Below are 288358 nucleotides of genomic sequence, written 5' to 3'. Positions count from 1 at the left end.
ACAGTGTTATTAGAGACTTTGATGATTTTGGAGGCAAATTTAATAATGATATAAATCAAATGTTAAAATAATCCTCTAAGGAAACTTACTTCATTTGGGAGAAAAATAAAGTTTCACCAGTAACCATAGCGAGTTGATATTATTGCAGTTGTTTTTATAAGTTGTTGCTATGACTTTTTTGACTTTTGGGCTAGATTCTATTTCAAATACAACAGATGGCAACGATTACACTTTTGTAACTTTTTTCTTGAATAACTAAACAGAGCACAATAAAATAAACAAGCTTCTACACTAGAGAGTTTTTTCTTGATTCACATTTTATTAAAACTAAAAGGGAACAAAGTAACTCAAATCAAAAATAAAATGAAACCTCCATGTATCCCAGACTTTATGCCCAAATTTTAAAATATTAAAATATTCCACTGTTTTATTTCCCTCATGATTTCAAGAGGACTAAAACAAAAGAAACAAAAATATTGTAAAGGAGAAAGTTTGCAAAACTGACAGCTCAAATCAGAAGCAAATGTTAAAGGCTGAGGAGGAAGTTCCTCTGTATCTGCCTCACTTGCTACAAAATTTGAGAAATCAGATTTAGGTGGAATTGAAATCCGAGAAAAATATCTTATAATGAAATTTTATTCCAAACAGTTTTGAATTTATTTCTCAATATTATATGATATGTAACCCCAAGCTGACTTTCTTTTCTGACCTCTCCAGAACAATATTTGATAATTTTCAAAATTCAAACTGAAGTGTACATATAAAGCCAAATTACCATTACTAACCACAAAGCATATTTTTAAATAAATTAATTCTATAAGGATTATTTACTAAAAATGGCATAGTTGATGGGAAATGCTCTCTAATAAAAGAGCACTTCATTTGATATTAGGGAATAAAGTTCCATTTGCAAATGTTTAAAATGATTATGAGGTCTTTGGGTAAATCATTCAACTTTATTTTTTTTTCAACTTTATTTTTATTATTCTAGTAAATGAAGACAATAAATTATCTGAAAAAATAGAATTTTTAAATCATGTGCAAATGTTGCTATATTATAATTAGATAGGGACTTTGATGCATCATAATAATATCAATGTTAAAATGATTAGTCATTGTTATCCCACTGGCATCTATAAGAGTCTTTTTTAAATAGTGTGTGGAATGGCGTTTATAAAAGGCCAAATTGCCTTTATTAATGATCTCATCATGATTTCATTCTCTGGTTAACAGCTTGAGTGTTTAGTAAAGTGTTCTTACTGAGCAACACTCAAAGTATTTGCCTATAAAATTTTTATTTTAAAAACAAGTCCTGCAAAAATTCAGCAAGTCACTAGTTAAAGATCAGCAAAAACAAAATCTTAGTAATGGTTAAAGATCTAATTTTCCTAAGTAATTATGATCACTACTACAAAATCAATTAATTACTAGGTATTGCAGACTGAGACCACAAATCCTAGCACAAATAGACTGAAATTTCATATTCATGAAATGTTTCCTTACTATAAAAAGAATACTTAAAGAATACTTGTTTTCTATTTGGAAAAAGAGAGAGAGAGAGAGAAAGAGAGAGAGAGAGAGAGAGAGAGAGAGAGAGAGAGAGAGAGAGAGAGAGAGAGAGAGAGAGAAAGAGAGAGTAAAACAAGCAAGCAAAAAAAGCACGCATTATGTTCAGAAACAAACTATTGCATTTTTACTATATATCCTTTCAGGTATTTTTTTTTTCTGTGCCTGTTCAGGAAGTCATCTATTTACATATGTTTGATTTGCTGGAGATGTATTTCAAAGTCAGAGTTAAAAACAAGTGATTTCTTACATATTAATATAAATAGAGCAGGTTATATGCTCAAATAATTAATTTCATACGTGTCCACGTGCACACCACACACATATTTCAAAGCATGCTTATTGGAGTTCAAATGGGCCCAGGCTTATCTGCCTGGCAGATGAGAATATCCAGACACACAGAGACTGCCGATAAGAAGACCCTATTGAGAACCTACTGGCCACCCGCTCTTGACCAAAACAGGCCTCCTCTCTCCCTTAACCTTCTACAGGGAGCAGAAGCAGAAGACCCTCAGTCCCTCTAGCCTGAATAAGCTGAATGCCTTGGATGGGAGTGGGGAGAAAGGGCTATTCTTCCCTTGCACACACTCCAACCTAATGGCTCTTAGCCCTGTGTACTGTAATCACCAACCTGATGGTCCCACTTGCCTGCCTGTTTACAAAAAAATCCAGTGCCACCTGACACTCACCATAGTCCCCCTACTCACCCCAACATGGGCCACCCTGTATCCACCATGCAGGAAGTCCACTAGAAGCAAAGCTTGAATCACCCATTCAGATGGTTATGGGGCCTAATAGTCATGGGCTTCATGGAATTCCCTCAGCAAAACTAACATGAGCATCAGAACAGAGCAGGCTGTCAGATCAGATAAAGGGTTTTTTTGTGTGTGTGTGGCTTGGCGCCAGCAGCACCACAAACTGGCTGAAATACAGTCAAGGCTGTGGCAGTTGATCCTACCATTTAAGGCCTCAAAACCATCCTGTAAAAGATGAACTCATATAAAACTATACATGTAAACCAACCATGTAAATGTACAAGTTGCAGAAATGTCATATAATAGTTTTAATTTATATATACATAAAAGGCTAGTATGCAAAATGTCCCCTCAGGTGTTCGATCAGGAGACCGGGAGTTTGACTGCTCGCTATGGCATGTGCTGACCACCAGGGGGCGGCACAGAATGAAGGAAGGCCCTGACCAGCAGCTGGCAGCTAGGGAAGGAAGGCCATGGCAGGAAACTGGAAGGCCCCAATTGGCCCTGATCACTGGCAGGCCTAGATACCCCTACCCCTGCACAAATTTCATGCACCAGGCCTCTAGCATTGCTATAAAGATTTTATGCATTCACATCTATATTCAGATAGAGATTGAATTAAATCTGTTGATTGCTTTGGGTAATATGAACATATTAACAATATTAATTTCTCTTAATCATGAGCATATCTTTTCATTTATTTGTACCTTCCTCAATTTCTTTCATTAATGCTTTGGTCTTTTTAAATATACATGTTTTCAGCCTCCTTCAATGTATTTCTAATATTTTATTCTCTTTGATATAGTTTAAATGGACTTTTCTCTTTCTGATACTTCATTATTGGTACTACATAGAAACACACAGATTTTTATGATTGATTCTGTAGTCTACAGCTTACTAAATGCATTAATCTTAATACTTGATGGAGTCTTTAGAGTTTTCTATATGTAACATTGTGTCATTTGGAACAGTGACAGTTTTACTTCTTTTTTTAGATGCCTTTTATTTCTTCATTTTGCCTAATTATTCTGGATGGTACTTCCAATTCTATGTTGAATATAAATGGTGAGAATAGGCATCCTGTCTTATTCCTGCTCTTAGAAACAAAGGCTTTCAGTTTTCACCATTGAGTACGATGTCAGCTGTGGACTTGTCATATAGGACCTTTATTATGTTGAGGTACTTTCCCTCTATTCCACTTTTATGAGAGTTTTTATCATGAAAGAATTTTGGATTTTGTCAAATGATGTTTTTTTCTGCATCTACTGAGATTACCATATAATTTTTATCCTTCATTTTGTTAATGTGGTGTATCACATTGATTGATTTCCAGATGTTGACTAATTTGCATTTCTGGAATGAATCCCACTTGATCATGGTGTATAATCCTTTCAATGTGTTATTGCAATTTGTTGATAATTATTGCATTTATGCTTATCAGGGATATTGGCCTGTAATTTTCTTTTCTTGAGGCACCATTGTCTGATCTTGGTATGAGGATAATGCTGGCTTCATATACTAAGTTTGGAAGAAGTCCTCCTCTTCTATTTTTTTGGAAGAGTTTGACAATGATTGGCATTAATTCTTCTTTGAATTTTTTTAAATTTCTTTATTGATTAAGGTATTATATATGAGTCCTCATCCCTCCATTAACCCCCCACTCATGTCCTCACCCCTCTGGTCAATTGGTTAGGCTTATATTCATGAATACAAGTCCTTTGGTTGATCTCTTTTCGCCCACCCTTCCCTAGCTTCCCTCTGAGGTCTGTCAGTCTGATCAATGCTTCTTTGAATTTTTTTAGAGTTTACCAATGAAACCATCTGGTCCAAGATTCTTGTTTTTGGGATGGTTTTGATTATTGATTTAGTCTTCTTACTAGTAATTAGTCTGTTCAGATTTTTTAATTCATCATGACTCAGTTTTGGTAGGCTGTATATTTCCAATAATTTATCCATTTCTTCTAGGTTGTCTAATTTGTTGATGCATATTTGTCCATAGTAGTCTATTATGATCTTTTGTATTTCTGCAGTATCAGATGTAATATTTTTACTTTCATTTCTGATTTTATTTGAGTCCTCTCTCTCTGTCTCTCTCTCTCTCTCTCTTTCTCTCTCTCTCTCTCTCTCTCTCTCTCTCTCTCTCTCTCTCTCTCTCTCTCTCTTGTTCTTGGTGAGTCTACCTAAGGGCTTATAAGTTTTGTTTATCTTTTCAAAAGAATCAACTTTCAGTTTTATTGATCTTCACTATTTTGTCCTCTATTTCATTTGTTTCTGCTCTAATATTTATTTCCTTCTGTCTACTAACACTGGGCTTTGTTTACTCTTTTTCTACCTCCTATGTGTATAAAGTTATATTATTTGAGACTTTTCTTGTTTCTTGAGATAGGAATTTGTCATCGTGAACTTTTCTCTTAGAATTGCTTTTGCTGGATCTCATAAATACTGGTTTATTATCTTTACATTTTTTAGTGTCTCAATATACATTATTTCTCTTTTGATTTCCTCTTTGACCCAGTGGTTGTTCAGTAGCATGTTGTTTAATCATCTCATATGTGAATTTTTTTTTAGTTTCATGTAATTAATTTCTAATTTTATACCATTGTGATTGGAAAAGATGCTTAATATGATTTCAAATCTCTTACATTTGACTTGTTTTGTGCCCTAATTCTTGCTTGTCTTAGTAATTTTATCTTCACCCTGGACAGCATGGCTCAGTTTGTTGGACATCGCCCTGTGCACCAGAAGATTGCTGGTTCAATTCCTAGTTAAGGTTACATTTCTGGGTTGCAGGCTCCACCCCTGGTGTGGGATGTGCAGGAGGCAGCCGATTGATGTGTTATGACACTAATGTTTCTCTTTCCGTCCTTCCTCTCCTCCCTCTAAAAAAAACCAAAAAACTATTCTAATAATAATAATAAATAATGTTATCCTTGGGTCAACATAACATCCAGGGGTGAATTTTATTCCTATCAGTGATAATAAACCTCACATTTAAAAAATAGAGCTATTAGAGGAAGATGAAAGTACCCACTAAATATTCTTGATGTCCTAGGACATAGTAGGGTAGAATGGTTCCAAAACTATTTTCAAAAGGATTGCACAGGAACACGTACATGGAATTTGGAGTTAGGAAACCCAGGTGAGTTCAGCATATTTCTAGTTCTTATTGAGCAAGAGGACTTAGAACAGACACTTCAGTTCTCGTTCTCAATTTTCTTAAGATTTGTTTGTAGATTAAATTAACATTTAGTCCATCATTTTTTCAATACTCTTGCAATATAAGTGGGAGTAAAAGTTGTAGATGAAGACAAAATAGGCCAGGGAAAGAATGAAGAGAGAACAGAGTAGAGGATAAACAAAGGAAAAGTAGTTTATAAATGATCTCTGGGAAAAGTAGTTGGAGAGATGGGGAAGCAGCACTGAAGTGGGGGAGGAAAAGGGTATCAGGAAGGAAAGAGGTGGTCAAGCATCAAATGTCTCAAATAAGTCAAGAAAGAGAAGACTCTTTTTTGCCTGTTAAAATTGCCTGTTGTCATTTTAGTTCAGGAAACAGAGTAGAAACCTGATCACAGTAGATGTGACAATCACACACTATTCTTTCCAGAAACTTGACAGTGAAGGAAAGAGAAAAAATGGCATCTCCTATCTCACTGACATCTGTAGTTCTTTTCTGAATGTTGAAAGAAGACCTGGGATCTTTACTTAGACAATTGTGTCATCACATGCAGAGTTCTAAATACATAGAGACCAATAGTAAGCTCCTCAAAGGTATGTGACTTATTCATCTATGTAGCTGCAAAGACTATTATAGTTCCAGACTATTTTTGAGGGTTCAGTAAATGCTTAGAGCTCAATATGATCCTAGATCCTTGCGGTCACTATGCTAAGAAAAGCTCAAGGAAAGGTTTGGGTTTTTCATTAGGGGTTTATTTGTTTTGTTTTTATTTTGGGCAGATGGAAAATTATCTTGTTTATATACAGAGAAATATGAAGCAACAGAAAGAAGAATATGAGAATAACTGATGCACTAAAGATTACCAAGGAGGTGACAGAGAATGGAATCCAGGATCCAAGAAGAAGGACAATTCTTTCCACTGTAGGGTGATTCAATGGAGAAAAGGGTATATGTAGATGCAGATAAATGTCCTTCGGACTGTGAACGGGAAAAGTGGAGGAGATAGGAAGGAATTTGAAACAGTTTCAATCTATGAAGTAAGTAGTTAGGTTATCTTCTCAGTGTGAGCAGAGGACATGGTACAGTCTGATTTGAGCAGAGCTGTGATGGTTTAAAGTAGCTTTTGGGGGAGATAGGCAGTTTAAGATAAGTATATGGAAGTAGTTTCTACATTATGAAGGCTTGCATAAACTTAGATTCTCAATATTATATATGTGGTAATATGTAATTTAAATGCAATTGTAATGAGAAACCAAGTTTATTAATTTAAATACATGAAGACCCCTAAATTCTACAAGAAAGGAACAAATAATAAATAATAAAGCCTATGAGTGTAAAATTACAACAGAAAAAAATACTGGAGGCAATTCTTCAACTGTGTCAGGAATCAACAAATATAATTTAATAATGTCACTTTTGCTTTTCAAATTAGCAAGTTGATACTAGTAAATTTGTGCTCCCATTTAGAAATCCTTAGATGCATCACATATTTTTCTAAAGCTTGCTTCTTTCACTTAATACACTACATACATTTTTCATTTTAATATCCACACAATTATTGTTAATAGTTATTTACCATCCCAATGTAATATAATTATTTAATGAAACATCTTTTGTATATCCTTATTGTTTATATTTGTTACAACGTGTTCCTATTACAAACATCTTGGTGCATCTGCATAATTATTTTCCTAAGGGAAAAATTTTAAGTGAAATTTTTAAGTCAAAGAGTTTGCCTATTAAACCCTTTAAAACAAGTGTCAAGAAAGGTTGTGCCAATTTTTTAAGAGCAGTGTGTATAATTTATTTTCCTACATCCATGCCAACCCTTAGCATCACCCTTTAATCCTTGCCAAGCTAATAAACAAAATATGCTGTTACTAATTTGCATTTCTCTAAATACTAGTGAGATTGTAATTTTTAGAAAAGCATTCTTTAATGGTCATGTGTGTTTTTCTTTTCTAAATTGAACAATATTTTGTCTACTATAATGTATATTTCTAACAGTAATAATATTCAGTGCTGTTGATAAAGTTGTAAATTGATTGATTCTTTCCTTAGCTCTGTCTCATATGCTTAACCCATTCATGAAGTTTTCAACTTGAAAATTTGATTTCTAAATGTTCTCTCTGATTCTTTTAATTTCTGCTGGTTATTTTATAATCCTTTTTCCCCTTCACAATTTTCTATATTGTTATTTATTTCTGCAAATAATTAAGATGTATTTTTAGATTATTAGGTTCTTAAGAATCTAAATTACTTTTTGTTTCATTTTATATTTGGTGATTTTTGAATGTGATCTTCTCTTGATTAGAAGAGTTACAAAATCACATGGCAAAGAGCTTGGATTTTGGAAAGTAGAGAAGGAAAATGGCCATTTTGTAAAATATCGTAAGAATAATGACTCTGCTCTTTGTTAAGAATTTTTGTAGGGCCGAAACAGGTTTGGCTCAATGGATAAAGCATCAGCCTGCACACTGAAAGGTCCCTGGTTTGATTCTGGTCAAGGGCATGTACCTTGGTTGTGGGCACATCCCCAGCAGGGGTATGCAGGAGGCAGCTGATCGATGTTTCTCTTTCATCGATGTTCCTGACTCTCTGTCCCTCTCCCTTCCTCTCTGTAAAAAATCAATAAAATATATATTTTTAAAAGAATTTTTGTAGGCCTGAGAAACTTATTAGAGAAAATGCTCATGACATTACCTTTGTTTCAACTATAGAGTTATCCTCAGCAGATATGTAAACTGCAGTTACCGGTGATACTGGTACCACAGTCTGTGCCTCATATATTAGAGGCACGGTGCATGAATTTGTGCATGGGTGAGGTCCGGCCAGCCTGGCCAGGGGAAGGAAACATGGGTGGTTGGTCGGCCTGCCTGCTGGTCAAACTTCTGGTTGAGGTGACAATTTGCATATTAGCCTTTTATTATATAGGATATGTACTGAATGGCCAGATTATTATGTGCTCAGAGATCATAATAATCTGGCCACTCAGTGTATACACATCATATGAATTAAGGGTTCGTGTCTTCAAATATTCTACCTGACTATGAATTGGTCCTGTAAGGGCTGGAAAACCATGGTGTTTGGACTTCAAGCAGTAAGAGAGAACATTGAAAGAGACTTTGACTCTTAACCAATTAATCTTTAATAAAATCTGGCAGCAGTTATATGAAAAGTGTGACTTCCCCACTCACATACAATATTTAAGATGTCTTAAGTGAGTTTAGTTAAGAGATATAAAGGAGTAAGGAAACAAAGAAATAAATCAGCATGGAAATTATGTATAGAAAATAATTGCTAATTTTGGATTGGAAAATAGAAATGGCTAGAAGCAGAGTTTCAGAAGCCCACTAAGTTTTTGAAATAAAAAAATGTATTATGTAAAAAAACGAGTCCTGATTGAAAAAAATATATATATATACTTGATTAAGACTTAAGAGTTCCTATGAACCCCCAAACTTTCAAGAGTAAGGGGCAGGATTTAAAGGCTATAGAGCCACCAACAGCCATTTCAGATATGGCCAAGGAGAATAATGGATAAGAAAAATTCTTTCAAAGGGCAAAATGAAGTGACACAAAAATAGCAGATAATACTCTTTCCCAGAATTGGAGACTCCCTGAGCACTTTCCTCACCACCCCAAATAGCAGGCCTTCATGCAGCTTGCTGCACAGGATTCCAGATTTGCTGCAGGCCAGTGATTTCCCTCATTTTTTGAATCATGGCACACATAAATTACTAAAATTCTGCATCAAAGCAAAACATGTATTATATTTTTTGCCAATATGACCCAAGGAAGTATAATGTTGACTCATTCGCACTGGAAGCTATCATGGTATTGGATGTTGTAATTTTCTATTTGAGGATCTAAGGGAAAAGAGGTCAGTGCCTCTACTAACTAAATAGTTAGGTATTGCATGTTTTTAAAATTCTTGCAGCACACCAGTTGAAAACTGCTGCTATAGACCAATGACTTAGTAGGGACTTCTTTCTTTTTACCAACAAGATGTTTACCAAATTTATCTTGCCTTGATCATTACTGTATATCAGGAATAGGAATTGAGGGAAAGGAAGGATGGCTTGTCATTTTAGTCTGCAGACTAAAAGATCAAGAGGAAGCATATTTGGGTTCGATGGAAAGCACTACAGAGCTCTGTGGTCTTAAACTGTGAGCTAGATGCAGGACTGCCTGCAATTAACATTGTCTCCCTTGAGGATGGGATTACCTGGTATTCTGTGTGTGTGCAGAGGTGAAAGCCACCTGGTCTTTGGTGTTTAGAGAATAGACAATAGCAGGCAAATGCTAGCAGTTACACATGTGTGCTATGTATTTCCCAGTTTCTCTTTAGACATGGACTTTCTTTAAAGTTATATCACTTCTTAGAAGGAAGGAAGGTCCATGCACATGTGGATGGAATCATGTATGCTGTTTTTATACCTAACCTCAAATATGGGTCTTGAATCCACGCTCACGTAATACATGACTACCTCCCACATTTTCCTTTATCTATTTAGCTAGTACCAGAGGATTCTGAGATGGTGCAGTCACATTGATGGAAGGAGGTGGAATTCCTGAGTGATTGCTTTTGGGAGTCACTCAACCTGCTTCAGACTGCAATGAGAAATAAACCACAAAGATTTGTCCCAGCAGCTAATATTATTTACCCTGAATAATACAAAGCAGATTACTTAGCTACTCCCAATCTAAGTTGTACCCTATAACTGAACCAAAGAAGTATAATCTACCATGGACACTAAGCTTTTAGAAGAATGTTTGTGCAGGGCAAAGGAGAATGCAACAAAATCAATGTAGACTTAGAGCATCCTCCTAGAGATTCTGAGAACTGTTTAAGGAAAATGATTTATCAGCCTTTGGAAGCAAGGTGGGGAATGTGGGAGGTAGTCATGTATAACATGACCGTGGATGTCCCAGACTAACCATGGACTATGAGCTCATGTCTTTAGACATAGACTTTTTGTAAAGTTAAGTCATACTTTGAAAGGAAAGGCAGGCCCATGGATGACATATTGATGCTGGTTGGGACAGGCTCTAGACATGTAGGGGGCCACCTCAAGATTCAGGACAAGTGAGTTGTGGAAGGCAATAGAGAAGCAAGGCAACTAAGGTAGATGCTGCTAAGTTTTGGAAACTTAAGGATTTGCAAAGATGCATTAGGGGCGCTCCTGGGAGGAATCTGAAACATAATTTGACCACACCGTGGTAGGAGTGGAAATTTTCAGAGACATAAAATTAGAGTTGTGGAAATTTTGTTAAGTCTCCTTGCTTGAGGATGTTTTGTGGTTTTAAAGCAACACATTTATCAGTTAGGGCTCATGACAACTTGCATGCCTCTTTTACTGTATAATGTGCCAAATATACTACTACACCAAGAGTTGAAATTTGTACACTATAACTCAGAAGTACAAAAAAATATACACTTTTAAAATCCAAACATGATGTCATCTGTCTCAAGTTTCCATTTCTACTCAATAGATGTTTAAAATCTTTTAAATGCTTTCAAGGGAGTTTGGTCTTTTAGAGTCAAGAGTCTCTTTGGATTCTTAATAACTCATTTTTCATTATATAAATTCTGAATTTTAAATTATTCCTCTCTTCATTCTTCCTGCTTTCCTCCCAAGAGAACCTATGACCGTAGGGGGTTAAACTATCTTCTCCTACAGTCAAGTTTAACTCAATTAGTCACTGAGAATTCTCTGATGTGCTTGGACCTTCTTGGTTCATTTGGCCTCTGGGATAGTACCACATGCTGAGCTGAGTGCAGTGCTCCTCCAGAGCACCAACACACATTCTCTGCAGCCCTCTCATCCTGTTAAGCACCTCTACATCAGCCAGCAGGGCACAGAAAACTTCTGGGTTGCCTAAACTATGAGGATAGTTTATATCAGGCTATGAGGATGTAAGACTCACATCTCAATCTCATTTACCTAGGCTTTATCCTCAACCAATTCTAAGTTACTGGCCCGCCTTTTCATTCTCAAACCATACTGGATAGTGTTCAAAATATCCCAAGGTATATCCACATGTGCTTTTCCAAGATTCTCCTGTACCTGTCACCACGCCCCTAGAGGAGGAAACAGGGATCCTCAATTCTTGCTCCAGACCCAATCCCTGACTCTTTCCTTTTTTTATCCTCAGTTTCACCTTCCAGCAGGGGAAAGGATTTCCCTTTGCTCTGCCTATAGGACAAGAATTTCCCTGATGGTGTATGTTCTTAAATGAACATGTGCCTTAGTCTCAGAATAGCAAACAGTGTGAGGCGCAGATGAAATCAGGTCTTTTGCTCTCTCACTGTAGGAAGTGGCGTCTCCCTGGGTCCATATTAAACTTGAGAACACTTGTAGTATCTTTCCAAGGAAAATAAATACCTACTTTCTCACCTTCATATACACAGAGTAAACAAATTGAAAAGCTGCCATACTGCCTGCCACAGCCAGTTTTGCACAGTGGATAGAGCATGGGCCCTCAAACTGAAGGGTCCCAGGTTTAATTCCAGTCAAGGGCACATGCTTTGGTTGCAGGCTCCATCCAAGCCCTGGTCAGGGTGCTTGCATGAGGCAACCAATCAGTGTGTCTTTCTCAAATGGATCTTTCTCTCTGTCTCTCCCCTTTCCTTCCAATCTCTCTACTACCCTGTTTCCCTGAAAATAAGACAGTGTCTTATATTAATTTTTGCTCCCAAAGATGCGCTAGGTCTTATTTTCAGGGGATGTCTTATTTTTCCATGAAGAAGAATACGGTATACATTTATTGTTAAATGAAAATAAAGGAAATTTATTACCTGTATACAGTATGGTAGTACGGTAGTTGTCAACACAAACCAGACAAACTGTGAATCCTACAGTATCAAGAATTTATTCATTTATTCAATGACAATCATGTTATCATCTTCTGGAACATCATCATAACAATCCAATTCCTGAATTTTCTGGTGAATTTCTTGTGACTCCATTTCTTTCAGAATCAGTGGACCAAATCTCTCATGTTTAGCCTAGGGGGGCCTTATTTTCGGGCGGATGCCTTATATTTCACTCAGAAGGAAACCTATAAGAAGGTCTTATTTTCAGAGGATGTCTTATTTTTGGGGAAACATGGTAGTAAAAGTGAATGGGGAAAATATCCTTGGTGAGGATTAAGGGAGAAAGGGAAGAGAGAGAGGGAGGGAGGAGAGGAAGGAGGAAGGAAGGAAGGAAGGAAGGAAGGAAGGAAGGAAGGAAGGAAGGAAGGAAGGAAGGAAAGAAGGAAGGAAGGAAGGAAAGACTGCCATACTGACACAATTGCTCTGACCAAACTCAAAAGCAACGATTGAATAAAAGGGGTCAAATGCAGAATTATCACAGCATTAAGACAAATTTAAGTGAGAAAATAGAAAAATACCTGACTAAATTGTCACAAAAATTATTTTCATATATATGAGTGTGTGTGTGTGTGTGTGTGTGTGTATGAGAGAGATAGAGATAGAGATAGAGATAGAGATAGAGATAGAGATAGAGAGAGAGGGAGAGGGAGAGGGAGAGAGAGAGAGAGAGAGAGAGAGAGAGAGAGAGAGAGAGAGAGAGAGAAATGTTTAAGGATAATAAATCCCTTGTGAAGAAAAACATCACACTATATACCCTTTATTATTTTGAATGATTTAGTAAAATTTATATATACTAGAGGCCTGGAGCACAAATTTGTGCATGGGGATAGGGTGGAAGGGTGGATGTGTTCTTTAGCCCAGACTGTACCCAATCTGGGACCCCTTATGGGATTTCTGACTGCCCTCTCACAATCCAGGACTGCTAGCTCCCAACCGCTCGCCTGCCTGCCTACCTGATTACCTTTAACTGCTTCTGCCTGCCAGCCTGATCACTCCCTAACCATTTCCCTGCTAGCCTGATTGATGTCTAACTGTTCCCCTGCCAGCCCGATAACTCCTAACTGTCCTCTTCTGCCAGCCTGGTCACCCCTAACTGCCCTTCCCTGCAGACCTGGTCACTCCTGTCATCCCCTGCAAACCTGGTTGCCCCCAACTGCCCTCCCCAGCAGTCCTGGCCCCCGCAACTGCCCTCCCCTGCAGGCCTAGTCCCCTCCAACTGCCCTTCCCTGCAGGCCTGGTCCCCTCCAATTGCCCTCTCCTGCTGGCCTGATTGCCCAAAACTGCCCTCTCCTGCTGGCCATCTTGTGATGGCCATCTTGTGTGTTGGAGTGATAGTCAATTTGCATATTACCTCTTTATTATATAGGATATATAGAAGCCTGGTGCATGAAATTCATGCACTGGGAAGGGATCCCTCAGCCCAGCCTCCTGCACCCTCTCCAATCTGGGACCCCTTGGGGGTTGTCCAACTGCCAGTTTAGGCCCCATCCCATACCTCAGACATCCCTCTCACAATTCAGAACTGCTGGCTCCCAACTGCACACCTGCCTGCCTACATACCTGATTGCCCCTAACCACTTCAGCCTGCCAGCCTGATCACCTTCACTCTGTTCCCAGCCTGATCAATGTCTAACTGCTCCCCTGCCAGCCCAATCTCCCCTAACTGCCCTCCCCTGCCGGCCATCTTGTGACAACATAAAGGCAGCCATCTTGCGTGAGGGTATGATGGTCAAGTTTCATATTATCCCTATTATATAGGATGGCTTCAGTCATTCTCAAACATATCTAGAAGTCTTTGAAAATCTAGGTAAATCTCTTTAGATATTTTTATGTATAAATACTTGAATTGGATAAATATATCCGACAAGTAGAGTTAAGATTCTAATGGCCAGCAGCAGCAAAACCAGGTAAATATCCCTTTTTAGCAATGTTGTCTTAACCTACAGTCCTCTCCAACCATTTGGGTCTTCTTAATTTTAAGACACTTGTTTTGGGGTTTTCTTACATTCTGCTCCCTCTGCCTGAAATGCCCATCATGCCCTCCTATCCATATCACAGAGTTTACATCTCCCTTCACTCAGGTTTCTGTTAAAATGGTAGCCCATCAGAGGAGCATTTTCTGACCACACTTTACAAAACAGAATGAACCTCCCTTCAGTCTATACCTTCTTGTCTCCTTTATTTCTCTTCAAAGTGCCTGTTACCTAACAGAATAAATATGTATGTATCTGCATACTATTTTACCTACTAGGATGCAAGCTCCATGAAAGTAGAAACATGATCTGTCTTTATTCTTCTGTATTCCTAGCACATAAGAAATAATGGTGAATACATGTACATCCTACATATTACCTACGCTTATGATTGAATACTTGGGAGCATTAAAATATATGGGAATATTATTTAGTTAAGTATATATGGTAAAAGTGAATTGTTAAGATAACTAACAGCTAATAATGATGCAGGATACTAGCTGGTTTGGAGGTCCCTGAATAGTCTATATTATCTTTCTGCATTTATTAGATTAATTTTTTTAACTTATTAGGATATAACTTTCCTTAACATTTTCTTCCAGTTTTCTTTCTGCTTCTCAATATGTCAAATAGACTTTAAAATTATTTCTGGATTATATAGTCTTCAATTATTTTCATAAAATTATGTCATATATAAAGGCAAACCATATTCTACTAAATATATTCTACAAACCATATTCTACTAAATATATTCTACAAAACATATAAAGGCAAACCATATTCTACTAAATATATTCTACAAAATATATTCTCTAAATTTATTTTTTAATTTATTTTTATTGATTTCAGAGAAGAAAGAAGATAGATAGAAACATCAATGATGAGAGAGAATCATTGACTAGCTGCCTCCTGTACACCCCTTACTGGGGATGGAGCCTACAACTTAGGTATGTGCCCTTGACTGGAATCGAACCTAGGACCCTTTTAGTCTGCAGTCCAACCCTGTATCCACTGAGCCAATCCAGCTATATATATATCCAATGAGTCTGTTTCCTTATTTGTGAAATGAGATAAGTTCCAAGAACATAGAGGATTTTCTCTGGAGCAACTGAAATCTGGAAATATTTTCAAGAGGTCCTTGCAAACAAGAGAACTGCATGAGTGAGCTGTTATCCAAATCATCAGAAAAGATTAAAAACACCATAAATATTTAGGATATGAACAAAACAGTCTATTAGGATAGCTAATTATAAGTATTTTATTTGGCAAACTAGATAAATACTTTAAAAAGTATAGCATATTATATGCTCTAGAGGCCCGGTGCATGAAATTCATGCATGGGGCGGGGGGCGGGGGGGAGAGTTGTCCCTCAGCCCAGCCTGCACCCCTCCAATCTGGAATTCCTCTCACAATCCAGAACTGCTGGCTCTCAACTGCTCGCCTGCCTGTCTTCCTGATTGTCCCTAACTGCTTCTGCCTGCCAGCCTGATCATCCTCTAACCTAGGGGTGTCGAACTCAATCAGAGAAGGGGCCAAAATCTAAAATCCAGCCTAAATCGCGGGCCGAATGGTTTACTGAACAGTCATAAACTGTCATTGTGATGGAAACGCAGCGGAGTGCAGTGATGACAGCGCGGTGCGAGCCACATTGCAAGGCCTGGTGGGACGGATTTGGCCCGCGGGCCTTGTGTTTGACACATGTGCTCTAACCACTCCCATGCCAGGCTGATTGCCCCTAACTGCCCTCCCCTGCAGGCCTGATCACCCTTACCTGCCCTTCCCTGCAGGCCTGGTCACCCCTAACTGCCCTCCCCTGCAGGCTTGATTGTCCCCCACTGCCTTCCCTTGTAGGCCTGGTCCCTTCCCAGCTACCCTCTCCTGCTGGCCATCTTGTGGCAGCCATCTTGTGTCCACATGGGGGCAGCCATTTTTGACGACATGGGGGAAGCTATCTTGTGTGTTAAAGTGATGGTCAATTTGCATATTACTCTTTTATTAGATAGGATAGAGGCCTGGTGTGTGGGTGGGGGACGGCTGGTTTTCCATGAAGGGTGTCCTGAATCAGGGTAGGGGTTTCCTTGGGGTTTGGGGCATGAGGCAGCCTGGGCAAGGAGCCTATGGTGGTTTTCAGGCCAATCACACACACATACACCCCTCTGGTGACCCAAGTGGAACCCCTAGTATCTGGAATTTATCTTCTAAAATTAAAACTTTGTAGTCTTGAGTGGAAGCCAGGGCAGGCCAGAGTGGGCCAGGGCAGGTGGGAAGTTGGCTTCCTTCTTCGCCAAGGGCAACCCAAGCCTCCTGTTCTCTCCAGCTCTGTGGCTATGGCCATTTTTGTTGGGATTTATTTATCTTCTATAATTGAAACTTTGTTGTCTTGAGCGGAGGCCAGGGCCAACCAGGGAGGGCAGGAAGTTTGGCTTCCTCCATCGCTGGGGCAACCCAAGCCTCTGGCTTGCTCCAGTTCCATGGCCGCTGCCATATTTGTTGGGTTAATTAACTTGCTCCTGATTGGCTGGTGGGTGTGGCTTGTGGGCGTAGCAGAGGTATGATCAATTTTCATGTTTCTCTTTTATTAGATAGGATTATTTTTATATTGTTTACAATATAAAAATATTACTGTAAGTTTTAGCAATTTCTCTTACAAAAAAACTACACTTTAATTTTAAAATATATACTATGCACTCCTATATTCACTGCAGCATTATTTACAATAGCCAAGATATGGAAGCAACATAGGTGTCAATCAATAGTCAATTGGATAAAGAAAATGTAACACATAAATACAATGGAATATTACTCAGCAAAAAAAAAAAAAAAAAAAAAAAAAAGAGAGGATGAAATCTTACCATTTGCAACTAATGAATGGACCTAGAGAGTATTGTGCAAAGTGAAATAAGTCAGAGAAAGACCAAATGATTTCACTTATATGTGAAATCTAAAAAACAACAACAACAAAATGAAAAAAAACAAAACAAAAAAAGGCGCATAGAATCAGAGAACTAATGGTTGCCAAAGGAAGAAGGGTTGTGGAAGGGTGAAAAAGGTCAAGGGTGAATAAAAAGTACAAACCTCCAGTTCCAAAATAAATAAGCCACAGAGATGTAATATACAGCACAGAAACATAATATTATAATAACTCTGTAAAGTGACAAATGACTACTAGACTTAGCACAATGATTGCATCATAAGGTATATACCCTGTTTCCCCGAAAATAAGACAGTGTCTTATATTAATTTTTTCTCCCAAAGATGCACTGGGTCTTATTTTCGGAGGATGTCTTATTTTCGGGGAAACATGGTAAATGTTGAATCTCTGTGTTGTTCACATGAAACTATAGTATTGTATGCCAACTATATGTTTATAAAAATATTAATTACTCCAAGTTTCTTACATGTATTAATTGGTTAATTCTTAAAAGGCAGCCATACTATTGTATTATATTCATTTTGCAAAGGAAAAACCTGAGAAAAGGAGAGATGACATACCCTCCTCAGGATCACACTGGTAGGGCAATGACTTGCCTCTGTTGCCCCTACTCCTAGGTAGCCTACTCCTCTGCAGCCCCTTCTCCTAACCACTACACAGCACTGTCTGTATGCTTTTTAATTACATTACCGATTTCCATAACTCTTAGTGGAAATTGTTTTTAATTTATATTTGTTCTATAAGATGAGCCACACAAAAAAAATTTTTTTTTAAATCACATATAGACATGAAATCAGGAAACTGAACTGCCATATCAGTGAGAGCATTTTTCATGCTTAGACCAGGCAGGAGTTTAAGTCAGGGGTGTCAAAGAAATATGGATGAAGTATTCAATTGGCAGCTGGGGTTGGACCTCTTATTTTCCTATCAGGTAATACATAATGTGTGATTATTTAGAGCTACCCAAGAGCTGTGCTCAAATGAATGCTTACCCCTCACTCCTCCCTGATTATGAGTCAGGGTATAAGACATTATTACTCTTAGAAAGCCAACAAGTGTAGACAGCCTTTCCAAACAGCTTGTCCAACTTCTATGATTCCACATTAATTTTTTCTTTAATTCAAGTCTCTTTCTGTGCTGCTACAAATGATTAAGAGGTACTATTTAAAAGAAATGGCATTTGACCAATTTTTCCCCTCTGAATAGAAGAATGCTCACCCAATTTTCCCCAGGGCCACATTTAATGGCTGATTAAACAGAAGATGTTCCATTTTTTTACAGCAAATTTGTAAGATCTGTATTGCATTAATAAATTGCTTTTAAATCTACTTTCTATAGTTAATCAAAGATACTATATTCCTCAAATGCTTGTTGATGGACTACAGTTTTGTAGGCAAAAATATTAAATATTTTGGAAATTATAAAGCACTTTTTATAGCTTTTCAGGTTCACCTTACACAGCCTTGTAGCTTAGTCAGTATAAAGTCCAACAACTGCCTGACCCATTAACAATTTTAATAGTAATGTAGATGGCATATTCCATAGTATAATTTTTAGTAAGCATTAAAAAGCTAAAAATAAATCTTTTATAAAAATGCATATTTAAATAACTAATATATACACAAGTAGATTAATAATAAAACTGATTTTAACATGTCTATCATATGGGAAGTATGAAATTATTTTTTAGCCTTCCTATCAGAAAATATTGTTCTTTTTTCTAAAATACCTGTTGATTTTCCAAAAATTTGGGCTTCTCTCTCACTGCATTCACTCAAGTGCGAATTCTATGGAGACCCATAAAAACATTTTCTTGTATCCCAAATGGCCCTCTCATTTTGTTTTCCTGTTGTTGTTTTTTTGTTGTTCGTTTGTTTGTTTTTTGTTTTTTTGTTTTTCAAAGCAGTATTATTTAATAACTGGTTAGCAGTCCCTCTACCAACTGTGCTGTTTTTGGTGTTTAACAGGGACTATGGTTCTCCAAGGAGCCATGCTTAAAGAAACACAATAGCTACCTACATGTACTAGTATTTTAGTAGCAAACTCTCTAAAACTAAAGTCTGAACTGTGTCTGTTAATGAACATCCAAGCAATACTCACTTTAAGAACTATACACATGCAGCTTCAGACAACAGGAACTAATTGAATAAGAGGAATCACACACATTAATCCATGACATTAATTAGGTTTGTCAATAATTTTTTACATATGGAAGAATTAAGAAATAACTTATAATATAAGCTAAAACAGGGCCAGATTTTAGAAAACCAACATTCTCAAACAGCTTCAAAGCCTGAGTCCAGGGCTGGGCAACCACCGGTCCAGTTGTCCAACTCCGTTTTTAACATAGCAATGAGGCAAGTATGGTTCATAGGATCCCGAGCCCAGACCACATCACATGACTGGTCTCATTAACCTGTTTTCTTAATAACCAACTGCTCATCATCTGTATATGACAACATAGTTAAGTGCCTGTTATGGACTAATTTGTGCCCCCCCCCCCTACATTTACATATTGAAGTTCTAACCCATGACTTCAGAATGTGCCTGGATTTGGAAGTAATTAAGATAAAAGAAGTTATATGGGTGAACCTTAATTCAATATGACTAAGATCCTTCTACGAAGAGGATAATAGACATCAGACATGCACAAAGGCAACACCATGTCAAAATACAGAAACAAGATGGCCATCTACAATCAAGGAGAGAGGCCTCTAAAGAAACCAACCCTGCCAACACCTTGATCTCGGACTTGTAGCCTCCAGAACTGTGAGAAAATATATTTCTATTGCATAAGCCATCAAATCTGGGCATTGTACTATGACAGTTTGAGCAGACTAATGCAGATAAACGTCTGTTTCACTTGACTCCCTCCCAGGATACATCCCATGACCAGTTTCAACAGCTTATTTCCTTTAATAGCCTGCCCACCTATTCATCTGTGGAGGGCAATATAGTTTAACTGGCCTTGAACCAATAGCGTACTTGCAACTTCAGACAATAGAAACTGAGTAAGAAGAATCAGCAAAATACTTGTGAAAATCAAGAGCTAAACTCTTCAGTGGTTAACTCTAGTTGAAATCCACACACACACAAAAAGGAAAATTATTCATCCTATTTACAGTGACAGTATTGTCAACAGAATCCAGGCATCATTTTATCTTTCTTTTCTATTTCTTACAAATTATTTGTTCTTTAGTCTTGATTAATAAGTACTTTGTGTGAGAGAGTCTTTTTTCTGATAGTGCTTCTAGAACATGAGTACATTGCAGTTCCATACGTAACAACTAAGACAAGTGTTCTAATGAAAATCCTGTATTTGAAATGGAAACTCCATGTCTTAAATTACTAAGAAAGCACTTCAATGAACAAGAACAGCATCAATCAGACTATGGGACCTCAGAGGAAAGGTAGGGGAGGGTGGGGATAAGGGAGAGAGATCAACCAAAGGACTTGTGTGCATGCTTATGAGCCTAACCAGTGGTCATAGACAATAGGGGGTGGGGACATGCGTGGGAAGGGATTTGAGATGGGAATTGAGGGGTGGGGAGTGATGACAAATATGTGATCTTAATCAATAAAGTAATTTTTTTAAAAGCACTTCAGAATCTAAAGGAAGAACTAAGAAAGTACTTCAGAATCTAAAGGGATTATAAAAGCTACTTTAACACTGTAAAGTCAAATCCATCTCATTTACTCATATACAATTGCCTTATATAACCTATTACTAAGATCATGAAAGGAGAGTGTAATAAAATATGTAGGTCCATAAAAACAGGAAGTCATCGGGAAAAATGATTCAGTGAATCATGAGAGACCCCTATTGACCTTTTTGGGTATTAGAAGTAACCCATCACTACTTTAGACAATAGTTTGTCTGCATTCCCCTTTGTTTGAAGAGCATTTGTTAAATCAAGGATGCTTGAGATCGTGGCCATGTCTTATTTGTCTTTGTTTCTCAGTGCTTACCCCAGAGCCAAAACTACTAGTAATCTAATAATATCCATTTGGTAATATTGAATTATATTGGCTAGAAGTGAACTGTTTACAAGTAAGAGGCTTCTTGACAGTGGCTGGGAAATCTCTCATGATTCCAAGAACAGGATTAGAGCTGGGTATCAGATACAACTGGAACCTAGGATGTAAATGCAGTCAGGGCTTTTGTTCATCTCTTTTCTTGGTTCCTCTCTATTAGTCTCTTCCATTTCTTCCCTCTCGTCCATTTCTCTAGTCCATACATAAGAATTCAGAAATACTAGAATAAACAAAATTTTAATGTTGCAGTTTGTCACTATGTGTAGAAAGCTGGCTTTCATTGAACCCTAGTCCAGACCATCTAGTGAAAATTAAGTACAGAGGCTACAATAAAACAATATTTTAGAAGAAAACAATGAGCAGACATTCTCACTGGAGTCTGTTCTGTAAAAGAATCAAGGAAATAAGTGAATGAGTGAATGAATGAACAAATGAACAAATAAATGTTGTTATAGAATCCTATCTAATAAAAGAGTAATATGCAAATTGACTGTACCTCTGCTATATCTACAAGCCACGCCCACTAGCCAATCAGGAGCTAGTGTGCAAATTAACCCAACCAAGATGGCTGTGGCCACAGAGTGAGCAGGAGGCTTGGGTTTCCCCAGCAATGGAGGAAGCCAAGCATCCTGCACACCCTGGTCAGCCCAGACCTCCCTCTGCTCAAGGCTACAAAGTTTCAATCATAGAAGATAAATAAATCCCAACAAAAATGGTGGCAACCATGTAGCTGGAGAGAGTAGGAGGCTTGAGTTGCCCTGATGATGGAGAAAGCCAAGCTTTCTAGCTGCCCTGGCCAGCCCAGGCCTCTGCTGAAGGCTACAAAGTTTCAATCATAGAAGATAAATAAATCCCAACAAAAATGGCAGTGGCCACAGAGAAAGAAGGAGGCTTGGGTTTCCCTGGCAATGGAGGAAGCCAAGTTCCTACCCTGTCCTGGCCTTCACTGAAGACTACAAAGTTTCAGTTATAGGAGATAAATAAATCCCAGATCCCAGGGTCTCCACTTGAGTTGCTGGAAGGCGTGGCCGGCCTGCAAACCACCAGGACACCCTTCAAGGAAAACAAGCTGGCCTCCACTCATGCACCAGGCCTCTATCCTATCTAATAAAAGAATAATATGCAAATTGACCATCACTCTAACACACAAGATGGCTGCCCCCAGGTAGTCAAAGATGGTTGCCCCCATATGGACACAAGATGGCCACCACAAAATGGCCAGCAGGGGAGGGTAGTTGGGAGGGACCAGGCCTGAATGGAGGACAGTTGGGGCAATCAAGCCTGCAGGAGAGGGCAGTTAGAGGTGACCAGGATGGCAGAGGAGGGAAGTTGGGGGTGACTGGGCATGCAGGCAAGGGCAGTTGTGGGGGGGACCCAGGTCTGCAGGGGAGAGCAGTTGGGGGGGGGGGGGGGGGGGGGGACTAGGCCTACAGGGGAGGGGAGTTAGACATGAGACAAGGCCTGCAGGAGAGGATAGTTAGGGGTGACCAGGCCTGCAGGGGAGGGCAGTTAGGGGCAAATAGGCTGGCAGGGAGCAGTTAGGCATCAATCAGGCTGGTGGGGAGTGGTTAGGGGGTGATCAGGCTGGTAGGCTGAAGCAGTTAGGGGCAATCAGGAAGGCAGGCAGGCCAGCAGTTGGGAGCCAGCAGTCCTGGATTGTTAGAGGGATGTCCAACTGCCTGGTTAGGCCTGACCTACTGGGATTGGTCCTAAATGGCCAGTCGGACATCCCTTGAGGGACACACCCTCCCCCATGCATGAATTTTGTGCACCAGGCCTCTAGTATTAAAATAGCTTGAGAATACAAGAGCATATAAAAGGATTAACTTATGCTACCTTACTGATTTGCTATGTCAAATGGCTGTGAAGGGTTATATATGTAATTAATTTGGCAAGGGATATATTATCAATATAGTGGGGAAGTTGTTAGCAATGAAAATGCCAGAAATATTAAATAAACTATAATTCCATTTATAAACTACTATTTTATGGTAAAACTGAATTTCATTAAAAAATTAAAATGTGAACATTTCTTTTCTTTCTAAAAAAAGCCAACAGATATTTATTTAAAACATGAACTGAGCCCAGCCATTGTGGCTCAGTGGTTGAGCCTCAACCTATGAACCAAGGATGTCATGGTTGGATTCCTGGTCAAGACACATGCCCAGGTTGCAGGCTTAAACCTCAATAGAGAGAATGTAGGAGGCAGCTAATCAATGATTCTTTCTCATCATTGATATTTCTACCTCTATCTTCCTCTCCCTCTCTAAAATCAATACAAATATATATTTTTTTAAATGTGGACTGGTTAGAATACAGTATTGGAATATTGGAGAACAGAACAAAAGTCTTCTGTTGAACATCTGGTAAGTTTACTTTAATTTGAAATGCGCTATTACTGTTTTTCTCCCATGTAGAAATTAGCCAGATTAGATACAGATTTAATTTTTTTTTTTCCCCATAGGATTCCTCCCTCTGTCACAAATATTTGAGGCATGGCTTCTAGAGGTTTCTGTAGGTAAAACAATATGTCAGCATCATTCTATAGCTTCTCAGTATAGTAGCTTCCAGTAAATATTAATTGAATTAATGAACCTCCTCTGCTTATTTTCCCAATTCTCTGTGGGTAAATTTAGGAAAGTTCCAATAATTTTTGAAATGGAAAAAAAAAAAAAAAAAAAGATGACTAATGAAATATATAGAATAGAAAATTAGAGATGTTATATGATCTCAGAAGGCATGGAATTCTATATTAAAATACTAAACGATTGTATGATAGATATTCAGTCCACACTTTAGATCAAAATATGTGTTCAGGAAAGCATTGACTTCATAGAATTGAGATCTATTAGACTTAAATGATTCTAGGACAAACGAGTGACTCCCTAATGTTCCTGTAAATCACCTAGAACTGGTAAATGTTCAAGCCACAGAATTATGTTAGCAGACTAAATCATCATAGGAGTTCAGAAAATAGTTCAGTTTTTTAAAATACCCAAGAATCTGAAAATATGTAATTCTCCAAGAAAATTTTCCAAAGACCAACATACTAACTCATTCAAATGAAAGATAAGTGAGATGTCTACAAGGTTGACAAGAAAAGTCCCATTGCTTGGTATTCAGTTCCCAGTTTTTCCTGTTTTCCTAGAATTGAATATGGTAAGGTGAAAAATGTACTTAAGCACCTTTTTTGTGGACTTCTTGTTTAGAACTTCCATTTTTCTTCCTCAACTGCCACACAATGGTCCCTTTAACTAAATAATCTCCATTTATTCAAGCAAAATCCTGGATTATGATTTGCATTTTCCTTGTTTGTACTGAATTATATGGCTGAGGTATTACAAATCCTACTAGTTAATCCTTTATAACTAAAGCATTTTAATGTGGGGCATGATTTCTTTATGTAGAGATAGATTTCATCCCATTTCATTTCTCTATTTCATCTGGAAAAGTGTAAGTTAATCATTCTTCTCTGACTAAAACTTACATGGTTCTACCAACATAACTCAAAGCAGGAATTAGGTTTAAAGATCCTGTATAATAAATTTTAGTTCTCATTTTACAAATCCCATGAACCATCCAAATAAACTTGAGATGATTTGTTTAAACGTTCTCTTTCATAGTATTTATTTAAAATACACAAGAACTAAAGTGCTATGTTATACTTAATTAATGCCCAACTAAATGGCTTAAATTATAAACCTGGCATATTTATTCAATAGTTAATTTGCCTTATGAAGCAGGGCATTAATTCAACATTTTTCATGGATTTTATGTTTACATTATATTGTCAAATTGCACTAAGAATGCTACTAAGCTGTTAAATTTCCATTCTGAGTCAAAGATGCAGCTACTATTAACAGCTTAAACTCTGAGCTTTTAACAGACAATACTAATTACTCACTTTAATTCTGAATTCTTTCAGCGTGTTGGTAATTTATTCTTCTTCAAAAGGGATTTTAAAACTATTTTCATTTCATTCACCATGTCCATTCAATGTCCACATTATTATACTGATAATTTAATAGGCGTAGGATCCTGTCTTTACTTGCTTTGTTCTCTGATGTTATCATCAGAATTCAGTGCATGTTGATTTATTTGAGTTATTTGAATATAAATACCTTAATAATTTAAGCTTCTGATTTTTCACTTCATTTAGAACTAAGCTCAAATAAATTATACCAACATTCATATTGTGTATTGGGACTAGGAAAGGTATTATTTAAAGAGACCAGCACTATCTCTTATCATCATAACAAAGAAAAGACAAATGATATTCCCAAATGACTTAAACCTTTTTTTTTTTTTTTTAAATATATTTTATTGATTTTTTACAGAGAGGAAGGGAGAGAGACAGAGAGCTAGAAACGTCAATGAGAGAGAAACATCGACCAGCTGCCTCTTGCACACCCTCCACTGGGGATGTGCCCGCAACTCGAGTACATGCCCTTGACCGGAATCGAACCTGGGACCTTTCAGTCCTCAGACCGACGCTCTACCACTGAGCCAAACCGGTTTCGGCAAATGACTTAAACCTTTTAAATGTAGGTATAAATTAAATTTCCTAGGGTACATACCATATCCTTGAATTATGTATTATTGGTTTTAGGCTTCATTTAAATACTAGAGGCCCAGAACAAAATTTGTGCACTTGGGGGGAGAGGCGGTGTCCCTTAGCCCAGCCTGCACCCTCTCCAATCTGGGATCCCTCTCACAATCTGGAACTGCTGGCTCCCAACCGCTCGCCTGCCTGCCTGCCTATCTGCCTGCCTGCCTGCCTGCCTGCCTGCCTGCCTGTTTTCCCCTAGCCACTTCTGTCTGCCTGCTTGATCACCCCCTCCAGGCGTCTTCAAACTACGGCCCGCGGGCCACATGCGGCCCGCAGAGGAGTCTGATCCGGCCCGCCAGGTTTTTTGGGCAGTGAGCGCAGCCGAGGTGTTACAGTAGGAATTAGTAGTTCATATAGTCCGGCCCTCCAGCTCTCTGAGGGACCGTGATCTGGCCCCCACTTTAAAAAGTTTGAGGACCCCTGAGCCTAACCACTCCCCTGCCAGCCAATTGACCCCAACTACCCTCTCCTGCTAGCTCGATCGCCCACAAGTGCTCTCCCCTGCAGGCCTGGTTTCCCACAAGTTTCCTCCTCTGCAGTCCTGGTCACCCCCAACTGCCCTTTCCTGCATGCTTGGTTGCCCCCAACTGTTCTTCCCTGCTGGCCCGATCACCCATAACTGCCCTCCCCTACTGGCCATCTTGTGGTAGCCATCTTGTGACCACATGGGGGGGGCCTTCTTGTGCAAAGGCATGATGATCAATTTGCATATTACCTCTTTGTTATATAAGATGCTCACTAGTTTATAAAGCTCACTAATTCATAAAGTTATACAATTTAATTTCTCAAGTAAGAAATTTAATGCACACAATTTCATACAAGTGTTTTGAATATTGTTACTCTTTTTTCAGTTATTTAGATTCTTGAACAATTCATTTATAAATGCTAAAATAATACTTTAATTGTTTTCATAAACAGGTATTGTATAATTGGCTTCTGAGATAGTTTTTGTAATGTAAATCTAGCCTGTTAGTTTTCCACAGTCAATTTGAGTTTTAAATAAAATGAACAATCTTACCCTGGGAGACTGTGAGAAAAAAAAAAGGCATGAAAAAAGTCCACTTATTTGGATTCAGTGGAAAATAAAGGGGAAAATGAAATCAGTTGTCTCATCCTTAATATTTTATTTCTAGGCACAAGAGAAGAAATTTCCCAAATATCTGTATTGCTTCTCAGATTGGATGTGCCTGACTAGCTTAGACAAGAACTTTTGTAGGACTCTTAGAATTTACAGAAATCATAGAAAAATTATTAAACAGTTGATAGAATAAGGGCTAAGGGCTTGGGCCAATTTTATTTCCAAGCAAAGCTCTTTTCACCCAGAAATTGAAAACAAAAACAATAATAAGCTTCTCCTAAACAACACGTGTGTGCAAAGAATGCTAATGACAATGACAACACTACATATCAGAATCCATGGAATATAATTAAAGCAGATCAGAGAAAAACTTATAACACTAAACACTTTTAAGATGAAAATAAAATAAATTTATGACCCATTTTTAAAACTAGAAAAAGAATAGAACAAAAAAAAAAGCCAAATAAAATATTTTTAAAAAGTAAATAATAAAGAAAAAGTGTAAAATAACAAGTCAGGGTATAAAAAAAATAGTACACATAATTTGTAAGTGGAAATTCTGTTTTTTGAAAATAAAAATATAGCCACCACAAGCTAAGCTGATGAACAACAAAAAATAAAAATATAAATAAGAAAGAAATGTTAATGGGAAAATACACATTGAAATAAAAGAAAAAGTTTTTAAATCATAAGAGAATGATTTACAGACATCTGTGCAAATATATTTTAAAATTTAGATAAGAAGGATAATTTCCTAGAAAAATACAGACTACCAAATTTGACTCCATTGGAATTAGAATACTTCAGAAGACTAATCTTCAAAAAAGTAATAAAGTGATTAAAGTCAAAAAGCAAATGAAAAAACTGGTAGAAAACATTTCCATCATATATCACATTAAAGAGCTAAAAACCCCATTATGTATAATAACTGAAAAATTGAAGGACAAGGATCTAAAAATATACTAGAAAAATGAGAACCCTCAATACATTAAAAATATTCAAACTCACTCATAATTAGATAAATATAAATTTAGATAACACTGAGACACCATTCAGAATGGAAAAATTTTGAAAATATGAGAACATAGCCTCTTGGCAAGGCTGTGGGATAAACACTCATACATTACTGGCAGTAATATATCTATGTACTATTTTTGCAAATGTTCTATAAGTCTAAATACATTTTAAAATAAAAATTGAAAAGAAAACAACAATAAAAACTCTAAGTGCAGAGTGATCTAAGCTGACAGTGGATAACATGTAAAATGGAAAAAAATGATGAGTGTGTTTGAACAAATCCAACTTTGGAAAAGGTAGAAAATCTTTAATCCATCATACCATGGAGCCAGTTACTGTCTTTCGGCAACAAGTCCAACCTCTATGTTCTGCAAACCACTTTTCCCAAACTCCTTTGCCAACTCACCTCCTGTTAAGATCAGCCAATGAAGGAATACAGCAGTGGAGGAAAAATTGAAGACGAACTGCAGTGGAGGAGAATTTGAAGAGTAAAAGGACTGCCTTCCTGTTTTCCACTTCCTCTCAATATACCCTCATAGCTGCAGTCTGTTGTCTCACCCCAGCTTCCTTCAGCATTCCCCGCACCAGCTCCTCTTCAAAGTTCCACACATGAACCTGGCAGTATAAGAACCTGCTAAACAACTGTGTCATAGTCCAGGACCATTTAAGCACCTACCTGTCACCTCCACCTCAGCAGTCTGAGCACCCACCAGACCACACAACCTTTAGAGGTCTGAGGGATACATACTATAGGGGCTTAATCACAAGTAACAAAAGCAGCCTGTAATTATTGGAATTGAGAGTCTGCCCCCTCTTAAGAATCCCAGCACAAATTGCATAGAGCTTTCCTCAGAGTTCCAAAGAAACAGCACTACTGAGCCCTTCCCTCTAACTTCTGGGTTCCAAAACCCACCTATTCCCTGCTGTTTCTCTAACTTCTTGAAGTAATTAAACTTATTTACTTCAGAATGCCCTTTTTACTCCTTCCTACACCTGTGTAACCAATGTCTAATCTACCAAGTTTGAAATACCCACTATGGACTTGGCTTTCCGGTATCGGACTGACTGTTTTGGGAGGAATTTCTAGGTTGGGGGAAAGGTATTTTGTTTACAGTTCATTTATTCACTAATTTAATATTAATTGCACAAATAATTAGTCACCGTGATATATAAAAATGAAAAAGTCATAGTTTCGGCCTTTAAGTGGGTGAAGTAAGTATTTGATCACCAAGCAGATAAGCTCCATAACAGAAGAACACTCACAGAGCTAAGAGCGCAGGTTAAGAGGCACAGGGGTGCAAGAGGGCTTTCTGAAGGGGTGACATTGGAGCATGGCAGATCACATAGAACTCTCAAGGCGAGGAGGACATTTTGTCAGAGGAAAGAATTTCTAAAAGAATATAATAGATTCAAAGAATGCCGAATAAACTCTGTACACAGGATAGGAAAGGGTGACAACTTGAAGTCAACAGGGAGCTAATAATCATCAAAGTGTTTTTTGTTTGTTTTAAATATATTTTATTGACTTTTTACAAAGAGGAAGGGAAAGAGATAGAGAGCTAGAAATGTCAATGAGAGAGAAACATCGACCAGCTGCCTCTGCACACCCCCTACCGGGGATGTGCCTTCAACCAATGTACATGCCCTTGACCGGAATTGAACCTGGGACCTTTCAGTCCACAGACCGACGCTCTACCACTGAGCCAAACTGGTCTCAGCCATCAAAAGCTTTGAATGACACACTAACTAATTTTAATCCACTAAAATTTTTCAGAGGATATCTCCTTAAGATTACTTATACAGCATATTAAAAAATGAAGACAGAAAAATAAAAAAAAATGAAGACAACCTTCAGCCCCTAGATCCACCTTCCAGAAATGTTCCTTACATATTATTTCCAGAAAAATTGGACTAATGGATAAATTCATAGTAAACATTAATATAGATCCTATTAAATACCAGATGCTATTCAGTTATATTTATTACCTATTTAATCCTTACAACAGATCTATTAAGTATTTACTACAATATTATAATTTTCACTTAACAAAGAGGAATTTGATATTAAAAAGACTAACCAACTTGCCCAACGTCCATAACTAGTAAGTGGTGGGGTCAGACTTTGAACACAGCAAGTATGGATGGCGCCATGATCTATGCTGCTAACCACTATAATACAGAGCCTATTATAGTTACATGCATTTGTACGGATGTTTTCAAAAAACATGAAATAAATATTCTGACACAAATGACTCATACTCCACATTTTATTCTGTGCCTTGTTCATTCAATTAATTATATACCTTGAAGATAGTTCTATTTTGATCCACCTTTATTCCTAAATACTGCATAATATCAAAGGTGGCGATGGGTAGATGGGTGGGAAGAGATCAACAAAAGAACTTGTATGCATTTATGCATAACCCATAGACACAGACAATAGAGTGGTGAAGGCCTGGGGAGAGGACAGGGGTGGGGCAGGCTAGCAGAGGTCAATTGGGGAGAAAAGGGGACATAGGTAATACTTTCAACAATAAAGATTTAAAAAATTTTAAATAACTGCATAGTAATTATCATGTAAACATCCCAAACTATATTTAAACATTTTTATTTTGATTAAGGTTCATTACAGGTTTAGTTCTTACAAATAATGTTGCAACAAAATTAATAGCAGAGGAATTGTTCTAAGAAAATATTTATCTTTTATATTAAAACTATTGCACTAAGGTTCATTACAGGTTTAGTTCTTACAAATAATGTTGCAACAAAATTAATAGCAGAGGAATTGTTCTAAGAAAATATTTATCTTTTATATTAAAACTATTGCACTATTTCCTGTCATAAATATAGATGTAGAAGGGTACTTGTTGGTCCACATTCCTGGTGAGTTTTCATCAAATTTGTATTAAATGTTTGCTCATCCGATAAGTAAAAAGTGATGCCTACACTATTTCTAAAATATCCTGCTGTGATGAACTATGTGTTTGGAAAGACCCTGCTGAGGCTGTATGAAAGTTCACTTGGTCACACCAAGAGTTAGGACAGAAAGGACAAGCAGGAGACACCAATAACAGAGAGTGTAAGAAATTAGGATGATTTATTTCAGTGGTTCTCAACCTTTCGAATGTCATGGCCTTTTAATACAATTCTTCATGTTGTGGTGACGCCCAACCATAAAATTATTTTTGTTGCTACTACTACATAACTGTAATTTTGCTACTGTTATGAATCATAATGTAAACATCTGTGTTTTCTGATTGTCTTAGGCGACCCTGCTAGCGATCGCAGATTGAGATCTGTGACCCTGCTAGTGACCTCCACAGGTTGAGAACCACTGCTGTAGAGCCTAAGACCATCAGAAAACACAGATATTTACATTATGATTCATAACAGTAGCAAAATTACAGTTATGAAGTAGCAACAAAAATAATTTTATGGATGGGGATCACCACAACATGAGGAACTGTATTAAAGGGTCACAGCATTAGAACGGTTGAGAACGACTGGTTTATTTAGAACAGGGCCTTGCATGTATTAGGAGGGCTTATGGAGAGGGGAAGCCATATCAGAAAAGCCAGCTGTTGAATTAGAGCAGCAGACCTTTGTTCGTGATATTTAATATCGCAGTAAAGAGGGACAAGGCAGAGAAAGGATTCTAGAATATCTCCTAGGTTTATGAGTTAAAAAGCCACGAAGATTGTACTGAAAATAGCTGTCCTAAGAAACACAGAAGACAAAGATTTGGGGACCATCCAGAGAAAATTCAGGATGATAAAAAATAATCTTACAAATATAAAATCCTATATTTATAGGAACGACCTTCATGTGTGGCAGAGGCTATTTCAGAATATTCAGTTATATTTAATGCCACTTAACAATAAATCATTGACTTCTGCAGCAATATGAAGGCCCGTAAGTCAAATTACTCAGCATATTTATGAAATGAGCTGTACTGCCAGCGTATTCTTTTAGTATTCTGCCATCTAGTGAATAACAATCATTTGTGCAACTTGGCCTATAAATTACAACAAAGAAACCTGAATTTTATATCTTTGTGTTGTGATCTTTTCAGTTTCTACAACATAGAAAATGTATCTGACAATGCCTCACATTTTTTGCATAGGATAATCTTGTAATTATTAAATATTAAACATAGAGGACAGAATGAAAACTTATTGTCTTAAGCCTCCAATTTGACCTTGAGGTTATCTTGAACATTCATGCCATTAAAGACATGGAGCAAGTTCTTGAGAGTTTCCTCCACATTATGCCATCTTCTGTCATCATTAAAAACATCATTGTGAACAAAACAAAAAATCTTTACTCACCAGCAACTTTTTTTCTGAAATAAAGTGTCTTTAAGTAACAATCTTTGTCCATTCAATGAGTTATGTTTAATAACATTATCAAAAATTTATAATCTGAAAATTAACCTACATGGCACCTTAGAGGTTGTTTTCATGATGAAGTGTATTATAAAAAATTGTTTTCTCTATATTTCTATGAAACCTTCCCTAAGTTCTCTTGAGTTGATTACTTGCTTTGTGTAGCTAATGCATTTTTGTGTTGTTAATGCCCAGTATTAGTTATCATCCTTTATACAGATACATATTCTAATTATTTGTTTGTAAGCTTATTTCCCCAAAGGGTTAAAGAGACAATCCCATGTTCATTTTCATATCTAATATAACTTTTATGAAGTATAGTATCTATTGGTTTTCAATAAATGTTAACAAATGAATGATTTAAAATAATTGAATTGAATTAATGGAAAATTTTTGAAGTTTTATTAATTTTTTTACCTTTGTTTATTTAGTTGTTAGAATATGTAATTTAATTTTTGATAATGATTATGTTTAACACCAGCTTGAAAATTCTTTTCTCACACTTGGCCTCTGGGCAATCTGCCCAAACAGGTCAAGTGAAGGGAGGGGCAGTTCAGGTCCCACAGGCATGCATAGTATCTGTCTACATCCCAGTGAAGTTTCATTCATTTTAATTCAAATTAAATTAATATATAATTTAAAATAAGCAATTATTTAACTCAGCTTTCTTCATTAAACCTAGACAAGATGTGAATGAACATTCTGCCTGAATATCCACAGGAGCCTAAAATATAGATGTATGCTCATTAGAATTATTGGATGTAGTTAGACAAAAACAAAAAAAACCTCTCCTTTGAAATTTGTCCTCATAGGTAATGGCAATATTCCCAAGCTTGTCAACCTCTCTCTCTTGGCAGATCTCTGTGCTCCATCTGTCCAACTTGAAGGCTACAATGCCCTCAAAGTGAGCCTGCCTTATGGATATCTTTATTCTGTGTGATTATATGCCAGAATACATAAACCTGAGCTATTTCAGATTGTCAACGGAAATAGTTCCCATGAGAATATTTCATTGCCTTATGGATAATGATTATGGATGAAACCTCAAAACCATGCCATTAGGCCTGAGTTCAATTGTAATTAGTTGACTACATTGATTGCAGGGCCTCTTAATCCATCTACAAGTCTGACCTCTTTGGCTTTACCATATCCAAGCTAATTCTAAAGACTTCAGATAAGAACCCCATCATCTTTGTAGGTTTTTAAAAATACTGTTAACAAATTCTGTTCCTTTGGGAAGCTGTTTTCATTTTTCTTTTCACTTTAGCACCCCTGCTTTTAAAAAACAAACCTGAGCACCATTTTTTTAATCAATAATCATATTTGTGTATTTCACAGAGCATTATCCCCATCTATATTATTGTAGTGAAGCTGTAGGAAACTAAAAAATATATATTATTTCTCTTAAGAAGTGGTCTACTTTTAGAATTTATATCTAACCTCTATAATATACATTTTCCATAACTACTGCCTATTGGACATAAAATTTAGAGATGACAGAAGTAATCTTCTTGTTCAGGTAGAGTCCCATAAGTTTATCTTATAGGTGAACTCAGGAGAAGAAAATAAACATACTCTATTTTCCCCCTTCTGGGGCCTTTTTCTCTTTCATAAAGGCTTTTTTTCCCCCCAAGAAACACATATTTTCTACATCAAGCTTCAAGTTTACAGTGGCACATGGGAAATGGAGCTGTAGTCATCCAACTCTGGCTATGGAGAGTAATTTAAATTTAGAACAAAATATTAGAAAAATCCATTTGTCCCAGATACTAGCCATAATTCCTATTAAACTTTTTTTATCCTCACCTGAGGACAGGTTTATTGATTTGGAGAGAGGAGAAGAAAGAAAGAGAGAGAAACATTGATGTGAAAGAGAAACATCCATCAGTTGACTCCCACACTTGTCTGTCCTAGGATAGTACCCACAACCTAGGAATGTGCCCTGACCAGGAAGCAAACCTACCACCTTTCAGTGCTCGGGATGATGCTCCAACCAATTGGACCTCACCAGCCAGGGCTAATTTCTATTAAATTTATCTTTAATAAGCTTATATGTTGATAGGAATTTGCTGGACCCTTGTGTCTTAGTTCCTAATTAATTCTGAACTTTAGAGGTAGAGAAAGTCGTGTAATTTATTAGTAGCCTCCTCAGATGCCTATATTGCTAATTATGCTTTCTTTGTTCAACTTTTTTTTAAAACACACACACACACACACATATACATATATATATACATATATATGTGTATTTAATTTTATTGATTTCAGAGAGGAAGGGAGAGGGAGAGAGAGATAAACATCAATGATGAGAGAGAAGAATTGATTGGATGCCTCCTGCACACCCCACACTGAGGATTGAGCCCACAACCCAGGCATGTGGCCTTGACTGGAATCAAATCCGGGACCCTTCAGCCCCCAGGCTGAGGCTTTATCCACTGAAGCAAAAAATCCAGAGCCTTTGTTCAACTTTTGCTAATGACCTGACTTTTATTCTTATAATTACCATGGGATACATAATCTGTGAAATACATGCCTTCTGTTATAATCTTCAATTAAAAAAAAGCTTGAAAACTTGCAAACAGGACCAATTAGCATATAATAGAAAAATAAGAAGATTCACAGAGGGTTTGTTTTACAAAAACAGAACATTTTAAATAATAATATAAAATAATTAAAAGTAGCTTTTAAAAAGTATCATATTAATACTTAGGTAAAGAATTTATATTACTGTGGGAGTGGACACATTAAAAAGAGCTTTTTCTTTCAGGAAAACAGATTAAAATAATTCTTTGGAGAGGACCATGAGAACACAGAGGAATTTATGGACTTGAAGAACCAACACATTCTAAGGACACTAAAGTATACCAGGCAGTTTAGACTCCAGAAGGAATGGAAGAGTTAAGCTGTTGCCTCAAGGCTTTCTGGTTGAAAACAAGCTTGTAGACCAGTATAAAAAAAAAAAAATACCTTTGATATCCAAGTGTTCTCCAGGGGGAAAACATCTGCATGCATGCCTTCGAATCAAACTTGATACTGATCCAGTAGGTGAGCCCAGACGAGATCTTTTTCTCTTTCAAGCCACATATTGTAGAGGTAATGGAGAAAATGCTAGATGCCAGAGTGGCTGGGAATCAAAATCTGAGAATTAAGGAGCTTATGTGTAACTCTTTGGATGTTGTTTAAACTCTGACACATTTTTTTTCTATTCCCATAATTCTCATTGGCCACAGCTGAGCTTATAGCAGAATGCTGTATGAGACCCATTTAGGACTATAAAACAAACTGAAAGGATGTCAGGAAATCGAACCAGTAGCATAAGAAAGTGAAAATAATTTTCCACTGTTGAATTAAAAGAGTCCAACAGAGGATAAATACAAAAGTAGGCATTAGAATGAAATGCCTAAAGAGGATAATGACATGTTTAAAGAAGCTGGCCATTTTAATTTTGTGAGATCAGAGTCATCGAGTTTTCTTCCTTCCAGAAATATAGGAAGATACCCAGGAACTGAGGAGTATTGAGGAAGGTTTGACCATAGTATACTTACAAAGAAACTCCTAAGGCTCAGAGCAACAGCTACAGAGAAGACCCACCATCTTAGAACCTTCAACAGGGAAGCTCTTCCCATTGGCTGCTCTGGCTAATCACCATCAGCCTGATCTGATTTTGCTAATGAGCCCTCAGAGCTGAAACTGTTTGCTTCTGGAAAAAGGAACTGGGATACTGAGGAAGGTCAGGAACCTATTTGTGCATGAGTGTGTTGCAATGAGCCCTTATATATAGCTCTCTACATAAAATGTTAAGACTTTATAATTTAAGAAATGGAGAACATTGATAAAAATTTAAAATTAAGTGCAACAAGAATACAAATTCTTACAAAAATCTTTACATTAGAAGAGATCAGTATGATTCTTAAGCCTGCAGCATCAGTGTCACCTGGGAGTCTGTAAAAAATGCAAATTCTTCTGCTTCAAACCAGACCTATTGGATCAAAAATTGGGGGGAGGAGCAGGAGTCTGTGTTGGAATAAGCCCTCCAGGTGATTCTGATAAACACTGAAATTTGAGAACCAGTGGCATAGAATATAAAGAAATAACAGCCCAGCCTGTGTGGTTCAGGGGTTGAGCTTCAACCTAGAACCAAGAGGGCACATGCCCAGGTTGCAGCTGGATCCCCAGTGTTGGGTGTACAGAAGGCAGTTGATCAATGACTCTCTCTCATCATGGATGTTTCTTTTCTTTTTTCTTTCTTTCTTTTTTTTATTTTTATTAAGGTCTCACATAATTGTCCTTATTCCCCCGTTCCCATCCCAAACCCCTCCCTAGATATGGCCTCCCCAACCCCCATTGTCCGTGGCCACTGGCTAGGCCCATATGTATGAACACAAGTCCTTTGGTTGCTCTCTTCCCCTTACCCCCACTCTCCCTTACTTTCCCTCTGGATGTTTCTTTTTGTCTCTCTCTCTCCATTCCTCTCTGAAATCAATGAAATATATTTTTTTTTAATTAACAGGTTAACCCCACGCCACTTTTTAACAATCTCATTCACACTTTAAATAATAAACAATTGTTGGAAATTTAAAGTAAAAAGCATAAATGATGATATGGTAATGCCTAATACATTTCATATAAATTACAGATGGGAATTGAAAATATTATTTATAATGACTTAAATGGTGGGTTGTTGTTTTTTTAAGCTAGAGTATTTTAAAGATCTTTTAAATGTATTCTAACTAGATAATAAAACCAATATTATAATATGTTATATTGTGTTATGATATTTATTATTTCTGCTCATCTACTCTTGTAAGAAAGATGGTAAATTTTTCAAAGGCAGGAAGTTCCCCTAATGAAGCCAAACTAAATGAAGAGAAAATCAAATACAAACTCCTTATGCATGAGAAGAACATGTCATACTTAAGGACATAGAACAGGAAGTGGACAGCTGGATTGAGCAAGATACTGAGTTCAGTGAGCAAACCTAATTAAATCAGAAGTTTCTGACTTCTTGCCAAGGCCGATTTGGCTCAGTGGATAGAGCGTCGGCCTGTGGACTCAAGGGTCCCAGGTTCAATTCCGGTCAAGGACATGTACCTTGGTTGTGGGCACATCCCCAGTGGGGGGTATGAAGGAGGCAGGCAGCTGATCGATGTTTCTAACTATCTCTCTCCCTTCCTCTCTGTAAAAAAAAAAAAAAAAAAAAAAAAATCAATGAAATATATTTAAAAAAAGAAGTTTCTGACTTCCAACCAAATGAATGAAATTAAAGTCTGAGCAATTGCACTTTACTGATGACAGAGCTTATTACTGATTCTTAATCTGAGGAGATATCTAATGAGAAAGAAAATTGATGGAGATAAAGTTAGCTCAGCCAACTAGCAGACCACTAGTGTGAGAAAACTGAAAATGAAGGTCTCACGGATAAAAACTATAGTAACAAGAGTTGAAGATAAAGGCTGTTGACAACCCAAACTGAATGATGAGCTGCCATCTAGGAATGAACTGAAAAACAGATAAATAATTTGGCAAATGAAACTTTTCCCTGGAAGTTGACCCACGTTTGATAATAATAATAATAATAATAAATGCAAAACCTAGCCACAGAAAGTGGAAATCCTTAGGAAATCCATGAGCAAATAGACACGATGCTATGAAATAAAATGAATTAAGGGAGAATCCAAGATGGCTGCATAGGTAAACACCTAGCCGCAGCTGCACACAACAATTTCAATAAAATACAACTAAAATATAAAATGGACATTACCCAGAACTACAGGAAAGTCGATTGACTGGAAATTCTACAATGAGAAGCAAGAAGAAAACCAGAAGGAAGAGCGGAGGAGCTGTAAAAGCCTAAGGTACGGAGACACGTTGCGCGCGCGGAGAGGACGGAGCCGGAGAGGAGGGGCGGCCGAGTGCCTGGCTGGCGTTCCCTAGCGGGAAGGAGATAAAAGCTCCGACTGTGCTGGGCCCCAGTTCCGACTGCTCTGAACCCCAGTTCTAGGCCAGACCCTGCAGACCCAGGCTCATCCATAGGGAGCTGGACTGTAAGGCGGAACCCCAGGGGAGCGACGAAAGGAGGTCCCGGAGGCGCGCACATTGAGCGCAGAGTAGGGACATTTGGCTGTGCCGCAGGATTGCCCTGGCGGGAAGGAGACAAAAGCTCCGGACTGCTCTGAACGCCACCTCCAACTCCATTTCCAACTGAACTGAACCCCAGTTCCGGGCTCATTGGGGGAGAGCCTAGACTGTTTGGTAGAAGGCGAAAATCGAGGGCACCTTTTTCTCAGAGGTGTTTGCAAAGAGTACTGAAGGACCCTGGGGATTACTGAGACTCAGGAGCTGCATAGGGCGGGGCTAACGGAACCCAAGGCTGTAGGCTCCACCCTGAAACCCGCCCCATTAGGGAAGCTGTGAAAATGCTGAGACAACAAACGAAAGAAACAGAGGACAAAAGGTGACTGTATATAGAGTTCAAATCTACGCTTATAAGGTTTTTCAAGAATTTCCTAGAAAAGGTCTATAAGACCTATGAGGATATGAAAAGGGATCAACTAGAATTAATAAGGAATCAACAAGAAATGATAAGGGATCAACAAGAAATAAAGAATACATTGTCTGAAATAAAAAATATTATAGAGTCCTAAAAACAGAATGGAAGATCATAAGAATCAAGTAAAAGATTGGGAACATAAAGAGCCAGAAGACACTCCTCTGCAGAAGATAAAAGGCAAGAGAATCCAGAAAATTGAAGATAATGTAAGAAAACTCTGGGACAACTTCAAGCTCACCAACATCAGAATTAGGGGAGTCCCAGAAGATGAGAGAGAGCAAGATATCGAAAACATAATGAAAGAAATAGTGACAGAAAACTTCCCCCACCTGGTGAAAGAATTAAACTTACAAGTCCAGGAAGTGCACAGAACTCCAAACAAAAGGAATCCAAAGAGGACCACTCCAAGACACATCATAATTAAAATCCCAAGAGCAAAAGTCAAAGAGAGAATATTAAAAGCAGCAAAAGCAAAGCAGGTAGTTACCTATAAAGGAGCACCTATACGATTGTCAGCTGATTTCTCAACAGAAACCATGCAGGCCAGACGGGAATGGCAAGAAATATTCAAGGTGATGAATAGTAAGAACTTACAGCCAAAGATAATCTACCCAGCAAAGCTATCACTTCAAATCGAAGGTCAGATAAAGAGCTTCACTAATAAAAAAAAAAGCTAAAGGAATTAATCACCACCAAACCAGAATTATATGAATTGCTGAAGGGGGTTCTTTCAGAAGAGAAAGTAAATAAAGATAAAAATTATGAACAACAAATACGTAACTATCAACAAGTGAATGTAAACCAAGGAAAAAAAAAAAAAAAAAATCTGATGAACAATATTAACTATTGAATATAATAGAATCAGAGCTATGGAAGGGGAGTGAACTGACAATTCATGGGGAAAAGGGGAGAGGGGGATGTGGAAAGAGACTGAACATAAACTGTGCACCTATGGATGAGGACAATGGGGGGGTGGGGAGGGGGCAGAGGGTGGGGTGGGAACCTGGTGGAGGAGAGCAATGGAGGGGGGCGGGAACAACATTTGTAATAATATGAACAATAAAAATTTATTTAAAAAAATAAAAATAAAATAAAATAAAATAAAAATGAGTATAGTACGTAGTATCAAGTGAGTGATAGAATCTGTTCTAATTCTTATCATTAATCCATTCTGATCTGGAAACAAGCCTTTGAGTATTTCTGAACTCTGTTCATTTCCCTTTAATCCATCTATTTAATCATATTCCAGTACAACACAGCTTTAGCTTCTGTTACATTATAAAATACTAGAGGTTCAGTGCACAAAATTCATGCACTGGGGTGGGGGACCCTCAGCCCGGCCTGCGCTCTCCTGCAGTCTGGGACCCCTTCAGGGATGTCTGCCTGCCGGCTTAGGCCTGTACTCACAGGGAGCAAGCCTAAGACAGCAGTCAGACATCACTCTCGCAGTCCAAGACTCCTCACTCCTTACAGTCCAGTTGCTTGCTGCTCCTTAGTGCTGCCACGGATGCAGGAGAGGCTCCCACTGCCCCCACTGCACTTGCCAGCCATGAGCCCAGCTTCTGGCTGAGTGGTGCTCCCCCTGCGTTGAATGTCATGCAGCCAGTCATTCTGGTCATTCCACCGCAATGGTCATTAGGCTTTTATTATATAGAATGTTAACAGCAAGTAGGGGCTAGTTTTATTTATAACACTCTTAAAAATTGTCCTGTGTATTTTTATACATTAATGTATTTTCAAATAAATTTTACTACGTATTATTTGTAACTAAATAATCCCTTTCATTTTTATTTGTACTTCATTATAAAGATTAAGTGAGCATATATTAAGAGAATGTTACTAACTTTATACTACTAAATATTCTTGTCAAGGAACAAGGCAGTATTTCTTTGTCTTGGCTTTCATTTGAGTCTTTTTTATTTCCTTCCTTAGAGTTTTACAGTCATCTCTATATTAGTAATACGTAATTACTGTTAAATTTATTTGTAAGAAAATTATGTTTTTATTCTGACATTCATTTACTGCATTATATTTTCTATCTAGTTACTATTGTATGATGTTCTTTTATTTGTTTTCTATAATTTACTCAATTATCTAATAATTTTTAATATATATTTTTAGTTCAGAAAACATGTCCTCATGTTTCCAGATATGCAATGATAGCATCTGCAAAGGCTGAAGATTTGCATTCCTGCCATTTATTTCATGAACCTGTTGAACTGCATGAGCAAATACTCCTGAATAGCCCTGACAGTGATGGTAATGCAGCTCGCACACCATCTATTCTACCTGAAGAGAAGAATGCTGATGTTTCATTTGAAACATACATTTTATTAGCATATTCAGTGACTGATTAGTCTTATGTTGTTAAGATTGTTGCATTTTATCAAGAATTTCCTATGTTTTTTCTCCTTCATAGTTCTCAGTAGTCTCGCCAAAGTAAGATTGCCCTTTAATTTATTTATTTTAATATATTTCTATTGATTTTGTACAGAGAAGAAAGGAGAGAGACAGAGAGTTAGAAACATCCATGAGAGAGAGTCACCGATCAGCTGCCTCTTGCACACCTCCCACTGGGGACATGCCCGCAACCAAGGTACACGCCCCCGACCGGAATCGAACCCGGGACCCTTCAGTCCTTAAGCCGACGCTCTATCCATTGAGCCAAACTGGTCTCGGCAAGATTGCCCTTTTAAACTTATGAATTGTCAATGCCAGATGCAGACCAGTTCACACCTGCTGATCATCCTCCAGTTCAGAATCCAAAATGCCACATAGCAACCACTACTAACCCTCCTAATTTCTCTAAGTTCCACTGTGCCAAGGAAGGGTCAATTCTGCTCCCTTAACAGTTGGGAGGGGAACTCTGAAACAACTGGGCTGTATCATTCCCACAGGTAGATGCAAAGGAAACCACAGCTTGATCCCTGGAAATGATGAATAGATATTTTTCAACAAAGTGACTTGATTTATATATTTATTAAATGACTCTCACCAAGCACATTAATCACACGAGATTTGCGCCCGGAAGGAATAGGTCTCAAAGTTTAACCAGTGACAGGGAAACAAAAGCACAACCATCAGAAGCCAAGGATTTGGACAAATCACATTAGTAACTGTCATTAATTTCACTTTCACGGATTCTTCAATCTTTGATTAGGAAGACAAAGATGTTTAAGGCAGAAATCTCCCACAAGAGATGACTTAATCATTCCTTCTGCAAATATCTCCGAACAGGGGTAAATGGAAGTCTACATCACGTGCTTCTCATGACAAGGCTCTGTGCTCAGGAAGCCGGGCTCCGGGTACCCACAGGAATTGCACTCTGAGAAGAGAGACCCTTCATTCCATAAAACCTTTTATAATAAGCAAAAGTTGAGAGTCTTATTCTTAGGCTGAGGAGTGTCAAATTAAGTAAACAGAGAAACCATTTTGTTTCAAATCACATTTCAGCCAAGGATTCCATACACTGGAGGGGTTTTATCTTGCATTTTAAAGGGGGAAAAAAGGCCAAAGAAGTTAAGTGGCTGTCCTTGTTAACTGTGCAACATAATAATTAACTAGAGGTTAAGTGTCCTCAAGTTTTATATCTAAAGCATTACTGTGAAGTTGTTGTATCTGATAGGAGATAAGGAAGAAAAAGAAAGCATACACATTTATAAAAATGAAATCATCAACTTTAAATGATAAATAGAACAGATTGTTTTCCTCTGTGCTGTAATTCACATTTTCACAAGTTTTTTAACTTCTTGTAGGCTTCTAAATATTTTTTGTAATAAGAGCTAAAATATAAGTTAATATAGTTTTTTAAAATTTCTTTATTGATTAAGGTGTTACATATCTGTCCTTAGTCCATCATTGCTCCACCCACCCCACTCATGCCCTCACGCCCCTGTTGTCTGTGTCCATTGGTTAGGCTTATATGCACCTTCCCCTTCCTTTCCTCTGAGGTTTGATGGTCTGATTGATGTTTCTATGTTTCTGGATCTGTTTTTGTTAATCAGTTTATGTTGTTCATTATATTCCATAAATGAGTGAGATCATGTGATATTTATCTTTCTCTGACTGGCTTATTTCAATTAGCATAATGCTCTCCAGTTCTATTCCAAGTTATTACAGTTTTATTTTAAACTCATTAAAATTGTGAACTTGATAGAAAATAATAACTGTATTTTTATATTTAGGATGCTTTATAGACTTTAAAAACTGGTTTATTTTTTTAACATTTTCAAATTTTTATTCTTAAAGATCATGAACCTTAATAATAATTATGAATAATGCAAGCAAGTTTAGTAAAATTTGCCAATAGTAAGAAAATTCATAATTAAAAGCATGTAATTATAGACCAAATTAAATTAAACTTTCTAGGGGGGAAAAAAATCACTTTTTTAGGCAAGATGCCAATTAGAATATACATTTTATATATACTCATCTTTCTAAAAAACTTTTCCAGAATAATATTATCTAATAATTAATTAGTTATATTTAACATTTATATCTCCTATTGAAACATTTTACTCTAATTGCTCTTTTCCCCAACTATAATTAGCACAGTAACTTGAGGTACAGTGGAATTTGATCTATTTTAATTAGATTATAAAACTGTTTTTTAAATTACCTTGTTTTGTAATTTTCATAACTAGATGGCTCAACAGCAAACATGTTATTTAATTAGTACTTTAATTGAGTTCACTAGCAACCTGATCATACTTGAGAAATATGATAAAATGTAGATTTTAAGCTACCCACACCATAAAATAGATACTATGGGAATTAATTAATAAATAGTCTGTCCATGAAGTCCAAAGAGCATCCTGGATAGATTCATTTCTTCACCAAAATTATAAAGTCCTGCAAACTTTCATTCAGGGCTTCTCACATTCTTTGAAGAAGAAACCAGCTTGATAGTAGCATTGTTTTTCTTCTCCCTTCTTTCTTTTTTTTCTTTTCTACCTTTATTCACTGCCTTCCTTCTTCCATCCTTCTTCCTTCTTTCTTTATTTTTCTCCCTCTCTCTTTTTCCCTCCCCCTTTCTCTCTTTTTCTCCCCTTCCTCTCCCTCTCTCTCGTCTATTCTTCTTCCCTTTCTCCCTTCTCTCTGGAAAACACATTAACAAAAGTTGAAGATAATACAGACAATATTCCAATCCAAACTGAAAAATTAGTTGAAAATAGGAAAAACAAATAAAGACAGTGATCTATGACCCCTCTCCACTGAAACTGGCCAAAATTCCAATGGATAGTCAAGGAAAAACCCTCAGCTCAAAGTAGAGACCTTAAGGAGCTCCATCAGTCAACATATAATCCTACAACAGAAGTTTACCCAGAAAAATCGTGAGCTAAAGGGAAACAAGCAGAAGTTGACAGATGTGAAGGAGTGCAGGCTAATCCAACATTCAACAAATGAACTGCAAATGTCAGAATAGAAGGAGATGCTATAACATACCAAGTTATTATTAATCAGAAAGTCCATGACAACTGGCTCAATATTTCTGCTGAAGAAAGAGCTTTGACATAGAGAATACACAGGCTACCTTCCTGAAACAGAACTCAATGCAATGCTCCAAAGATTCACAAATGTAAAACTAATTCCAAAAATATCTGGTTTACAAATCCCTCCACAGAAAGATGTCCAAAAGACAAATCGGCTCTGTTGCCCAAGCTGGTGGATTACATTACCTATGCCTGTCATAATCCAACAACTTTGTCTTCTAAACTCTACCAGGAGAAATGCCTGAAATAAACTTGTGCTTCTGATAATCACCCACCTGGTTCTAACATGGCAGCTACGTTCTTGCAACATATCTGACTTTGATCTGAGCTCCAGTGCAAATCATTATTGAGATTATTTATTGAGATGAGTTATTTCTCCCTTTCCCTGTGAGTGGAGAAAGATCTAATTACCTCTTGATCAAAGAGATGTGTCAAGAAGTTGTCTGAAAATTTCAGACCTACCTCCTTCTGATACTGAGGATCTGGCTGAGAGTTAAAGAAAAATATCTTCTTCCATCTGGACACTAGGGCTACTTCATGGATGCAGAGTGGCTAAAGTGTTTATTTGTCCATTCTGTGTGAATGACCAAATATCTAATCTCCTGCTGAAAATGGAGTAGAAAGACCAACTTGCTCTGATTTGCTCAGACTGCCCAGATTTTAGCACTCAAAGTCCCACATCCCAGGAAACTCCCAGACAAACTGAGAAAGTTGGGCACTCTAGATACCTAAGACAGATGTATCTTCTCTGAACATGAGACTGTGAATGAAGGTGCACACAGATGCAGGGAAATAAAGGCATGAATGGGACAAAAGTACACTGTTCTGGGCCCAAATCCAGAGAGGCTCTTATGATTTTCTTCTTCTGGAAACTCCAAAATTATAAAATTTGCCCCCCCCCCGCCCCGCCCAATAATAAAGAAAAAACAACCTCATTTTAGCAATTCTCTTTTTTTTCTTCTGAGTCTAAATGACATGTACCCCTAAGATTATTATGAGAATACTTATGATCTAGGGAATCACATTAATTATTTGAATAAGTTTGTACACCTTACCAATGCCCTGACATATCTCCCTGTTGGACCTTTGTAATGAAATTTACTCTGGAGTTAATTTTTTCCTGATCACTATGTTTGCCCCCTTGAACAGAACTTATTTTTTACTAGCCAGGCATTGTACATTCCAGGAATGAGGAGCCACGATTGTCAGGTGAGCACATAGTCTTCCCTCCATCCGTTCCAAAACTCCCCACAAAGCCACTTCTGTCTTGACACCCTCACCAGGGATGGGTGCTCTATCTTTTCTTGAATAAAGGCCACTCTGGTTTCCAATTTCCATGTTTGCTTAGGCTTCATGGAATGTTTCTTTCCTGTCTGGGTTTTATTTTATAGTCCCAAGTGAATAATTACTTTCCTTAAAAGAGAAAAAAGGGGTGGAAAGGAAAAGTAAAAAAATAAATAAATAAAATAAGGAAAAAGTGACACAAGTGATCATACATTCTGAGAGAAAAAGGAAAAATGTTTATGTGAAGATATATTCTATAGGAAGGAGAACTATTCATGTACAATCTCACTGGATTCATTAGAGGCAAAACACCGGGTTAAAATAGCTGAACTCATCAGGAAGATACATTTCAGAAAATATCATTACAGGAATATGCTTTGGATTTATGTTGTCTTTTGGTGTGGTCACACACCCGTACCACATCTTCTCATCCAGTTTAACCTCCTCTAAAACTAATTTTTAAATCAATTTTGAGAGAAAGAGGAAGGGAGAAGGAGAGAAACATCGATGTGAAAGTGGACTATCAATCAGCTGCCTCCCCACTAGGGATGGAGCCCACAACCTGGGCATGTGCCCTGACCAGGAATTGAACCAGCAACCCTTTGGTGAATGTGATAACACCCAACCAACTGAACCGAACTGGAAGCTACTATTTTAGCCTCCTTCTGTCTGACTCTTGTGCCTATCTCTTAATTGGTTCCAAATTTGGAGCAGAGAATTTAATCACCATTAACCCCTTCTAATACCTAAATTACTATATTGATTAAAAGGACACAATTATGCCCAAAGCAGAGGTTTTATTTTCCTTACAGCTCGTGATCTGAAAACTTTTCCAAACTAATTTTACTTTTAGAATATTATGTACCACCCAAAATTAGGGCATTTGAAACAGACTTTGTTAAAGAATTCTACAACCTAAAATTTAAGCCAGTTCTATAAGGAGACATATTTGCAGCTTTGTTCTATTTAACATATGCAAATTTTCAAATCTTTATGGATACAATATAATATCTCTGTTGAGCCACAAGCAATTTTATTCACTTTTTTTCTTGATTTTTTTTGTTTTTGGTTTTTTTTTTTGTTTGTTATATGTAGCTAATATAAAGCCTCTTTACTCATGGCTATGTTGAATAAAAAGAACTAACTAAAAAAATAATTTTATGGAATGTAGAAGATAACTTTAAGCATCAGCCCTAAAGTTTTAGGATACTGGAGAAAATTTTTTAAACTGTTTTCTAAAATTGATTATAGTGAAGTGTGTAGAGGTTTATATTGTGTAAGTGAAAGACTAAAAATGATGAAGAGTGATATTTAATTAAATTATCAAAAACTATGTTCTGATTCCTTTTCTTAGTGTAATTGTATTTTCTTACTTTGCTAAATAAAAAATCAAGGGACCATATGTTAGCAATTGTCTTGAGAAAATGGATATTTATCATATATTCATGTCAATTCATATGAGTATTATTTAAGAATGAGCCATTATTATGGTTGATTTCTTTTTGTTGCCTTAAAATAGGGTTTCCTACAATTTATATTAGAATGTTGACCTGAAGAAATGTAGGCTGAAAATATGCCAATTTTAATTTAGAAGAAGTTCTCTTAAAATTAGAGTAAAATCCGCTGAAACCGGTTTGGCTCAGTGGATAGAGCGTAGGTCTGCAGACTGCAAGGGCATGTACCTTAGTTGCAAGCACATCCCCATTAGGGGGTGTGCAAGAGGCAGCTGATCAATGATTCTCTCTTATCGATGTTTCTAACTCTCTATCCCTCTCTCTTCCTCTCTGTAAAGAATCAATAAAAATATATTTTTTTTAAAAATTAGAGTAAAACACAAATTGTATAAATTGCTTCACTATCTATTATATTGGATAATTTTAAACATTACTATAAAAATAGCAACTAGAAAGCAATTAATAAGTACTTAGATTAAACACCAAAAAAGTGTGCAAATTATGGATTAGCACATATTATTAATAGGTCCCCAGTCTTAGAAAGATGGTTTTAAATGTAACATTAAGTATATAGGCCTTTATTGTCAGTTTTGTGATAACTTTTTTTTTTATTAACTTTCTCTGGAGTTAAATCATAGTAGTATTAGCCATTTGATGTCCTAGATGAGGAAGAATAAATTCCATTCTGATCAAGTGATAGTGAGCTATATAATAATGCAATGAATACATGAACTACACCATATGTTCTCTAGCTATGAAACTGACTGATTCGCCGAAAACCAGAGAAATTTTTGCTGATAGAATGACTATTCCAATGGATTAAATAAAAAATAGGGAAGAGGTAGAAGTAAAGTAGATTACTTTTCTTCTTCACTTTTTACTTATTTTCTTTTTTTGCAAAATAGGGTAATTGTAAAGTACAAGCACATAAAGTATATTAAAATCCAACTGGGATTCCTTTGGAATTCCCAGTTGTTCACATTTATGGACATAGAGTTTCTCTGGATTTAATCTTCAAAAAATACTTTAATAACAGTATGTAATTAGTTAACCACTTTCTAAATTTTATCTATTACTTTAGGATACAGCTACAGTTGATTGCAATTCTGGAGCAAATAGTAAGAATGATTTTCATGTGATCAATGTTGTTTCTAATTACTGCTGTGATGGAAAATATTTGTAATAGTACAAAAGGCTTATTTTATGTTATTATATCCTGCAGATACTATTTTCTATAGACCAAACCAAAATCTGAATTAGAATACTTTTTCTTTATGGGAAGGTAAGTGACAAAAAGAGAATAAAAAGAAAGTCAACTTGAAGTTGAGACTGACTTCTTTCACATAGTATCCTGGTTTCCAATTGACTTTGGACAAAGTACTACCATTTGTGAGCTGCGTACTCTTTGTCTCTAAAATGGAAATAATACCAACTATCTAACTGGGTTGTTGTCAAGTCTAAGTACTTAACACATCTGACACAAAGGAGTCCATCAATTGTATTGTAGAATACTCCTCACTCCCTTTTGCTCCAAAATATTTATTTTATTTTATTTTTTTACCAATAAGGAAAATTTCAGAGAACTATTGATGCCAGCAAAGAAAAAGAAAAAGAAAAAAAAAAGAAAAGAAAAAAAGAGGTCTAGAGGAATGCAAGAAATCTTCCTAGAAGATTCATTTTAAAATAAGAAGCAAATGGATACCATATCCAAACCAAAGTCAGTTCTGCTAGGTTTTTTCCCATATGAGAAAACATATCTCATAACACTTTACTTCATTAACCAACTTAAGAGTATAGAGCTTCCTTAATCCTCCTGTGCACTGTGATTATTAAAATTCTTGGCAGCTTGATGTGCTAGAGATGAGAACAGATTAACTCAATTATATGCAGTGAGGCATGCTTTATTAGAATACTACCTTGCCTCTTATTACGTGGGTTTAGCTTGTCAAAAATAACAAATGAAAGACTTAACTTCCCATAACTTTTTTCCTCCCACTTCATCTATTATATCTTTTGATATCCTCAAAAGTGCTTGCTATACTCCAAAGAAACCTAGTCTTAGAAAATCTTTGAATTTCAATGTCAAAATGTTCATAATATATTAACTTTGCCTGACAAAGTTTAAGCCAATATTTTTTTTTGTTAGCTTTCTATCAGAAAGCAAGTTCTGTCCAACAACTGATAATTTATTTATAAAGATATTCTGTTAGCAACACTTGACTCTTTTCCACCAACTGGGGAGACACAAAGGAAACCTAAGTCAGCTCTAATGCTGAACCAATTGTCTCAGTGTTCTTGACTTTTAAATTTTCAGAAAATAGATGTCGTCTTTGGGTTGGTATGAGGCTGAACTGATCTCTGAGTTTCCTTTTAATTCTAAAATTCTCTGTGTCTATGAGTAGTGTAGGAATCCTATTAAGGTACAAAATAAGCACAAAACAAAATCTAGTTAAAATCAAGGAGCTTAAAGCCCAAGTTCCCTTCTAATATCAGTCCTTAACTATTAAGTCATTTCATTCTCTCAAGACACAAAGTAAGTTGATTTCCATTTGCATTTTAATTATATATATATATATATATATATATATATATATATATATATATATATACACACACACACACACACACACACACACACACACACACGGAACTTCAGTTGCATATATAAATGGAATAATCATAGTCTCTATCACATCAGAGTTTAAGGTCTAGAGCAGGTGTCTTAGTCCATTAAAGCTGTTATAACAAAATTATATAGGCTGGATGGTTTATAAACAACATAATTTTTTTTCCTTACAGTTATGGAGGGTAGATGTCCAAGATTGGCATTGTCAGGTCTCGTAAGGCCCCTCTTCTGGATTTCATGTGGCCGTTTTCTCCTTGTATCCACACATGGCAAAGGAAAAGAGAGAGCTCTCTGGAGTCTCTTTTGTAAGAGCCCTTACCCCAATCATGAGGGCTTCGCTCTCATAACTTAATCTCCTCCCAAAGGCCCCACCTTGGGATGCCATCACACTGGGAGGTTAAAATTTCAACTTATGAATTTTGAGGGGATTAAATATTCAATCCATAACAAAGAAAGACAAGCAAATAATTAAAGACAGAATGGGGGCTTTGATGAGGCAAGTCTTTGAATGTTTTTGGTTTCTGGCTTGAACAACTGAATGAATGGTAATTGCTATCAAATTCTAAGAACGAGCACACAGTGCATTAGGAGACTAGAATAAAAATAATTCTTTCAGTGTAAGATATTCAGCTTAGGCTATTCAGTTGAGTTTTAAATACCTTTCCCAGAAAGAGCTTTCAACAATATGTAACCTTTCTCCAATCTTGATGTTGATGCTAAAACTGAAATCATTTGATCCATGATTAAAGAAAGTGGAATCTCCTAGGGGAATTATTTTGAGATTCCAACAAACCTTCAAACAATTGAGAAAGATGGTGGCCACGTTCCCCAGCCTGCTGAGGAAGAAAAGTCCCAGAGGTAAATTTCATTTCAGAACTTTGGTTAGACATGAAAGGTAACATATAATTACATCAGAGGGTGATTTGGGGGCTGGGGTACATGTTTTACTCTTTTAAAGAAAAAAATTGGAAATTACTTCCTCTGATTGTAAAGAATCTAGTTGTAGAACTTCAAAGCTCAGTGTTCTGTGGGCTTATCTCTTTATCTCTTCTATAGTCTCATGAGCTGGAAGAAATACTTAGGACTAGAGGCTGTATTGTAATTTTTTCCAAGTTGTTCAGCAGTACTGGGAGAGAAAAATTAAGCACCTCTTTTTATTAGGTTGGAAATAAAAAATCCCAAAAGGACTGTAAAAATAGACAGTGAGAGGGAAAGGGAACCCAAAATTCAGAGAAGGGCTTTTGATTATGAATGAAAAATTCAAGTTGAATTAACACAGGTAAAGTTAAAGTTACTGATTTCATTGATCCTAAGTTCAAATTTGTTCACAAATAGTAAATGATCTCGGAAATCACCACCAATAATCTTAAAATTGAGGTTATTCTGATACTAAAGCGTGTACAAACTTGTTGTAGCTATTTATTTTGTCATAATTTTAATAATTTTGAGGATTTTGAATACTCATATGAAGTCTAATTGCCACACAATGTCCTCAGAAAAATTATGTTATGATTCAGCTTTGAATAAAAAAGTTACCATACACATCCGAACCAGTTTGGCTCAGTGGATAGAGCATCGGCCTGTGAACTGAAAGGTCCCAGGTTCGATTCCGGTCAAGGGTATGTACCTTGGTTGAGGGCAAATCCCCATTAGGGGACATACAGGAAGCAGCTGATCAATGTTTCCCTCTCATTGATGTTTCTGATTCTCTATCCCTCTTCCTTCCCCTCTGTAAAAAAAAAAAAAATCAATAAAATATATTAAAAATAATAATTTACTATACACCCACAAAGGCATGGAAACAGAGCAAAGTATTATAAATATCTGTCTAATAATAACAAAAGAACTTTTTAAAAAATTATACATTTTTTAAAAATTGGTGAGAAGACAAGTTCTGTACTCATCAAATTTAATCATATAATAAATACAGTGTTATCAACTATCTATACTCACTATGTTATACATTAAATACTCAAATAAAGAAAAAATATGAGAAATAATCAATGTGATACTTAACTAGATGGGTAATTTCTAATGTCTTTTCCTTCTTATTTATACATAAAAGAATGATGTCAATTAAAATTAAAGACATCTTAGACTTGATGAAATGTGGAAAGTGAACAACCTAAAATTGTTCCACTGTCTTTTCAAATATCTTTAATTATGTATCTTTTTATTATTATTTAGTCTTATTTGATTATTTTAAATTATTTTTAGAACACTTTTTTTAAGGCACTATAATTGTTGGTGCTACCTGATGGCAGGAAATCATAATTATTGGGAAAGAATTAAAAAAGGAAAACAATTTCTAAAGTGCTGAAACTAAGTTTTAAAGTAATATATCCTGGCAAATGTCCCAGACACTTTTATGGACCCAGAAGAATAGTTGCACTGGACTGTATAAAGGAAGTGACATGGTAGATTTAGATTCTGATTAACTTTTCCCGAGGATTTAAAAGAAACATTCTCTAAATCAAAGTTTGTCAGTGAGGAAAATGTAAATTCTAGTAGTTTGTTTCCTGGATTGGTAGCAGATTATTTATGCATGCTATAACTGCTGAGCACCTGTCTGTATAAGCAACTATACTGGACTCTGTTGCAGATGCAATTAGAAATGGGCAGAGTTTATAATCTGGACTAGGAACTAACACATATATACAATAATTATAACTCAAAATGCTAAAGAACTTCCCGTCAGACATGAACCAGGACCCTGCTACAAGCTATTTACACACATCTATTTTGGGTGACAGTAGAAGGAGGTTGAAAGATAGACAAAAACAGGCAATTGTGTGACACAAGGTGTTTTAATGAGTTACCTGTAAAATGTGAAGTGCATCTAATATTCTTCAAAGTCAACTTCCATGTTCATTCACTTTAAGGCGATCGTTTTAAAATATGAGGGGATAAAAGAGAAAACAGAAAGTATTAACATTGCTTTTCCTTACGATGGCACAGCATTGGATTTTTAAAATAGAATTTAAATGTGTGTAACTTTCTAATGATGCATCTCCCTTTTAAAATGTGTTGGCATTTAAAGATTCAAGTTGAAGTAATTTGCAGTTTTATGATATTTCACTAATGATCTCAAGGTTCTTGCTGCAATAAAAAATCTATTTTTATTAATAGATTAATAAAATGATTTAGTGCTTTTCCTTTTTACATATTGCAATCAATTACATTTTTGTGTCCATGTCATTTTCTATTATTTCTTTGCTGTCACATTTTGTATGTAATTTTTTATTTCACTTTCTACCATAATTACTTATTTATAAAATTGTCTTTTTAGTTAGAACATGAGTATGTGAAGGCAGAGAATATATCCCAGTCATCCTCCAAAACACCCAGTAAAGTGTCTGGAACTTAGTAACAACTCAATAAAACATATAATGAATAAATATATGCATAAAAATGTCTAAAATAATGGAAATAACTTTTAAAATATATAAAAGCATATGAAAAATATATTGGTTCTCATGTTTTGTTAAATTTTAATTCCAGAAGACTAAATATTTTTATTGACATCGAATTTTTATAATGTGTAAAATAGCATTTCTTTTCAAACGTAACACACAGCTGTTGTTATATAGAAAACCACTAACGAGAGAGAGAGAAAGAGAGAGAGAGAAAAAATAGAATATATTCATTACTTGCTGAGGGACTTGCTGAGGGACTCACTTGCTCTGAGCTTAGGTACTGGAGCAGTAGGTAGTGCCAGGGCCATATGGTGAAGAACTGAATTGTCTGGCTTCATGGCGACAACCAGAGGAGAAGCTGTCTCCCAGACAGAAGTGCTGGAAGAAGCCATTATTTATTTGCTGAGCCCTCCCCCTGCGAGTGCAAGTGGGTACCATATCTTAGTCTATATCAATCTATCTAACACTGTTCCCTCCACCCTAGTATTTCCTGGAGACCCAAGCTGACCCAACCTTTGGGGCCATTCAAGCCATTTCCAGTGATTTTTATATACAGATGACTGGTTTTGGCTCATGCTGCAGATTTTTCTAAAATCTTACAATGGTTCACAACCTCCATACAAACACCATACACCCACTACTTCTGACTAAGTTGCCCAACCCTGACATTAGTGGCAGCTAGCCTTGATTCATAGGTTGGCTTCTTCCAGGTACCTCCAAGCCCAGCACAAGCAGTAACCATCTATAGATCATTTTGTAGTTCATACTACATGGCCCCAGGCAGAGCAGTCAGTGGCTGATTTGGGCCTGCATTACAGTCCCTCTGAAGAGACTCCAGAACCAATACATCTTGTGGTCAGCTTAAGATTACATCAGAGCACCACCAACCACCTACACAAACAACACACCAAAAAGGCAAACTCAGCAAGCACCAGAGCTTTGTTAAAACAAATCCTGCTCTGTGGTGTTAGCCCCTGCAGACAGATCCTCCACTACAGTCATGGCAGATCTTCACAGCCAATCAGCGTAAGGGTCAGTACTTCCCATTGGCATGCCATCAGCAATCAAGACTCAAATACAACAGAAGAGTACAAACAACCAACACAAGAGACCCTCCTGGAGCACCTTCTGGCTGAGGTAACCAGAAAGACTACACCACTGGGCCCTACAGGACATCTACTATATAAAGCCCCTCTACCAATATTGGGAGATACCAAAACAAACACAGGGAGGCAGCCAAAATGAGAAGAGGAAGAAACATGTCTCAAATGAAAAAACAGGACAAAACTCCAGAAAATGAACTAGCAAAATGAAGACAAGCAATATATTGGATACAGAGCTCAAAACATTAGTTATAAGGATGTTAAAACTTTAACAAAGACATAGAAAACATTAAAAAAGGAGAGAGAGAAAATCATAAAAAGAACCAGTCAGAAATGAGAAATACAATAATGAAAATGAAGAATACACTAGAGCAGTGGCCAGCAAACTGCGGCTCTGAAGCCACATGCAGATCAATGCCATGGTTTACCCCTCTGTTGACTAATGAGTTTGCTGACCACTGCACTAGAGGGAATCAACAGATTAGATGAAGTAGAGGATCAAATTAGAAATTTGGAAGACAAGGTAGCAGAAAGCAGCCAATTAGAACAGCAAAAATAATCTTAAAAAATAAGGATAGTTTCAGGGGCCTCTGGGGCAATATCAACCAAATCAGTATTTGCATCATTGGGATACCAGAAGATAGAGAACAAGGGATTGAGAACCTATTTAAATAAATAATGACAGAAAACTTCCCAAACCTAGCAAAGAGAATAGACACAAAAGTACAGGAAACACAGAATCCCAAAGAAGGTAAATTCAAAGAAGTCCACACCAAAACACATCATAATTAAAATGATTAAAGAAGGTTAAAGACAAAGAGAGAATCTTAAAATCAACAAGAGAAAAGCAGTTAATTACCTACAAGGGAGTTTCCATAAGGCTGTCAGCTGACTTCTCAACAGAAACTTTGTAGGCCAGGAAGGACTGGCATAAAATATTCAATGTAGCTGAAACCAGTTTGGCTCAGTGGATAGAGCGTCGGTCTGCAGACTGAAGGGTCCCAGGTTCGATTCCAGTCAAGAGCATGTACATTGGTTGCTGGCACATCCCCATTAGGGGGTGTGCAGGAGGCAGCTGGTCGATGTTTCTCTCTCATCAACGTTTCTAGCTCTCTACCCCTTTCCCTTCCTCTCTGTGGAAAATCAATAAAATATATATGTATATATTTTTTAAATATTCAATGTAATAAAAAGCAAGGACCTATAAACAAGATTATTCTACCCATCAAGGCTATCATTTAGAATCAAAGGTCAGATAAAAAGTTTATCAGACAAGAAAAACAAAAAAACAAGGAGTTCATCACTACTAAACCAATATTATAAGAAATGTTAAAGGGCCGGGACCGGTTTGGCTCAGTGGCTAGAGCATCGGCCTGCAGACTGAAAGGTCCCGGGTTTGATTCTGGGCAAGGGCATGTACCTTGGTTGCGGGCACATCCCCAGTGGGGGGTGTGCAAGAGGCAGCTGATTGATGATTTTCTCATCAATGTTTCTAACTCTCTATCCCTCTCTCTTCCCCTCTGTGAAAAATCAATAAAATATATTTTTTTAAAAAGAAATGTTAAAGGGACTTATTTAAGAAGAATAAGAAAAAATATACATGAATAATAAAATTACAATAACTACATACCTATGAATTTTTACTTTAAATGTAAATGTATTAAATGCTTCAATAAGAAGATATAGGATAGCTGAAGAAATAAGCTGCCTATTAAGAAACTCACTTCAGAAAGTAAAGAAATGAAAAAGGATATTGCGTGCAATGGAAACAAAAAATAAAATGCTGGGGTGGCAATATTTATATCAGACAAAATAGACTTTAAAACAAAGGCTGTAACAAGAGACAAAGAAGAACCCCACAATTCCATTTCTGAACATATATTTGAAGAAACATAAAACTCTAATTTAAAAAGACATATGCATCCTTATGTTCATTGCAGCATTATTTAAAATAGCCAAGATATGGAAGCTTCTGGCTCTTGCCTCTACTCGAGGAGGAGCTGAAAAAAAAATAAAGTAAAATAAAATAAAAAGAATAAAAGGAGGAGCTAGGAGCCTGGATCGCCAGGGGGCATGGCCTGCCTGAAAATAGCCCTCAGCTCCTCACCCAGGCTGGCCACACTCCCATGGGGTGAGGGTACCAGCTTGGGGGCTTGGCCAGCCTGCAAACAGCCATCAGCCCCTCACCCAGGCTGGCCAGGCACCCCAGCAGGGACCCCCACCCTGAAGGGGGTGTGGCCAGCCTGAAAATGGCCCTCACCCCCTCATCTAGGTTGGTCAGGCACTAGTCTTGAACTTTTTTGAGCACATAGGTGCTCAAGTAATTTTATTCTTTTTTGCTCTATTGTAATTGAATTATATTAAATTCATTTTCAAATTACTCATTGATACTGACTAGAGATGCAACTACTTTTTGTACATTGATCTTATATCCTTCAATCTTGCTAAACTTGTTTATTAGGTCTAGTAGATTTTTAGTAGATGCATATAATTTTTTAAATCCCCTTTTTCACTTTACAACATAGTATGAATAGCTTTTCAAGTCAGTTCATATATAGCGTTTCAATTCCCATTTTAAGATTTGCATTGTCTTCCACATTGTGATATAGCAAAATATATTTATCTACTCACCTATTGATAGGCACTTATATTTATTTTCTCCCATCCCTTTTTTTTCTTTGCTATCACAAAAATACTGAAATGAAAATTCTTGATTATACCTCTAGCTACTCAACATGTTCATATTCTTATAGGTCAGAACCCTAAAAGCAGAATTTACTGGTCATAGTGTATTATATATCTAAAATGTTTAAAAATATTACAAGATTGTGCCTCAAAAGGGCCCTATTTTTCTATCATCAACAGGAAAAAAAACAGATGTATTAAGGTGAGATATCAAAACAACTCACAGTTTCTAATAATGGTCCTTTATCTTGAGTAGAAAGAATTTCTCTACAATAAAGCAACAAGACTCCTCTGAGAATTCACTTAATGTGGTGCTTAGTGAAGGTAGATATACAGCAGAACTCCTGGGGAAGGCATCTTTCTTTCCCATACATTTTAACCAGAAATAACAGGGGGGAAAACTAAGAGAATTTACTGTAGTTCAATCAATCAACATGCATGCTGTGAAGCTTTCTGACATTTTTACTTACTGATTCCTAGAGGAATATGGTTGGTTCACTAGGTCTCAGAATGGGAAGCACATGTTTGAAATGCAGAAACACATGTAGATGGGGTATAACTATATACTTCTCCAAATAAATGATTTCTCAAGTATGTATATACCTACGAACTGATACACAAATATGTATAAATGTTCTATATAACTTCAAAAACAATGGGCTTTTTTTTTCAAGAAAACAATAACAAAATGTAAAAAATAAATATGAATGGGAAAATTTAGAATGCCAAAAACTCATTAGCAAAGACCCAGGATCTTTCCTCTCTAGGAAGCCTTGGAGTAAACTTAAAAAATAAAAATAAAAAGGAAAGGAAAAACCAATTTTATTTTAACCACCAGAGGGCAGTGCACTATAAGTAATGGACTCCAGTAATGAAGCCCAGGCTCACTTCTTGCATAAAAGATCACATTTATGTAAGAATGACAATAGATTATAGTTTACTTTTAACTCTAATGTAATTTTGAGAGTTTACTCTGGTATCAATATAATATTCATTTAGAATATTTATAGACAGATAATCACCACTAAGTTACCCACATTGCTAGAGACCTACATGAAATTGGAAGATGCATCTGTACTGGGTTTTATTCACCAGTTTTTTCCTCAGTACATGCATGGGATTCAGTTTAGGGTAACAACTCAAATACTTGATGAAGAAGAAAAAAAAATCAAAACATCTATAGTCTCAGTCCTAATTAATTTCTGAATCAATACTAATGAAACCTGCTGCTACATTAGAAACTAGGACTAACCTTAGGAAAGCTGGGCTCCCTCCCTGGAACCTGACCTTCAGAAGGCCCTATCTTGGCCTCCTATAGGCACACCACCTCTCCATCAGGCTAGTATTGCCCTTCCTCTTATGGTCAATGCAATGTGGCCACCTGAAGCCTAGGATCACTCTTTTACATCACGCTCTTGTTATCTCACACACAAACTCAGTAGAATCCATGTTCCATGCTTAGGTAGTCTAGTTCTCTGAGCCCATCTTACCCAAGGTAGGTCATGCTATGGCTGTGGAAAGCCCAAGACCCAAAGGCTAGCTGATGGAAAGCTCTTTGGAATATGGATAGAGTTTCCACGTAGAGGCTGGGTTTTAGGAACAGGGAAACTGAAGAAGAATTTTAACTCTCCCTTATATTTCTGGAGTACATAATTTTTAATAATAATTTTATATTAATTGTATAATTTTTAAAATACAGAGGTAAAGATATAGAAACTAGAAACAACATGACTTGGTGACAAGGTGGAGATGGAAGGTGAAAAGGAGTGAGTAATCTCCCTGGCTTTCAGGCTTGAAGAAATAATTGAATAAGAAATTCATCAAATGAAATTAGAAATCCAAGAAGGGGAACGTGTTTGAGAACATGGTGTAGCAATGATAAATTCTATGACAAACAATTGTGTCTGAGGACCTGTGTAATACAGGTATCTCCCACTTTTCAAAGTTGGAATTTTGCCACTTGCCTTTTACAAAATACCTACATTAGTACCTGCTTTCACTAATTAAAAGAAATCTGAAGAGGATTTTCACTTAAACAAAAACAAAGATGAAAATCAAAAATAGCATTCAGCATTTTTTTTAAAGGAAAAGATACATTATAGAGGCGATGTACACCCCAAGCAGACAGAGTGGCCCCTCTAAGCTCCTCCCTGAGAACTATACTCAGCATGTCAGCAGGAAACCACCAGAGCTTTGCACTGTGTCTTTGAGCACCTGTGTTTTATTTTGATTTATTTTGTGCATTCCAGCTTTTGCTATTGTCAGTGTTATTGTACGTTTCATGTGCCACTTGGTATGATTTGGTAGGTTATCTTGGGGGTCTGGGAATGATCAAAATTTTCCCATATAAATTAGTGATAATTGCTTCTTTGCTTTACATCATTTTGGCCTACAAAAGGTTTCATAGAACTATACTGAATAAGAGTGGTGAGAGTGCACATCCTTGTCTTGTTCCTGATTTTAGAGAAAAGCTTTTAGTGTTTACCATTGACATGATATTGGCTGAGGGTTTGTCATATATGAATTTTATTATGTAGAGATATAACCCCTCTATTTCCCTTTGACTGAGAGGTATTTTTTTTTAATCAAAAATGGGTGCTGGATTTTGTCAAATGGTGCCAATTAGAAGTCAAATATTAAGTAAATGAACTATTTCCTGTCCATAAGGTGTCAGTTCTTTTCTATGAAGATTAATGCAAAAGTACTGCTTTTATTCATCATCACTGATCATTTTCTTGAAATAAAAATTCATTCAACAATGTCTCATTTATTAACCAGACAATTTACACAACATAGTGTTCTAACCAGTAAGTAGTAAGTTGCTATGTACATTTAGTAATGCAGAATCAGAGCTAGTAGAAGAATCCTTAAAGAAGTCCAAAGGAATGAAGGCTGGCCAAAGTTCTGTTATTGTTGTATTGTTTCTTTCTTTCTTTTTCTTTTCCTTTCCTTTGGCATGCTCATCTTGGCTTTAATTTCTCTTCTTTTTAAAAAAAATATATTTTTATTGATTTCAGAGAAGAAGGAAGAGGGAGGGAGAGACAGAAACATCCATGATGAGAGAGAATCATGGATAGGTTGCCTCCTGCAAGTCCCCCACTGGGGATTGAGCCCACAACCCAGGTATGAGCCCTTGACTGGAATTGAACCTAGGACTTTTCAGTTTGCAGGCCGATGCTCTATCTGCTGAGCCAAACCAACTAGGGCTAATTTCTCTTCTTATGCTTACATTTGTAAATAATGAAGGCTTGTTTTCTATATATGCCAACTTGGACTTTAATGGATTTATTATTGGTCTAATTCAAACATCACTTCCTACCTCATTTCAGAGTCACCTTCCTCCAGATTATACAGCACACTCCTCATCCCTGCTCCCTATTGTTCTCCTCATTTCTCTCACACCCACCCCAACCCCTGAGGAGTTACTTTGTCTTTATGTGAATCCAAGAGGAAACAAAACTATGAACTAAATTCTGTACATCCTCACTTAATATTAAATAGGTTCTAATTTTATCATAAGCTAATTGATATAACAAATAGTTAAATTTCTGTGGCATTTTTTGGTCACAAATCCGAACAAACTTCCAAATAAAGATCCAAAACACTTCTAATATTAAACATTAAAATAAATGTGAGCTACATATACATTTAAGAAAAATTAATAAAGACAAGTAAGATTACTGTCACACAGAAAACGGCCTCCATCAGGAGTAAATTCTCTTCTCTTTTCTCTCACTCTCGCTCTCTCGCTCTCTCTCTTCTCTCTCTTCTCTTCTCTCTCTCTCTCTCTCTCTCTCTCTCTCTCTCTCTCTCTCTCTCTCTCTCTCTCCTCTCTCTCAATGTTATAACGAAACAACATTGAATGGAATGATGTTGTTGAAGAACCTGCTATGTACTTTTAGATTCCAAGGGATTGAGAATCCTACAAAATAAAGCCCTGCCCCCTCCTTGGGTTTTTTGTTTGTTGGTTTGGTTTGGTTTAATTTTGTGTGTGTGCATCTGTGTAACACCCAAATAATTCCTTCTTAATTCCACTGTGAGAACTCTCCATTCTATTTTTTGAGACATCTAATTGTCTATTCACAACATCCAACATCTCTCCCTACCTACTTCCATCATGCAAGCACAGTGCCATAACTCTGATTCATGTAATATTGGAAGGACAGGAAGAGTGCTTCAGCAATATAAGTGGCAAGAAACATGGCCCTCGGTGTCCACTGGGTTCAAAGACTATCTGGTGCCCAAGTCTCACAGAGCCCTTAGGATTCTCTGTTTGGGTCCATGCTGCAGGACAATCTTTTGAACAAAGAATATACCTCTTCGGGGCAAAAACAAATTGTCGGCCAGTTTTGTTTATATAGCTTTAATCCTTAAAGAAGCACAAGATAGTTTCTTAATTTGGGAAGGACCTCTGCCTCCTCATATAATAAGGCACATTATTAAACAGAGCAGCAACTGTACTTCTCAAGGGTAGATCCTTTATAAAAGAAGTTTGGAGAAAATTTTTCTAGCAAGTCCTTGATAAACTTCTTTACCAAAAACCCTCCTTCTCAATTTCCACCTGGGGGAGGGGAAGAAGGTGGTTTATTCTCCACTGACTTCTGCTTATTTCATTTTGGAAGAAAGGCCAAAATCCATCATGACACCAACTTCAGGATACCACATGACCTATCTGATATCTTAACTGAACCATCTGTTTCTGCTGCATCCAAATTTTTTCATTGTAGTATGTCATGGTGAACAGGGAATATGTTATTAGAAGTATTTATTTGTATTAAAAAAAAAAAATATATATATATATATATATATATATATATATATATATATATATATATATATTTATAGAAAGGAAGGGATAGAGATAGAGAATTAGAAACATCAATGAGAGAGAAACATCAATCAGTTGCCACTGGACTCCCCCTATTAGGGATGTGCCTGAAACCAAGGTAAATGCCCTTGACTGGAATCGAACCTGAAACCCTTCAGTCCGCAGGCCGACATTTCATCCACTGAGCCAAATTTGTTAGGGCTATTTGTAATTTTATAGCACTCTTGATTTAAGACATCCTAAAGAAATTACCAGTACTTGTTGAGTTAGTCATTCAACAAAACTATTTTAGAGTGTCTCACTCATTGTGTCTGACATTGGAAAAAGAGAGAGGAATAAGATACAGGTTCCTGCCCTTAAGGAGCTCGCAAACAGTAAATTATAAGCCCCAGGTAGCGCGATAATTGGCCTCACATAATGTCATTTTTCTGTTCCAGCATCCCATCCAGCATACCACATTACATTCATTTGTAATGTCCCCTTAAGCTCCTCTTGGCTCTGACACTTTCTCAGACTAGTCTTGTTTTTTATGACTTCGACAATTGTAATATTTGTCAGTTATGTTTCAGAATGTCAACTCAATTTGTTTTTTTCTGATGTTTTCCTCATGACTAGACTGAGGTTATGTGTTTTAGGAGGATGTATAAAATGTTCAGTACCAAAATCTCATAAATATAAGGGCAAGGCTGGTCTTAGGCAAAACTGAAAAGTAGAGTTCCCATAGTCAACCCCCTCTACATTCACATGCTTCCACCCCCACTTCCTCAGCACCAACACCCAGAGCTGTCTCTCATCTACTTTTCCCTCCCCAAAGAAAGCTTCCTCTGCCTCCGTCTCTTCCTCTCTCTACCTGCATCCACTGGCTCACTATAAGATCCTAGAGCATGCCTCCTTCACTCCTCAGAGCTACTCCCTGCGTGAAAATTTCTACACAACACTCCCCACTCCCCTCGATGCCCACCTTATTCCATTTCACATCCCATAATACTTCCCATTCATACTTCTGGTCTCCTGCTAATGTCAACTTCCTCAGGAAGACCATCTGCCACCCCTGGCCACAACCTGCCTCTCAGAAAGTCAAATCTTAGGGAAGCTTTACTCTTAGAGAAGCTGGAATGGCTCCTTCATGGTGCTATGATCAGATGCACATGTGATTCTGTGATTCATGCTGACTTCCCCCTATTATCTGCAAGCTACATGAAGGCAGAAAATATTACCATTTTTTCTCACCTGATATTATCAGTGCCTTGCATAAGATCTGATAGCCAGTGGATGCCCACTTCATAGCAGTCAGAGGTAGGAAGGGGGACGGGAAGATCACAGCAAATGCAGATTGGTCCTTTGACTTGATTTATCACCACCCTATGAACTATGGTATGGGATGATGGTACCTATAGTAATTTAAAAATTTGTCTTGCATTGGCATATGCTATTCCACCTTATAAGAGAAAAGAAGTCTTGAGACCAACATCTTAAAGCTATCCCAAACACTATTAGTTACCTGACAGCTGATAGCTCAATTTTGAAAATGAAATGTATTTTAATAAACATTGCCTTTATAATTATTCATAGTATGAATATACATTTTTGGGACATCCTATATATTAAAGATGTACTATTACCAGAAGCTATTACATACAACTCTCAATTCTACCTATAACCAGTAATTTCCAAACTGACTTTCTACTAGAAATCATGAACTTTCATATATGCACACACACACGTGTGTGTGTGTGTGTGTGTGTGTGTGTGTGTGTGTGTGTGTATGTAATGGGTACACTTGAGGAAGATTACAGCAGCAGGAACCAGCATTAAACCTCTATTGGAATCATGAAGGATATAAGTAAGTAATTAAATAGTGAGGGATTAAATTCAGTTTTACATATTAAAATTTTAAGAAGAAACATAAACATTATCCAGAAAAGAAATAAATAACATCCAAAATATATTTTATATTCAGTTATGGCTGTCACTTAAAATAAATGCTAATGAAAAAACTGCATTATTCTAATTATATTTTTGGAACACCACCTAACTAGGAAAGTCTAAGCTGACCAAAAACCCACATCACCAAAAGCATGCAATTTTTTTCCTGACACATACACACACCTCCCCTAACTCAGCAATCAAGAAACAGCAAGACAAGTTTTAGGCGACTTACCCAGCATCTTACAAAGCTGGTACATGTTCTAGTATTTGAAGTTCAGTCCTTCTCATTCCAAAGCGAGTGCAAGCTTGGAGGAGACTTCAGAGATTATCTTATCTATCTTGTACCTGCAACATAGAATTAGCCCACTTACTCTGTCAATGTTCTGTGAATTATTCTGGATACTTGCTTAGCAGTATGACAGTTAAAATAAAATTAATGAAGTATTACCTCTCATATGGAGTTCTTTCTCAAATTTTCTTAAAGTTAAGAATACTTTAGCAGTTTGTAAATTATGATTGATTTAGGCAAGTGAAAATGAGTTGAATAATGTGACTATTTTAAAAAGGAATTCACGAACAAGGAAAATTGTTTTAAATATAACTTTGATTGGATCCTGGAACAGAAAAACGACAATTATGGAATGACTGTTGAAACCCAAAAAGAGCCTGTAGTTTAGTTTAATAGTACTGTACCAATGTTTATTTCCTAGTCTTACAAACACACTCTTGTTATGTGGGATGTTGATGTTAGGGGAAGGAGAGTGAATGGCATAGCGGAAATCTCTGCAAAGGCTTTGCAACTTTTGTGCAGATCTAAAATTTTTCCAAAATAAAGGTTATGTAAAAACAAATAAGAGGATACTGACACATCTCATGGAACCCAAGTAGTTGAAATACCCCAAAAGGAACTAGAACCATAAAAGAAGGAAAATTGTGCAGATGATCATATACAAAATGTTTAACTTCACTAACAATTGAAGAAGCAAAAATGAGGTATGCTAGTAATGTACTTACTGATATTAGCCAATTTATAATGATAACCAATGTTGAGTAGATTTTGGAAAATTATACTTTTGCACGCTGCAAAGAATATTTATCATATTAGGATATTTATATTACTGCTAATAGAAACTTACCTCACCCTAGGAAAAGAGGCAACTTTTTAGCTCTAAAATCTGAAAAGTTCAAAGTTAGGTCAAGCTTTAAGTGAAGTTTGGCCCTGGTGTGTAACAATCCAGGTTATTTCTGTCTCTCTTCTCTGCTTGCTATGGTGTCCATAGTACCTAAAATTTATTCCCCACATAGCACAAGACTGCCAGCTGTTCCCATGGTGGTTGGTAGCCTTCCTCCTTCCCATCAAAAAGTCAAGAGAATAATTTCCCCACTCATTCTGAAAAAGTAAGTATTTCTCACCTTAATGGCCTGAGTTAAGTTATGGGTCCACCCATCTCTGTCCTGGGAAATGGTTTTCTAGATGGTGCTATTCCCTCTAAAACCATCTGGATGGGAGTTTCAGAGAGGAGGTCCATCAAAAGAAGTAGAGATTACTATCCAATATTTCCAAGAAGGAAAGGGATAAATTAAAATTCCATAGAAGAGAAAGTAAATAAAGATAAAAATTATGAACAACAAATAAGTAACTATCAACAAGTGAATCTAAAAAGCAAGGAAATTAAAAAATATATCTGATGAACAATATTAACTGTTGAATATAATAGAATCAGAGCTATGGAAGGGGAGTGAACTGACGATTCTTGGGGAAAAGGGGAGAGGGGGATGTAGGAATAGACTGAACATAAACTGTGCACCTATGGATGAGGACAATGGGGGGGGGGGGGAAAGGGCAGAGGGTGGGGTGGGAACCTGGTGGAGGAGAGCAATGGAGGGGGGGGGGAGAGGAACATTTGTAATAATATGAACAATAAAGATTTATTTTTTAAAAAAAAGATAGGGAATTTCAAACAATTTTAGCTTTTTAATTTATTTCCAGTAATCAAAGTTGTACAAAAAAAGGAATTGTGCACAGAGATGTTTTGGTAATTTTATGCAAAAAAAAAGTTTGAAATAATCTTAATTGATAATCTTAATTCCCAGCAATAGTATGTTTGTTACACAGATTACAAAATACCGTTCAATGGACTAAGCATCATGTTTTCAAAGAATATTTTTTAAATATGGTTTTATTAATTTTTAGAGAGAGAGAGGAAAGAAGAGGAATATAGAGATAAAAACATCGATTAGAGAGAAACATCATTGATCAGCTGCCTCCTGTGCATGACCCTACTGGGATCAAACTCACAGCCCCAGGTTGTGACCTGACTAGAAATCAAACCAACAACTGTTTGGTTTCTGGGTCAATGCTCAATGGCTAAGCCACACCAGTAGGGCTCAAAAAATATTTACTGACATGTGAATAAAAGTCATACTGCATGGGTAAGTTCAACAAATAAGTATTGATAGCTTACCATGTCCCAAGCACTGGGCTACATCAGTGAACAAAATAGACCAGGATTCCTGATCTCCTAAAATTAAATGAATAAATAACATTAAAAAGAATATTTGTGTGTGCATGCATCTGAACACTCTCAGATGCATGCACACACAAATGTCTGCAAAGAACCAACATTTTCCTATGCCTGCATGCACAAATATCTGCAAAATTGTACATTAATATGTTAAAAGTAGTTTTCTCTGACTGGTGATTTAAATGAGATGTTTTTGTTTCTTCTTTGTCTTTTACTATATTTTCTAAATTGTCTACCCAAACTTGTATTGCCTTTTAAACCAGAAAATAAGTAACAAATTTGCTATTTTAAAAAGAGTGAATATTGGATTTGTTTTTATTTTTATTTTTTTGGTATCTTGGCATTTGCGTAACACCTCTTATATGTTTAATTCCTTTCTTTCTACTCTTACTGATTTGGGAATTGGATAGTGAGAAAAGAAGGGAACTTATTTTTCTACACCAAGATCTGATTTCATCTAATTTGCTCAAATCAAACATTTTTACATCAAATTTATTTTCATAAATGTTGATGATGAATTTTTATTTCCCAAGGTAAAACAGCATTTTTAGATTTATGAAAACCCAAGAGTAGATGGAAGGAATGGACATTACCTATTTTTATTATTTAAGATATGATTGCTGAGAGAATTACTCATTCGCATTTTAGAATTCCCACAGCATGACTCCTGTCATGTGTTAAAAATATACCCAATACTATCCAAGGCATTCTATAATAGCCATGGTGTGCGAATTCCAAAGTCATTCCCAGGGGAGAGATTTTCTAAAGCCATTTCCCATGAGAAAACAAAGCATCTGACTTTTGGTGATATGAAAAATAAAATGTCTACTCAAATAGCCAACTTTTCTGTTTTAACTCTTCACTACCATATCAACAGTGGTCACAACCTCCTTGGTATTTATGGGCTTAAGGCAAGCATTTTGAGGAGGCCTGCTCTATGGAATGAATTCCTATACACAGTTCACATGATGTATTAAGCTGGATGTGATTGACTTTGACCTTTTAGGATTGATCAAACAAGACTATAAAGGTTCTTTGGAACTTGTTGAGTGATGAGTGAATTCAAATGGACTCCCAGGAGTGTCATCATTAAGTTACTACTTGCTCACATAGTGGGGGGGGAAAAATCTCTGAAATTCTTTTATAATCAGAAAAATTTTAAATGGTTTCATGCATATGAGGTGTTTTCTAAACACGATGACATCCTAGTCTGAAGGATTAATGACTCCCTCCTAAGTCCCAGTAGGTTTTGTTGTAACACTGGCCTACAATTTATTCAGGAAAGAAGTAAAAACTATTTTCTCACTAGATTCTGACTGCTGTCCTTTCACTATTTTTTTTAAACACCATTTAAGAGTCTTGATTCATCAAAATAAATATCAGGTATTTCAATTATTTTCATGAACAGGACACCCAATGAAATTACACAAGTATCAGATATATCTCATTCCCAAATATTTCTTTAGATCTTGGGTAATAAGATACTTCTGCTCTATCACATATACATAATCACTCAGTATGGACAACTGCTCAAATACATGGACTGAACCCATCACTTCCAGAGAATGGAGCATTCACTTTAAGAAAATGAAGGCAGCCTTGTTTTTCTGTAAGAGATTTAACTTCTTTCGGAGCAAGTGATTATTAAATGACAGAGGCCAATGACAGCACAACATCTGCTCACCAGCAGATATTTTCTGCAAAAGGAAATAATTGGAAATAACATTAGCTATAAAGAGTTTATATTGATCCCTAACACAGTTTCGTAAGTTTTATTATATCTTTTATGACTCTCTCAAAGGTTTAAAACTTTTATTAAACTGTAATTTCAAATAAGATTTGGACAATAAACATAAGTGTTGTTATTTTTAAAAGACAAACACGTTTCAAAATCAAGGTCCAATAGCACAATAGCAGTAAAAGAAGTCTTCAATGTTTTTTAAATTCTTTGTAAAACATCTTAACCACTGTGCTCAACCAACAGTTAAACACAGAAATACTGTCCAGTCAACAATTAAACACTGAAATAAACAATTAAATGCTGATATTCATGGCTCAGCATTAAGAAGCTGATTCTGCAGAAAATCACGAAGATCTTCTAATGCTTAATACAAATTTCAGCGTCCACATGGGAATTAAAACTCTAAAATAAATGTCTGCTCTGCGAGTCCAAAGTCACAAATTCTCCTTTTACTGCTGTAACAGGATATGCTAATCCTATACAATAAAAGGTTAATAAACCAACCAACCCAACAGCAGAACTATATCGGAGGCTATGAGGCACTGTGGCGGCCAACAGGCCGGATCTGCAGATCAGTCCATCCCCCAGCCACTCCTCCCCCAATGCCTCCCCCAGGTGATGAGCATCTGCTTTCCACCCACCCCACCCCCATCCCCCAACCTTGGTCTCTGCTGGCCGAGGCCACTCCAGGGGTGAGCTGCACCCATATCTACAGTACCCTGGACCAGACAGCCTGCAAGATCAGCCTGGCCAAGCTCACCCATGGTCAGCTGGTGCTCCACCTCCTCCTGAGGACCTGGCGGCCCTAGGCCTGGACACCCGCTGCTGGACTTCATCAGCTCAGCTTCCCAGGGAGGGCAAGCTCCTCCTGCACCGCGTGGGTGTGGCCGGGCTGGCCGAAGTGGTACAGCCTACTCCTTGGTGGCCTCAGGTGAGGTCCCCAACCTGCTGGACCTGCACCTGTTCTTGAGCGTGGCCCCTCACCCTCACCGGCCCCTTGAGGGGCCCTCAGGTGCAGTGGGTGGGAGTGGACGGCGTGCTGGGTCTGGTGCCACAGAGCATGGTGGACGAACGACGAGGACTGCAGCCTGCGGACCACACAAGAGGAATAATGCAATATGACTTTAAATCCTTGTCCTAAGGGTACTTTGTGCCTTAAGATATTTACTAATGCCAGTAAGAAGACATTCTTCACCGCAAGCAAAACATTGAAAAGCAAAGGCAAAACTCTACTTCTAAAAGCAAAAAATGCTTTGTAATATTAGTACATTTTAAAATATTTTCAATATATTATCTTCCCTGATGAAAATAGATGCAAAAGACTTAAAAAATATTAGCAAACCAAATCCAGCAATACAATGATCGTACACTGTGATCAAGTGGGGCTTATTTATAAATGTTTATAAAGCAATAGTGTGTTAACATTTGTAGCTAACATTTACATTATGCCAGGCACTGTTCTAAATACTTTACATATGTTAATTAATCTATGAGTTAGTATTATTATCCTATTTACAGAAGAGGAAATTGAGTAACTTGCCTTGGATAAGATCATACAGAGAGTACAAAATGAAATGGAATCTAACACAGTCCCTTACCTTATTACTATTCACCTTACCCCTTCCTGTCCACTCTCTTTCCATAGTACTTCTCACCTTCTGGAATAAGAAACTAATAAAAAATAAGTGATAAAATCAGGAGGAAGTATTCTGACACTCAAAAGGAAATATTAAAGAAAAAAAAGTAGATCCCTTGGAGTCCAGGCTAACAGAGAGGGACTTCTTTTTTACCTTCCTTCCCCAGTGGGTAAATTTATTCTAATCTTCCAAGAGAATTGGCTTTATATTGAGATTTTAGTTGCAACTACATAACTTACATGGTTTCTTGGGATCTGAATGAGATGCTAAAAATCTTGAAAGCAGAGAAGTGAATCCTGACTCATTTCCAGAACCCAACTGAATTTTAGGTCGGCTACTACAGGTGGATGTGTGGATACTTCTCTTTGTCATCTTTTAGATAAAAATGAATATGAATGCTTAGAGAAAACGTCTGTGTCTGACTAATATTTCTAACTTACATTTATTGTCTGTGAATGTACATATAAGTATCTGTTCTTAACAAAAAGCAAAATGTTTAAAATTGAATTTATCTATCATAGCATTTTCATATATTACAATAATAAAATTTATTAGCTCTGAAAATTATACTTAGGGGTAGGGAAGAGTTTCAATTTAAAGTGAAAATTGTAAATTTTGCATATTGTTTTTCTCAGATATCACTATGATATGGTAATTGTTTGAAAGGTGTAACATTTGACATTTGTTGACAGTGATATTTCATTCCTTTGCAAAGCTACCTGAGGTTATTTCATGACATTAGAGAATTTTCTGATTGGGAGGGATTTCCAAAATCAACATTTTAAAAATGCAGAAACAAAAGCATGGCTAAATTAAGCACCTTGCTCCAAGCCCTAGAGAGACTAAGGCAACCCTGGAAATAGAACGTAGTGTCTTGTTCCCTATTTCTCTCTTGCTCTGTACAGATTTCTCTCTTGCGTTATATAGATCTTCCTATCCCAAAATAAAGCTCAACATTTTAAAAAATAAATAATTTTGCAAACTACACTTTGAAACTTATATATACACATAATTTTCATTTTTGAGAGCAACTTCGCATATTCAAAACATATATTTTCTACTTCTGTGATTTTCTAGTTAAAAATTCTAACTAATAATTTCCCTAAACAATAAAGAAAGGAAGATGCTACAGAACAAGAAAGCTTTTTGTCTATAATTGTCTCTTTTGGCCAGAAAGAAGGGCAGCCTGGTGCTTAACCTACAATAGATGCAAAAAGATAACCCTGAATCAGGACCTTCCTCACAGCTTCAAACCCCATCCCTGCTTCACAGCTGTGAGATCTTGGGCAAATGTCTTAACTCCCCTGAGACTTAATTTCCGCATCTCAGAGGAGGAAGCCTGAGGGATAAGGGTTTGGGGAATAGCATCAGTTCATGGGGTTTTGAAAATTCATAAGGCTCAATGTCATGAGTATTATAGAGGCTCAAAAAAAAAAAAATACTCTTAAATATATCCTTGTAGAAAACTATGAGTATCATTTCCTAATACTAGTATAATCCAAGAATTATAAAACCTTTTATTTCAATGAAGGAGTTTCTGCTATCCTTATACTTTTAATAGCAAGATTGTTATTTAATATTAGGAGAAAATGTGAGATTCCAAATGCAATGCTCATTGCAACAAGAAACTAGCTGGATTTTGCAAGCCAGCTCATGTGGAACCTATTTCAGATGAGGGGGTTTTGAGTTAAAATCCTTTAAGATCACATACTCAGAAGCTGTTTAATTGCCATAGAATGTAAAAATTTTCTATAGTTCAACTAAATGCAAATTGTTTGGCTGCATAAAGACTTCAGTTACTTTAGTATTCAACCAACACATATTTAAATCACTTCCTAGTTTCTGTTGATGAGGCTAGCCAAGCAATGAGAATACATTCAATATTAAAGTAAAAATTGTTTGGGGGTTTAAACTTACTATTTTGTCATTTAAACTAATTTACAATTTCAAATAATAGTTTAACAAATCAATTGAAATATTTTTATCAAATTGGACTCACCTCATCTGTTGTCTCTCAGAGACCACTGTTTTTGTTGCCTGATATCCAGGATTTTGAAAACTCTTTCCTTTGTTTTGCCAGTATTTTTCTTGCTATTGCTTCAGCAGGGAAAGCAAATATGCTTCCTGTTACTCCTAAGCTGGAAGCAAAGTTCATGAACTGATTTTAACAAGAAAGTGTTCATGAACAATTCTTGAAGTGGGAAATCCTCATGCGGAGGTAATTGTAGATGATCACATGCCAGGCCTTGTGGAACAGAATGGGAAGTAGCAAATGCAAATTGAACTGATTGATTATTTAACCAGACACAGACATTTTGATTTAGTCCACTCTAGAAAGAATGTGAACATTGACCATTGATCATCTTATTTATCAGTCAGCTTAGGGTAATTTTCGCTGCAGAAACAAATCTCAAAAGTCCACATATTGCTCTTTCAAAGGACTTGGGCTGAGAGAGGCCCCTCCATCCAAGATGTATCTAGTTTGATGGCAGAAGTAAATGAGAAAGTGCTAGAACTGGAAATGTTTTCTAGCTTCTGCTCATATAGGGCACTCATGTTGCTCCCCACATTTTATTGATCAAAATTACTCACATGCCCATCCCCTGTAAAAAGTGGCCCTATATGTAAGGTTCCTTAATATTTTTGACATTAGGAAAATCTACCATGTCAATAAAATTTAAATGAGTAGCTCTAAAACTCCTTTAAATTCTTATGATGTTTTCCCAGGAAAATAGAAATATGTAACAAAAATGAATATTTTTCATATAATATTCTAAGCCTTGTGAATCCCTGTAGGCTACCCAAGGATTGGAGACTATATATTCTATAGTTTAAGAACCTTTGATTGTGTAACTTTGATGTTATATAACTTTGGGGCCAGAAGAAATCTTAGTCACATTATTTTACATTTTATAAAGTTGAAATCTCATACTAGTATTTTGAGAAAACCAGAATATATTCTAATTCTGTTGACTACAAACTCTAATCAGATTGTAAAAAAAATCTAGTAAATATAAATTTATTAAACATTTGTAATACTTGAGAATTAAAAAATCATTTAATCTACTATGACTTATACTTCATTTTCAGAAATATTAGTTGATACATCTTAACAAAAATGTTCCTTTGACTGAAGCAAGTTTGCTAAATTTTATTTGAATTTTTAACTCAGTCATTTCATAGGGCCTATGAGAATAGTAAAACACCTGTTGGTCAGTGTTACTTCTGTTTCTTTTAAGAAATCTTGCCAGATTTGTCAGACTGAAACTACACATGCTCCATTAAAAGTCAGAGAAGACCATAATAATATTGAAATAAGAAACAAAAGTACTATTGTTTCATTTCTGTTTTGAGGGATGGAAAAGCAAGTAAATCAAGAAAAAGAAATACCAAAGAAAGGCCAAAGAGTACATTATTTCTCTTTAGGGCATAATTTTATCCATCTCCTTTTGCATGAGAGCTCTGTATTTTCTGTTGTTCATACCTGTAGTCATTATATAGCATATGAAAATAGGTGAGAGTAAGTAATGGTTTAGAAAAAAATATTATTTTCATGTTTATAATATTTAGTTAGATTCAGATAGCTTAAAGGTTATAATATTATATTCACAAATAATAAAAATATACACAAATTTTCTTGTGGTATTTTTAGGATAAGACAGGACACATATATAATTATGACACAATAAGATGACTCAATATTCAGTAGTAATCAGAGTCCCACATTCAAAATAGAAAAGTCTAAGAGCACTTATTCACAAAGAAACTATTTTCAAAATCACAGGCAGAGTGTAGGGGAACCTCAGGAATACCACGGCCCTCAGAAATGGCAGAGCTTCACTGTGCAGGAGCTGGAAAGAGAACAGCGAATGGAGCCCAGAGTCAGAAAGTCTTAAAGAGAAATCTTCCTAGAGAAGAGCAGGGACGTTTGCTGGAAGGACACCAACTTCTTAAGATGATCACCAAAGGGGGAAAGATCAATGCACTGACCTTCTTCTCCCGCCTCCTCTGCTCTGCAGGGGCTTCCCATTGGTCAAATTGAACTTGAAGAAGCCGGAAATCAAGAAACCATGTACTGTTGGGAGTAGATCTCGAGGGGCAAATGGGAGGAACCTGGCTCCAACATACAAGTATAGAACTGCATGATTTTAAGAAAATTAAATATGCCTGACAGAGTAGCTCAGGGGTTGACATCAACCTATGAACAGGAGGTCACAGTTCAATTCCTGGTCAGGGCACATGCCCAGGTTGTGGTCTCAATCTCCAGTGTGGGGCATGCAGGAGGCAGCTGATCAATGATTCTCTCTCATCATTGATGTTTCTATCTCTCTCTCCTTCTCCCTTCCTCACTGAAATCAATAAAAATATGTTTTGAAAAAAGTAACTTAAATATGATCAATGAATGAATTATTCTCCAGATATTGCTTTTACTTCCAAAATATCATTAAATATTCTTTCATCATTATTTTCCTCAATTTCTCCCATTAAAGGGGAGAAATTAAAAGGGGGAGCAAGTTTTTTCAAAGACTTATAGTCTCAATGGTCTGTAAATTTCTTGCAACAGGATGCCAGACTTACAAGTTTTTCTATCCTAAGCACCTGACATTAATTTAGCACACAATAAATATTTACTGAATTGTCAATAAAGGGGATGAATCATGAAATTGGTGTATATAAATCCCAACAGTAAAAATGGAAAGCTCTACAACAGAGATTGTTAATCCTAAATGTAACTTCTCTGGTGGTATCTCATAAATCTATGTGACATGGAGATGCTTTCATTCTTCAACACCCTGGCCTAGGTCTCAAAATGATTCCTTTAGGTATTCTCACACAATTCTCTACCTTGCTAGCTATACATATACTAGGCCCCATGCTTTCCATTTATTTTATGGTAAAATGGTTCTCAAAATCTATCACTACTAATTCCTCCAGTTTTCTTTGGGTGTTATATTGTAACATATTAATCTCTAAAGGAAAGCAGGATAATTTGTTAGAATCAATCAGTACTCATTTAGGCCACTCCAGAGAAATAAATCTCAATCCTTTCAGGAGAGCCAGTGGAGCCTTGTTCTTTTGGCCTCAACTTGGCTCACCCAGAGAGTGATCATCTTTAAATAGTGTAAGTAAACAAATCAAAGTTCTTTAGAGACTTAAAATGTGTAGCTTACTCCATTTCCAAGTCAGTTTTCACTTGACTGAAAACACTGCTCCCTATGCAATTCACACTCAGAAAGCCTATAACCTCGGGCTAATTATGAAGTCATTCTTCTCTGTCCTTTCCTTTCTCTCTTTTCTGCTTCTACACTATGCAGCAGCTATGAAACATTCCTAGGTGACATAAATATTTATATAAAAAAGAAAGAAAGGCCACAAGTTTTTGTATTTCAACTTTTTTATATATTTTTCTGATAGAAACAGAGTTATTTTTTTGTTTGTTTTGTTTTTTTGTGGGTTTGTTGTGTTGTTGTTGTTGTTGTTCAAAATGTATGTATGTATTCTACCTGGAACATAGTCATGACCAAAATATCACCAAATATCATGGATGGTAAAGAAAGAAATTGAAGAAAAGCTGGGAGGGCAAAAGAAAAGAGAAAAGAATGGAGAAAGAGGGGGAGGAAAGAGGGAGAGAAGAAAAAGAGGGAGGAATTTTCTTTCACTTATCCATTCATAATTTCTCTTCACATTAAGACTCTTCACATCAAAGTAACAAAGAAAAAAAATGAAGAAAATGTATAAGAGAAATGATGTGTTGCACCAAATCTTCCCAAACCTTACATAGATCACTATCATAGGTCGATGAACTCTAAACTTGAAATAGAAAAATTTTATAATGTGGGAATAGTGTATGGCTTAGATGAACTTAGGGACTTAGTGGGGGATAAGATGTAAACTTTGTATGAAATAAAGACTCTGGGCTTTGGAGTAAGAATGTTCAGGCTATGACTCCCAATGTCTTTTATATATATGTCAAATATTTGACTTTTTTACATAGAGAGTTAGAAACATTGATGAGAGAGAAACATCGACCAGCTACCTCCTGCACACTCCCTACTGGGGTTGTGCCCGCAACCAAGGTACCTGTCCTTGAATCAAACCTGGGACCCTTCAGTCTTCAGGCTGAAGCTTTATCCACTGAGCCAAACCAGTCAGGACCCAATGTATCTTTTGACAAAGGAAAAAAAAAAAAAAAGGATTCTGATCAGTTACAAAATATGATGAAGAAAAAAATACTAAAAGATGAATAAATGAGATTGGTATATATAATGTACAAGGACCCTTCTAACTCTTCCAGAATGATCCAAGGACTCCAAGACTCTTTTCCTTCTTTAAATCAAAACATTCATCTTTAGAAGGCTGCTTTCAGTAATCAAGCAGCATTCAGCTAACAGTCCTGTATGGGCAATTTAGTGCAATTTGCTATCAAAGGGTATGTTCTGACAACTAGTTCATCTTAGTGGTCACAATATGAAATTAAGTTGTTTAAGGCTAGACATTCTTTGGATGGTTGAGGTTTTAATGGTGGGAATTTAATGATATCATTTTAAAACTTTTTAAAAAATGTTTCCAAACATACGCATGTCCTAGGATTTGTCAGACACTAAGATTGGTAGAGCACAGGGAAAAAGTGGGAGAAAAGATAAGAATTTCAAAGTTCAATAAATGGTGCTGGAAAAATTGAACAGGTATCTGCAAAACAAAAACAAAAAAAAATGAAACTAGACAACCAACTTATACCATAGACAGGAGTAAACTCAAAATGGACAAATGACTTAAATGTAAGTCACAAAACCATAAAAAATTTTAGAATAAATCATAGGCAGCAAAATTTCAGACATCTCTCATAGCAATATGTTTACAGATTCATTTCACAGGGCAAAGGAAACAAAGAAGAAAATAAACAAATGGGACTAGATAAAGCAAGATGCCATGTTGGATAAAGACATGTGGCAACATGGAACCAACAGCTGGGTAGGAACTGAGTCCTCCAATCCAACAGTCCTTAAGAAACAGATTCTAGCAGTTTCTGCACTTGGATTTAGGTTCTTTGTTAGTCAAGCCTTGGGAGACTCTGAAGCAGAGGACCCAGCAAAGCTGTGCTGAGACTCTTGACACATTGAAACTGTACGGTATGAATGCATGTTGCTTTACACCACAAAATAATTGATAACTAGAATTATGAGGAGGGGTGGTCTGAGAATGTGAGTTTTTAGGAGTTATATTTGGGCTAAGAAATCAGGTACTCTGGCCAAATTATTAATTAATCCATAGGTAGTCTTCTCACCTAAACTGGGCCATTCAGAATGTCTCCCAAGAATTTAACAGTTAGAAATAAAGAATGGAGTAAAAGTAAATCACATTCTTACTGCCATTCTAGAAGGAAAAAAAAAAGTTGAAAAATCATACTCCTATTGCTGAGGGTACAATTCAATAAACTGTATTTCTATCAATGGCAAAGTGAGTGGATTTCTAAGAATCTCCTAAAGAATCAGACACACACACACAAAAAACTAGATGCAATTTATCTATACAATCTTTTAAGTCATAACTCAGATGTGAGATAATTTCAGAAAATATTTTATATTAAGAGTTGAGTTAAATTATGGACAATGATTTTTTTTTTAGTCAACCATTTTCATTGGTGACTATGGAATTTGAGGATACAGAATATGCAGGCCTAATCCTGGGACTGTGGTTGAAGAAACTAATCAGTGATAGGAGTTTAAGCTGGAAATATAGGATGATTAAAATAATTTATTATTTTGAGAATAATATGAAAAATGCAGAGGTACCTTCTTTTTTTCAGAAAATGAAAAATAAAGGAAGGATAAAATTTAATTTTTAAAAATCTGCTTATCTATATGTAAAATAGATTAAACTGAATGTATTCCTAAGCTCCCTTTAAAAAAAGAGAGAAAACCCATCTATTCGGCTGCCACTCCATTCTCCTCCAGAAGAGGGCAGCACTAGGAAACAAAATGGAAGACCCTTTCTACCTTTTAACTTCTTGGAAACCCAGCTACATTGAACATTATAAATAAGCCAATTAAAAGAAAGAGATGCATGGATTCAAGAAAAACTAAAAAAAAAAAAAAAATTAAAAACCTATATTTTGGCATAACACAAAGGTATAAACTTGAATTATTAATTATGATTTATAATTAATTTTGTATCATCCATCAACACAATTACTAACACACACAAATCACCAACACAATGAAGACTTCAATAAATAGCAGTTTCCTTTCTAAAAGCAGCAGTACTTTTTGGTTAGGCATAAAATGATACACAAAATATCAATGTTAACTCAAGGCACCAGGAGGCAGCAGTCACTCTGACTGGAGACTGGAATCTGATTAGCATGGCATTCCCTGCTGGGTGGTGAGAGCATGGAAATTTGAATAGCCACTTTCCTGGTCTTTAATATGAATGCATTATCGCAAGAGATGGAGAAACTGACTTGTAAAGTTGAAATAAGATGCAGGAGGATTGTTTTTCTGTGTGGTCTCTTTTCTTGAAGTCTAATTTAATTTAAAAATCTCCCAAAAACATAGCAAAGAACAATAGTGGAACTCTGGATTGATCCAACCCCTTCTTTTTTCAGCCCTCAGGCTGTACCCAGACATAACCACCAAAATCTAAATTGTGCCTTTTGTTGCCGAGAGGATGCCTTACAGACAGTCTCATGTGCGAATTTATGGTAGAATTTAGCCCAATATTCTGTCTTAGTCAGGTCCGGTTTAGTTTGCCACATGTTTTTGTTGTTGTTCAATAACCATTACCTTAGCCGTCATTTGTTAATGTCTCTGTTAGTAAATTCTGAAAAAGGATAAAATTATGCAATCATTTTGAAAATAGGAGATATTAAACAATTATTAAGTTCAGGAACATTTTCCTATAGTGTATAGCTGTGTATGTATTTTAATCATCAATATCTAATGTTTCTGCAAATACATTTTACCTGTAGGTAAAGGTTTTAGGATGTCCACTTATTTGAGGTATCCATTGTTAAAATAATGCAAGAGCAAAATAATTGAAGTATAAAAATTGTGAGGCAGAACTGTGAAGCAGAAAAATGTAAAAGGTTGGCTAACTAAATTTAGCCAACCATTCACAAAAGTAGTTTAATTTATATAAAAATTCAGAGTCTGCACTGAAATAAAATATCTAAATCATTGTATAACAATGAAAATTAGAGTAGAGTAAATATAAAGACAAAGGACTAGACTTTGAGACACAAAGAATTAGGCTAGAACTGGCAAATAGCTTCAATTCAAGTATCAATTCTAAATAATAAGACTTACCTTGAACACTTTGCTGAGGATGAGTTATGAACCATAACTAGATAGATTCAGCAGGGGAAAAAAATACTAAGTAACAATTTCTACCATAGATATGTATGAAAAGAAGTGTGTCTGGAGAACCAAGATGGTAGCATAGGTAAACAATGGAACACATCATAATTAAAATGCCAAGAGTTAAAGACAAAAAATCCTAAAAGAAGCAAGAGAAAAGCAGTTAGTTACCTACAAGTGGTGTCAATACTACTGTCAGCTGATTACTTAACAGAAATTATGTAGGCCAAAAGGGAGTGGCAAGAAATATTCAAAGTGATAAATAGCAAGGACCTACAACCAAGATTACTCTACCCAACAAAGGTATCACTCAGAATTGAAAGTCAGATAAAGAGCTTCACAGACAAGAAAAATCTAAAGGAATTCACCACCAAACCAGTATTACATGAAATGTTGAAGAGTATTCTTTGAGAAGAGGAAGAGGAAGAGGAGGAGGAGGAGGAGGAGGAGGAAGAGGAAAAGGAAGAAGAAGAAGAAGAAGAAGAAGAAGAAGAAGAAGAAGAAGAAGAAGAAGAAGAAAAATGAAAAATGAAATGGCAATATATATCTATCAATAATTGCATCTAAAAATCAAAATAAACAAATAAGAAATCTAATAAACAAAATAGACTGATGAATAAAATAGAGTTAGAGGGGCATAAAAACATGGAGTAGACTAATGAATCTCAGAAGGAAGGGGGATAGGGGAGTGGAAAGAGATTAACCAAAGAACACATATGTATATATGCATTACCTATGGACACAGACAATAGGGTGGTGAAGGCCTGGGGTTGGGCAGGAACTGGGTGGAAAAGGGCAATTGGAGGTCCGGGGGAGAAGGCATCTGTAATACTTTCAACAATAAAGATTATTTTACAAAGTGAGAGAAGTGCATTTGGGGGTGGAGGGAGGGAGTGGTGACCTAGTGGCATTCCTGATCTAAGCAATATTGCCAACAGCCAATTAGCTAACTGATTTTCCCCAAAGTCTTTTTTTTTTTTTTTAGCTTTATTATTTGTAAAACAAGAGTTGGACTATATTATACCCAACTATATTAAATCTGTGCATAGTATACTCATGCATTTTAGGAATAAACTCGAAATTATTGTTAACATGAAAACATTGTAAATGCATAACTTGATGCTTTTTGTGAAACAATTGGATGAAAAGACATAATTCTGGATTGTCATGAAATCTGACTCAAGAGCCTACCAGCAGTTGTACTTACTGGTGGGGTAACATTACAATTATACTCCACAGATGGAGCTACTGAAATAAAATGTCTCAATGTTTGAAGAAGAAATTGTTCATCGCTTTCACATCAGCATCTTAGAATAATGCCACAAAGGAGTTTCATGACATCAACCACATGAAACCCTGATTAGAAATCTGCTCAAGAGAAGTCTACCCGCTCCCTCAACTATTAAAATATATATATATATAGATTGATTGATTTTTAGAGAGAGAGGACAGGAGAGGGAGAGAGAGAAACACTGATGTGACAGAGAAACATCAATGGGCTGCCTTCTGCACACACTCTGACCAGGGCTTGAAGCTGCAACTCAGGCATGTGCCCTGACCAGGAGTCGAGCTGGCAATCCTTTGGTGCATGGGACAACGCCCAACCAGCTGAGCCACAGCCTCACATCCCACATGTGGAAGGCACTATTAACAACAGATGATTTTTTTCCAATGGTTATGATGTTATTTTTTTTAAAATATATTTTATTGATTTTCCACAGAGAGGAAGGGAGAGGGATAGAGAGCTAGAAACGTCAATGAGAGAGAAACATCGACAAGCTGCCTCCTGCACACCCCCTAGCGGGGATGTGCCTGCAACCAATGTATATGCCCTTGACCGGAATCGAACCTGGGACCTTTCAGTCCGCAGACCGACACTCTATCCACTGAGCCAAACCGGTTTTGGCTGATGTTATTTTTTTAAATTTATCTTTATTGTTGAAAGTATTACAGATATCCCCTTTGTTTGTTTGTTGTTCCCATTGAAGCCCTCCATCCCACACCCATCCCTCCTAAGCAACAGCAGATGATTTTTAAAAAACAAATCCATCAGTATTTTACATCCAACTCTAAAAAAAAACAAAAACAAAAAAAAAAAAACAAGATGTCATCAAGATGTGAAAGATTCTGTAGTAACTATGGCAAGTCTTTTTTAATATAAAATGCTTTAAATCAAAACAAAGTCCTTGATATCTATTGATCTGTTTTAACCCAAACCTGAAATTGTAACTCCAAGTCTAACCTATTGAAGCTTACTACCAGTAGAATGGGAAGGGGGGTGGATTATCTCTATTACTTTTATCTCTTTTTTTTTTTTTCTTTCTGGTTCTTTTGTAGCTAAAAAGAATATGGGGAAATAACCACATTTTTTCTACCTGAAAACTGTTTTATTCAAAACTTTTTTTTAATATTCACAGAGAAAAGCCAAAATATCGTAATAAAAAAATCTATATTGAATGCATAAACCTAATTTCTAAAATGGCTGAAACTCTGTATCACCAAACCACTGCTTTTATTGAAGCATGGGCAGGAATCAGGATTAATTAGTTTGAGAAGATAACAAACCCACTGTTGCCAAGGTAACCTCTTTCTAATTTGGAGAAGATCTTCACAAGTTCTAACACACACATAGGAAATAGTTTCCCTTCTCTTAATTCTTTACGATGAGAAGGCAGTTTGAAGGTGCATTTTAAAACCAAGCCAAATAGAGGAGAGAGACTGGTGCAGCAGACAACTAAGTTTCCTCAGATGAACATTGGTTAATAATGGCAAGAGTTATAAAAGCTCTTAATGACTTCCCTCTTTAATCTTAAATAGGTTTTTCTCATGTAAAATCCTTGAAGCCATTAAAAGCCAAACAACAAATATTCTCTGTGGTTATTCTGACCTGAAGATGCAAAATTTTACCTCTGAAGTCAGATTATATGATAACCGATAATATTTGTAGCTTCGTGAGCAGTGAAGAAAATTGTGCATAGATATTTATGTTTTATGAAATCATTCTTTGTGCCAATTTTCATAAAGTCCCTTTGGAAAAGACTGACATTTTTATCAAAATCACAGCAAACAAGATGTAGCTGGAAGATACTTCCCAGCCACTCCTGCAGCCTAGTCTGACCCTCAGCATCTGTTTTCTCTACTGCAGAATGAGCAGGGATGACATGAGTCACCTGGTCTAGGTCTTGTCTCTTTTTAAAAAAATAATTTTTATTTTCAATTACAGTTTACATATACTCCAGTGACCAGACATTATATAACTTAATAATCAAGCACCCCAATAAGTCCTACACCATGCCTAGTTATTAGAATATTACTGACTATATTCCTTTTACTGTTCTTTACATCCCCATGACTATTCTGTAACAAGCAATTTGTACTTCCTAATCCCTTCACCATTTTTGCCCTCTCCCAATTCCTCTCCCATCTGGCTAACCAGCAAAAAGTTCTCTGTATCAATGAATCTGTTTCTGTTCTGCATGTTTGTTTTGTTTGTAGATTCAATTATTGATAGATACATATGTATGGCCATTTTATGTTCATATTATCCTTATTCTTATTCTTATTCTTATTCTATAAGATCCTTTAACATTTCATATAATACTTGTTTTTATGGTGATGAACTCCTTTAGCTTTTTCTTTAAGGAAAGTTCTTTATATCTCCATCAATTCTAAATGACAGCTTTGCTAGTTAGTCTTGGTTGTAGGTCTTCAGTCTTATCTTAACCTTGGACATTTGTGATCTTTTCTCCCTTCTGTGAGATGGCACACACACACCTGTAAACCAGTTTATACCATCCAGATAAGGACAACACTTTGTGGGAAGATGGAAGAAAGAGATCTGGGTCTCTGAATGACAGTATGAAGCAAAGAAACCCCAGCAACCTGGGCTATTTCTCTAATGAGAAATAATATGCTTCTATGAGAGAGGAAAAAATTATATATATATATATATATATATATATATATATATATAGAGAGAGAGAGAGAGAGAGAGAGAGAGAGAGAGAGAGAAAGAGAGAGAGAGCGAGCAAGCGCCAGGACCACAAATTTTGTGCACCAGGCCTCTAGTATATAATAAAAAATAATAACTATCCTTATACCCTTTACTCATAATATATAAAATATTACCAATATGGTTATGCTTCCTTTGTACTCTATTAATTAAAATTCATCTTTCTTCAACCTCTGAAGAAAATATCAGGTAATCTTCAATTTGTTATGTATTTGTCCTAAACCTGTTTTTATAGTTTTAATAAATGTTTCATTAAATAATATATACATAAATATTCATTTGCATGATTTATAATATTATTAAATGGTATCTTGATCAACTAAGAATCTTAGTTACAAATGCAAAAGAATCTACTTTGGCTAGTTTAAAATCTGCCAGATTCTCAAAAAGTCAGTGTCAGAAACTACACAGTCTGACCACATCACAAATAATATTTTTAACAAAACAACTCTTCTAAGCAGGAACTGTGATGCTATGGGATATAGAAACAAATATTTTTGTGTTTCTGCATCATTTGAGCTTTCTGAATAATTTTTTCTGAAAACTTGGGCTCCTGGGATAAGATGGTGAGAGCAATTGAGAACAATTCACTGAACTCTGAAAGTATGTTTCTATTTCAAGAGAAAATGAGGCCCAGCACCTCGGAGAAATCTGTAGCTTATGAAAAGCCAGAGACCCGTGAGGCTGTGGCCCCTGGAGAGAGATACATATATTCCAAACATTAGTGAGAGCCCAGGATCCTTTCCATCCCTTCTCCATGGAGCAAAGGTTCTCCTCTCAGAAGGGGAAAAAGGAGGCAGCTGTCTCTTTCTTCTCTATATGAGAAGAGAAGCCACTTTTCTCTTTTCCTCATCAGTGGAGTGTCCAGCTACTTATGTAGACTTTTCCATCTGGCTTTCATCACATCACCTCAAGGGTCAGGACTGAGGTGAGAGGGAAATTACATACTTATTAATTGTAAGGTAATAAATGCAAAATCTGTCTCTGATCCAGAACACCTCATGCACACACTCAGAATAAAATAAAGATGAATATTAAAATCCCAAGTGCCTGGGACTAGATGCTATAAACTCCAACACTACTTCCCCCCAAACACTGTACTAAACAGACGACTTAGGTCAGGTTATTGAGGAAACGGCTCACGAGACAGATTTCTATGCTTGATGTTTATTGGGGAAATACTCTCAGGAACAACACCTAGAGGTGGAGGGAGAAACTGAATGGTCATGAAATTATAACAAGGACCCCTTAGAGTGACCCAGACATGTAAAGTTGGCGCAGATTTAGACCAATAGGTTGGACCCCTAGAATTGAGCAGTCATTGGATACAAGCTGTCTCTGGGGAAAAGGTTTTCTACAGCTGCTCTGCAAGGGCAAGTCCTCTGAGCTGAGAGTTATCAGCACCAACGCGAGCAAATTCAAAATGAGTGACTCTGTCTTGAAGGAGGATCTGGACAGCACCTGCTCCCAGACCACTTCCTCCACATGTAGCCTCCGCCTTGCATGGCTCACTTCTGAATCCAAAGCCTGCATGAATGGATCCGATGGGAGAAAACTTCCTGAAGTATGGTGTATCAAAACTATCAAAACCCAAGTCTATGTTCCTATAAGGACCAACAAAGTGTTTTCCTGGTAGAAGCTGTTTCCATTATACTCAACCTGCCATCTGTCGGCTGCCAGTTCCCCACAGTGTGTATGCAACTGCACTTTGGGAGCACAGGGCACAGAGGGGAGGGGCAGGGAAGAAGAAGAGGCAGTGATCTCAGGGTTCAGCACTGCTAGGAACTGAGGCACTTAGCTGTGGAAGTAGCTGGTCTGCTTTTATGAAGGGATATCCATGCTGAGCTCTAAAATCACCATACTAGCAAATATGACTAGTTATTTCAGACAGATGATGATGATACAGATATAAACATGACATAGAAAAATAAAATAACATATACTTATGTAGATAAGGTTTAACTTACTTATCTGGCTAGAGGAAGAAGCTGGTATAGTCAGAATATCGCAATCAGAATATCACAATCAGAATATCACAATCAGAATATTGTGGAGATTGGCAATATTATTTTGAACAGATTTTGGTATGAGTTTCCATGTTCTCCTAAAAAGGGGGGAGGGGAATAATTACAGGTGAAAACCCTAATTGAAAACTATGTCAAACTTTTTGGAAGCTCACATGCCACCCTTATACCCTAATGTCATATATTTAGACCTAGAAAAGGTTTTTACACCAACTAATCTGGATATGTGCCAAACACTACTTCACATGGGCCAGGTAAACATCGCCAACCCAGCTGCTATACAATATAAAATATGATGGTGGAATAGAGTATAGTTCAGTCAGAGGGTTCATTACCAAGGGTTCATATATCACCCTTGGCCCCTCTGGTTTAAGTGTTCTCTTGAAATTAGAGCTAAGAAGCTGGGTGATAACAATGATAACTGCGAATCATGCTAGCATGTACTATTCCTATTGACCCCCAAGTGTACTGCTGTTTCTGCAGGGTGGAAACCATATTTCAGATCCAATTATTAAAATGTGGGGGAGGGGATCTGCTTTCCAGGACGACAGCTTCATACTGAGTACCAGAGCCTGTATAGATTTGCTCAGGTAAAAACCTACATTTCCAATGGAATCACTTCTTGATTAAACTTACATTCAAAATCTTTATTCTCCAAGGCCAAGCAGGACAGATGAGGTAAATGAGCCTGCAGTATAGAGAACCACGCTTGCATCTTTTGAGTTGTTTTTTGTTTTTTTGTTTTTGTTTTTTTAGAGTAGAAATAACTTCCATGATTCCCTGCAGATGCAGTATTTTTTTTTTTTAGTTTATATTTTGGGGAACTAGTTCAGGATTTCAGTATCTAACATTTGACTCTTATATCATAACAGCCTTCATGGCATTGGGTAGTATCTCTAATCCAATAATATACTTAAGAAATGGGCTCAGCCAGTGTAGCTCAGTAGTTGAGCATTAACCTGTGATGCTCAATTCCCGGTCAGGGCACAGGCCTGGATTGCAGGTTCAGTCCACAGTAGGAGGCATTCTCTCACAGTGTTGCTGTTTCTATATATCTCTCTCCCTCTCTCCCCCTTCCTATATACATATTAGGATGAATGATAAAGGCTGTGTTTCCACCTCTGATAGGCCCACTGACATGGTCCTGAGCCAAAATCCAATTTATCACCCAATCTCAACTCCCCTTAAGCCCACTATGACTGATGAAACATAAGATATTCTGAGTATTGGTATCAGTTTTCTTTTGCTGATATAACAAATTACCCTTAACACAAGGCCCATTTATCTCACAGTTTATTAGGTGAAAATTCTGATGCATTGCAGAAGGCCAAAATCAAAATGTTGCTTTCAGGTTCACCCTGATTGTTGGCAGGATTTTGTTCCATACATCTGTTGGATGGAGGTCCCCTTTTCCTTTCTGGCTTTTCTCCATGGTCCCTCTCAGCTCCCAGAGGCCACCTGCATTCTCTGGCTCATGATTAGTTCTTTCTCTGCTCTGAATCTGATTTCTCCTTCCAGTGTATCCCTCTCTGCCTCCCTCTTGTGATGGTACTGAAGTGTACTTTCTCAAGGATGTCTGATCTTTTTTTTTTTTTTAATTCAAGAACTATGGGCTGAAAAATTGGTAAGATGCCAATTCTACATAATGTGGCCAAAAGGCATTACACTATTAGAAAATAGCATAATATAAACTTGGCTAAAACATTCTCTAATTCTAATGAAGTTTTCAAACATCAGTTTCCTGTAATAAGGTAATACCCAAGTAATGTTTATAATTTTTAACAATTTAAGTTAATTTCACCCTTTATCTTAAATGGAATGTATTATATCAAGTGGAGAAATTAGGCTATTTATGAGCTATTTTACATTTTAATGAATACATGTGTATTATATGGTGTGTGTATGTGGTTTGATAATATGTGAATAGGTGTGTCATTGGACACAGAACATGTCTTTAATGTTATACATATGCAAACTAAATAAAAATATTTGTATTTAAAAATGTGCACATCTATTATTATACTTCATGTAAAAAAGTAGTATTGTACACATAAAAGAATTAGTATTATTAGTTTATTGGTAAGTCAAATACTCTGATAGTTAACTTGATCTTTATTAGATAGAATATATATCTGTATTCTGTAACAGATTCCTAACTGAGCTTGAAATGTATTTCTCTGTCTTATAACAGTCTGGTCATGAATGATCCAGGGTTGGTATGAAGAATCTGCTTCACCAAATCATCCTGTCGGTCTGACCATTGCTAGCATATTGTACTTATCTATGTGGTCTAAGAGGACTTGTTATCATGTCCACAACCCAAGAAGCAGTATAAAGAAAGGAGATAAGAGAGGTCAGGTTCTCTCTCTTTATGAGCATAGCCTATGACTAGCCCATATCACTTCTGATTCCATTCCTTTGGGCAGAACTTAGTAGTCACATGGCCATGCAGCGCTGCAAGAATAGCTTGAACTATAGTCAGCACTAAGACTGATTGTATTTATTAAGCAACTAGTTACTGTACTAAGCCCTTGATGTAGTTTTATTTTAATTTAATCTTCAAAACTAGCACTTATTTTATATTCAACTTGTCTATATTCACAAAATTGGAAAATTAAAGCCAGATCTTAAGATTCTGATTCCTAGTTATTTTCTCTTCATTCATTCATACATTCGTGATAGTATAATAACTTTTGAGCCTAAGGCAGGAGGGGCATGTACACATAATACGAGGTAGTCTTAATACTAGAAAAGCCAAAATGAAATTATGTCTTTTTCAACAAGTGCTTTTGGGCAGAAAATCCTTTGGATGTCTTTAGATTCCCCCATTGAGAAGAAGAATAAAAAATGGCAGGCCACCCAATTTATCAATGATGTTAAGCCTGAAGATTTTTACAACTAAATTTCACACATGAGAATGAACATCTCTAATTTTCATGACCAGATGTTGACTGGATAATGCCAACTGCAACTGTGCTTTTTTAAATCTCTCTCTGGGGTTTTCTATTCAGCACAAGTCCCTGGAGCACAAGAGGTACTTCAGCAAGCTCCCTACTGAGAACATTGACCCCAGAGGTTTCCTCCTCAGTGCAAAACAAGCTTCCACTTTATGAGCATTATTTCTATTGCTAGTTAGTATTAAGCAACAAAAAATGCATTTAGTAAGCATATTATAATATAGAAAGAACTATGGTACAAAAAGACATGTTATTTATGGGAAGCATAACATGTAGTTCAGTAGTTGGTATGACACAGAGATGACCATTTATAAAATGATAATCAATTTTAAAACATTAAACAACAGCAGTTTGTTAAGCTTGTATAGTTTATGAGAGTATTTAGCCAAATATCAAGGATCAAAAATTCACATAGGAAAACTTGGCAGATGAGAAACAGAAATCTGATGGCTTTTATAGGAAGGCTGATATTAGAAACATATTCAAAAGCAAAGCATCCTGCCCAGCCAGGTGGCTCAATGGTTGAGTGTCAACCCATGAATCAGGAGGTCACGGTTTGATTCCTGGTCAGGTCACATGACCAGGCATAGCTGCCTCAGTCCCTAGTGGTTGATGTGCAGGAGGCAGCAGATCAATGATTCTCTCTCTCACTATTGTTTCTATCTTCCTCTCACTCCCTCTCTCTGAAATCAGTAAAAAAAAATATAATATATATATATATATATTATATATTCCTATTTACACAACCTTTAGGTCTAACTTTCAATAAAGCATCTGGTAATGGAGCCCTATCACCCTAAATGCCTTTAGATATAGAAATGATTATATCTCTTCAAATGGCTCCCTGCTCCACTTTTAAAGAGAGATCACAGAAAGGAATAGCTAAGTAAACTGGGACTAATTATTTTCCAGTGAAGGAATTGTTGCATCTCATTGCATTTTGGTGGCCACTGACTCTCATGGCAGAAGGGAACTTAACCAGAACCAAACACAGAATTTCTTCCGCTTTACCTACTTATCACTCCATTTCATGGGAACAATCCCCTTTCACAACACTTAGCTATTATTAAAAGTGGTAAATGAGGTTAACAATTCATTCAGGGACACAAAGGGCTTGATCTCAGCATAAAAGCTTTCTAGAATGAAATGGGAGATGGAACATTTCATGCCCCTGGCTTCTCAGTGTTTATTGGCTTCTTGAATAAGATAATAGAATTAACTTAAAGTGTTTTTGTGGTTTCTAATATAAGATCCTAAAGGGTTGTTAAGGGGGTGGGGGGGGGGCGGAGTAGATGATTTTGTCATGAGCAGAGTAAACCTTAGACACAGATGGCTACTCAAAAATCCTTGCAAGTTGTGGTTTAACATTTTGGATTAAAATGTAAATTCAGAATGCATCTTCAAAGATTGACATGATCTTCATCTCATCCTTCCAAGCCAGAGGATCTTCAGTGAAGAGCAGCTGAGCAGGCGAGTGGTGAATGGTGAAGCCCGGATGCTGCAACCTGATCAAGATGTTTCTTATCCCTGTCCCTTTCTTGGGAGAATATAGGAGAATCTTTCCTCCAGCAATGACTAGATGGATCATTTTGTCACAAGAGCCATTTCCTCTTCTGGATCAACGCAGTTGAAAAGAGGGAGAAGGGCAGTGGAGGAAATGCCTCAGGGGAAATACACCTGTGTGGACTCTGTGGTTGCACCCAGGTAGGTAGGCAGGGGCCGAGTGTCCAGTAGACACCTAGGGCCATCCAGCCCCTCTTCTCATCTCTCAGAACAGGTGGCTCCTGGCAGCCTTACAAAGCTTAAGTTCTCTGTTCTTTTGGAGGACCTTGAGATACCTGATGATACTCGCTTACACTGAACTAGCTTAGGCCACATCCCTGGGAGTTGGCATACCTCTGTTTTCTGCTGCACGAGGTTCTACTAGCCTTCCACACAGTGCTTGTGCAGCCACGTGCATTTCTGGTTCAGCTTCCTGCACCTGGTCAACCTCCCACATCATCTCCTTGGGCTCCAAGAAAGGTGGTCTACTTATTTCATGTAAAGTCTAGTGAATACAGCTCTCTCTAGAAATTCTTTTTTCTTTTCTCTTCTTCCTTTCGTCCTTCCTTCCTTCTCTCCTTCCCTCCTTCCTTTTACTAAATCACTGTCTCCACTGCTTACCACATGAGGTTGGAGTGTCTTCACTCCATCTTTGCTTTCAGGTTTATTCAGATTCCTTCTTACAAACTGAAACACAGATTTTTGCATTTAACATTGAAGCTGTGCTTGTTGAAGAAGCTCCCAGTGGCCCCTTGCTGGTCCTGGTAATAGACAGAGGAAGAGGCTGGGGCCACAACCCATGGAAAATCCTGCAGATAGTGTTACCTGGCCCAGATGTCCTGCATAGACAGAGTTTCCATGGAGGAGTTGGTTCGGTCTGGGGTCCTATTGCTGCTTCTGATGTTGTGGGGGGAAAGGGAGGACACAGCAACACCCTGGGGGTGAGGTGGGGGAGGGGGGCTGCAGCACCTTACAGTTAATCTCTGCAGCAGTCCACAGCCCAGGGGGCCCCCTAGGCTTTAGAGGCAGACTGGGATCCCTAGGAGAATCGAGCTGGACCTGGGTTAATGTGGGGAAGCAGAAGTCATGGAGGCCTCAGACCTGGCATGGTTAGGCTGCATTATCATTCTGGCTGGAGGCTGGCCAAGGCTAGCCTCTCCAAAAGCAGGGAATTCCTCTTTTGAGTTGGTGGAGAGGTCACTGTTCCTGGAGAGAACAGGGGTGGTCTTCTTCAAGCTGGATAGAGGGCTGGCCGGCAAACTGTAAGTTCTCCTGGCTTTCTCCCCAATTCCTGGTACTCTTCAGTCCCTGCTTTTTGTGTGTTAGTATAGAGAGTAGTAATTAGAAGTGAGAATGGCAGGCTGGCTGAAACTCTGCTGTTTGGGGTTGTCAGAGATGTTCAGATCTACCTTATAGAATGGGAAAGAATGTTGATATTGGTCAGATCAGCTGAAAGCTAGGGCTTCAGGGTAACAGTGTAGTCTCCAGCTCAGATCTCTTATAGCCTGGGAGTAGAAAAGTAACCATCAGCTTCTCGTGCTTCTGGATCTTTTTTATGTATAACCTATGGAATTCATCAGCTAGGTCTTACCCGGCTGCTTATACTCAGGAGTGGCTCCATGTAAGGCTTCAGCATTCATCCAGGGATTTTCCATGATTTTCTCTAAAATGTCTTTCTTGCTGGAACTGAGAACGAGAAACTTCTTGAGCACATTTTCTTACTGCATGGACATGTAAAATCGAATATGGTATTTTGCAGTCACATATTGGCTCCTGCAGCCTCTCAAAATTCTACCCATAAAAAGATAAGAATCTAGGAGCAGTGTATATAGGATGGACCCCCAAGGTTCACACATCTACCTCAGGGTTGCCTCCTACCTTTAGCCTTGGACGAGTTCTGGGGAAGCCTAAGAAAGCCAGCCACAGAAGGTGTTCAACTTCTTGTCAAAGGTGAATTTCTTGCTGAAAACAAAACCTGCAATCTTCATGTCCAGGTCAGCATCCAAGAGCAAGTGTACTGCCTTTGAGTCTGTGTGAACAACACACTTCTCATGCTAATACTGCACAGTAGACAATATGGTAGAATTCTGCTCAGATCTCTTTTTCTCTCCTATTGCTATGAGTCAGTAAGGTACTTAAACACCTCTCTTCCATCAGCATACTCCATGACAAAGTGGAGTGTTTCCTCAGTCTCTTTCACTTCGAAAAATTTCACTATGTTGGGGCCATTCAGAGCCTTCATTATTCTTACTTCATGAGATAGTTTCTGAAGGTTAGGTTCCGTTGAGTCTTGTCAATGTTCTTCACAGCTACCTGTTTCCCCATCAGGGTTTGCTTGGTGGTGTTACTCTTGACAGGTGCTTCAAAAAACCCAGTTGCTGCCAATGTGGTGCCCTCTTCAGCAGACATGGCTGCCTGAGATGCACTGTAGCATGATGAACTGGTTGTTGGGCTTGGAGTCAAGGAAAGATCTATGTGGCTCTCTTGGAAAATATGCCAGGCAGAAGTAGGAGCTAGTACAGAGCCCTGAGGTGAGAGTGAGCCTATCATATTCAAGGAACAAGAAGTCCAATAGCTGGAAAGAGGTACAATAGGAGTAGACAGTAACACAAAGCTAATAGGCTAGAGGAGAAAATGCATGCGGGACTATATCCAACAAAGAGTTCATTTCCCAAAATATATAAAGAACCTCTCCAAGCCAATAAGAAAAAAAGGAAGGAAAACCAGTAGAAAATGGGCAAACAACCCAGAAATCCTTAGAAGTCCACTAGCTTTCTCCTTCACATTTCTGCTCTAATCTCACCTTTCAGTGAGGCCTCCCCTCATCTCCCTATTTGGTCTTGGATTACCTCCTACATAACCTCCTTTATAGCTTTATAAAAAATATTTGTATTAGGGAAATTTTAAACACACAAAATTAGAGAGAATAATACAAAGACTTCATTACATATCTATTGTTCAACATTAATACTTATGATTACTATGATCCTTTTTTATATTATCTATAAATACTTTAGTCTGCATCCTTTAAAAAGTATATTTTTTGAATCACAGATGTTATTCCACTATCAAATCTAATTTACAATATCTATAGAACTAGTAGTACTGTTCACAGTAACATATACCAGTCAATATTTACATTTCCCAGTTGTATTAAAGATACCTTGTTTAAGTTGGTATATTTGTATAAAGGTTCAAGCAAGGTTAAAGAATAAATAATTACCTTTTTACCTTTTATTCTAGCCTCCCAGCTCTATTCACAGTATCTTTTAATTTTGTTTAAAAAACTTGAAGAATTATATACAATTCAGAGGAACTGTGCATGCATGTTCTGTAAAAGCAGAAGCTGAAGTAAAATTAGTTTCAGATATGATCTTCTTTCAATGTCATGATTATTCAGAGTATTTATTGAAATGCAGAAGATGTACTAGGGTTCTCATATATTAAAAATCTAAGTAAAAATATATATTTGTAATCCCCAGAGTAGATAACTTCAAAGTTTATACAAATGGACTACACTGTCAAAAATATGTCAATTAAAAAAATAATCAAATACGCATTAGTCCTCATATTAAGAACCATATAATAAAATTTTCAATTAAGAAACATGAGCCCTAGCTGGTTTTCTCAGTGGTTAGAGCCTTAGCCCTCAGACTAAAGGGTTTGATTCCGGTCAAGGGCACATACCTCAGTTGCAGTCTCGATCACCGGTCACATCGATGTTTCTCTTTCTCTTCCTCTCCTCCTCTCTAAAAACCAATGGAAAAAAATATGTTCAGGTGAAGATGAACCAAACATAGAAAAAGAAAAAGAAACATGACATTTCAAGAAATCAACATGCATATCAATTCATTAAAAGAAATGTATTAAATTCTTATTGTTCAAATCTAGTTTCTATCATAGGTGCTGCAGCTATCCAAAGGCAATTAAAATGTTTATTTACAGTGCCTTAGATTACAGTGTCCACATAGGTTTAAGCAGGATATGTTAAAGGTATTTTGACTTCGGCAGAGTGAGGCAGCAGAGTTGAAAAGAAAATATATTGCACTGGGAATTTAGAGCTAAAAGTTCTGGCATATTCTCTAATTTTAACTAGATATTAGATATTAGGAAAGTCAGAATTTCTTTGCCTCTGCATGCTCCTCTGAAATAAAATTAAATATATACATATATATATATATATATATATATATATATATATATATATATATATATATTTGTTCTATTTAGCTCATAGGGTTGTAAAGCGAGACTTCTCTAACGATACCAATAACATTTTCCTTCTAAACAAACCATCTTCTTGGCAGGCTGTTGTCAAGAAATGTACGTGTTTTATAATGTACTCCTTTCATTTCCTTTCCAGAAACTACAGACAGGCACTTTGAATTTAAAATAAAGCAATTGTATTCTAATGCTCAAAAGATTGAGTTTTCAACACATGATGTGCTTGGTGGTTGTACATACTGAAGGAGCCATGGCTCTCCACAGTGGACCAGAGTCATTCTTTCCAGTCACAGCCACACCCAAGTGGGTTTCACCACTCTCTCCACACACTGATTGAAATACAGTGCTGTGGTGCTTACAGCAACTTTAGAGACACCCAATGTCCTCATTCAAAGTTCACCCAACTCCTGTGCTCTTTAAGAATGTCCACAAATAGGATGATGCTTCACTTGACTTTTGACAACACTTCTATGTACCATATTTTTCGGACCATAAGACGCACCAGTTTTTAGAGAAGGGAAATGAAGAAAAAAAGATTCTGAAACAAATAGTGTCCTAAAATATTTTATGTGCATTAAAACCCAACATCACAGTCATAAACACATGTAATCAACCCTGTAAAGTAAACAGCAGCATTTAGAACCATTTTAGAGCCGGGCAAGCACACAGAGACCACACAGAGCAGGGCAAGTAAAAAAACTTTTTTTTTAAAGTATATGTGTAGGCTATATTTGGACCATAAGACGCAGGGACTTTTTCCCCCCACTTCTGGAGGGAAAAAAGTGCGTCTTATGGTCCGAAAAATAAGGTAAATGTGATTCTCTCCACTTTTCCCTTCACAAGTAATCTTTTCTCCTCTATTTTTCTCAAAATAGCTCTAGGAAAACAGTTGGCTGTCCTGCAGTTCTCTCAGAAGTGGGCCTAAAGGTCACTGTGGAGGAAGATGACTGTACTGACTATTCCAATGTCCCTTTCAAAATTTCAACCTTTCTTTGAAATATTGTTTCATTCATGCACCATCATGTTGGGAAAATGACTTTGGTAGGTTTATAACCTGTTATGTATGTGATACTAAGTTTGTTTTTTCATTCAGCTTAAAAATCACCTATTTTTATATGAGATGATCTTTGCTGGGAACAGGCACAGAGTCTGTGAGCAGGAGAAATGCTGTGGCTTGGTGGGGCTGAGCCAGAGCCTGGGCTGGAGGAGAAGGCAGACTCAAGGGAAAGAGGGCATTTGAAATTCAGCATCCAGGCTGCTCATTTGGTGTGGGGCTGTCACCTGCTTACACAAGAAATCCAGAGGTCATTTCAGAAGCGCCTCAGAGATCTTTCCTCCATGTTGTTCAAAAAGTCAGACACCAAGTGACAACTGAATCTATCTGCTATTGTCTTTTTCTTTGTTCATTTAATAGGCATGATCATCAAGGAGTCTTACTGGTTTTGGTACCAGATTTCACACTTTGATATACATATAGGAAAAGTTTTCATGATGCTTGCAAAATTTCTTAGATTTTTCTGTTTCTTTGACTTGGGATTGCAACAGCCTTGTACTTTGTGGGTTTCTCTAGCTCTTACTAATACAATCTGCTAGTCATTTAAAGAATGCGTTTTTCATTGCTTTTCTACTGCTGCTTTGCTTTGTATAAGTTTTTCTTTAAGATCAACTGTGTTTGCTATATATTCACTAATATATTTTCAAGCTGTAAGCTTGCTGCTAGCTGTTGTATTTTTCCCGCCTAACACCTACTTTCTAATTTGTCTACAGTCAAATATCTATAAAATGAATTTATTTGGTCTTTTCCTTCTTTTAAATAAAATTTTAAAATAATTCATATTTTTAAAAGATAATATATATATACAGAACAAATACAGTCTGTATGAAATAACCATGATATAGAAACTAGGCTTTTCTGTGATTTAACCTAAGAGAAATTTGGACAAGTCTATGTTGTAAACTCCAGAGATACTAAAAGGTAAGAGTATAGCTAGTGACTAAATAATGGGAATAAAATGGAATACTAAAATATACTAAATCCATTAGAAAACAAGAATAAAGAAAAATAATAAAGAATAGATGGAACAAACTGAAAGCAGATAGCCCCAAACCAGGTTAATAAGAACTGTAATTTAAATGGTCCAAACCACATGTCTACAAACTATGGCCTTTGGGCCATGTCCACACGACCAGCTGTTTTTGTCAATGAACGTTATTGGAACACAGCCATCCATGTGAGTTTATGCAATGTCTATCTATACTTTGATGTTATAATGATAAAGTTGAGTGGATGCAAAGAGAGACAGTGTGGCTTCAAAGATTTTTTAAAAATATGTACTATCCAACCTTGTTACAGAAAAGTTTTTTCACTGTTGGTCTAAAAACTGAAATTCAAAACAGAATTTCCAGGATAAAGGCTGAATAAGAAGCAAGATCCAACTATGTTTGTAAGATATCTTTACACTTCTGATGTAAAAATGCAGATAAGGTAAAAGTCAAAAGATGAAGAAAGTGCAGACATACCTCTGAGATACTGCAGGTTCAGCTCCAGACAGCCGCAGTAAAGTGAGCACTGCAACAGAGCAAGTGGCAATCATTTTGCTGGTGGAAGATCTTGCCTTCAATTTATAAAAAATACAACACCTTGTGAAGTACAATAAACTGAATCCCAATAAAATGAGGTATGTCTGTATTATCATGCAAGTTCTTTTCAAAATAGTGCTGGGTGTCTATATTAATTTCAGACAAAGTATATTTCAGTACAAGGATTCTTGTCATTGGTGAGAAGGAGTATTTATAACAAAAAGAGATCAGTTCTTTGAGAAGACAGCATTCTTAAGTGTGTGTAACCCCAGTAAGGAAGCTACAAAATGCATGAAGCAAAATTTAACAGAATGAAAAGGAAAAGCAAATCCACAATTATGGCTGCAGATTTCTATACTCCTCTTTTGGCAATTAAAAGAATAAGTAGAAAGAAAATCAGTAAAAGTAAATATAAACAATGCTATTAACCAATATAGCTTAATTTATAGGAAACTCCAAATGATGATAGCAGAATACATTATTTTCAAGTGTATATGGCATATTTCCATAATAGATCTGTATCTTAAATTAAATCTCATTCAATTGAGTTTCCTCAAAAAATTAAAAAATGGAACTGCCTTATGATTCAGTGGTTCCACTTTTGGAAATATATTCAGACACCTAAAACACTGATTGGAAAAATATATGACCCTTGTGTTCTTTTCAGTGCTATTTACAATAGCCAAGTATGGAATCAGCCCAAGTGCCCATTAGTAAAAAAAAGCTGTGGTACATTTACACAATGGAATACTATACATCAGCAAAAAAAGAAGGAAATCTTACCTTTTTAAATAGCATGGATGGACCTGAAGAGTATTATGCTAAGTGAAATAAGCTAGTCAGAGAAAGACAAAAACCATATGATATCACTTATATGTGGAATCTAATGAACAAAATACTCAAACAAAATAGAAACAGACTCATAGATACAGAAAACAGACTTACTGCTATTAGAAGGGGGATTAGAGGGCTGGGTGAAAAAGTTAAAGGGATTAAGCAAAAAACAAACACACACACACAAAGAAACAAAACACCAGGATGGGAGTAGCCAGGCCAGGAGCAGCCAGGTCGGGAGCAGCCAGGCCCGGAGCGGCAGCATCCAGACTCGGAGCAGCTGGTTGTGGAGCGAACCAGAGTAACAGAGGCCAGGCCCAAAACATGCCCCAGGGCTGCTTCTCAGACATGACTGAAAACTTGGGGGAACGTGAGGGTCTGCTGAATCAAATGATGAAGGCTTAGATCTGGATGTGTTGAGTTAGTATAGTGCTGGGGTGTTGATCTGTGAGTGCCTTGTGTGGGGTCTGGATGAGGTTGGTTGATCCATTTGGAAGTGTCTTTTGTGTGAAGTGTGAGGAATGGAAAATAACTGACCTTGCCTGAAGGGTAGAAAGTTGCTACTAACTCCTCCTGGACCTGAAGGCCAAATCAACAGTCTGGGGTAGATAAGGCTGAAGGCCAAATCAGCAGACTGTTAGTCAAGGCTAAAAGTACAGGACAAACCAAGAAGGGAGATTAGGCCATCTGGCTGAGGCATGCAACCATAGAAACGACCTCCACCCCTTTTCTTTGAAATGTATATAAAAAGCTGGATTTGGAACTGCTGGCTGCTGCTTCTGGCCCCGCCATTGCCCCAGCGGCAGCCCAGATTCGAATCTGCAATAAAATTTGTAATTAAACTCCGCAATTGGCAAGTTGGAGCTGTTTCCCAGGTAGGGGTCTCTGCCTCTTGGGTGGACTCTGCTCCATTCAACAAAGTGTATCCTTGGGCATGTGGAGGTATTATTGATTTGAGAAAATACTAAGTAATTGATTTACTACCTGAAAAATTTAAAGTTCTGAAAGTTTAAGGTCTCTTGCCAAAAAGAGGTTTTTAAAGCTAACACCTTAATTTCAATGGAGAAAGGGGAGGACAAGTCCTTCCCACCCAGAACAGGTAATCCAATTACTCCCAGCAGCTATCTTCAAACAATGTGTCCATTTACATTTGAATGGCTACGCCTTTTGATAGCCTAAAGGCAAGTTTACATGTAAACAAGTTTGGTTCTCAGTTCCCAGGGCAGAAAAAACAAGGTTTAAAATTATTAGATTTTAAAATTTATTCTTAAAAATTATAAAAGTTTATTAATTAAAAAAAAACAAGGAAATTAAAAAACCTGATGAACAATATTAACTGTTGATTATAATAGAATCAGAGATACGGGAGGGGAGTGGACTGACAGGGGAAAAGGGAGTGGTGAATGAGGGAAGAGACTGAAAATAAACTGTGCACCTATGGATGAGGACAATGAGGGGTGGGGAGAGGGCAGAGGGTGGGGTGGGAACCTGGTGGAGGGGGGAAGAAATAAGGAACCTTTGTAATAATATGAACAATAAAGATTGATTTAAAAAATAATAATAATAATAATAATTTTTTAAAAAAAGAAACAAAACAGACAACAGTATGGTGATTACCAGACAGAAAGGGGGTGGGGAAGGCGGAAAAAAGTGAAAGGAGGATAAATGGTTATGGAAGGAGACTTGACTTTGGGTGGTGAACACACAATACAATATGCAGATGATGTATTATAGAATTGTATTCTTTAAACCTATACAGTTTTATTATCTAATGTCACTCCAATAAATTCAATACAAAAATTTTGAAATTTGATAGTTTTTTCCTTACAAGAAAATTAAATTAAAAATCAACCAGAAATAAATCTGAAAAGTATCCAAATGTATGGGAATTAAATAATAGTTTTAAATGATGCATCTAACAAAAAGGAATTAGAAAATATTTTTAACTTAATTAAAATGAAATTCAGAATACCAGAGTTTTAAGATGTAGCAATGCTTAGAAGGAAAATGGTAGCTTTAAATGTTTATATTAGAAAATAAGAAAGGTCTAAAGTCAATGTTTACTTTAAAAGCTAGAAAACAGCCAAAACCGGTTTGGCTCAGTGGATAGGGCATCGGCCTGCAGACTGAAAGGTCCCAGGTTCTATTCTGGTCAAGGGCATGTACATTGGTTGCGGGCACATCCCCAGTAGGGGGTATGTAAGAGGCAGCTGATCGATGATTCTCTTCCATCGATGTTTCTAATTCTCTATCCCTCTCTCTTCCTCTCTGTAAAAAAATAAAATAAAATATATATATATTTTAAAGTAGAAAACAAAGAACAAATTAAATCCAAAGTAGGTCAGAGAAGGAAAAACTAAAGATAAAAGCAGAAATTAGTCGAATAGAAAATGAAAAAAGGAAAAGGAAATTTTTGTAACCTATATATGGTTCTTTGAAATTCTAACAAAACTACCACCAAAAAATCTACTTGAATTAATAATAAGTACATTTAGCAAGGTCCCAGCATAAAAGATCAGTATACAAAAATAAACAAATAAATATTTTAAAAATCAGTAGTATTTCCGTAAACTATTTTAGCAAGGAACAAATAAAAGTTAAAGTTTAGAGCATTGCATTTATAAGAATCATCCAAAAACATGAATTGCTTAAGAATAAATAATGTATACAACACCTGTGAAAACTACAAACTATTTCTAGAAGAACCAAAATAGATAAGAACCAAAATATTCCATGAAAAGATTAAATATTTTTTAAATCTCAATTTTACCCAAAGTAACCAATAGAGTTATTAGTCTCAATAAAAATTTCAGCAGGCTTTTTTTTTTTTTTTTTTTTTTTTTTTTGTAGAAATGGACAAATTTTTCTAAAATTTTATAGAAATGCCCTAGCTGATTTGGCTTAGTAGATAGAGCATTGATCTGCAGACTGAAAGGTCCTGGGTTTGATTCCAGTCAAGGGCATATGCCTGGGTTATGGGCTACATCCCCAGTAAGGGCCATGTAGGAGGAAGCTGACCAATGATTCTCATTATTGATGTTTCTATCTCTCTCCCCCTCTCCCTTCCTCTCTAAAATAAAAAAAATATATTAAAAAATAAAATTTTATAGAAATGCAAAGGCATTTAAATGGGCAAAACAACTTTGGAAAATAAAAAGTTGGAAGTCTCACTCTAAAATTAAAGTAATCAATATGGTATGGTACTGGCATAAGAATAAACATATATATCAATGGAACAAAAACTTGCTCTATATTTATGGTCACTTATTTTACCAAAGTGATTCAATGAGGAAATTATAGTATTTTCAATAGTGTTTTATAGCCCTATTATGAAAAAAGATAGCTTAACCCTCAGTCACACTAACACAAAACTTAAATCACAATTAGTCACTGGAAATATGGAGGAAACACTTTGTAAAAGATCAGTATCAGTCTAACCACTATGCTGTATACCTGAAATTAATATAAAATATTATTGAATGTAAACTGAAATTGAAAAATAAATTTAAGAAATAATTTGATCACAGACCTACCTGAACATAAAAGCTAGAAGTCTAAATACTTCTAGTCCTATGTTGTCCAATGCAGTCATTACTAGAAACATATGCCTATTAAAATTTAAATTTAGGCACATTTTAAATGCTCATTCGCCTTATCTGAGTAATGGCTACAGTGCAGATATAGAAGTTTTCCATCACTGCAGAAAATTTTATTACTTTGATTCTGGCAGGAAAGAAAGGCAGAAAGTCTTCATGCTCTCAGTTAGATATTTCTTAGATGGAACACAAACTATAAACACTAAAAATCAGATAAAACTGTACTTCATAAAAATTTAAACTTCTCTTTAAAGAACTATAAGAAAATATGTATGCAAGCCACAGACTTGAAGTAAATATTAAAATATATCAAAGAACTGATATCCAGAAAATACAGCTGCTTATAAAGCTAAGAATACACTTAAAGCAAAATCCAGTAACTCTACCTCTGATACCCAAGAGAAATGAAAACATCTCCACACAGACTTATAGATGAGTGTTCACAGAAGCGTGAGACTGTTTCCAGAATAGTTTCACACTGGCCACAACCCAACTTTCCACAAACAGGTAAATGAATAATCAACGTGAAATATACTATTCAGCAACAAAAAGAATAAATCATTGGTAAACACAGCATCATGGATGAATCTCAAAAACATTACCCTGGATGAAAGAAGCCAGAAACAAAAGATTACATAAGTATGATTTCATTTATCTGGGACTCTAGAAAAGAAAATTCTAATCCATAGTGACAGAAGGCAGATGGGGAGTTACCTGGCGCTGGAAGAGGGATAAATTATCTGAGGAAAGGCACAAGAAAACTTTTGGGGTATCATAGAAATCATCTGTATCTTAATTGTGGTGGCTGTTTCACAGGCACATACATTTGTCATAACCCATCAAAATACACACTTAAAAATAAACGCATTTTATTATATATTAATTATGCTTCAACATTTTCAAGGTAACTAATTATATTTATTAAATATATGCAGTAAATAAAATCAAGTTTTAGTTTGTATTTTGGGCTTTATATAAGCAAAAAGGAAAGGAGAGATAAGAGAAATATAAGGCATATCAATATCAGGCTATTTTGAAATTGTGAAATGAGGAGAACAGGAAAATATTTACCTGATTTATTTGGATACATTTTATATTTTTAGTTGAAGTATCTTTTATGTAATCAGAAGTACAAAACCATCGGAATTATTCTTGCCCTCAGAGTTTCCTTTTCCCTGAGTAACATTTTGTACAAATTTCATTTCATAGGCATTTAGACAGATTTTCATGTAAATACATATTTGGGAAAGAATGTTTCCTTGCCTGCTTCCTTGGAAATTAGATGATATCAATAGTAGGCATAAAAAGTTATGTGGTTGAGTACTTTTCTTTAATTTCCATGCCTAAAGACCAAAATCTCTAATATTCAACAAACTTGTCGAATTTCATCAACAGTTAGTCTTGTGGAATAGAGAATTTGGCACCAAAAATCCATATTATTTCACTAAAAATTAGAAAATGTGGTCATGGTTTTAGAAAGCACCAATATTAAAATAATAGAATATTAGAAAAAATAAGTGTAAATTTTGATTTCCCATGGAAATATATGCATTTTTTTCTATTACTTTTGCCCCCCAGTTTCTCCCAAACTAACTAGTATTATATTTAGTGTTCAATGTTTTCAAGGCATTAAAATAGCTTGAATGCTTAAAATTATTCAAAGCCTTATTTCACCATATAATAATCTATAATAATAAAAGCGTAACAAAGCTGGGACTGTGAGAGAAGCCTGGTCCTGGATGTCAGAGGGAAGCCAATGCCGGCAGCTAGGGGAAGGAAGGTGTACTCTTGCATGAATTTTGTGCATCGGACCTCTAGTTTACTGTAAAATAATATGTGATTGGGGTATACTAACAAAGATGTCACAGTGCCTTTTGTTTTTCACAAATTTTAAAATGAAAAAAAATGTTTGCACACATCATTTGTTATATAGATACAGTAAGTTTCATTCAAATAATAAAAAAAATCATACTTTTGCAATAAACACAAAAGAAAATAAATACTTTCATTTACCTCCAAGGAGTTACTTAACAAATGTACCCTTAAAAGTACTAAAAACTCACAATAAGTCGCAATTCTTAGCAACAATGAGGCTTGATTCTACACAATCTTAGTGATTCCATAAAAGTCAAATAGATGTATTAAATATTTATTTATGCACATAGCCCATATATCAGGGAGCAGAGGAACTGCAATACTTCCTGTCATCTCAGCCAATCATGCCCTCGGAAGCTGATTTGAAGGTAGTCTGTTTAGTTAGTGCAAGAGGAGATGGGTTCCCTAGCTGATCTTGATACAAAGATGCCCCGATGGCACTCAAGTAGCAAGGTTGCACATATAGAATTCTGCTTCATTTATCCAGTTAAATAATAGCAGGATATCCTAATAAACAGCCTTCATTAGAGAAAGAGGCAGGCTAGAGAAAGAGTCAGGGTCAAAGTCTGAGATGAGATTTGATCATTGATTGTATGGGTCAAACTTGTCCCAATACTTCAGCAATTAGCCACAAGTGACAAGATGGGGGCTAACCTAAGACCTGGACTCCACTGGCAATCATAACAGCTCATGTTGGACCCCCCGAAGGAGACCCCTGCCCTTACCCAGGATCAGCGACGACCCAGTCAAACGCAAGAGACGGCACTTGATGCAAATAGCAAGAGGATTTATTCCAGCATGCTGGGACCTGACCTGTTACTCACGCAGGAGCAGCCAAGTCAAGTCCCGAGCAGAACTTCTTACAGGCTTATAAAGGCAAAAACCGCAAAGTTAGAACAAAGGACAAGGGGAGGGGGTCTTCCAGAAAGAGGGACAGGAATTCCTTGAGGGGAGGATAGACATTATCACAAGGAACAGGGTGGAACCGCCACAGGACATTGATAATACATCCAGTTTACTACCTCTAGGGGCTGAGTCTGGTGGTCTGGTGCTGTGTGGCTCATACCCTGTCTTTCCTGGGGCAGTTCTAAAGGTCACATTCTCACGGGAAGTCTGGGCTAGCAGGGGAATTTTTCTATATTATTTCTTTCAGCCTCTACATTCCCCTCTTTTTCTTTTTGGTAAGTTCTAATCATGGAACTTCTGTCTCTACATATCCTTCTCTGAGGCTATCTCCCTGACTGAGGGACTGGTAGTGCTGCCTGAGCATTAATACCTGTACAGCACTTATTCTCTCCCTGATGAAGGTGATTAGGTGATTCCTTGTCTAAGAGAAACGAGGAAAGGCACAAGGAGTTATTCCGTTGGTATAAGCCCACCAAGTCCCTTCAGGGGCAGCCAGCAGGGCTGCTTCTCCTCGAGATGGCTCCTCCAGTAGCAGGATGGTGGAGGCGCAGGGCTAGGCGTAAAAAGAGTCCTTCAGAGGGTAATTTGCAGGCATCAAGCACATCCCTTGTCCTTGTAGATCCCAGAGAGTAAGTTTCGGGTTACAACTCCTCTGGCAGTGACCCTCCGCAGTGTCCATGGAGATGTTTCTTATGTCCTGTGGGGTATCTCCAAGAAAGATGTTAATAGCAATCCCAACAGTCATTTGGGATTAGGCTGGGGTGAGTCCTTGGACAGTGAACTTCTTTACCCACACTGAGTCTCCGGGCTGGAAGGGGCGTACAGGGTCCACGGTGGGCACTGACAGTGTATCTGGAACAAGCTTACGGGTGGCTCTCTGGGTTAACTGCAGAGCCTATAAGGACTTGAGCAAGGGAATGGTTATGAATTCTAGCTTTCAGTTTCTCCCTGACCCCAGGATGAATGGAGGGAGGTCTACCATACACGATCTCAACAAAAAGGGGGGGAACCTCTCCCGTTAGAGCGTACACCTGGCCCATAAGAAGGTGAAGGGCAGGGGGTTGGTCCAATTTTCACCGGTTTTTAGGACAAATTTAATTAAACTTTTTAGAGTTCCACTCATGCCTGTCCTAAGGCTTGAGCTATACTTTGAGATACCTTGCTACAAAGGCTGGGCTGTTATCTGATCCTATAACTACTGGCAGCTCGAATCTAGGTATGATCTCCTGGAGTAATTTCTTGACTACTACAGAGGCACTTTCTATCCTATGCTTCAACCTAATCTGAGAAGGTGTCTATAAAAACTAGCATGTACTTGTACCTTAATGCTGGTGGCTTAATCTCTGTGAAACCCACCTTCTAATGCTCTCCTAGGGAATTTCCCTGGGGCCCGAATTCCCAGGGGGTCCCTCTATTCTTGCTTAGCATTTACCTATATCTGCCTCACAGAAGTTTAGAAGTCTTGATGATGCCTAAGTGGGTAACCTGGCTTGACTGGGCAACTAACATTCGACTTAGAGCCTCTGGGACCAACAGTCTGTCATCTGGTAGGGTCCACCAACCATCTGGTCCTTTGATGACTTGCTTCTGTTCAGCCAATTCCTCCTCTTCTTTGGTGTAGAGGTTGGGATCCGGCAGGGTTACTAAGACTTGTAAAGGCCCCACTGGTTTTTGGGCATCTTCCTTTGCAGTTTGGTCTGTGGCTCTATTTTCTCTGGCTTCAATTGTCTCCCCTTTCTGATGTCCTTTGCAGTGCACTATTGCAACTGCTTCTGGGAGTCAGATGGCCTCAAATAAGGCTAAAATCTGGCTGGAGTTGGTAACCCTCTTTCCCAGTGAATGGCACAGTGTCCGCATCAAAGGGCCTCAATTAGGGCCAAAGGTTTACTGATGTTCCTCTGTTCAGGAACTGTGCCCAAATGGTATGGTCCAGGGTGACTACTGCTGTTCCTGTATATCAGATCCCATCCTGAACATAACTGCTCCCATCAGTGTACAGTACCTCATCTGGTGATGATGGCAGGACATCTGTCAGTACTGCGTCTGTTACCTGTATGCAGTCATGAATGGGTTCCTCTGGATCATCTGGAAGCAGGCTGGCAGGGTTGATGGCCAGTGTCTTATGGAACCGGATGCAGGTCTGGTCCAGGAGAAGAGCTTGGCACTGGGTGATTCTGGTGTTTGACATCCATCTCTCTGGAGCACCCGAAGGGGGGTCTCAGCGGCATGGGGTGTTGTCAGGGCTAGCTCCTGGCCCAGAGTCTGCTTTCACCAGCAATGCTGTGGTGGCCACTGCCCAGAGGCACATTGGCCACTCTGCTGCCACAGGGTCCAGTCTCTTAGACAGATAGGCCACAGGTCTCTTCCAGGGACCTAGAGTCTGAGTGAGAACCCCTTGGCAATGCCTCTTACCTCACTCACGTAAAGGTGGAAGGGCTTCGTGACATCTGGCGAGGCTAGGGCAGGTGCTGAGACGAGAGCCTTCTTTAGCTCCTCAAAGGCCTGTTGTTCTACTTCAGTCCAGTTCAGCGGCTGTGTTCCTCCAGTACGTGTTCCTTCTTAGGTCTACAGTCCTTCTTGATGTCCAAGGAAAACAGTCAGTTTGTCTGGTGGCTCCCTGGACTGATATCTTCCTAAAGGTCCCATTGGCTCTGTCAAGACTGAATAAACTGCCCAGTGCTCACCAGGAAATTAATAGCTTTGCCTCTCACTTGTAAGGTTACCCTTGGGGGCTTAATTGAAAGGAACCCTGGTCCTGTCAGTCTTCTTCCTCGAGGTTAAAAACCCTTGGAGTCTAAGTCTCTCTTTCTTTCAGACCTTCTCTGTCTCTTCTGGCCTCACCTTCTGTACTTATACTTACACATTCATATCACTTTCTCTTCTGCTTCTGTCTAAATCCTTCCCTCTCGGACTCCCAGAGTCTCTTTTTCGTTCTTTCCCTCTCTCCCTGTTTCTCCTTCTCATCACATGCACAACTTTCATAAAAACTTTTACTATTTTACTTTAGCTTTTAAACCTTCTTTCTATGTCCTTCAAAAGTCTATAACCATACCTCAAATCTTCTATTATTTTAGAATATTTAGAAAAGGCAGAGGTAAGAGAGAGCAGGTCTAGCACTCTGTTCCCAGTAGCCGCTGGAATTTTAAACTGCCACATTCTTCCTACAGATAAAGATCTCAGATTCTGATAAGCCTGGAATGGGGAACGGGAGAATTTCTAACTGTGCCTTTAAGTCCCCTAATAGAACCGGTGAAAAGTGTCCAAGCAGTCAAGGGGGGGTTAAACCATGTTTTCACATTGTTTTAACACAATTCTAAATAAATTATAAACCTTTGTGATGAAGTCTACTTAAATCTATAAAGTAGATACACATGACTGAAACCAAAAATGATTCCCAAAGTTTAAACAAAATACAAGATGCAGGTACAAGCCCAAATTCAAGCTTACAATGCAATTAGAAATGATAACAATGGCATATGAGAAAAGCAAAACAAAACAAATTAATATGGCTATCACTTTTTCTACATTAAGAGAAAAATATATGACTTGGCCTACTTCTTCACAAGAGGCACACTATAAATTCCCAACAAATTTACTTAGGTCTGTATGAAACAACCTGGATAGGGCTCAAGCATCATATAGATTCCTCATCTGACAAATGAGAATAAACCAATCCTTGAGATCTTTGATCATTACTGCTTATTCTTATCACATGTAATACAATTTAGCCTGCCATATTCTAGGCATTGTTACTGCAATTAACTTTTCCTAATTCAATTTATACTTTGAACTTTTAAAGCTGGCAAGTAACATTACATTTCTCAATCACAATTCATACTTAAGTAGCTATATGACTCTGCTTAGCTGATACCAATGACAAAAACTAAACATTGTAAGCAAGGCCATGGAACCACCTGCCACCCCCTGCAGATCATAGTTTCTGCCTCATGGTGGGGAATTTTAAAAGCTGCTTACAATGACTTGGGAAACCAGTTTTAATTTATCTGCTGCCTCCAGCTACTCAAACAACTCTTGGAGGTGAATGGAGGCAGGGAGCAAGCGGGTCCCAGGTGGCGAAGGCGGTGCTGCCACCAGGGCGTTTTCATCAGACTGTCCCTCGCTTGCCTCTTGCTAGCAAAGGTGCAATGGGGGAACCGGTGACCCCTCCACTGCAATCACACTCCCTGAACTTTCTGACAAGCTCTTACTGATTTTAAAATTATAACTTGAGTTGACACACACACAAGGACCAAATGGCCCACAAAATATTTTCCTTTTCCTTTAAAGATTTTACAATGTACTGTAATCATTAATTACATTAAACTTAAATGGCTAATTGAAACAAACAGTTCTGAGACCGTTCCTCCAGCACTGATGAAGACTGGTGGAGGCAGGTGTCTGAAATAAGATTCATTTAGTTTCTGAGCTCGCTGGGCAGACTTGGCGACTTTGCCAGTTCAAGCTTCTTTCTTGTAAATAGTTAACTTTAGAATTTGGTCTCTGCTTTTAATTTTTTTGTACCATAATTGTTACAATTGTATACCTTCAAATCAATAAACATATTGTTAGGTGGGCTGATACCCCTCTGACAGAAAACAAAGCACCCCTGGGAAAAAGGAATCCCAGTGGCCACTCGGGGCAGTTTGCTAGCCATCAGAGCACTCAGCTTTAAACAAATTAAAGGTTTCTTTCTTTCTCTCTGCTCGCCTGTGGCCGGGCGAATAAGACGGACCTGGGAGGTCTCTTTCCCAATTTTCCTTTGTCAAAGGGACAACCACACTCCTTCAACCATTTGGGGTTATCAAAAAGAACATCAATCCAGATATCAATGTATGGAATTTGGTCCGGATGCCCAGGGCTCCTATAGACTATCCGCCGGACTCCTGTGCAGGGCCCCATGTCTAGGGTCCCTGTTGAAGGCCGATCAACCCCAAATGTCGGCCACTCCAACTCACAGAGTCTTCGGAGAGTGAAGGCATCTACAGAAACACCATAGCCTTCACCTCGTTAAGTCCGGAAAATTTTTAACCATGCATTCAAGGGGACTTAGGTGACTCTCCTTTGAGTTTCCTTGTCCCATTTTTCTCTTTCTTCCCAATTTATAAACAGTTAAGCAACAAATAATTCCAAAACAAATCCAAAAGAGTAAAAACAAAAACACTTTTACCAATTCCCACACACTCAATTGCGGCCGCACTCTCTCAACACAACAACACTCATTCAGACCAGAACAATACCTGATTGCCGGGACTCGAACCCGACACCTGATTGCCGGGGCTCTAACCCGACACCTGATTGCCGGGGCTCTAACCCGACACCTGATTGCCGGGGCTCGAACCCGACACCTGATTGATGCACCCTTGGGGCGTCCCCCAGGGTTGCAGCCTGTGGCCCTCCGGCACGTCTACCGACCACTGTCCGGCCACTCTTACGAGTCACCGAACGGCTGCCAAACCGAAAGTGCGCGCCCAGAACCTGAACAGAAACTTTCACAGACAATGAACACGACACAGCACAGAACCAGACCGACAGACAATGAACACAACACAGCACAGAACCAGACAGACAAACATGGGGTACCCCTTCTTACCTCCAAGGTCGGCTCCGCGGTTGAGGGGTGGCCGCCGATCCCGGACGAGCCCCCAAATGTTGGACCCCCCGAAGGAGACCCCTGCCCTTACCCAGGATCAGCGACGACCCAGTCAAACGCAAGAGACGGCACTTGATGCAAATAGCAAGAGGATTTATTCCAGCATGCTGGGACCTGACCTGTTACTCACGCAGGAGCAGCCAAGTCAAGTCCCGAGCAGAACTTCTTACAGGCTTATAAAGGCAAAAACCGCAAAGTTAGAACAAAGGACAAGGGGAGGGGGTCTTCCAGAAAGAGGGACAGGAATTCCTTGAGGGGAGGATAGACATTATCACAAGGAACAGGGTGGAACCGCCACAGGACATTGATAATACATCCAGTTTACTACCTCTAGGGGCTGAGTCAGGTGGCCAGGTGCTGTGTGGCTCATACCCTGTCTTTCCTGGGGCAGTTCTAAAGGTCACATTCTCACGGGAAGTCTGGGCTAGCAGGGGAATTTTTCTATATTATTTCTTTCAGCCTCTACACTCACCTCTCATGAGCTCGTGCTCTGTATTTTAAAATGAATTATCACAGTTAAAAACAATCCTCTGAGGTAGTATTGCCATTCTTCTCAGAGGTAACAATACGGGTGCTATCACAACTAAGTTCAAGGCCACACAGCTAGGAAATGTTGGCATCTCTGTCCAAAACCCGTGCTGCTACAGACCTTCCTGGTTTCGTTGTGCCTTTCTTCTCATCATTGGTGAAGTTTCACAGAAAAGCCAATCATCAGAAAGTTATTAAATGATAGCTAATAGGTATCAAGACTTTCTGCGTTCCCTGGTACTCTGATAAGAATTTTACTCTGCTTGCCAACATCCTAGGCTTATTGGCACCACCCATACCCTCCTTCATATGTTCATTATACCAATAAATACAACTCAAAAAGAATTTCAAATCAAAGCTGGTCAAGAGGTATACTTGAAAATGTGTTTTCAAACACTGCATGAAGCTTGCCCTTAACTAGCTCACAGACGCATGAGGGAGAGTGACAAAAAAATAAAAATAAAATAAAAAAATCGCAAAACAGGATTAAAAACAAAAAAGGCCATCATGGGTGAATGCATAGGCTGTTAGGAGAACACCTGGGGCAGAAGTTCCAAAATTGACCTGGGATATTCTCTCTGAATAAAGCCTGCAAATGACATTCTGGTGGACAAAACAACAACAATAACAAACAAAAACCAAAAACTAAAAAAGCAAAAAACACACACATGTAATGTAACGTCTTTCTACTGAACTAGATAAACTGCAAGGCAGTGAAAAGTTCTGCCTGATGAACACAAGATATAGAAATATTAGCTGACTTCCAGAGGCCAATTATACACTGTTTTGCAACAAGGAGAGCGCAATTTAGTTTCTATCAAGGCTGAAAACATGAATTTGGAGGGTGGCAATCTTGGATTCATTTCCATCTAGAGAAATGAAACTCAGTGTTTTCATTTATAAAATGAAAATAGTATGACTTAGCAGGTCCCTGTGACTTCTTTGTTTGGCTCCTAAGATTCTAAAACCTTCCTGGGGGCATTAACCTTTCAGGAGGACATACAGCAGCATTCATCTTTTACTCCCTGTGTGTTATTTCAGACAGCAATCATTTCCTAGGTGAGCTAATGCCTCTAACATTTTAACTAGCAAGACCATGGTATCATGTGGCATGAAACTAACCAGAACCAACTTTCTTTCCCCCACTTTTTCCTACCTGGGTGCCTCACATTCCTATGGAGGCTTAAAAAGACCTTTCCCACTTCTTTCTTGACAAGCTGTAAAGAAGCATGTGTTAGTTAAGTGAAAACCTGATACTTAAAGAAGCTAATAAAGAAAAGTACATTTTCTTAAATGGAGTTAAATATATTATTACCAAAGGTATCCTTGGGCAGGTACATTAGAAGTCAAGAATCTTACACATTTCTTTAATTTTATCAGAAAATGTCTACGTGGTTCTTAACATTCTTTCCTTTTGTCCTCAGCAAATGCCATCTTTAACCACAGACTTCCTTTTTCTTCTGCATTACTCATTTGCATAAGGAAAATGCTAATCAGCATTAACATTTTGCATCTAAAAATGGTAAGTGAACCCATAAAACTTGTTATAAAAGCAATTACCTGACATTACACTCTGCTCCTTACTCCTATTACCCTTTAAAAAACAAACAAACAAACAAAACTAGACCCTTTGTTTCCCTGGACTCAAAATTATAAAAGCATAACATGAGGGTATATTAATTACATTCGATCTTTTCACTTATGTGGACATAAGTAGGCTCACCTTTTAAATACATGCGATAAGATAAAAACATATTCTCCATTGTAATGCCAGTGCAGCCTCAATCACTTCCATTCTCTGTTCTCACTAGTTTCTTTCTGAACAATTGAAGTCTGAGTCCCTTCCTGCAAGCAAGCATCCCCCTTTTCCTTTTGCCCCTAGTTGTGAAGGATGAAACAATTCTTCCTCCCCGACCCCCGCCCACCCCAAAGTGCTGAGCAATCCTCTAAGACTCAGTTTGTCTAATGAATTATCAAACAAGACTTCAATGAGTCTTAAGAAAAGGAAATACATTTTCAGAAGAAGCATTTCTGAAAAACCTTTAATACTTCAGATTTTCTTAGTTTCTATCACTTCTTCACTGGTCATTTATAGCTACTTTTAAAATACATTTTTTTAATCTCTGGATCCAGAAATATTTATTATAGCACCAGAGAAGGAAATTTCTCTAGGAGCCTTGTGGGGTAAACCAATGTTAAATTAAACAAGGAGTTCCATGAGACTGAGGTGGTTTCAATGCTTTGTAATCTACATAAATGCCTTAAGATTAGAATCTAATTTTGCTCAATGTAACTATTTCATTTTTACAAGTACATCCTGGGTGTATGTACAAATTTTGGTTGTACCTTATCTCACACTATCACAGTTAACTCACCTTCCCAAAGTCACTGAGGATGATGTGGGCACATCTGGAAATTATCCTATGATTTTAGTAGTATTCATATAAAACCATTCAAACCTGTAAAGACTTTTTGTGAGTTTATTTGAGCCAAACTGTCAACTATTATCAGGAAGCAGATTCTCAAGGGGTTGGGATACTGCTCCAGAGAATGGAGGTTTTCCATCTATTTTTATACACTGCAATCAAAGGAGGAGACAGAGGTGGGTTCCTTGAAAGCAAAGAAGGAAAACCTCTGGGATTGGATACAAAGTAAAATAATAGACAGGTACAGGGGTCCGGGCAGGAGAGTTAACAGTCAACAATTAACATGATAACAACAACAATGAAGGAATTTATGGTCTCCAGTCTTCGCCCCCAGGGCATTTGCTTGTGGCCTGAGGGGTCTGGAAAAAGGGAAGTTACAAATTACCCAGACATTTCAAAGATATGTTATCACAGATACAAAAAGAGAGGCTCAGTTAAGGTAAAGGTTGACCTTGTCAGGGAAGATACTGGCCTAGGAGGTGGTGACCCACCATAACTGCTTTTAGTTAAAGTTTAATTGCAGACCATCATTTGTGGTTACTTTAGGTCTTTGAGTTTGCAAGACTGCCTGCTAATGCAGGCCTTCCCTGAGCTTGTCAGGTTAGCATGTGGGCCCTTTTGTCCAGAGTTGAGCTAATAAAGTGATGGTCTTTTTTTTTTTTTTTTCTATCCCTTCTGCAATTTTATCCTCTTTTATCTTCACCTTCATCCTCAGTGCTACTGCAAGGGCATTTAATTAGCTTATCCACTTCCAACTGTCATTCTTATGTCCAAACCTGTACAGAATTTTTATTAGCGTTTGAGCCAAATTAACAACATCCCAGGAGCAACATCTCAAATGCTCAGGAGAATGACAATTTTGTAGTTTCTTTTATACAAAAGAATTAAGAGGAAATGTAAGAAAGACAACATGAAAGCAAGATGGAGAAATCTTTGTGATTGCGTTAACAAGATTATGTGCTCCCTTGAGGGTGATTACACCTCTGAGGGGTTTGGACTTCTAGTATCTCAAAGTCATCTAAACCTATGTAAGAACAATGGACAAGACTCGCTTAAGACAAAGATAGACCTCATATAGGCCTGGGACATACTACCACTCTGACCTGCCTAGCTAAGAATTGATGCTCAGCTCACTCTGTGAGGATACTTTTGGTCACTGAGATTGTCAAATTTATTAGAGCCCCTTTTTTGTCCAGGCGATCATTACTGGTTTCATCTACTCTTAGATCAACCAGAAAGATCATCCTTCAGTGCAAATCTCTTCATGCTATTTCCTCCTTAAAATCTGGCAAGATTCTTTGATATCTCCCTCCCTCCCCTCCATCCCTTTTCCAACTGTCTAACCTTATTATCTTCAGCTACCCTCTACAACTGGCTTTCTGTAAATAAGTATAGAATTACTCTCACTTCCACTGAGCAGTAATCTCTTGCTTCCCAGCAGTTTTCTCTGCCTAAAAGACAAATCAGTTACACCAGAATCTCTGGTGGATCCCAAGAAAAGAAATTTTTTTAAATCTTCTTAGGTGATTCTAATGTACAGACAGAGTTGAAAAACACAGTACCCTTTGTTTTAGAGATTAAAAATAATAAAAATAAATTCAAGAAAGTTATCTGATTTATCCAAGGTCACAGATGTAACAGACCTTTCTTTACTTAAAAAAAAAAAAAAAGAAAAAAAAAAAAGAAATTGTTGTTGTTAATCCTCACCAGACGATTTTTTTTTCCTATTGAATTTTAGAGAGCAGGAGTGGGAGAGAAACACCAATGTAAGAGCGACACATAGATTGGTTGGTGCCTGCATCTGCCCTTACCAGGGTTGGGGATCAAACCTGCAACCCAGGCACATGCCTCTGTCCAGAATAAAAACCACCCCCATGGTCTGCGGGCCAGAGTTCTAACCAGTGAGTGAAACCGGTCAGAGCTGTTTGCCTTTTTGAAAAAAAATAATTTATTATTTCAAAATTTCACTCTGTAAGTGCTCTAGACACTTTTCAAGTGTCACCTGAACTGGCCATAATAGAAAAATGCAGTCACTTTTTCTCAGCTCTCTGGTGATTCAGAATGATACTCCAATCAGTTGTTTCAAGTTGTCATTCTCTTTTAAGATATCAGTATGGGACTTTGAAATCTATCTATTTACTCAGAATTATTCTGTGAAAACCTACTTTAGGGAAAGCAGAACCCATAAATACTTTAGTGAGAAAAAAAAAAAAAAACAGTAATGTTCCTGAATATTTCTTATTTCAGATACGTTGCTTGGAACAAAATAAACTTTTCTATGTAGCTTTTAAGATAAAGTTTTGTTAAAACATTCCAGAGAAAGCTTTGCAGCTCAATTTAACTAAAGTATGGGTTGACTTCTGGTCTTTTCCCTTAAAACTACAGACTCCAAATTTGAGTTTCCCTTCATGCTCCTCATTATGCCCCAGAGCTCTCACAGTTAGGTTCTCAATGCTTTAACCGCAGAGCTGCTAATTTCTTGTGTTGAAATTTTATACAGTGTACCATACCAGGATTATAGGATATGTAGGTTGACTATTCATTGTAATATCTAGGTAATGATAAGAACAACTTTCTGCCTTCTTTCAGTACAACACAGCTAAAATACCAGCTGCCCAGCCAGTATGGCCCAGTGGTTGAGCAATGTCGGGAGCCATAAAGAAAAAGTCCGGTCTCACTTCCTGGTCAGTTCCACTTCCTGGATGAGCACCAAAAAAGCCCGAGTGTGCCAAGACTATAACCCTCCCACGTTAGAACAACCAACCAGCTAAACACAAGTACCCAGCACCTAGCCAATTACCTTGGGACAACTCCTCTTGTCCCTCCCTCCCCCCTCCTGAGCACTTATATACCGATGTTCTTGAATAAAAATTTTGAGGCTTGATCAGAACTCTGTCTTGCCTCCGTTTTTCACGTTCTTTGTTTGTTTCATTCTTTAGGTGGTTTTCCACGTGCCCTCATTGTTGCCCCGCTGGTCGGGGCAGAGCAATGACCTATAAACCAGGAGGTCATGGTTTGATTCCTGGTCAGGGCACATGCCTGGATTGTGAGCTCAAACCCCAGTGGGGGCTTGCAGGAGGCAGTCAATGAATGATTCTCATCATTAATGTTTCTCTCTCCCTCTTCCTTCCTCTCTGAAATCAATAAAAATATATTTTAAAAAACATACAATACAATACAATACAATACAATACAATACAATACAATACAATACAATACAATACCAGCCAATGGACCACATCAGTAACTGAGGAATACCAGGAGTGAGCTTCAAACCTGTTTTGACAATAAATTTATCACTTTGAATAATTAATAAAAGCTCCTAGCCAGAGCTCTTAGATAAACTGCATCATATAAAGGTTAAAGCAGAAAGTCAAGACATCACAATATAAATGGCTTCATTAACTGGTTTCAACTCATGAAAACAGTACATTTTTTTCTCCTTTGGAATAAACTTTAAGGATATAAATCTAATCATACTTAGAAAACAGAAAACAAATGTTCAGGCTAAATATCATAGTTCATATGATAAATATAATAAGATAGATATGAAATAAATATAATAAAACATATATTACTTTTATATATTTTGCTGCCCTCTACTGGGGAGTCAAAGAATGATTGCCAGCTCTATCTCAAGCTCATCCTTATGTGCTCAGATGGCCTAACATGTGTGCAGACATGTTTGTGGGGTGTGTGTGTGTGTGTGTGTGTGTGTAAAGCAAGAGAGAATCTCTTTTTCTTCCTCTTATAAGGTCACCAATCCTATCAGATTAGGACCCTACTCTTATAACCTCATAACCTTAATTACCTCCTAAATGCCCTATCTGCAAATATGGTCACATAGAGGTTATGAACTCAACATTTGAATTCAGTTCATTGCATCATCCTATACATTTCTATATAATTTTCTCCTTTCTTAGAATGAATGTACAGAAACCACCTGTTTCCTTACCTCTGACATTATATATATATATATACACACACACACACACACACACACATATATATATCCCTAATATTCAAATAGACCAAACTGGTGGAACAACCTAACAACCAATTTCTATGACATGCATTGACCACTAGGGGGCATGCATGAACCATAGCAGGCACTGGCAGCAGGTGGGATGGTGGAGCAGGTGATAGGTGGTTACTGAAAATTCTTTGCTCCCATGCATGCTGTGGTTTTGCCCAGTGTTTGCACCCACTGCGCTGGCCCCGATCGCTTGGCGCTGTCAGCTGGTGCAGGCAGGGTCAGCACTGACAGGGCGTGGAAGCCATGGCAGGAGGAGTGGGGCTTCCAGCAGACAAGGGACTGGGGACTTTAGTGGGAGGGGCCATATGGGGTACAGAGGATGGGCCGAGACCCGCCCCTGTGCCACTGCAGCCTCACATCCACAGTTCCTTTCAAGATGCACAGATTTGTGCACTGAACCCCTAGTTAGATATAAGTTCTCTCAGGCCAGACTCTACAGTATTGCTATTGTATCCTTATCACAGTAACTGGCACCTAATGGTCCCGTGGTCAATATTGGTTGAATGAATTAAGAAATGGTAGCAACTTTTGGGTGGGGAGAGTTGAAGAAATTGAGCAAAAAAGGAAAAACTCATGGACACAGACAACAGTATGGTGACTGAGAGAAGCCGGGGAAGGGATGGAGGAAATAGGGGAGGGTATGAGCGGGTAAATGTTGATGGACAGAGACTTGACGTGGAGTGGTGAACACATAATGTAGAGTACAGATGGTGTGTTGCAGAACTGTGTACCTGAAACCTATATATCTTTGCTAACTAGTGCCACCCCAATAAATTTAATAAAAAGAAAAGGAAAAGAAAAAGTAAATTATAGTACAATACAAAAAGACACTGCAATTAGGACTGTAAAAACTTTATTGTACTTTGAATAATAAGCATGTAACAAAATTTAAAGCATAATAAAGATAAAAGATCTCAAATTATGTTCCTTACAAAAGCATTAAGTACAGTACCCAAAGACTATTCATAATATTTTAAAGTCTACTAAAAACATCAAGACATACTAGGGACTGCGGAGTTTCCTTTCATCCACAGCATTTACTCCCATTAGCTTTGCTACAATGAACGTTAACATATATAAACGTACACATATAAGTGCAATGGAACATGAAGGCATACAACAAACATTTCAATTACCCAGCAAGTATGAAGAAGAAAGTCTTTTTACTATTTCTGAATTTCTGCATGTTTTGAATATACAGACCAGGTAAAATGGCACTTTAAAAAACATATATTTAAATGTTACATAACTTTCACCATTCCCTGTGTAATTGATACTTTCTCAGCAGAGTCATTAATCAAATTTCATAATTTTCAAGTGAAATAAGAAACACATTAATCTTATTCACATGTAAAACTCAGGATGTTGAGCAACCAGCAGTCCACTGCCCCATCCAATCAGCACAGACACTGCAGTAAATGACTGGTATGGCAATAAGGTCGGTCCCAGCTGAATATCAGCCCTGATCTTATTTCCAATGACCAGAAACATGTTTTTTTCTAATGAAGAAGCATGAGTTATGAGATATGAAGCATGAAATTCACACAGACATGAAATGGAACTCAAATATTCTGCTGCATGGAGGTTGCATGTGAAATATTTCACAGTGACTGACATGAACCGGCTAACAGGCAATGGTGGTTTTCATATTCAACTTTGATGAAAACAAACGGACTTACAAGAAACCCTTGAGATTTGATTAATGCTACTAATCTAAAGGCTCCAAATTACTGAGGATCCTTTAAGATCAGTATATGTGACCTTTTATATATATTTCCTTAAGGCAGTGGTTGGCAAACCGCGGCTCGTGAGCCACATGCAGCTCTTTGGCCCCTCGACTGTGGCTCTTTCACAAAATACCACGTGCGGGCATATACGTACAGTGCGACTGAAACTTCGTGGCCCATGCGCAGAAGTCGGTTTTAGGCCTGGGTGAGTCTATTTTGAAGAAGTGGGGGGTGTCGGTCGCATGTGGCTCTCGAGCGGCAGTTTGCTGACCACTGCCTTAAGGAAAAAAAAATAATAAAAACACCGAGGTACTTTAGTTTCTTTTCAAGGGATTATTGTTGTTATCTTCCTGAGATGCAAAAGACCACAGAAGAAAAGCACCATGCCTAGGTCGCTGAATGAGGCATTAGACCTTAATAGTTTGGTCCCTTTCTAAATGGATCTCTTCCAACAATTACACTGAAACATAATGATGGATCGCAGATGCCAGGGGGACCTGGTTGCCCTTGGACGCCGGGTTTTCCATGATCTCCATCTTTTCCAGGGAGACCGGGGTCTCCTGGGGGACCTTCTTTGCTTATTCCCGGAGGGCCCTCTGGACCTAAGATGGGACATTAGCAACATATGAACCGAGGAGTTTGTTTTTCCATGGTGATATATATAGCTGGTCTTGTACAATATTTAAACTGAAAAAATTTCCTTGAAAATTATAAATATTTGCACTAATGTGAAAAGAGGAGGTATAATTTGTTAATTATACATACCTTCCACTTTATAAAGGACCATACAAAAGTAATCAATAATTTTTGTAAAACTAAGCCAATCTATCCTAATATATAAAAAGCCAGGGGTTATCATGACTGAAACTACTGGAGGAATGACCAAACAGCGGGCTGCATGGGGCAACAGGCCAGTAGGAGGCTAGTGAGGGACAACCAAATGACTGAACAGCGAATAGGTTGGCGGGGTGGTAGAGAGGGGAGTGAGGGGCAACCATGCCAGCAGTGGGGGGTGGGGTGGGGGGGTAGTTAGGAGCAACCAGGCCGGCAGAGGAGGAAGCTTGGGGGAAACCAGGCCGGTGGGGGTGGGGGGCAGATGGGGGCAACCAGGTTGACAAGGAGGCAGTAAGGCTTAACCAAGCTGGTGCAGGGGTAGTTGGGGGTGACCAGGCTGGCAGGGGGGGCAGTTAGGGGTGATCATGCCAATAGGCAGAGGTGGTTAGGGGTTATCAGGCTGGCAGTGTGGGGGGGGGGGGGAGGGCGGGCAGTTAGTAGTGATCATGCAGGCAGGCAGGTGAGTAGTTGGGAGCCAGCAATCCCGGATTGTGAGAGGAATGTCCCCCAAGGTGTCCTGGATTGGAGAGGGTGAAGATTGGGCTGAGGGAAGCCCCCTCTGTGCACAAATTTTGTGCACTGGGCCTCTAGTATTAATATGACAATAATGCTACTAATTAAGACACCGAACTAACATTTTAATATTTTAATTTGTGGGTTGTCCAAACTTATTAAATTATTTGATCCACCCAAAGCCTTATGAGGTAATAACATCATCTAAAACAATAATAACACACATTTATTGAAAACATAATTATGTCACGTACTGTTCTGCAAGCATTACATGCATTAACTCATTTAATCTTCAAAAAATGTCATGATGTAGATGACATGTCATCACCATTTTACAAATGAGGAAACTGAGGCATAGCAATGTTAAATAACACAGCTAGCAGAGGGTGATTTAAGAGCCTTGGTTTCAAATTATTTGACTTAGATTTGTGAGGATTTTCTTAAAGCCAAGTATGCAGCAACACTTATGATCATATACCAGTTCTTACCTGGTGGACCAGGAAGCCCTTGGTCTCCAGGGTACCCAAACCCTTGGTTCCCTTTTGCCCCATTTCTTCCTGGGAGGCCTGTAGTGTCAGAGATTGGAGTAAGCTATTTTTTTCCTATAAAATCACTGCCTCCTAGTTTGTTTCTTTCCAAGCTCTTGATGCACACATGGAAAGAAAAATGCTTATTTTAAAAATAGTTTTAGAAATTTCTGCTTCAAAAATTCTGTTTCCAGTTAGTAATAATAAATAGGTGGCAAACTATCAGTGGTTCCGCTATCCTATATAATAAAGAGGGTACATACAAATTAGTCATCACTCTGTCACAAAGATGGCTGCACCCACAGCTGAAGCCAAGTTCCCATAAGGAGCCTTAAGGAGTAATCAATCAACAGGGACCTGAGGCTATGCCTTCCCCCACTCCCATGGGGCTTGACAGGAGACCTCAGGCCATGCCTCAGCCCTGGTGTTGGCTGGGGGACCTCAGGCTGTGCCCTCCACCCTGGGACCTGAGGCCATGCGCCCCACCTGGTGGGGCTTGAAGGGGGACCTGAAGGTGCACTTCCTATCTGGGTGTTGGACTAGGGTACCTCAGGCTGCTCCCTCTGCCCCAGCACCAGGCTGAGGGACCTCCAGGATTGGATGGGAAGCCTGTGCATGTGGGTGGGCAGGGACTTGACTCTGGGTCCCATGGTGTGCCCCGTACTCTGACAGTAGGAAGGTTTTCATATACATTTTATAGTTTTCTTTCATCTCTGACACGTCTATTATAAAGGGCAAATAGCAATATTAAATTATTTCCTCTAATTAATCCCCTTTTAATGTGCACAAATTTTGTGCAACAGGCCACTCGGTTAAATATTAAAAAAGAAAATGATTTGGGATCATTTCTGTTAGTCATACTTGTTCTCTTATTATTTTAATGAAACATCTATATTGTTCAAAATTAAATTAAAAGAGAAGAATTAGCAATACACATTTCACATAAACATTCAAAGACAAAGAGAAGTTGTGGGTTATTAGGAAGTTTGGTTGGAAAACATAATTTTTCTTATAATAGAAAAATTAATTGGGTAATCTTTGATAACAGAAATTATCAAAGTTGAAATAAAGGAAATGGCACCTTGGATTTTCTACTTAAAGACCTTATTAGATTCAAATAAAATTTCTAAGTGCATTGTCAACATTTTCTAATTTGTTACTTTGCATGCTCCCTAACTCTGAACTATCTACTTATACTTGAAAATGTTGCTTCAAGAAAATAGAATAAGCATTGTTTCACTCAGTTGACAAATTGCAGAAAGACTAAGGGATTAACATAACGTGTTTTTTTTTTGTCATCATGAAAACAAAGATGAATTATTTTCTACTACAATAGGTATGGATACAAAAAGGAAGGTACCTTTCTTGTTCACTCGCTTATGCACATAAGTACCTTTTGATCCTCTGGCACCTGGGCGTCCAGGAGCACCCATGAGTCCAGGAACACCATCTCTTCCTGGCAAACCAGGAAATCCTCGGGGACCTTCTGGGCCTACAGGGCCAGGCGGCCCAGGGACTCCAGGGGAGCCATGTTGGGACTGGCAATGATCACAATTTTGAATTCTTCCACTCTGAAGTAAGACGGGTAGCTGGGCTTGAAAACAAAGAACCCCACCCCCATATGCTTAAATGTGAGTGGTTATTAGCAGCATCGCTAATAATTTTTAAAACTTTACAGATATCTCTTGCCCAATAATTTCACTTCTAGAAATTTATGTAATTACTCATTGTTCTGTACAATTGTATAATTTGCTTAAAATTGGAGGGAAAGAGTGAAAGTGTCCTGAAGAAAAATTTGATAAATTACAGACATCCATATTTATAAATTAAATCGTCATAATTATGTCAAACATTTTATTAATGGTGAAATAATAAAAATTTGCTTATTAAAAATAGTATATATAGTATTTCATCTATATTATAAAAATACTCATCTAGAATAAAAACAGACAAGGGTTTATAAATGTTCTTTATTTCTTCTTTATCCTACTCATGTATTTTATAATTTCTACAAAGAATTGCTTTTACTTTTGTAATTTGAAAACAGTTATTAAAAACTCTGTTTGAGACTTACCTCTTAATACATCAGTGCAAATTTGTCGAATAAACTGTTCTGAATATTCTCTCCCCTGCATCAAATTATTAGAGATTATAACATGAATATACCAAGTAAAAAGCAGTGAAAACTATGAAAGAAAGAATACATACAGGCTTCCCATCCAATCCTGGAGGTCCCTGAGGACCCGTTTCTCCAGGTTGTCCCTGGGGACCCGCAGGCCCCATCAGGCCATCCATCCCAGATTCTCCTTTTGGTCCAGTGGCACCTCTGACACCAGGTTCTCCCTTTTCACCTTTCTAAAAGCAAAAGAAATTCTCAAGAGTTCTCTTTAAGAATTTCAGGAGGTATGATTGCATCTTGAAAATCCTCAAGGACATGGATATAAACATAAAACACACACACACACACACACACACACACACACACATATATATGTGTGTGTGTGTGTGTGTATATATATATATATATATATATATATATATACACACACACACACACACATATACATATGTATGTTATATAGTAAGACACAGTTAATGACCAGGAGGGACATTTTATATCATATTCAATGGCCATTTATCCATCCATCCCCTATTTACTATTTCTTCAGTAGGCAATAAAGAGTGCCAGAGATAAATGAATGCGACACAGTCCTATTCTCAAGGAGTTTACATTTAGTAAGACAGACAAATAGGAAAACACAAAATATTATTCACTGAAAAATAGGCAGAAAAAAATTCAGCACCCAGTCTAAAGAAAGAACCAACAATATTGTCAAATGCATAACATTCCATGCCTAACTGAATGAATCTACAGATCCTGAAAGTCACTATTTAGGAATCAATGAACATAAAATACATTTTCTGTATTACTAGATGTATAAAGCAGGGAAAAACCAAGCAATAAGGACTGTAGAAGGAGCGTAACAGGTGAAGAAACATACCTCTCCTTTTGCACCATGAGGACCTTGAATTCCCTTTAAAAATTAACAGGGGGGGAAACCGTAATAAATGTGTAAGCTATAGTACCAGCACCATTTATCACACAGTTAATCAAATTTAAATTTTAGTTTGAAAATATTGATACAATTAGTGACAGATTTACACATATAAGAGATCTTTGCCTTTTTAAAGGAGACTAATGACTAGGCAATATGCTAACTGAATATATGAAAATGTTCATTTACATAACTGTTTCATTATTAGATATGAATATTTTTTGTGCTGCAGGCCAAATACAAGGTTAGAATAGGATTCTATCTGAATTATACTTAAATTTAAAATAACAATAAATTTTATGCTGAACTTAAAATATATTACTATTTTAATGAAAATTAAAATTCAAATAAGGAAAGATAAAATATATTTATTCTTTTATTTTGTAATTTAGAGTATTACATTTTTTTCTATATGCTCTTAAATATACTTTTGTGCATGCTACTGATCAAAGACAAATTAAAGCAAATATATCAGTAAAAGTGATTAATAGGGATGAAAATGCCTCTTTGTCCTGTGCCTAAGCCACTCGCAGCTGGTAAATCACTGGATACATGTAATGGCTATATTGAATTATTTTCACTCATCTTTATCGCATACTCATGCCAATGATATAATATAGATAATAAGAACTTTCAGGGAAGGCATTAAGTTTTTCCATTTTTGAAATTCATCATACTTTCAAGGGTTTAAAATCACCAATATCAGCTTAAAACAAGGGTATGGTTTTCACAGACACAAGTAGTACTTCATTATTCAACTTTAAAATTAAAAATTGATGTTCTTCAATTCAATATAAAATGTAGTGTAGAACATTCCACCCAGTGAATTTTGAATTTGAGAATTTACTTCTCAGTTCCCTAAATATGGATATTGAAATTAGGCAAATGGAAATAAAAATTAGGTAAAATCAGTGTATGGCACAGAGAAAGCTGGATTCTAAAATTAAGAGTAATTTAAAATATAAAAATCTTAGTGAGTAAACTCTCTATGTAAGGCCATTCATTAAATATTGAGGATTCTGAAGAAATGCAGCAGTATTCCCTACCAGACATAATCCTACAACCAGATTCGGTGCAAGAGGAAAGATAAAATAATAAGTTCTCAGGACTAAAGCTGAATTAGAGCTGAAACCGAAAACAGCTATCATCTGAGAATCACTAAGATGATTTCATGAGAGAAACATTCACTTGAATTCTATTCATAACAGGAGGGCCAAGAGATCACACATGCACATGACTTAGTAGGATGGCAGGTAACTCAGACTTAGTTGACTTAAAGAGTTTGGGCAGAGTATCCAGCTGCTGAAAAGCAACAAGTGTTCTGGCCCCAGGGTCTTCCACATGAGCTCAGTTCCTGGGGGCGGGAAATGCAGCTTTCAATGAAGGGCAGAAGCTGCCTAGGGAATCCAAATTCTACCTTAGGGAGCAGACTTGCTATTTTCCTTGAGAAGTGAGAGAAAAGCAAACCAGTGAGCTAGCTATGTGTGAGCTCAAACTCCAAAGGAAGTATCCTTCTGTTTAGAGAGTTATTGTGAGTATCAACTTCTGGTGAAAGGCCTGGGTTAGGGAGGCTGAATGGATGAAGAACCTTCTCCTTTAGGGAGATTGTTTATAGATAGTGAAATGGAATTTTTGGACTTGCACCTGGACCTTTTGTCCTTCGGAGTCGAAGAATGAATCCACAGACAGAAGATGGTATAGTAAAGGTGGAAATTTATTAAAGAACAAGTACAGACTCCCACATAGGGAAGGAGAAGAGTCCCACATAACGGTCTCCCATGTGAGGAGGGGGAAAGGATCCCACTGAGTTCTTCTTCCCATGGCTTATAAAGGCTGCAGATCGTGGTTAGTCACTGTTCCCTTAGACTGGTTACTATAGTAACTCCTGGGCTCAACTGTCCCATATGAGGTTCTTCCCCCTCCTTCCTTATTGTTTTCCTATTCCCTTAATTTCCAAAATGTCTCAAATTTCCTAAAACCTGTCTTTTTACTCCCCCAAATTCCTGCTTCAATAGTATATGTTTAACTTATTGAAACTGAGGGAATTGGTCTATGTGGCCAGGGAGGGAAACAGGGACAGGTTTGGTAGTGTCATCAAGTGAATGTGAATCAAGTGGAGGATCACAAAAATTAAGAGACATTTTTCATTAACATTGTGGTGCCATGAAACTCAATCTATTTCTCCTCTTAGATACTTTGGTGCTTATTGTTAGCTCCTAAATTCTCAACTCTCCTTAATATCTTGCACTCACCTTCCAGCCCATATTACAGACAACCTTGGGGCCATATGCTTTTAAATACTCTCCCCATGGACTTTTGGATTTCTCCAAGAGAGGGACACAGAAACCCCTGTAGAGTTTTATCCATGTGTCTCCAGATCTGGTGTAATTACTGAATCTTTCTCCTTTCCACACTCAAGTGACCACCCTATGGTGATGGGGAGCGTAAGACATTTTGGGGGCTGGCAGTCTGAATTTGTTCCAGTAATCTGCTTTCTACTGCACTCTGTTGCTAGTCGATAATTAAGTCCATTTGTGAAAGAATATAGGAGACTAGCAGCCAGACTCTGTACCTAAGTTAATCAATGTCCCTAATGCATCCTGAAGTCACTGCCCCTTCCTTAATTCCAGACCTTAGAGTCCCTGAACCAGCAGTACTGCTTTGAATAAAGGCTTTTCCTGAAACCTCAGAGTGTCCAACTGTCTCTTCCGCGCCAGTTCCATAAATTCCTTATTCCATAACAATGTGTGTCCTTTAAATGTGGACCAAGTTGGAACTGAGCTGAAGTATAGGCGATGCAGCAGGAAACGTGCTATGTAAGTGCTCATCACTTTTGTGCTCTTTTTGGTTCAGTTTGGCTCCAACTGAACTTATGTGGCAGATGGTAATCTCATTAAAACACTAATTAATGAGGAGAATTTAGTTAGGGAAGAAGCAAAAACAATCTTATTATGTATCTGTTTCATACACTGTCCCTCAAAATAAGATTTTAATAAGTCTCTGGTATAGTAATTTATATTTCTGAACAAACTAGAGGAAAACAAGTACATTCCTCCACTACATATGGCCTCAACTGTTTATATTGCAAGAAGAAAATCAAGATTGAACAGTAGGTAGGGAGATGCTGTTGTTGTACAGCTGCCTTTGGCCAATAAATGCTCCTAAAACAGGCGGCATTGTCTATCTTCAGTCAGGTAAGTGGCCATGAGAAAGCACTGAAAAGCAAGTTTCAGAGCCACCAATAGAAACAAGATAAGAAAGTGAATGAAAAATAATTAAAAGCAAACCAGTATTCCACCAGCATCTAGCATTTTCATCCTTGTATGATTAGAATTCATACTACATTGACCCTTCCCCCCTATTTTTAATGAAAGTAATCCTCACTCAGCACTGCCCAATTATATTAATCCTTGTTTCATTTTCCATCAAAGAAAAAAATATGTACCTGTTGCCCTGGAATCCCTGGTCTTCCATTTTCTCCCTTTTGGCCCTTTAAAATTTAACAAATGTTATTAATTAGCTTGCACACTTATGACACAATCACATATAAAAGTAACAAAGGAGAAAGCTGGAATTTAACAATTAGATATTGATGGTAAAAGACAAAGGAACTGGAAAAGCAACCAAAGCATTAAAAGAATAAAGACCTTATTTTATAGCCAAGCCAAAAAAAAAAAAAAAAAAAAAAAAAAAAAAAAAAAAAAAAAAAAAAGCCAACAATATACCTGAATGCCTTTTTCACCTTGATTTCCTTTTTCCCCCTGCAAAAAGGCAATTTTATATGTATCACAGTAGCATATTATGTCTCAAGCAAAGAAAAATATATGATCTCATACAAGTTCCACAAATGCCTTATATACAGAAGCTGACTCCAACACAACATTTGGGAAGAGAATAAAATCACATCCTGTCAAAATGATGTTCTAAATGAACATTTTCTTGTGCTTTTACAGTCAAAAGAAAATTTACTACTATTTCTATTTTACAAGAAGAAAAAATTTCTATATTGATCATAATCTGAAGTTAAAGAAGGAAAAGAGGACTTATTTTGGCAAATGTTATTTTAAGAAATCAAACTGAAAAATCTTCCATTAAGTTCATTTACCACAATGTTAAAGGAAACAATGAAATAAAATATAATGTTGAAATGATATTTTTAAAGACATGCTTCAAAATGAAGTTGGGGGGATTAAATTCCATAATAATAAGCTTGCTAGAATTTCTCAGTTAGAAGACCAACTAGTTCAAGGTCCTTGTTCATATTGATAATGAACCCACAGATCAGGAAAGGTGATCACTCTCCCAAATTTGAACTTGGACAGTTTCCAAATTTCTTTTCACTGCACCATGTTATCAGCAAACAAAATACAGTTTTTGTGTTTACAGCAAGCAGAATGCAGATTTTCTTTTTTTCTTTTTTCTTTTTAAATATATTGTATTGATTTTGTACAGAGAGGAAGGGAGAGAGATAGAGAGTTAGAAACATTGATGAGAGAGAGTCATCGATCAGCTGCCTCTTGCACACCCCCTACTGGAGATATGCCCGCAACCAAGGTACATGCCCTTGACTGGAATTGAACCCGGGATCCTTCAGTCCCCAAGCTGACGCTCTATCCATTGAGCCAAACCGGTCTCGGCCAGATTTTCTTTTATATGGCAAATTTCTAAACAAGGAAATGCTCTAAATCTAACTATGTATTCACAGTAGATTTAATGTTCACAAAGGATCTAACACTTAATTGCTGTGATGAAGCTCATTCCTATGTTAGCAAGTGCTGCCTAATGCTCATCAGAACCAAAAGGTCAAGGATCATACTGGGCATAATAATTTAGGGGCCAACTAGATAATACATGAGGGATAGAAAACCAAAATGGCAGAAAAACCGAAACAACAAAAGATTATGAAGAGGAAAACCTAAGAGCTTGTATCCTTTCCAGAATAAAAGCCAGCATATCAGCTTTTAACCTGAAACTCATATATTTATAGTGGTATAGACTTTTTGACAAATGGGCAGTCACTTGTTGCTTAAAACCTTCATACAAACAATACAACTCATGGTTCCTTGAAAAAGAAGGAGAGAGAGAACTTTATATGAGCATATACAACTTGTATTTTAAACTCCTTACATGAATTTAATAGAATTTATTCTCTGTAGTAGAAGTGTTAATAGATAGGAACTTTATGGTCAAACATCTAATTGTAATTTTTATCCTTTCAGACTTTTGCCCCAGTTTCAGTAAGAGCAATTCATATTTTGGTAAGCGTGCCTGATGTTGAATACTTTTCCTGAAACATTCTTGACTCACCTGGATTGACTGTAAATCAGTCTAAATTTATAGAATAGTATTTAATTGTATGATCATATTTTCTGATCTGAAAGCCTCTTCCCAGGCCCTCATCTATTATAGAAGATAATACCCACATAGGGACATGAAAGACACCACAGCTAATAGCATGAGCTTAAACACATTATACAGGTCAGCTTATCACTAAAAGTATGATCAGTCCTACTATCCAGTTTTCACCCAAGGAAAGCTTACATGTTAGCGGCTCATGAAAAGTGAATCATATCTCCTAACAATGCTTACCGTTTTCCCTTGGATTCCAGGTAAGCCCAGGTATCCTGGTTCTCCCGGGGGGCCCACTGCTCCCGGCTCTCCCTAAGGTACACAGACATTACAGGAAGATCGCAGACCTATTGCTTATGAAAAATACTGCTGTTTTCATTTCTACATATACCTCACATTTTAAATTGCTGCTAAAAAAAAAAACTGGTTGACATTTAGAGTTATTGCTATAGGAATAATAAAGAATAACAAGTTTATTCTTTAAATAAACCTCTTATATATGCTCTGGTTTCTCTTCAGACCGCATAAATCTTTCGCCTTTTTTAAATAAACCTCTTATATATTTTTCCATAGTGAAGAATTTCTGATAACATACCATAAAATTTTTATGAATATTTGGTACTTTTATTGTATTTCATAACATTAAAAAGTAAATAATAAAATAGTGAAAATAATAAACATAGGTATCTTTCTTTTCCCATTTTCTTGCCACTTTTTCTTCCTCCTTGAAACTTTTTCTCATATTTCTACTTTAAAAAATTTACCTTATTGTTTCAAAACTGGTTAAATCAACAGAAATAAAAAGTACTGAACAGCTCATTACCCACTATTTTTGTTACCTATTTTCTCTCTACCTTTCACAAAAACACATACATATATTTTATTGACTAAAACTCCCATAGTATTAAACATTTTTTCAAAATTTTATTGTTATAAACAATATTGAGGTGAACATCTTTGTAGTTAAATTGGGTGCACATTTGTAGTTTTTCTCTATACATATGGAATATTATTTTCTTATAAGCAAATTCTTGAGCTGTTTCAGAATATCCCTGAGTTATCTTAACTCAAATTGTCTACTCTTCATCATCTCATAGAAGTTATTCTCTTTCTTTTCTTGAGTGCTGAGAATCACTTTATTGCACGTGTTTAGGGTTTTGGAATGCTGGGGAGTCTGGAGAGGGAACACACAACAGGCTCCATCCAAGCAAGAGGCTTAGTCACTGGTGCTGGGGGAGGCTCAGGCAGTGGCAGCAACTGTTGCCTCTGCCATCACTCCTGTGGAGCCTGGCTCTGTTGGCCCTGCCCCAACAAGTGACATTGTGGATGAATGTAATGATCCGATCCTTTTCATCCTTGAAGCTCCGTTGCATCTGCTCCAGCATCCAGAGGCAGAACAGTGAGGACCCTGCCTGCCAGCATGACCCGCAAGCAGAATCCCAGCACCTGCTACTACTGCCTTTACTCTGGTCCCTGGGGCCTCACATAATGAAACTGGACTCACTATCTTAAAACTTTTAAATAGGAGGTTCTCATAAAGTATAGAGTGAAGATGTATCAACAATCTTTGGGTTAAAACTAAGAGACAGGACACGATCCTGAATGCTTCATGGTTTTTAGTGTTTTGTTTTGTGTTTGACCATCAGTCCAAAACTTTATCCTAAAACACTTCTGTAGAAACTAAGTTTTATTCTTTTTGCTCATTGTGTCTGCTCCTAAGCTGCTCAATATTACTCTAGATTTTTAAAAGCTGACGGGAACTGAAAATATCATGAAATAAACATAAGCCTGGTTTGAGGGAAACTGGTTAATAGCAGCCCTGGGTCCCCATTTTGAAAATAAAAGTCCCGTCCATCAGCAAAGGAACAGCGCCACTTATGGGAGCCACCTAGTACTCCTGTTTCCACCCATGTAAGAGAGTGGTATTCTCTAGACCAGAGAGAACTTTCATATTAGCATACAACTTTTACAATTTTAAGAAAAATCAAGTCAAAGCACATTTCATGCATTTATTACCCAAACTATAATATGAGAAAGTGTCCAAAAAACACAAGTGAATTGGTCCATGTTGGTCATTTCCTTTCATATACCTTAATTTTGTGACAAAGGAAATCCTAATTTCAGATAACTTTTCTTAAGAGATACCAACTAAATGTTAATATCAACTAAAGAGGGCAACTTATAATTCTTTGAAAATATTTCCAAGTGCATCAAATCACAGTTACCTTGAGCCCAGAAACCCCAGGCATCCCTTGAAGTCCAGGTTCACCTTTATTTCCCTGTCAATGAATCAAAACATTTGAATTAAAAAAAATGAGTCATAATTTATCAGATATAGACATTTATGGAAGTACATTTAAAATTAGCCTTAGCCAGTTTTGCTCAATGGATAGAACATCACCCTGCAGACTTAAGGGTCCAGGATTCAATTCTGGTCAAGGACACATATTATGGTTGCAATATCAATGCCTTGCCCTGGTAGGGGCTCATGTAGGAGGGAACCAATCGATGTGTTTCTCTCACATCTTTCTCTTTCTCTCTCTCACCTCTCTCTCTCTCTCTCTCTCTCTCTCTCTCTCTCTCTCTCTCTCTCTCTCTCTCTCCCTCCCTCCCTCCCTCTCTCTCTTTCTCTCTCTCTCCTTCTCTCTTCCACTCTTCTAAAACTCAATGGAGGAATATCACTACCAACCACAGTGAGAATGAACAAAATAAAATAATTTCTGTATTTTCAACTTTCCACTTGTTTGAAACATGGACTCTATACATTGAGCCTACTTATGAAGAAAAACTCTTTTACCCAAGAAAGTGAGTTCTCACATTTATAAAAGCTCTCTAAAAGTATGTATTTTTCATACCAGCATGCCCAAGTATAAGGAGAAAGATTAAAATATTTAGGGACCAGAGCTAATTAGCTAGGTCTCAACACCGCATATTTCAACCTCTAAGTTGAAGATCTTTCCTTTGCTGTTTTCCTTTCTCACTATGGCTCACCTTCAGGATGCACCTGAAGGAAAGAAACCTAGCTTCCAATGTACAGTGGCTTTTTTTTTTTTTTTTTGAAGAAATACAGATCAGAAAATGTTTAGTTTGTGCTCTTTTTAAAAATTCCAGCACAGTCTTTTCTAACAGAAACTTGGCGAGCAAGACTGAATTGACAGCAAAGAATGTAAGATGGGACAAGATGACTGGATATAAAAGAGAGAAAAGGCCTGCTGGCTAATAAGGAGAAATTGTCAATGGTTGTTCTGGTTTGCAAATACACAATAATACCTGAAATCACAATCCAGTCAGCATCTGGCAAAAGCCCTAGTTAAACAGGTCCGTGTGACACCTGAAAGGAGCAGGTGGTGATCATCCGTAGCCAAGCTGGACTCACTTCTAAGGGGACCAGCTTCATGGTCAGCTTTGGGAAAGTGCTCTTGCTGAGAAACATGTGAACCTGATATATGGGTTTAATTAAAGCATGTAGCACATAACAGCAGCATTGAGCCATGGAACAATAGCTCCGTAACATTTCTAACGTTACAAGTGATTAAGCTGGAAATCAAGGATGTCAGAAGCCTTGCCAAAAGTTACATGGCCTGATTATGTTAATATGTCCTCATATCAGTCAAATGATGTCTTTGAAAACCTGAATGTAGTGAGGTAAAGTAGACTTACCTATAATGGTTAAACAGCTATTTAAAAAAGAGGTATTGTAATCTAAATTGGAAGCGTTCTGCAGATCTCCCACAGAGTGTCAACCTCACCCCTGCCCTTCTAAGATAGCTTTTTGTCCCACTCTAGCCAATGATATTGAAGGCATAGTCCACATACATATACTTGACAAAACTGGCAGAGATAAGCTAATAGAGAGGTCAGTAAACTATGACCTGTGGGTTAAACCTAGCCCAAAGCATGTTCTTTTTGTGTGTTTTTCTGTTTATTGTTTGTTTTTAATATGAAATGCTTCACAAATTTGTGAGTCATCCTTGGGCAGGGGCCATGCTAACCTTCTCTATATCGTTCCAATTTTAGTGTATGTGCTGCTGAGGCAAGCACCAAAAACATGTTTCTATAAATGAAGTTTTAGGGAAACACATGCATATCCCACATGGTTTGTGTTTGCCCATGGGTGTTTTTGCAATAAAATAGAAGGGATGAGTAGTTGTAACAAAGACTATGTGGTCCTCCAAGACTAAAGTACAATCTGGCCCTTTGCAGAAAAGGTTTCCAAAACTTGAGCTAATTAATATACTACATAAAAAGAACTTAAAATATTTTGTTGAAAAGATTGCGTTAATATGTATAATCTTAACATCCTGAGTCTATTTTTAATAAAATTATTAAAAATAATTTCTCAAGTTCAAGATGAGGGAAATTAAACTTTATAGTAATTCATGTAAAAATAACAAATTGTGTGATATTGGAAACAACCACTTGCCTCCCTAGCCAAATCAGCGACATCAACAAATGCCACAAATATCTTCTAGGAAAAAGCCAGTAGATTTCATTGACCATCAGCTAAGTAGAAGCCAATAATGTGAAGTGGCTAATTTTAAAAAGCTGATGAATGGGGGACATCTGTAGTAGTATCAACAATAAAAATCTGATGAAATCTTAGATTGTATTCTCAAAATTTAGAGAATCCAAAATATGATAGGAGAGTCATTGTATCTCAGATACTTAGAGTATACGACTCCACATATTCTTAAGAAAATGACCTTGAGAAGGTATGGAGAACCTCTACTTGGCAAGCCAAGTTACTCAAAGGTTTTGCAGCAACTCTGCACACCTGCTGCTTGGACCCACAATACTCCAAGAATCCACATGAGTCCACACTGGTGAAAGGACAGCTACTTTTCCCTAATCACTAGGTTCCCATGACATTTTATCCTCTCTTTTGTAATGCTTCAGAAACTCATAGTACATTAGATCATCTACTCATTTAGTATGCCAGGTTCTATTCCCTGTGGGGGAGGAAGAGTCTAGTTAAACGTTGAATTCCTCCAAAACAGCAATTATATAACTTCCTTTTGAAAGATTTTTCCTAGAATATACTCATTAAATAGTTGAAAATAGCTTCCTGAATCTAGCCAGGACATATTTAGTTCCAGCCTCTAAAAAAAAAAAAAAAAAAAAAAAAAAAAAAGTAACAACAAGAAATAGTTTTCTCAGCACAGGATTCTATACACTAGCAAATGGTCATAGTATGGTATTACAAGAATTTCATTTCTACCATGAGAATACCTAACCTAAATATTTTTATCAAAGTTGCCTTACTTTTTTAAATTCAGAAAGTAAAGATAATATACTATATTACCCATAGTCCTTAGGGAAGAAATACCTAATAAAATTCACTACAAGGCATTTCACATTTCACGAATAAAAATTCTATATACATTCCACTAAATAAAAATACCACAGAGAGGACTGGAAAACAGGTGATCATTAATGCTCTAGGTCAGTGGGTGTTCCTCAGTGCCCTCTGAGATGCCAATAAGGGAGGAGGGAGCTGAGTAGTGAGGGAGTCTGGAACCTTCCCAGCTTTAAACCAGACCTTGCTTTACTTTAGTCTGTTCTATATGCATAGTTTTTGCCTAAGATTTTATTCCTACAAGTGATTGTTCCTAGAACTAAAACCACATTCAAAATAAAATGTAGTTAAAACTTTTACTGAAGTACATAAATGGTCACTTGACACAAAGTTCTCAATCTTATTAATTGTCCAATATTTACCTTAGATCCTGGAGTTCCAGGCTGACCTGGTGAGCCATCGCTTCCGATTAAACCCTACAATTTTAGGTGGGAATTCAAGAGAAATATAGAGAAAAACATTTTAAAAATGTAAATGCATTTCCAAGCCACACATTCTCATAACAATTGATGCACTTACGGTATTTGGAAAATTTCCTTACACACATCCAAATAAAGGCTAATAACGTAAATAAGCAACCTATACAAGATAGAATGAAAGCTAGCAGAGCCCTTGTATATTTTTGCTCAGAGAAACTGCAATAGCACAAGTTACTGAATGGCTGATAAAAAGACAGATGTAAGAAAAAGTTTATTTTTTTTCTATATTCATTCTTCCTTTTATCATGAGGGTGTAGAATTAGGTTTCTACATAGATGTTACCTTGATCAACATTATTTACAATTTCTATTTTCTTGAACAATATTTTGAAAGAGTTACAATCTAATAAATTCTTTGACTATAATATCTCTCTTCAAATTACAAAATGACCATATTTTTAGCTAACCATATAATTCATAAGACAATAATAACCACTCTAGCAAAAGGACCTGATTCAGTTTTTGTTGTACTTTAAATACCATCATGTATACTAAAAATATCTGCTTTCTCTTAAGTATGGCAAAGGAAATGTGATGAGCAAAATAAAAATTCAATTAATATCATCAGAAAATACTATAATCTCCATATGGCCATATTAAAAATACCATGTCATCAATGCTATGCTCTGCTGTCAATTTAGGATGTGATTGTTATTATAAAAAGTAAAATATACTGATTAACAGCACAGATAATAAAATATTAGAAATTTATTTTCTGGTTTATCTATAGTAAGGTTTCTAATCTCTATTTTGGTGGTCAAATTTTTGAGAACCTGAAGATTTTCTTTAAAAATGGACATAAACATTATCTCTTTCATACAAATGGATGGAATCGGTGAACACTAAGTATCTCATTGCTGGACCCCATCCAGGTTTTTGAACTCCAGAATACCAACTCCTGGTACACAGCAACAATATTTCAAACACCTGATAATAATGACATTAACATACAGGTATCCCCGGAGCTCCTTTTTTTCCTAATGGTCCTGGAGGCCCAATTTCTCCCTAAAAATCAAATACAGATCAAATTTAAAATTGGAAATTATCAACTCATTTCCAGAAGTTTTCGACCCAAGCACTACAGAATGAAAATGCAATACCAATCAGCCCAGTGTGGTCTATTTTCCCTACCTGTACTACCCTGTTTCCCCAAAAATAAGACAGTGTTTTATATTAATTTTTGCTCCCAAAGATGCGCTAGGTCTTATTTTCAGGGGATGTCTTATTTTTCCATGAAGAAGAAATCGGTACACATTTATTGCTAAATGAAAATAAAGGAAATTTATTACCTGTATACGGTACGGTAGTACGGTAGTTGTCAACACAAACCAGACAAACTGTGAATCCTACAGTATCAAGAATTTATTAATTTATTCAATGACAATCATGTCATCATCTTCTGGAACATCATCATAACAATCCAATTCCTGAATTTCCTGGTGAATTTCTTGTGACTCCATTTCTTTCAGAATCAGTGGACCAAATCTCTCATGTTTAGCCTAGGGGGGCCTTATTTTTTGGGGGATGCCTTATATTTCACTTAGAAGGAAACCTGTAAGTAGGTCTTATTTTCGGAGGATGTCTTATTTTTGGGGAAACACGGTATAAGAACGGAGTAAGGCAAAGCTGAAAACTCAGAAACTGGACACCTTAAAGAAGTGGGCCTGGGGTCTGTGGACTTACAAAGTCAAATATTTTCATTAGGAAATCAGGTGTGACACTTGCCAGTCTTTCAAAGAAGACCTAGCAGTTCACGAAAAGGTGAGACAACATTGGGGAGGGATAATAAAGAATTTTTTTTTATTTTTATTTTTTTACTTATCAGGGTTTAAGATCTATGGTAGTAAAAACAAACTAATAAAAAAAATCTAATATGGAATAATAGTATTCAGATTTAAACTTATGGAATTGTGGCTCACTGGGTGTTCCAAGGGATTCTCTGAATCCAGAACAAAAACAAAAAACAGAAAGAGCATTCTCTGTGAGGAAATGCCAGTCTTATAAGAAGTAGTGGAGGTCTTCAAAGATCCCTTGTTTTAATAAAATATACTCTGGGTTGAGTCTATGATTATGCAGATTCGGAGCTGTGTAGGAGTCAAAGGATTGGGTTAGTCTAAGTATATGCTGAGCTCATGAAACTGACTGCTGGACCAGCCATCTATAGAGGCAGAACTTTCAAAGGGGGTTGAAATGGTGTCCATGCTACCAATAGAAGGCAGCTCTCCATCTCCAATTAGGCTGACAGGACTCCCACCAACTAAAATGAGCAATGAGCTCACAATCAACAAGAAAGAAAGAGAGAGCAAGCCGCAGACTGAGACTAAACAGAAATTCCCACAAACTACAGAAGCAGAATTTAACTGTATATGAAATATTTAAAAATTAAAAAAAAAAAAACCAGGAGGATTAGTAGGACTGAAAACAGAATAAGACATTTTTTATGAATAAAAAGACATTAAAAATTAGAACTTGCCCTGGCCAGTGTGGCTCAGCAGTTGGAGTGTTGGCCTGCACACCTAAGTGTCTTGGATCTGAATCCTGGTCAAGGACACATATGTGGGGACCAGTTGGGGTCGATGCAGGAAGCAACCAATCCATGTATCTCTCTCACATTGATCTCTCTCCCCCTATCCCACCCCACTGTACTTCCCTTCCACTCTCTAAAAAAATCAATGGAAAAGATATCCTCAGGTGAGGATTTAAAAAAAACACACACAAAAAAACAATTAATTTAAATACATTAGACACAGTACAGTAAAGGAAAAAATACACTGGAAAATATGTCCAAAAATTTTAACCAGAATGTAAGACAGAATAAAGAATATGAAAAAAATAAAAAATTATTTAGGCATATAGAGGACAAAATAAGAAGGGATAAATATATCTCACAAGAATTCCAGAAAGATGCAACAGAAAGAATGAAATAGTAGTAATATGGAGGTAATGGTTGACGTTTTATAAAGTTAATAGAAATGATTCCACAGAGCCAGGAAGCAAATTGAATTCCCACCAAAATGAATAAAGAGAAATCTTTATATAGGTACACAACAGTGAGTTTCAACAACACTAAAAACAAGAGAATAACTTAAAAAAAAATCCCAAAGAAAGGGACAGACACAAATCAATGGTCATCAGAATCAAAGCAGATTTTTCATAGTAACAGAAGCCAAGAGACAATAGAAGAAATGTCTCAATGTGTTAAGAGAAACTAATCATCAATCTTGAATTGTATGCTCTACAAAATTATGTCTCAAATACAAGAGTAAAATAAAGATATTTTTAGTTAAATAAAAACTGAACATTTATTATCAAGATATCTGTACTAAAAGAACTTCTAAAGGTATAGTTCAAGAAGTAGTAAAATTACTACTAAGAGCACAAGATGATAAGTAACCTACTAAAATAGAAAGCAAGTATGTAAATGCAAATTAATATTATCTGGATAAAATAACAATAAAAACTAATTTGCAAAATAATAGCTTCTGAAATTATATCATATTTGAAAAATTGACCTGCCATGAATGGAGTAAAAAAGTATTCTTGGTGAAGATACATTGCCCTTTCAATAAGCTGAGCCATGCCCAAATCTTTCAACTTTCATCATTACTCACCTTTTGTCCCATTAATCCTTGGTTTCCAGGAAATCCTGGGATTCCCTAAAAAGAAATAAAGTATATTTTTAAATAAAATTTTTGTTGACTGTGTCATAATTGGATTTTTAACTTATAAATAATGCATAATTTCAAGTATATCAATTTACAGTATAACCCTTCCACTTATAATAATCCAATTTGGAAAACAGGAAATTTATGAGAGTTGATACTATATGAACAACTACTGATACTAAAACTTTAAAATAAAGGCTTTCAAAAATCTCTGAGGATATTAACCTTGGTTCTTCCTTCAGACCAACATAAATGATAAAATAAGGACATTTTATCTAACAATGCATGTAAGAGCTTTAACTGGTTTGGCTCAGTGGGTAGAGCGTCAGCCTGAGAACTCAAGGGTCCCAGGTTCAATTCTGATCAAGGGTACCTTGCTTGCAGGCACACCCCCAGTAGGGGAGTGTGCAGGAGTCAGCTGATTGATGTTTCTCTCATTGATGTTTCTAACTCTCTATCCCTCTCCCTTTCTCTCTGTAAAAAATCAATAAAATATATATATTTTTAAAATGCATGTAAGCAATGGCTATCTACAGGTGTTTGAAGTATACACTTGAAAACATAAGCATTTATAAATGTACTAACTAGATATAATATAAAATAATATTAAATTTCAATGTAACATTATAAAATATTAAAATATAACATTATAAAATATGAAAACAAAAATATTTACATTCTATAAATATTTTAAAATATAAAGCAAACTGAGTTTTAAGTATAATGAACATAGAATAATGTAAATTGTATTCTTATATACAGGAAATTTATATTCTCAAAGAAATCAAGATCAATATTGCTCAGGATAAAGGCCCCATTTAAAATGATGGCATTTGCAACCAAATCTCAAACACACACACACAATCAGTTAAGATCAAGTTCTGAATTTAAATAAAATCTCCTTATAAAATTGTATCAAGATGGCCACACATTATTCTATGCTGATACAGTTGTGCAAATGTCCCTTGGCCCCAAGAATCCCTAAAGGGGTCATGTAATTGCCCATGATACAAGCAAACCTGAAAAGCTGAATTTTGCTGCACAGAGTAGTCCTTTATTATTTAGGGTTTCATCACTACTCAAGTCTCTATGCCCTTTATAATCTATGATATAATAGTAATAGGAAATAGTTATAGATATCCTGACTCTAGTCTTGTTTCTAAAACCAACTCAGGAGGCAGCAAGTTTTCACCTTCACTTTGGTGGGAAACAGATTTATGCCCAGGCATTCCAGAGTAGCATGCTGGCTTCCACCTCCCAGAAATCCTTGAGAATCCATTTACCCCCTGGATCTGATATGACACCCTTCTATCTCAGTAATTCTAAGACTGAGCGTGGTTTACCTTAAGACATAGCCACAAATCTTGCATTATCTCAACATATCAGATATTGAGAATATTTGGGGAGAATTTCAAGTTGGAAAAAAAAGGTTGTTTTTCAACTATTGTGTTTCCTCTAAAATTAGTGAACATTAAAATACATTTCATAGATGTGAAAAGAAGGTATATCCTCTATTCCACTTATACCAAGAATTATTAAATATTAAGTACGTAACAAGTAAAAAAATACATAAAACTATGTAATATTAAAAACAAAATGTAAAATTAATTTATTAAAGCAATTTTTGGCCAAACTAATATAATATCATGAGTGTGCATGGAGTAAAAGACTATTGAGAAAGAGGTTAACCAAAAGAGCTGAAATCATTTAGAGCTTTATTAGCTAATAAAATTCTCCTAGATAATACTTTCCTGGGCTCCCAGTGCATTTATTGAAACAGACTAAACTTTGCCAATTTTAATTAGCAGAAATATCATTCAAAACCATTTGAAAGTTACCAGTTTGTTGATCCAAAAGTATTTAGTAACAACTACTTTATAGAGCAAATGTTTTTCCAAGCTAAATCTTTATATTTCCTTTTCACCTGTGTGGTCTGGGTTCAGACAACTGTGAAATGTATAAGTAAAGACAGAAACAAGTCTTCTATTTGGTAAGAGTAAAGAGATCTATTTTGTCTACTTATGTGATTTCAGTTTGGGTTTTGAGGAAGAGGAGAGAGTCAGCTAGAAATTCATGTATAATGTTGTGTTGAAAAATGTGGGTATAAAATGAATGTTATAGAAGCTTCTCTGTAACCATTAAACCATTGCTGTGTAACAAACAGGGGAAAATAACAGAACCTAATTCATGGAGTTTGTACATTATATCAATGAACTTTCACAAGGCTTAGCTCAATGGTGGCATGATAATGATTGGATTTTCATGACTATCTTTTCACAGCTCCTCCCTGACCTTTTAAAGTTACAAAATAAATGAGTCCACTCTTTTCAGTATCTCAAAGTTTGTCTTTTCCCCCCTCTATTTTGAGGAAGTCTGTTTTGCCTTTCCACTTGACTTTTTCTATGATCATTTCCAAAAGTTGCCATTGTTTCTAAGATGACTCTGGCAATCTATGGCTTCCCACTAGGGGGCGGCAACATGCTGGCATAGCCCTCATTCATTATCTTTGCCTTTTCATGTTTGGCTGATTCTGATTATATAGAAAAATACTACAGTTACTTCTTTCTTTCTTTCTTTCTTTCTTTCTTTCTTTCTTTCTTTCTTTCTTTCTTTCTCTCTCTCTCTCTCTCTCTCTCTCTCTCTCTCTCTCTCTCTCTCTCTCTCTCTCTCTCTCTCTCTCTCTCTCTCTCAGCAGAACTATAATTATATTTCATCACTATTAAAAACATTTCTATTTCAACACACTTTTCCTCCCAGAAAAATATGACCAAAAGTTTCAAATATATTTACAGGTGAACTCAACAACATTTTTCAATCCACTGTTTTTAAATTCCAGACTGACAGATCATTATGAACGATGTACAAAAGATTGCTCTGTGGTAAGATAACTGAAGTAAGTCACAGTCATAGCTGTCAAACCTTAAAGAAACCAATATACAAAAGTACTTGCAATGAACTCTTAATACGGAAATTACTGGTTTTACTACCCTCTTTAATATTTCAATACAGTTTTACTATTTCTTTTGATCTTTAAGGGGAGAAACAGAAATCTAAGTAACAATGGATGAATTTTTTCTCCCTAGCCTACAAACCAGAACCCACATGGGATTGGATCCAAATTACCCAAATAATTTCAATAGACTATTCTTTGGTAAATACTTGTGGGCTCCTCATACTTATGTACAATAGGTGATGTCACCCATCTGTCATAATAAGTTACATAAAGAGACAAGAGATGCCACAGAAAGGAACAGCTATTGGTGAGCCCTTTGCAAAGTTGCTCCATGTTACTGGCATTTCTCACCCTAATCTAAAGGCATTTATATAGTATTAAAGCCAAGAAGATATGCTATAAGATTTGCAAATGTATTATTTTAGAACAAGATTTAAAAAGGCAAATATTTATTAAATTAAAATTACATACCTGAAAACCCAGAGGAGGTGGAGGAGGACCAAAATGAAATACCTGAGAAACGTCTGCACTGCCACATCACAGAAATGTTAGAACTGTCCTGACCCCTCCCCTCAACTACAGAAAAATAACCTACCCCTGGACATCAGCAAGTAAAACCATGCATGTGAAACACATTAGTGAGTTAAAAGGAACATGTATATATACACATATGTAAACCTGAAAACCAATTCCATTTCAAAGAAAAGTTCCCAAGTAATACCAGCGTTGTTCTAAACTAAGCTCCGATCCTCTGAAAACCTAAAAAGTGCCGCTCATACTATTTTGGGCACATAGAATGCCACAGTATAACTCAAGACAAATTGTGGTGAACTTCTCATTCAGGAGAAAATGGATTTTTCAAAGACATTTATTTATAGCTGACTCAGTAAAGCTGTATACCATTTTCCAGAGAAATCTGAAAATTATAATAAATATTTTTAAAAGTAATACAGATGTAGACTGGTGCAACCATATGGAAAACAGTATGGAATTTCCTCAAAAAATTAAATATGGAACTGTCATTTGACACAGGGATCTCACTTCTAGGAATATATGCTAAGAACCCCAAAACACCAATCAGAAAGAATGTATGCAACCCTATGTTCATAGCAGTATAATTTACATAGCTAAGATCTGGAAACAGCCCAAGCAGCCATCAATAGATGAGAAGATAAGAATCTGTGGTACATTTCACAATTGAATACTATACAGCAGTCACAAAGAAGGATCTCTTACCCTTTGGGACAGAATAGAAGGAGCTGGACAGTATTATGCTAAATGAAATAAGCCAGTCAGAGAAAGACAAGTATCACATGATCTCATTCATATGTGGAATCTAATGAACAAAATAGATCCAGAGATAAGAGAAGCATGGAGGAGGGAAGGCCTGAGTGGGTAGGTGGGTGGGAAGAGATCAACCAAAGAATTTGTATGCATATGTATAACCCATGGACTCAGACAATAGGGTGGGGCAGGGGTACTGGCAAGAAAAGGTCAGTGGTGGAAAATGGAGACATATGTAAACTTTCAACAATACAGATTTTTAAATTTTAAAAAAGTAATATATAAGTCAACAAATAAAATATTTTAAAACATCAAATCAAAGGTTGAAGGCAATTTGAAGAAAATGAATTTTAACCTTAATTCATTTATATGATAAAAAGCAAATAACTATTTGGAAATTATAACTTCCTAAGTATCTTTTATTGATAATCTCACTTTTGAAATATTACGTATATAATTTTACACCTAAATTATTGAACTTATTGTGTAACTCATCCCATTGTGAGTTTTGTTATGTTCATACAATGTACTAGTATTTCCCCACTTTTTCTATTGAAAAATAATGAGATGATACATTAATAAATATTTACTAAAAGAAAAAATTAAAGGGAATTGTATTAGGTTTCTCTTGACCTATAACAAATCACCACACACTTAGTGACTTAACACAATAAATTTTATTCATTCACAGTCCTATAGGCAGAAGTCCAGCATGGGTTTCACTGAGTTAAATTCAAGGAGTTGGCAAGGAGTTGACTCCTTTCTGAAATCTCTAGGGGGAATCCTTTTCCTTCTCATGCAGGTTATTGGGAAAATTGAATTCCTTGCTATTGTAGTACCCATGTTTCCAGTTTCTTGCTGGCTGTAAACTGAGGACCATTCCAAGTTTCCAGATGAAATGACATTCCTTTGCTCATGAATTCCTTCCTTTATCTTTAACATCAGCAGTGGCCAATCAGATCTTTTCCAGTTGAATATTTTTACCATCTTTTTTCACATTTAATTATTTTTTTAAATTAGGTTGGGCCCACCTAGGTAATCCACAATAATCTCAAGGTCATTAACATCAATCCTATATGTAAAACATCTTTACCATGAAAATTAACGTATTACCAGGTTCTGGGGTTGGGGAAGTCATTATTTTGTCTACCTCAGAAATATACCTATTATCCCAGGACCAGATAGTTTCTATGTCACTTAAACTTCCCCAGGCCATTAAAAGATGGAGATTGTCTAAATTCAAGTAAGCCTAATTACAAAACCAGTCAAGAATAATTCCTAAGAAAGAAATCTACAAACTGATCTATATCATTACTACAAATGAAACTTCACTATTATGTTAGGAAATCCAATATATCAATGCAAGAACAAGTTGAGCATGACTAAGTAGGGCTTGTTTCAGGATGCAATGAGTGTTTGACATTAAGAAATATACCCATATAATGTGTTATGTTTATGTAAATTACTATATTAATAGAGGAAAAACAATACAAAATCACTTCAAAATATATTAAAGATATATTTTATAAAACTTATCATGCATTATTAATAACCTTTTAATAACCCAGGGCTAGAACTTGGTAAAATTGGATCTGAATCCATGGGAAACCAATTAATAAACACCATACTTAAAATTCCTATTTAAGATTAGGAATAAAACATAGGCGGATCTGAAGTAGAAATTTCACTTACAGTAATGCATCCTTTCTGAAAAATAGTTCATAAGTATCTGTGAATATAACTTCAATAGGAGAGATTAAATAAAATACATCCAAGCTATAAATAGATTCTATATTCTCTCTTATAACCTGATAAAACATCCATAATATTATAAAGGTAAAGTTTCAATGGACATAATTTTTATTGTAAAATATGTATATGTATTATTTATGTATTTTCATATGAAAAGAAAAAGTCTGAAAAGGATCTCATTGAGTGAATAGCAGCTATTATCTCAGAGGTGGGAATGGGATTTAGCTAACAGACCTTAAAATTAATCAGATATGTTCTTTATATTTTGCCTATTTAAAAGAATTAAATAAATATGTAATAAGAAATATAAACAATGAATAGGATAAATATAAATAATAAAAAAACATAATTAAAATGTTCAATAAAAATTTGGTCCATAAAGTTTTTTCATTTCAAAAAATTCTCAGAAAAATAATCTAAGATTTTTTTTTCTTTACGTTTACATCATTAAAGAAACTACTGTTAAAAATTGGTTGGCAAAAATAAAAAAGGTGGCTATCATTGGATTAAAGAAAAAAAGCTAAAACAAGAGAATGCAAAGATCAATTCTGGAAGAATCTTAACATAACTCATCATTGTGACCTCAGATAATAATGCATTAGCTCAGTTTTCATAACTTGGTAGGTTATTCCTGTAGATAATTTTTTACATGTTGCTAAGGATAAACTTAGGGCACCAATATCTGTGAGGGAAGGACAATGCTGTGTTTCTAAATCTTTTTACAAAAGAGCTAGAACTTTGGCATTGGACAAGATTAGCCTAACCAGGAAGCATTTGCCCATTTCTCCACAGTAACAGAAATTAACTTTTCTAAAATAAAAATGCTAATACAGCATATCTAAAATTAAAAATTGTTTTATTATTAAACTAGAGGCCTGGTGCACAAAAATTTGTACACTCAGGAGGAGATCCCTCTGCCCAGTCTATGCCCTCTTGCAGTCCAGGAGCCCTCACGGAATCTCCACTTGGGGGATCAGGCCTAAGTTTGCAGTCAGACATCCCTCTGGCAGACCAGGAGACCTCAAGAGATGTCTGCCTGATGGCTTAGGCCCACTCTCCATGGGTATCGGACCTAAGCCACAGTTGGGCATCCTTACACTGCGAAGGTGGCGGGAGAGGCTCCCATCACAGCTGCTGCACTGGCAGCCATCAGCCAAGCTTGTGGCTGAGCAGAGCTCCCTTCCCCTGTGGGGGTGCACTGACCACCAAGGGGGCAGCTCCTGTGTCGAGTGTCTGCCCCCTGGTGGTCAGTGCACATCATAGCGACCAGTCATTCTGCTGTTGGGGTCAATTTGCATATTACCCTTTATTGTATATGATACTATAATAATTTATAGCACTCAAATTTTTAAACTTTTGGAAAATTAATCACCTAAAAATTTCATGTAAAATTGAAAATAGAATAAATTTAAATGATCAAATTCCTATCTTTGTGAGGATTTACCTCTTTTATAAAGAAATTTAGTCTTATTCAATTGCATCTACTACCGTGTTTCCCCGAAAATAAGACATCCTCTGAAAATAAGACCTAGTGCATCTTTGACTTATTAATATAAGACACTGTCTTATTTTCAGGGAAACAGGGTAGTAGTATACTAGTATGTATCTTTGTCTTACAATATATTATTGTTTCTGTGATTGTGTCAAAAATAAGAAAGTATTTTAAATATAAAAGGAAACTGAATCCTTTTGGAAATATAATTTCACATTATTATTCATGACAATACTGAAGCTTATTTAGGCAGATGAGTCTATTAAAATGCATACAACTTAGAAGGATAAGGTCACAATTCCATTTTCCCTTTAATTTTTTACTAAAATTGTTTTTCTTGGTTGGGTACCATCTTTCTACTTTCATATTCCTGTTTTGAGCAACCTGTTCTATAGCCTCTATGTCACTAGCTGTCAAATTTTACATCAGATTCACATAAAGCATTGATTAAAAATACCATTTTGCTCTGCCAGCATAGCTCAATGGTTGAGGGTTCACCTATGAACCAGGAGGTTATATTATAGTTTGATTCCCAGTCAGGGCACATACACAGGTTGTGGCTTGATCCCTAGTCTGGAGCACGAAGGAGGCAGTCGATCAATGATTGTCTCTCATCACTTGTATTTTTATCTCCCTCTCCCTCTCCCTTCCTCTCTGAAGTCAATAAAGAAATATATATTTTAAATACCATTTCTTGAGCCCAGGCCAGGTCACTCATTTGGTTAGAGCATCTTTTCCATATACCAACGTTGAGGGTTCCATCCCTGGTCAGGGCATATACAAGAACCAACTAATGAATGCATAAATAAGTGAAACTACAAATCATTGTCTCCTTACCCCGCTCGCTCGCTCTCTCTCTCTCTCTCTCTCTCTCTCTCTTTCTCCCCCTTTTTAAAAATAAACAAACAAATAAATAATTCTTTAAATATTATTTCTTGGGCTTCAGCTCCTGGTTCTGATTTATTAGGATGGGGTCAGGCCCAGAAAACTCAGTTTTAAATGGTACCTCTGATGATTTAAATTAAGGGAATTGGTGGATCACAATTGAAAAAAGTGTTCATGAAAAAAAAAAAAACACTCTTAAAAACTATCTGTATTTGGGATGATTAAGAAACTCATCAAAGAGTTTTTAATTTTGATTTATTATCTGCCAATTAAATTTTCATACCATCCATTTTATGTCTCTCTGCTTAAAAATTATTATATATTTTATTTTCCACCAATCTTTGACTCCTGGATCAATATTTTTAATTCTTTGCCCTTCATGATTAACTTCATTTTAATTTAATGTCTTATAATAGTTTTAAACTTCTACAAGATTTTTATGTATCTTGAGTAAATTTTCTCTTTCCCTCACTGAAAAGCAAGTGTTCCATCTGAAACCACCCAGTGCAATGTTGTACATTCTATAACTGATCAGCAAATATTAGCACCTGACTATGCATCTCAATAAGATTCCACAACAATTCTAAGGCTCTCTAGTAGAGGTTTCCCATTTTGTATGATTAACATTAAATTTTTAAAATATATTTTCAGAAATTCTTTGTTTTGCCTAATCCATCAATTAACTGGCTTCTTTTTTATGTAGACAGAAGAAAATTTTATCACACAAAAAAAATTATTCATAGTTTTTAGAACCAAGAAATCATGGTTCTAAAAATTAAACCAGGGCCAAGAAACTCTTAGCCCTAATTTAATTTTAATATTAACTTATCATACTTTTTTTTTTTAGCAAGAAAGAGATATTCATTGAAAAAGCCTAGTTCCTAAGTGTTAATAAAATAAAAAGAAATTTACATTCTAATATCATGTGTTGATATTTTTCATCAGATTAAATTAATGGTGAACCATTAGAGTAGCACATGACTTCTGGAATGTATTTGTAAATATTAGTCTCTTTAGTTAACAACACAACTTGGTTTTTTACACAACCGACAAAGCATTTATCCATGCCAAAAGCATTTCAAAGCCACAATCTTTTAAAGAACTAAAATTAAAACAGTGTATAAACAGATAACTATTAACAAGGCATGTCTATTTCAAACAATGGAACAATCCTGTTCAGTATTCAAAATTAAAAAAAAAATCATTTCAGTACCTAGAACTACTGGCAATTGATTAACTTATTACCAAAAATAAAAATGGACATTAATATAAACAAAAAGAATATTTTTCAAGTGCTCTTTCTCAGCTATTCTCCCTCCGTTTTAACATCCCTTAAACACATCCAGAACATAAATCATTTTCTGATGTTAATTCTCAGAGGCATCATACATTGGCCTAGTGTTTGAAGTGGTAACCACACTCAAGCACTTTGAATATATTTATTAAAAGATAAAACACAAGAAAAAAACCTTTAGAATAAAATGACCTAGTTACCAAAGTGTGCACTATAGATTACATAAAAAATATGGATGCTTCCACAGTCATTGAAAGTAGACATTTTCATTTCATCAGCTCAAATGGCAAATTATATGGGTCATGAAACCAGTATTAAAATAAATATGCTTTGTCTTGAGCAACACTATTTTGTTAATTCTGTATTTTCCATGCTTTGAAAATGGAGAATGCATTTGAATTATTCAAGAATATTACTGAGTACCTCTTAGATATCAAAGGTTTTTAATACAAAAATGCCTCTGGTCCTCATATGACTAAAGGACATGTTTACTCAGAGGTTATGTTACCCATTTGGAGAGTTAATCAAATATTATTTTTTATGTTCAATTGTACTTATTCCTCTTGTCATTTCAGGGTTCAATAAAGCCTCTTCAATTATAAAGAAATGGACAAAAAAGAGGAGGACTCAAGTAAGTATATTTTAATATTTATCAGTGATCTTACAATGACCAGGTTATAAAAGATTTCTTCAAAACAACACCAACAAAAATGATCAAGATGATAGGCATAGATTTTTTACACTTAAAATCCACAATGTCACTTTATAAAGTTGGTTGATTGGTGGTCTGGTTTTACTATGCCAATGAAGTCATTTGTAATTGGAAAGAATAAAATAGATCTATGATTATACATGGTGGGACTTTATTAATAAATTTACACAGATAATTAGCTAACATTTGCTTTGTAAGGTTAAAGAAAATGTATTCTATTTCCAGTCATTACAATGCCAAATGCCATATTTTGGGAGACACACACACAAAAAAGTAGATGTGTTAGTTGTAAATTTAGTCACTCTTGTAGATACTCATTTACATTTAATTGATTTTTTTACAGAGAAGAAGGGAGAGAGATAGAGAGCTTGAAACGTTGATGAGAGAGAAACATCGACCAGCTGCCTCTTGCACACCTCTTACCGGGGATGTGCCCGCAACCAAGGTACATGCCCTTGACCGGAATCGAACCCGGGACCTTTCAGTCCACAGACCGACGCTCTACCACTGAGCCAAACACGGTTTTGGCCTCATTTACATTTTTAAATTTAGAATAAACATACTTCAACATTCATTCAAAGAGTTATTCTCAATTAAGTTTTAAAACCTAAACCTGGAATTATGAGAAAATCATCACAATAATGAAGACTACTGAATTTCCTAATCTGTTCAATGTGGGTCGCCTTCACCCTAAAAGTGTCATTTGAAATTCTTAGCAGATACCAGGCTAAGGTGGTTCCACTCAACACATACCAAGGATGTGCCACTCCTGGTGCCTGCAAGAGGAGTGTGTGTGTGGGGGGGGGGCGGGGGGGGGGCGGGGAGTGTTACAAATTAGCACAAAAGACTTTAAAAAGCTTGCCCTACAATTGCAAATCAAATCAGAACAAGGACAGAACTAGTGAGGTTTTTCCCCTCTTACCTTCTCAATCTAAATAAGTAACACAGTCAAGTGGGCAATTAAAGACACCTCCACTTTTCTAGTATAATAAAGTGGATTATTCCACACAGGAAACCACCCTAGCAGTTCAACATGAACTTTTCCCAGGGATTTCATGCTTGCCTTTGGTACTTATGCATAACAATGACACGTCAAGTAATCACACCACAGAAAAGGTGGTTAAACAAAAGGCCTACTTGTCTCTTAAGTACATGATGATTTGGCAGGGATCAGCAGTTCACATTACACCATTAACACAAGCATAACATGTGGTTTAGCAAGAATTTAAAAGGCATGAGGAAAGGAAACAACAAACGCCTCCAGAGCCAATGTCCGCAAATACAGTACAATGACCTCCACGTCTTTATTTCTGGAAAAATGATAAAGCAAACATTTCCCTCCTCGGCCCCCCCCCGCCCCCCCCCAAAAAAACAAAACCCAAAAAGACCAACAAAAAAAAAGACGTAAGATATCCTTAACTGAGAAATATGTGCTCACCTCCATAGATCCAGAAAATGTGGCATATTCTCTCCTCTTCAATCATGGAGCTCCAGGGATCTTGGCTCAAACAGTGGAACCCTAGTCCTGCCTACACATCTTCATCATGAACCATAGGCTCTCTGTGCTCTAACAAGCTAAAGGCTCAGAGTGCCTGAGGAAAAAGTTACCTTAAATAGGAGATGTTATCAGGACTGAGGGTCAGGACAAGAATAGCCATGACACAGAGGCAGTGGAAACACTGCTACTGCAGGTAATCTGGTCAGCAACAACTGGCCAATGCAGAAGACTGACCAATGGGATAATTGGGCTTAAAAAGGTGATTTGACCAAAAGTTAGTATTTCCAGTTATCATTTTATAGCTGCTGCTAAGTTCAGTGTGCTGCTGCCCTGGACAGCCCTGCCCCCAACCCACCTTAGATAAAATCGAGTAAATTTGTGAGAAGTTAGGAAAACCTAGATCCAACAATTGAGGATTCTTCAAAATAATCTGTTTTATCCTTCATCCCCTGGCATGAAAATGTAACCTGACAAACTAAACATCTTTTAAAGAGAAAGATAGTGTAAATCACTCAAAATCCAAGCCTTAATTTTTTTCAGAATCTATTTCAAAAGCATGCTCACAGGGGGAAATAAAAGTCGGAGAAGCAAAAAATAGAACATAACAAACATCAGAAGCCCAACCTGGGGAAAGACAGAGGCAAAGTAACAGAAATGTGATTATACCATGTTTGACATGCAGATTCTTTCTTATGCATACACTAGAAGCCTGGTGCATAAAATTCATGTATGGGGGTGGGGGGAGTCCCTTAGCCTGGCCTGCACCCTCTCAAAATCTGGGACCCCTGGCTCCTAATCAATCATCTGCCTACCAGCCTGATCCCCCCTAACTGCTTCTTTCTGCCTGCCTGATCACCCCTAACCTCTCTGACTGCATGCCAGATCACCCCTAACAGCTCTACTCTGCAGGCCTGATCACCCCTAACAGCCTCTGCTTTGGCCCTGCCACCATGACTTTGTTTGGAAAGATGCCCAGTCTAATTAGCATATTATCCTTTTATAGGTATAGATATTCATATTGAATTATATTTTTAAACTGTGGCTTATATACATTATACATATGCACCAGACATTTCAATCTTTCCAACTTTGTAATATAAAGCCATGTGAGCTCAAAGTAAAAAAACAGAATGCAAAAATGTAAAAAAAATGAGAAGTGGATTAAAAATAAGTTTTTAGAAACAAATGAGTTTAAAAAAATTGAATATACAGAAAATATTGATGACTGAGGAGCCCTGCTTTTAACCAAATTGTTGTTGAGACCTACTTATCTATTTTCTTTCTTTTTTTTTTAATAAATCTTTATTGTTCAGATTATTACAAATGTTCCTCTTTCCCTCCCCCACCAATTCCTCCCCTCCATCAGGTTCCCACCCCATCCTCTGCCCTTTCCCCACCCCCCCATTGTCCTCATCCATAGGTGCATAGTTTTTGTTCAGGCTCTTCCCGAACCCTCACTCCCCTTTTCCCTGAGAATCGTCAGTCCACTCCCCTTCCATATCTCTGATTCTATTATATTCACCAGTTAATATTGTTCAGCAGGTTTTTTAATTCCCTTGGCTTTTAGTTTCACTTGTTGATAGTTACGTATTTGTTGATCATAATTTTTATCTTTATTTTCTTCCTCTTCCTAAAGAACCCCCTCAGCAATTCATATAATTCTGGTTTGGTGGTGATGAACTCCTTTAGCTTTTTTTTTTTATTTGTGAAGCTCTTTATCTGGCCTTCGATTCTGAGTAATAGCTTTGCTGGGTAGAGTACTTTTGGCTGTAGGTTCTTGCTATTCATCATGTTGAATATTTCTTGCCATTCCCATCTGGCCTGCATGGTTTCTGTTGAGTAGGGGTGTCGAACTCAATCAGAGAAGGGGCCAAAATCTAAAATCCAGCCTAAATCGCGGGCTGAATGGTTTACTGAACAGTCATAAACTGTCATTGTGATGGAAACGCAGCGGAGTGCAGTGATGACAGTGCGGTGCGGGCCACATTGCAAGGCCTGGCGGGACGGATTTGGCCCGCGGGCCTTGTGTTTGACACATGTGCTGTTGAGAAATCAGCTGACAAACATATGGGTACTCCTTTATAGGTAACTACCTGCTTTTCTCTTGCTGCTTTTAATATTCTCTTTGTCTTTTGCTCTTGGAATTTTAATTATGATGTGTCTTGGTGTGGTCCTCTTTGGATTCCTTTTGTTTGGGGTTCTGCGGGCTTCCTGGACTTGAAAGTCTATTTCTTTCCCCAGATGGGGGAAGTTTTCTGTCACTATTTCTTCCAGTATGTTCTCGGTATTTTGCTCTCTCTTCTTCTGGGAATCCCATAATTCTGATGTTGGTTCATTTGAAATTGTCCCAGAGGTTTCTTACACTATCTTCAACTTTCTGGATTCTCTTATCTTTTTGCTTCTGTGGAGGAGTGTCCTCTGGCTCTTTGTGTTTCATATCTTCGACTTAATTCTTACGATCTTTTATTCTGTTTTTAGGACTCTCTATAATATTTTTTATTTCAGACAATGTATTCTTTATTTCTAGTTGATCCCTTTTCATATCCTCTTAGATCTCATTTATTTTATCGGCCTTTTCTAAGAAATTCTTGAAAAACCTTATAAGTGTGGTTTTGAACTCTATATCGTCGCTTCTTGTCCTCCATTTCTTTTGTTTGTGATCTGTTTCCTTGTCTCGGCATTTTTGCTGCTTCCCTGAGTTGGTTGAGTGACTTTGTGTGCTAAGGTGTCCTGTATGGTTCTGTGGATCAGCCTCCCAGCTACCTGAGGTGGACATTCTTGGTGTAGTCCTTTGTGGGCTGTGTGTGCAGTCTTGTTGTTAAGCCTTGCTTGTTGTTGGTATCACTGGGAAGCGTTGATCTCCAAGCCAATTGGCTATTAGGATCAGAAGTGTCTCAGTTAGGAGGGTTTCTGTATTCGCTTGTATGGAGCGGAGTCTGGGGGTGGCACAGACAAGCTTTGTTGAATCCTGCACTATTGGTTGCAGGAGTGCTCACCTCTTTGGTATAGGCACAGACAAGCTTTAGATTCCTGTCTGTCCCTCCCTGGGAGAGTCCTATTCGCGGCAAACGAGAAGGCTAGCCACTGGAAGGGCTTCTGTGCTCCACTTGGATGGGGCGGAGTCTCGGGTGGTGCAGACAAGCTTTATTCAGCTCCTCCCTACAAGGGTCTGATTTCTGAGTCCCGCAGTAATGGCCACTGGCTTCACATACCTCTGAGAGATCTCTGCCCATTGCCTGACAGTCTGGCCTCTCCCTGTGTGGGGCCGTCTATCAGAGCAATAGGGTGGTTCTGTTTTCATCCCACACCAGAAAGCCAGCCGCGTGTTAGCTGTCCGCCCTCTCTGTGTGCAGGGAGTAAGCCTGTAGTGAACTCGGCCCACCCTCTCCGCGCTCCGCAAGCAAGCCAGCAGTGCAGTTGGGCGGCCGCCTTTAGGCGCACACAGTTTCTGAGGCTCAGCGTGCCTTCTCTCTCCTTCCCAGATGGTAGAGCCTCCTCTCAGCCAGCCGTCTTGTGCTTCAGGGTGATGTTTCTCCCCTGTTTTCAGTTCTAAATTCAAATTTGTTGTGGTAGGCTGCATTCGGGTATCTACCCTATACCGCCATCTTGGTTTTTTTTTAATCTATATTCTTTAAGTTCAGATGTTTTTGATTAATATATGAATTATCAAGAGTTTGAGACATGTAGCAGTGTGTACTCGCATGCCTTTTTATATAGGTTCATTACATAAATAATTGCTAAGGATTAGAATAGATGAAAAGCCCAGTGTACTGGTTTCCTTTGGCTGCTATAAAAAATTACCACAAACTTAGCTTAAAACAGCAGGACTTTATTCTCTCATAGTTCTAGAGGCCAGAAGTCTGAAGGCAAGGTCAAGACAGGGTAGTACTACCCCAGAGGCTCTAGGGGAGAATCCATTCCTCACCACTTCCATCTTTTGGTAACTGCCAACATTCCTTGATTTGTGGCCTCATCATCCCAATCTCAGCTACTATGATCTCTTTGTCCCCTCTGAGAAACTTCAGTTTGCTCTTAATGTCTTTCAACTGATTGGATCAGGCCCACCCAGGTAATCCAGGATAATTTCCCCTTCAAAGATCTTTAATCATATTTGCGAAGACCCTTTATTCAAAAAAGACAACATTTATAGATTTCCAAATTATAATAGGGTCCAATATCTTTCTGGGGAAACAAAGCATTTTTTTCAATCTACTATACCTCGTATTCACAGTAATTCTTTTAAATTTTACTTGAATCTGACTATTTCTTACTGGAATAGTAGCAGTCCCCATTTTTACATGTCTATTTTAACCATCCAAAGCTTAGTTCTCCTATTTAAATGCCCTCATTGTTATCTAGATATCTTTCATTTAAAAACATATTAGGATCACCTCCTCTAGCCAAAAGTGATTCTGCTTGCTCCATTTCCAGTTTGTTGCTTTGTCTTGTGCCTCCATTTATATGTGATAAGATTCTGAAAGTCATCCTTTTTCATCTTAACCACATGCAATTGATCCCTGAACCCTATTGGTACCACTTAGTTCATTTCAATAATCCTGAGCTCCCCATTCCAACTCTGAATGTTCTTGCCTTAGTTGATACTGGAGGTGACAGAGCTTAGCTCCTAGGCTCTGTCCTTGATCTTGGCTCAACTTCTATGCTTTCTCTATTCTGTTGTCATTGTAATCTTTCTAAAACATCCTGAATCTGATCATCTTACTCCTCTACCTAAAAATTCTGCATGGCCCCACCACTCTCAGATTTAAATCCAAATAGCACATGCATATAAGGCCCGTCTTGATTTGTAGTCTACCTAACCCCTACAACCTCATCTTGTATTTTTATCCCATCCCCTCTATGTATCCTTAGCAGCTTTTTCCCAAGTATCATGATATCTTTTACTTTTATGTTTTGGAACATGTTACAGATAACTGTCTTGCCACCCCAAAGAACCAGCCAACTTCCATTTATATTTGAGAATTCTGCCAAGAGAGCATCTTGTTTAAGAATGGATCTCTAGCCCAGCAGTGTGGTTCAGTGGTTGAGTGTTGTCCTATGAACTAGGAGATCACGGTTTGATTCCCTGTCACATGCCAGGATTATAGCACAATCCCCTATAGAGGGCATGCAGAAGGAAGCCTATCAATGATTCTCTCTCATCATTAATGTTTTAATCTCTCCCTTTCTCTCTGAAATCAATAAAAATGTGTATTTCTAAAAATGCATCCCTATACTCTTTAAATAAATGAATTGTACAGTATATGAACTATATCTCTATAATGCTATTATTTAGAAAATAATGCATTTCTTTCAGAAGCATCCCCCAATTCATTTAGTGTTATACATGTCTTCTACAAATTTGCAAGACCCCTGTTCCCACCTCCATAACATTTATACTATATTGTGATCTAGTGGCTCATCTGACTGCTTAAGGGCAGGGCTGTCACATTAATACTCCCATTCTCCTCCACCAGTATGATGTCTGGCACAAAGCAGATACTCAGCAAATACATACTGGATGAATGACTGAAATGCTATAATCCTTTGATGGTTGAAACCAATTCTAATAAATCCAGCAGAAGTTAAGTGGGTATAATTTGCTACTTAGAAAGCAAGTTACTTTTAGGACTGAATTACTATTAGGACCAACAATACTAGCCTTTAAAATGCAAGGCATAGGCAAGTGAATGTAATTGTGTTTTAAAATGGTATAATCATTTCCAGTAAAATACAGCCTTTGTCCTCAAGTTGAATTCAAGGAGTTAGTTCATATTTACCAATCTTCTTACATGGATGAATCATCTTCCTGCTGCTATAAGCTGTGTTTGATCAGCTTTAAAGCATTTTTTCTAAGAGCTCCTGTCCTTTCAACATAAGCTCCATTAATTTTTTTGGCTTCCACATTACAGAACAAATAATATACTGAACATGTCCTTTTTAGTGGGGTTAAATCTTTCATTATAAATACTTAAGACCAGCACCCACATGCAACAGAAGAGTCTTCATTTCTTGGTGTCACCAAAATAAATAAACTTTCATTTTTCCTCATTTTCAAAGCTTCTCCACAAAGGGTAAGAATCATTCTTCACAGGATGATATTTCTAACCATATTTTCATTCATTGTCAAAATATCAGAATAGTTTATAATGTTAATTGTTCTTAACTGGAAGAGAATAAAGACCAGAAGAATTGTATCCAAGTAATATGAGCAAACTTTAGAGGTCAACCTATTCATTATTTTCATAAAAGAGTAGGTCTCCTGGCATAGGATGCCTGAACTGTCATCCCACTGTTTACCAGGGAAGAGAGAGAAGTGGGAGAAAAGGGATAAGGGATCCTTTCTTGCCTCTCCTGATCGGGCGGGAAAGGAATGAAGAGTCTCACTCGGTCACTCCCAGCTTTCTATCTGGTTTGGTTAAGGAGGAGAGATTACATCTAAATACCGTATTTTTCGGACCATAAGACGCACTCCCCCCCCCCCCCCAGAAGTGGGGGGGAAAAGTCCCTGCGTCTTATGGTCCAAATATAGCCTACACATATACTTTTTAAAAAAAAAGTTTTTTTACTTGCCCGGCTCTGTGTGGTCTCTGTGTGCTTGCCCGGCTCTAAAATGGTTCTAAATGCTGCTGTTTACTTTACAGGGTTGATTACATGTGTTTATGACTGTGATGTTGGGTTTTAATGCACATAAAATATTTTAGGACACTATTTGTTTCAGAATCTTTTTTTCTTCATTTCCCTTCTCTAAAAACTGGTGTGTCTTATGGTCCGGAGCGTCTTATGGTCCGAAAAATACGGTAACTTCCACTACCCCACTGCCATCATTCCCTGCCCCGCTCCTTGCTTGTCATTTTTTAAAGAACTTTATAATTTAGGTTTTGTTATGTTATCCTTTTACTGTCTATCTCCACTATGAGGCTGTGAGTTTTTGTGGGGCAGTCCTGTGTTTCTCTCCTTACTAAACCCAATGCTTTACACATTCCAGGAATGCACCAAATGTTAGGTTGAAATCTGAAGAATCATTCTGCCTGGTATAAAAAAATGTATGCTAGGGCAGAAGCTCCAAGAGGAGCAGGTCTTGAATAAAGCAGGACGAGGCAGGGCAGGAGAAAACACAAACTGGTGCCTGCTAAGGAACAGCAGCCTTAGGAGAGGAAAACATCCCCTCAAGAGCGCCTCATTTTCTACTCGTTTTCTTCTTAGTTTGGTTTTATTAACAGGAACACAGCAGTGCTAATTTCAAAGTAAATATATTCTGCTCGCATGGCATTTTCGTTTACTTAGACTCGCTGACCATCTACCAGGGGTCCTCAAACTTTTTAAAGTGGGGGCCAGATCACGGTCCCTCAGAGAGCTGGAGGGCCGGACTATATGAACTACTAATTCCTACTGTAACACCTCGGCTGCGCTCACTGCCCAAAAAACCTGGCGGGCCGGATCAGACTCCTCTGCGGGCCGCATGTGGCCCGTGGGCCGTAGTTTGAAGACGCCTGCGACTGTCACGTTGCTTTGGAGAAGGAATCACTAAGGCTTATAAATAACTGACACAAACATTTAGAACACTATTGATGATGATGATAATCTGTCTCTGGTGTCCATTGTCTCTTCTCTCCTCTCTTTCACCTTCTCACTCACCTGTCTCCCCTTCCCCACCTCCTTTTTATCTTCACTCACACAAGCATGTGCACGCACGCGCGCATGCACCCGCGCACACACAGACACACACACACACACACACACACGCACACACCTCTTATATTTTTCTCTGAAAACAAAAAATATAAATATAGCTAGTCTCATATCCAGTTACCAATCCTAGAGTTATACTTTAATAATAATGATGGGTCAGACATACTGAACTCACACTATCCCTACTGAATCCTCTCCATTTCATTAAAAGCCTAGTTGAGGCCTTATTTGCCTATGACTGGTCGGTCAAAATAGCCAGGTAATTACTATCCTTATTCCTTTTGTTCATTCTGCATATACCAGTATCTCGTAACTGCCTGTAAAGCATTACTTTTTTTTTTTTTTAATCATATTATTCTTTTTGTTTTACACCATTTTCAAGGGAAGTGGATAAAGTTTGCTTTCCAGGATCTCCATACTACGATCCTAATCACCTTCCTAGCTTTACTTCCCACTACCCAGTAAGGACCCCTCACAGGAACTCTTTAAGATCATTTCATCATTTCATGGGGACACCTTGAACCAACCTACCTGTGTAGGAAGACACAAGGAAGATATGAGTTCTTCCTTTCTTTCCCAGTCACCCGTTTATGACTAAATCTAGTCCTAAATCCTTGGTAAAAATTTTTCAATCACTTCATGAATCAAGATTCCCTTCCTATACTCCTTCAGCATCTTGAATAAACCCATGCATTTGTGCAATGGTTTCACAATTTTTCTTTCACATTTCCTATGTAAGGCTCACAAGAAATCTATAAATCAGGCAATATGAGAAAGTACACTTTTTGAGGAGGAGAAAGGTTTGCAGTGATGTGAAGTGACTTATCCAAACTCACAAAGCTGGAAGGTGGCAGAGACTATCTTCAAGCCCTGGCCTTCATATACCAAGTTAAATCCATATTTGGAATTTACTATAATCTGCCTCAGGTTGGTAATTATTTGCATCCCATTTTTTGCTATCCTCCAAAGTAGATTATAAGCTCTTGCTATGTAGAGAAACTTGCCCAGTGCATCAAAATGCACAATATGAGAATTCAAGGCATATTTAATTGAATGATTCTAAGAGGTTAATCCTTCACCCATTGAAGAAGCTTCAGTGATCCCTCTTTCCTTCTGATGTCCAATATTAGATTCTGAACCCTTGACTGAACACTGTGATAAACTACACTAGACAGCCTATTGTTTCATTTCTTGAATCAACTCCTCCCAAAACTAAGTGCAAATTCCCTGAAGATCGGTAATTTTGACAAATAAGAGAAAATCAGCTGGCATTTAAATGTTGGTTAAGTTGGCCTGGAGCTGTGGAATAAAAAGTGGAAAAAAACTGTATTTCTAAAACTCATCATAAGTTGAGTCATATGGCACAATTGCTACACATACATGTATCTCGGATTCAGGCTCAATACTTTTTCAATCCTATGTTTCTTAATCTTGATTCTTATTGGACATATGATCCTAGAAAGCATGCTACAAGACAATGAGCAAGTGGCAAAGTGACATTGACTAACGGCTCACCAATAGACCATGCTGTTGTGCTAATCACTCTGTGTGGTCATGACTGCTTGTGATTCATACCGCACATAAATTTCCTGCTGGCAAAATTCTCCCAAGTGTGTGAAAGATGATTAAATATTTCCCTCTTTAAAAGTGTTCCACAAAGAGCTTTGACAACGTCCAAATCTGGAAGTCACTAAAGAAGGATAGGGCACTTGGGAGGAGAATTTAAATAGTTGGTAGACTTCAAGGCAGGGAAAGAGCCTCATCCCTTAGAACTGAGTTGAAAAGGTACTCACAGGCTCTCCCCGCAGTCCATCCTGCCCTGGAGCACCTGGAGGGCCTGCTTCTCCCTGTGAGCAGTAAGAGGAAATAAAGAATTCCATTTTCATCATGCTTGCGAAATAACTGTATGCATTATATTACATATTAAAGCAAAACAGAAAAATAAAAATTACTCCTAGATGATTGATATTAACTTTTCCTGGAATCAAATAACTCTGCGATTCATAAAGTGACTATATAAATAGTAAATCTATACATGACAGTGGGTGGTTAAGTTATAAAAAATTATGTACTGTGTAGACTAGGACAGTACTCTTATCTTTCAAGTAAATGTGACCAAAGTTTACATCAATCCTTTTAATATTTATTTTTATTTTCACTTTAAAATTGATCATCCTGTTAGATCTAATTTGACCTTGCCTCCCAAGAGTTGCATTCTTTATAATCTACAGCAGTGATTCTCAAACTTTAGCTTCATCAGAACCACCTGGAGGGTTTGTTAGTCTGCAGATCCCAGAGTTTCTGATTCTATAGGTCTGGAGTGGATCTCAATAACTTGCATTTCTAACAGGTTCCCAGGAGGTGTTGTTACTTGCTGGTCTTGGGACCACACTCTGAGAACCACTGCCCTAGCCTAGATCTCAAGAGAGAGACTTACACACACTTTCTGCTCTTACAAGTCACTCTATCTGTGATCTACAATGACGTTACACAGCTTTACACTTGGCACTGAATTTACAATGGCCAGGTTGTTGAACAGGTGTCTTATTTGTGTAGGTGTTATTTTCTTGACTTGCACATTCTTTAAAGGCAGAAAACAATGATATTTCCTTAATTACCAACAATATTTAGAATAGTGTTGAACAGAATGTAAGGCTATATATGACTGAATGTCCCCTTCTTTACAAACACTGAGGTATCTCAAGGAAGAGGGAATGGCCTATTTATTCTTAAATGCTCAATTTCAAATGGGTAAATAAAATGGAAAAAAAAACTTTTGTGGAGAGCTATAGCATTTGTAGTTGGAAAAGTATGCAAGTTAGTTATGATGAGAGTCAATAATCTTTACCTAGGAGTGTTCTCTTCATTTTCTTAATGATGTTCCATTGGGAGATGAAATAATGATTTTTAAAAATATATTTTATTGATTTTTTACAGAGAGGAAGAGAGAGAGATAGTTAGAAACATCGATGAGAGAGAGTCATCGATCAGCTGCCTCTTGCACACCTCTACTGGGGATATGCCCGCAACCAAGGTACATGCCCTTGACCGGAATCGAACCCGGGACCCTTCAGTCCCCAAGCCGATGCTCTATCCATTGAGCCAAACCGGTTTCGGCGAAATAATGATTTCTTATTAGCCATTTTCCTTAACATAATCAAATTCAGTACACAACTAACCTGTAAAATTCAGTTTTGTAACCAGAAGTTAGTCTGATCACTTTATTACTTTCATGATCTGGAAAAGTGCATACCTGCACACCAATTTGTTTGGTTGGTGGAAAATGGCACAGAGCATGCCTTTACTTCTAAGTTATCATTTTGCTACCTTATTAACTTCTTTCTTGATAAAAATAAATAATTGGAAAAATGTCACATTAAACATTATTCCTCAACCTAATTTCTACAGCTAATGTCAAAGATGATCTATTCCACCACAAACCAGCTATTTTTAAGAAGGCAATTTAACCAAAACAGACATATAAACATGCATTGGATGGGTATCACCTTTCATGCCATGGTCCTTACTCACACAAAAATAAAAGGATGGAAAGTAATTTAGTTTGTGACCATGGCAAACTTTAAAACCAGGTGAAAGATGTGTGACCATTATGATATAATTTAATTTTAAGGAATATCCTTACTTTGCTATTAAACTCTATTTTGACTTTGATTTTGCTGCATGGTTTATTCTTTATATGTAAACAAATCTCTAGCATGCCAGAGGTTATTTTGAAACTATAAGGCTGGGAAGCATCTCCTGGCTGACCAAATAAACAGACATGAAGTTCAGACGGCATAATGCATGGACAGGATCACACAAACTAGCCCTGGGATTCTACAATAGTTCTGCCAGGCAACTGACTGCACTTTCCAGTCAATTCTTTAAGCTCTCTTAATCTGATCTTAATAATGTCTAAATGACATTAACATTCCCAATTTCATAGGTCTTTTCATTAAACAAAAAATTAGAGTCTTGCCCTGGCTGGTGTTGTTCAATTGGTTGGGCATTGTCCTGGGCACTGAGAGGTCACTGGCTTGATTCCCAGTCAGGGCACATGCCTGGCTGCAGATTTGGTTTCCGGGGGGGGGGGGGGGGGACGTGCAGGAGGTAGCTCTCTCATAGATGTTTTTCTCTCTCTACCCCCCGCTTTCTAAAAATCAATAAAAAATTTATCTTAAAAAAATAAGAATTTTTGCAAAAGTGCCTTGCATAGCTCTAAGCACAGAAGGGAAGGTCCATAAAAGTTAGCTACTCCACTGCCACCAAAATGGTTGGGGTTTTCACAGTCCATTACTTTTATGATTCATTTTAGGATTTAAATGTTTTATATTTGTACTCCTGTGGTTTGGCAATATAATTTAGGTAAAATTAGTATTTTTAAAATAAGGTCGATATTTTAATTTATCTAAAATGCATAAAACCGGTAAAATCAATAATTTAATCATTCCCTATATTTGGAAAATGTTATTTGGCTATAATTAAAAAAAACAATTTGGTGAGAGAAATTTTCATTAGTTATTAAATTATGGCTATAAACGATGTACAAATTATCTAACCTCTCCATTCTTTAGTTTCCTCAACTGTAAAAGGGTAAAAAATTTTCACTTACAATTCATAATGATTTCTGATATTAATGAGTAAATGCATATAAAATGCTGGAGAAAGAGCCAGACATGTGGTAAATATCCAATAAACTATATCCTTAATTATAATCTGTCCTTTTCTGTGTTTGCTCCTTTTCAAATCCAGATTAAACACCATGTTTCAATATTTCAATGGCTCCCTAATTAAATTCTTACCCCTTTACTTCACTGTTCAAATGCTTCACTTGCTTATGCAAACTCCAGGCCTGACTGAAATCAAACTGAAAGCTTCTTCAGACCCACTATTGGGCTTCTGAGTATAGACGTGGGAGGGACAAAATAGTACAGTAGTCACTCAGATGCTAACTTCCAGCTTCAACTAGACTTCAGTGCAGCTTCTATATTTATTTCCTTGATCTCCCCTCTGCCATAGTTTCCACACAAATATATAAAAAGTTATCCAATCAACAAAAATTGCCTTTCTTTCCCATCTCTCAACAGGTGGCAACTCCACTTTTTTTTTTTTTTTAGAAAACAAGTCAAACATCTTGCCACCAAACCAATACATTTACCTGCATTGGCATTTTTTACAGTGAAATCACTGTCTCTCCTACAATCTAAGATAATCTTCCAACTCTGTTCAAAATCCCATTCACTTCCCATTCTGAATGAGATGGAGTTCTAACCTAGATCTAACTACTCGCTGGCCTTCTACTCATGCATGTGCCACAAGAATCTTAAATGAACATATTATACTTCTTACCTCTCCACCCACTCAACAGAAGATACAGTAAGCACTTTCCAGTAAACAATTTCATTGTTTAAAGTAATTTATAACTTCACTATACATAAAGAAGGAGATACTCTAAGAAGCCTAGCAAGCCACTCAAACTTTTACATCCTGCCTCCTATTGTAAGTCTAAATATATATGACATTTCAAACTGCAAATAATTGGCAGACAGTACCCAAACAAAACTACTGAAAGAGAAAATATAAAATGAAAACTTTTCAGTAAGTTCCCCTCACATAAAAATAAACACAAAGCAGAAGAAAATTGTAAAAAAGTGCTGCAGCCTAGATTAACATTATAAAAGCATTTTCAGATGTTAAAAAAGGAATATATAAAATAAGAATTAAATTAATTCAAGAAATAAATTGAAAAGACAAAATCATCTTGGATATATATGACTAGAAACCAAAGGGAAATAGATTTAATTTTAAATTTAAAAAGGCACCGAGGAGTCTCAGCTGGGTGGCTCAGTTGGTTGGAGCATCGTTGCATATACCAAAAAGGTTGTGGGTTTGATTCCAGGTCAGGGCACATACCTAGGCAGAAGGTTGATCCCAGATCAGGGCATGTACAGGAGACAAATGATTGATATTTCTCTCTCCTCCCACTTCCTCTCTCTCTAAAAACATATCCTTGGGTGAGAATTTTTTAAAAATAAGGCATCAAGGGGAAACTAAACATAGCCCATAAAAATCAAAATTTAAAAAAGATAAAAAGAATGAGAAACTGAAAGAAACAGAAGATAACCAAAGAAGTCTCAACACACCTAATAAACCAAAGCAATGTTAAAAAAAAAAAAAGGTTCTATTTAAATATAAAATGCAAGAGAACATTCCAGAATGAAAACACTGAATCTACTTATTAAAAGTATTTTGGAATACCTGAAATTCTTAATTCTGATACATAAATTATTATGCTATTGGACTTTAAACATTAAGTTAAGAAAAATTAAAATTAAAAACTCTCTGAGCTTCTGTACAAAAACACAAAGCCACTTACAAAAGAAAGACATTTAGACTGGCATCAGTAATCTACATGACAGTAGCAGAGCAATATTTCCAAGAAATTCAAAGAAAAAAGGTGAGATAAGGGTTTTATAATATATGGCAAAGTTGTCATTCAAGTAATAAGAATATAGAAGAATATGTTACAATATAAGAATTTAGAGAATACTGTATTTGCAAGACCTATAAAAGGAATACAGTCAAAAAGAAGAATTTTCATCAGACTTAAGTTATGATGATGAAATATTGGTCAAGGAATTGGTGATGAACACTAAATATATTTAACTGCTGATCTGAAAGAAAGGTGGACAAAGACCAGAAAAATAGTTTCTAAGTATTATATGATCTGAAAAAGTATAAGTGATATAATTAAGCAAATAAGGAGAACAGAAAGGGGAAAGTAGAGTAAGTTCATTAATTATAACATAGATAATATGGTTATCATTTAAAGTTAACAAAACTAAACAAAGATTAGATGCCTAAGTAAGGTAAAGGGAAACTAAGGGGATTCTGAAGTGTTTATAGACTACAAAAGGCATTAATATAAAGACCATTCATAGTTAGTACTGCTATATGGTATATTTGAAAGTTATTAAGACAATAAATTCTAAAAGTTCTCATCACAAGAAAAAAATTTTTCTTTATCTTTTTTGTATCTATATGATTAAATGTTAACTAGCCTTATTGTGGTGATCATTCACAAAATATGTAAGTCAAATCATTATGCTGTACACCTTAAACTTACATAGTTCTGTATGTCAAAAACCTCAATAAAACTTAGCAGGGGGAGGAAGACAATCAGAAAAAAAAACATATTAATCTTCATAAATGCCTAAGAAAACAACAGACCAGATGGAGAAAGAAGCATAATAAATATAAGACAATGAATGTACTAAGTATAACAAAATTCTAACATAAGTGTTACGACAAAGCCCAATTCTATTAGCCTGGGAATAAAAATAGATTCAATTAATGTCCTAAAAGAAAAACATTTCAGATTGCTTTGAAAAAGCAGAGATCAACTTTATGCTGGACATGAGAAACAACTAAAATAAAGTGATTCAAGAGCTAATGCTAACACGACAGGATAGATAAAGGTCTAGTAAGCAAATAAAGATGATCAGAAAGGAGAAATGTAATCTTGTTATAATTCAGTGTCAAATTCAAGCTAAAAATTAATAATGGAGACAGAAAATATAATTTTAAAATGCTAAACTCATAATTAAACATGAAGATGTAATAGTTATAAATATCTATGCAACAAATAACATAACAAAAAACACCTTTATGAAACAGAAGATGGCACTAATAGGATATCATCATACCAATAGGACACCACCCTGCCCCAGACACACAACCCAGCTATTCTAGGTATCAACATTCCATCCCCAAATTAAAATATACCCAACTCAGGTGTCTATAAGAATATTCATATCGCTGGCACCGGTTTGGCTCAGTGGATAGAGCGTTGGCCTGCAGACTGAAAGGTCCAAGGTTTGATTCCGGTCAAGGGTATGTACCTTGGTTGCGGGCACATCTCCAGTAGGGAGTGTGCAAGAGGCAGCTGGTCGATGATTCTCTCTCATCGACGTTTCTAACTCTATCCCTCTCTCTTCCTCTCTGTGAAAAATCAATAAAATATGTATTTTAAAAAAAAGAATACTCATATCAACATTATTCTTAACTATCAAATATAGGAAGCAAGTCAAATGTTCATCAATTGATGAATGAAAATAATAAATGTCATATATCCAAATGATTAAATACTGCATGATTACATTTCATTGAAATTATATGAGTAGTATAAATAGTGACAGAAAGCAGAGCAGTAGTTGCCTAGTTCCAAAGGGTAGGGTTAGTAATTAACTGCCAAGGAGAATAAGAGAACTCTTTGGGGTTACAAAAATTCTAAAACCTTAAATTTGGTGGTAGTTACACAAAATGAGTAAATTTTATTTATATATAAACTGTACTTCAATAAAGCTATAAAAATGATACTATTTACAATAGCATCAACAATATTATACACTTTGGGAAACTAACAAAATATATACAATATCTTTATAAAGGAAACTATTAAAATTTTAGAGACATTTAAATAGGACCTAGATAAATTAGAAATATACTATAGATAAAATAAAGACAAACACATAGACGACTATTTTCCCTTTTCTAACCATGTGATCAAATTTAGCATTACCAAGAATTGGACAGATATTATGTGCCTTCTACTGGAATGTAGTAGAAAGCATAAATCATCACTTCTATTGTATTGCCAAAACATTTATTCTGAATGTAATCATAAAGATAACATTCAGACAATCTCTTTAATATTGATACAATAATAAAAAGGAGTCACCTTTAGATTAAAAGAGTAATAAGTCGCTCTAACTGGTTTGGCTCAGTGGATAGAGCATCAGCCTGTGGACTGAAGGGTCCCAGGTTCGATTCCAGTCAAGGGGACACATCCCCAGTGTGAGGTGTGCAGGAGGCAGCTGATCGATGTTTCTCCCTCATCGATGTTTCTAACTCTCTATCCCTCTCCTTTCCTCTCTGTAAAAAAATCAATAGTCAGGTAATCTGTGATAGGTAATTTTATGTGTTAACAAAATATATGTATTAATATTATGTAAATAGGCAATAGTGCCCAGAAATCTGGTCAAATACCAGTCTAGATAGTTCTCTGAAGGAGTTTTTAAAGATAGGATTAATGTTTAAATCAGTAAACTTTAAGTAAAACAGATAACCCTTAATAACATGGGTGGGATTTATCCAATGGGCTGAAGGACTTCAAAATAGGCAAATCCAGGCAGACAGAAAATAGGTTAGAGGTTGCATAGGCCTGGAAATGGAGGAATAACAGCTTGGGGAGAAATAGGGAGTGACTGCTAATGGGTATAGGATTTCTTTTTGAGGTGATGAAAATATTTCAAAATTAGACTCTAGTGATGATTGCATAACTGAAAATATACTAAAAAACATTCCATTGTTCTGAAACCTGAAACTATTAGGAGACAGAGCTAAGAACTTAAGCCTCTAACCAACCAAACAAACCCATCAGAATGGCTTTTCAAAGATGTCAACATTTTAATATCCTGAAATTTTATTTCTAACAATAAGAATTCACCATAGAGTCAAAAGTAATGTATTATCATTTTTAAATCACAGTAAAATAACTTTTAGCTCATTAAGGTTTACACCAGTGTCACATGAGAAGAAGTCAAATATTGGTACATTTTTCTAATGTATTGTACATTCATAAATTACGTAAGTTGTTTTGTTCTTTGTGTAAATACCTTATAACCAGGACTACCCATTAATCCATCCTTTCCATGTCGTCCTGGTTCTCCCTAAAAAATAAATACATTTATTTTAATATATTTTGCAATAATTTTTAAAGAAATATACTATCAGATAATTTTTATTCAAAGCAAAATATGCAAAAACTTTTTCTGTCAGACTCACAGCACGTCCAGGAAGGCCAGGAAAACCAGCATTACCCTTTTCACCTTTTGCACCCTGCATTAAAAAGAGAACACTTAAAAAACAATCCTTACAATACTCTCTTAAACTTCCAACTCAAACTTAAGTAGGAAAGTAAGTTCACCTCATTATGGAGTGACAGAATTCATAGAACTACCATTTGTGTTAGCTTTGCAGCTTATTGGTGGAGTATTATTTTATCAGGCTAGTGGACAAAACATAAGATATTGAAAATATTGATGGATGCAAAATTATTATAAGCATCAAAACACAGAAGCTACATCTTGGAAAAATTAAAAAGGCAATGAGTATTTTATTTATTTTTAAATATATTTTTATTGATGGCAGAGAGGAGAGATAGATAGATCAATGATGACAGAAAATCATTGATTGGCTGCCTCCTACAGGACTCACACTGGGGAATGAGCCTGCAACCAGGTAATGTGCCCTGAATGGGAAACAAATCATGACATCCTAGTCAATAGGTCAATGATCAACCAATGAGCCACACTGGTAGGACAACAATGAGTATTTTAAACATATACAAAAAATATAATCTTCCTTCAATGTGAAGAAATAGGAAGGCCCATAAATCAATTGTCAATGGACATGCAGCTACCACTCCCAAGGAATTTTTATTTTAAAAATTCAAAATGATCAATAAGACAATGTATTCCCATAGAATATCATGCAAAGTAATCACCAGTCATTATTTTATTTTCTCATTGTTTTTAATAAATCCCCTGAGCAACAGGAATAAAACTAATTGCTATAATGGTGGGCTTGGACCAAATTCAAGTTTTCTATTTCCATTACATTGAAAGTTCAAAATGGATACTTTGTTTTGTGATCCATTCTTACCTTTTTGCCATAAAATCCAGGTGATCCTTTATCTCCTTTGGGGCCCATTTCACCCTAAAAGACAAAATACAAATATTGAATTTTAGAGATCTATGAATATTTTCCTCAGAGATTAAAGAAAAAGCAATACCAATCATAAACAAAAGGATTTAATATGCCAACATCAAAATAAAATAGAAATAAAATATTTTAAACTTTGCTTACAAAAGTTGTAGTCTCTAATCTTTATTAAAAAAAAAAAAAAGGCAGGGTAAGGGGCAAAGGGGAGATATTAGCCAAAGGGCTTATGTACATGCATATAAGCCTAACCAGTGGTCATGGACAACAGGGAGTGGGCATACAAGGGGAGGGGTTTGGGATGGGAATGGGGGGATGAGGACAATTATGTGACACCATCAAAAATAAAGAAATTAAAAAAAAAAATAGTCCTGCAAAGAAAATCATAAAAAAAAGGCAAAATAAGGAAAGTTCATATTATAACAGTGCCTACAGTGTAAGACTTATAGTTAAGAGAATTTCTATATAGTAAAGCTCATAAATTTTAAACACTTCAATATTTATGACTGGAAATTTTAAAGAATATTGGAAAAGCCTTATGTAACTATATTAATCTTAGCTTAATCATTTATTTTAACATATAAATAAATGCTTTACATATGAACATTTACTATTTATAACACATTTGTGATATAAAGCTTGAAATATGAAACAATATATGGCATTGCTGAATTTAAAAAGACCAGATTCCTCCACCTTTGATCCTGGCATTCCATGAAGCCCAGGAAAACCAGGAAGTCCACGGTCACCCTGAAAATAAAACTGAAATTAATGAAAGAAAATACATTTCAGCTTAAAAAGTATCAGCATATATTTTTTCAACATTATTCTTTTCAAAATCTATTGAAAATAAAACTGTGAACAGTTAAATGTATATCTACATTAAAGTCCTCTATCTTTGAAAGATTAATGTTCTTTTATCCTGTAATCCAATCCCCGCCTTGATTTCTCCCACCTGCATGCAATCTTCCTTATGTTCCCTTCTTAATTTCAAATGCATAAAAGAAGCTGTAAAACTGTTATAGTAGGGAGCATTTGAGATCTTGTTCTCTGGCATATGTCGTCAGTTTGGTTCAAATAAATAGTTATAAAAATTTGCTACAGGTTTGGATGTTTCTTAAATAACAAATCTATTCACCTTTTACCATACTACATAATAAAAGTCTAATATGCAAATTGTTCCCTTAACTGGGCGTTTGATCAGGGGGCAGGGCTGGCCAGCCAACTGCCTACAGTCCCAATCCCTGGTGGGTCTCATACTCGATTGGTCAGGGCAGGCCAGACAGACCCCACCCGTGCATGAATTCATGCATCAGGCCTCTATAAAATATATTTGTATCTGGGAACATAGCTGCCTAACTAAAGACTATATTTCCCAATCTCCTTTACAGTTAGCCATAGCCATGTGAGTAAATTCTTGCTAATAGAATGTGTATAGCACTATGATATGCAACTTCCACATTATTTATTAAAAGGAAACTATTGCTATGAATTTTCTTTCATTCTTCCTATCAGATCAGAATGCTATATGATAACGACTAGTGATATAGCCTTGACTATGTAGAAGAAAACACTGTAAGAGAGATTAGAACAAAAAGAGGGGAAAACATGAGCCCCTGAATGAATTCTTAGACAATGAATTATATAAAAAAACATTTTTCTCATTGATGCCACTGCATTTTGAAGTTTGGGGAGGGATCGATTTTTTTCAGTATAAACAGGAATAGAATTTTTAAAAATCTGTTTGTTTGTTTGTTTATTTATTTATTTATTTATTTATTTATTTTAGAGAGAGAAAGGGATAGAAAGAGTGAGTTTACCCTTGACTAGTTTTTCACCAGAGATTAAAAACAATTTGGAGTATGTGTGTGTGCATGTATGTATTTGTCTAGCAGAAGGAGAAAAGACTCATTAAAAGCACATACATTCTAGAGTTTGTCAACATAAGAAATATTTTTATGGTTTTATTTAACCCAAGTTGTCAACACACAAGGAATCAAGATCTCAAATGCTCCAGAAAATGATAGTTTTGCGATTTCTTTTGTACGTTTGGAATTAGGAGGTAAAGTAAGGAAGATTGCATAAAGTTGGAAAAAAGCAAGGAACAAGTTAGTTAATAATACCATGTGTTCCTGTAAGGGTGGTCATGACACCCAGGGGTCTAAAAAGGAGGGTCACTCCGGCATTCCAAAGATGTGTTAACCAGATGCACAAGAACAATGGACAGGACTTGCTTAACGCAATATAAAATATGTACCTTCATGTACATAAGCAAGATTGTTAAGTAAAATAAAAAGGCATGGCAGCCACATTAACATCCAGCAGTTAAGAGGTCTGGGGAGAGAAAGGGTAGCAGAGAAACTTAATGAACAAAATGGTTAGGAATATTGAGATAGTATCTACAAAATATAAAACATGAGAAAGTGTGATCCAAACACAATATACTCAGTCAAGTTCTGGTCAAGGTTTAAAGGTAATTAGTAGCCAAAGAGGAAAAGTGAAGCCAAAGTTTATCCACAATGGGCATGTAACGTGAAAGACAAATAAGTGTTCTTGTGTTGGCCACTGAGTCATTGGGTCATCTGTTACTGCAGTACAGCTTAGCTTAAATTACCTTAATATAAAAAACTGGTATAGTAGAAAGAAGAGGCTTCCAAAACTTCAATATTAAAATATATATATGGCACTTTTTATATGGGGTTATGTACTGAGCAGTGAAAAAGAGTTATTGGAGGTTGGAAAAATATTCATGTAATGCTATGGTGAATATTTAAAATTTTCTTATAATAACTTGCAAAGGCAAATAATGCATCAAATGAACTTATAACTAGAGTAAAGAACTGAGAAAAGAATGTTAGTATCATTAACTGACTGGTATTGGCTTAATTTAACAAGGTAGTATAAGAGATGAAAAAAATTGGCCAGTTTGCAAGTAGTAAGTAAAATAGGTCACATTCAAAAGTACTGGGATTAGAAGATGCAACTTTTTATTTATTTCTAAGAGATAAAAAAGTTCAATTAAAACTCAGCCTCTGTGAAGGACCAAATCAAGGGTATGAGTATAAGTAACATTCTTAAATTTTCCAAATCAATTAAGGTAGATCCACTAATAAGTCCTTTCAAGCTGCACATAATGTCTAGAAAGAGAAAAAGGGGGGAAAAAAAGCTAAGGATGGTCCTAGAAGGTTTGGCTCAGCGGATGGAGTGTAGGCCTGCGGACTGAAGGGTCATAGGTTTGATTCCAGTCAAGGGCATATACCTACATTGCAGGATCAATCCCCAGTGTGTGGTGTGCAGGAGGCAGCCAGTCAATGATTCTCATCATTGATGTTTCTATCTCTATTTCCCCTCTCTCTGAAGTGAATAAATATCTATACATTTTTTAAAGAAGCAAAGAATATAGGGAATGTCTGATAAATTCAAGTCTCTTATCATTAATTATTAATAATTAATGTAGAGAGGACCACAGCTAATACAGGATTGTATGTTTGTGTTGTTTTTTATTGTTGTTGTTTTTTGTCTTTTAATCCTTACATGAGAATATTTTTCCATTGATTTTTAGAGAGAGTAGAAGGGAGGGGGAGAGACAGAAAGAGAGAAACATCGATGTGAGAGGGACACATCAATTGGTTGCCTCCCTCATGGGTAAGAATTAAGCCTGCAACTGAGGCATATGCCCTTGACCAGAATCAAACCCAGGACACTTCAGTCCTCAGGCTGGCGCTCTATCCACTGAGCCAAACCAGCTAGGGCAAAACAGGATTGTAGATGTTGGTACTGGCTGGAATAAAAGATCAAAGGTACAAAATTACAAATATATGCATGCTATTGATAGAGTTACACTATCTAAAAAGCCACAAACATGGACTAAAAGTGACTGTGACTATTTGTAAGTTAAAAAGTAAAGTTGCATAGTTTCACCACTATTTTTAATGTTCTTATAGCCAGTTTTCACTAGCCCATGAATTTTGACAAAATATAGAAAGGAGGTAAAAATTAAAAGAAAAAAATATCTTTATTGATAATAGATTTATGTCTAATATCCTACAAAAAGATAAAGAAAATAGTTAATTGTTGTTTAAAAATTAATAAAGGCAGTATTTTATATATATAATAATCAATATGAAAATATATTTAAGTAAAAATCCCATTTTTAGTAGAAAAAAAAAAGAGGTAAAAGTCCCTTGATATAAAACTTAGGTAATGTTGAGAACCAATACAAGAAAACATTAATATTATTCCATTGAGATTCAAGAAGAAAAAGATAAATCATAATTTTGAACAGGAAAACTCAGTATTGAGATTACATCAATGCTTATAAAATTTATTCATAAATTCAAATAAATGCTAATTAAAATATGAATAAGAACTTCTAAAAAAATAAAGAAGATACTGAACTTTATCTGGAAAAATGAGCCTGCAAGAACAGCCAGGAAAATTAATTGTCGAAGGACTGGCCCTGCCAATATTAAATCACATTATGAAGTAACAATAATTTAAAACAACTTGGCACTGGAGAAGATATAGACAGATGAGCAAAACACAACGGAAAGCCCAAACACCAGACCCCAATTGAAATGGAAATTCAGTGATAATGGTTTTTCAAATAAATGGAGGTAAAAAGTGATATTCCATATACATTGTTGAGACAACTGGCTAACCATTTAGGAAAATAGAGGGGGGGGGGGAATATGAATGCTCATGAACTTTGCTGCAAATATAAAAATGTAAATGTTAAAATATAAAATAATAAGATTCTAAATTAAATTAAAATCATGGGTAATTATGTTAAAAATGTAAAACCTTCCTATACAAAAACAGACAAAATAAATAAAAGAAAAATAACTATACTAGTATATATGCAAACATTTAAATTTTCTATTGGGCTAAAAAATTTAAAAACAAGTCAAAGCACATAATATAAACCAGCAAAAATATTTCACACAATTTGTGAAATGCATATAAAATCTATTTCTGAAAAGATGACCAGCCCAGTAAGGGGGGAATGGGATATGAATAAAAGGTGAGTTACAGAGAAATAACAAAATATTTAAAAATCACATGACACAGTACTCTACTTACTAATAAATAAATGCAATTTATTTATTTATTTTTTTTTTTTAATAAGTTTTTATTGTTCATATTATTACAAATGTTCCTTTCCCCCCCCCCCCCCCACCATTGCTCTCCTCCACCAGGTTCCCACCCCACCCTCTGCCCTTTCCCCTCTCCCCATTGTCCTCATCCATAGGTGCACAGTTTATGTTCAGTCTCTTCCCACGCCCCCCTCTCCCCTTTTCCCCAAGAATCGTCAGTTCACTCCCCTTCCATATCTCTGATTCTATTATATTCAACAGTTAATATTGTTCATCAGATTTTTTTTTTAATTTCCTTGGTTTTTAGATTCACTTGTTGATAGTTACGTATTTGTTGTTCATAATTTTTATCTTTGTTTACCTTCTCTTCTGAAAGAACCCCCTTCAGCAATTCATATAATTCTGGTTTGGTGGTGATGAACTCCATTAGCTTTTTTTTATTAGTGAAGCTCTTTATCTGGCCTTCGATTCTGAGTGATAGCTTTGCTGGGTAGATTATTTTTGGCTGTAGGTTCTCGCTATTCATCACCTTGAATATTTCTTGCCATTCCCTTCTGGCCTGCATGGTTTCTGTTGAGAAGTCAGCTGACAATCGTATAGGTGCTCCTTTATAGGTTACTACCTTCTTTGCTCTTGCTTCTTTTAATATTCTCTCTTTGTCTTTTGCTCTTGGAATTTTAATAATGATGTGTCTCGGTGTGGTCCTCTTTGGATTCCTTTTGTTTGGAGTTCTGTGTGCTTCCTGGACTTGTAAGTCTAATTCTTTCACCAGATGGGGGAAGTTTTCTATCACTATTTCTTTCAGTATGTTTTCGATATCTTGCTCTCTCTCATCATCTGGGACCCCCATAATTCTGATGTTGGTTCGCTTGAAGTTGTCCCAGAGGTTTCTTACATTATCTTCAATTTTCTGGATTCTCTTGCCTTCTAGCTTCTGTGGAGGAGTGTCTTCTGGCTCTTTATGTTCCAAATCTTTGACTTGATTCTTGCGATCTTCCCTTCTGTTTTTAGGACTCTGTAAAATATTTTTTATTTCAGACAATGTATTCTTTATTTCTTGTTGACTCCTTATTAATTCTAGTTGATCTCTTTTCATATCCTCGTAGGCCTTATCCATCTTTTCTAGGAAATTCTTGAAAAACCTTGTAAGCGTAGATTTGAACTCTATATCCAGACGCTTTTTGTCCTCCATTTCTTTCGTTTGTGATCTATTTTGTTGTCGCATTTCGCAGTTACAGATGGGACGGGGTTTCAGGGTGGAGCCTACAGCCTTGGCTTCTGTCAGCCCCGCCCTATGCGGGTCCTTCAGTGCTCGCTGCTGCCGGCGCCTCTGAGAGAAAGGTGCCCTCGATTTTCGCCTGCTGCCAAACAGTCTATGCTCTCCCCCAATGAGCCCGGCATTGGGGTTCAGTTCAGTTGGAAGTGGAGTTGGAGGTGGCGTTCAGAGCAGTCTGGAGCCCCAGTCTCCTTCCCGTCAGGGCAATCCCGCAGCACAGCCGACCGTCCCTTCTCTGCGCGCAGTGTGCGCGCCTCCGGGACCTCCTTTCGCCTCTCCCCGGGGTTCCGCCTTACAGCCCGGCTCCCTATGGCAGAGCCTGAGTCCCCGGGGTCTGGCTTAAAACTGGGGATCAGAGCAGTCGGGGGCCCAGCACAGTCGGAGTTTTATCTCCTTTCCGCTAGGGAACGCCCGCCAGGCACTCGGCCTCCCTCCTCTCCGGCTCCGTCCTCTCCGCGCGCCGCGTCTCCGTACCTTGGCTTTTCCAGCTCCTCCGCACCTCCTTCTGGTTTTCTCCTTGCTTCTCGCTGTAGAATTTCCAGTCAGTCAACCTTCCTGTAGTTCTGGGCAATGTCCGTTTTATATTTTAGTTGTATTTTATTGAAATTGTTGTGTGCGGCTGCGGCTAGGTGTTCACCTGGGCGCAGCCATCTTGGATCTCTCAAATAAATGCAATTTAAATCAGTGCCATTTTCCATTGATAGTGGTGAAATTAGAAACTTTAAGGAAACTCAGTGCTGATCAGAATGCGACAAAAGATATTTTCACATACTTGTTAGACTCTAACAAGTTTTCCCAGTGGTCTTAGGTGATCCTGCTAGTGGTTCTCAACCCGTGGTCGGTTGAGAACCGCTGTTGTAGAGCCTAAGACCATTGGAAAACACAGATATTCACATTATGATTCATTAACAGTAGCAAGATTACAGTTATGAAGTAGCAACAAAAATAATTTTATGGTTGGGGGTTACCACAACATGAGGAACTGTATTAAAGGGTTGCGGCATTAGAAAGATTGAGAACCACTGTGTTAGAGGAATACAAACTTTCTGGATAGTAAATAGACAATGGTGGCAAAGTTTAATTATGAATTTAACCTTATGATCCTATAATCAATTCATATCTGAGAAATTTCCCTATGAATATAATCAGAAATTTCCCTATGAATATAATCAGAAATATACATAAAAGATGTTTATTACTGTCTTGTTGAAAACACACACACACACACAAGGGATAATTAATAAAGAACTACAGAGTCCCTACGTTAGAGATTTCTTAAATTGGATAAAAACATTCCTATAGAGTGTAGCTGTGCTTAACTTTCTGTATAGTTTCTTCCATTAAGTCTTTTTGAAATTTCAACTTTCCTCTAAACTGGAAAATTTTATTCAACTCCCTTCTTTGGCACTTAATACTGACTGCATTAAAATAGTTATGTTGTATGTGCTCTGTGCTTTATAATCCCAACCTTGTTAATGATTTACTCCTATTTTTTTAGTAGATACGACCACCTTTTATCAATATCCAGATTTTCTCTACCCCCAAGTACAGGAAGGAATCCCACTTTCCTGACTCTTGAAATTGGTATGATTTACAAAATTTTTGTTATAGTTAATCAAAGATGAATGGGAGCGGTTTAAGAGCCACTGTTTGAATCTCCATTGTACCTGCTACTATACTTATAATTCAAATGGCGAAACTTCTATTACCCTGAGCCTCCATATGAGGACAATGGGGGAACCTTCACTGCTGCTAATTAATATGCAGTTTGATGAATAATAAACTTCTTTTATTTTTATTTTAAGCCATAGACATTTGGGATTTGTTTGTTATTGCAACATAACCTACTCTATGCTAGCTGATGCCTTGCTTGTGATTAATGGCAATTTGCTGAATATACAAAATATTTTCATTTTCTACAATATGGTAAACAGTCAAGTCCTCCAAGAAAATTTTAATAAAGCCAGTGTTCTGAGGATTCATACTCTTGTTTTCATCCAAATTTACAAGAGATTAGAATCAAAGAGAATCCAAAATTTATAGTAAGATGATTTCATTTCCATAGCTTTTATGACATGAAGAGACTGTCCATCTCATAAATTGTTTCACCACCACAGTTTCTAAAGTCTGGTCCAGATTATTTATTTCAGTAGTAAGAGAATATGAAAAGTAATATTTTTAAACCTCTTATTCTTTTAAGGTTTCTCAGTGTGTTTATTTGTTTTTAAAGGACATATGCTTTGTACATAGGCATATAACTATATATATATATATATATATATATATATATATATATATATATATATATATATATATATATATCTGGGGCTACATGCCCAAAAGTCTTTTACTGCAAAGTGTGTGCTATTTAAAGTCTAGTGATCTGTGGCCTAGAGTGAACTATCCCTCATCCCTTAAGAGAGATGTAGACAATGAAACCTGTCTCATGGCACAATCTGCACAACCTAAACTCACTCATCCAGGCCCTTCCTCCTCCTATCTTCTTAGCTACCACCAGCCATTCAGGGATTGTACTCACAGTGCAGGCAACAGCGGGAAAGTGCAGCGAACCGCACTGCTACAAACTGCTCCAGCCAAAGCAGGGAAAATGGTGAAAAGAGAGCCACTTTGAAAGCAAGACATTTTATCTCAACACCTTGATCCTTGAATAATTTCAGACAAATGGTTTAAGTTTTTCACCTCTCAGTTTTCTAGATTGTAAAATAGGAAAGACTTACTTCACAATTAATGTAAAAATAGGGATAACATGACTTAGTTTACTAACTGCCTATGACTTTTGTTGAGGATTTCATGTAGTAAAAAAAAAATATGGCTAAAACTGATGCAAAATATGTCTAAAAATAAAACAGAAAAATGTATACACAACAAGAAAAGCCTCCAAAAGCACCCAGTACATCAAAAGCTTTACACATTTTGGGTGTTTTTTTTCTCCTCTCAGTTAAGAAGAAATGCTGTCTTACTCAGGCTCACGCAATAATGGCTTACTGGGAACTGACCAAATGTACTCAAATATTCCTTTAACACAAGGATGGGCATTTCCCTGGGATTTAGTGATCACCATTGGACTACTCAGGCCTAAAAACAAAGTATTATAGATTCCCGAGCTCCTACTACAGGGTCACTGCCATAGTTTATCAGTGACCATAGAACTGAGTATGCCCAAAGTGAAGACGAGAAGTCAAGTTTAGAACCAAGAAAATATGAATAACACTGTAAAAATTCAATAAAAGTTGTAAGTTTCCCAATGATGCCAGTAGAGGAAAGTTAAACAGGACAGAAAGAGGCATAGCAGCCAATAAAAGAGGCAGGACATGAAATTACTGGTTCTTCATAATAAACTGAGATGCTGAATCCATTTTAGAGCCTTAAAATCAAAAGGTTGAGAGGTCAGAAAAGTACCCAACAAAGTAGTGAAAACCTGAGCACACCCAGATCAACGCTTCTGTACAGGAGGGACTCCCACCCTGACTTCAGAGACTATTTAGGGAGGCACAGCTAGTGTTGCTTTGGAAGAGCCTCTGAGGAAAGAATGTAGCAAAGAAGGAAATGTGGTAAAGCCTCTTCATTAAAGAGTAAAGAAAGTTTTTCAGAAAGTCTGGGTTATAACAATAATTCCATGGATTCTCTGGATTCAGATAAAGCAAAATATTGTATTAGAAAGCATAGTATGTATATATGTGTATATGCCTCCATTTAATAATATTTTGATTATTTAGCATATCAATTATAACATTAATTATATCAACACATTAATCATTACTATACTTATCACCAATAGTACATTTATAGATTTCCTATATAAGTTTATATTCCTACTAGAGGCCCAGTGCACAGAATTTGTGCACAGGGGAGAGATGGGTCCCTCAGCCCAATCTGCACCCTCTCCAATCCTTCATCTCTTAAGATAAATGGATCCCTCTCACAATTCGGAACCACTGGCTCCTAACTGCTCACCTGCCTGCCTGCCTGGTGCCCCTAACTGCTCCCCCCTGCCAACCTGATCCCCCTAACTGCCCTCCCCTCCTGGCCTGATTCCCCTAACAGCCTATCTGCTCTCCTCTCCTGACCTGATCCTCCTAACTGCCTATTTGCTCTCCCTTCCTCTCTGCGCCCTTCAGATCCCTGGTCCAGGTGCTGAGAGCTCTCCACTGCGGCCCTGCCCCCATTCTGATTGATCGTTATGTGATGGCATCTCAGACAATTTGCATATTCCTTTATTATTAGTATAGACAGGTTATTTCATCACCCCAACATTTAGAGAATGGAAAGTGGAAGAGATGATAAGAAATTAATTGTGAAAAAGTAACCAGTAAGGCAAGAGAAAGGATAGGAACCAGTGATATTCCAGAAGTCAGGAGAAGAAATCATCCCAATAAGAAAAAATTAGTCAATTCATTCAAAGAAGAAGGAAATATTCAATATCTTGTTGTATGTCTCAAATACTGCCGATAAGCAGAGATTATTGGAAATCACTGGCTAATGGATTTCAAAGATGGAAGACATTAGTGATCTAAATATGCAGCAGTCAGTTGGGATAGAAATCCTACTGGTGTTTTAAGAGGGAAAGGAAGTGAAAAAGTGCAAGTGAGTAAAGGCATGCTTACACTGGAGTGGGAATGAGAAATGTAGTAGTAAACGAAGGAGGCTATGTGATTAGTTTGAGACGGTCATTTTGGTCTATTGGGATAATTTAACCAGAAAAGATAAACATTACTGACACAGAGGAAGGGCTAGTTAGTAACACAAATTAATGGAAAAGGATGGGATCCCGAGCACAAAAGGAAGGTTGGTATTATATATGGATGGTTCATTCAGATTAACAAGAGAGAGGCAAAATATAGGTATCTATTCAGGTAAGAAGATATATGCAGAGGAAAGGAGTTTAGAAAATTTCTGTCTGCTTCACATGGGCACTTTAACATGCAGATAAAAGATAATAAAAAATAAATCAAAGGTATTTTCAAAACATTTACCTTATGTAATCAGCATGATAGTAGCTCCAATAAGCAAATCATAATTATCACATCACAAAACCTATATCATTTAATATTGACCAAGCACATGCTTGGTCTCATTTAATCTTCAAACAAGGCTATAAAATAATATCATGGCCCCCACTTTCTAGATTTTGAAAACCAGGTTTACAGAGATTAAGAAATATGACTGGGTGATTAAGTAGACTAAATTCAGAGCTCAGCCTGTAACCTGTAACTGCTTTAAATCTCCCTCCCCTTCCCCCCTTCAACACACACACACACACACACACACACACACACACACACACACCACTGTTTGTGCTGAGATGCTTTCAGAAAACTACACAGGTAGATTACTCTCTAATTTGGAGAAAGAAAAAGAAAAAAGTGGCAACTTTGCTAAACCAGTTCTATTTCTCCTTCCTATGTCACCAATGGCTTTGCTTTAATATTTTAAACTTTTTTGCTTTGCTTCAGAGACACTATAAGAAGTAAAACTACTAACATACTAAGTTTAATATATCATTTCCTAACACCTCAATCCTTTGTTCTCTCAAGATATATATTGGAATTCTTTGATCATGACTGAATTTATAATAGAAACCATGATAGCACCACTTATTGTTTGACTTTGGAAGCCCACATAATGCACATAAGGGACTTATTTAAGTGGGAAAGTCTCACTCATCACAAGATTCTTTGGTAGTGATGAGGTCTTGAAGGATCCATTTAAATGTTAAGTGCTCTAACAAAGAAATTAAACAAAATGTATAATTTGTTTCATATTGATAACTTAGATATAATTAGTATACTGTATATCCTACCTAGAAAAACCAAGCCTGGATAGGTTAAAAAAAGAAATTATTAATATGTCCTGTGTCTCCAGAACTGAATTAGCCATAAAAAGTTTCATACACTGCCAAAACTGGTTTGGCTCAGTGGATAGAGTGTCAGTCTGGGGACTGAAAGGTCCCAGGTTCGATTCCGGTCAAGGGCATGTACATTGGTTGTGGGCACATCCCCAGTAGGGGGTGTACAGGAGGCAGCTGGTCGATGTTTCTCTCTCATTGAAGTTTCTAGCTCTCTATCCCTCTCCCTTCCTCTCTGTGTAAAATCAATAAAATATATTTTTTTAAAAGTTTCATACACTTTCCAAAAAGCCATAAATAGAGAGCAGTTAACCAATATAACCCAAAATAAATTTAAATGTGTGTGTGTGCATATATATATATATATATATATATATATATATATATATACAACTTAAATATGTTAGGTTTTCTTAAGGATGATGATGTGTTTTGATGTACTTAGGTTCCAGAAAATAGCTTTAAAGCATGTTTTAAAATGAGTTACTAATTGAAGACCATTTGGTGGATTACGTGTTCCTTTTAATTTGTAAACTCAGAGGAAAAAATATCCTGCAAAAATCTGTATACATTCAATTTGTCTGATATGTGAGGAGCATGTTAAAGCAAGTGAGAAAGTACATGTAATCTTAATTATTGTAAGTGAGAATTCCTGTTATGGGGTTTTCAGAAAAAAATCCACAATGTAAAGTGTGCTGGGAAGTTTTCCTAATGAAGAACAGGATTGTGTCCCCAAAGCCATCATATAACGCCTGGAAGAAACATCTTGCCCTGCCACAAGTCAAGACCACCTCAGAGGTATGATCTTAACAGTCCTATTTCTGAAAGTCAAGGAAATGTATTATGGAGAGAGAAAAAAAACACACACAAGGAGAAGTCTTTAAGTAACTTTCTAAATGACTTTAACTTGAGATAAAGAATTCTCTGAAGCCACAGGGAATGGGAGGCAGAATTTAAATGGCGGCATGAAGTAATTTAGGCCCCGATGACCGTGTCAAGTCAGATTTATGCCCAAACAATGACTTTCAGAAAACAATCAATTCTGAATGAAATCATTACTGGATTGAAAACAGAGACCTCTGATAAACATACATCTTAGTTATCTAACTCAATAAAAAGTATGGCTTTGTAAAATCCACATCCATCTATTTTAAAGACAGCACAATAGCCCTAAACTATAGAGCAGTCAGAGATTTGATTAATTAAATTATTATTATTCCTTCTTTTATTTATACTTCTTTTTACTTTTATTTTTTTTAAAAGGCACATCTCTTCCCAAGGAAACTCACTTCAATTCTTTAAAGATGAATACAAAGCCTCCATTCTATATTTTATCTCTAAAACCCAGGTAAAAGGAAAAATAAATACATTTATTCATTCATACCTGCATATATTTATGCATCTCCCAAATGCCCAGGCTATTTGTAAGAATGTCAAAGAAACAGCAATGATCCTATACTGAAGTTCTTCTCAGAACAGGTACCCTCCTGACCTTCCCAGAGGAATTCCCCATTCACCTGGAGAAGCACCAGCTGTCTCTCAGGATACAGAAAGACCTGGGAAATATAAGACATCTCCCATTCCTGAGTGCCTGGCCTGTCCCTTGTCATCTCCTAAGATGCACCTCCGTAACTTAAAATAGGCAGAGAGCCCTAGCTTATTTGGCCCAGTGGATAGAGCATCAGCCTGTGGACTGAAGGGTTCCGGGTTTGATTCCAGTCAAGGACACATGCCCAGGTTGTGGGCTAAATCCCCAGTGGGGGATGCAGCCGATAAATAATTATCTCTCATCATTGATCTTGTTCTCTCTTTTTTTCTTCCCCTTCCTCTCTGAAATCAATAAAAATATATTTTATAAAAGTAAAAAACAAAATGGGCAGAGATTAAGTGGCTAAAAATATTCATAGAGGCCCAAGGCCACTCAGTAAACAAGAGGATTGTATACTGCTTCTCATTAATTATATCAATTATTGCTGCTGCTATACCTCCTGTAACTCTCCCTCTAATACAAAGCTGCCCTGGTGTATTCCATCTTCTGTTTCTTTTGTAGTTACTAACCCTCCTGTTTCCTCTGGTGACCACTCTAACCCATGTCTGCCCACGACACGCCAGCCCACCCCTTGCCACTGAACCAAGCTGCTTGATGAATAAAGCAGAACAAAACAACAAGCATTTATTTAAGAAGAAACCTGTACCAGGAGCCATCTTATACATTATCTCACTTAAGTCTTCACAAAAGCCTATAAAGAAATCTCAATTTCATAAATGAAGAAAGAGTCAAAGACATTATTAAATAACGTGCCCAAGATCAAACAGCTTGAAAGTGGCAGATCCATCAGGAGATCTGCCAGAGATCCATCCAATAAGAACAACCATAGAAACATAAAATAGATATAGTTTGCATCAGGGTTTCTCACATTTGCATGCTGCATACATTATTTTAAAAAGATAATAATTTTGCAAAGATCGTAGTTAGAAAATTAATGCAGGTTTTTTCCAGGGGCAAACAAAGAACTTAGAAATAAAACTGTGTTTTAGGAATTAAGCTAACAAATCAACATGGGGATATGAGCAAATACAAATAGGCATCTTGGATGTGGACCAGCTACCAGAGCCAATAGGCCTTGACTAAATCCATGGGACTGTATTAACTAATTGAATATATTTAAAGAGCATGTACTTCAAGGAAAGTTAGCAGTTCTAATGTTGTCTGTACCCACTGAAGCTTGAGAAGTTCAGTAAAGTTAAGCCAATAGGCCACCTGCCAGACAGCTATCTATTATGGAGATGGACATGTGGATATTGAACTATCTGTGGCTAACAGGGAACACATTACATTCATATAATTTTTCCCTTCTAAGAGAGTAGCTTGCTCCCGCCTCCACAGGAAAAAATATGGAATCAGGGTAATGCCAATAACTGTTCCATTTGACAGTAGTCATCAAGTAAAAACCACTTTCATCTAGTAATAAAAGCTTAAAAATTTTTTTAAATATAGTTTATTGATTTCAGAGAGAAATGGAGAGAGAGAGAGAAACATCAATGATAAGAGAGAATCATTGATCAGCTGCCTCCTGGATGGCCTCTAACTGAGAATCAAATCTGCAATCTGGGCATGTGGCCTGATCGTAGGTCAGTGCTCAACCACTGAGCCAAACCTACGGGGCAGTAATAAAAGCTTCATTAGTCAATGGCCACTGACAAATTACTGAAACCACAAATCTTGGATTCACCAAGGGGAACTCTATTGAATGGGAGTCATCATAGGTAACAACATCCTTATCTTCTCTGAGTGACTAAAACAACTGGGCATATTTGTGTATTGATGTGTTTACCTTTTCACCATCTCTCCCTGGTTCTCCTTTGTAACCTGGTAGTCCTCGTGGTCCCTAAATTAACCACAAAACAAAATTCAGTCAGTTATGGTTTTATGGCTCACTAGAAATAGTATTTCTAAAATATGCATAAACAGGTCACATACTTGTATTCCTGGGGATCCTGGAACACCTGGGGATCCTGAGATTCCCTGATATCCCTAAAGAGAAGTGAAGAGTAAATAATTAACATTCCACCCATTCCCAAAGAGCAGCCCTCCATTTCAGGATTCACGCCTGTCTCAAGTTCCTCACACCTAAGACTTCACTTAGTTAAGAAATCAAAATAATAAAGTGTCAAATGCTTAATAAGGAATTCATATCCTTCAGCTTTTAGGATAAAAAGGTCTTAAATATCTCAAGATTAATAAAAATACTCAGAAATGCTTCAATCAAAAGGAAGCCTTTGGGATCATAATATAAAGCCAAAGTTCACATCCTCTAAACAAATGTGCTGCACATTAGACACATATTCAACACATTCAAGAGAAAACACTTAAAACTGGAGGATTAAACAAATGTAATACATTTTTAAACTTCCTGAATTAATGGCCATCCGAGCTAATCCCTAGAATAAACTAAACCTTGATGAATAAGTCTGTAACAGCCTTTGGGATGCTCATTTTAGAAAGCTGCTATGTTAACCCCAAGAATATGGTCGTGACATGTGTCCCCCACCTCCCAAGGCTGAGCTGTCTGCTGAGGCCATGGTCCACTTCCATCTGTACTTCTTACACATCCCTCCAGAAACTTGACCCTCAGTAAAACATCACATCTTTTTCAGACAGGGGGAACTCCTCATTCTTCACTTAATACATGGGGACTAAACTCCTAAACGAACTTGCAGGCCTTGAACATTTCTCTAGGTTCTCAGGGTCAATGTCAGGTTGACCTGGACCACTGCAAACACATTTACCTGCCTTATTTAGATTCCCGTTTCTCCCACTCTATTCATATCCCATCTTTCTCAGATCTTACTGTTTGGACACAGCTTTCTTTTGTCAATAGTATTAACATAGATCTCATTCGTGTTTCAATCACATTTTCATTCTTAAATCCAAAAGCTTTCTTTTCATGTAGCTCCTCATAGATATCTGCTCTGGTCTTTGTAGTCACCCAATTACTTGTCAATATCTTTTCAGCTGCAATTTTAGAGACATCATAACTACTATTTCCAAATATTTCTTTTACTACTCTTTGCTAGCTCTAACAACAACAACAACAACAGTGGTTGTCTCCAAAAGATCAGTCACAGATTATAGTTTTTCTCTTTTTATATGCACTTGCATTTCTTATTTTGTAAAATGCCCTCAGTTACTTCCTGAATGATGATGACTCCATCATTTCCATCACTAACCATCATCCTTCCCGTCACACACCATTCATATTCCACAGAGTATATCATTATGCTTTAGTCAGGATTTCTCTCGACTCCCTTTGCCTGATCCTTAACCATTTTACTTCACCAGTGAGTGAGAATCATCAGCAACCTTCCATACTCCATTCAAAACAACCAGTGATTCTCAAACCTGCCATAGGCTCTCTGGGTGGGCACTGTCTCTGTGTCCCCTTGAGAAGAGGAACCAAATCTAACTCATTTCTGTATTTCCAGCATGAAATAGAGCCAAACCTACAGGGTTTGGCTCTATTTTCTGTTTATCAAACATTGGAAGAAGTCACCTTCAAATCATCCACACGGCACATAAGAGCGAAATCTCTCTTCCCCCGAGGAACCCTATTATGTTTGTGCTCTTTCCAATAGCAAATTGATACTTTAGTAATGCCGTGTGGTTCATGTTCTCAGGATCAGTCAAAAGAAAGAAGTCAACCTACACAGGGTTTGCTCAGCTGTATATCTGTACCACTCTGGCTATCACTGAATCTCCTTCCCTCACCACTTTAGAATCAGAGAGGCCAGGAATTGAATTTCAATTCTATCACTGTTGGTACAAGCCAAAATAGAACTAGGTTACTTAGGAATGCCTCCACCGGGTCTATCCTTCAGATTCTTCAGTATCTTGCATGCACTCTCTGGACAGTCTGACATAACTTGCAATAGGCTGTTGTCATTGGGAGAAATAATAATAGCAATGATTTACATACAACTTGTCATGTTCCAAACTAATAAATTCACTTAATCTTCACAATCACTCTTTAATGTAGCCTTATCTCCATTTTAAAATGAGGACACCAAAGCACAGCAGGTTAAGTGAGCACCTAGAGAAAAGACATATTCATAAAATTCTCTAAAAGAAAAGTTACCATGGAGATTAGCTATTTATCAAAATGATTTGTCATCTTCACAGTTCACATTTACTGAATTATTTTCTCTCACGTTTTTTTTTCCCAAATGTTAAGCCAAATGTCATATCTGCTTTATTACTTTTTTCAGAAAGTTAATCTTTTGGAGAAGATCAAAAACTGTTATGCTATCTCTTCTCTTCGAAGAAGTTAATGCATTTTTATATATACATGACATTTCAATGGATTAAAGTAACATGAAGATGACCCAGAATGTGTTTCCAGTTCACCTCTGACTCATAATGTGACCTCAGACAGAGAAATCAAATCCCCAGATCCAGGGACAACACAATGAAGTGGAAAGACAATGAATTTTGTAATTGGAAAAGACCTTGGGTTGAATTTTTACTTCTCCCTTTCTACAGGATTTTGGCAAAGTCACATTGCCCAGTTAAACCTCAGTTTTTTACCATAAATCAAGATACTAATATCTACTTTACTTGAGAAAAGAAACATGGTGTTATGGGTGAAAATGTCTGGCAGATGTTAGGATCTCAATAAATATTTCTTCCTTTTCTTAGAATCAATGATTATTGTATAATCCTATGAGAACATTTATGGAGGATGTTATTCTGTAGCCTTAATAGCCACCATTAACACATGGGGAATGGCAGATCCAGTCATCATCATGATTTAACCATTTTGCAACATTCGTACATATCTAATCCTGAACATGTGAGCAAGGCCTCAGTGTATTTTACAATGGCTCTCTTGGTTTTGATTTTGGAAGAACTACAATAAAGGAATAGTATCTATGTCCCAAAATACAAGAACCAAGCTACTTTCGTTCATTTTTTCTTAACTTACCAGGAGACAAGGTTTTAAAAACTCAAGTTGTATAAAGAAATTCAAAGATTGTTTTAGAAACTACAGGAAGCATGATTGGTAATAAAATAAAAAACAAAACCACATCCAAGGTGGGGAAATCCCAGGGCAAAACACCAGAAAAAATTATTTTAAATTCAGGAAAAAAAAGTTTGGACTAAAAACCAGGAAAATAAAGGTTAACAGGGAGAAATATCATAACAGAGAACAATTTCCAAGATGAGCAAAAAATAAAACGTTGACTCATAGCAGGGCACACTAAAACAAACAAACAAAAAATGCCCTGAAACAGGAAAAATTATAAGCTTTTCATATAGTTTGCTGAGCTTTTATTTTCTCAAATACACAAGTTTCTATGTTGTACACTGTAACTTTCACACGATCTTTGACTGCTTAATACTTGTCAACATTAATTTTACCATTTTGCAATTATTAGTAGATCCAAATATCCACACTACCCCATCTGCAAGATTTCTGACAGTATTTAAGTTTTTCCCATGTTCAGAAAAAATTTCTCTGTAGATGAGTCATTTTATAGGAAAAAAATATTCTCACTGCCAAATTGTAGGGTTGAAGTATACAAAGTCAATTTACTTTTCTTCCATGATTCATATAATAGTTGCCATGCTCCAGGAAAGATATATAGTTTTAAAATGGAAATTGGTAATAAAATCATCAAATGTGCTAGGGTCAAAATGGCTAGTGAGCCCAATTCTAATAATACTACAAAATAATCTGCCAATATAAATATATAGTATTTTAAGTAGTGAGAATATTTTCTTTAAATACTCTAAACTTAAGAATGAGAATAAAAATCCAAAGAAATTATTTGGAATATCACTTATTTTTTAAAATGTATGAATGTAATTTAAAGTTTATTCTATTTCACAATTTTCTTCAAAGTTTTCCAAAATTCCAACAGATACTCTTAGGTACACGGTCAGGGTAACTAGGTAACCAAAATCAAGAGTCTACTTTTAATGTCCACTGTGGAATCTTCTACTCATTGGTGGACTTTATAGCTCTATACAACTAAATGTGAAGAATATTCATGAATCTTTATATATATATTCCTATAAATTTATATATATATATATATATAAATTTATAGGAATATATGTATATATTAACATATATATTTAATACAGAAACTAGTTTACCATGTAACCCAACTATTCATCAAATACGTACTTAAACTATTTAACTTGTATTACTTGACTACCAGATCACATGAATGTATATAAAATTACACCTGAGCTAAGTTCTAAGAAAGAACTGTGATGCTATGGGAGATGAAGAGGAGACAGTCAAGCCCTAGCCTATTTGGCTCAGTGGATAGAGCATTGGCCCACAGAATGAAGGGTCCTGGGTTCGATTCCAGTCAGGTGCATGTACTGCAGTTGCACAGTAGGTCCCCGCATGCAGGAGAAAACCAATTGATGTGTCTCTCTCACATCAATGTTTCTCTCTCTTTGTTTTCCCCCCATCCTTCCCACTATCTCAGAGAATCAATGGAAAAATATCAGTGGGTGAGGATTAACAATAAAGTAGACAATCAAGGGAAGCTTTCTGAAGAGCTGAGCTCAAAGGAACACTAAGGAAAGCACAACACGTAAGAGAAAGCCCTTCAATGTGCTAGGTGGCATGATAGGATGAGCCCTTTCCCTGGAGATGAAAGAAGAGATGTATGTAAACATACCGCACACAGACTGGAATGACAGAATGGAGGTTATGTACACAGCTTGTGGGTCTAATGAAGGACTTTGATCTTAATCCAAGCCATTAAATCAGGTATCACACAATCAGACTTGAACTTTAAAGAGGTTACTTTCACACTGTGAAGGACATATTAAAGGGAGCAAGAAAAAGTACGTATGGAGATCATAGGGGAGGCTCTGAAGGGAAAGATAATGGTAGGGAGAATCTGAATCCATTCAAGGAGTCGTCTAACCTGATGATGGGTTACAGAAGGTAAGGAATTTGGAAATGTGGAATAATGCCCAGGATTCATGCTTGTGCAGTGGATGGCTAATCAACATCACTGATTGAGGGAAGGACTCTGAGGGAAAATATAGTTTAATTAATTGAAAAATAGGAATACAAAAATGTTAAAAATATTTTTATGAGCTAAGACAAATGATTTATATTTGACAATGAGAAACGCTATGCTTCTGTGAGGGAAGAAGAACAGAATTGCTACTTTAAATTAAAGCAAACATCTACTATAAATGAAATTTAATCGAAATCTAATCCTCCTTCCCTTAGATAAAGGTGAATGGGTGATAAATTCATAGCAACATCAGCCACTTTTCATTAATAATTAGCTTTGAGCTAAGCTCATGAAAGAATAACACTGTCTACTTTTGGCAAATAATCTCTGCAGATATAGTTCAGTTCTTAGATTCATAGAATTTAATTAAATTTAGATAAATTAACTTGTTCCCCAAGGAATTTTACACTTAAAGTTATACCAAGCTTATTTCAAAAGAAGAATGCATTCTAAGTTTATTTCAAAAGAAAAATATACAACTTTTTAATATAAGAGATACCATTTTTCATAATTCTTACTTCTCAACCTAAATTTCTATTAATTATGCTTTATATTCAGAAGGAGGTAACTAATAACTAATCCCATTTCCTCTTTTGCTGCTCTGCAATAATTTTCCCATAGTACTTACCATCATCTGATATTACTTATTTTTAAGTTATTATTGTGAATGTATTATCTGTTTCTCCCCAGTGGGATGTGAGCTTCAATAAAACAGGAGTTTTGTCTATTTTGTCTATTTTGTCTATTTTGTTTGCTGCTACATTTCCTTAGCCTAGAAGAGTGCCAGAAACAGTGGCATACCCAACAAATATTATGTATATGACTGGATGAATGAAAGAATATAAAAAATAAGCAAACAGACATAGAAATAATGGAGGGCTAAAGTAGATTTACAATGGTAACACAAATAAATAATACAATAATAAATAATAATGTAAGAATAAATTTTTTTTTCATGTACTCATGACTATAAAACTACTTTTGCCCCCTCCAGTATTTATTGAGTCTCGCTTGTCACTAATGCTGAGGTCTATAAAAATAATCATAGAGCCGAGACCGGTATGGCTCAGTAGATAGAGCGTCGGCCTATGGACTGAAAGGTCCCAGGTTCAATTCTGGTCAAGGGCATGTACCTTGGTTGTGAGCACATCCCCAGTGTGCAGGAGGCAGCTGATTGATGTTTCTCTTTCATCGATGTTTCTAACTCTCTATCCCTCTCTCTTCCTCTCTAAAAAAATCAATAAAATATATATATATTTTTTAAAAAATTATAGAAACAACCCTGCATTCATAGAGATTACAATCAAAGGAAGACACACTATACACATGAATTTATCTTTAAAATCATAAATACTAGATGTGGAATCAAACAATTTCTTGAATAATTTAATTAAATACACAAATAACATTAGTGTATATATATATATATATGATGTCTATGTATACATCATTATTGTCTACATTATCTATAACATATAAAATATGTTTCTATTTAAGAAGCATATGCGATAAATTTGGAAAGATCCTTATATGAGATTTATATAAGGGGAGTGCTGGAAAACAATGACTTAGCTAGCAACTAAGTGTCGTCCAGGAAAGCTTTAAGAAAGAAATAGTAAGATTTTATTACAGAAAAGGAAGATAAACTGCCCAAGTGTAGAATAGTTCATTCGAGGCAGATGGCCCATCTTTTAGTTTATGAGTGTGACTCTCATGAGGGTGTGTGTGTGTGTGTGTGTGTGTGCTTTATAGGAGTGGGAGACACGGAGATAATAAACACTTTTGCTAAGGAACGCAAATTGAGGTGAAGTGAGAGTCCAGGTAGTAACTTCTCTTTCTCAGAGTATGTTTTTTATACACTTCATAATTAAGCTTTCTCTTGTGATTCCCCTTTCCAAGCCAAATAATAGCATGGCTTTGGCTTTTGTCCTAATGTATTCCAGTTTCCAGGTCTTTAATCTTCATGGCTCTCAGCCTTAAACTTCCCACAGCTCTTAAGCTGTGGAGTCCACAATTGGCACATTTTCAGTTAAGAGCCTGGAAAGAGACAAGCATAAAAATCTTGTCTCGTGGGCCCTATTGTTCTACTACTAATTATTCACTCCCTGTCAAGTATACTCTCAAGCCCAGTACTAGTCTCCCCTGTCCCCCTTTCCTCTGATTCTCTACCATCATTCTTGAGGATTTTAAAACAGTATTTCTTGTTTGGATTACACCTGAAGTTCAGTAAATCCTCCCCCCATAGCTGTTTTCTGAGTTCTATTATCTCCCAGTTACTCTTTGCTGAATGAAATCCAGACCCTACACATCCCTAAAGTGTAGTAGCCTAAACCAAATCCAAAAGCAGGACTGACATCTTTCTTAATATAGACATTATATGTTTACTAATGATGCCAAAAGTTACATCATCCTTTTAGGCATCCCCATCACATATGTTGATCTCTTTTCACCAAGGTTAAATTCAAATAACATCTCCCAGACAAATAAGAGCCATATGTTTACTCCAGTTCAATTTCACTGTGCTAAAATAGTCATTCTCCAAGTTTGTCAACATTTTTTTGGACCTTCATATCATCCCAAACACCAAAGCAAATTCCAAAAATAAAATCAAGAATTTAAAATTCTTATAAACCATAAAAAAGAAAATGAATATTAAATATCTTGAACTCCCCAAAACAAAAACACTGGAAGAAACTACAAGAGAAAAATATTTGTGGGAAAATATTACATTTTTAAAAAAAAGTAAAAACATAATTATAAGCCAAAGAAATAGAAGCAATATTTACAATATTATAGATTGATAGATAAAAGGATGAATTCTCTTCATGCATAAGTTCTCTTTAATTGATATACAAAATACTATAAAATTGGTTTTAAAAAAATGAAAAACACTTCACAAAAAGGGAACTCACCAAATGTAAGACTTCAATATTCAACTACCACTAAAAATTTCTACTAGACTATTTAACATAAAAAAATTAATATATCCAAACCAAACTTCTGATTTCTCTTGCCTAGTTTTCTCAATCTCATCCTTCTACATCTCATTGGAATTTCCTTTGACTTTTCTCCAAAATTTATATCCAATACATCAGCAAATCCTGTCAGCTCTAAATTCAAAATAGCCCCAGACTGTGCATAGTAGTTCTCTTCACCTCACTACTACCAACTGGTCCCCATCATCTCCCTCCTGGGCTATTTCAAGAGCCTCCTGACTGATCTCATTGCTTTTGCCCTTATCACCCTAAAATTTATTCTCAACTCAAAAGTTAAATTCCTCTTTGAAATAAGTTTTATCACATCGATCTTTGACTCAGGACCCTGCAATGGCTCTTGAGTTCACCCCAACTGAAAGCCAAAGCCATCACAATGGCCCAAAGAACTGAACTCCATGTCTTCTTTCTCCCTCCTACTTATACAGCTTCATCCCCTACTAGCCCCATCCCTACCCCTATTTATTTATTCGTGGTTTGATAAAGTCGTGTAACTCTGAAATTCCCCATCTGTGCTGACTACCACTTCTGTAAGGTTTAACCCTCCATAGTAAGCTGGCCAGCTTTGGAATCTGTAGACCTGAGGAAGGCAGGAATATGGGGGAGGGGGGGGAACAGCATCTCTAAGTGTGACCTATTCTTTAGTCTATTGGTCCTGAGTCACTCTTAAGGCCAGTGATAAGAACAATCAGCTCCAGAATTCTGTAGCTTTGCCCAGCTTACCATTCTTAGAAAATTTGGTGCCCTTAATGGAATCTTAGAAAATCAGTCTGGAGAGAACCTGGACCTCCTCTGCATTATGTATCCATTTTCCAGATTAAGAAACAGGGGGCTCTCAATAGCAAAGCAATGTTTAAAAGCAAAGCAGAGAGCAAAACAGCTGTAGATCTCTCTGCCTACCAGTTAAGGCTTTGATTTCAGTAAAATAGTTTACTTCATAAAGAATAATTATGACGGAAAACAGACAGAAGTGAGCATTGTAAAAATATCAACTTCTACAAAATCTTAAAATAGTCCTATTATGTTTCCACATATGGCTTCCTTCTAAAAAAAAATCAGTGTTGTGTCTTTTATTTTTTTTAAAATCCTCACCCGAGGATATTTTCCACTGATCTTTTAGAGAGAATGGAAGAGAGAGGGAAATACAGAGAGAAACATTGATATGAGAGAAACCAATGTACTGGTTGCCTCCTATACAACCCTGTCCAGGGCCAAGACTAAGGAGGAGCCTGCAACAAGGTATGGACCCTTGCCCGGGACCCTTTGGTCGTAGGCCACCACTCTACCTACTGAGCAAAACTGGCTAAGTGTTGTTCTACTCTGATTACCTAGCACCATGGTCGGCAAACTGGGCTCTCAAGCCACATGCAGCTCTTTGGCCCCTTGAGTGTGGCTCTTCCACAAAATATCACGGCCTGGGCGAGTCTATTTTAAAGAAGTGGTGTTAGAAGAAGTTTAAGTTTAAAAAATTTGGCTGCCAAAAGAAATTTCAATTGTTGTACTGTTGATATTTGGCTCTGTTAACTAATGAGTTTGGGACCACTGATAGCAGGACAGATAAATATTTCCTTGCCTCTCTTTTTATAATGATAAAAAGAATAAAATATGCTCACACACTGTGCTGATTGTAGTTATTGAACTGATGGAGAAATGAGAAACAAGTGGAAGGATTTGAAAATAGCTCTTTAATTTTTGTTGAAGGCATTTTCCTTATGAAAATTAGTATTTCTCCAGAGTGGAATAATTTACTATTTAAAGCTTTGGTTGACTTGGCCTGGTTATAATGAGAAAGAGAGTCAAATTGCTTATTGAGGGGGGTTGCACAGAACTAAATCCAAACAAAGCAGAATTCCCTTCGAATTGTTCCAAGTTTCCTTGGTCCAGATGGCTTCAATCGCCAGCCAGAGGCTCCACCCACACCTTCCCACTCCCGCTGCGCGCTGGGCCTGGACACACGCTAATGACCCTCAGCTGTTCTGGCTCCCAGGCCCACTTTCTCTTCCTGCTTGGCCACCCAATCTCCTATCTCCTGCAGAGAGAAAGAAACTGGGGGACAGGGGGGTATTTAAGAAAAAAGTCATGCCTCTGGGTAAACAGAATTTGGGTTAGTGTATCAGTTTTCTCTTGCTGCTACACCAAATTACCCCAAACATAGTGGCTTAAAACAATACAGACTTACAGTTCTGCAGATCAGAAGTCCAAAAGTGGTTCTTAGGAAGCTAAACTCATAGTGTCAGGGGCTGCATTCCTTCCAGAGGTTCTAGGGGAGAACCTGTTCCTTCCCTTTCCCAACTTTTAGAGTTGCCTCACTTTGATATCTGCTTCCATCAGCGCGTTCCATTCTCTGACTCGGGTACTACTGCCTCCCACTTATAAGGAACCTTGTGATTACACTGGGCCACTCAGATAAACCAGGATGATGCCTGCATGTTTAGATGCTTAATTTAATAATGCATGCAAATCCCTTTTGCCATGCAAGGCATCGTATTAGCAGGTCTTTTAAGATCAGAACGTTACCATTATTCTATCACAGTTAGTTCTTTCTTTAGCATCAGATATCATCTGATATCATCTAACAGCATCTAACGTGCATTATTTCCTAACATCTAATACCAAATACTACATAGCTACATGTATATCTATAATAATAAAAGGGTGATATGTTAATTAGACCAGACATCATTCCGGATGTCCTTCCAGATGAAGCTAGGGCCGGAGGGAAGCCTGGGTCCCAGGTGCCAGAGGGAAGCTGGTACCAGCAGCCGGGGGAAGGAAGGTCTACTCTTGCATGAATTTTGTGCATCGGGCCTCTAGTCTATACATAAAATCACATAAACATACATGACAACATGTGTATGTATTGAAGGTAATGAGACAATATGTCTATGATAGCTTAAATAAGACTCAGCAATACCCATGATTATTGCATCAGGCTAATTGCAACAACTCTCCAGTGCTTTCATTCATGGCAAGATATTGAATAAAGAGAAGAAAAAAAAAATGAAGCAAACTAGAACTGATAGCCTGTGAAAGGCCTGCTCCCTACTCATCTCCAAATACTGCCCAGGATTTTTTACCACTGGGAAAAATAAAAGCCTAAATAAGTTAGCAGTGTTGGGTTGTTGTGAGTTGCCAGCAGATGACACCTCAGCCTGGGCAGTGTATCTGCTTTGGAGTTGGCACAGCATGCAGCTGCCAGGGACAGAAAGTCCATGTCCCAGGGAAGGGGTCTCCAGCCAAAGGCAGGCTCATTTATAAAACTCAGCTCATCCACTGTGATCATGGCAGAGCCCGCACAGGACCTCCGGCAGCGTCGTTGGTGGTGCTAAGAGCTGCAGGGAGAGAATGCAACAGATTCACGTGACTCTCAGAATGGATTATAAGAGACACTGCCAGGCTAATGCTGGAGATGAGAGGAGTTGAGGATAAAGGTAAAAGGGACATGTTGGGTTTGGAAACTACTCATTTCATTCTATGCAAAATAGAAGCAGTCGGATACATGTCACCCTATTTTCCGAACTACACCACCTCACTATTTCTGTACGTATTGGCTTGGTTCTCTAGTCCATATTTTTATCCAAGATGAACTGGAACCAATGCTTCCCAAAGGATTTTCTTTCTGCAGAAATCTAAAATATCCAAAAATCATCATTTTCCCCCCTCCCACCTCATTTTCTTTTCATCATAAAAATGCTATAATATCTCCTGTCTTTTTAAAAACCTTACTTTGGCCCTAGCTAGTTTGCTTAGTGGTTAGAGCTTCAACCCACAAACCAAGGGTTTTTTGTTAGAGTTCCAGTCAAGGGTACACACCTTGGTTAGCTGCAGGCTGGAATCCCAACTGGGTTGGGCCCTGTGGGAGGCAATCAATCAATGTGTCTCTCTCACCTCTCTCTCTCTCTCTATCTATCTATCTCAATCTCTATCTCTCTCTCTCTCTTTATCTCTCTCTCTCTTTCCCCCCACCCTCCCTTTTTATTCTTTTCTAAAAACCAATGAAAAATATCCTTGAGTGAGAATTAAAAAGAAAACCTTCCTTTTATCCCAAAGATGCCCCCTGCTATTACTCCATTTCTATTCCTCAGTTTAGTCCTCAGAAGAAGCATCTATAGTCACTGTCACCATTTTGTCTTTAGAATCTGACCACATCTCTTCCCCACCACCACATCACCCTAGTCCGAGCTACTCTGACGTATCAGGATACTGAAATAACCTCCAATCTGGTCGCCTGCTTCCACTCTTGCCCCATATTAACAAGGTGTGGCAAAAGTAGGTTTACAATTGTTCATATGAAAAATAATGAATAAATAATAATAAATAATAATACAAGAATAAACTGTTTCACATACTCACAACTGTAAGCCTACTTTTGTGCCATCCTGTATATTTCTCTTTCTAAAAAGTCAGATCAAGTCACTTTCCTTCTCAAAATCCCCTGAGATTGCCATCAGGATATTTAGAACGAATCCCCGTGAGTTAGTTGAGCCTCACTGCCCCATTACCCAACTCCTCAGCCCCAATCACCCAGCTCCTCAGCCCCAGTCACCCACCCCCTCAGCCCTAGTCACCCAGCTCCTCAGCCCCAGTCACCCAGCTCCTCAGTCCCAGTCACCTAGCTCCTCAGCCCCATGCACCCAGCCCCTCAGCCCAATCACCTAGCTCCTCAGCCCACCCAGCTCCTCAGCCCCAGTCACCCAGCTCCTCAGCCTCAAGCACCCTGCTTCTCAGCCCCAATCACCCAACCCCTCAGCCCCAATCACCCAGCCCCTCAGCCCCAATCACTCAGCTCCTCAGCCTCAAGCACCCTGCTTCTCAGCCCCAATCACCCAGCCCCTCAGCCCCAATCACCCAGCCCCTCAGCCCCAATCACCCAGCTCCTCAGCCTCAAGCACCCTGCTTCTCAGCCCCAATCACCCAGCCCCTCAGCCCCAATCACCCAGCCCCTCAGCCTCAAGCATCCAGCTCCTCAGCCCCAAGCCCCCAGTTCCTCAGCTCTCTGCAGCTCCAGTTGGCTACCATTTTGTTACCTCTTCAGAATCCCTTCTTTGACCATCTCTTTCTAGAGACACTCACCTGCATAATCAACCCCTTTCCCAAGCAACACTGGTGTCAATGGCCCCAGAACATCACTGCTCTTCAAAAATTATATATATATATTTTTTGTATTAAATTTGTCAGCACCTCCCAGAGACATGACAAGCTCCTCCTTCATCCCAATGGGTACTGATGTTTAACATGAAGCCTAGAGTGCTTTAACTCCTCAAACATTATTGGCTCATAATACAAATTTCCCTATCCTTCATGGCAACAGTTAATGTCCAATGATAAAGAAACTCTTAGGAGATACTTTTTTGGTTGCAACTATTTAACATCTGATATTTATTTACTGCTATAAACATTCTGATAGTAACTTAACTGTAAATATTTGCCAAAAATGCTTTAAAGTGGATCTGCTTTGTGTTTCTTTAACTCATAAATACCCCTTAAGTTCTCTTGAACCTTAGAAGATATTTTTTTGCAAATTGTAAGTGTACAGAAGTACATTCATCTTTAGGAAAATAATATAACCTTAAAAAGAGTTTTAATGAATAAAATAAACTGATGAACAAAATAGATCCAGAGACATAGAAGCATGGAACAGACTGTGAAATCTCAGAGGGAAGGTGGGGGAGAATGGGTAGGTGAGAATAGATCAGCCCAAGAACTTGTATGCATATGCATAACCCATGGATACAGACAATAGGGTGGTGAAGGCCTGGGGCAGGGAGCAGGGAAGGTTAAAAGGGGGAAAAAGGGGACATATGTAATTGTTTTAACAATAAAGATTAATAAAAAAGAGTTTTAATTTGTATGAGAGAATTTCGATCTAAAATGAAACTGGAGGATATAAAATGGAAAATCTCATGCATGTGCCTTCAGAAAAATAAAACTTAAAAGAATGAGAAACTGATTTCCCATAAATGCCTGATTTACAGAAAACTGAGAATGTTAGAATTTTCTTAAATGATAAAAACTTGATCAAGGGTTGCCTCATATCAGCCTTGGAAAATTTTGCTCATGGTTCCCAGAGGCATGAACAAAAACTGGCTGAATAGAGCTTTGCTTGTATGAAGACTGGTTTTTGCCTGCGTGAGGAATTTTCAACACTAATCTCCATTTGTTCATGATTTTAACTGAACTCTCCCCTCTTTACATTCCTTCTTCACAGATATCAAACCCTCAGGAGACTCACCTATAGTTTGGTACAGTTTGTGTGTCCTGAATTACAATTCCTCTACTATTCCCAAATAAACATGTCTTTTTGACAAGTCTGAGCTTGACACAAATTATCTCTATATAGGTCAACCCTTGGGAATTTCCATAGATGTGAAGGGAAAATATAAGAGGATTTCTGAAAATAACTAAATATTGATACTAAGAATTCACTGAACAAGTCTTTAAATGTCGCAGACATGTATGCAATTTTGAAGTATAATACCTAAAGAATTACTAGAATGCTAATATTATTGACCACGCCAGTCTGGATGCTCCCCTCAGCTTGACTAAACTTTATACTGGCTTCTTCTTGACCCTAGACCTGGACCTCCCTTTCCTGAAATTTACTTTAGAAAATTTATAATTGTAAATTCTTTATCTGCCCCTTTGAGTTGTAAATATTTTTAAACCTTCTCACTAACTTTACAACTAGCAAGGAAGATCTTTCTCAGGGACCATCCCTTTGCAATGTAGTCTTTAAAAAAGATAAGTGTCTGCATCTATCAGTCTCTGTGGGAAGCCAGTACCCTAACTTCCATGGGTGCCACTTAGCAAATACAGATGGCAGGTGGCTTACTTACCAAGGAAAATGTCTACCAAGCTCAGGATAACTCAAGTTGCTCTGTCCCACTGATCAACCTCTCCCTTCAGAGTCCTCCAGTATTTTTCCACTAGCTTACTCCAGTACTCAAAAATCCACCCTCTTTTTGTTTCAGCTAATCGGAGTTCGATCTCTCTCCCTTATTCCAATACAGTCTTAAATACAGTCTCCCTTACCTATTTAACTTTGCCGAGTGAAATTTTATCTTTGACACTATAATCCCAGGACTGGAGATGACTAAGCTTTCAGTACTCACAGGCTTACCATCTTGACCAGGCTGTCCAGGGTAGCCAGGGTTCCCAGGCTGTCCAGGGTCACCCTAGAGAGGAAAAAAACAAAAAACTTTCTCAATACAAAACAACCAACTATATTGGTGCAGTCAGAGTCTATCAAGGTTCAGAGTCAATTCCATTAAAGGCAGTTATCTGTATGTTAAAAACAAATAAACAGAATTCCTAAAATGGGGATTAGAAAAAAAAAACACCATATTCTAATTGCCTAGCTTAACAAATAAAGGTTTTTTTTAGTATGTAAAACTTATTTGTGTGCAACTACCAGGTATAACAAGTAAAGTATGTTTCCCTGATGTAAAATATTAATATTTATAACAGGGCACATTTTTAGAATTCTAAAAAAAAAAATGATTATCATAGCAAATACAGTTTCAATGAGAGTAATATTTCACTCACTGTCTACAGACTTAATTCTGTTCTACATGTTGTACTACAGATATTACTGACCTATGATACAATAAGTCAACTCATAATTATTTATTAAGAAAAAACAGTACAAAGCTATGTGACCTTACATATGGGATTCACATGTAAAGCTGCACAACAGTCATTTTTTTCAATCCAGTCAATGTGTCTCTTTGCCTATATTTAAAATGTCATTGAACATGCTAAAATTCTAAAACTTGAATATTTTTATGAGAGTGAGTGAGGCCCAAGCCAAACAACCCCTTAGTCTTTTAGCACACGTAATACCTAAGAAATGAAGAAATGACCTTTGCTCTCACAAACCAGAGATCTTCAAAGAACATTATTCTGTACAACATGGCAACGAGCCCAGGCACATTCTATGGAACTCTGTTATGCAAGGGCCAGTACTGACCATTCAGAGTAGGGGTGTCGAACTCAATCAGAGAAGGGGCCAAAATCTAAAATCCAGCCTAAATCGCGGGCCGAATGGTTTACTGAACAGTCATAAACTGTCATTGTGATGGAAACGCAGAGGAGTGCAGTGATGACAGCGCGGTGCGGGCCACATTGCAAGGCCTGGCGGGACGGATTTGGCCCGCGGGCCTTGTGTTTGACACATGTGATTCAGAGGGTCACCACCCTTAAAACAAAACAAGGAAACAAGGAAAGGAACATTTTTTTTTTTGAAGTGAGGGTGTTTTATAATTCCACTCTAAGAAATACTTCACAAATCTATATATATAAAAAAGTCTAAGCGACCGAACAACCAAACGTCTGAACAACCAGTCAGCCTGTTGCTATGATGTGCACTGACCACCAGGGAGCAGATGCTCAATACAGGAGTTGCCCCATGGTGGTCAGTGTGCTCCCACTGCGAACCTCTCGAAGCAGGCAAACCTCCCATGGCCCCTCCCCCTGGCCTGCCAGGCCCAGGCCCCATCAGCCCTGATCATAGGCCAGGCCAAGGGACACCACCAGTGCACCAGGTCTCTAGTAATATCATATTCACCTATTATTGAGTTCTTCAGGTCCACATTGGGACATCTTGCCAAAAAAACCACTAAGTCTTGGCCATCAGAACCAATAAATTCCTACACAGAGACAACTGATTTTCAACTCAATAATTCTGCACTATTTTCAGCAAGAAATCACACAGAATCCCAGTGATTATATATTAACTAAGGGTACTTTCACAGAGCCAGCTTTACTGGTTGGAAATACTACTTCAGGCTACTGGCTAGGGAGATTTGTTCCTGAAACTAAACAGAAAAATGGAAAGAACTGTGTGAACTCGATTAAGGGGCCAATGAAGAAGGGATGGGCTCTTCACTTAGGAGTCATCCAAGAGGCTCAGCATAAGGAAAGGTTGAAAAAAGGAAAATGTAATTTTTTAAAAGAGAGAATCGCTGTAAATCTAGAGAGGAAAATAATGCTGAAACGTTTAGTATCTTGCTAAGAAGGCATAATTTATAATTTGGATCCAAGGATTCTAGTGTTAGCTGGGCACTAAAGAGCAACATTCTGGCTCTCTAAGCGTGCTAGAATGTTTCTTTCCTTATTTTCAGGGGATCCCCATTAATCTCTAGCTTCCCTGCCATCCTTCTCTATCCATGTTCATGTTGGACTCACTGCCTTTCGATAAATTCCATCGTTCTTTTCTCCCGGGAAGATGATTTTCTTCCCTTTCTATGTAAGAGTCATTATGCCAAAATGTTCTATCACTGCACCTTCCTTGTAACTCCATTTTCTCCTGATATCTTTTCCCACTGAAATGATATAGCAGTTCCTGTGTCACTGATCACTTATTTATAACTGGAGTTTTCTCATTTTTTACTTGATTAGTCTTCTTCACTTATCAATTGGATTTATATTCCTTGAAACAGGGTCCACATTTTCTACTTTTTTTCAATGCTGTGTATCAAGTAGAGATTCAATAACTATTTGCTGATTGATTTATTTCAAATAAAATCTCCTGTGAATGACCTCTTTATGTGCAGAATATTAATTATGCACAAAATCTAGGACATGGGAAGACTCTGAGAAGGTTTAACCTCTCCTATGATGAGCCTGAAATAAAACTTTGGCACAAGAAGAAACAGAATTTGTTTCTATGCTACACAGAGGCACAAAACACACTTAACAGTAACCTTTTAAATGAATCAAAACCAAGTTTCCAAGGGGAAAAAATCACCCACAAGATAAATCCAATGTGCCTTCGTAAGGACCATAACACTGGTCAACGGCTCTACAAACGGAAAGTAATCTCTTTTGCAGGTTTTATTATTACTGATAGAGTTTAATGGTTATTTTGACCACTACCCTACTGATTTATTAGCAGAAACTCAGGTAGGTTTGATGTTGTTTCCATAAAATTGAAAGAATAAAGTAAAACCCTAACAAATTTTGGAGAGAAGGCCAATTAGAATAAAAATTCCATTATATTACTGTAATAAAAGTTGACACCCAAACTTTATTAGTTGTTCACTGTATGCTAGGGACTGCTTTTAAAGATTTACATACATTAAATGACTTCCCATAATAACACCACAAAGCAAGTAATATTATTCCCATTTTACATGTAGGAAAACTGAGGCCTGAGGAGGTTAGGTAGCTGGCTGAAGGCCACGGAGCAGTAGTGAAGATGGAATTTGAAATCATTCAATTCTGCTCCAGAGTCCCTGTGTCTACAAACTACTCTGCCTGACTACATTAAAATTCAAAAACTAATCAGAACCAGACATGGGGACTGCTAGCAAATTGAACATGGAAAAAGATTTCCAAATGCATTAAATTAGACATATATTGTAACTTATCGTACAATTGTGATAAATTCTCAATCACTTTCTCCTAATTTAGTTGAAACACTTGCATATTTTGAATTTTTAAAAATATGTATCCAGCTGAAAAGCAAAACTTACTTATATTGAATTGAATTTGTGCCACAGGATTTTTGAGTTGTCGACGGGAGTGGAAATGTCATGGATTGAGTTAAACCATCTCTGAACGTGGCTTCTCAAGCAGTATAATTATGAATAATTAAAATGAAAAATCGCTGTGCTTGCAAAAGCAAGCTAATATTTTAAGTTACTCATCTAAAACAAATGTCTTTGGAACTCTTCATGCAGAACCAAATCCCATGTTAACAATCCGTTTTCTCAAAATCTTTGTGCCTTCATTCTAATCTTGGTGTCCACAGGAGTATCAGACCTGAGACCTGTTCCACTCTCCAAAGCAGCCTCTTCCCTCCCTCAAAACTCAAACACCCACTTTGTTAGGTGAAAAGAATCTACTGAGTCTAGGGAAATTAACATAAAAATGTAGATGCCTAGTGACCCCTGAAATTTTCCAAAGGCTTTTTGTATTCAGACAGGATACTTTAAAAGTCCAAGTGAATCACTTTGATGTAGGATTATGAGGGTGAAACAAAGGGCAGCAGCAGGAATACAGCTGGAGAGAGAGTGGCATTTCAGAGCAAAGAACTTATTAAGAAATTGTTCCTTTCTGAAAAAGGAAAAGAAAAAAAGCTTTCTTTTCACTTCTGAACGAAACATCTAACATTTAAGGTTAGATCAAATGTAAAGTGTGTCCCCACAAATGTCCCTATGTCTACTGAAAGTGATGGAAGGGGCTGCCAACTGCATGGTAAGGTCTTTCAAAAGGGAGTTGTTTGTCAACTGGAGATTGCTGGACTTTTCATACAGAACAAGGGCGTTCCAGATAAGGTAGTAAGGAGGAGGGGTAAATCTTATTATTTCAATAATTTCCTAATTCATTACATTAAAAAATATCACTATTAAACACTGGGTTAGATAGAATTCCAAAGGAGAATTTAGTTTGTATTTGCCTTCATTGTGAACGACTTACATATAAAAATTACTCCAACAGATTAATTTATTAATTTACTCATTTCCTAGGTTTGACACTAAGGATACAAAGTGAACAAGCTATGTTCAAGGCATTCATAGTACAATAACAGATATATTTTTTCTTTGCTTATTGAAGAGTTATAATGCCATGATAAGTCTAAGTGTGTGCTATCATAGTTTATTTGACCTGTTTTTTTTTAACAGGATTGTCATGTTTTTTGGAAAGCTCAAGAATTTATAACAGATGACATTATCTTAGAATAAGCACTTACCCACCTACCCTTTCTCTTCTGTTTTATTGACACTTTCTCTTCTGTTTTACTCACATAGTTCAACTCTCACCTTCTAGAACTGTATTTCTGGTTAATAAAAAGACTAGATTTATTTTTCACAGCTAACTTTGGTTAATAGACATCTGCAAAGCTTTCCAGGGAGCATCAAACAAAGGCAGCCAAAAAGTCTCAATTTGATCTATAGTAAAATTATTTCATCTCAATTAATTCCAGTTTTGTTGATCTAAATAAAACCCTATCAATTTTCCAAGACACAAATTCTCTACAGGAAGTGCATGAAACTCAGAGTGTTGCTAGGGATTCTGTTTTTCACATACAGGTCCCTGATGTGGCTAAGGAACCACTTCCAGGGGAAAGAGCCTTAAAAGGAAAGAGAAGTGTGTGTGTGTGTTCCTCTCTTCCAGCCAGACTTTCTGAAGAAAATGGGAAGCAGATCAAGAAGGCACGCCAACTTGAAGATTGGTGGAAAACTGCAATTTCACTTGAAGTATAATAATAGGTGGCAATGGGGTTACATTATGACTAAGAAAAGAGAACGAAAATGAGGAACACGTGAAACCTAGAAATACTGGATATCAGATAAGACAAAGGTGCTCTAAAACTCTTCTATAGAAACATAGGTGAATAACAAACAGTGACACTACAAGATCTCTAATGAACCACTAATGAAGAATCAGAAAACATCAAAAGCATTTGATTCCTTCTCAAAAGTAGACAGCCCTTTAGAGACCCTGGGGGGACCAGAATCATTAAGAGTGAGGAAAGCACTCTGGGCTTTTACAGAATAGGAAACATGGAACTCTGGTTTCCACATGGTATCTCCTCCAGATCAAATCATATTTCTATATAACATTTCCGTATTGTAAATATGTTTTAAAAAGAAGTTTGTTGGTAGGTCACAGCAAGCTATCTTATATCGATAGGTATAGTCTCCTTGGAACATTTATAGGTATTTCTCATTAATGTCAAGGCATCCTAAATAACGGAGTTAATTGAACTAAAGAATTCCTTGGTTAACTTTCTGAAAAGCAATCTAAAAATAGTTTACAATAGTACAGTAAATTAATTATAATATACTGAAGTCAAATTCCAAACCAAATAGATTCACTTTACATGAAATATTGAATGTAAACTTTTATTTCTTAAATTTCATTTCTTTATGGTTTTTAACAGTTAGGCTTGAAGTATCTCATGAACTATTATTTGAAAATGAATGGGAGAAATATGTATAAAAGATCAGAAGAATTAAATTAACTTAGATCAGCAATCCAGAAGCTAAGATTTTTTTTTAATCATGGTGATTAAAATACTAAGAAAATTCCATCTAGCTCTAGTCATTTGGATAGAGCATTGGCCATCAGAGGAAGGATCTGTTGACTCCAGTTTAGGGCACATGCCTGGGTTGCAAGCTCGATCCCCAGTAAGTGGCATGCAGGAGGTAGCCAATCAATGACTCCTTCTCATCATAGATGTTTCTAGCTCTCTCTCTCTTCCTCTCTAACATCAATAAAAATATATTTTCAAAAAGAGAAAATTCCATCTAAATATAAATAATTCATATTTAATTTAAAAAATTTATAATCATCTCAAATAATAGATGATCACTACACAAAACATTTTCTCCCTAGTGAGTCATACTTGCTTTCAAGTTAGACATTATTTTTATTAGGTGATTTTTTAAAATAATATTAAAAACATTATAGTGAACAGACCATTCTCAGTATCTTAGGCTATGTCTCTGATGCTGTAGTAGTATTAACTTAAAAACTTAGTCATTCATATTTAATTACATAGGAACATATCAAAGTATTTTGCAATGTAAAAAATAAACTGGTTATAAAATAGTATGTACATCACGACTGCAAACATACTTCCCCAATGTAATTACTACATGATTAGGTGAAATAAATACATGCCTCCATTTTTAGAATTAGACATCCAACACAACGTTAAAATCAATTTTAAATTTTTCTCCATTTTTCTGTCTGAAAATCATTTTGATAAATTAAGATCTTAGACACTTAAGAATTTCAAGCGTATCTTAAGGTCCCTTTCTTAATTTTTTTACCAAGTTGTAAGAACCTTTCTGGGATCTAGCAGCAGTGTTGGGGGAGGGGGACAGAGAGGGAGCAAACAGATAAACAAGCAAACTAACTAAAATTGCTCCCTCACTCTACTGCGGGCTAGTGGTTTCAGTTTTAGGTTTAAAGACAAATATGGACCAGAATACGCTTTTTAAAAGGTCACAAACACTCGGGTTTTAAACTGTTCTAAATCATTAGTGAAAATTTCACAACAGGGTCATCGGTGATTTGGAATTTTGTGGAAGCTCCAAATGTGGAAGCTCTTATTTGAGTATTTTAATAAATAAAATAGCATTTTTGGTATTACTCACTTTGGGGCCTTGTAGTCCTGGTTTTCCCGGAGGACAAACACAGGGAGCTGAGGTTGAACCTACATCACTGGGACCATTGAGACACTACGAAGACAAAAAGTGAAATAAACATGGGAAGATGCATATATATGTATATGTACTTATGTATGTATATGTTTTATTTAGCCTAACCCAGTGGTCGGCAAACTCAGTCAACAGAGCCAAATATGAACAGTACAACGATTGAAATGTCTTCTGAGAGCCAAATTTTTTAAACTTAAACTTCTTCTAATACCACTTCTTCAAAATAGACTTGCGCAGGCCGTGGTATTTTGTGGAAGAGCCACTCTCAAGGGGCCAAAGAGCCGCATGTGGCTTGTGAGTCGCAGTTTGGGGACCACAGGCCTAACCTAATAAGAAATTCCCAATCATAAAAAGGTATGAATACTAAATACACTCAAACTACATTTAAAAAGTAGGTGTAATGTATCTAAAATACTTACAGTTGATGGAAGGAAGCTAAACAGTCCCACAATGCAAATATTACCTTAAGGAAAAACAATAGTATCCAGGCTTACCTCACCATTCTGAAAGAAAAACAGTAACAAATGTGTTTGAAAATATGTTTTTAATTAAGTTCTAAATTATCTTCCTAATTTTAAAATATTTCATGGTCCAGGTTAAAGAAGACTGAAGCACCAAAACCAGCAAGAGCTAAAATATTTATTTGCAACTATCCTAAAAAATTACTTATTTTTACATGCAATTATTACATTTATAGTAGGATAAACAAAGAAAATTAACAACAATAAAGAGTAGGAGAACATTAAAATGCCAAAGCTGCTTAATATAATGACCACGCAGAAACAAAAATACATCAATGTGGAATTTATATGCTTTCTTGAACTTACTGGAAATCCTTTAAGAACGAGAGAAAAAAGCCAAAACATATCTAACCAGTCCTAAAGAGCATGAATTAAATTTCATGCACTCCAGGGGAGCTGCTCCCTAAAAAGCATATTTCTTACCGAATAAGTCACAATTTGAGACTGGTTAATAATCTTTCCAAATAATACAACATTATATCAGAAAATGAGAAGGTGGGAATAAAGGTACAAAAAGCAAACAAGCTACATCAAATCACAGCTAAGAGGAAGGAAGGAGACAAAAATGCACACACACACACACACACAAAAAAAAACTGAATGTGAGAATTCAAAATCTGCCATTTATTATATGGAAGGGAAATGGTAATGGTTATTACAATGATGCATAAATCAATAAATAAAGTATGTACAATGGACTGTCAAAATGCAACAACAATATGTTTAGTAAAGATGTATATTCTAAATTATAAGTATCTAAAAGGTATATTGTTTAAGCAATTACATATCTAGAATGCCCATAATGAATCATTTATAAAAGGTTCCATCTTTGAGTTTATTGTAGAGCCATTAATTATCTTGCTTAATGTCCCCAAGACTTTGGAACACGTGGATTCATAAGTTATTCAGTTTAATAGAAAAGAAGGAGATTATGACAGCATGACTATATAAACTAAAAAAGCTCAAATAGGGCTCAAATATCACTGGGAATCCACATTGTCACAAAGTTTTACTACATTATACATTATTTGCAATAGCAGCAATACTGCACACCATATTTTGCCTAAAGGAAAATAGATTGATTATATGCGTTTGTATATGTAATCAGACTTCGTAACATTTTAGCTTATAATCTTTTCTTTCTTAACACATCAATAAAAATAGTCAAATAAAAGAAAATCTTAGGTAGGTAACAACAATAAAAATAAAACTACTTGTTTTGAGAGCTATACTATTGTTTGAGAAAACATGCTGGTGATCAGGAAAATGAATCATTCCCTGCTCCAGAACTATAATGCTTAATATGCTAATTATAAATTTAATTAAGAACAGAAATGTATTTCACACAAGATATTCAGACAAAATATCCTATAATTTTCTAGAGCAAGTCTACTCCTGCTTCTCATGAATATTAGGATAGTCACAACTAGACATGATGTGGAAAAAACAGTTTCTTGTGGTCTTTCATTCATACTTACACAGTGAAACATTAAAATTTTATTTCAGTTATGAGCTTCAAAATATGTTTTCATCAATATAACTTTATTTGACAATTGAAAAAAATTAACTCTATATATTAAATTAAAACTCACATATTATCTGCTTTTTATTTATGTCTTTGAAAGTACTAAAGCAGCACTTGGAAAAAATAATCCATCCTACTTACAAATCCGGGAATCTCGCATGCTGTCTCCCGGTTGTTCTGTTCTGGGTCACAGTAGATTCGCAACTTTTGGACATCAAACTAGGAACATAAACCCAATCAAGTAAAAGTTGAGGCCAAGCTAATTGTTTTATAAGAACAACTCAGATACACAGAAACAGCCAATATAGTTAGCAATCATGGAAAGTTTAAATCACAGCATTCAACTGAAAAAAAAATTGAAAATAATAAAAGTTGAATACCTAGCACATAGTATTAAAGATGTGATGCAAACTTCTCTAGCACCAAAAATAAATCTCTGATTTCCTCCAGGAACCTAGTGGAGCTTTTTAGTACCCCTGATTAAAACCTAGTCTAGGGAGAACTTTCTAGGACAGTTCAAAAGGGTGGCTCCAAAACCATCTTTAGTCTCAGAGATTTAGTTTCTGGCATGGAATATTGTGTGATGAGTAGGCCCATCACCTGTTACTATGTAAATACTTACTATAAATGGACATGTAACATTATTATATAGAGACCACGTGTGCAATCACACATTTAAATGTACAGCTTTCCCTTAATAAAAAGAGTGGGAAAGCCTGACTTTTCAAATAGAGGATTTACAGGAAATGACTTTTACATGCACACTTCTCAACCTACACATAGATAGTCCATGTTAAAGAGATATCGAAAAAGTTAATTTTGTTCGTGAAAAACCCTGACATGCATTAATTTAATTTTATCCTCACAGGGGTAAAGAAATGTTTATAACGCTACTTACAACTCTAATCACATTGCCTTTTCCAAATTCATTATTTAATCTATGCCTCTCCTGGGATAGTGTACATGAAATTAATGTTTCATGATAATAAGAATTCTACCCTGAACCCAGGGGAATATTTTTCTAAGTATTCTTATAAAATAAAATAAGTCTAATTTTGCTTTTTCATACTTACACAAAAACACACAATTTCACTATTGAACTGACCACATTTTTAAGTATCTTAAAGAAATTCACAATTAAGTTAAATGTGATAAATACTATCAGGAAGGACAGCAAAGCTCCATTTTATATAAAGCAAAAAGCAAGTAATTATTTATCCACCTGAACAGTTTCTTCTTTCCCAGAGTATTTTCCAATTTGGGTTTGGCCACTGATGAAGATCCCTAAAACTGGATGTAAGGGTTTGTTTTCAATTTGTTGATCATCGATATACAGAGTTACATCCTGTTCCGTTACTAAGAGACGGATTTGATGCCAGCCTTCATCAAACAATGTCTATAGGAAGAAAATACAGAAGATTCATAAGTAAAATTCCTAACAATCTTTTATTTTCTTCATGCTCATTCCTTTGCTGTCAACCATAAATCCACACCACACAAAATTAGCTATACTATCGATATATACAAATTCTTCCTAACCCAAGCAGGGTCTCAAATGCCACTCATCAATTATTTTATTAATCCCCAGAGTTTCTATTCCATATTCCCAAGTAGTTGTGTCAAACAACTCACTCAAAGTCACAAATGAGGTCCTAATCTCTGAATTCAAATGATTCTCTCACTCCTCATCTTTTTTACTCCTCTTTGATATTCTCACTCAACTTCCATGATTCAAACCACTTGATTATCATCATTTCTTCTCCAATCGCTCATTCTTATACTCTTTGAGGACCCCTCTTCCGCAACCTGCCTTTTTAAAAAATATATATTTTATTGATTTTTTACAAAGAGGAAGAGAGAGGGATAAAGAGTTAAAAACATCAATGAGAGAGAATCATCAATCAGCTGCCTCTTGCACACCCTCCACTGGGGATGTGCCCGCAACCAAGGAACATGCTCTTGTCTGGAATCAAACCAGGGACCTTTCAGTCCACAGGCCCGCTCTATCCACTAAGCCAAACCGGTTTCGGCACACAACCTGTCTTTTAATGAGACATTCCCCACAGGTCTATCCTTGACATCTTTCACTCTTTCTTTCCTTTGACTATCTCATCCATTCTTACAGGTCAATTATTACTTCCATGAACTAATTCCCATACTTACATCAACATATGGTACCTATAATTCCAATACTGCTAGAATAATTTGCCAGGATGTCCCACAATCATCCTGACAGAGTATGTTAACAAAACAAACTTGAACTACCACCCAAACCTTCTTTTTATCCCTATTGCCCTTATATCATAGTATCGATATCTTGAATTGCTAAACCAAAACAAGTTTCTTTACCTCCATTTTCCTTTCAGTGTCAATAACAAATAGATGCAAAGTTCTATTAAATATGTCTCCTAAACATGATAGAAATTCACTTCTTTATGTCCATTCCCACTGCCAGGAGTTAGGTTCATGAGTAGCTTGCTTTATTTGAATAATTTTCAAACATATCTCTATCTCAAACCCTTCCCTCTCCAGTCTATCCTTCATACCTCTATTAATCTCTCTCACTGGAATTTTGTCACAGAACACGCCTGATCTTATTTTCTTATTCCCAGAATCTAACACAATTCCAAGACAGACTTTAAAGTATTGCTTATAAAAGAAAAAAGAAAAAAAGAGAGAGGAGAGTTTCTTCCACCGTGACACATCTATGGTCAAGACCTCTTAATGGAATCCTGTCATCCGCAGAATGAAATCCATACCCCTTTGTGTGGCTTTCCAGGTCCCCACAAGTTGAGCGCATACCTTGCTAGTCCCTCTTTCATGCATCTTATACTCCAAACACAGGGATACAAATTTCCATTCTCTAAATAAAAATTCTGAATTGTACAACACATGACTATTCAATACTGAACCACTGACCTAATGTGTTCTTATCTCTCTCCATAAAAATCCTCTACAAACATGCTTCAAGGTCAGTCCAAAAACCGTATCATGTATGAAGGCTTTCTCATATTTTGTATTAGAATCCACTTTTCCCTCCACACTCTGCTAACTATGCTATACTTCTATTAGATATCAGAAGCCTTAAATTTTTCATTATAAGCAAGCTCCTTGAAGGAAAGAAAAATGTCTTATTTATTTTTCATTTTTCACAGAACCTAGAACATTGCCTTTAATGAAAATGGCAGACAACAATTTTTACAAATTTAATCTATTTACCAAATGAAGAAATTATATAAATGCATAATTTTACATATGACTTTGTAGATTTCCTAGATGATATACTACATCATTAAGCTTTCATAATTATAATAAATATCAAAACTTAATTGCCTTTATCATCACATCTGTATTCAGAACACATGACTTAGAAAATATACTTTTATTTTTAGTTTATCGATTTTATTAAATAAATATATATATATATATATATATATATATATATATATATATATCCCTTTGTGGAGAATAAAATATCCTTATACTTAATGTGAATTCTGCATCCATTTTCTGCCCGTACTTAATGTTCTAACAAATGTCTTTATTTCAATGTCTTGTGAGACATGGCCATGTAAAACAGACCAACATGGACCTTGAAAATAACCAAACCTGAATTCAATTTTTTTATTGTCACCACTTAACTACCGTATTTTTCGGACCATAAGACGCTCCGGACCATAAGACGCACCAGTTTTTAGAGACGGGAAATGAAGAAAAAAAGATTCTGAAACAAATAGTGTCCTAAAATATTTTATGTGCATTAAAACCCAACATCACAGTCATAAACACATGTAATCAACCCTGTAAAGTAAACAGCAGCATTTAGAACCATTTTAGAGCCGGGCAAGCACACAGAGACCACACAGAGCCGGGCAAGTAAAAAAACTTTTTTTAAAAAGTATATGTGTAGGCTATATTTGGACCATAAGACTTCTGGGGGGAAAAAAGTGCGTCTTATGGTCCGAAAAATACAGTAGCTCTGTTACTTTGAGTAGGAATTTACTATCTTTGAACTTTGGTTCCTTGTCTGTAAAATGGGAACAACAGGTTCTTCTTTGGGGGGGATATTATAATTCAATGTGCCTGGTACCTAGTAGCAGACATTAAAAAATGTTAGTTCCCCCCACCCTAAATTCCACATGGATTAAGAAAGAATTTTCCTGCCCAGATGGCATGGCTCCGTGGTTGAGCATTTACTTATGAACCAGGAGGTCACGGTTCAATTATTGATCAGGGCACATATCCAGGTTGTGGGCTCAATCCACAGTGTGGGGTGTGCAGGAGGCAGCCAATCAATTATTCTCTCTCATCATTGATGTTTCTAGCTTTCTATCCCTTCCTCTCTGAAACCAATAAAAAATATATTTTTAAAAAGAATTTCCTTCCTTTGCTTTTTTTTTCTTTCAAGAAAGCAACATTGAAATCTGAAGTTGATATCTTTCCAGTCATTTTAAAATTATAGCTCTCTTCTCCCAATACACATTAACCTAACAGTGTTTCCTCATGAATAACATAATCATATCCAGACATCTTTACCTTAACTCGAGGGTCAACAAAGGTGACCACTTGTGAGCCATTAACCACGCTGGTCGTTGTAAATAGTAATGTTTTATCCACACCATTTAAGGTAACAGCTATTTGTGGCCTTCCATCAATGGTTAAAATTCTCCATAAATCCCACATTTTCTTGACCTTAAATCGCTGAGTGGAAACAAATACATATGATGGAGGAAGTCCTTCTGGAAAAACATTGCTGGGGAAAAAGAACATGAATAAGCTTAAAGAATTCTCAACAAAGCTATAGACATATCAAAAAATATATATCAACACATATTTACCTTGTGAATTCTGATAAATCAACTTTTGATGTTACTTCATATCCTTTTATCTTTGTTGGTGAAAGCTGGATTCTTTTCTTAACCTTTTTCTTTACACCCAAGCCTAAAAGAATATCAAACCCCTTCTCATCTCGAGCTGCCACTGGAATTCGTGTTGGACAGACAGATTCTATAAATCAAAAGCAAAAGCAGTAAATGTTGATTAAGCATGGAATGCTTTAATAAGAAAAGAAAATCAATAGGGGGATATTAGAGAATATAAGAAGTATAATATATATAGGTATGTAAATATATATTAATGGATGTAAGTGTATTTTTCTGAGAAAACATGAAAAGTTTCTTGGCATTTGAGTGTGAGGTTTCAACTGACTCTTCTCCCATTAAACGGGGATAAACGTAACACAGAAATGCAAGAGGAACATTTATTAATGGATTGTTTTGAACATTATGCTGAAGTTTATAAGTTACTGTGTATTTTGAATATGGAACAACCTAATACCTGGAGGAGTAGAAGGATACTGAAATAGGACTTATGATTCTCATCCAGGATTTACTATTAATTAGTCACATGACCTTGGGTAACTCTGAAATTTCCTGGATCTAAATGAATTCTAAGATTCCTTTCTTGCATTCTTAGCATTTAAGGGGTAAAAAAAAAAAAAAGTATTGTTCTTCATATCCTTTCCAGTTCTAGCAGTTTATAATTCTACAGTTGAAATATCACTGGTTCTGTCACTCTGGAAAAAACTTAATTGTGGGTCTTTTCTGTTCATGAAAGTTCTAAAAATGGGCCTATTATCTCTTCTATGATTAACTACATTATATATTATAATCATTTATAAATAAGTAAAAACTATTTCCTTAACAAGAAGAATTATAGTTTGTATTATACAGTCATCTATGTAATAACATATGATATGCCTTTCACTTCTCTGGGAAACTAGGGTCTCAAATGATGTGGAAATTTTTATATGGTTGAAATGCTGTTAAGCTGTTGTACTGTAGAAGTGTTGTAATGTTTTCAGATTCTTCCAAGGCCCTCATATAACATATACATTGAGCATGACTGCTTATATTTTATAGCACAGCTAACAGAACAAAACAAGAATAAACTTCACTAAACATACCTTAAAGTGATCACTCTCTTACATAACATTAGGGAAAGGAGAAGGCATCATATTTATAACACCATAAAAAGTAATGAGATGAATTTCATTAGCCCAATATGTACAGTCATAACTTATACCACAGAATATTGGAAATAAAGGATTGATATAAATAAAATCAGATGGATGTTTCCCTGGGAAGAGAGGTATTTATTTTTTTCTCTCAGGTCTTAAGATGTGAATTCTGAAGGGACCCAACCACATCCTTCTTGCTCTGGTAAGCTTGGAGGTGACTCATGAGGAGAGAGGTAAATCAGGCAAACAGAAGGTGTTGGTTAGAGGTGTGATTCCATGAGTTTCATGAGGAACTCCTTCCCAGCAATGCAAGGCTGATTTATTCCTACCCCACCTCAGGACAGGCTCTGCCCACTAAGATCACTTGTGGTCTACCAATTACTTTTATCAAACTCACTAATCCAAAAGCTTTTTTTCTCATTCAAGGGTAAAGAGTGAAAGAAAGCAGGAAGAGAGATAAAAAAGAGCTGGTCTAGCTAATCCCTCCACACAAAAGCATGAGAAGTAGGATATTTGATTATACAGTTTAAATCATAAACCAATGCATAAAATTAAATTTTTCCTGTCACAATGAGGCAAAATTTAGGAGGCAGATATACAAAACAATCACTTCAGATGCATTTGATTTAGAACTGCAAAAGAAGAAGTTCAGCTGAATAGAAAATGTGTTTAACATTACATCGTAAGAATATTCAGATTTCAATTGCACCTTTGAGTTGCTTTTGCTTTACAAATGAGAAGTTATAAGATGCTGGGCCAAGAGCTCAAACTTAATACAAGAACTTGAGATTTAGACCTTAGCATCTCTCATAAACTCTCATGACCCCTGGATTCTAATCTGTGAAGTGAGAATATATAATCACCTCCAAGGTGATGATTACATATTGTCTGAGGATCAAATGTGGTGATGTGGGCTTTGTAACTCCATAATTGCATGTGAGCACAGGGGATAAAGTACACATTATATCCATCATTTTCAATAATAAGATTCTTTGCACTGTAATATAATTCCCCAAAATGTATAGAAAGCAGTGTGACAGTTTGTGAAATCAGGGATATAAATTAACAGCCACAATATAGCCATGTTCTCATGTTTAACAAGGCACATCTCTTCAGGGAAAATGTATTTAAATAATTTTTTGGAGGAATAACCTTTTTCCCAATTTGCTCATCTACAAGGAGAACCAGAAGATACCCTTACAGCCCAGGCTGCTTAGCTCAGTGTTTGAATTTCTACCTAAGAACCAGGAAGTCATGTTTCGATTCCCACTCAGGACACATGCCTGGGTTGCGGACTCGATCGCCAGTGTAGGGAGTGCAGGAGGCAGCCTATCAATGATTCTCTCTCATCATTGATGTTTCTATATCCCTCTCCTTCTCCCTTCCTCTCTGAAATCAGTATGTAAGAAAGTGACTACTTTAAACTATGCTTAGTGAAGTTTATTCTTGTTTTGTTCTGTTAGCTGCACTATAAAATATAAGCAGTCATGCTCAATGCGTATGTTATATGAGGGCCTTGGAAGAATCTGAAAATATTACAACATTTCTACAGTATGACAGCATAATAGCATTTCAACCATATAAAAATTTCCACATCATTTGAGACACTAGTTTCCCAGAAAAGTGAAAGGCATATCATATCAAGTTACCTTACTCATGGGAACTGAAAAGAAAAATGCTATTTTGATTACCAACCAATAATTTTTGCATAAATTTAAGGGAAAATAAAATGAGCAAATAATTAACATTATCATTGCGTAGAAAAAAATAAATATATGTGTAAGTATGCAACCACATTCAGAGAAGGGAATGGAAACTAAAAATAAAAACTAGAACTTGAAAGTTATAATTTTAAGTACCAGAAAAACCAGTGCTAAGAGAAACTCAGTTGGGAACTTGCTACAACACCTACAATAGAAAGATAGAATAATCTAGGTAAACAAATAGTGCATTCAGGAGCAAGGGCAAAAAGGACACAGGGAAGATTTAAGTTCACATATGGTTGACTACACAGTTATAATTTCAGTTTACGCCACAAACAAACGCCTACACAAATAGGGGCCAAGTGAGAATGCCCTAGTTTATGACATCTCCCAGGAAGGGGGAGGGGAAAGGGGAGGGGGCAGGGAGTAGAGTTTGCTTCCAATTTCCAGCTTCTCAGAAGGCTGCCCAAGAGACTGATATCTGCCTCACCTCACTTGAAACATAAAGGAATCAGAATCACCTGGATGCCTGTGGGCTACTGAGAACAAAGAGGAGTGAGGGGTGGGCTGCTTGTGGCTGCATGGCTCAGCGTGAACACACTACTTAAGGCTTCTCCCTCACAGGAAGAGAAATGAGTGGAACATGACTCCAGTATTCCAGCTTTTCAAAAGGTGACAGGATGATATTTGTGTTGCCTAAGGATTTGACAGGAAACCAGCATATGTGGCTGCCTGGTGGTCACTGAGAACAAGGAAAAGTGGGGAAGTTGTGGCTAAAGAACTAGAGAACTTGAAGCGTGGCAGAGAGACACCAAAGGGAGTGAGAGATGAGCGCCTGAAAAAGAAACCAGCAAGCCTCCTTAATTAAGAAATTACTCACACAGGCCCAGCGAAATGTCATCCCCCCAAACCTCCTTAAAAAGGTTTCAGAGGCCCAAAGAATTTCTAGCCAGACAGATTGGTGTCAGACTCCCCTGTACAAAGCCAGTTGGTAAAGGCTGGGAGAGGTGACTTTTTTCATATGTGTGGATCCCAAAACAAGACTATGAGACAGACAAAGAAACAGGGAAACATGACCCATTCGAAAGAACAAAATAACTCTCCAGATACCAATTCTAAATGAAGGGAGGTCTATTACTGACAAAGAATTCACAATAGCCATAATAAAAAATGCTTTATAAATTTAAGAAAATAATGTATGAGCAAATAAAAATATAATCAAAGAGGCAGAAAATATAAAGAGGAACCAAAAGAAATGTTGGAGCTGAAGAACACAATAACCAAATGGAAAAATTGACTACATGGGTTTGAATACAGACTTATCAAAGAGAAAAAAGAACCAGCAATCTTAAAGACAGGTCAATTGAAATTATCCAGGCAGAGGAACAACATTTCTAAAGAATGAGAAAAATTTAGAAAACCCTAAAAGACTCTATGGGATACCATCAGCTAGACAAATATACATAGGATGGGAGTTACAAAAGAAGAAAGAGATAAAGCTTATTTTAAAAATAATAGCTACAAATTTTCAAGTGTGAGAAAGAAAATGGACATCTAGACACAAATAGAGAATTTTAAAAGCATGAAGAGAAAGCTACTCTTTACGACAAGGATATCAGTGGATTTTTCAGTAGAAATCTTGCAGGCCACAAGAAAATGGGATGATAAATCCAAAGTGCTGAAACAAAAACAAAGCAACAACAACAAAACTACCAACCAAAATAGTATAAACTAGCAAAAGTGTCCTTCAAAAAATGAATAAGAAAGTAACACTTTCCCAGATTTAAAAAAGCTAATGAAGTTTATCACTACTAGACTTGTCTTCCAAGACATGCTGAGGAAGTACACCAAGTTGAACTGAAAGAATATTAAATGGCAATAGAAAAGTACTGAAAAGTATTAAAATTGCTGGTAAAAATAAACATATATATTCAGAATATTAAAATGCTATAAAGGTGGTATGTAAATAACTTTTAATTCTGACATAAAAGTTAAAAGATAAAAGTATAAACAATAACTATAACTGTAAAAATGTTAATGGAGACACATATAAGATTATGTAGTTTGTGACATCACTAACAAAGTGTGAGAAGGGCAGGTAGATGCAACAATGTAGAGTATTTGTATGTGATTAAAGTTAAGATATTATCAGCTTAAAACAGATTTTTATAACAGTATAATGTTTAATGTGTAACCCCCATGTAAACCACAAAGAAAAAAAACCTATACAAATGAAAGTGAAAAACAAATCAAAGCATGTCACTACAAAAATAATCAATGAAACATAATCGCAAGAGAGAAAAGAACAGCAAAAAGGCTATAAGACAGCAAACAACAAAGAGCAATATGAAATATTTCCCTGTCAGTAATTAATTCAGGTGTAAATAAATTAAACTCACAAATAAAAAGATACAGACTGGCTAAATGGGTTTTTAAAAACACCAAAATTCAACTATATACTATCTAAAAGACATGTACTTTATCATTAAGGACACACACATGTAAAAAGTAAAAGGACAGGAAAAATATACTTATATTAGATAAAACAGGCTTTGAGACAAAACTGTCTAAAGAGACAAAGAAGGACATTAAATAATGATAAGAAGGTCAATTCACCAGCAAGAAGTAAAATATATAATAACTCTTAAGATATATATACACCTAATAGAACTAAGGGGGGAAATATACAATAACATAATAATAGTAAGGGGTTTAAATGCTTCACTTTCGATAATAAGTAGAACATCCAGACAGAAGATCAAAAAGGAAACAAAGGATTTGAAAAACACTACAGATCAAATGAATCTAACAGATATATGCGGAACATACCACCACACAGCAGCAAGTACACATTCTTAAGCACAAACAAAACATTCTCCAAGAAAAAAACACGTTAGGTCAAAACACAAGTCTCAACATATTTAAGAAGATTGAAATGATACCATGTGTATTTTCCAACCACAATAGAATGAAACTAGAAATGTTAGGAGGAAAATTCAAAAATATGTGGAAACTAACAACACTTATTTGAATAATCACTGAATCAAAAAAATTAAGAGAGAAATTAGAAAGTATCTTCAGTAAAACTAAAACATAACAAAACTTATGGTATGCAGCAAAAGCAGTACTAAGAAGGAAATTTATAGCAATAAAAATCTATATTGAAAAGTAAACATCTCAAGTAAACAACCCAACTTTTCACATCAAGGAACTAGAACAGCCCAAAATTAGCACAAGGAAGAAAACAATTAAGATTAGAGTGAAAATAAATAAAATAGAGAATAGTAAAACAAACAAAATTGTGTTTGTGTTTTTTAAAGATCAACTGACAAAACTTTAGCTAGATTAACGGGAGTGGGGGGAGAAAGAAGATTCAAATAGAAAACTTAGGAATGAAAGAGGGGTAATTACAACTGATTCCACAAAAATGAAAAGGATCATAAGAAACTGCAATAATTACACTAACAAATTTGATAACCTAAAAGAAATAGATGAATTCCTAAAATATATAACTTAGCAAGACTGAATCATTAAAAAATCAAAAACTTTCACAGAGAGTAAGGAGACTGAATCAGTAATCAAAAACCTCCCAGCAAAGGAAAAAAACCCCAGGACCAGATGTCTTCACTGGTAAATTCTACTAAATATTTAAAGAAGAATTTTGCCAATCCTTCTTAAACACTTCCAAAAAACTGAAAAGGAGGGAATATTTCCAAACACTTTTTTATGAAGCCATCATCACCCAGGTACCAACCCCCTCCCCCTCAAAAAAGACACTACAGAAAAAGAAAACTACAAGCCAACATTCCTCATGAATATAGATACAAAAATCCTCCACATAAATTGAATTCAACAGCATATCAAAAAGTATCCCACAAAATGACCAAATGGAATTTATCCCTGGGATGCAAATATAATTCAACCTATGAAATCAATTAATATGATATGCCACATTAACAGAATAAAGCATAAAAGTTAAATAATTGTCTTAATAGATGCAGAAAATGCACTTCTCAAAATCCAACATTCTTTCATGATAAAAACACTCACCAAAATAAGTACAGAAATAATTTACCTCAACATAATAAAGGCCATATATGAAAAGCTACAGCTAACAAACATAATTTGTTAAAGTTATGTTTTGAAAACCTGCTTGAAGAAAATATGTAAAAAGCAAGAGATGAGAAACTGAAAGCTCTTCCTCTAAGATCAGGAACAAAATAAGAATGCCCACTCTTTCCACTTCTATTCAACATAGTATTGGAAGTGTTAGCTGGGTAACAAATACACACAACTCAATAATAAACACACACAACTCAATGAGAATTATAAGGAGCTGAATGAGAATGTCACCAACATGAAAAGGAATCAAGATGAAATGAAGAATGAAATAGGTGCAATAAAGAACACAATGGGAGGCTTAAACAGTAGACTAGAAGAAGCTGAGGACTACATTGGCGAATTAGAAGACAAGGTAGGAAAAAACACACAAACACAGCAACAACTGGAAAGAAAATTTAAAAAGCAAGAGGAGGCCCTAAGGGAGCTTTGGGACAATACAAAATGAAACAACATTTGCATAATAGGGCTGTAGGAACTCTGAATTCCCTCTTCCGAGATACCTGCCAAAAGGAGAGGAAGAGAAGCAAAGAATAGAAAACCTGCTTGAAGAAATTATGATAGAAAACTTCCCTGATAATGGGAAAAAAACAAAAACAAAACAAAACAAAACTACACAAGTCCAAGAAACACATAGAGTCCCAAACAAGATGAACCCCAAAAGACCAACACCAAGACATATCATAATTAAATTGGCAAACACCAACAACAAATTAACAATTTTAAAGGCAGCCAGTGAGAGAAAGAAAGTTACCTACAACAAATCTCCTATTAGAATATCAACTGATTTCTCAACAGAAACATACCAGGCCAGAAGGGAATGGAATAAAATATACAAAGTGATACAAAGCAAGGAACTGAATCCAAGAATATTATACCCAGCAAGGCTATCATTCAAAAATAAAGGTGGAATCAGGAGCTTCAGAGACAAAAAAGGGCTAAGAGAGTTTATTACCACCAAGCCAGCAATCCAAGAAATTCTAAAGGGACTGTTGTAAAAGGAGAAAACAGAAAGGCAAGAAGAAACACAAACATTAAGAATAAAAATGACAAAAACAGCCAACACCGGTTTGGTTCAGCGGTAGAGTGTTGGTCTGCGGACTGAAAGGTCCCAGGTTCGATTCCGGTCAAGGGCATGTACGTTGGTTGAGGGCACATCCCCAGTTGGGGGTGTGCAAGAGGCAGCTGGTCAATGTTTCTCTCTCATCGATGTTTCTAGCTCTTTCTCTCTCCCTTCCTCTCTGTAAAAAATCAATAAAATATATATTTTAAAAAATAAAAAATAAAAAAATAAAAATGACAAAAACAAATACTTATTAATAACATTAAATGTAAATGGATGAAATGTTTCAATCAAAAGACATAGGGTAGCTGAATGGATAAGAAAACATGACCCATATATTTTCTGTCTTCAAAAGACCCACTTCAGAACAAAAGATTCACACAGACTGAGAGTAAAGGAATGAAACAAAACTTTTTCAGGCAAATGGAAATGAGAAAAAAGTTGGGGTTGTGAAATTTATATCTGACAAAATAGACTTCAAAGTAAAGGCCATCACAAGTGATAAGGTCACTACATAATACTAAATGGAGCAATTCAACAAGAAGATATAACTCTTGTAAACATATATTGTATAATAAGCACCCAATCAAGGAGTACCCAAATACATACAGCAACTTCTGAAAGAAATCAAGGGATAGATCGATAGCAATACAGTCATAGTAAAGGACTTTAATACACCACTGACACCACTGGATAAATCCAATAAGCAAAAAATTAGCAAAGAAACAGAAATCCTAAATGATCACTATATCAAATGGTCTTAATTGACCTTTTCAGAATATTTCACCCCAAAGCTACAGAATATATATTTTTCTCCAGTGCACATGGAACATTTTCAAAGATAGACCACATATTAGGACACAAAGTCTCTTTAAATTCAAGAGGATAGAAATCATAACAAGCATTTTCTCAGATCACAATGGCATAAAACTAGAAATCAACTACAATAAAAACAATGGGGGGGGGGAATCAAACACTTGGAGGCTAAATAGCATGCTATTAAACAATGATTCGGTTACCAAAGAGAACAAAGAAGAAATAAAAATCATCTTGAAAATAAATTACAATGAAAATACAACAATCCAAAATCTATAGGACACAATGAAAGCAGTCCTGAGAGGGAAGTTCATAGCTCTACTGGCCTACCTAAAAAACAAAACAAAACAAAACAAAAAACCTGGTAATAAATTAACCTTGAAACTTGAAGAATTAGAAAGAGAGCAACAAGAAAAGCCAACAGTATCCAGAAGGAAGAAAGAAAATAATAAAGATCAGAGCAGAAATAAATGACATAGAGACAAAAATAAAAACAACAATGCAAAAGATCAATAAAACCAAGAGCTGATTCTTTGAAAGGATAAACAAGATTAATCAATGTCTACCAGGCTTACCAAGAAACAGAGAGGACCCAAATATAATAAACAAAATCAGAAATGAAAGAGGTGAAGTAACAACTGACCCCACTGATACTCAAAGAATTGTAAAAAAATACTACAAACAACTTTACTGCAACAAACTGGACAACCTCAATGAAATAGACACATTCCTAGAAAAATACAAGCTTCCAAAACTCAATCAGAAAGATTCGAAAAACCTTAATAAACTGATAACTACTGATGAAATTGAAACAGTAATCAAAAAGCTTCCAGCAAACAAAGGCCCTAGACCAGATGGCTTCACATGGGAGTTTTACCAAACATTCAAAGAACTAAAGCCAATCTTTCTCAGACTTATTCCAAAAAATTCAAGAGGAAGGAACACTTCCAAGCTTATTCTATGAAGCCAGCATCACAGTAATTCCAAAACCAGATAAAGACACCACAAAGAAAAAGAATTACAGGCCAATATCCCTGATGAACATAAGTGTTAAAATCCTCAACAAAATTCTAGCAAACTGATTCAGCATTGCATTAGAAAGATCATACAACATAACCAAGTGGGATTTATTCCAGGAATGCAAGACTAGTACAATATCCACAAATCAATAAATGTGATACATCACATAAACAAATTGAGAGACAAAAATTACATACTCATATCAATTGATGCAGAAAAGGCATTTGACAAAGTCTAACACCCTTTTCTGATAAAAACCTCAGCAAGTGGGAATAGAAGGATCATACCTCAACATAATAAGAGCCTTATATGTCAAACCTACAGCCCACATCCTACTCAATGGGCAAAAACTAAAACCATTTCCCTTAAGAACAGGAACAAGACAGCAATGCCCACTCTCACTACTCCTGTTCAACATAGTACTGGAAGGGCTAGCCAAAGCAATCAGACAAGAAGAAGAAATAAAAGGCATCCAAATCGGAAAAGAAGAAGTAAATCTGTCCTTATTCGCAGATGACATGATACTGTACATAGAAAACCCTAAAGACTCCATTAAAAATTATTAGACTTAATAAATGAATTCAGCAATGTAGCAGGATACAAAATTAATGTCAAGAAATTTATGGCATTTCTATACACCAATAGTGAACTTACAGAAAGAGAGATTTAAAAAAAACAATCCCATTTACCATTGCACAAAAAAATTAAGATACCTAGGAATAAACCTAACTAAGGAGGTAAAAAAAAAAAAAACAAAAAAAAAACACACACAAACAAACAAACAAAAAAAAAACCCCACTCTACTCAGAAAACTACAGGACACTGAAAAAAGAGATAGAGGAAGACATAAACAGATGGAAAAACATACCGTGTTTATGGATTTGTAGAATCAACATCATGTCCATACTACCCAAAACAATCTATAGATTCAATGCACCACCCAGTAAAATACAAACAGTATATTTCACAGAAATAGAAAGAACTCTCCAAAAATTCATCTGGAATAATAAAGACCCAAATAGCTGAAGTGATCCTGAGAAAGAAGAACAAAGTAGGAGGGATCTTAATATCAGATATCAAGCTGTGCTACAAAGCCACTGTTCTCAAAACTGCCTGGCACTGGCACAAGAACAGATATATAGACCAATGGAATAGAATAGAGAATCCAGAAATTGACTCAAACCACTATGCTCAATTAATACTTGACAAAGGGGGAAAGAACATACAATGGAGTCAAGACAATCTCTTCAATAAATAGTGCTGGGAAACTTTGTTAGACACATGCCAAAAAAATGAAACTGGAATACCGACTTACACCATACACAAAAATAAACTCAAAATTGACAAAGGACTTAAACATAAGATGGGAAACCATAAAAATATTAGAGGAATCCACAGGCAACAAAAATCTCAGATATATACTGAAGCAAAATCTTTACCGACACAGCTTCTAGGGCAATGGAAACTAAAGATAAAATAAACAAATGGGATTACATCAAAATAAAAAGCTTTTGCACAGTAAAAGAAACCATCAACAAAACAACAAGAAAGCCCACTGCATAGGAGAACATATTTGCCAATTATACCTCCAATAGGGTTTATTTTTTTATTTTTTTGTGTTGGTTGTTCTAATTTTTTTATTTGAGAACCTAAGGGAAAAGAGGTCAGTGCCCCTTACTAGTTGGGTATTGCATGTTTTAAAAAAAATCGTGCAATACACAGGTTGAAATCGCTCATTTAAGCCATTGGTTTGGGTGCCACTGGTACTGGAAAATTCTCTACAACAAAAAGTTATTCAGAGCTTGATTAAATTAAGTCAAAGATCTACTTTTTCTAGACGACTCGGCCAATTCTTTCCTGATGTGCTGTATTGAAACCTCATCTCTTTTCAGCACTGCTTGCTTCAGTGCTTCCTGGTAGATCTCTTCTGCTTGTGCATATCGTTCTCTGTGCATCAGAACTTCAGCCAGGTCACTGAGCACCATGTGCAGCTCAGGATGTCCTACTTGTCTTGCCAGATCTAATGCCCTCTGCATGTAAGCACAGGCCTCATCAAAGTGACCTTGTGCATCCAGGGTGGTAGCCAGGTCACTCATTAGCACAATGGTCTATACAAGGAAGACAAACAGGTAGCTTTTCCCCCCTAGTATTTCTTCAGAAATATGCAAAGCTTTTTCATACATTCTTTGTGCCTGTGATAGATGCTTGGAGAACAGTAAGTAGCCAACATAAGCATCTAAGCACATGCAGAGAAGGTGGGTGTTGGTTTTCTCTTCCACTGATAAAATGTGTTCTGCTAATCCTTTTCTCTTTTAATTTTGTCCTCTAGAGTTGAAATGCAGAATTCATAGCTAGCAAGAGCAAATTCCTGTCGATTCTGAGCAGCATGGATTCTGGCTAACTTCAGAGAAATTTCAATTATTGCATTGTCTTCCTGTTGCATGCCCCCTCCAAACAGGTAACTCATTGTTGCCTTAAAAAGTTTTTCTGCATTTTCAAGCTGACCTCGTATAAATGCTAAGTTGGCCATCAAATCCTAAGTGTAAATGATGGCCTACTTGTTATCACTCCGAATGGCAAGATGAAGTGTCTCATGCAAAATTAGCTCAGCCTCTACTTGCTCACCTTTCATGATGCTCAACTTGGTTTGCTTCAGCACTGGATTATCTTCACCTTGGCCTCATCTTCTTCTGCATCCCAGGCCCCCAACCACTCCCAGTTCCTCCAACATGGCGGGCCTCGAGAACCACAGGAGTGCGGCTAGAAGGCACTCCACATCAGCCAGCGCCTAGCTCCACAACCTTCACCTGCCAGTAGCAGCAGCAGTGACTAGGGAAGGCGACATCCCCACAGCTGGCGCCCGGCCTCCTCTCCGATAAGGGTTTAATCTCCAACATTTATAGGTAACTCATACAACTTAACAAAAGGAAGACAAAAAACCCCAACCAAAAATGGACAACAGAAAAGTAAGTATTTTTTGAAAGAGGATATAAGGAAGGCCAAGAGACATATAAAAACATCCTCAAAGTCACTAATCATCCAAGAGATGCAAATCAAAACAAAAATGAGGTACCATCTCACACCTGTCAGAATGGCTATCATCACAAATCAAAAAATGACAAGTGCTAAGAGGATGTGGAGAAAAAGGAACCCTCTGCACTGCTGGTGAAAATGCAGACTGGTGCAGCCACTGTGGAGAACAGTATGGAGTTTCCTCAAAAAACTAAAAATTGAACTCCCATTTGACCCAGTGATCCCACTTCTAGGAATATACCCCAATAAACTAGAAACACCAATCAGAAAGAATATATACACCCCTATGTTCATAGCAGCACAATTTACAATAGCTAAGATTTGGAATCAGCCTAAGTGCCCATCAGCAGATGAGTGGATTAAAAACCTTTGGAACATCTATACAATGAATACTACACTGCCATAAAAGGAAGGAATTCCTACCATTTGCAACAGCATGGATAGAGCTGGAGAGCATTATGCTACATGAAATAAGCCAGTCAGAGAAAGATAAATATTACATGATCTCACTCATTTGTGGATTACAATGAACAACATAAACTGATTAACAAAAAATAGATCTAGAGACAGAGAAGCATCGATCAGATGTTCAAACCTCAGAAGGAAGGTAGAGGAGAGTGATGGTAAGGGGGAGAGATCAACCAAAGGACTTGTCTGCATACATGTAAGCATAAGCAATGGAAATAGACAACAGGGGGTGAGGGTGAGAGCAGAACTGGAGGTGGGGCAGGGGGATGATGAAGGAATAAGGACACATTTGTAATAACTTAATCAATAAAGAAAAAATTAAATTAAAAAAGAAAAGCAACTATACGAGAATAAATAAATGAGCTATGCCAAAATGTATTTTTTATTTCCAAATTACATTAAGGCTTACCTTCACAAAGCTTCTGCTTCATCACCTCCCTTATTTTGGATATCACAATATAGTCTTCGACATAAAACACATACGTTGATGAAGGCTTGTTGGCAATGGCTCTAAGTTCTGCATCTTCTGTTTCTGAGCCAACACCGATGGCAAATAATGTTATTTTATTGTCTCTTGCTGCTTCTGCTGCTTCTTTGACTTCATCTTGGGATTTACCATCTGTAAGTACTACTGCGATCTTTGTCAGAAATCGTGACGACTTGGCAAAAAGGTAATCAAGTGCAAACTGGATGGCCTTCCCAGTCCTTGTGTTTCCTCCTAAGTAATGTATGGATTCCATTGCTGCCACCAAATTCTCTCCCGAATCATGTCTTCCAAGAGGAATCTCCAGAACGGGGTAGTCACTATACTGGACCACTCCCACCTGAATAAACTTGGGTCCTATGTCAAAGTTTTTTGTGATGTTGACAAGCCACTTTTTTACTATTTCAAAGTTTTCTGGGCCAACACTATAAGAACCATCTAAGATGAAAACTAAATCTGTGGGAGCAGTACGACAACCTAAGTGTAAAAAAAAAAAATTAAAAAAAAAAGTGAGCAGTTAGCATTTTTTATATAAAAAGCAAAAAGTGTAAAGTTTTAAAAGCATGATTTTTTAAATTAACCAGATAAAGTGAATTCTTTCCCAATTTATGTGTATGTCTATTCTCTACAATGAATATTTTAAATATTTTACAAGTTACATGCCAATTATACCCAAATGAAGCTAATTTTTTTTAAAAAGATTGTAGTAATTATTTATAGCAGCTTTGTGAAGATTAACATACACTGTTTAGCTCATGAAAAATCATTGTAAATGAAGGCTATTGCTTTGGTTGATATTTTCTTTTTAAAGTTAATGATTCAGGTTTAAAATAAGGAATAAAATATGCATGCTATATATGGACATGATATCTAGATATTTCTTTGTACTACAAGTGTTACCTATCATAAAGCAGCATTTTATTTTATTTCCCCATTGAATAAGTGAAAATAAATAAATGCCTGGTTTTCAGCTATACACCAACATTGTTTTAATTTATTAATGAAATATGTTCCATTTAATGCTACCTGGAACATATATATATATATATATATATATATATATATATATATATATAATCAATTAGTAAGGAGAAAGAAATTAAAAAATAACTTTCTTCCAACTCTAGGACTCAGCAACCACTAAAAGATCCATATTCTCCAATATAGTTTATAAAAGTTAAAATGAACCATGATCACCAAAGCCATCACTCTTGCACTACACGCAAAATGAGTTTGTAAAGGTAGGATCTCTCATCTTCTGCAAGTAATGTAGCCAAAACATTGGCTTATGCCAAGTGAATCTATATTCAAAGTTATAAAGCTCTTTCTCCATAAAGATTCTTGTTTCCAGAAACCAGGAAACTGTGTGATCTGCACATCTTATAGTTCTATTGAAGAAAAAAACTAACTCTGGAGGAATTTATATCTGGACAAGTTCTAAGCACTTGTAGAAAAAAAGAAAAGAAAAAGAAAAGAAAAAGAAAACTTCACTCTCTTTTCCAAAGCACCCAGCATGCCTCTAACCCTGTCTCATTCATTTGGTCTATGTATATTGAACACCTACTCTGTGTCTGATATCACGCAAGGTACTGCCTTCAAATATACATAAGAGATTTCAAAAAAAGCTCACGGTCCAGTAAGACAGATAACTGGTTGTACTTTAGGGAAAGTACAAAGTGTCATGAAAACATTTGGAAAGGGGTATAACCTAACTGTGGAAAGTTCAGGAAGCCGGCAGGCAACCTGAGATCTGAAAGGAGAGTTTTGGTCAGGTGAAGAGGAGGACATTCTAATCAAAGGGAACAGCAAGAGTGAAGTTCCAGAGATGAGAGGCAGACACAGCCAAAAGACAAGGTTTGTGTGGATAACTCCAATAGTTTGAAATAGCTAACAGAATTCGCAGGGTGGAACTGCTATATTTGCCTTCTCCTTCTCTAACTTCTGAATTCAAGGCAGCAAAAAATACTACTGCTCAGGGCCCCACGTCCCTGAATTTGATGAGTTGGAAGAGTATGGGATGAGCCAAGGTAGCATGATAATAAATTTTAAGTCTTGTGCTTTTTACTCATATTAATGGTTTCTCTTAAATTGTGATCAGAGGCCCAATTTAAAGTTATAATAAGGATGATTTATTTTCTGTATACTTTTCAAATAATTGCAAAGAACGGTGTTGGCTAAGAATTGTTTAGTGACAATTAGTATTTTTGTATCTCTTTTGGAGTATTTTATCAGTCAATCTCTCTCTTCCTCTCTTCCACTTCCTCACTCCCTCCTTTCTTCTCTTTTCCTTATCTTTTCCTACTGACATACCATATCTGATGTGATGATGAGGAGGCTCACATGAAGAGTCCTCAATTTAACAGTTATCTCAATGTACTCATCAGGGTAACCATCTAAATAAACACTGTGATCAGGTGAACATGTATAAGAGTCAAAACATTACTAAAAATAAAAACATCTGCCAAAATATGGATTTGTCTCAAAAACACAAGTGTGATTATGATGGTACTCCTAAGGTGATGGTGCAGTGCAGAAGGGTACGAGCAACGCCATCCAACAACCTCTGCCGCAGCGACCGCTGCCAGAGTTCAGGGCAGGGACAGCAGAGTGGAACTTGGTCCAGAGGCAACTTTTCTAACCAAGGGAAATAGCTCTCCTGTTCTGTTATTTTTGAACACGGGTCTCAGGTTATGCTTTTATTGAGGTTTTGAAGGACAGGAAGTTGTGTTTGTAGAGCTCTTCAATGTTGCCCTTCCTAAATACTATGAGATTCATTACTGCCTGGACCTGCCAGTGTTTGTGCGCCTCTTGATTCTGTGGTTATAAATGCTTAACAGGGTTATTCTTGGCAATCCTTACCCCTTTCCAGAGCCATAAAGTATATATTTCATAACTGTAAGGTTAGCTAAGACCCTGGGTATAAAAAGAAAATATCACCATTGATAAACACCAGACAAAATAGCACTCCAAGACACCTTCTCCTTAGGGAGATGAATCAAAGATGTCATAGAAAAGGAATGGACTGAAGATCAAAAGCATAATTTAAGTACTAGTTACAGCTCTAGCAAGCTATGTGATACTAGGTAAACCTCTTAAATTTTATGAATCTCTTTTCCTGATTAAAAAAAAAAATAGAGAAAAGAATATCTACCGAAGTAGAGTACTTCAGTGGATTAAACTATAAAATTGTTGTGCAAACATCTATTATAATCTATATATGGCTAATATGCAAATTGTCCTCTCATGAGTTAGACCAGGAGACTGGGAGTTCGATCACTCGCTATGACATGACTGACCACCAGGGGACAGCGTGAAATGAAGGATGGCCCCCGCCAGCAGCTGGCAGCTGGCAGCTGGAAGGGAGGCCCCAGATGTTCTAGAAGGCCCTGATCAGCCCTGATCGCCTGCCAGGCCTAGGGACCTGATTGTGCCAATTTCATGTACCAGGCCTCTAGTTATTTTAATAAATTTTAAGCCAAGATAAGCCAACTGGTCAAGCCACCTCATTTAACCGTTAGAGAAACCAGAATTCATTTATAGTAGGGCCTTTATGTTTAGAAGTTTTAAGATATAAAAATAAGCAAACTCTTAAAAAGAAGTGTGGTATCTGCACTGGTGGCCTGGGTAGCAGAACTACATTAATAGAGCTCTCCTCTCTAATGAAAGCTTTTCTAGAAGCCATCAGAATAGTCACCATTTACGGAGATGTCACTTCCCTAAGCCATTCACATGTATTAGCTCACATGGATTACCTCATTATGATTTAACCTCATAGGATGGTCCTGATAACCCTCCTAATATGTAGGTATCTTTTTTATCTTCATATGAAGAAGCTCATGAATTCTACACTAGACTGTGTATCCCAAAGTCTGTTAGGATAGGTTAACACAGTGGTTCTCAACCTTTCTAATGCCGCAACTCTTTAATACAGTTCCTCATGTTGTGGTGGCCCCAACCATAAAATTATTTTCGTTGCTACTTCATCACTGTCATTTTGCTACTGAATCGTAATGTATAAATATCTGTGTTTTTCCGATGGTCTTAGGTGACCCTGCTAGCAGTTCTCAACCTATGGCATTAACAGAATAAACAATTACCATATTATTTTCTCAGAATTATGTCTGTTAGAAGCTTTTCCTCTCAGTTAATGTGTAACATAGCAATTCATTCATTTTAAGAAATTACAGCACCAAAGACTCTAGGAATAAGATCCTTAAAACCATTGCTTGAGCTCCTTTTATTTGATTTCTACAACTTGTTGATAACAAAAAGAGGCAATGCTGGTTAATTCTTACTTGATCTTATTTCTCCATCTTCAGCTAATACAGAATTCCAAAGCTGCAGGACCAAAACTATCCAAAGAAATGCAATATGGAGAGCCATGTTTCTGTTTTTGTTCTAAAATTTTGGTTTTCAGATTCCTAAGGGAAAAAAAAGAAAAAAGAAAAGTTAAATATATTTTAAAAATAAAGACAAATACCCAACTATTGTAAGTTTAATTTAAGATGGTAACACCCAGTCAGAGAACATTTAGTTTTTACTGTCCTTAAAATTAATCTGTGTGTCTAAAATAGCCACACAATGAATAGGAGCCATGATAAACCTTTTAATTCATAATTATCTTGAAAAATTATAAACTTTTCTAAAACTTTGGGCTTTGCCCAAAATATTTACTAGAATTCCTTTGAGCATATCCTGTAATGTCTTATCACATTCTTTTTATTATCTCAATGGTGGCAAACATTCTTCTTTAAATGTGGATTTGAGTTTGAAAAATAGTCAAAGGATATGTGGTAAAATATTAATATGATAAAACTAAGTAGTAAAGTTTAATTTTTAAAAAGTGGGCTGTAATTATAAAAACATATTTTATTTGATTTATAAACACTCAGTTATTTGACTTTAACATATCTTTAAAGTTAGTCCACGGACTTCTTTTCTGGTTAGAATGTGGAAAGTTGTAAGACTTTCACTCCCAACAATGACAACATGCCATATAAACTATAACACTACAGTATTTTTAAACCCAGAAGAAAAGATAGGATTTAAGGAAACCTAAATTAACCAAATTCCAACACTTATTAATCCTTTCTAAGGAGGAACAACAGATTCAGAGCTGGTTTTGTCCCTAGTAGAAAGGGACAAAAGAATAGGAATCTGCCACAGCATGGAAGAAACCAGTCAAAGTTGGTGAGACAGATTAGCATCCTGGGGGGCCCAGCCACAGAACAAGTATGCCCCATCCAGCAATTCTTCTCCAGGAGTTTTAAATGAGTACACGAAGGACACAAGTAATACAAAGAGAGATGAGAGCAGTTGAAACAGCCTAGAGAGACCCTCCCCTGGGGTACATGTCAAATACAAATCCTTGGCCTGCTGAAGGCTGGGCCCGGCACAGCATACCTTAGGGGAGTCCCTCCAGGCACCTTAGTTCTTCACTACAGTGAGAGAGAGATCTCAAATATTATAGCAGGAAGCCAAGGAAGGACAGAAAAAAATAGAACTCAGAAATAAAAAGCTGTAAACCACACTAAAAAGCTGAAAGAAATCTCCGGAGGATCTTTTGATTTCTGATCAGGAGAAAAACACTCTGTATAAGGAGATCCAGAGATGATCTAAATATCAGATATGTCAAACAGGGGTTATACAACAGCAATAATAAATTTGTATAATATCTAATAAATAAGATAAACAACAATGTGAAAAAATATGGAAAAAAAAATTAGAAGAACACTAGAAACTATAAAAAAAGATACAAACTGTCCGGGCTGGAGTGGCTCAGTTGGTTTGGTGTTATCCCATGCACCAAAAGGTTGTGGTTTCATTCCTGGTCAGGGTACTTGGGGGAAGGCAATCAACTGATGTTTCTCACCTCCCTCTCTCTCTCTCTCTCTCTCTCTCTCTCTCTCCCTCCCTCCCTCCCACCCTCTCTCTCGCCCTTTCTCTCTTTCTTTCTCTAAAAAAAGAAAATAAAAAAAAACATTATTATTTTTTTAAATATACAAACTGAGCCCTAGCTGGTTTGGTTCAGTGGATAGAACGTCAGCCTGTGGACCAAAGGGTTCTGAGTTCGATTCTAATAAAAGTTACAGGCTCCTCCCTAGCCCAGGCCCTGAATGGGGCTCATGCAGGAGGCAACCAATTGATGTATTTCTCTCACACCAGTGTTTCCCTCTGTCATTCCCACTCACTTCCACTCTCCCTAAAAATCAATGGAAAAATACCCTCAGGTGAGGATTAAAAATATACAAGCTGCAATGCTTACAATAAAAAAATATATCAATAATAATTCATGCGATGGGCTTAACTGTGTACATATAAGGAAAATATCAGTAAACTTATGGATAAGTCAATAATATAAATTAGCGTATATGAAACCCAAAGGAGGAGTGGGGAGCCAGTGATAAAAGAACAGAGCATCTGAAATCTATGTGAAAATATCAAGAAAGCTTGCCTTAGCATTCAAGTAATTTGTTTTTGAGATGGAAAAGAGAAAGTGAATGAAGAGATGCTTGAAAATACAATGGTCAGGATTTTCCAAATTGACAAACATTACAAACAACCATAACAAAGATGTTCAACAAATGCCAGCAAGATATAAAGTAAGTCACACCATAACCAGTTGGAAATAGAAATAAAATAGAAAATCCTTAAAACTACCAGAGGAAAAATGGCACATTACATACTGAGAACAATAATCGGAATTTTGGATGGAAATTTCACAGTAATAAAATTGACAACAGATCAGAAAGTTAAAAAATCTTAAATGTGTAAACATCTAATAATAAAGCTTCAAAATACATGAAGCAAAACAAAAATTAAGCTAAAAAAAAAAAGACAAACTCAAGTCACAATGTGAGATATCAGTTTACAGTAATTATTGAGTTAGAAAAAAATTAGTAATGATGGAAAATATTTGAAAAACTGCCACTTTTCATCTAGTTGACATATAGAACATTTCACCTAACAACAGCAGAATATCCATTATTTTGTAATACACATAAAATAGTCACCAAAATAGATCATATGGTGGGTAAAAAACAAGCTTCAAATTCCAAAGAATTCAGATGACACAGTTATGTTGTTTGGCCTAAATTATATTGAATTAGAAAAGAAAATGAAGATTATCTTAGAATACTTGAAAATTTAGCAATATACTTCTAAATATTGATAATACATGAATTAAAATTAAAAGGAAAAAAAACTATTATTAAAAGCTTTGAAATATAGTTTGAAATCAGGGAGCATATACCCCCGTTTTGTTCTTTGTTAAGATTGCTTTGGCTGGTCAGGCTCTTTTGTGGTTCTATCTCAATTTTAGGATCATTTGTTCTGGTTTTGTCAAAAATGCCATTAGTATTAGTGATTACACTGAATCTTTAGATTGTTTTGGGTGCTTTGGACATTTTAACAAAATTAATCCTTCCAATTTGTGGAAATGGTATATCCTTTCATTTATTTATGTCTTCTTCAATTTCTTTCATCAATGTCTTATAGTTTTTGTACACTTCCTGGGTTAAATTTATTTCTAGGTATTTTACTCTTTTTGATGTAACTGTAAATGGAATTTTTTTTTTTAACTTGTGAAAACTAGGTATTGTTATTTCATTTAAAGTAAAAACAACTGAATAATTTCTATGAATATATAATTCCAAAATGAAGTTCTATCTTAAAATCAATTTAATTACATAATATATAATCAAAACATTCATGTTCAGATTTTTGAAATTTACAATTAATGTTATCTTAATGTCAAGTCAAGAAAAAATAGTAAAATTTAAAAAAAATTTGTTAACTTTTTTTTTTAAAATAAGTTTTTATCGTTCATATTATTACAAATGTTCCTTCCCCTCCCCCCCCCACCATTGCTCTCCTCCACCAGGTTCCCACCCCGCCCTCTGCCCTTTCCCCTCTCCCCATTGTTCTCATCCATAGGGGCACAGTTTATGTTCAGTCTCTTCCCACACCCCCCTCTCCGCTTTTCCCCAAGAATCGTCAGTTCACTCCCCTTCCATACCTCTGATTCTATTATATTCAACAGTTAATATTGTTCCTCAGATTTTTTTAATTTCCTTGGTTTTTAGATTCACTTGTTGATAGTTACGTATTTGTTGTTCATAATTTTTATCTTTGTTTACTTTCTCTTCTGAAAGAACCCCCTTCAGCAATTCATATAATTCTGGTTTGGTGGTGATGAACTCCTTTAGCTTTTTTTTATTAGTGAAGCTCTTTATCTGGCCTTCGATTCTGAGTGATAGCTTTGCTGGGTAGATTATTTTTGGCTGTAGGTTCTTGCTATTCATCACCTTGAATATTTCTTGCCATTCCCTTCTGGCCTGCATGGTTTCTGTTGAGAAGTCAGCTGATAATCGTATAGGTGCTCCTTTATAGGTTACTACCTTCTTTGCTCTTGCTTCTTTTAATATTCTCTCTTTGTCTTTTGCTCTTGGAATTTTAATAATGATGTGTCTCGGTGTGGTCCTCTTTGGATTCCTTTTGTTTGGAGTTCTGTGCGCTTCCTGGACTTGTAAGTCTAATTCTTTCACCAGGTGGGGGAAGTTTTCTGTCACTATTTCTTTCAGTATGTTTTTGATATCTTGCTCTCTCTCATCTTCTGGGACCCCCCATAATTCTGATGTTGGTTCGCTTGAAGTTGTCCCAGAGGTTTCTTACATTATCTTCAACTTTCTGGATTCTCTGGCCTTCTTGCGTCTGCAGAGGAGTGTCTTCTGGCTCTTTATGTTCCAAATCTTTGACTTGATTCTTGCGATCTTCCCTTCTGTTTTTAGGACTCTGTAAAATATTTTTTATTTCAGACAATGTATTCTTTATTTCTTGTTGATCCCTTATCATTTCTTGTTGACTCCTTATTAATTCTAGTTGATCTCTTTTCATATCCTCATAGGCCTTATCCATCTTTTCTAGGAAATTCTTGAAAAACCTTATAAGCGTAGATTTGAACTCTATATCCAGACGCTTTTTGTCCTCCATTTCTTTCGTTTGTGATCTATTTTGTTGTCGCATTTCGCAGTTACAGATGGGACGGGGTTTCAGGGTGGAGCCTGCAGCTTTGGCTTCTGTCAGCCCCGCCCTATGCGGGTCCTTCAGTGCTCTCTGCTGCCGGCGCCTCTGAGAAAAAGGTGCCCTTGATTTTCGCCTGCTGCCAAACAGTCTATGCTCTCCCCCAATGAGCCCAGTATTGGGGTTCAGTTCAGTTGGAAGTGGAGTTGGAGGTGGCGTTCAGAGCAGTCTGGAGCCCAGGTCCCCTTCCCGTCAGGGCAATCTCGCGGCACAGCCGACCGTCCCTTCTCTGCGCGCAGTGTGCGTGCCTCCGGGACCTCCTTTCGCCTCTCTCCGGGGTTCCGCTTTACAGCCCGGCTCCCTATGGCTGAGCCTGAGTCCCCGGGGTCTGGCCCAGAACCGGGGTTCAGAGCAGTCGGGGGCCCAGCACAGTCGAAGTTTTATCTCCTTTCCACTAGGGAACGCCCGCCAGGCACTTGGCCTCCCTCCTCTCGGGCTCAGTCCTCTCGGCGTGCCGCGTCTCCGTACCTTGGGCTTTTCCAGCTCCTCTGCGCCTCCTTCTGGTTTTCTCCTTGCTTTTTGCTGTAGAATTTCCAGTCAGTCAACCTTCCTGTAGTTCTGGGCAATGTCCGTTTTATATTTTAGTTGTATTTTATTGAAATTGTTGTGTGCGGCTGCGGCTAGGTGTTCACCTGGGCGCAGCCATCTTGGATCTCTGGAATTTTCTTAATATAATCTTTCTGACAGTTTAATAGTATATAGAAGAGCAACAGATTTCTGTATAATAATTTTCTATTCTGCAACTTTACTGAATTCATTTATTCATTCTAATAGTTTTTTTGGTGGAGTCTTTAGTAATCAAAACAGTGTGGTAGTGGCACAAAAACAGACGCAAATCATGGAACAAAATAGAAAGACCAAAAATAAATCCACACATATGGCCAATTAGTCTATCATAATGGAGGCAGGAGTATACAGTTTTAAAAATGACAGAATATTTATTAAGTGACGTTGGGAAAACTGGACAGATACATGCAAAAAAAGTGAATCTGGATGACATTCTTATGCCAGATACAAAAATAAAGTCAAAATGGATTAAAGACTTAAATATAAGACCTAAAATCATGAAACTCCTAGAAAAAAACACACAACATAGGCAATAAACTCTTTGACATTGGTCTTAGCAGCATTTTTCTGAATATGTCTCCCTAGGCAATGGCAAAGAAAGGAAAAATAAACTAATGGGATTATATCAAACTAAAAAGTTGTGTTTTTTTTATAGTGAAGGAAACCATCAGTATAACAAAAGAACAACCTACTGAATGGGAGACTATATTTGCAAATGTTATATCCAATAAGGGGTTAATATTCAAAATATATAAAGAATTCAAACAGCTCAACATCAAAAAACAAACAATCTAATTAAAAAATGGGCAGAGAACTTCAATAGGCATTTCTCCGAAGAAGATATACAGATGGCCAACAGACGTATGAAAAGAAGCTCAGCATCACCAGTCACCAGGAAAATGCAAGTCACAACCACAATGAGATATCACCTCACACTTGTCAGAATGGCTATTATTAACAAATGACAAGCATTTGCATTTATGTGCAAAAACGGAACCCTTGTGTATTGTTGTTGGGATTGAAAATCAGTGCAGACAGTATGAAAAATAGTATGGAGGTGTTTCAAAAAATAAAACTAGAACTATCACTCATAGTTTAGCCATTCCACTTCTAGATATATATCCAGAGAAAATAAAAATATTAATTTAAAAAAATACAAGAACTCCTGTGTTCATTGCAGCAATATTTATAATAGCCAAGAGACAGAAGCAACCTAAATGTTCATCAATAGATGAATGGATAAAGAAGATCTGGTGTACGGATATACCCAAGGGAATATTACTCAGCAATAAAAAAAGAATAAAATCTTGCCATTTGTGATATGGATAGACCTAGATGATATTATGCTAAGTAAAACAGGTCAGACAAAGAAAGGTAAAATATATATGATTTTACATATATGTGGAATATAAAAAAATAAAATAAATAACCAGAAACTGACTCATGGATGCAGAAAACAAACTGATGCTTATAGGAGTGAGCATGGAGAGGAGGATACATGGAAAACATGAAGGATAATAGATACAAATTTCCAGTTATAAAATAAATAAGTCATGCAGATGTAATATACTAGTACAGCACAGGGAATATACCCAATAATATTGTTATAACTTTGTATGGTAACTTCTTGTGGTGATCATAATGTATAAATGTTAAAAACTATGTTGTATACTTGAAATTAATATTATATGTCAACTATACATTAATAAAAATCATAGATTTTTAAAAATATTTCATACTGATGAGTAATTATTTTTAAAATTAAATTAGCTACGAAAATCTACAGTTAATATTGAATAATGAAAGACTAAATGCTTTCCCTCAAAAATAAAAAAAATAAGTTAAGATATACTCTCACATCAGTTATATTCAAAATGTACAGGGAGTCCTAGCCAGTGTCATATGCAAAATGAAAAATAAAAAAACATAAAGAACTAAAACATGACTGTATCTACATAGAAAACTTTTGGAAATCTTCCAAAACACTACTAGAACAAATAAGAGAATTTACCAAGGTCTCAAGACATGAGGTTAATGATTTTTTTTTAAGTGACTCTATATACTAGCAACAAAATTGGGGGCAAATGTAATATCATATTCAATAGTATCAAAAGCATCATATGTAAGCCTAGCAAAAAAACTAATGAAAAAAATGTGAGAGATCTTTATACTAGAACATACAATATATTATTGAGGTCAATTAAGAAAGAAAAAAAAAAATGGAGAGACTTAATTCATGGATTAAAAGGCTCAGTATTGGTTATTTCCATCCTCTTCTAATGGACCTATAGATTCAACACAATCGCAACAAAACCCCAGCATATTTTTAAAGAAATTGACAAACTTGTTATAAAATTTATATAAAATGCAAATAATTTTATGATAAACAAATTTAAGTGAAAAAAGCAATCCTATATAATAATGCTAAGTGTCAGGTGGTCTTATTGTCTGTTCAACCAATCAAAGCATAATATGCTAATGATATGCTACAGCCACTCAACCACTCACTATGGCATGCACTGACCACCAGGGGGCAGACAGTCAACCGGCCAACCAGTCACTGTGACGTACACTGACCACCAGTGGGCAGATGCTTCGACCAATAGGACCATCTGCTGCTTGGGATACAGGCTATCGGGACTGAGTGAGATGGGCCAGACAAGCCCTGGAGCCCTCACATAGTCCCTCCCTGGATAACCAACCTCCCACATCCCTCCCTGGCCTGATCATGCACTGGTGGAGTCTCTGGGCCTGGCCTGCACCCTCTGGCAATCACCAATCCGGGACCCTTCAGGAGATGTCGAAGAGCCGGTTTCGACCTGATCTCTCAGGCCAGGCCAAGGGACCCTAATGGTGCATGAATTTGTGCATGGGCCTCTAGTCTTGAATAAAGAACAATCTTGACTAAAATAAGCAATGTTGTATAATTGACACTACATGATTTTGTCTTACAATAAGTGTACATTAATCAAGTGTGCTACTGGTATAAGAATAAGCATATAGAATAGAATACAATAGAGTTCAGAAATAGCCCACACTCAAATGGTTAATTAATCTTCAATAACAGTGACAGAGTAATTGAATAGAAATGGAAAGTCTTTTCAATAAATGAATCTTGACCTCATACCATTCCATGTACAAAACTTAGATGAACCACAGATCTAAATGGAAGAGCTAAAACTATAAAACTTCTAGAAAAACACATAAGAGAATTTCTTCACAACCTTGGAATTAAGCAAATTTTCTCAACACACTAAAACAACTAGCAATTTTAAATATGGATAAATTAGACATCAACATTTCTGTTCCTCAAGAAACTATTAAGTGTTCAAGCCAATATTCAGAATAAAAATACTAAGATTTATATCTAGAATATATATAGATAAGTATTTTTTACAAATCAACAAAATGGAAGACCATCCAATTTTTTAAAATGGCTATAAGTCTTGAATAGACACATTACATAAGATATAGAAATGTCAATAAACATATTAAATGGTGTTCATCATTAGTCATCAGAAAAATGTATGTTAAATCCACTATGATATCATTTCACACGCACTTAAAAGGCTAAAACTAAAAGAGTGACAATATCAAATGTTTATGAGGCTATGTGAAGAAAAAAAATGAGGTAACTGTTACTGGAGAAATCAGAGGGCCAGATTTCCCAGACACAAGTGGCATGAGGTTCATGGGGTACTGCTGAAATAAGCATTTTCAGAAGCCCTGATGGGGGAATGAGATGTGGTAAAAGGGTTCATTTGCATGGAGTTACATTCCTCAGGTTGAAAAGTCTCATGCCCCTTCACCCCATCCTGAAAAAGGTGCAGCTGGGGTTCCAGTAGAGCCAAAAGGAGGGCCAGTGTCCAGAGCTCTTTCCATGTTGCAGCGGGTCTAGTTCAGCAATAGTTAAAGTCCATTAGTCCGGTGTATGGAGTCTGCATGGCCCATGGCAAATGCAGGGGAGTGTGCCCCTTGCAACAGGAATTTAAAGAGGGCAGAGGGCCGAGGGCCGAGGGCCAAGGGCCAAGAGCCAAGAGCCAAACTTCTAACCTTTTGTCTAAAAATATAAATATTCAGGTTTCTTGCCCTTGCAGTGGCCATGCCTATCCTGGCCACTGACTCACTTCTAGGCGTGAATGCAAACAAGTAGGCACCTTTCCATGTCACTAAGACCTCACTGGACGTGCATTTTGTTCAGTCTCTTCCCCCACTGATCAGCGGGGAACAGGCTTGGAGTGTACTGAATTAGCAAACTGTGTAAATGGCATGCCTATATTGCCTAGTCTTCCCTTTACTCCTTTCCTGTTGAATAATAACCAGATTATTACAACAGTTTCATAATCAAGTTAGAGAACTGCTAGATTCAGTTTCTCATAAACTATGACTCCACGAAAAAGACTTTAATGATGTTGACAGGAGTTTCATTCATAATATAAACTAAAAAGAAGTCAAATGCAACCAACAGGAGAATAGATAAACAAGAGGTTATGAGGTGTCTTCACTTAATGGAATAATATATAGTAACAAAAAAGGTAATAAACTACTGTTCTATATAACAACATAATGGATTTTAAGTATGTTCTAGTTAATGAAATAAGCTAAACACAAAAAAATATAGAGAGAGCATGATTCCAGTTATAAGAAGATCCAAAATACAAAACTAATCTCTAGTGTTAGAAATCAGACAGAATTTGCCTTTGATGGGAGTCAACTGGGAAGTGGCACTGGTAAACTTGCTGAGTGACAGACATATTCTACATGTGCAGTGATGATATTCAGGTACATAAATTTGTCTAAGACTATTAACATGAAGGCTTGACAACTATATCATTTGTTGTGTAAGCTATACCTTAATGCAAAGCATTCCATCCAATATTACCAATGTCATTTTTCAAATTAGGCTGGTCCCTCTGGGCAAAGGGCTATAGAGGTGGGAAAATGTCAACGAGGGCATTTGTGGTGAGTCATCACCAGGATGTGCTGTCTTATGTCAACAATGTGTACTGATGAGTATTGACTACCTTCCTCCCCAAAGGCCTCAAAATTAAGTTATTTTGCTCCTCTATCAAAAACATCCTCTTTATTCCTTTTTGTAGCTTTTGAAGTTTATCTTTTTTCAAATATATTTTTATTGAGTTTACAGAGGAAAAGAGGAGAGATAGAAACATCAGTGATGAGAGGAAATCATTGATTGGCTGCCTCCTGCACGCCCCCTACTGGAGATCAAGCCAGTAACGAGGGCCTGTGCCCTGACCAGAAATCAAATAGTCACCTCCTGGTTCATAGGTAGAGGACACTCAACCATGGAGCCAAGCTGGCTGGGCACATTTTCTTTATTTCTAAGTAGTTTCTAAATCCTTCAGAATTCTTGGGCTAAACTTTATTATCTAATTTTATTGTATTCCAGATTGACATTCTATAAAGTAATCCTATGAAAAGGGCTTGAAATACATGTTATTGCCACATTATTTAACCCTTGACACGTAACTGATATGTTTCATAGCTATATATAAATATATTTTGTGTGTTTATAATGGATATAAACAGAGGCATATCAAGTTTTAACATATACGTCAATCATCTGGAGAGCTTTTTAAACATATGAATGTCCTAGCTTCAGATTATAGAGCAAGGGACCAAACCTAAAAACAAACAAAAAACAAACAAAACAAAAAACTTCCCATATGCTAATGAACACCAAAGTTCTAGAAATTCTGGTATAAGGCAATACAAAAATGATAAGAAAAAGATGCCTATGGTTCCTATTCCCCTGGTAGATAAATAAGCTAACAATCCCAAATAGTGCATCTGGGGTTCACTGTTAACTCAAAGAATCTTTTCAAGCAAAAATTTCTAAAGATATGCTACTCAAAGAGTAGTCAGGGACCTTAAGCATCCCCATTTCTCAAAGGTTAACATGCATATAAACATTTCGAGATCTTGTTAAAATGCAGATTCTGATTCATAGAACTTTTGACAGCCCAAGATTTTTCATCCCTAACAAGCTCCCAGGTAACACTGATACAGCAAACCCATAACCACCGCCTCACTGCTAGTGAAGGTGCCTCTAAAGAATGTAAGAATATATGCTCCTTTTAAACATTGAAAATGCTGTTTGGAGGAAAATTTAACCATTTAATGCCATAAAATAAATCTTAAGGGATAATGGGAAAAGATGAAATTACTTAGAGCAGAATGTAGTTATGTAGAAATTTAAACTGAGCACACCAGTTACTATGGGACATATACTACACTAAATATACAACAAGCAATCCAGACTATAGATATAACACTTCCATTAACTATAACAATATCATTTTTATATGGTCTAATGCTCAAAAACAAAGGAGATGAAATGGTTGATCTGTAATCTTACCTTCAACAAAGAAATAGGGATCTGTATTCTCTAACCTCACAGGATTAGTGTAATAATGAAAACTTTAAGAGTTTACAATGCTTGTGATGACATTCTTTTTTTTAAAATATATTTTATTGATTTTTTTACAGAGAGGAAGAGAGAGGGATAGAGAGGGATAGAGAGGGATAGAAACATCAATGAGAGAGAATCACCGATCAGCTGCCTCTTGCACACCCCCTACTGGGGATGTGCCCACAACCAAGTTACATGCCCTTGATGGGAATCGAACCTGGGACCTTTCAGTCCACAGGCAGAAGCTCTATCCACTGAGCCAAACTAGTTTCGGCTTGAGACGACATTCTCTCTTTTAATCTTAGAAGTGTGAGACAAACAGGCCAATGGGTAATATGGCTTGTCTGTCACGTGTCCTCTACTAAACAACAGACCTAAAAACCCTCCCTCCAGCACTCCCTCCACTATATTCACTCAACAACAAATATTTCCCAAGTGCCTATTTTGTGCCAGACACTCTCATAGGTGCTGGGAACTCAGAAGTGAACAAACCGGATAAGGAATTTGCTTTCCTGTAGTTTATGTTCGAGAAACTAAATAATTGAGTGAGATATTTTCAGATAGTGGTAAGTGATATGAAGAAAGGAAAACAGTAACGTACTGCATGGGGCCAGGAGGAAGGAAGGACTCCCTCCTTTGGATTTGGAGGTCAGAGAAGGCCTTTGAAAAGGCACTATTTGAGCTGACACCACAGTAACATGAAAAAGCCAAGGTGGCCAGGAACCGAAGACAAACTTTCCCTCCCAGAGATAGAATAAGTTTGACTTGTTCTAGAAACAGAAGGAAATCAGGGAAGAATGAGTGTGGGAGCGAGAGAAAGAATGGGAGGGCCTAAAGGAGAGCAAGGACCACATGTAGCACATTAAATTTAGATTTGTTTTCCCTAAATGGAAATTAAATTCAATGGAGGATTTTAAGCATGGGTGCATCAGGCATCTTCAAACTTTTTAAAGTGGGGGCCAGATCACGGTCCCTCAGAGAGCTGGAGGGCCGGACTATATGAACTACTAATTCCTACTGTAACACCTCGGCTGCGCTCACTGCCCAAAAAACCTGGTGGGCCGGATCAGACTCCTCTACGGGCCGCATGTGGCCCGCGGGCCGTAGTTTGAAGACGCCTGATTAGTAGACTGTCCCGTTTTCAAAATCAAAGAGCTCTATAAACTTTAAGAATTTGATTCTCAGAGAAGTGGAAGAGAGATAAACTGATCCATTGTTATCCTTTTATTTTCATATCTCTTCTATTTCCTTGCCTTATGTGGTTATCATATTCCACTGTCATTTTCTCTGGCACTTTATTAATATCAAAATAAGTACATGTGAGTAAGTTTCTGAGAACAGTGCATACAAATGAAAGCAAATTTCTCGTCTCCTTGAAATTAATGTATCTCCCAGTGGGTCAACAAGAAAGGCATGGGAATTCCAGGAGGAGCACCAAGAACATAATAAAAGTTTTCAAAATAAGGGACTCTCAGGAAAGATGCTTATCAAAATTTAGTTGTTTGCTTGACTGTAAAACCTTCAAATATAATTGAAGACCAAAATAGTCCTCTCAGGAGACACTAACACTCATGCTTATTTATAGCCTGTGTCTTTGAACTCAAATGTAGAACAGGAAAAGGTAGGAAAACTGAAATTCTGATCACCACGCTTTTATAAACGTGTGCGCGCAGACACACACACACGCATCTATTGTATTATAGTCTATGTTTCTGGCATTAAGGTAGTAGTACTAGTAGAGGGAAATATCAACTGGGACAGATAGAATTGAGATGAGCAAAATTCTGGCAAACTGGTAAAAAAAATTATGAATTAATTCATGCATCTATGTATACGTAGTTTGATTTGTTTAGTTATCATTAAAATAGCAGATCTAGAATTATAACTTTTGAAATTTCATAGGTCAAATCATGCCAGTCAAAATATGTAATTAATTAATGCCACCTTGATTGTTGGTTAGAGCGTTGTCCTGTACACCAAAAGGTTGTGGATTCAGCGTGGATTTAGTTCCTGGTCAGGGCACATACACAGGTTGCGGGTTTGGTCTCCAATAGGAACACATGTGGGAGACAGCCAATCAATGATGTCTCTCACCTCTTCTCTCTTTCTCCCTCCCCCTCTCCATTTTCCCTTCCTCTTTCTAAAGCCATTTTTTAAAGTCAACAAATTAAAATGCAATAACTTGATTGTCTATAGTTTGGTGTAGTGATTTAAAATCCTATCTGGCCAAAACAGCTTCTAAATATTTAAGCAATAAAAGAATATGCATGTCTGTGCAATCATTCAAAATGAGATTAAGAGATTCAAAGAACATGCAGTACGGTTCATACACTAGTGTATTCTAGGTTTATGGGGAAAATTTTAGGTTTGTTGGGAAAATGACACATAGATAAAAACTTAGCATTTAAGTAGAAAAATGATTAGGATTTTCTTTCTGAAATTATAAGTTTTCCCTCTCAAAGAAAACAACTAATCATGGAAAATAAAAAAATGCATTACATTTAAATGGAACACAAGAGAATACCTAGAGAAAGACATTTGGAAACATTGTCAAAGAAACAAAACATCACCAAGGAAAAGGTACCAAAAAATATGCAAAGGACAGACACGAAACATTATTATGATCGAATATAATGATGTAATTAAAAATTTTGGTAATTTCTAAGACTATTTTGTACAAGGATGTAAAATGTAAGGTTTCCACAGTAAGATATTTTATCATAGCTTATTGAGACATAAGAAAATAAATGATACTCAAAATTAATAGAATTATTTTTATCCGTTAATGTTGTGTACCCATCTGCAACAAATCAGTGAGTGAAAACATTATATATGGCTTCAAGAACATTAGTAGACTTGGTGTTGGAAGCCTGACTCTGCTGTCATATGAATGTAAGCAAGAGAGAAAGAAAACAAATCAGCTGCAACTATGCTCTGAGACTTGGTTTTCTTTTCTATAAAAATAGAAGGGTTGGCCAGCCTGACATTCTATGAATCTATGATAATCAGTAAAATCAATTTACATGTATTCTTTTGTATGTGTTTTATCCAAAAGTATAATTATACCATTTTATAGACATTTAAGAAACTAGTCTCTGCATCAAGATATTTTATTCTAGTGGATAAAATATAAATATATAATACTGATTAGATATACTGTAGAGTTCATCACTTAGTAAATGGCATTTTTATTTACATCATCCTTGAGTACTCTCATCCACATAACCTTTCCTTTTCTGAACTCCTCACAATCAGTAGCATTTACTATTTCACCAACTGTTTTCTGTATAGAAGAATTGTCTCTCCATCTAGTAAGTGTATTTGCCAATGGAGGTCTAGAATTCAAACCCTGGTCCACCAATCACTAGCTTGGGCAAGTTCTGGAACCTTGCCTAGCCAGTTTCTTCATCTGAAAAATCAGTATAATACCACAGCCCTTCCAGGACTAATCTAAAGATTAAATGAGATAGTAAAGCTCTTGTTTATGTGAGGTGAAATAATAGCAAGCACTTACATTTCATTCTTTATCTTCCCCAGATTCCTAATTACAAACAAGAAAATATGTCTTTTGCATTCCACCAAGTCCTTAATGATGCTAAGCCCACAGAAAGCACTGAAATATTTGTAGCATCACTGACTCAATAAACATTTATTGAGAATCAACTTGCGTCAGGCCTTGGGGATGGTGAGAAAATAAAAATGAAGAAGAACTTTACAATTCTTTTGCTGAAGATTTCTAAACCAGCTAGACACCACGTGATAAAAATATTAGAAGTATGAAGTAATTTTAACATAACTTGGAATAATTGTGACTGGAGATTGGGGCCAAAGTATTTAAAAAATACATGGGAAAAAATATCAAAAATGCATAGTTATACCTAAATAGGAAAGGTTTTATAATGTGAACATGGTTTATCTTTCTAAATGAACATGTCCCATGAAGTTAAACTTTAATGGGCAAAATGAGAATTTTTTTTCTAATTGGAAACCTGTTTTCTTTTTCTTGGAGCAAGAATCACAGGAAAAACATTGCAGAGGTTCAAGTTCCATGATAAAGAAGGAAAAGCAAAATGGGGTTTCATAGATGGAATGAAATCATGTTTCCATGGAAACCCGGAACTGGTTTGTTGCAGGTCAACTTAAGTTGGCAATTTTGGCTAATTTCAATTATAAAAATTAATTTGGCAACCTAAAAAAATTGCCCATTCTATCACAGATGTAATTTTCAAATGATAGCTAAATACATGAACAGCATCTCACAGGATTAAAGACATGTTTTTAAATTTCTGTAATCATTACCAACTTCACCTGGCAAAGATATCATTTCAGTTGGAAACAATCCAATGAACTAAGTTGTGCCAAAATAAATAGAATCTAGAATATGGTTGTCCTCTGATTCTAATGTTGGAGCAAGAACAGGCACAAGGACTTCCTCTGTTACAGACCAACAGAGCCTGTGGGTTTAATAGCTGTTGCTGAATCATGATAACTAAAATAGATTCAATATCCTATTCCAAAACAGGCAATGCTACTTTTTTTAAATTTAGTTTTGTGGGTTTTGTGTGTTTCTTTCACATTAGAGATCCATTTGATCATTGGCATATGGTTGTTAGGCCATACATAAAACACAAAAATCTTTGTTTTATTAATGATCTAAAAATATTTTTGTGCCATGCTTTACATTTATTAAGGACCTCATTGCTATAATACAGGGATTGGCAACAGCCTTTAAATTTGCTTTATATGAAATTCTTTTGTGTGGCTTCGTTCCCTCAGACACAAGTAAGAAGAGCCAAAGGGCAGGCAAATATATATCTGAAATTCAACTCTGAATTAAAACTATCCAGTCATACAAGCTCGATCAGCTTTTCAACACATCCAGCAACTATCTCACCATCACATTTAACTAAAGTTTAACCTCCTATGCTTTACTCATATGACAATTCCAAAAGTGAGAAACTTACACCTAATTCGTAAAGGGTCATTCTTCCCTGGACTCTTTTATTTGCACTTTACTTTCGCTCTTTCCCTTCATGGCCAAGCTCCATGAGAGAGGCCTTCACTTATCTTCCTCCATTTCCTCACCTCCTGCTAAGCTTCATCTCCCTGAAATCCAGCGTCTGCCTTTAGCACTGAAACTGCTCCTGTGAAAGGCACCATGGGTCTTCAATTGCCAAATTAAGTCAACTCTTTCTGGCCATCTTTCTTAACTTTCCCAAACTAGGTTCATATAGATGGTTTTTTAAAATTGAAACTTTTCCCTTAAGTCTTCCTTGACACCTCGCTCCCCTGGAGTAACTTATTTCCAGACTTCCCTAAGAGTCCCACCTACTGTCCTTCATGTACACAGGTTTCTGGGATTTAGTCAGAGTCTCTGCTTTTCTTATTCTGCAAACTTTCATTGCTCTGCAAACCGCGAATTTTTATCTCCAGAGCATACTTAACTCTTTCATTCCAGAGTCCATTTTTAAATAATTAGATCTAAAAGTTTGCTGAACATCAACATTTAAACAACCAACATACATCTCAGTTTCAACAAATCTTAAAAAGTGAGCTCAAAAAAATCTACTCCTAAAAATTGCTATTTTCTTTTATTCTGTATTCAAGTAATGACTCTATCATTTACACAGTTATCCTAAGTCAGAACTCTGTCTTCCAAAAGCTACTTTCTGTCTGTCTTTTCTCACAACTAATAGCAAAATCCTCAAAGTTCTATGTGCTCAATCACCACTGCCGCTGTCATAGGCTGGGACTTTATCATCCCACGAAAGGCCTGGTGTACAAAATTTGTGCATGGGGGGAGGGACGCGGTCCCTCAGCCCAGCCTGCAATGACACGAGCATTTTGCGCCCAGCCTGGCCAGAGGCCTTCTGCAGCCAGGCATGGAACACTTGGCTTGTCACTAGGGAGATGATGCAAGTGTCCCCACCCCCCTGCCGGCCGCTCCGTGCCCACTGCCCAGAGGCCCTCTGTGGCCAGGGTGCAACACTTACCTGATCACCACAGCAATGAAGCAAGCATTTTACCAGGCCACTCATGCTGCCCGCTCCCAGCAGGTACCCACCATGGGACTGGGGGACTCTGGCGAGGCTGAGAGGACTGGGCGCCACCATCTTTGTTGACAGCGTGACTGTCAATTTACATATTTCCCCTTTATTAGATAGAATACCCACCCACACTACTGATATAGATGCAGAAGAACATTTGAGCACTTAAACACTCATTCATTATTTTGAAATATGCAGCAGCCATTCATGATTTTAAAGTAAAAAGGCAAGTTCTTTAAAATAATAAAACCAAAATTAGAAAACATAATAATTAGTGATGAGATGTTAGAAGAATTCTCTTTGAATAAAGCCAGTATAATACAACAATGCCTGCAATCACCACTTCTATTTAGCACTGTAATAGATGCCTCTATCTAAGAAAATAAAACAACACAAATAAGGCATAAGCTTGAGAAAGTAATAAAATTATAAATTATTTGGGGGCAATTATCTAGATCTAGAGGTTTCAAACATCAAATCACATTTCCTTATTCTAGAAGAAACGTTCTTAAATATATTTTTGAAAATACTATTCAAGATGGCAATAAAAACAAAGGCATGACTAGGATGAATAAAACCACATTATAATTAAAGTATAAAAAAAGGTTATAAATTATGAACATTAAATGTGTTTTATGGCAAAACTTAATATCATAAGGATAAAAGGTTTGCCCTCAAATAAGGTATGCAGTAAATGCAATTCTCATCTAAACCTAGTTGTTTTATATTTTTGAGTATAAGAATGTAATTTGTCAAGTTGATCAAAAATTTCAAATGGAAGAAATTAGCCACGACAATTTTGAAGAAGAAAAAGTAGGAAGAAATGATTTACACTACCAGATATCAAACTTTATTTTAAAGATTTAGTATTGACAAAGGTTTAGACTAGAGCAGTGAGTTTGTATAAAGATCCTAGAAACAAACCTACCTATATATGGGAGTGGTTGTAAGAGAGGCAACATTACAGATGAGTTGCAGAACTGAACTACTGAATGTGTGTGCTGTGGTAATTGCTCATCATATAGGACAGGGGAAATATAGATAAAAGTGTACCCTTATTCACATCATATGCAAAAGATGGACCAAAGTCCCAAATGTATAAAGCAAAATGTTAAAACCATTCTAACATTTGGAAGATATTTATATTTCTCTAACAAAGAACATCAAAATATTTTCCATGTACATTTCTACCAAAGATTGGTGACTTGAATATATAAAGAAACCCTATCTATATTTGATTAGAAAAAATATAAATATTCTTATAGGGCAATGGATAAAGATTATGAACAAGAAACATTTATAGAAATCCCAGATGTTCAATATAAAAATACAAGTAATCTTGAAAATAGGAAAATACAAACTAAAGTAAAATGCTATTCATACCCCCAAAATGTTAACAACAAAAGTTAAAGAGGATAAAGGAAAACAGAGATTCATACTTCTAAAGAGAATACACTGGTATAGCCACTTTGAAGAGCAATTTACAATGCTTACTAAGACTGTAAAAAGCATATGCTACAATTTTATGAATCTATTTCAAGGAATACACTCTGAAAAATATGTTTGTACAGGGGAGACATCAAGAAGATATATATATTACTGCAGCAGTATGTGTAACCAGAATAAAAGGAAACAGCCTAATTCTCTGTAAAAAATAAATAAATAAAGAACCCCTTGCTATTTCAAACAGTAAAAGTAGATATTCTAGAGCTGTGTGTAGCAATATAGTGTTAAGTGCAAACAGTAAGTTCCAGAAAGAAATGACAGTATGATGTCATCTATATAACTTTTGATTTTAATTTTTTTTACTTTTTAGAGAGAGGAAGGGAGAGAAAAAGAAACATTGATCAGTTGCCTCCTGTACATGCCCAGGCCTGGGATCGAACCTGCAACCTGGGTATGTGCCCTGATGGGGAAATCAAACCTTTTCACCTTTTGATGTATGAGATGACTCCTCAACCAACTGAGCCACACTGGTCAGGACTAAATAAATTTTAAAATTTACAAAATAATAATATATGTTGTATGAAAGTACATACATATTTGGTAAAGTACAAGTGTACACATTGGGATAATATATAGCAACCTTCAATGAGTGGTTTATTTCTGGGATTGAAGAGATCAAGAAAGGTATGGGAGGAGATCTTTAGCTGTTTATCTCCAACTTCATTACCTTTAAATAGAAAGAACTATCTGAAGCAAATAAATGTGGGTGATGAGTTCATGAGTATTTTGTGTTCAAAATATTCTCAAATTAATTTTTTTTAATTTAAATCCTTCAAAATCTTTCTAGTGCCTTCAGAACACAGCTCTAGCTCTTTTTCAAACAAGCCCTTCATGATGTGGTCCCCACCTACCATTCAAGAACCATCACTGTCCACTCTGCTAAACATCATGATCTTTGTGGTACTTTCCATGGTGATAGCTTTCCCACTCACAGAGAATTAGGATTCAGTCTCATATCAAACCTCAAAGGACCTCTGATATAATAATTGTTTGTATACATATCCATCCTTACACACCAAAATGTGAGTTTCTTGAGAACAGGGATATGATTTGAATATCCCCTGTGTGTTTCATAATGCTTTTATCTATGAGAAATTCAATAAATGGGGGGATGGATGAACACACGCACACACACACACACACACACACACACACACACACACACACCCTTTGCTGAATGTCCCCTTTGTTTCCCACCAGCTTAAGGTTCTAAGGTTCTTAAGCAAAGGTTCTTTACAGTAAATTATTGGGCATAAACACATGTCCAACCCTGAGAGTTTAGATGGCTACTTTATCTCCTCCTTCATGCTCACCTATGTAGCTCTAGATTTCCAGTTTTCAAAGACTGGTGCTACCACTGACACTTTATGTATATTTTTGTCCCCCCTCTATCTGCAGAAATGTCCATCATCCTCATCTGGCAGTACAATTACCTACAGATCAAAATGGAAACATTTTTGGAGACTTGCCCAAATCTAGGCACTTCTGTGTTTTCCTGCACATAATCATGGCATAGTTGAAAGAGTAAAAGCTTTTAGTTAAAACAGATTTAAATTCTTATCTATGGTACTACTTATTGTGTGACTTTAACACAAGTTTTTTTTTTTAATCTCCCTGAATCTTACAGTCCTCCTCTCTACAATCAGAAATAAATCTATCCCTCTATCTATTTTGAAGGGTTGTTGTGAATGCTAATTGAAATGGCATAAAAGCACTTTATAAAGTATCTCACCTATTATACAAACTTAATAAATAATATTTTTCTTCCCTTTTTAAATTTTTTAACACTAGAATTTGCAAAAAAAAAAATATGAGTGGAAAAACAAGTGATTACTATAGTTGAAAAGAATCACTTTCCTGAATACACATAGTGCATTATCTAAAATTTTAAAACAAATATCACTTTTCTATAAGATAATATACACTCATGAAGTATATCTCCTATTTGCCTGACTTGCTGTGAGTTCCTGGAGGGCAGGATTCAAAACCACTAATTCTGTAAGCCACACTATGCTTTACAAGCTATAAGTAATCACCCACCACTGGTAAGATATTTAGTTTTATGTCTTAACAATGGTGGTAGACTTCTGCTAATCCGGCTGCACTTTCTGAGATGACTTCTTTTGAATCCACACATTAGTGGAATGATCGGCTAGGACAAAGCATACGAACGTGGTTGTGGAACGCTGTCAAGTCAGCTGACACATGAGACCCATTGCCACACTAGTGGTCATGTTCCAACCAAGCAAGCAAGCCAGTTTAGATACCATCCAACTCCACAGAAGACCAACATTATTATTTTTGGAGAAGAGCTTATTTTTAGAAGTATCATAATTTAGCTTTGAAATTTTGACCCAAGTAGAGCCAAAAGGTGGCACAACCAAATGTAAAAACAGGAAAAAGGATATCCATCTCCTGTTCACAAACAAGGAATTCCCTTTCCGGCAAAAGAAGTCTTTTAAAGCTCAAGCCACACTAGGATGACTCAAAGAGGTGCTGAGAATCCCATACTTTCTCCTACTCCATTCTCTGTTATCCAAACAATTCCCATCAGAACCATCAATGGAGCCTCCTTCCCATTGGAATCAATGGAGCCTCCTGATTATGGTCAACCTCCCATAGATGTGAGGCTCAATGGTGCATGGAGCCGATGCTAAATCAGCATTATTCACTGTCTCTGACTAGAAGATGATTCCAGTTCAATACCCACCCCTAACCACCTGCAGATAACTATATTTTCTTTTTTTTTAATATATTTTATTGATTTTTTTACAGAGAGGAAGGGAGAGAGATAGAGAGCTAGAAACCGATGAGAGAGAAACATCAACCAGCTGCCTCTTGCACACCTCCTACCGGGGATGTGCCCGCAACCAATGTACATGCTCCTGACAGGAATCGAACCTGGGACCCTTCAGTCTGCAGACCGACGCTCTACCGCTGAGCCAAACCGGTTTCGGCAACTATAGTGTCTTATTATTCAGGCCCAAACTTCTTAACACATGAGGGCTAGGCTGGATTTTTCCACACCTGTTTTCATTTTTAAACAATGAGAAAAACTATCAGATGCTTTGTCTGAACCTCTTTCATATTTTAAAAATAAGATAATTAGTCACTTCTCTCTGAAAATTAAGTACAAGAGAAAATAAGTTTGTATATTTAGAAGGTGAGTCCTAATTATATATTCCAAAGCAACTTACAAATATTTCCTATATTAAGCAAACATCATAGTCAGTGGTATACATATTCTTTAATTGTGGGCTCCAAAATAAATTTATAAAAAAATTAATTAGAAAAATTAGCAAAAATATGCTTCTATTTATTTCATGAAGCATATTTATCTTTTGTGAGATCAGCAGAATAATTCCATTTTATTATACAGTTAAGATAACATTTTTTTCAAGCAGCTGACTTTTTTTGCAATAAAAGTTTGCTGATCTATCCACTGGATGGCATTTTGTTCAATTGGGGGCAGGGACAAACTTTTATTGAGTTTTTTATTTACTAAATACCTGATATTTATTGTCTGATAAGAATTGAAGTATTATAAATGTGTATAATCCAATTAAATCATTATTTAGAGGAAGTTTATTCCAAATATATTGTGTTTCTCCAACAAAACTAAGAGCTTTTAAGGAGTAAGATGAAGATATATTTTATATATTTCTATTTTTAACCATAACAGTATTACCACATAATACATAATAGAAGTTCAATTAATGTTGCTTTTACTGTTAACATATTTGTTCATTTATTTATTCAATGAACATTTATTGTCTGTCTGGCAAATGATATAGATATATGTACAGTGCATTGCAGGGTACCTGGCATAACGGACTGCTCAATAAATGCCATGTTAGATCGAATGATACATAGCTAGCCAGCCATGACCTGTTCTAGGTCTGGGTGATTCTTCCTAAATGCTATTCTTGCCCAAACTTCTTAACACATGAGGGCTAGGCTGGATTTTCCATTTAAATGCTAAAATGGAGCACAATATTTTGCAGACTCAGCTATAACCAGATGAACTTGAACAGAATCCAACTGGGTATATTTACCCAACTGAAAAGAAGAAATCAACATGTAATTAACCAGTGTATATGAGCAATGGCAAAGCCCCCCTTCTGGAGACAGCTTTCTATGTGAATCCTCTGTCTTCTTTACTTGCTGCAAATAAGTAAAACTACCTAATAACAACAATGTCTCTTCTTAACTAGAACACTCCTTGATTTCAGTAACAAATCTACCAAGAAACTCAGAAAACAGCTTGGGGGAATCCAAGCAAATAACCAACACTGCTTAGCAGGGAGAACTAAGGGAATGTGTATGAAAGAAGTGAAAGTCAATGTCTTAGTATTAATGTCTTAATAGTACTGAATGTTTCAATGCTATCTATGCTTATTTGATGTCAAGCTAACGTAAAAATTTGTAGCTACTAAAGACTTGAGGAAAGCCATCAGCCACTTTATGATTTATTTAGGAATGGTTTTGTATAACTAAGAAAAATGGAATACCATTTAAACAATTATAGAGTTCGAAGGAACCTAAGATGTTGTCCATACTTTGCTTCAAACTTATTAACAGGAAATTTAATTACCTCCCAAATAAATCATCAATCTTTAGACCAGTCTAACTGCTACAAGGTTCTTCCTGATAATACCCTGAATAATAGTTAACTTTTACTAAGATCCTATATGAACCAGGCAATGGATTAAGGAATCACATACATTATTTCATTTAGTCATACAAGCTCTTGAAGTAGCAACTATGCTATCAATACTAATTCTATTTGACAACAGCACAGTGAGGTTTGAAAGATTTAAAAGACATTTGTCACAAAAGCAGAGTCAGAAATTTTAGCAAAGTCACATGAGCCCTGCTTTCTACCATACAATTTAATGCTGATCTTGATGCAAAAAATCTACTTTTCATTAACTGATATTCTGTAGTTCTTTATGCATTAAATGTTCTATTGTGTATTTAGTTCAAGTTTTCTCAACTATTGACATTTGGGGCCAGATAAGTATTTATCGTGGGGTCTGCCCTGTGAATTTTAGAATGTTTGTGGCACCCCTGGCCTCCACCCATTAGATGCTAGTAATACACCCTTCCAGTCGTGAGAATAAAAATGTTCCCAGTCATGGCCAGGGGGTTAAATCAACCCCATTGAAAACCACAGAATTATCAATAGTGGTTGCCTTCTGCAAGAATTGGCAATTAGAAGGCCTTAATGAGTGAAACTGCACTTGAACTTTGTCTTAGATTTCATAGTAGGAATCAACCATCATGTTCATAGTCCTTTGCCCAAAAAATAAAGCAGTAATATAAAAAGCATTAGTTTGTTTAAAATATTAAACAGACTTGAATTTGTTTGGTTAGCCTTTTTGTTTAAGACTTGAAATAAACTCTACTTTTCCACTATTAGTATTTCTAGGATTTTACTTCTATTTCATAATCAAATGTTCTTAAAATAGATCAAGTCATTAGAAAATAATCTAAAAGCAAATTTAAAAACCTTACCACACTCAATTTCATGGCTTGCATTTGCTTTTTATTCTTTGGCCATGAACAACAGAGTCCTTTTAAAATTGAAAGTGTTTAAAATGAAAATAAAAGTGTTTTCTTTTTATTTTATTCTGGTTTCACAGATAACTAATTATAAAATATTATAATAATGTTGCCTATGAAGATTTTTATTATACTTCACTCACTCACATAATGGTGGTTATATGTGCCATGTTTCTCGATCCACACATCTACAAAGTTCTAAGATCTCATGCATAAAATAAAATTGTTATATAGTCTGGGTGTTAATACACTGAAAGAATATAATACAAAAAAGATACAACTGATCAATGATTCCCTCCCATCGATGTTTCTAGCTCTCTATCCCTCTCTTTTCCTCTCTGTAAGAAATCAATAAAATATTAAAAAAAAAAAAGATACAGCTTCTCTAGGGAGTAAATTTTAAGGCACAGCATCCATCTCTGTGACAAAATGCTGGTTTCCCATTGAAAGACAATTGTTCACTTAATTCACTTGTGTAGGATAGTATTAAAAAACTTCATCTAGTTACATTTAAAGTTCAGGGGGGGATAAACATGTACAAAATGTTCTTTGGCTTTCAGCCTAGAGGATTTTCATGTGATTGTCAATTGGATATAGTTTTATTCCATTTAAGTACATATTCTTCAAAAAGAAGCATTCCCGGGGATGTTCGGGGAGAATTTCAAAGTGGCTCACACAGATCAGAACTCCCAAATTCCTAAACACTAAGCCTAAATACATGACAATTTTGGCAAAAGTGAGTAGATTAATTCTATTCTATGCCCATTACTTTTTCCATCCTTTCCATCTTTGTTCTCATACCAAGAGATAAGAGATCTCATGTAGTAAGTGATTCATATATTTATTTTTTTTTTACTAAATGTTTCTGAGAAGATAAATAGGTTTGAAGGGATATCCGTGGTCTGTTCAGAATAAAAATGTTTTGTGATCCCTGGCTAAAAGCTATGATTGTGCCAGTTTCTTCTGAGGTAAACAGTAATTCTACTAATATTACTTCCATGAAAATCAGTCTATATAGCAGTTGTGTTTATTTAAAGAAAGGCTGTCAACAACTGACAGCACTATCAGAAGTAGAGAGGACAATAATGTGTGTTTTCCCTACAGCCTTTGTTTATTTATTTACTGTCTTAATGCTATCTCTCCCTTTCCACTGAAGAGTCAAAATGTCCTGCATGGAGGCAATCTGAAGGAAAAGGCCAGTACCTTCTTACTTCATCTTTTATTCATGCTTTATTTGGACGCCACAAGTGATATTCTTCATTCCACAACATGCCTCGCAGAAATGCCGATTTATTTGCCTTCCCAAATAACTACATCATTCAATTTTTAAAATAAAAAATATATAAAATTCTCCTAAGAATTTAGGTAGGAGGTTCATGTCATTTTTTATATATGTTGGCAAACAAAATGCATTAAAATCTTCTGGGGAAAAAAAGAAAAAAAAACTAAACAAGCAATGCCATTTAAAATAAATCTTTTGGAGGCCACCAGTATATGGTTTCTGATAAGTATAGTATTACATTGTTTTTTCTCAAGTAAAAAAAAAAATCATATTACTATCAAAAACTGTATAAAAACAGTGAAAAACTATACTTGCATAATGCAGTTATGGTAAACTACTTTTAAATCAAAGATGCTCAAGAACATGATAGCATTATCTATGGTCAGAGTAACAAAATGCACCAGGGCTCCTCTTGACAATCACCAAAAATGTTTCCAACTCAAAAGAACTAAATTAATATGCTATATTTAAATTGTTTTATTTTAATTGATTTTTCAACTGACAATGGTGACTAGCAAAACTTTTGAGTAAGATATCATGTAATATAAATTTCAACATTAAGCAAATATTTCAATCAATATATAGGAAAAGAAAAAAAAAAATCCTAACCAATCCGGAAAAAAAAAAAGACAAAATTTATTTTCTTTTAAAAATTAAAAAAAAAAGTAATCACTCTAACCACTAACTTAGTTTAAACACCATTGACTCTTTCAAAGCCACAATTTAAATTTTCCTCCACATAACCCTTAAAATATTCCATTTTTCTTTAACATCATGTGTTAAAATAAGGCTTCCTTTAAAGTAAACATTGTTCTCTGTACTAAATAGTCATTTCATTAAATCATCTTGAGATCCTGAACTACTGAAAAACTTCTAACCACTAGATCGGCGATTTTCAACCAGTGTGCCCCAAGAATTTTTAAAACATTCAATACCTGATTCTCTAGTCAGGGGCACTGACCTCTTTTCCCTTAGGTTAGGGGTGTCGAACTCAATCAGAGAAAGGGCCAAAATCTAAAATCCAGCCTAAATCGCGGGCCGAATGGTTTACTGAACAGTCATAAACTGTCATTGTGATGGAAATGCAGTGGAGTGCAGTGATGGCAGCACGGTGCAGGCCACATTGCAAGGCCTGGCGGGACGGATTTGGCCCACGGGCCTTGTGTTTGACACATGTGCCTTAGGTTGTCAAATTTAAAAAATGACAACAGTAAAACAAACAATAGCCATCTGATGTGAGTGAATCAAAATTATACCTATTTTTTCAGATTGGTAAAAAATATATTTTTTGGTGTGCAGAAGATTTTAGTAATTAGTTTATGTGTGCCATGAGATGAAAAAGGTTGAAAATCGTTGAAATTGATCAACTGATCATCAATTCAGAACACCTAATTCTGATAAAATGACTCAAAATTTCTGAAACATTTTACAGAATTTCACTTTTAGTGCTTACTGCTGGTTCATCAGTAACGAAGCTTAAGAGCTTTAAGTAGCTAAGTTTTTTGCTCAAGTACAGAGAGAATCGACGGTACTTGCTAGAATGTCAGCAACCAAAACCTACAGCAAAGACCTGGCATTGGGCTGCCTAAAGTTTGCCACTTGTGTGAGTTTTCAGCTTGTCCCATCCAGTGGGGGTGCTGTTTTCAGATACTCAGTGAAAAGAAAATTATCTGCATCATAAAAATATCAGGTGAGGACTTCAGCATTTTAAAGAAAAAGACTTCAAATCACAGGGATGTGTCACTGATGTGATCCATGAGCAAAATTTTGAAATTTTTAAATATGTTTCTGAGATTTAATTTTTAAATATATTATTTATTTAAGAGAGCATCCTATCTTTCCTAGGTGTATATTTGTATAGTAGTTATGTTGTTGGTGGTAGGAATTACACCAAGTGTCTGACCAGTGTGCTTAGACCACACCTGGGTTCAGCAACCTCACTACTTGAGTTCTGGCTACGAGAAAATTCAGAGGCAAGACTCCAACTATAAGACAACATTTATTTGGAAAATCACTAAATTACAATTAGTATTATGCCTTCTATTTTGTAATTTTTTTCACCTGATTTCAAATACTCTTCCAAAGAATCAACAAATACTAAACAAAACTGTTTAAAGAATCATATGTATCAAATTCTACTTTTTAAACCCAACATCAGAAATGTTTCTAATGGTTAAGTCATTCACTAATAGAAAAATACTGAAACTATCAGGCATAGATGAACCTCCAAACTAATGGCTTTTACAGTCAATTTTATTCCAAGATAAAACTCTTTGGCCAAAACCTGTTTGGCTCAGTGGATAGAGCATTGGTCTGCGGACTGAAAGGTCCCAGGTTCGATTCTGGTCAAGGGCATGTACCTTGGCTGTGGGCATATCCCCAGTGAGGGGGTGTGCAGGAGGCAGCTGACCAATGTTTTTCTCTCATCGATGTTTCTAACTCTCTATCCCTCTCCCTTACTCTCTGTAAAAAAAAATTAAAAAAATTATATATATATATATATATATATATATATATATATATATATATACACATATTTAATCTTTGATTTCCTCACCTTCAATGATAGGAATGTCATATTATTCCTTTCCAGAAACTAGAGAAGGGTGACTTTTTAAAAAATCAAATGTCCCTCCATCATTTAATTAACATGGATCCATCTTCCAAATGATTCTACAATTCAGGAGATAGTATCTGTCCCTCTTCTTCACAATTTTCAAAGAAAAAGGTCACTACCAGGAGATATTTTAACTGCTTTCTGAATTAAAACAATATGAAATAAATCAGTTCATCCATTATATTAATGTTACCTGGGTTTTCAGGGCAGAATTCATCGGAAATGTTGGGAATACAAACAATATACCAAACTGTCAGCCTCCTCCCTCTCCCCCCCTTTAACTAGCAGGTCTGCTTTGAGTTCACGTTGTGGTCAGAAAAAACCATTTTCCTAACTTAATTTAACTTGGATTGTATTTGTGATGGTGTTCTTTGATTTGCTTCAATTTTATGGGACAATTTACTGCTTGGTTTCTTTAGTATTGCAGTTTATATGAAAATCAGATGTTCCTCACTCTATGAAGAGTAGAATAAAATGACAAAACTAAATTAGACAGGATTTTAAGTTAGTAAGAGAACGAAACTTTTGATGAGACCATAAGACATAGAAAGGGGTCATTAAGAAAAACTGGGAAACATTGTGCATGGAATTTTTTTTTTTTTTTGAATGACAAGATTCTCATCCCTGTTGGATGACTTCCATAGAAGGAGTCCACCAACAGTTGAATGGACTTTGAATCAATTGCTTCTCCAAGCCTACAATGATGATACAGGGGGTCTTCAAAGAAACTAAGAGTAATATTTTCAATAACTAAAAGTAGAGCACAGTTCCAGATTACCAAAACTCTGCAATGCTGGTTTTGTGACCTTGACTCAGAGTCACTGGGATGTCCCAGGAAACCACAATTTTTGTCAGATGCACATTTTATGTCCAAACGTTTACCAGATGTGAAGTTCATGTGATCTATGCTGTGCAATAGAAACAAAAATGAATTTGCTGTGTAATTTGACATACCAGTTCATTCTGTGAGCCAGCAGGTAACTGGAGTGCTGCTCTCATGTTTAGGCAGAGCAAAAAAAACTACTTAAGCCCTACCACTACCCTCAATTAAAACAATCCCACATGATTATTAAGCCTGAAATTCTAAGAAAGCTTCCTTTCTTTAGATTAAGAAATCTATCCCTGTTAAAATTGAAATGCCCTTGGGAGACATAAACAGTTATCAGTTATTTATACTTCAGAGTAAATTAATTTCAAATCCTGTCCTCACAGCTGGTTTTGATAAGACTACATGAAACTTGGTTGTTTGGATTGTAAGAGAGTAGAAAAAGATCTTTCAGAGATAAAAGTTAATACACGAATAATTATTTTACCACTATTACTTGTTCATTCATTCAGTAACATTTACGACCACCTACTATTTTTCAGTGCATGTGCTAAGCATTGGGGATACAAGATGAAAGAGCTAGGTAATGACCTTAAGAAATGCAGGGTTTGGTGGAAAATGTCAAATCCACATTTACCACAGTAGAGTGGCGATGTTAAGGGAGGTGAGTGCACTTTGCACGATGCTCAGAGAGATGAATACCTAAATTCACCTGGCAGAGAGAAGATGGGAAAGTTTTCCAAAAGAAGGCAAAGTCTGACCTGTAACTTGAAGAAAAACCAGGGATTTGTAGGTGACCTAAGGATAGGAAGATAATGTGGTACCTGATTTTGCCTGGAAACCCTAAAGAGCAATATGTTCTCAGTGGAACAGCATTTCTGAAGTAAAGATTTCTGGAGTGAAGTAGCTGTAGAGAGTCAGTGTCTCAGCTAGGGATGCCATAACAAAATACCATAGGCTGGGGCTTAAACAGCAGACATTTATTTTCTCACAGTTCTGGGGGCTGGTAGTCCAAGATTAGGGTGCCAGCATGGTTTTTGATCTCTCTTCAGGTAGGCCACCATCTTGCTGGCTGTGTCCTCACTATGCCAATTGTGGGTGTGTGTAGAAGTGTGTGTGTGTTTGTGTGTGTGTGTGTGTGTGTGTGTGTGCGTGCGTGTGCGCGTGCATGCAGGTGCAGACACACTGGGGTGAGAGGGAAAGCTCCTTGGTATCTATTCCTACAAGAAGAGCCAATCCTAATCCTGTATCAAAGCCCCACCATCCTGATTTAATCTTAATTATCTCCTTACCAGAGGCCCGGTGCACAAAATTCGTGCACAGGAGTGTGTGTGGAGAAGGGAGTCTCTCAGCTTGGCCTGCACCCTCTCCAATCTGGGACCCCTTGGGGGATGTCTAACTGACTCTCCCAATCTAGGACCACTGGCTCCTAACCACTTGCCTACCTTCTGGCCTGATCACCCCAAACCCCTCTGCCTGCCTGCTTGATCATACCTAACTACCTCTGCCTGCCTGTGTGATAGCCCCTAACTGCTCCCCTATTGGCCTGATCACCCCTAACTGCTCCCCTGCTGGCCTGATCACCTGTGACTCGCTCCACTCCTGGGACCCACTCCTGGGACCCAGGATTCTCTCCCTCTGGCCAGCCGCAGGCACCCAGGACCCAGGCTGGCTTCACCTGGGCCACAACTGCAGGGGACCATGAGTGGGTGGCTTTGCCCAGGCCACAGCTGCAGGCACCCAGGACCATGTGGAAGGCAGCATTTCCCTCTCCCGAGTCAGGCTGCAGGCGCAAGTGCAGCCTCTGGCGCCTGGGACTGTGGGACATGGGGCTTGTCCCTCTCCTGTGCCATAGGTGCAGCCGCTGGCTATGGGGCGGGTGGCTAGTCCCTCTCCTGGGCTACAGCCTTACTGGTCCCCATTTCTCTCTCCTCATTGTTGAGTGTCTGGTCCATGGGGTATGACAGCGTGAGGGTGTGATAACCATTTGCATATTAGCTCTTTACTATATAGAATTATATAGGACTAGAGGCCCAGTGCACAAAATTCATGCATGGGGGGGGGGGGCTCCCCTCAGCTCAGCCTGCATCCTCTCCAATCTGGGAATCCTTGGGGGTGTCCAACTGGCAGTTTAGGCCTGATCACAATCCTGGATGTCTGGCTCCTAATCGCTCACCTGCCACCTGCTTGGTCACCCCTAACCGCTCTTCTTGCCCCCCACCACTGGCCTGATCAACCCTTACTGCCTCTGCATGCCAGCCTGATAAACCCTAATTGCACTCCCTGCCAGCCCGGTTGCTACCAACTGCACCCCCTCGCTGCTAGCCTGGTTGCCCCTAACTGCTCCCCTGCTGGCCTGGTCGCCCCCAATTGCACCATTCCCCACTGGCCTGTACATCCCTAACTCCTCCCCACCCGCTGGCCTGGTTGCCTCTTTCTGCTGTCCCCCCCCCCCCACTACCCCCCGCCCCCGCTGGCCTGGTTGCCCCCAAATATCCCCCCTGCCAGCCTGGTCGCTTCTCACACTGCCCCTCCCCCCTGCTAGCCTGGTCGCCCCATGCAGCCTGCTGTTCAGTCATTTGGTCGTCCCTCACTAACCCCCCTGCCAGCCTGGTCTTAGGCAGCCATCTTGTGAGAGCATGAGGGTTAATTCAATATTACCTCTTTGTTATATAGGATTATATAGCATAGGACTTTAACACATTTCAGTCCAGAGCAGGCAGTCAGGTAAAAGAATGACAGTGATGGGGAGATAGTCAGGAAAAAAAGAAAAACCATGAAGGGCATTCTAAATCAAGTGAAGAGGAATAGATTTTCTTTTTATAGCTCAATATAGGACTCCACATACGAACCAGAAGCCAGGAATGGCATTCTGGTTCATGGCAAAGCTCACTATGGCAGAAGTCTGGAGAATGATGCACAGGGAAGATACTAAGGACGGTGAGAGCCCGAGGTGGGAGTGAGAATGGAGTTGAGAGAGATTTCTGAGTTAAGAGAAGCCACGTTTGATTATATCTGTGTGGAGGGGAGAAATGAGAATTATCCCAGCCCTCCCTCTGGCTTGTGCATCTAATAGATGGCAATGACCTTTCCTGAAAGGAAAAAAGAGAAAGAATTCCAATTTTGTTTGCTGGGGAATGAGAAGAGGAAATACAAAGCTTCTTAGTTTTTAGAAAATTGAGTGCAAGCTTTGCATGAGGTATATGTGCATATGGAATTATTTACTTTGCCCTCTCTGCCAGGAAAGGGCAACGGGGAGTTGCAGATGATGCTAAGCAGAGTCAGAGGATGGGGTCCTGCCCTGGTTTATTATTTGCTTTTGAGAACCAAGGGATGTGATTTCAGGCCATTAAAACTATTGTATTAAACAAAACAAACATCTAACATTACAAGCAGAGCTAAGTAAGTGCTGGTTCATCTACATGCTGAAGCATCACAGAGCATGAAATCCATGTATTCCAAAGGTATTAAATGACATTAAAAAACAGTAAGAAATAAAGCAAAACACAAAAGTATAAATAATTGATTAAAATATATGTTTTCATAGGAATGTCAAAAATTGTTACCTCTGAATAGCAGTGTTACAAATATATAATTATTTTCATGATATGTTCTCATATTTTCCAAATGTGTCTATAAGGAGCATATCTTGTTTAATAATCAGAAATAACAAACTTATTTTTAAACTTGTACATATTTCGGAATATTTGTACAAACTTGTACAAATATTCCGAAAGAAGGTTCTCTCTCCTACCACCAGCAGAACACATAATTGAACAATTCTCTACCAATCAGGAGAAACTGGAGTATGCAGAGTAGCAAATTTTAAAATTGTGCCTTATAAGAAGGGTTTTACTTTTTAATTTATTTAAAATGTATTTTTATTGATTTCAGAGAGGAAGGGAGAGAGAGATAGAAACATCAATGATGAAAGAATCATCGATTGGCTCCTGCACACCCCACACTGGAGATCGAGCCCACAACCCGGGCATGTGCCCTGACCAGGAATCAAACCCTTCATAGTTTGATGCTCAACCACTAAGCCACTCCAGCCAGTCAAAGTTTTATTTTGTGTTCACACTCTATGTCTTCTATTGGCTATCTATGGGCTCTGCTCCACATTCCTCTATTTGGGACCCATTTCAAGGAGCATGGCCACTCACATGGCAGAGGTAAAGAGCTTTAGAAGGTCTCATACAGAAATTAAATGCTCTGTCCAGAAACAGACCTATGTCAATTTCCACTGAACTTATGAAATTAGGAGATGTAAGCCCATCATGTACCTGAAATATACTTGGCAAACAGAGCTAACAACAGTCACATATAACTACTTCCAAAAATAATTATGGAGGGAATTTTATGGCAGTGTTGTTCAAACCGCAAAACCATGACCCATCAGTAGATTGTAAAACCAATTTAGTGAGTCATGACCAGTGTTTTTCCATGGAACGGGAAATGTCAGAACATCATGCAGAAAAGGTAGATATTGATCATGACACTATTACCAAATAAATACAGAGGTGTCACAATGTTAACTGTCTTGCTGTGGGTTTTGAAAGCAATTGTTCTATGAGAGCACCAACTAAGCCAGATATATAAAAACATAATTTTCTGTTGATATTGGCTCCTCTATTCCAATGTCCTATAACTACCATAAAACATTTAGGAAAATATGGGCTTCCTCGGTGATATCAATTTTAAGGACTGAGTCCAATTTTTACTCTTTATGTAATGAAATGCTCTCTTAATAACTCAATTAAGAAATATTATGAAGTGATTCATATTTTTAGCACCTTGTAAGTATTGAGTTGAGTTCATTTTTTTATTTAATCTAAAATACATACAAAAATTTAAGCTTCAATAGCTTTTCCTCAATTCTACAGAGCCTCATTTTATTGGTTAGGAATATACACAAATCTTTACATTAACTTAAATAGCATCCTTGACACAGATGAATAGTGCTAATTTTTTTTTTATTCTGTATTTCTGTTAACATATAAAATACATTGTCATGGATGATTTCTGACTTGATTCTTTGATATTTAAGGAAAGAATGCATATTTCAAAACTGCAAAATACCTACTAAACTTAACTTCTTGATATAGACTTAATACTCCCAGTTTTCAATTTTCTCTGTTTTATCATCTACTAAGAAAATACAAATTTGAAACATGCAAATTCTATATGCTTATTCATGGGGGAAAAGCAGTATTTCTCAACTTAGTTTCAATTTTTTAAATGTATTCATCTTAATGCTTACTTTCTATCATCTATGTGAAATGTTTAAGTGCTCACATAACTGTGAGCATTTCAACTGATTTCAGTATTTTCTATCCTTCCCCCATGGTTTTCCCTACCTACCCTTCAGAGAAGTGCCAGTTCAAAAGCCAACCTCTTGTTCCTACCCAGAAAATGCTAGTTAAACATTCAGGAAAAGAACAAAATGCTTCAAAATGGTACAATCATCTTTTGGCTCCCAGATGGCTCCACTAGGTATGCCAGAAAGGTTTCCTGAGGAGAAAAGGAGTCACTGTGAATTAATACAACCTAGAATCTTGATATTCAAGGGAACCAAATAAATGAAACATGACTAACTGTTGAAAAGAATGGAAAATGAAAAGAACATCCTCGAAAATAAACTAGTGTGCAATTTTTTACCATCTAAAAGGAAGCTCTGGTATGGAAAATGAACATCCTGCATTTGTTAATTAAGGAAGCATTATATTCAGTTCAGAAACAGTAGCTTGTTTAAAAGTGATGAGTCACAATAGTCAGTTCCTTCCTGGCCTTATTCAGGTAGGTGTGGGGGAAAGAGGATTGAACCGGCAGCTGGTCCACCATTTCTGTCCCAGACCCAGCTAGGCCACTGGGACACTAGGAATCTGGGCAAGAAAACAAGCCTGGCTGGACTTCAGTATCTCCTCTTTAAAACCAGGATGTGAAGAGATGAATGAGTGAGTTGTAGGATCTCTTCCATTTCAAATTGACTACAATTCTATTCTCAAAAATATTTTACCTATTTAATTCATTTAAAACAACCCCCCCCCCCCCACAAAGGGTAATTTCTTCCCATTATTCCAAACTGAATCTACTAGATCTAATATATGATGAATTTTCTACAAATTATCAGTGTGTGACTCAAATTACCATATCATTAACATTTCTGTTTCATTCAAAGAGCTCCAAAGACATGCACACTATTCTGATCATTACAAGATAGCAGTGTTTTGTTTTTTTTTTTATCACTAAGGTATCAGACAAAAAAATAATTCCTTGAAAATGCTCTTCCTTTTAAACAAATGACAATTACTACACAAATTCAGCTGAATGATTGCAATATGGTTCTGAATTCTAAAATGGGAGAGCTTAAACTATTTACATTGTTCTCCTCAAAACACACACAAAAAAGTTAGCAAATAAATACCACAATCAAGTTTTGTAGTATTGGCGAGGAGAGATATCTTATAGAGATTTTCTGAAATGGTGGAGGGAGGGTGTACAATTGGGCATTAGAATGTGTTTTATTCTTACATTTGAATAAAGCTCTGCCTGGCATTCTGGAAACTGTCAACACTGTACTTCAAGCTGAATAAATAATGAAGCTTTCTGAGGGAAAAACCAACCCAAAAGAACTAGAAAACATCTTGGTTTGTATATATGTTGGTTTACACCTTAGCAAATGAGAACAGTGTGGGATGTTTAGAAAGATATTGTTAAATCCCCGCTATGTGAGACTGTTATTATAAAAAGAATGAATTGTCAAACGTGACATTAAATATTTATATAATAATATTTTAAAAATTATTGCAGAAAGTAGCCATAAAAGGGATTATGGTATACAAACTTAAGTTAGTGTTATTATTATCATCAAATACATCTATAGTGTATAAAACTCATGAGGTGGGAAACTTATGCTTCACTGCTCACTCCAAAGTTTATTGGTCGCATTCTCTTATACAGATGTTCAAATTTAATGAGCTCAAACAGCAACATCTGCACTGGATGGGTTTCATTCATGCTGGAAAACTGACATTTCTCTAGGAGAGGTGCCAAGTGCATCTCAGAATTACAATATGTCAGACTTTAAGCAAATGGAACTGTTCTTATTTTTCTACATCATCCAATTGTGTTCAGAAGAAATTGTAAACAAGACCCTTAGAACCACAGTACCAACAGCCCATCAAGAAGCAACTGTGATGGTCTACTACATACTGCTTGGCCCAAAATGTTCACTTCATGGCAGAATCAAGCAGGCAGCAAAATGATTTCCATTCCTTTCTGCAATTACAGGTGCTTTAAAATGCTGTCAGGTTAACACTGAACGCAATCCCTTCATTAACCCCATGACCTATGCTGCTGGGAAGATCAAGGGCATAATAGCATTACTCAGCGACAGAAGAAAGGAGGTTCTCAGGAACCAGAGAAGGAAAAGTATCCTGACAGAGGTAGATGCCTCTGGGGCTGGGCAGGAAGCAGTTTGTGCAAATGAGAAAGAACAGTGGCTTCTTGGATATTATGCAACTTTTCCCCATTGTACCCATGGGAAGCCGTGAGTATGGGCTTTTTGACTAGTTTGGGAAAGCAGGCCTCAGGGAGGCTTCTCACTAACAAAACCCAAGAGACACTGGAAGCAACCACGTCCAGAAAACAAGGAATGAACTAGGACATTGTCCAACTCCACAAGCTTTAGGAGCAAACTGTAGTAAAGAGGGAAAATATCCAGACAGTAGTAAACATGAAACTGCAAACATAAATATTCAATGGAAACCAGCATCATGCAGGAAGACCATAAACTCAACAAACATGTAATGAACAGAGAAACAGTTAAGAAAAACTTAAAATGTAATTAATATATTCAGAGATGTATGTGAGAATAGTTGAAAAGTAGCTAGATGAGGGAGGGGTGAAGAATTCTACCAGATTACAATGGAAAAGGACACAGATTTTCCAAAATATTAAAAAAGGAATTTTTAGAAGGAAAATGGACATATAAAGAAATAATGAAAATCTTTCAGAGCTAAGTAAATATTTGAATCTTCATTCCATCCAGAGGGGCTCAGCTGGTTAAGCATCATCCTATGCACTGAAGCACTGCCAGTTAGATTCCAGATCAGATATACTGGGTTGTGGATTCCACCCTTGGTTGAGGCAAGTACAAAATGCAGTCAATAAATGTGTCTTTCTCACATAGATGTTTTTCTCTCTCCCCCTCTCCATCATTCCCTCTCTCTCTCTCTCTCTCCACCTCTCCCACCCTCCATCCCTCTCTCTAAACATGTCTTTGGATGAGGATTAAAAAATTTTTTTTTGAATCTTCATATTGAAATGGTTTCATAAGTACCAAATTAATTACATGTGGGGGGGAGACCTTCTTTATATACATATTGGTGCAAAATCATAATTCAAAAGAGGAAGCAAAAAAATTCTAAGTTTCTGTGGGGAATGAGGAGGAGGATGGGGAGAAATAAATTCAGATTGTCTAGAGATTACCACAGAAGTGAGGTTAAAGAGAATGGATCAAAATCTTCAAAGTTCTATAGGAAAATATTGTCTTAACCAAAGAAATATTTATGAAAATTTTGATCATCTGAACATTAAAGAACTCAAATATTGACTATCTATTCACTCTCTCCAGTAAATTATCAGAAGATAAACAAACAAAGCTATTCGTGAGGTAATTATTTTTAAATGAACAAAATTTGCCTCTCTCCTCTAACCATTTCTCCAAAATAAACTTCTGTCTAAAATTGTTACTTTAAAACATTAGTAACATTCTAGAAATAAAATACAGGTTTTCAAACGGGGAGCAGGGTAGGAAGCGGGGGATAAAAGGCAGTGAGGGTGAAATAGATAACGTAAAGAGAGTAAATACATTATCTCTGAGGTGGTGGAAAAATTCTAACTGGCTATTAGAAAACCTCAAGTTGTAATTGATATCTACACTAATAAAAAAGAAACATGCAAATTAACGATCACTCCACTACACCCATCAGCCAATCAGGAGCAAGTATGCAAATTAACCCAATAAAGATGGCAGCAGCCATGGAATTGGAGTGAACAGGAGGGTTGGGTTGCCCCTGGTGATGAAGGAAGCCAAACTTCCCGCCCAACCTGGCCAGCTTTGGCCAGCGCTGGCCTCTGCTCAAAGCTACAAAGTTTCAATTATAGAAGATAAATAAATCCCAGATACCTGCTTCCAGCCCTTGGCCTCTGCTAAAGGAGGCACTGAAAAAGAAAAAAAAAAAGAAAGAAAAAAAGGAGGGGCTGGGAGCAAGGGTCACTGGGGGGTGTGGCCAGCCTGAAAACAGCCCTTAGCCCCTCACCCAGACTGGCCACACCCCCATTGGATGAGAGTCCCCACTGGGGGGCTTGGCCAGCCTGCAAACAGCCATCAGCTCCTCACCCAGGTAGTCAAACATCCCTTGGGGGGTCCCAGATTGGAGAGGGTCCAGGCTGGGTTAAGAGACACCCCCCACCCCTGTGCACAAATTTTGTGCACCAGGCCTCTAGTAGAAATATAATGGTAACCATTATTGTATAAACAAGGATATAACTTCCAGGGATGACTGGTAGGAGAAGAAAATGAAGCCAACTTAATTCCAAACAAAAATTTTAAAAAATAGCCGAAACCGGTTTGGCTCAGTGGTAGAGCGTCGGTCTGCGGACTGAAAGGTCCCAGGTTCAATTCCGGTCAAGGGCATGTACCCGTGTTGCGGGCACATCCCCAGTAGGGGGTGTGCAAGAGGCAGCTGGTCGATGTTTCTCTCTCATCGACTTTTCTAGCTCTCTATCTCTCTCCCTTCCTCTCTGTAAAAAATCAATAAAATATATTTTAAAAAATAATTTAAAAAAATAATAATAATCATTGTAATAAATAACAAGAGAGCATGGTAAAAATAAAAACCCAGTAGCATGAAAAAGAAAAGTCCAAATATGTTAGCAATTGTAATCAAGTTTAACAGGTTAAATTTGCTACTTAGAATTCAGAAATTTCAGATTTGTGTGTGTGTGTGTGTGTGTGTGTGTGTGTGTGTGTATAAATCCATCTCTATGGTGATTAAAACAAGAAATCTACCTAAAACACTTGTTAAGGGCCAAGAATAAATCATATAGAATTGACCTACAGTTCTCTGATGGAATACTAGGCTGACATTAGAATACCACGCTCACTGAAAACAGATAAATGCAAGCTTAATATAAAACTAATTAAATGGCTCCTCAATGAAGAGTAATACCTATGCCAACCTAGTAGGAAGTTTCTAGTGACATATTTTAGAACTCTGCCATTGTCCCTGGGCATTTAATTAGATATTTGTAATTTGGGTGAGTGCAATGATGAGCTGCAAATCAATTTCCATTCAAAGCTAAGCTAAAACAGATTTCAAACTAAATGAAAGATTTTGGATTCAGAAGATCTCACCTGGATAAATAATGGACCAACTGCAAGAAGACAAAATTCAAAAGAAACCCAGGAAAATCCTGGGAGTCAAAGTCTGGTTAGTAGAAGGCCCAATAGGAATCAGTTGGCTTACTAGCAGGAGGTCTGAGTAGGCTGAAAGGTCTTAGCCAGTGGTAAACTGAAGTCATTAGTGCGAACTGGTTGCCAACAGTTCATTTGGTCTTGGGCTCTGAGAGAGAAAAAGAAACAGGCTGCATGCACCCTTTCTATTCAGCAACCAATAGTCAGTGAGAATCAAATGCAGTGTGACCAGGAAAGGCTGACCAGATTGGAGATGTAACTCCAGATAGCTGCAAGTGAGCAGTTTTAGAATAGGGTGTTTCACTTGTCTTCAGATATTCACAAGACTGCCATGTGGAAAAGAAATTAACTTGTCCTCGTCACTCCCAGAGTACAGAATTAGGATCAATGCCTGGAAATTCCAGAGAGGACGTTTTCAGTTTAACTCGAGGGAAGTTCTAAATAAATGGGGATGTCCCTAACACTGAAAGTGGCCCATCCATCATTGGATGTTCCTGGTACTGGGGAATGTGCACATTAGGTATGCTAGAGAGAGAGAGGTTAAGGCATCAAATACTGGTGGTATAAACAATATTTGTATTGCAAACAATAATTATTTGAAGGATCATTTCCAGCCCAGTGATGTATGTTGACTAGAATGTGTATCTAAACGGAACCATTTGTTCAAACTGAAATATGCTTCACAAGCAGGTTCAAGCCCCACCTCCTCTATGAAGCAAATCATGAAAGAAACAGACCATATCTTCCATAGTGTCTACCTCCAGTATTCGACCATTTGAAGATCAATTGCAGAGGCCTATTTTGCTTCCTCAAAATTATATTTAAATAGTCCACCTCCCATCTGTCTGACAAGTACCTGAAGTCATGGAACCTCAATCTACTAGGCACCCTGGTAGCCACTGACATTATCTGGTTTATCACATCTCTTGTCTTTTGCATATAGCACCTATTTAATGTTTTTATAGTCACCAATAAATCCTCGCTGTGAAAGTGATGAAATACACATTATTGACTTCCTTGGGAGTTCCTGTGGCCCCTCTACCCCCTTGATATATCAAAATTCCTGAAATTTTCCACTTAAAACTTCCAAACTCTCTAATGAGAATAATGGTTAGAGAAACTGAAATCCATTTTTACAACTTTTGCAGATAATAAAATACACCCTCTTCCATTCTCTTTACCTTAGAACCAATAGCCGACCTTAAGAAAACAGAAAGATTTTGAAGGAATAAAAGCCACGATTTGAAATTCTCTAGAGTACAGAGTAATAGTAGCAAAGTCTTGCACTCTGAAGAAGTTTGGCAAGACTGTAACTCTGAATAAGTGGGTTCCTTGAAAACATAGCTTTGAATAAGAAAACAGCTTCAGATAAAATAGAGTGGCCTTGCCTAAGGATTGAAACTACTAAGGCAATAAAAGAAACGAAAAGAAAACTTTTTTTCTTCTGCTAAGTTTATAATAAATACTCATCTTTGTGGATAAAACTGGAAAAAGGAATAAGCATACACACATTTATTTTTAAATTTGTCATTAGTATTCAAATCGAGTTTGAAAATGTGAAATTATAATTGCTTTTCTAGACTTAAATAGGCTGCTTTAGGCCCAAAGCTAAAACACATGGCAAGTTACTAGAAGAAAATTTTGGAATTCAACTGGACAGCCATATCCAAGATGATGTAGAAACACTTAAAATGCACAAACTCATTGCATGAGTCAGGTTTAGCACTTAATAATGTAACAGGTCTGGCCAAAAATGACAAATCTGAAATTACCACCTAAAAATTAAAAATACTTATAGTCACAGTTATAAAAAACACAAATGCACAAATGACCCTAAGTCTCTTATATTGATAACTGCCCAAACATTCATTTAATTAAATCATTTATAAGGAGTTGGAGATCAAAAATATTCAGCCCAGCTGTCCTGGCTCAGTGGTTGAGCAAGGAGGTCAGTGATTTCTGGTCAGGGCACATGACCAGGTTGTGGGCTTGATCCCCAACATGGGGCATGCAGGGTGTAGCCAATCAATGACTCTTTCATCATTGATGTTTCTCTCCCTCTACATCACTCTGAAGTCAATAAAAACATACTTTTTAAAATGCATGCTTTTTTCCAGGGTTCTGATATCTGTCAGTTAGATTCATTTCATCATGGCATTTTGATTTGCTTTGTTTTGGGCTGGGTAGAAGTCATGCTTAGTTTAAATACTTTGTAAAAATTTACTGATATATATATAATATATGTTGAACTTAGGAGAACATAGGTCTAACCACAGCCACAAATAATAATAGAGTTAATGAGACAATTAACATAGGAACAACCACAAGAACTTCTATCCTAAGCAGCAATGGAATAGGGTTGTGGAATGACAACCAACCCTGACATCCATGGGGAAAAGTTAGAAAGAGAATACTGTACTTGTGATAAAAAACAATTTTAAGCTAATTTGAGTACTTTTTTGGCTAGGCTCTATGCTCCTCATGTCTATTTGCATTATCTCATTTAACCTTCCTGACCACACTGTGAAATAGGTGCTATGTTCCTCAGTTAACAGATGGGGATATTAAGCTTTAATTGGTTTGATGCCATGCACAAGGTCACAAGGTCACATAGGTCCTAAGTGACAGGGCCACCACTGCACAACACCCATGATTTTAATTATTGTCTTATATGGCCTCAATGTTTACAGTACAGTACATAATATTCTTTTGGCATTCACAAGAGGTAATAAACCAATTCTGCTTTTAAATTTTTTTTCTCATGTAATTTTAGCCAGATTGTTACTATCTGTGTGTCTGATATTTAAAAAGCACATCTGGCATAATATGTGCTTTATAAGTTACAGGGACATAAATTAATCACATTGTTACATCATTATCTCTCATTTGTATGGGAATTCAAAATTATAATTTCAAATGTTTCTGTCAACAAAGCATGTAGTTATGCTCAATTTGCATTGAAGGAGTAATACATGTATAATTAAAAAAATAACCCTAACCATTTGGCTCAGTGGCTAGAGCGTCGGCCTACAGACCAAAGGATCCTGGGTTTGATTCCAGTTAAGGGCATGCACCTTGGTTGGAGGCTCCTCCCCAGTGAGGGCCCTGATCAGGTCACGTACAGGAGGCAACCAACCAATGTGTTTCTCACATCGATGTTTCTCTTTTTCCTTCTCTCTTTGACTTTCTCTAAAAATCAATGAAAAAATATCCTTGAGTGAGGATTAAGAACAAACAAACAAACAAAAATAAACAAAAGCAAGTAGAAAATATTTATCATTCTGCCACCCAAACACAACTGTTAACATTTTGAGAAACATGTAATTTAAAGCTTAAAAATATAATTTCATTATTCATATAAGCATGATTTCCTTCACAAAGCCCATAATCCAGAATCAAAAAAAAAATTTCAAGTGTTGAAAAGGCCAATGAACATTATTTATATAACTAGTGGCCCAGTGCACAGATTCATGCACATTGAAAAGAAATTAATTAGAAGGAATATTTTAATATCACTATTCACCCTTTTTCTATTAAAAAAAAGTGTCAGAGGTGAAAGAAAATTAGTAAAATGTACATGAAAATAATAAATTGATTAATAAATAAACAATAACATGATATAACAGCAAAGACATGATATGAAAGCAACAAAAACATGATTTAAAAACAACATTGATTCAAACAATGACTGATAAAGTGATTAAACTTATTCTAATATTTCCCTGTATACCACATTAAACACTTTCAGAGTGCTTGACTAATTTCCCTTGTGATGAAGTATTTACAACTTTAACTTTAACATCACACACTCTTCAAACTCGAGAGAAAGCAACATATAACTGACCATGTCCTAAAACGGGTTCAGGTAGGAATATTTCTACTCTTTCTAGAGTTTGTCCTTGTGATTTAATAGTCATAGCAAATGCTGTCACCCTGGGAAACTGTCTTCAAATTCATTTAAATGGGAGGCCAGTGTCAGACAGGGACAAATCAGATCTGGTTAATATTTCAGCCTCAATTATGTTAGATTGCAATCTTGTGATAATAAATCTAGTACCATTACAATGACACCATTTACTATTAAGATTTCTCAGTAGCATGATGATTGCACCTATTTTCAATTTTAATTTATGACATGGCATTCCTAAAGGAGTAATACTATTGAGAAATTTGATGGGAAAAATTTTCTTTTCAGTATCATCCATTGAATCAATGGAATCAACCATCACTCAAATAGGTGTGAAAATCTCCATTGAGTATATCCAAAATTTCTTCATTTAATTTATGAACGTGCTCATTTTTAGGACACAGAATTGACTTAGCCTTTTATAGATACAGAATAAACTTGCTTAATTAGATCTGCTTTCTGATTTAGCTAAACTTCTTCTAGCCCAGTGAAGCACCCCAACTTCTCTTTCAAGTAATTGTTAGCAACATAACAGTAAATATCAACACAAAGCAGATTATTATTGTAGATCATCCAGGGATAACAAAGGGTAAAATATTTAACTGCAGCAGTGTTTGACTATATTCTGCACAGTGGAAAACCTGATATCATTTTCAAGGTCCACCATTTCTTACTTCTTTTCAGTTGGGTCAAATTTCTAAACTTTCTAAATCTCTGTTTTCCAGCTAATGAAAAGAAAATAGGATTCCACTAGTCTCCTATCTACCTACTCCAGGACTTCTGCGAGAATCAAATGAGATAAGGCACAGAAAAATGCTTCACAAACATTTGGTTAAAGTGTAAAGTATTCGCACCTGGCTATAAAGCAAGTTTTGTTCCTATGCTGAAGAAACTGCATAGAGCCAGAACCAGTTAGGCTCAGTGGATAAAGCGTCAGCCTGTGGACTGATGGGTCCCAGGTTCGATTCCAATCAAGGACATGTACCTTGGTTGCAGGGATATCCCCAGTGGCAGGTGTGCAAGAGGCAGCTGATCGATGATTCTCCCACATCGATGTTTCTAACTCTATCCCTCTCTCTTCCTTTCTGTAAAAAAATCAACAAAATATGTTTTTTTAAAAAAAGAAAGAAAAAGAAACTGCATGGAGGCCAGTTGTTAAGGAGATGAAGCTGGGTATTGCTGCCTGGAGCCCACAGCCATGGTTTCCAGGCTGGGCTGTGCTGAGCTGTGGGCTGCATTATGCACCATGGGATCTCAGCAGTGTCGGCTGTGATTTGGTGGGCTGTTGCTCTGGGGCGGTGGCAGGACTTATGTCCCACTTGGGGGAAGCCGAGTGTTGCTCTGTGGGTGCCAGGTCCACAGGGCTTTTTCTCTGTAAATGGCCAGTGCACATCTGTGTTGAGTGTCTGCCTTTTGGTGGTCAGTGCATGTCATAGTGACCAGTCGGATGAACACTTAGCATATTAACCTTTCATATATAAAGGCCTGATACATGAAATTCATGAAATTCTGAATCTCGACTGCAGCTTTGTCGAGAGGAAGGACGTCCAAAAGGACATCTGGCCTAATTAGCATATTATGCTTTTATTATTATAGACTAGAGGCCCGGTGCATGAAATTCATGCAAGGAGGAGAAGGAGGGTGGTGTCCCTCATCCCAGCCTGCACCCTCTCCAATCTGGGACCCCTCGGGGATGTCTAACTGCCCATTTAGGTCCAATCAGACATCCTTCTCATAATCCAGGACTGCTGGCTCCCAACTGCTCACCAGCCTGCCCCTAACTACTTCTGCCTACCAACCTGATCACCCCAACCACTCTCCTGCCAGTCTGATGGATGTCTAACTACTCTCCTGCTGGTCCAATTGCCCCTAACTGTCCTCTCCTAAAGGCCTGGTCACCCCAAACTGCCCTCCCATGCTGTCTTGGTCATCTCTAACTTCCCTCCCTTGCCAGCTTGGTCGCCCCCAACTGCCCTCTCCTGCAGGCCTGGTTTGCCCCCAACTGCCCTCCCCTGCTGCTATCTTGTGGTGGCCATCTTGTGTCCACATGGGGGCAGCCATCTTTGAACACATAGGGGCGGTCATCTTGTGTGTTGGAGTGATGGTCAATTTGCATATTACATCTTTATTATATAGGATTCCCAAATGGAGGCCAAAGAAAAAAATTGTTCAGCCATCATTAAACTTTTCTGGAAATAAAAAGATCTGTTATTTCATTATTCCTCATGCACAGTAACATCCATCTTCAGTGCACATTCAAGAAGTATGCAAACAAGGCATTTTAGGAATGCATTCTCCATTTCTCAGTAGATTGACTGCCCAACGGATGCCCCCACAGTGACTTAAACTGTATGGATGCTCTAAGCTGCAATTCTTTACATGGTCCATGATACTTTCAAGGGTGCTTTTGACCAAGAAAAATAAAAAAAATGCAAACAGCAAAATGAAAGAAGACTTTACAGTCACACCTACCCAGCTCTCCCTCACCATAGGCTTTTCTAAACTACTAACTTTTCAATAAGTTGGTAGCAGGCTGGGATGAGAAAGCAAGTTCTCCATTTTCTCATTCAGATCCTTCTTAGAAATAATGAGAACATCTATTTATCTAGTAGTTAGCCTATAAATATTAGTACTGTTATTTAAATAGTGGCAGAGAAATGACATGTAACTTGGACTGTATTACTCACTACACACTCACATGTTTGCTTTCACTAAATAGACAGGAATTCATAATAGGCTCCATGTGCCTTTCCTTGCCGTCAAGAACTCTGAATCCCACCGGCTGTTTTCATCCCTGCTCCCGCCTCATTCCAAAGAGACCCACGAAGGTGATTCTGCCAGTACCATTCTGGTTAAGACAGTTGCCATGTTATCCCTGATCCCCACAGCTTTTATTTCATTCTCATATCAAACCTTAACCCAGAGGTGCTAGGTGACTAATGATTTGATCAGAATGTGAAAAGTAAAGGCACTGTAAAATTATGAAAAGGCAGATTGCTGAAAGGGAAGGGTGAGTTTCTACATTTTCAGGACCTAGGATGTTTACCTTCTCAATGGTGCCTTATTGAGATAACCTCTCCACTTCTTGCTAAGATATACCTTCAAACCACATCCAGCACTTTCTACAGATTGACCCATGGCATTAGGTCCAGTGAAAATCAAAAATGGTTTGAGCCCTGGATGGTGTGCTCAGTGATTAGAACATCAGCCTGTGCACCAAAGGGCCCAGGGTTTGATTCCCAGTCAAGGGCACTTACCCATGGATTCGGATTCCTTTTCCACCTTTGGTCAGGGTATATGTGGGAGGCAACCTGTGTTTTTCTCACATCATTCTCTCGCTCTCGCTCTCGCTCTTGCTCTCGCTCTCTTCCCTCCCTCCTGTTTACTCTCTCTGAAAAGCAATGGAAAAAATATCCTCAGGTGAGGATTAACAAACAAAAACATGGATTGAGGAGAAACTAAGTGATACATCATGCTATGCTTATAGATCTTTCTAAATTTAAATGAAAACTTTTTGTCTTATACGTTTTTTCACTTAAAGATATTTATAAAATGTTATTTTTATATAATAAATTGAAGGGAATTTTCCATTTAAAAGAAATTTCCAATTGGCTATTAATAGACTAACTAAACTGAAGTTAGCAACTTCTCTGAATCCTCTGAGGATAGCGAGGCATTTGGTAGGCACTTAATCACTACCTGATGAATGGTTGAGTCCTTACAAAGAATATTTCTCCCTGTTTTATCTTTAATGCTGTATTTATTCAGGTTACAACTAGAAAATACATGCCTACACAAATCCCATGAGGTGGAATCAATCTCTCTCTTCCCAATAAAGTAGCAAAATTCATCTATAAAAGTTTCAGAATTTTAAAAAATATATATTTCAATAAGTTGTTTCAATCATTGCACCTCCTATGGATTTGAAAAATCACCATAAAAATATAATACATATTTTCTGAATGTTTGTTTTCATTTAACCATTACACAAATTTTAAAAAATTAAAAAACAATTTCCAAAGAATAATTTTAGTGGAACAAACTTTCTATAGAGTTCAAACTTCATTAGAATGTCTTTTTAAAAAAATATATATATATATTATTGCTTTTTTACAGAGAGGAAGGAGAGGGATAGTTAGAAACATCAATGAGACAGAAACATCGATCAGCTGCCTCTTGCACACCTCCCAGTGGAGATGTGCCCACAACCAAGGTACATGGAATCAAACCTGGGACCTTTCAGTCCTCAGGCAGACATCTATTCACTGAACCAAACAGGTTAGAGCTAGAATGTTTTTTTACTTTAAATTTTAAAAAGGAAATTTTCTTGGTCCTTAATCTTTTGTTCTTAACACTAGTCACTGTAAAAACAAATAGTTAAGGGGTAACGAAACACTGCAATCATGGCTAAATTGACCTAGATCAAAACAAGACAAGTCAAAACAAAAACTAAACACTGACTCTAACACAAGCCACTGGCAGCATTCCCAGAAGGTCACCAAACTTGGACTTGAGAAAACTGTCAATGTTTCCTGAAATTTTCAACCATATCTTCTGAGTTTTTTCATTAGTGAAAACCAAAATGTCAAAAAGACAATAAAAGGGGGTGGGAGGACTAAATTAAATCCTTAGAAAAGATAAACTAGTGGAAAAGATTATCCTTTTCACAACAGATACCTACAGATTTCTTGTCATTGTACACATATTATTTTCAGTGGTTTTTCATTAAGGAAATCATTGGAATAAATAACCCTGAAATCAAACTAGGTTAAATAGGACAAGACCTATAGTGTTCCAAAAACACCCTCTCCTGGATTATGTGCCTCTTGTTACATGATCTGATTTTTCAGAAAGTAGTTGAATGAAAAAAAAAAAAATGCTGAGTAGAAGACAGGAAACCTGAGCTGCTATCCAGGGCCATCATGAGCCTTAGCCAAGAATGATGCCTCCAAGCCTGTTTCTTCATTTATATTATTTAAAAATCGAATCTCCCTGTTATAAAAAGTTTATGAGTACATGGGAATCCCATGGATGTAGTAAATAGATCTCTCTTTATAAAAAACACAATTACATTATTTCTTTCCACAATAAATTAACCAAACAAATTAAAATACTTTTAATGAGGTTGAGCGTCAGCATTCTAAACAGCTGTTTTTAAGTGATTCCAAAGTGCAGTCAAGTTTGAGAACCATTGACTTAAAGCAGTGACTCTTAACGTGTGGTCTCTGGCCAGCAGCATTCATATCTGGGAATTTTTACAGATGTTCAAAATGTTGTATTATTTTCTGAGAAACTTGAAGTACTTCATGTATTCTGAAAACAAATTCCCCCACTAGCTAAAACAGAAGAAAAAAAACGAAAAAAAAAAACAAAAAAAAACACACACACACACACACATCAAATGAAGATCATGTAAATGGCTACTTCTTTTTTAGGGTCGTTTTCCTAGGTAAAAACAGAAAGGAGAGCTTCAGCTTAAATCAGTGGTCGGCAAATTCATTAGTCAACAGAGCCAAATATCAACAGTACAATTGAAATTTCTTTTGAGAGCCAATTTTTTTTTAATTTAAACTTCTTCTAACACCAGTTCTTCAAAGTAAACTCGCCCAGACCATGGTATTTTGTGAAAGAGCCACACTCAAGGGGCCAAAGAGCTGCATGTGGCTCAAGAGCCACAGTTTGCCAACCACGGCTTAAATCATTCATTAATGTCCACAGTAAAAGAATTGCAAATTCTGTCCTAGTTGGTTTGACTCGATGGATAGAACGTTCAGCCTGCGGACTGAAGGATCCAGAGTTCAATTCCAATCAAGGCCACATGCCCAGGTTATGGGCTTGATCAGTAGGGAGCATGCAGGAGGCAACCGATCAATGATTCTCTCTCATCAATGATGTTTTTTTCTCTCTCCCTCTTGATTCCTCTCTGAAATCAATAAAAAATATATATTAAAAAAAAAGAATTGCAAATTCTTATCAAGTATTTACTATGAGCCAGACACTGTTAAAGAAAAACTCATATATGTCAACTCCTTACAACAATCCTTCTGAGGTAGGTACTATGACCCCATTTTTACTAATTAGAAATCAAAGCAAAAAAAAAAAAAAAAAAAAAAAAAAGTGGGGGGGGGGGGGGTATGTAACTTGTCCAATTTCAAACGACAGAGTCAGGAGCAAGGCTAGGCAGACTGGCTGAAGAGTGTATGTCTTTTTTGTTGTTAATCCTCACCCAAGGATATTTTCCATTGATTTTTAGAGAGAGTAAAAGGGATGGGGAGAGACAAAGAGAGAGAAACATCAATGTGAGAGAGATATGTTGATTGGTTGCCTCCCGTGCAGGCCCCAACCAGGGCCAGGGGAAAGCCTGCAACTAATGTATGTGCCCTTGACTGGAATCTAAGCCAGGACCCTTCAGTATGACAGCCAACACTCTATTCACTGAACCAAACTAGCTAGGGTGAAATGGGGAACATATGTAATACTTTCAACAATAAAGATTAAAAAAAAAAAAAGAAGAACTAGGAAAAAGAATGTGTCTTTAATCATGAGGTGGAGAAAGTTGAGAAACTCAGCATCCATGGCTAGTTCTCTTTGAGTGAGATTAAACCACCTGCAAGAAATAAGCATTTCAACTTTGTTTTCACAAGAATGATAATGAATCAAGCTAAAGAATTATTATTGCATGCTAAGCAGTGTAATCTAAAGATAATAAATGACAAAATTAAAACATGTACCCATCTTCTATGATGTGTTTACTCACAAGACTTTCAAGACTGGATTTAATAGTAAAACAATTCACTTTAAAACAAATAGGTCCTCAAAATGAACCCAAATGAATGCCAGGTAACTCTTATCAAAACCTTTCTAAATGAGCCAGGTTATGAAAATCAAGTGCAATTACACAGAGTTGTTTATGATCATCTCTGCTCCAGGCCTTATGGAGAATTATAAAACTACTGCAGGGCATTGCAATATTGATCGTTCCTAATTGGCCACCTCCTGTCACTGAATTGCAACATCACATACTCTCTTAGCTCTTTAGTTAAATTATCCAGAACACTAATTTGAGTTCTGAGAGTCTGAATTTGCTTCCACAAGCCTTCATTTTTCCCATCAAGAGATGTGCCTCTGATCTTCCCTTTTCATCCCCACAGCTATTCATTTCATACACAGTGAGCCAAACAAAAAACCCTACTTACATTAAAATGTAATTACATTTAATTTAATAACATTAGATTCTAATTCTATTCAATTTAATAACATTAAATTGTAATTTCAACAGTATCCTGATTTCCTGAATGGAGGAGTCACTAAGATGTTTATATACTGGAACTTGGATTATGTTTTGTCTTTTAGAAGTCATGCAAGTTTGACTTCTTTCATGAAAGAAGGGTATAAACTTTTCCATTTGAAATGCAAATCAAAACTACAATGAGATACCACCTCACACCTGTCAAAATAGCTATTATCAACAAGACAAGTAATAACAAGTATTGGAGAGATTGTGGATAAACAGAAAACCTCATTCACTGCAGGTGGGAATGTAAACTGGTACAGCCACTAAGGAAAACGGTATGGCAGTTCCTCAAAAAGTTAAGAATAAGTTACAATATGAGCTGGCAACCCTTTTTTTGGGTGTCTACCTGAAAAATATGAAAGCCTTTATTCACAAAAAGATCTCTGTACCACTGTGATCACTGTAGCATTATCCATGGTAGTTAAGTCATGGAAACAACAGAAGTGTCCTTTGATTGGTGATTAGATAAAGATGCGGTATATACATACAATAGCATACTACTCAGCCATAAGAAAAGATGAAATACTGCCATTTAGGACAACATGGATGAATTTTCAAAATATCATGCTAAGTGAAATAAATTAGATGGAAAAAGTCAAGAATCATATGATTTCACTCATATGTAAGATATAAAACTTTAAATGAACAAAATTTCATAGATACTGACAACAATATGCTGGTTACCATTAGAAAAGGAGAGAGGGGAGGTAGTAAAGGGTAAAGGAGGTGAAATATATAGTGACAGAAGGAGATTTGACTTTGGGTGGTAAACACACACACACACACACAAAAAAAAAAAAACACACACACACACAATGAAACAAAGATGATGCATTATAGAATTGTACACTTGAAACCTATATAATTTTATTAACCAGTGTCATCCCAATAAATTTAATTTAAAAAGATGCAAGATAAGTCATAAAATGGTACTCAAGCTAGAAATCTAATAGTCATTTTATCATTGAAATTAAAGGAGAATCAGGACTACTTTCAAGGTACAGAATCATGTTATCAGTATCTGTACTTTTTATATCAAGGTGTTTGAATTAGGTTTTTGTTTTCCTTCCAGTTTGTGTGTGGTATGTGCACATTTTAAGCTAACACATATTTCATTTACTCCGTGAAACACTTTAGAAGAATTATTTCATTTAACTCAGGCAACAATTTTGAAGTATGCATTATACTACTATAGTCCCCATTTTACAGATGAGAAAAGTGAGGCTTGGTGAATTTATGCCACCACCCAAGAGCATGGTACTGCAGACCAACAGGTGTGGAACCTGCAGCTTGAGCCTCAGACCAAGGCCCCTGTTCCTAACCACTGCCTCCATTCCCCAGTTTTCTCAACACAAGCTTAGTGCCTGTCCCTTAACACATTCATATACCTCAATCGTAACTTGGCACAGACAGCAGCTTGGAAAGTAAACATTCTCTGCACAGAAAGTCTTGGTACAGTTAGCACTGTGTTCACCCCAGCACACGTGCTGGGACTGGAGTCATGCCTATTCTAGCTTCTTTAGCCAATGTTAGATTTTCTAATCCACTTAAGCTTATTTGCAAAGCCATTTTTATTTCTGTCCTAATGACTTAGAAAAAGCTGGATTTTTTTTTTTTTAGCCAAAATTTTAAAATCTCAGGTCTCTATTAAAAGGAGGGGGAGGAGGAGGCAGGCGCCACTTCAGACATTCCAGAGACCTGTAATGCTGAATTCCCTCTCACTCTGGAGAATTGGCACGAATCCCTGAAACCTCCAATTGCTTTTTAAAAAGAGACTGCATATGAGTCCTGTAATGTGTGCTGATGACAGGACTGATGTGGGATCATGTCATCGGGGGGCCAAAGATCCGTGTGATTACAGCTAGAAGACTCTCATATACATTTCTTCTTTGGCTTCATTTCAACTCTGGAAAAAAAAAATTCCTAATCTCTCCTAAAGCAAATATGCTAATTATACTATGTAAAAATTGCTCCAGATGATGGCAAGCATCTGTCCTTTGTGGGATCCTCAAAAGTCCACAGTGTAACTTAGATTTTCCAAAAATGGTCTGTTTCCTCCCACACCCCGCTGGGGAGGGGACTTTGCAGGTGTTTGCCCTTACCCTAGCTCAGATCCAAGCCAAGCTCTCCAAGTCCGCAAACTCTAGCGTCACCGGAGGGCTCGCTGACACAGAGAGCTGGGTCCTGCTCCCAGTGTCAGCTCCGCCCAAGATTTTGCATTTCTAAGAGTTCCCAGGTGAAGCTGAAGCTGCGGGCCAGAGACCACACCTTGAGAGCCACTGCTCCCACTCACTGGCTCCCAATCTACTTCACATGGGAATCACCTGATAACAGTTTCCTAAATGTGGAGGCCCACAGTCCGGCTCCCAGATATTCTGATTTCATTGGCCTGGGATGCTGCTCAAGCACGGAATTTTATTAACTGGCGAGTCTATGAAGAACTGCTGGCCCACCCCACGCAGCCCCCAGCCCTGGGCGCCCCGCTTCCCGTCACCGGGGACCCCCGCGTGTGGATGCCACAGCCCCTTCCAAGGAGACAAAGGCAGAGAGAGGTGAGTTTAGAGAAGGAACTCCCCTCATGTTATTCATTCTCAGAGGCCAAACACGAAGGCAGAAATAGACTACCAGGGAATCTCTATATCCATGAACACCCAAGGCACTTTGCAAGACAAACTCGGACATCCCATCCTCCAAGCTGGGCGAGGAGTCCACCTCCAGGCTCACGGGGCAGGTCAGCGCCAGGAGAACACTGCACCCTCAGCACCCCCAGCATGCCCACTGCAGCCCCGGGGAGCCAGCTCCGGGGCCCCCGAAGGGTCACTCCGGCCAGGAGAGAGGAGAAAGCTGGGTCACCTTACCTGGCGCGGCGTCTGGGGCCAGGGTTGCCCTCGCAGGCAGCTGCGTTCTGCACCAGGAATACAGGGTGTCCCGGCGTGGAGCAGCCCCAGAGCGGAGAAAGGCTGGGTTGCAGCGGGTCTGCCGCCCTCGGTCCGTCCGGAGCCGGAGCCCGTGTCCCGGCGGCGCCAGTGCAGAGCCCGCGGCTCGGGAGCTCGCTCTCAGCCCCCGGGAGGCGGAGCGCTGGAGATAAGGTTCGCGCTCCCCACCCGCCTTCTTTCCGGGGCGAAGGCCAGAGGGTGGGTTTTGGATCTGGATCTCCAAGTGCGAGCTGTTAGTGGAAGCCTGATAGAAACAGACTTCAGACCCTGCTGGGACCACAAAATATATTCCTGGGAGGAAGCAGAAGGAGGAAGGCAGGGCGGGAAGCAGGAAAGATAAGGCAGCTGAGAGGTTGAAAGGACACGCGCTAAGCGGGGAGGGGGGTGGGGGGCGGTGGGAGCCCTTCCTCCCTGGGCCTGTGAGAAGGGCCCCGGGGCGCCTCTGTGAACCACCCTAATCCGCCCAACAGCAGAGGGGCTGCTGTACCTGCCTTTAACCTAAGGTAATAGCTGCCGGAAAACCTGCGAGGAGTCGCTCTCAGACAGATAGGCAGTTACCTCCGAGGATTAGGAGATGCAGGGAAGTTCTGGAACAGGGCACTGCATCCTTGTGGCAATAAAAGGATGCTCTGTGCTCTGCCCCTTTTTAGTCCATTCTTCACAGTGCCATCAGGAAGTTCCTAAACATTCCTGTGCCCAGCACTCCATTGCTTTCTGGCCCGCAGGTGGCTCTCACCTGCCACTCTCCCCACTCCTCAGTCTGCTTCCCTGCACTATGGCCTGTGTACCTTCCTATCTACACCAGTGTGTTCTCTCATCTGCTATTTCTTCTGTTTCCCAAGCTCTGCTCCAGACCGTATCCTGAATGCCTGCTTCTCCTCATTCAAGTCTCAAGTGTCACTTCCGGAGAGTCCTTCTTGCACAACCCATTCAAATGGAAACCCCCACAATCATGCCCATCCCCTAACCCCACTTCTTCTAAATTTTATTATTTTTTTGTTACTCTTTTGTTTTGATTCCATCTCAAAGTAACTCTATGAGAACAGAGAATGGGTTTTATACCCAGCTTTATCCACTGCATCTAAAGCAATATCTGGAACATAATAGGTGTTTAATAAATATCAGCGGAATGAATGAGTGGATAACTATCTCCCCAAGAGAGACACTTGATAAAGAAATGGCTTCCTTCAGTATCCAATCCTACTGAATTCAAGATCAGATAGAAACAACAGGAATGATAATCATTTCTTACATTTCTTCATTCATTTATATTGTACATTCCTGTTATAGCCCATTGTTATGCAAATATGTTCCCTCATGGGTCATATCAATGAACATATAAAAATAATTTCCGATATGAAGATATGGATAACAATTTCAAACAATACTTTTATTAATGAAGAGAATACATTCCAAATTCTCAGCAAATGACATCTTCTACTTTGCAGAGAAACCAAAGCCTGCCAAAACCAAACCTACACTCAACTCTTTCTGCTTTGCATCTATTAAAATAGAAAAGGACTCCCCCACATTTTCTCTGTCCCACCTCTATCTCCTTAGAAATCACACCATTGGTGGCTTCATTATCTTTTTTATCTTTAAACTTTTCCTCTTAAATACCTTATTTGAATGTACTCCAGGCTCTCCTATCCCAACTCATTAGACACTGGTCTTCTTACCACTTCGTGAAACTGCTCCAGCCAAGTTTGCTAACCATCTCCAATATTCAGTGGACCAGTGGTACTTTATCAGATTCTGATTCAGAAGGATGATGATGGAGCCGAGTGATCTATAGTTACCGAAGCTCCACCCTATGTTATTACAGTCACAGTTTTTGTTAAGACTGTTGCACAGACTACCTGTCAGTTCTTTCCTTTCTGAATCTCAGTAGTTTTTGACCTACTTGGTCCCTACTCTATTCATCTTGAAATATTTTCTTTCCCTGTCCTTATTAACCTTTCACCTGCCTGTCTGTCTCTGCTATGGAGTCCTTTTCTTCTATCTCTAAGTGCTCAGCCCTAAGCTTTCTCTTCTCCCAGTGAACTCTACTTCAGCCATATTACCCATTTCCATAGCTTCTTTGATAGTTAGGGTTCTTAACATGGGATCCATGGTTAGCTATCAGGAAACCGGTTAATCCCTAAAATTTTCACCCAGTATTCTGTATACATATATGTTAATTTTTTCTGGGGAGAGGTTTTTCAGATTCTTCTAGAATATCAAAGCATGATCTTCTTATTGCTATTCTACCACAAAAAGGTTAAGAGCCCTTCATCTACTCGCATGTCTACCAGATTTCTTTCCCCACATGTCAGCCAATATCCCAACTGTTGGTTGGACATCTTCACTTGTAGGAATTGACACACACTTCAAATAAAATATGGTTAAAACTGAGTTTATCTTTCTGTCCCCATCAATACAAAATAAACACAAACTAACAAAAAAACAACCTGCTCCTTCTCTCTACATTCCCTATCTTTGCTGAGGACCCACCATTCATCCAATTGCTCAAGACAGGACTTTGTTATAGTTTCCACTCTAAAGTAAATCTGACCCTGTCCTGACTCAAGCACCAACAGGATTGTCTAATACTCCTAAAATAAGCTCTGAACTCTTCAACCTTTCTCCTCAGCTGTTACCTTGCTTATCTCTCCACCCTCAGGACCTGCCACTTCCTCCCCACCTCCTCACTGCCTTGTCCTCTAATCACTATCCATACTGAGCTTCTGCTGCCACAGACCCTTCTTCCCCAGATTTCCTTTCTATGGAAACTGTGATAGGATCCATTTATGTTGTTTTAAACTGCAGAGTTTATAGTAATTTGTTACACAACAATTAAAAATTAGCACAGTAAGCTTAAGTCCAGCTCTTCTAATATAAGGTGATGGAAGATGATTTGACTTTTGGTGGTGGGAACACAATGCAGTCTACAGATCTTGTAACAGAGAAATCTATGCCTGAAACCTATATGATTCTATGAATCAGTGTTACCCCAATAAATGTAATAAAATATATAAATCAATA

General features: G+C 36.9%; 1 protein-coding gene, 1 non-coding gene and 1 pseudogene across 4 annotated transcripts; all 3 read right to left on the bottom strand.

Moving 5' to 3' along the window:
- Window positions 1-118224: 118224 nt before the first annotated feature.
- Window positions 118225-285599, bottom strand: COL21A1 (collagen type XXI alpha 1 chain). 3 transcript variants are annotated; one of them, XM_036414888.2, is made up of 30 exons: window positions 285257-285599; window positions 231089-231214; window positions 226719-227270; window positions 212907-213075; window positions 212605-212821; window positions 209291-209464; window positions 208210-208287; window positions 206517-206525; window positions 205960-206043; window positions 198961-199023; window positions 183787-183840; window positions 183641-183694; window positions 168764-168817; window positions 168011-168064; window positions 167132-167185; window positions 166963-167016; window positions 159079-159132; window positions 137673-137717; window positions 135013-135066; window positions 133946-133999; window positions 130453-130506; window positions 128468-128539; window positions 126604-126639; window positions 126324-126368; window positions 122825-122857; window positions 122031-122177; window positions 121897-121951; window positions 121216-121416; window positions 119784-119861; window positions 118225-118550 (listed from the first exon to the last, which is right to left on the bottom strand). In XM_036414888.2, exons 2-30 carry the CDS (start codon window positions 231174-231176, stop codon window positions 118363-118365), a joined length of 2874 nt encoding a protein of 957 aa, XP_036270781.1. In that variant the 5' UTR covers window positions 231177-231214; window positions 285257-285599; the 3' UTR covers window positions 118225-118362. The 3 variants fall into 3 exon arrangements, with proteins under 3 accessions (XP_036270781.1, XP_036270782.1, XP_036270783.1); XM_036414889.2 differs by lacking the exons at window positions 206517-206525; window positions 208210-208287; window positions 209291-209464; ... (3 more) ...; window positions 231089-231214; window positions 285257-285599 and having other exon boundaries at window positions 198969-199023; XM_036414890.2 differs by lacking the exons at window positions 166963-167016; window positions 167132-167185; window positions 168011-168064; ... (11 more) ...; window positions 231089-231214; window positions 285257-285599 and having other exon boundaries at window positions 122821-122857; window positions 159079-159097.
- Window positions 132162-132268, bottom strand: LOC118706278. The gene has a single exon (XR_004983983.1). It is a non-coding gene; the product is annotated as a U6 spliceosomal RNA (small nuclear RNA).
- Window positions 224416-225505, bottom strand: LOC118705795 (annotated as a pseudogene).
- Window positions 285600-288358: the final 2759 nt, after the last annotated feature.

Source organism: Pipistrellus kuhlii, unplaced genomic scaffold, assembly GCF_014108245.1.
Source record: "Pipistrellus kuhlii isolate mPipKuh1 unplaced genomic scaffold, mPipKuh1.p scaffold_m20_p_5, whole genome shotgun sequence".
Lineage (NCBI taxonomy): Eukaryota > Metazoa > Chordata > Mammalia > Chiroptera > Vespertilionidae > Pipistrellus > Pipistrellus kuhlii.
This window is presented reverse-complemented; position numbering and strand designations above follow the sequence as displayed.

Bases quoted from the DNA above. Each gene is read 5' to 3' on its own strand.
- COL21A1 (XM_036414888.2), bottom strand. From the start codon at position 231,176: ATGGCTCTCCATATTGCATTTCTTTGGATAGTTTTGGTCCTGCAGCTT. The intron at 159,133-166,962 runs GTATTTACACAA...TACTGCTCACAG, and splicing joins TGGGTAGTCCTGGTTATAAG to GGAGAAGCAGGCCCTCCAGG. The intron at 130,507-133,945 runs GTAAATATTGGA...ATTCATTGACAG, and splicing joins CTGGAACTCCAGGATCTAAG to GGAAATAAAGGTGAACCTGG.